Source organism: Gymnoscopelus microlampas, assembly GCF_963454915.1.
Source record: "Gymnoscopelus microlampas genome assembly, chromosome: 13".
NCBI lineage: Eukaryota > Metazoa > Chordata > Actinopteri > Myctophiformes > Myctophidae > Gymnoscopelus > Gymnoscopelus microlampas.
In genome coordinates this window covers 16,117,226-16,351,560 of record NC_139950.1, presented here as the reverse complement: position 1 = coordinate 16,351,560, position 234,335 = coordinate 16,117,226, and the positions used below count along the sequence as shown (strand labels likewise).

Below are 234,335 nucleotides of genomic sequence, written 5' to 3'. Positions count from 1 at the left end.
AGGGTTATTGTGTTGGGAATAACCACACTTCCACCCTGCAGTCCAATGTGTAACATTATTTTTCTAAATGTGCCATCTTTGCATCCAATGCTTCAGTTATGCAGACTCATACTGTATAGGCCAGAGCTTTTCAAAGTGGGGTCCAGCCCAGGGATCCCCTGGGGTCATTGACGGGGTCCCAGGGGGTCCCCAGCAAAATGTGTACATTTCCATGTAGTATAGCAACAACATTTTACCCTATTTTATACTTTGGCTATTCAAAAATAGCCGATCTCAAGCTCATTTTGAAAATGTTTGGTCTTAATAATAAAATGATGATGCTGATGATGATGTAGCTGAATAGAACATGAGTGTTTGAAAAATGTGGAATTTGAAGAATTGTTTTACACAAATCTTCTCTTATGGAGGTCTGGAGTATTTCCATGGGGGAGGGGGCGGTCTGTGGCCAAATACATGAATTTGGGCGGCCCTTGATATGAAAATGTTTGAGAAACACTGCTGTAGGCCATGTCAAGCCTGTTTAGGAGATCGATAAAGTTTTTTATACAACCACACTTCAAACCGAAGACACATACTTGTATGAAATATTCATCTGGCACTAGCAGACACATCGCTGCTGTCGAGCAGAAAGCTCTTATCTCCATATTCTAACATTTTGTGTTTTGCCATAAATTAATGGCTACTTGATCATATAACAGCGTCACACAAAATCATCAGAAGTAGCAGATCTACAAGCTCGAAACGCGTCGCTTCGGGCCTATTCTTTTTTACTATTCTTTTTGTTTTTTAACCTGAAAAGAAATGAAACTTTTGGACATATGAGGTTTCCACCCGACAGAGACGGTATGCAATAATCTTCTGGCACTATAGCAGAAATATTTTCAGTATGTAATTGTATGATTTCTGAGACCACCTCCTAACATTGACCTCTGCTAATGTTGAGAGCAAGGCGCTGGCTTTTCAGGGCTTTATTTTGATTATGTCATTTATTAGAACTTTAACAGGCTTCTCCTGGTTTAAAAGCACACAGAGCGAGAGCAGTTGACTGGGATTCTTTCTCTGGATTTGATCCTAGGTTAGCAACAAAGCATGTTCTTGTTGTCGGGCAGAAACCTCTTATCTCCGTATTCTAACGTTAACTTTAGTTTTTTTCATAAATTAACGCCCTACTTGATCATACTACAGCGTTACACAAAAGCACCAAAAGTAGATTACAAGCTATTTGAGCTGGTAGATCTGCTAATTTTGACGCTTTTGAATCGTGAAAAAGGAACAGTTTTGGACATACAGTATGAGGTTTCCCCCCGACAGAGATGTGGTTCCAGAGACACAGGCTCATTTGTCACTTCACCGTCTTTGGGAACACTGTTGTAAACTAAGCACAGCATAGGAAATGATATTATGCAGGAAAGTACAATTACTCAAGTACTGTACTTAGTTTAAAGTTACATAATAATTCATAACAGTTTGAATTATGATGTTTCTTACAGATTCAAGAGGACCGCTCAAAGGTAACAAAGAACGAAACAAATCAAAACGCATCGACACATTTTTTTTTTACTTCTGTTTAATAGAAACTTTTCTACTGTCGATGTGTTTTGATGTTTGATGATTTGTTTTTGTTATGTTATGTAACTCATCATAATTAAGTACAATTTTGAGGGACTTTAACTTGACTTGAGTATTTCCATTTTTAAAATATATTGTATACTTCTACTCACATACTCATATACTACTACATCTCAGTGGCAAATATTGTACTTGTTACTCCAAAAAACGACTTACTTTGGTAACGTTTGGTATATTTTGATGCCAATACTTTTGTAATGTTTACACTTTAAAATACTTGAATACAGGACTTTAGTTCTATATTGTGGTATTGCAACTTTTACTCAACTACAAAATCTGAGTACTTCTTTCACAACTGCAATTTGCCATCGTTGGGAACGCTGTTGTTACATTGCAAGCACATAGGAAATGATATATCGCTAATTATAATAAAATAGTGCTTTGACCCATGATCTCAGCTGTTCAAAAAAATGGTTGATGATCAGTTGGGTTGTGTAACATCTGGTACACTTTTAATTTGTCTCTGTCGGGTGGAAACCTCTTAAGTCCAAAACTGTTACTTTTCAGGAATCAAATTCAAAAGCATCAAAAGTCGAAATGTGCCGTTTCACGCCGCGTTTCGAGCTTGTAAATTAGATAGTACTTTTGATGCTTTTGTGTGATGCTGTAGTATGATCAAGTAGGGAGGAGGACCTGGAGGATTTGTTTTCATGAAGAGAAGTATATTTATCTCTTAAGTCCTGGGTCCTCTCTGCTCACTCAAGTATTCCCTGGCACCAATGGATGGATGTTGCAGGCCTGGCGAGCTCGCCAAGTTCCAACTCCCACACATTACTGCTGAGAATGATGTTACATTCTGAGCTCACCCAGTTCCAGGCAATGTCAGAACTTTCTTAATTAGGCCAGATAATTCTCTCTCAGTTCTAGTTCAGTGGTTGTCAAACCTTTTTCATGTCAAGGACCCCCCAAATTAATATGCATTTGGCCGCAGCACGGACCCCCATCTGAAACTATGTTGTACCAGGGGATTCTCCCATATAAGATATGTTGTTAAAGAAATGCAGATTTACAAGCTCATAACTTGTAGATCAAAAATAGCCAATGTATATAGGTTTAAGAGATTAAACGTATTTTTATGCTATATTAACAATTGTGTATTTGTTTTGCTGGGGACCCCCTGGAACCCTTTCAAGGAACCTTTGGAGGTCCCTGGACCAGCTTGAGAGCTACTGTCTTAATGTATTGAGTAATATACACAGACGTGTGTGTGTGTGTGTGTGTGTGTGTGTGTGTGTGTGTGTGTGTGTGTGTGTGTGTGTGTGTGTGTGTGTGTGTGTGTGTGTGTGTGTGTGTGTGTGTGTGTGTGTGTGTGTGTGTGTGTGTGTGTGTGTGTGTGTGTGTGTGTGTGTGTGTGTGTGTTTCTGCATGTTTGCAATGTAATCTATCGTCTCTGTCGGGTAGATACCTCACATGTCCAAAACTGTTACTTTTCAGGATTTAAATTCAAAAATAGCAAAAGTAGCACATCTACAAGTTCAAAACTTAACGCTTTGCGCCTCATTCCAGCTTGTAGATCTGCTACTTTTGATACTTTTGTGTGACGCTGTAGTACATCGTATGTCAAGTAGGGGCGAAAAAACTCAAAAAATCAGATATGGAGATAAGAGGTTTCTGCCTGACAACAACGCTATACTACTGATCTGTTTCTGTCCTCATTCAACCCGTTGCAGCATTCCAGCTGATTTTCCAAATCAGACTATAAACAGATTTGCAACTTATTAACAGTTATCATAAAAAAAAAAAGTAAATCCAGCACAACACTATTTCAGTGGTGGAAAGTAACTAAACATGTTTACTCATGTACTAAGTTGATTACATTTTAGGTAACCTTTCCTTGACCTGAGTATTTCCAGTTTTTGATACAGTCATTCATTTTTTTCATTTCTTTTCATTCTTTCTACTTCTACACTACATCTCAGGCAAATATTGTTTTTATGCCACTCGAAATATTTTTTGCTTTATAGAGTTACATTCCAAACATACATGAACCAATCAAGCCCTATTTTATACAGTCTATTCGAAATAAGCCGATCTACAAGGTCACAACGCGTTGTGAGATTGTAGATCTGCTATTTTTTTTAAAGTTTGACAAATTTTGAAAAATGTACTCTGGCATTGTAAGTATATTTTGATGCCAATGCTTGTGTACTTTTTTGTAATTGTCAATACAGGCATTTTACTTGTAACAGAGATTTCGATACTTTGACTTAAAGGAGTAGTTCACCCAAAATATGACTTATTTTCTATCAATTACACACCCCATGAAGCATTGAATTCATGGAGATTTTTTTGATTTTATTGCATTCCTTAAGCCAATCATTTGATGACCAGCAGTCTCTCCGATAGGAGACTCAAAGAGTCTCCTTTGTGTCTCCTACCTCAGGGGTTATGAAGCAGGGACCACCACCCTGACTAAGAATCAACCTGGGGACCACTGTTGTGTTGGGAGGGGTGATATGGGTGTGGTGTGGGGGGAAAAGCTGAGGGAAAAGCTTGAAATTAAATAATGACTGTTAAGGGCTTAATTACATTTGTTAATTCGAGGTGAATTAAATCAAGTCCAAGGTTATTATTTAACTGAGATATGCTAGTGGTCGAGCTAAAAACGAGCAGACACATGCGATTGATTATGGGCACATTTCCCAATAATGGTGAGTGACACAACCAGACAATCCGGTACAGTTTCCCTTGAGATTCTAATTCCCTTTTCTGTGGAAGTTCTTCACATCCGACTTCCCAGTAACTGACAACATTGACGCGTCATTATACGTCACCAGGTCATTCACTGCAAAGTGGTCGATAAAATTAAATAAAATACAAATCTTCACTTTCCTACATAACTAAATGCATGGTCAGGGACCACATGCAATACCTCCACGGACCACCAGTTGAAAACCCATGTCCTACCGGATACATTAGCATCTTTATTATTATCATCAAATTATTGGCTCAGGAATGTGACAAAAACGTAAAAATCTCCATGAATTCAAGTCTCCATGGGGTGAGTAATCGATAGAAAATAAGTAATTTTTTGGGTGAACTATCCCTTTAAGTACCAAATCTGAGACTTCTTCCCAACCGTGTAGCCTACACTTTGTTTCTCAGTATTACATAACCGTACCATAACCTTGTTTTCACCCTAAAAAAAAATAAAGTAAAACAATAAAACCCAAAGCAGATCATAACAGAATGACGATATTTCACCGGGGCTCTTATTTGAGCTCCCCTCTTACAATGCTGCGACCAGGCGGGCCAAAAGAAACAACAATATGATTTATGGGTTAACAAACCCCACTCTATTCTAAGCAGTGCAGCGGTGTGGTCTATTCAGAATACCATACATAGTATGTGATGACTGAGTTCTAGGCGTGCAAATAGGAGGTTTGTCTATTAATGGTTGGCTTCGAAAGAGAGGGGGGGGGGGAGGGTTATGGGAACGAACTTGAGCATCAGAACTCAACTGCCCTGGGAGATATATGCTGGCCGTCCCCACTCGGGTACCTCATTAGTCCAATTGACCAGGACCTGTGCGCCTGGACAGCCTTCTAGAGTTACTTCCAGTACTGGTCTGCTATATTTAGCCAGTAGACTGTAAATGATAGATTGATGGATGGATAGATGATGGATAGATGATGGATAGATGGATGGGTGGATGGATGTATAGATAGAGATGCAGTGGTGGAAAAAGTGCCCAAATGTTTTACTTAAGTAAAAGTATCAATACTGCAATGTAGAAAGAAAAGTCCAGTATTCAAAATGCACTTGAGTAAAAGTACAACAGTATTGGCATCAAAGTGTACTTAAAGTACCAAAAGTAAAAGTACTCATCTTCAAAATGTATAAAAATCTCCTGATCTACAAGCTCACAACGTGTCGCTTTGCGACGCGTTGTGAGCTTGTAGATCGGCTATTTTCAAACAGCCAAAGTATATGGATAAAGTGGTTAATGCATGTTTTATAATATTAATACAAATCTTCAAAGTACCTAGTAACTACATCTTTCAAATAATTGTAGTGGAGTAAAAAGTGCAATATTTACCTCTGAGATGTATTGGAGTAGAAGTACAAAGTACTGAAAATGTAAAATACTCCAGTAAAGTAAAGATTCCTCAAATTTGTACATAAGTACCGTACTTGAGTAAATGTACTTAGTTACTAACTTACTTTACACCACTGAATAGACGGACGGACAGACGCTCGCTCGCTCACTCACTCACTCACTCACTCACTCAGTCACTCACTCACTCACTCACTCACTCGTAGACAGACTTCATAAGCAAATCAAACGTTACAAGTCAAACATTTTGATAAGAGTTCTTTTATTTACATGGATATTTATCTTTGGAAAGACCTGACCCTGTCCGTTAGGCAATCTCAATCTAAACAGACTTTTAAAAATTATGTGAAAAGGTTTTTTATGGGAAGAGTTAGAGTGCTTGGGAGTCTCAATGGTTGTGGATATCGCATTTTATTCATTTTAATATTTTAGTTTTTTAGGTACGTTGCTTATGTTTGTAGAGTTTTAGCTTGTGTGCTGTGATGTACTGCATGTCAAATAGGCAAAATCGGGACCATTTATTTAACGCCTCTATGTAACTCTTTTAAATGAATATTTTTTTATGGTAGAGTATGTTAATACAATATAACTTATACAAATGGGGTGGTTGTATTTTGTCTTGTCGTTGGATTTTTCAGATCTGACACGAATGTTAACCTGATGGTCCAGATTCAATTTATCCCCTGAGCAAGCAGGCAGGCTCTATTAGGTCAATGGTAAAAATGTCAGCACTTAAGCAGGAAACCGGGTTGAAATCCGTGGTAGAAGAGGAAAGTTACATAGTGCAGCTTTAAATCTATTTGATCAATCAATAAATCAATTAATCAATCAATGCTTCCATGACACACATCATTTCCATATCCTCTTCTTGTAGCCCATGCACCTTCTGACCCAATCAGTGTTTGTAGTGCTCTGCATGACGGAGTGTTGATGTGGTACGTGGGTGAGAGTGCACTATGCTCACTGATAAATATACTCTAGCAGGCTGAAGTTGATCAGCTAAGCCAGGATCCGTGCCGTTGCTCTAAGACACACTGCTGCTGCTGCTGCATGCAGGGATTAGAAATGTTAAGTACCAACAGCTAACACAACACATGGAGCATCCCAGCCAGTTGTTGTGATGTGTTATTATTCACTTTATCGCTAGTGACTGGTATAGAGAGACCCAACCTTTAAGTAAAGTGTTCGTGTGGTAAGACTTTATATGAATGTTCCCCCCAGAATAGGGATGCTGGGGTTCAAGTGGTTAACCACTTTCAACCGGGTGTCCCTATTTTGGGCCAATTTTTTACTTTCCAAACTTTTATTTATTTATTTGAAATAGCAGATCTACAACGCTCACAACCATGCTATTTCCGTTATATGTTTGAAGCTGTATGAAAAATGTTCAGCAGACACGTTTTGTGTAGGTGAATGGAAGCGATGCTGACGATTATGCAAAACAATTGCGATTATCTGTGAATAGGCGATTATGTAATCATTGTGTCAGGCCTAGTAATGATGATGTGTTTGTGTGCCGTAATCCTGTCAGCCTTCCAGCGGAGATGGCCGGGAGGGGGTTTAAATATCTCAGCGGCAGGACCCACCCCCAAATGAACCATCACAGTTTGTTATCGTTTCAAAGGTCGCTTGTCCCACCACGTTCTGTCAGCTGGGGGGCTCGCGCTCCGCGTTCAATGTACAGTCCTACTGTACAACACTGTAAAAACTCAGTAATGTATGCATCATTCTCTGCGTATGGAGCCAGAGTGTGCAACACCTTGTTTTCCTCTCTTTAAATGTGTCCCCATGGGGTCAGAGCACTCCACCACGGCCTTTGGTGCTGTGCATTATGTTTATAGAACACTGTACTGTACTGAGTGACCACCACAACACACGCGCACACACACACACACACACACACACACACACACACACACACACACACACACACACACACACACACACACACACACACACACACACACGCCCTAGTTCATCTACTAACTACTGGAGATGTTGACTCACTCCTCCGGCTGTCAAAGCAGCCAGTGTGAAAACAAGGGGCTGACTTGAAGTAGCAGAGGTCACTGTATGGTGTCATGATGGTACTGTAGCATTACATTACAGGCTCTGTGTGACACTGGTGAGATGAGTTTATACACCAATTGGTTCTCAAAATGGGGTCCGGGGACCCATGGGGCGTACATGGGGGTCCCCATCAAAATGAGATCATATTGCGTCACAATCATTTTAACAACTTTAACCGTATTTTATACTTTGGCTATTCAAAAATCCCTGGCACAAAATATTTTTGAGATGGTGGGGTTCGCAGACAAATGCATATACTTTTGGGGGTCCTTGACATGAAAAATTTTGAGAAGCACTGTTATACACAGTTCAGCAGCCCTGGTTGGAATACATGGCACTCTGTAGAAGTCTCACCGGAATGCTGTGAGTTTCTCTGAGAATTCCCCTGACGTATGATGTAACAAGTCAAAGGGTCAGCTCATGCCAACCGAGGCAACTCTGTCACAAAGCATAGCTGCCAAGTCCACTTATTATGAGAGACTTTGGACTTGTTTTTCTGTGAAGTCGCTTGTAAATATTGGTAGTTAGGGGTTGTGTTTTTCTTTTTTGGGCTTGTTTCCAAACTGTCGTTGGTGATTTGGGCGTGCTTCCTACAGTTGTCTAAGAACAGTGGTTCCCAAAGTTTTCTGGAGCAAGGCCCACGTGAAAATCCTGAAAGCGTTGGCCACTGCTCCCACCCATCTATCTGACGAGCCGAATGGCTGCCGTGGTCAGATTGGAGCACCACGTGCATTTTTAGAGCATGTTTATGTATTTCGGCGCAAAATCACTTACAATAGTTCGGTCTTTTTTTTTTGGTGGTGCCTCCCTGAGCTTGGTACCCCGGACTAAAGCCTGGTGGAGATGACCGGTATTATTACCTTGTGTTTTGTTTCTTGAGAGTCACTTCTTTTGGAGCTTGTTCTCATAGACCTGGTTATATGTATCTCTCGTGAAAATCTGGCAACCCTGAGCTGTGACCACCACAACAGACACACACACACACACAGACACACACACACACAGACACACATACACGCACGCACGCACGCACGCGTACGAGCGCGCGCGCGCAAATGAAGAGCAGCCATGCTTGAAACATGCGTGCGTGTATGCAGTATCAAGGTGCCAGAAGCGATCGCTGCCCTTTTTGATTAGCAGGCAACCAGAAAGCTTGTTGCTGTGGTCCTTGAGGCCACATCATCAGCCAATTACCGTGGCGGTGGTCTGGTCTGCTGTGGAACACTGTGAACACGCGAGGGAAGGTTCACTGCATTTCACCAAGCCGTCACAGAGGCCTTCTTCCTTCCTCGCAGGAGGATAGTAACGTCATGTTATGCAATAACAACCCCCCCCCCAAGCATCTGTGTGTGTGTGTGTGTGTCTCTCTCTCTCTCTCTCACGCACACACACACCGTCTCTGAATACCGCTGGATCTCTCTCTCTCTGTCTCACTCTTCCAAGAGAAGACACGGCAGCAGAGATTCACTCAGCAAGTGCATATCGGAGGAGAGTCTGGGGAGAAACCAAGCATGTTTCCAAGTTTCACATTTTTATGTTTTTTCGTAAATTCACGCTCTTAGTTCATTATACAAGAGTGTCACACAAAAGTAGTGAAAATAGCAGATCTACAAGCACACAACACCTCGCAATGCGAGGCGTTGTGTGCTTGTAGATCAGCTATTTTCACAAATTTAAATGTTTAATTTTTTTTTAAAATAATAATAAGAAAGGAACAGTTTTGGACATACAAATTTTCCACCCCGACTGCAATGATCATACTGTACGACATTAATGAGCCGTTCCCTCCGGAGGGAACTGTTCACTTTATTGTGGGTGAGCTCCTCTGGCGGCCTGTGATGGCGATTGGAAATGACGAGGGCAACGATGGCTCCTAGGCCAAGTGGCCCGCCACCTTTTTCTCGTATTTTACTCAAATAATCCCCCTCTACTAGTGTAGCGTTGCAGTCGGGCAGAAACCTCTTATCTCCATATGTTTACTGTTTTACTGTAAATTAACGCCCTACTTGATCATACTACAGCGTTAAAAGCATCAAAAGTAGTAGATGCACAAGCTCGAAACGCAACGCTTCGCGGCGCGTTTTGAGCTTGTGGATCTGCTACTTTTGATGCTTTTGAATTTTGAATCCTGAAAAGTAACAGTTTTGGACATATGAGGTTTCCACCCGACAGAGACGATATGAACTTGGGGGTTTATGCATTCCTATGCTTTAGATGAGATGAACTCTATAGATGAACTCTAGGTATGCATTTCTTAAGAGCAGTTGAAATGGGTTTTTAATCTGGTTATGCTGTTTTTTATGACATGAATTCTTCTAGTTTCTTTTTAGGATTTATTTAGATTGATATATCATTCTTTGCACTATTTATTTTATTATTACATTTTGAATGTTTGCTGTCTATAGGAGAAACATAATCTCGTTTTTTTTCTGAAGCTGCTTGATCAGATTTTGGTCTTGGTCAAGGACCCCCAGATTCTTATGTATTTGGCTGCAAACCCCCATCTGAAAATATTTTGTGCCAGGGACCCCAATACACGATTTGTGCTGTAAAATGTTTTAAAAATATATTAACAGTTTTTCAAGCTTTTTTGAAAATAGCTGATCTACAAGCTTCTTGTACGTTGTAAGTTTGTAGATCTGCTATTTTCAAATAGCAGATGTATATAGGGTTAAATTGGTTCAACAGATTTTGATGCTATGTTACATCATTTAGCTGGGGACCCCCTTGAACCCAGGAGGGTTCAACGTTGTTGGCCCTGGTTTGGTCCTCTCTTAAGCACCTGTCGCTTTGTAGGTGTGCAAAAGGCTTGTCTCTCTTTGAACCCCCTCAAGGACCCTTGAGAAACAGTGTACCTATACTGTAGGTAACCGCGACCTGAAGCAATTCGACGCCACTGTTGGTGTTAGCCGCGGATAACCACCGCGACCCCCTACCTCCACTAATGGCAATCAGTCTTCTGTTTGTTATGCAAACACATACATTACATTTGCACCTAATCAGCTGTGAGATGGAGAGAGGAGAGAGAGAAAAGAGAGGGAGAGAGAGAGAGAAGAGAGAGGGAGACAGAGAGAGCTCGTTGCTGAAGGAGGGTATCTTGAATCCGACATCAAAGCGCATCAAACAAAAAAGCAAAATTGAAGATGATTTTTTAGCCCAGTGTGAAGTGAAGTGTTTACTCAAGGGAATAAATCTCAGTGAACTGAAACACGAAATAGACCTAGACATTACCTGACACTAAAAGGCCATGACCACTTAAACTCTATATACTTATGGTTGACTGGCGTGCCCCTTCCTTTTTCCTCTCTACAACAAATATCTTTGCTGAAAATAGCCGCTCTAGAAGCTCACAGTATGTGTTGCGATACTTTGTGAGCTTGTAGATCTGAATGTTCTCCCCCAGAGTAGAAAGGACCACATCCCTCATTTTCAAAGATTTCAAACGTCTCATTTTTCTTTTCTTTTTATGAATGCAAGAACAATGGCTTGTATTTCAGCATACTAACTGTCCAGGAGGAGAAAGGCTTAGGTTTCTATTAGCTTGGAATTGCTCCCCATCACTGGTAGGCAGGTTGTGAGCAATTTTTGTCGTTTTGTGTAGATGGAAAAAAGACAGTGCAAGTACAGTAACTGTTGTTCCCTAAGAACTAGAGGGTTTAAGTGGTTAAGAAAGAGAGAGAGAGAGACGGAGGTAAGGAGAGAAGAGGAGACAACATTGCTGTCAGTGGGACTCAGGGTGTAACATGTGGGATTGACAGAGAGGGAGAGTGAACATTTTTTCTCACGTTTCCACCACCGCACACTGTGAAACGACAGCTGAGACATGACACCATACCTCTGTTCTCACCATTGTTAGTACTGTACACACACACACACACACACACACACACACACACACACACACACACACACACACACACACACACACACACTGTCAGGGAGTCGGCAGACGACAAAGGCGGTCACAGTATGCAGAATTAGGGAAGCCCGCGCGGAAGGGAAGTCCTGAGTATTATTCTCAGGAGTGATGGTTCAGAAAAGGACTGTCAAGTAATAATAACCAATGCAATTCTAAAGAACTGCACAATTAAGCTTAGAAGAAAGTTAAGAGATTATCAACAGTAAATTGAGATGAGCTTGATACAATTTATAATAAACGAACAAAGACGAATTTGGAACCCAGGTGGAGTTAATATAGGAGATGACGTAACGATTACGTGATGGTTGCGTCACCCTTAACAGTACCCCCGTCCTGACGACATTGCTCTGTCAGTGGGACTCAGGGTGTACATGTGGGACTGACAGAGAGGGAGAGTGAAAAAAAATTCTCTTCTCACCCACCACCGCACAGTGTGAAACGACAGCTGAGACATGACACCATACCTCTGTTCTCACCATTGTTAGTACACACGTGTGCACACACACACACACACACACGCACACGCACGCACACATGCACGCACACACACACACACACACACACACACACACGTGCACACGCATGCACGCACGCACGCACGCACGCACGCACGCACGCACGCACGCACGCACGCACGCACACACGCACGCACACACACACACAGTAAAACAACACTGAAAGAATGTTCCTTTATTTACATGTTTCTTTTTTTTATTTGTTTCTTAATTTTGTAATGCTACGTGCTTCATATAATTTAAGTTTATTTTTATCATCTCTCATAATTGATTAAATACAGTAGTTGTGTGTAATTTATTTGAATATATTGACTTGCCCGGTTGCCTACATCTTGACCAAACTCCTGTCCTCCCTCTCAATGAGTGTTTGTACTGGTTAAATAAAGATTGAATTATAGGTAGCACTTGCTATGCATCCCATGTGTATAACGCATTATACACATACTATACAAAATATATAGAAAAAATATCTCCCCCTGTCCCCATACTTTGACCCTTCATTATTATTTTCTTTCCATCTGTCGCTCTTTTTCCACTATCAGATAACGGCATTCGTGGAATAGGTCTCTCAAGCAGGGGTTAAAAACGTAAAAGAAAAGGTAGATATTTAGCCACCACAACCCATCAAAAATGGGTCCCGAACCATTGGTTGGAAAACACTGGACTCTTCAGTCTTTTGTGGGAGTGTATTTTTTTTTACAACAGGTTCCAGTTTAGGGTGACGGTAAATGCTTTCACAGCGTGGGGGAAATACTTAACCCCGTGTAGTTAGCGCCTTTTAGTTTCACTGTGTGTGTGTGTGTGTGTGTGTGTGTGTGTGTGTGTGTGTACAGCGCGTGTGCGTGCACGCTGGTTGTTGACACGGTGCAGGTGGTGGCCTGCTGGATGTCCAGCTGAGCCAGGAATGTGGTGGAGGCCCTTTGGGCACGAGGCAGCTGACATCAATCTCATGGGTGGGGGGTGGATGATGGGTGAGGGGGGGGGGGGGGTGAATTGTCCTGCGGAGGGGCGGAGGCCGACACCAATAAATGATTAGCCACTTACACCCTGTAATGCTTTAGTTGACCGGGGTCCCCCAGGGCTCTGTGCTAGATCCTGTAGTATTTCCCTCGGATTGAGAAACAATGGGAAAACCAAGAACTCTGGGCCCCTCACTGTTGCTAAATGTTTGCCGAATTCATGACAATATGTGAATATAGAATATATGTGTTTTCGTTGAGTGGAATAATTCATAAAGTGTAAAGCCTGTTTAGCCTATGTAACTGAGAGTGTACCCTTAGGGTTCCATTTGGAGTAAAATGAACACTGATGATTTTACAGTATAGACTGGGGTGTCCCAGAGATAAAACAATTATAATTTAGAATCAAATGGGGGGTCCATCATGGCCTAATGCATATCAAACGGGGGGTCCCTGAAATGGAAATCACCGGTATAGTTCACTCTAATCATCAACTACTACAACCAGAGCAGGATTGTTTTTGGTACAACTAGTAGAGACAGGAGGTCAGTCAGAACAGAGGCAGTGAGCTAACCTGCACCATCCTGAGGGCCCTTGTTCTTTTTTTGTATAGGAACCCCAGGGGCCTCCTCTACTGATTTACGGCTGTCCCCGCGGGGACTGTGTCTATCTTTAGCCACGCTGACTTTTATGAGTGTGCTTAAGTAAAGGCGTGCTGGGGATGCCTTGTCAGATGTGGCTCCAGACAACCAGCCACAGGTCTCTCTCCATGCAGCGTGACGTTATACGTTATTACCCGCGTTTGGGTCCACATACCAGGGATGCCTGCTCCTCCGCTAGGTGAATGGTGTCATCGTGGTGGGTGTAGTTAGGGGCTGGTGGGGGCAATATGACCTCAAATCCTCGTCGTTATTCCGAACTTCTGCGTTTAGGATGAATTGAACGATTAGTTGTTTTAAAAAAATAAATAGTGAAAATAGCAGATCTACAAGCGCACAGTGTTAACATTTTATTCCACCACAAAAAAGTGAGCTTTTAACACTTAGTTGCGCACTGGTGTTGCATGCTTTAAATAGCAGATAAAAAAGCTCACAACGCGTCATGTTTGTGACGCGTTGTGAGCTTGTAGATCTGCTATTTACTGAGCACAACACTAGCATTGGGGCTTAAGGGGCTGGAATATGTGGAAGACAGTAGCAGCTGAGGGGGATGGGGGTTGGGGTGTTGAGTGGGGTGTTAGCGCAGTTAAACTAACACCTATTGCACCCCTAAATTCCTCTGCCACATACCTGTCCCTGCAGGAGTCCCGGCAAACGGAGAGAGAGTTCTTCACCACCCCCAAAAAAAAAACACATGCCCACCATGACACCATTCATTCACCATCAGCAGGCAGGCAGGCATCCCTGGTATGTTGACCCAAAAGCACTGGGTAATACTATCGTCTCTGTCGGGTGGAAACCTCATATGGCCAAAACTGTTACCTTTCAGGATTCAAAAACAGCAAAAGTAGCAGATCTACAAGCTCGAAATGTGTCGCTTCGCGCTGCGTTTCGAGCTTGTAGATCTGCTACTTTTGACGCTTTTGTGTGGCGCGTATGGAGATAAGAGGTTTCTGCCCGACAACGACGATAGAATAATGTGGTGGTCTACTATCAGTGATGCTTTAATTACATTTACTCAAGTACTGTACTTAAGTACAGTTTTGGAGGTACCTTTGCTTGAGCATGTCATTTTTCAATATACTTCTCCTCTACACTACATCTCAAAGGCAATTTTTTTTTTTTACTTCACTACTATTAAAACCTTAGCTACTAGTTACTTTGCTTATTTAGATTATTATTACAACACATACATTAACTTTGAGAGCTTTTACTGTGGTACAGTAAGTAGGTATATATCATTATTTTACCCAAGTAACATTTTGAATACTTGCCTATTACTTGCAACACAGCATTTCAATATTTTGGTAATGGTACATTTACTTAAGTATAAATTCAGAGTACTTCCTTCCACCACTGCTTAGAGAGGAGTGAATAACCTTGGCCTTGAGCCAGACATATAGCGGCCCGCCATATGGTCTCTCTCAGGCAGGCTTCCATTAAACACATTCCTCGCAAACAGCCCCCCGATAAATGCATGCTAGAGGGACCCCCTCCCTCCCCCGCACCCCCAGCCACGTGACTCGGCACTCAGGTGTGTTTACGGCTCATTATTACACAAGAGAGCAGAGGCATCTCCTCTTCGCCCCAAAAGAGACAATGGCTATTCTTCATAACACCCTGCTGCTCACCCAGGGAAATATACAGCAACTCATCTTCTCTGACAGTTATTATTACCAACCACCCCCCCCCCCCCCCCCCCCCCACGCACCCTCCCCATGTTTACAGGGGCACATAGAGACAGAGAGAGAGAGAGAGAGAGAAAGTGAGAAGTTTTCTAAGCTAGTTTGTGTTGCAATGTATCACTGCTCTCTCTGTTTACACATTTCTTTTTTCCCTTTTAATTGCATATATATTTACAATATCTAGTTTTGATTGTTTTGTTCCACTTTTGCTTTGGCAATGTAAACGCATGTTTTCTCATGTCAAGGAAGCCCCTTTGAATTGAATTGAATTGAATGGAGAGAGATTGAGAGAAAGGAGGGACAGTAGTAGTGGCCTAAAGGTTAGACACTAGAGGCACTAGAGACACTAGAGGAGTTTGATTCCCCCGGACCGGTAGGAAGAATCTGGTTGGGGAAGTTAATGACCGCCACTCACCCCTCCCCCAAGTCTGTTGAAGTACCCTTGAGCAAGGCACTGAACCCCCAACTGCTTCAGCTCAGTGGCCAACAGTATAAGACTTGTTGTACTGGTCAGCTTGTGTGTGTGTGTGTGTGTGTGTGTGTGTGTGTGTGTGTGTGTGTGTGTGTGTGTGTGTGTGTGTGTGTGTGTGTGTGTGTGTGTGTGTGTGTGCACGTGCGCATGCGCGCGTGTTACTGCCGGCACACACCAGACTTTTTTCGCACACACGTGCATATACGCACACGCGCACTTTTAGATCCAGTCCTATTTTAAAAGTCTGCGTATGTGCGACTCGCGTATCCGCGCGCCTAGTGTAGCCGCTATCATTGATAATCACTTGGATCTAAACAAACGCGCTGTACGCACCACGCATACGCTCGCTTTGAAAAGTCTGGTGTAGATCGGCCGTTAGGTTACAGGATTACAGGACCTTCGCCTAGGGCTTTTCGTGTTATCCTTTTAACAATCTTTGTAAACCGTACCTACAATCTGCAAACTGTTGATAAAGTATTCAATCAATCAAAATGATTGTGCAGGGTGTTGCTGAAAAGGAGCATTCGTGCTCAGCACACCTACCCTGGGATAAAAAGCAAAGCTCTGAGCTAAGGCGTCAACATGTCAACAAGGTCACGTCACTGCACACAGATCTACCAATTACTGTACATACAAGCCCCTTCGCCACCACATCCTTGGTGTGTTGTTATAGCAGGCCTGCTTAACGTTGGGAAAGGGAGGTATGGATGACTGTTGTCTTTAGCCTTGCAGATGAGAGGGATTCCCCCCCGGCTTACATAACATGTCTCAAGTCATTCGGGACATGCGAGGGCTTTGTTCTTTGTACGGTATTACCATTGCTAATCTGACAAGTGACAGGTGTTGCCTTTGCATTTCAGTACACTTGTCTCACATTTTTTTTTGCAGCTTATAGGCCTAGATGTGCAGCAGTGGTGGAAAAAGTATTCACATGTTTTATTTGAGTAAAAGTATCAATACTGGAATGTAGAAATACTCTGTTAGTAAGTAAGTAAAAGTCTGGTATTCAAAATTGACTTGAGTAAAGGTACGAAAGTATTGGTATCAAAATGTACTTAAAGTACCACAAGTAGAAAGTGCTCATTATGCAGAAGTTTTCAAATGTATACAAATCTTTTGAAAATAGCCGATCTATAAGCTCACAATGCGTCGCGACGCGACGCATTGTGAGCTTGTAGATCGGCTATTTTAAAATGGCCAAGATGTATATAGGGTTGAAGTGGATAATGTATGTTTTGTAATAATAATCAAAATCTACAAAGTACTGTAACTAGTTACTCAAGTTTTCAAATAACTGTAGTGGAGTAAAAGTACAATATTTGCCTCTGAGATGTAGTGGAGTAGAAGTAAAAGCACTGAAAACTGGAAAAACTCTAGTAAAGTAAAAGTACCTCAAAATTACCTACACAAAATTGTATCACGAAAAACGATAACAATTATTGTCCCGTCCCTAAGTGTGATGTGGTCAAATTGACCCATTTCAAATATTTTGCTGCAAGAAAAAACGTATACAAGGATGCTATTTTTATATCAGAATCTCAATGTCCTTGGCTTATTTTCTGTAGAAGAACATGTACCGTATAGAAGAGAAAAGAAAATCCCTGGGGAGTGGGGACACAATGCTCCCATATTGTTGTGTAATGTCTAATGTCCTCCCATAATGTCTTTCATACGATGTTCGGGTCAACTTGACCCACCAACGCACGCACGCACTCACACGCACGCACGCACGCACACACACACACACACACACACACACACACACACACACACACACACACACACACACACACACACACACACACACACACACACACACACACACACACACACACAGAAAGAGAGACAGCAGAGGATTCGCAGCCATCCACACTATTTTACATAAGTGCTTCTCAAACGCTTTCATGTCAAGGACCCCCACATTCATATGTATTTGGCTGCGGACCCCATCTGAAAATATGTTGTGCCAAATATGTTGTTAAAATGTTTCAAAACTATTGCAATTCTTTTCCAGATTTAAAAAACAACTCACAACGTGTCACAACACAAATGAGCTGTGTGGGCTTGTAGATCGCTGCTGCTTTCAAATAGCAGATGTATATAGGGGTGGAACTGAAGTGGTTGGAACTGATTTTGATGCTATATTAAAAATTCTGCTGGGGACCACATGGACCCCATGCATGGAGGTCCCCAGACACCACTTTTTGAGATCCACTCCTTTACAGACCGGGCGGCAGTGGCTCAAGGAGGTAGAGCGGCCGTCTTGGAATCCGAAGGTTCCAGGTTCGATTCCCCAGCTGGCTCCTCCTGGCTTGTCGAAGTGCAAGACACTGAACCCCTAACTGCTCCTGATGAACAAGTTGGTGCCTTGAATTGTGTGTGTGTGTGTGTGTGTGTGTGTGTGTGTGTGTGTGTGTGTGTGTGTGTGTGTGTGTGCGTGCGTGCGATACCCACTACTTTTGTACTTTTACTCAAGAAACATTTTGAACACAGGCCTTTTACTTGTAACAGAGTATTTTTATATTGTGGTATTGATACTTTTATTTAAGTACTTCTTCCACCACATGGTAGTCACAGACCTCCCTCCCTGGTCCCGGGGGAAGAACAGTGGGAGGAGAACAGCTTGCGGGGGTGAGAGGGCAGTTATATGACCTCCAAACCAGCAAGGTACGACTCGCCTGCGATGCCGTTTCATCTGAATATGCATGTGTGAACATGCTAATTCATACAGGGAACAGCCACAGACAGCATGCAGTGTCCCCCTGAGAGACATCAGGGGACACGGCGGTGGCTTTGGATCTGTGGACGTCACAGAGGCCTCATAAGCGAACACAACATGACCTGTCATACGCTCAGAGAGAGCTCTGGGGATGCAGGATCTTCTCAGAAGCTGACAATCGGGGAATAAATAAATATAAAATGGAGCTCCCTGGTGTGTGCTGCTATGCTAAGGAGGTTTTCATGTGAACCATCCCAATAATACCCTGGGTCAGTTTGACCCCAACCGCACCAAAGGGTCCAACAACTGGTCAAATGCAAGGGAGGAGAATAGTAAATTGTCCATCTTGTTGGGTGGAAACCTGATATATCTAAAACTGTTACTTTTCAGGATTCAAATGTAGCTAAGTAGCGGATCCTCAAGCTCGCATTTCGAGCTTGTAGATCTGCTACTTTATTTAGATTTTTTTAATTTAAAGTAGCCAATTCTTTTTTACCCCTTTTTCTCCCCAATTTAGTCGTTATGCCAATTAATTCCTCCCCACAGACATTTCTGTGTTGTCACTGCTGTCATATCCTACTGACTCACCTGCCAGTGAGGAGCCCCCACCAGGAGGACGTAGAGCCTTCGTCCTACTCCTCCCGCCCAACACTCCCCGCTGTCGGAATACACTGACAATAAACATCTTATCTAGTCCTCAAAGTGTCTGCGTTATATCGTTTGTCCTACACATGATGCTAAGGTTTCCTTCCATGATGTTGAATCAAATCAAATCGTGTGAGTGAAGTGATCTCTGTAATAATCACCATGACAACCGCCAGTGCCGTTAAAGCCAAGACGTTGACATGCAGTGATAATTAGTCTGTCATGTTCCCTGCGAGCACGCCGGGGGACGCCGGTGAAAAGCCTTTTCTATCCCTGCTTTGTGGCACACGGCACAGAGTCACAGCCACGATGGGACAGGTGACGATGGAGGTGACTGCTGGATAATGATCACACTGACTGTTGTAAAGTAACTAAGCACATTTACGCAAGTACTGTACTTAAGTACAATTTTGAGCGACTTTTACTTGACTGAAGTATTTCAAATTTTCTAAACTTTACATACTTCTACTCCACCACATCTCAGAGGAAAATATTGTACTTTTACTCCACCACAATTACAGTATAATATGAAAACTTTAGTTACTAGTTACTTTGTAGATTTTTATTATTATTACAAAACACACATTAACCACTTCAGCCCTATGTGTATTGCGGCGTGACGCATTGTGAGCTTGTAGATCGGCTATTTTCAAAATGATTTTTTGAACTTGTGAAATGGGACATTCTGTACAATGAGTACATTTACTTTTGGTACTTTAAGTATATTTTGAAGCCGATACTTTTGTACTTTTACTCAAGTACAATTTGAATACGGGACTTCTACTCGTAACAGAGTATATCTACATTGCATTATTGATACTTTTACTTACGTAAAACATTTGAGTACTTTTTCCACCACTGGCCCTTTCTATCCCTGCTTTGTGGCACAGGGCCACGGGACAGGTGAGGATGGAGGTGACTGCTGGATAATGATCTGGTTCCAACTGGACAAACAAACACGCTGAATAAGCTATAGGCCTCCATTAGGGATTCTCATGCAAAAGAAGACAGCTCTTGTACCTGATAGATCAGGTGTTCCCAAACAGCTCGGGACCCAAAACAGAAATCTGGTGTGTGACCCACACGTACAAAAACTGTAACTACTGTACATTATGAATTAATCACTTAAAGCCCAATTAAAGAAAAAGTGTGAAAATAGCTAATCTACAAGCTGATATTATCACTAGTTTTGAAAATCTGTGGAATTCTTTAGATATTTTTTGTTGTTGAAAATTTCTCAAATTCTTTGAAAAATGTATGTATTGTTTTTGAAATGTTAATATATATTAGCATTTGTCATTTTTTAAATTTATTTTGAAATAATTTAAAAACAATTGTAGGAAACAAACTAGATATTTACCCACGACCCATGAAAATGGGTCTGTGACCCAAAAATAGGTTGTGACCATTGTTTGAGAAACACTGCATTAGATAGAATGACACAGAGAGAGAGAGACAGAGGACAAAGGCTGATGGCACTGTCTGTCTGTCTGTCTGTCTGCCTGCCTGCCTGTCTGTCTGTCTGTCTGTCTGTCTGTCTGTCTGTCTGTCTGTCTGTCTGTCTGTCTGTCTGCATGTCTGTCTCCTCCTGTTACAGTCTCTCCCCTGTAGACAGCCCTGCAGCTGACATATTGACAGCCATGTCCTTATCACAGTAACTGTAAATCAGCTCCAGCAGCGCTGACAATGAAACTACAATGACAATGTCAAATCACTGCTTTGGTTTGGTTTTCACAGATAAAACAGTGTCATTTCATTTTCCACTGGCAGCAGCGAAAGTAACTCAACTTGGGGTGTGTGTGTGTGTGTGTGTGTGTGTGTGTGTGTGTGTGTGTGTGTGTGTGTGTGTGTGTGTGTGTGTGTGTGTGTGTGTGTGTGTGTGTGTGTGCGCGTGCAGTAAAAAGAGTTCTACGGACTAGAGGTTGAGATCTTCCTATAAAGGGTTTAACCTATTAACCCTGGCGTCCCTATTTTGGGGGCATGTGGATAGCTTCCCCTAAATTCTCAAAATTAGCAAAGATACTGTAGTAGCTGATCTATTGTAGCTTGTTGCTGATCTGCAAGCTCACAACGTGTGTGACATTGCTATGCATTATGAGGCTGTAGATCGGCTATTTGTATTATATTAAAATAGTTACTGTGTGATTGAGAAAACATTACCTGTATTTGTTCATAACATATTTCATATTAGACACCAGGAGCGACGCAAATAAAACGATCCGAAAATGCAACGTGATTATTTCACATCAAAACTTTTATTTCGGTGATGCCTCCATTCATAGAGGTTGGTGATTTTATTTGCGCTGGAAATTCGACTTTCGAAAGATTAAAATTCGAAAGAATTCTGTCGATTCATGGCCTTGTTATAATCACATTCAGTATGCATGTTTCATAACACAAACATCAGAGTCATGCGATTGAATTGCGCAAAAATAAACACTCCTCCTGGTGTGTACGTGACCTTTGATTTCAATACATGCCCCTTCTGACGTCGGGAAAAAAAACAAAATGCTGTTCGGACGGGCTTTCCGAACTAATTTAGTTGGGAGAGTCAGGACATCTGGAGGTGCAGGAGTCCTGAGAAAAGGTTCTGAGACCAGAGACCACCCCGTAAGAAGTTGTGAATGACACCTCCCTTTCCTTCAGAAGGAACATGTCTTGTGTTTTACTATGTGTATGACTCACATTTTAAAACACCGGGTCAGGACCCTCGTTTTTTATGGCTCACGAGTAAAGAGCCCTTTTTTCCATTTACTTTTTCATTTTTGTTATTGTTTTATTTCAAAAGATGTTTGAAAAAGTGAAACACATTTGTTTTTTTAAATACTTCAACATAATTTCTCACAACGCGTCGCACGTTGTGAGCTAGTTTGGATCCAGTGGAGAAGTCAAATTTCTGTTTTACTGTAGGCCATTGGTTCTCAAAGTGGGGTCCTTGGAGGGGGGGGGGGGGGGGTACCAGGTGGTCCCCAGCAAAATGTCTTAATATAGCAATCATTTTAACCACTTTAACCATATTTTATACTTTGGCTATTCAAAAATATCTGATCTACAAGCCCATAGCGTGGCACTGGTGCTGCGCTATGAGCTTGTAGATCTGCTATTTTTGAAAAATCGTGACAATCTGTGCAAATCTTTGAATATATATTTTTTAACTCAAATCTTTGCTTCTGGGGGTCCCTGGAACAACATATTTGAGATGGGGGTCCACGGCTAAATACATTTTGGGGGTCCTTTCCTTGACATGAAAAAGTTTGAGAACCACTGACTGTAGGCTGTAGTTCATGTAACACACACCTCTGTGTCCATGCTGCTGGTGGGTAGGGAGCTGTACTGTAGGCGTTCATGTAATACACGCCTCATTAAAATGTGTGTTCCCCACACACACCTGGAAGACGACGGGACCGCAACATTCCAGACGCTGACCCCTGACCTCCCGCTCACCTCACTGACACATTTTTCCAACATTCCCGACATGTTTGCACTGATCCACCGAATACTTCTCATCCTCGCGCAAAAAGAAAAATCACTTTTTCTCTCATAGTCCAGCCTTAGCTTTTCTTTACTCTGGCTTTGACCACTTTCAGCCTGGCGTCCCTATTATGGGCATATCATTATAAGCAAAACAGATGTTCAAAAACTTCCCAACAATTTACAATATTTGAAAGATGCACTATGCAACTTTCCTCTTCTACCTCGGATCTGAACCCAGTTTCCTGACATTTTTTATTATTTTCTTTTACCATTGAGCTAATAGAGCCTGCCTGCTTGCTCAGGGGATAAATTGAATCTTGACCATCAGGTCAACATTTTTGTCAGATCCTGTGTCTACGTGAGACATGACCTTTGACACGATCTAAATGTCTCAATAGAAGAGCAGGGAGACAAAATACAACCACCCCAATTGTATAAGTTATATTGTGTTAACATACTCTACCATACAGATTGGAAAAAAAGTACCGCTTTAATGTATTTATGAACTGCCTTTGGAACGATAAGATTCTGGGTTGGCTCCGGCGCACTTAGCATATGAGTATAGCACGGCTTGGGCAACTAGTCGTGTGGTTACGGACTGGGGGAGCTGTTGTTAGTTAGGTGTTGCACTCTTATCTCAGCAGTCCATCTATTCTAGTGGAAGTGTATTCCACGAGTGTGGAACCCTTAAGGCTAAACGCCCTATCGCCTTCCGTTACGAGCCTTGTCCTGGGGACGGAGAGTGAGAGGTTGTCAGCAGATCTATACGATTACAGGGAGGGTTGTAACCGGGGTCGGAAGGTCAGAGATGTAAGCAAGGTGCAAGGCCGTTTAGTGATTTAAAAACAAACAATACAGTTTTGATACAACATCTCTGTCGGGTGGAAACCTCACATGTCCAAAACTGTTACTTTTCAGGATTCAAATGAGAAAAACAGCTAAAGTAGCAGAACGTGTCGCTTCGCGCCGCGTTTTGAGCGTGTAGATCTGCTACTTTGATGATTTTGTGTGACGCCGTAGTATGATTACAGTAAGTAGGGCATTAAAGGAGTAGTTCACCCAAAAGATTACTTATTTTCTATCAATTACACACCCCATGAAGCATTGACTTTTTAGTTTTTGTCGCATTCCTATGCCACTAATTCTCCGGTCGGAGACTGAAAGGAGACTCTTTGAGTCTCTCATTAGCATTTTTCCGCCAGATTTCAAATTATTGGCTTAGGAATACAACAAAAACAAATCTCCATGAATTCAGTGCTTCATGGGGTGTGTAATTGATAGAAAATAAGTAATTTCTGGGGTGAACTACTCCTTTCATTTACAAAAAAACACAGAAGGTTTAGAATATGGAGATAAGAGGTTTCTAAATTCTGAATGCCACACATAGCCAGTGCAGTGCAGAGGCAAGAACAGGGGAAATCGTTTGTATATGTGGTCCATTGGAACAGGATACACATGAAAACAATGGCAGAGGATCTCCAGCTGAAATCGAACCGGCGGACGTCGCAGTCATGTGGTCCTCACACTTGCCTGTTATTTACCGGTGTGCCCTAGTTGGGGGCATTTCTTTTAGAGTTATACAATGAACATATCAAATGACTGTATGTTACTGTATACTTGTATGCCTTGTAAACCCATATGGGCCGCCCGGCCACTTCAGGTGCGCACGAGACTTAAATAAAAAAGAAAAATCGATCAATGTTTTGAAAATAGCAGAACAGGCCCTTCTCCTCCTCACCTAGCCTCGCTTTGACAGTACTACAGGAAGACAGGAAGGAAAGGAAGTATCATTATTAATATTATAGCGTCGAACTGAGTCCATTTCCTGAGGCCTGATTCTTCCCGTTCCCCCGAGCGGAGCCAAGTGATCAATCTGAGGCTTGTGATCTGATGGGATCAGGTTTCACTGGTGAGATGTGGAGATGAAGTGCAGTGCAGTATGTAATGCCGTGGTAGTGATGGTGGAGTGTGTCCCACTCAGATGTGCTTTGGTGCAGTGTTTCTGCGCTAGCTGATCTACAAGCTCACAACACGTTGCAGTGCAACCCGTTGTGAGCTTTTTCCCCCGGCTATTTTTTGCTATTTTTCGGCTTTAGGCTTAAAATGGCATTGATAAAATCACTGTCTTCTTCTTTTTCATGTCAAGGACCCCCAAAATGATATGTATTTGGCTGCGGACCCTTTGAGATTTGAGTTAAAAATGTTCACTTTAAATATATTTACAGTATATTACATATATTCAAAGATTAGCAAATAAAAAACTATATTTTTTCAAAAATAGCAGATCTACAAGTTCACAGTGCGACACAAGGTGACATGCTGTGAGCTTGTATATCTGCTATTTTTTAATAGCCAAAGTATGAAATATGTTTATAGTGGTAAAGTGGTAGAATTATTCTGACGCTATATTAACACATTTTATTGGGGACCCCACTCTGAGAACCAATGCTTTAGCGTTATGAGAGCGAGGCCGTCTATTGAGACATTTTGAACTTGTGAAATGGGACATTCTGCAGAATGAGTACTTTCTACTTTTTTAAGTACAATACTTTTGTACTTTTACTCAAGTCAATTTTGAATACCTTACTTTTTACTTGTAACACATTGCAGTATTGATACTTTTACTTAAGTACAAAATCAAAAACCAACAGTATGGACACGTTCGGAGTAGTTTCTGGGGGCGTTTTAGTTTGTTTCCCTTTACGATCAGTCTTTCGGGGGCAGGCAGCTGCCTTGCCTCTACGGTGGCTACGTTTCTGCTCCAGTGTCTGTCCTCCTGGGGCCAGGCAGTTAGCAGAGCTCCAGTCAGGCTGTCCTGTCCTCCAGCTGGTGTCTCAGTGTCTCAGCGGGACGTACAGATCCCTGTTCAAAGGCACACTGGACTGTGTGTGTGTGTGTGTGTGTGTGTGTGTGTGTGTGTGTGTGTGTGTGTGTGTGTGTGTGTGTGTGTGTGTGTGTGTGTGTGTGCACGTGCGTGCGTGCATGTGCTTGAATTACTATACTTGTGAGGGGCAAATGTCCACGCAAATATACAGAATTTGAGAAACAGGACATCGTGAGGCCAATTTTCCTGGTCCTCACAAGAGAAATGGTTGTTTTTATGATTTAAAAAGACTCTTGGGGAGTTATAGTATGCTTTCAATATAGGAAAAGGTTCATGTTTGGGTTAGGGTTATTATTAGGCCTTTAGAGGTTATATTTAGGGGTGTGGAGTTGGAGTTATGCCTGATTGTCGCACACCGCAAATCTACAAGCATGCTATTTTCAGCTTTAGGATTAGGGTTAATACTTTTTTATTTTTTACAAATGGAGGGTAAACTCAATTTTCCCATAGAAAGGAGGTGACATTCACTGCTGACATTTTCCCCTTTCTCTCCTTTGTACGATAGTACATACCTTGTGCTGTTTACATTTCTGACTAATACAGTATTCAATCAATCAATTCATAAAATTGCCCTAAGTAATACAAATGTGTGTGTGTGTGTGTGTGTGTGTGTGTGTGTGTGTGTGTGTGTGTGTGTGTGTGTGTGTGTGTGTGTGTGTGTGTGTGTGTGTGTGTGTGTGTGTGTGTGTGTGTGTGTGTGTGTGTGTTCCTGCGAGCAGATCTTAGCATTGTGTGTTATGTAAAGCTTTTTGTGTGTGTGTGTGTGTGTGTGTGTGTGTGTGTGTGTGTGTGTGTGTGTGTGTGTGTGTGTGTGTGTGTGTGTGTGTGTGTGTGTGTGTGTGTGTGTGTGTCTGTGCGTGCGTGTGTCTGTGCGTGCGTGTGTCTGTGCGTGTGCGTGAGTGGGTGGGTGATAATGATGTGCAAGCAAATGTCTGGGTTTGCCCGTGATACCTCTCTCTCTCTCTCTCTCTCTCTTTCTTTCTCTCTCTCTCTCCTCCCTCTCTCTCTCTCTCTCTCTCTCTCCCCCCCTCTCTCTCTCTCCTCCCTCTCTCTCTCTCTCTCTCTCTCTCTCTCTCGCTCTCCCCCCCCTCTCCCTCTGTGTTACAGGAAAACAGTGACTAATGTCTGCCCCTTTCTCTTCCGTAAGCTGATCCGTCCCTGAGGGAGCAGAGGGCACCGTCTCTCTCTCTCTCTCTCTCTCTCTCTCTCTCTCTCTCTCTATCTGCCCAGATGCTCTATACTAGAAACCCTGCAAAGACAACAGAAGAGCCCTTCAACACAGCACTACAGTACAGTACACCAGTGTTTCCCAAACACTGGATCGGGACACATTAGTGGGTCGCGGACACTTTTTTATGGGTCACAAGTAAACTACAAAGTTTGGGAACTACTGCAGTACACCATGAAAACACCCAAATACAATCACACTTGAATGGACACTGACCGACTGACTGACTGACACTCAGCCAAAGGCTCTTTTGCAAAGGATGCTGTGAACTAAGGCAGTAGTTCTCATACTGTTTCATGTCATGGACCCCCAAATTGATATATATGTTTGGCTGCGGACCCCCATCTGAAAAGGTTTTGTGCCAGGGACCCTCAGAAGAGAAGATTTGTGTTAAAAAAAAAAATCAAGATTATTCAAAATTTTCGATATATTTAAAAGATTTTCAAAGGCAGCAGATATACAAAAAGAGGATCCAAGAATGGACCCCTGGGCGTTCCCGGGAAACAAAGTAGACTATAGGCCCTATATAGTCTATTATAATCCCTATATTATAGGGTTTTGACAATCAAGTCCCTGTCCCCCACATGATCATGAAACACCAGCAGCGAGACCAGACTGTAATCATACACTCACCGTGTCATTACCACAATATCACTATGTTGCAATGGTTCTCAACTCCTCCACGATGAACCAACTGAACTATTTCCCTATTTACACTGAGTGAGCAATGCTTCACCATGCCACCAGATAGACCAGTCTTAACTTGTGTTTTTATGAGCACTGCACAGGTCATCATCTGCCCTGAATGATCATTAGAAACCATGTTTTAGTCAACCACAATGAACCTTATAGCGTCCCATTCTGTGGCACAACGTTCAGGGAAAATAGCCAATCTACAAGCTCACTAGTACGCGTCGTGTTGCGAGACAGATGCGTTGTGAGCTTGTAGATCGCTTTTAAAGAGATTCTGTGTAGAGCAGGGATTCTCAACCAAGGATTCACGAACCCCTGGGAGAACTTGCCAGTACTGCAGGGGGTTCACAAAACTGTGACAGTAATAGGATTACAATATTTTATATATAGTGAGTATACTGTATATATCGTTGCTGTTGGGCAGAAACCTCTTATCTTCATATTCAAACTTTTTGTGTTTTTTCTTAAATTAACGCCCTACTTGATCATACTACAGCGTCACACAAAATCATCAAAAGTAGCAGATCTGCAAACTCGAAACGCGGCGCGAAGCGACACGTTTCGAGCTTGTAGATCTGCTGCTTTTGCTCTTTTTGAATTTGAATCCTGAAAAGTAACAGTTTTTGGACATACAGTATGAGGTTTCCACCCGACAGAGACGATATTCACGGTGTGTGAAACACATCCGGTAAAATGTATTGAGCATAAACTATTAGAGCGGTGGTGTCTCCAACACGTGTTTAGCTTTAGCAACCAGCCCCTGCATACTTTAGCCCCACAAGCATTTTCTAGAAATGTGTAAATATTTAGCTTATATATACTGTATACAGTACTGTATATATACGACAGATAAACGGCTACTGCATTGCCAACAGATAAACGCTATTCAACATCAACTTATTTGCTGATATGCCGACGGCATTCAACGAACGCGAATATATACTAGATGTATATCGTTGCATGCATCCCTAATATACATACAGTACATGTGTGCGTCTTGTGTGTGTGTGTGTGTGTGTGTGTGTGTGTGTGTGTGTGTGTGTGTGTGTGTGTGTGTGTGTGTGTGTGTTATCAGTTTGTGACGGCCAGGGTGATGGTGAACTTTCGAACTTCTCCATGTTTTGTAACTGGTGAGAACCATGCAGAATAAGTAAGTCTCCACTTTATCTAGTTAGCAGAAAATCAAAGAAAAGTAATAATAAAAAAAAGTAAGTTAATACAAATATTTAGTCATGACAGGTGATATACGGGCCTACCAGGTCCAGACAAGAAAACACACTTTAATGAAGAGCGGGAGACAGGAACGGTTTTCTACACAAACGAGATAAACGGGGAAACCTCTTTATCTCCATATTCTAAAGGTTTGTGCTTTTTTGTAAAATGAACGGCCTACTTGATCATACTACAGCGTCACACAAAAGCATTAAAAAATAGCTGATCTACAAGCTCGAAACGCGACGCGAAGCAACACGTTTTGAGCTTGTCGATCTGCTATTTCTTAATTTGAACAGTTTTGGACATATGAGGTTTCCAACCGAAAGAGACAAAATGGAAGTGGGATACTTAAGATGGTTTCTGCTATCTTTGTTATGCTTACTGTTATCTCGTTTATGTTCTATGTTCCTACATCCTCCAGTTTCTTCAAACAGTCAGCTTCATGCAGAGACACTGTACGCAATTTATCAGTTAAACATTAGACCTCCAACTCCTTCACTCTTTCCTCCACAATGTAAAGCAATTTACAATGCAAACATTTAGCAGACACTGTTATCCAGAGAGAGCAAGGTATATAGAATGCAGAGAGACTCAGACAGTACCTCAAAATAACTATTGGACCCCAAAGCACTGAACCCATGTCATCACGTTGCCAAAACAGGAACAAAATACTTGGCAAGACTACTTAGTGTGAGAATGACCACACACAAAATGCTATACCTACCAATCTGAACATTTAATCTTGTGCCATTTAGAGACTGGGTCTGATTGGGCTTTGTTATTTATGCTAAAGGCCTATAGTATAGGTTTAATTCATTTAATTAATTAATTAATTAATCAACTTTGCATGGTTTTGAACTTTGTCTTTGTAGAGTTTAATTATCTATTTCATTCCATTGTTGTTTTTGTGTACTACTGTTTTTTTTCTTCTATTTTGTTTTCTGTGGAGTTCTGTGTTAGAGCCCCTTTAAAGCATAGGTAGGTTCTAAAACTTTTTTTGTATCAAGGACGCCCAAATGTATATATATTTGGCTGCAGAAAAACACTACCCTCTCGCTGTATTTTTATAGCCCGAAAATGTCCCCATCTAGTAAAAAAGACTGAAAACACCAAAATACAGTACGAGGGCAATGTGTTTCTGCAGGTAAACGCCACCACACTACTCCAGTGGCTGATAACTGCTGCTATAGAGGGAAATGATGGGTACATTTTCTTGTTTGTTTTTTTTGTTATGTAAACAAAGGGCAAAGTTACATACTGTACTAAGCCTTTAAAGGAGTAGTTCACCCCCAAAATGACTTATTTTCTATCAATTACACACCCCATGAAGCATTGAATCGGAGATTCTTTAGTTTTTGTCGCATTCCTAAGCCAATACTTTCATTACCGGCAGAAAGATGCCAATGTTCCGGTAGGAGACTCAAAGAGTCTACATTGAGTCTCCTACCGGAGAGTCTGCCGGTCTTCAAATTATTGGCTCAGGAATGTGACAAAAACTAAAAAATCTCCATGAATTCTAGGCTTCATGGGGTGTGTAATTGATAGAAAATAAGTCATTTTTTGGGTGAACAACTCCTTTAAGTTGCCCCTTGGGGCCAAAGGTAAAGGTAGTCAACCCTCAAGCAGCCACTGCCTTTAGTCAGTAAAACATGAATCCCTCTGTGTTGTACCTGACTCATTGCTTCCGTGGTTTATTTTTAAGCACAATCATTGAATAGACGTGACACTTGCTGGTGCATCAGCCTCTGCTTCTGGTTATTCTGAGCCCGTAGCTGTTTTGAGGACCCTTACCGTGTCCAATTACATATCGTACCTGTCGGGTAGAAACCTCATTATGTCCAAAACTGCTACTTTTCAGGATTCAAATTCAAAAATAGCAAAAGCACAAGATCTACAAGCTCGAAGGTTTCGAGCTTGTAGATCTGCTACTTTTGATGCTTTTGTGTGACGCTTTAGTTAGTATGATCAAATAGGGCGTTTATTTACTCAGGTGTTGTGCCCGTGGGTGTCGTTACTCACTCTTTTGAAGGAGTTTTGAAGTAGTTAGACATGGTACTTGAATAATTCGTATCTTAAGTATCTTGAAAACCAGGCCCATCGCAAGACCTTGTGAAAATCCCCAGGCTTAGGACAGTACACGTAGTCCTAAGCCATATATATTTATTATAAACACTTTTTCTTTTCTTGTTTTTGCACTTGAATCTCTAATCCTAGACATTTTCATCAGATGCAATGTTTCAATCAAAGCATCAAATGTTGTTTACTTTCCAAGAATCGTGTCAAAATGAAACACTTCAAGGGAGTAAGATGTTGAAATTACAGATAATGAACGAACGCCCAAAACAACTTGCCAGATATCATCGATGTCGGAACGGAAAGCTTGTATCTCCATGTCCCCCCCCGTCCCCCCCGTCCCCCCCGTCCCCCCCCGTCCTTTTCGGAAATTAATGTCCTAATTCATCGTACAAGAGTGTCACACAAAAGTAGCAAAAATAGCCGATGTGCAAGAAAGGTTGTGAGTCACTGGGTTGTGAGTCACAACCCAGTTGCAATGCGACACGTTATGAGCTTGTAGATCGGCTATTGTTTTGCTATTTTTTACACATTCTGAAAGTGAAACTGGTTACGTGTTTGTGTGTGTTTTTTATTAGCGGTGCCAACTGCTCTATACGTGGCTTTGACTCGGTGTCTGTGTGTGTGTCTGTGTGTCTGTCTGTGTGTCTGTGTGTCTGTGTGTATGAGCCCGGGATGAGCACGGCAAAGAAGCAACAGATACAAACACACGCACACGCACACACACACACACACACACACACACACACACACGGACTTGGAGATTGCCTATGCCATCTCTCCTCTCATTTGCCACACGTGCCACCGGTTATCAAAGAGGGGTCCAGGGACCCCCAGGGACGTCCGCCCGTATGAGCACGGGATTTTAAACAGCTATAACTCCAGTTTGCAGCATGCCACCAAGTCCAAATTTGGTATGTGGACTTAGACCACCAATACGGGCCGAGCATGAATTGCTCAAGCCCCGCCCCCTCTGTCTTCCCATTGGCTGGCCTTTAAACAGCCATAACTCAAGTTCGCAGCATGCTACGGAGTACAAATTTTGGACATGGACTAAAACCACCAATAGGGACAAACTGTAATTACTTAAGCCCCGCCCCCTCTGTCTGCCCATTGGCTGGGCTTTAAACAGCCATTATTCCAGTTTGCAGCATGCTACCAAGTACAAATTTGGTAAGTGGACTCAGACCACCAATAGGGACGAACTGAAATGAGTTAAGCCCCGCCCCAAAGGCACCGCTTCCTTCACACAGGGTGTGATTTTTATGAATATCTAACCAATGAAAAGTATTAACAAGCGCTTGTGACTAAATAAATAACAATTGCACTGGATCAATTGTAACATGCCTTAACATTTCATGATAAGTAATGGTGTTGGACATACAAGGTTTCTACTTGACCTGACGCCAACGATATATGATTGACATATACATGGGGTCATGCTTTCCAGAGAAAGGCATCTAAGTGCTCGAGATAAGGGGGGGGGGGGTAAAGATAGGGGTGAGATTCTTAGAACCACACTGACAGATGAAGGATTGGTTCTCTCTATTTTTAACTTGGAACCTTAATGAAATATTCCCCCTTATGCTCCGACTTTGTCAATGGAATCACTGGGCTGATATGGATTCAGGTGGCAGTAGAGTGAAAGATGACGCATACACACGAATGACTGGCTCGGTGTGTTCAGTCTGCTTGTGTGTGTTTAGTGGTGGAAGAAGTACTCAGATATTTTACTTAAGTAAAAGTAGCAATACCACAATATAAAAATACTCTGTTACAAGTAAAAGGCCAAACATGTGTTTTTGAAAATGTACATTTTGAAAATGTTTAACACAAATCTTCTCTTATGGATCCAGGTAGCCTACAAAACAATTCAGATGGGGGGTCTGTAGGGACCGCAGACAAATGCATATCAATTTGGGGGTCCTGGACATGAAAATGTCTGAGAACCACTGATTTAGCATCTTTAATTGCAGAGAGGTAGCCTACTGTAATCCTTCCAGAAGTAGCCTGTATAGCATAATCTTATGCACACGATTTTGCTTTCATTGCCCAAGGTGTGTGTTATGGTTGTTACTCGTTATACAACAGAAAAACACTTAAAATCTACCTTGTATACTAGTGGTTCGGGCCGCTACGCGGCCCTCACATCTAGTAGCCTACAATAAGGCTATATAAACTGCTCAAAAAAAGTTCGGAAACTTAACTTTGGTCAATTATATCTCCACTTTAATAAAACCAATTGGTATTGTGTTTTATATCATTTTTATCGTTGATTAGTCACCTTTACAAGGAGGTACAGCTTGTAAGGATCGGGCATTCGTGGCATGAGCAACACAGCTAAACGTGTGGGTAGCGCCTCCAAAAAAATTGCCAAAATCACCCAATATGCTTCTGTTGGTAATCGCTCTTGTTTTGAGCAACCTGCCAGCACACACCTGCTGAGAGGTGTGTGCCAGTAGTCACAGGTGTGTGACTGCCTCACAGGTGAGTGACTGGCACCTGAACATGGGTTTTGCAACTTTGTTAAGTTGGAGTGTGTAGCTCCAAGCAGCAACACTGCCCCCATGGAAAGATGCCACGTTTGTCCCTTCAGGATGAGGCCTGTGCAATAGGGCAAGTGAATCAGAGTGACAGCATTATTTGGTGTCAGCCCAGGTACCATTTGCAAACTTAGGACCAAGTTCTGTGAGACTGGTGAAGTCAACAAGGAAGACAACAACCCAAGACCCCTTTCTTAACTGAGGAACCATAGATTTACCGGCCAGATTTGCACAACGGAACCAAAGACAGACGTCAAAGTTGCAGGACCCATGCTCAGGTGCCAGTCACACACCTGCCTGCAAATGGTACCAGTGCTGACATCAAATAATGCGTAATCTGCGTAACAGAACATCAGCTTCACTTGCCCTATTGCACGGGCCTTATCCTGAAGGGACAAACGTGGCATCTTTCCATGGGGGCAGTGTTGCTGCTTGGAGCATACACACTCCAACTCAACAAAGTTGCAGAACCCATGTTCAGGTGCCAGTCACTCACCTGTGAGGCAGTCACACACCTGTGACTACTGGCACACACCTCTCAGCAGGTGTGTGCTGGCAGGTTGCTCAAAACAAGAGCGATTACCAACAGAAGCATATTGGGTGATTTTGGCACATTTTTTGGAGGCGCTACCCACACGTTTAGCTGTGTTGCTCATGCCACAAATGCCCGATCCTTTCAAGCTGTACCTCCTTGTAAAGGTGACTAATCAACGATAAAAAGGATATAAAACACAATACCAATTGGTATTATTAAAGGGGAGATATAATTGGCCGAAGTTAAGTTTCCGAACTTTTTTTGAGCAGTTTACTATTATTCCTCAAATACAAACCCCTCAGGTAGAGGGGTGGCTTGCTCTGCGTTGGCCTGGTTGGTCATCATTGGGTTTTCGCTATGCTGGTGGATTATAATAAGATATGATAATGTTCATTTGGGTAAATGCCTATTTTTCATGTTAGTGATGATGTTCTGCAGCCTCGCCATTCTCAGGGTTCTGAAACAGCCCATGCCAGGGGAGATGGGGAGGGAGAGGGACAACAGCATGAAGAGGAGAGCGTTCATTATCATCTGTCTGATCATGGTGTCATTTGTGGGAACCGTCTTTATTTGGTGCCTTATGGAAATATTAGTTGATGGAGGCCTCTTATTATTAGATGACATGGATTTAGTTGGAGCTATATGTATAAGCTCATACACACACACACACACACACACACACACACACATGCACACGCGCACCCCCACGCACGCACACACACACACACACACACACACACACACACACACACACACACACACACACACACACACACACACACGGGTCCTTCGCGCTGTGCTCAGTCCGTAGTACGTAGTATGAGTAAACAACACCCTAACGCTGTTAGCAGCAAGAGCTAACGTGATGTATACAATCTGTCTGATAAGGCAGATCACATGCTTGCTGCTGCCGCAGCCCTCCCGGTTCAAGATGTTGCATAATCATGTAAAATTGATTGATTGATTGAATACTTTATTAGCAGCTTGCAAAAAAAGGCACAGGAAAGTACAGTTCAATACAAGGTCTGCTAAGAGGATTTTAAACCCAAGAAAGTGGTAGGCTTTTTACAGGGGCCAGTTTCGAATTGCAGCCACCTGTAAGTGCGCTTTTAGAGCGGTTTTGAAGGAGAGTAGGGATTTACACTCCTTTACGACTGATGGTAGGGCGTAGTAATGTTGCGTAATCATGTAGTGCGGCAAAATATGGTCAAAAAACGAATACAAATGTATGCTGAACAATTAAAAGTACACTATCCAATGGCAACAGGCATGATCGGTTTTAGGCGAAATGTGTAGCAAATTGGACATGTGGTCAAGGGGTCCTATCAGAATGAGGTATGACCCGGAAGTTCAACCACTACTACCACAATTGTATTAGTTAGGATAAGTGTAGACTACTGCACAGTCAATAATATCCATAAACCCATAATTTAGTGCGTACAGTTAGTTCGGTTGTAAGCTATTTTAGTTTTGTGAGCTGAGGTGAAACAAGTGGGCATCATTTATTTATTTATTTATTTATGTGTTAATTTAGGAGGGAGGGAGGGGGGGTGCTGTGCTCTGCTCTGCTCGTCCAGTGACAATCTAATGACTCGACAGGCTTGAGTTTCCACAGCTAAACATCCTCGCTGCTGAAAGGGCATTTATCAGAGATAATGGCAAAAAAGAGAGAGGAGAAAAAACGTTTTTTTGACAGCACAACAAATACCTGTGTGATGTTGTAGTCAGTGTGTTGTTGGGCCGGCGGGTGGGTGGGCTATCTGTGTATACACACACACACTGTCTTTCTTCCTATCGGGCTGGCTGGCGGCTGCTCCTCTCTTTCTCCCACCGGGGGCATTATTTGGAGACTTTTATTGCCCCAGCAGCCCGGCCAGTAGGCTAGTGTGTGACAGCCTGGCCCAGTCCATGCGTCTCCTCACAGAGGATTGGTTTGTCAATGAAGGCTGATCAGCTGTTTCTCCCTGGAGGCTCTGGCTGATCGGCGGACCGGAGCGCAGCGTCCGCTCTGTACTTTTAAACACCGCGTTCTCTCCAGTCCGAGGCGCACGGAAAACAAACAAGCGCGGTTGGTCAGTAAAAAAAAAGGGATATTATTTAGTCCGGATCGCAGCAACGACGCACGGCAAGGTATCCATCCGATCCGACGCGTAATCTTGGGATTTTAACCACCAAAAAGCCCCGATCCGGCCGAGTATTGGAGTTGTCTATTATTTTAACGGAGGATAAAAAGTTGTTTTTACGCCAGATTTCACCATGAGTGACCTGGAGGAGGACTTCGCTAAGATCCTGCTGCTCAAAGAGGAGAGGATCCGGGATCTGGAGCGGCGTCTGTTGGATCGGGAGGACGAGGTCCAGGAGCTCAGGAGGAAGCTGCACAAATGCCAGTCGGTGCTGCCCAGCGCCCAGCTGCTCGGACCCCGGACCCGCCGGGCGCAGGGCATCTCCGCCGAGCCGCAGACCCACCAGGACCTGTCCAGGCAGAACTTTAGGAAATACGCTAAGTCCGACTGGTAAGATTATTATTAGATGAGTTCATGCATTAAATAAATAGCCCTCGATTTTGGTTCATTAAGTGTTGATATTGTGAATCATTGGCCACATGCTCTTCTCTGCACTTCCACCATCAATTATACATCCACCAAGCAACAACTGTTATAATTGTTGTAATTGTGACTGACTTATTGAATTAAACATAATATTTTAGTCTTGTCCTTACCAGTGCAAGCGTATACATGGTATTATTAATTAGGGCACATATATATGTTTCTTATAACAAAAAATATATTTCAAGTAGGGTCTGTGAATTATGAAGGAAAATGTAAATAGTGTTACTTTTGACCAGTCTCCCCTATAGCTAAATACATGCAATGTGATCAAACATGTGGAGTTAGTGGTTAGGCCTATGTATTAATATAAAACACACTGCTTCTTGCAAAATGTTTGCGTCCCAACTCTGCTATAAAGCTGGTCCCAAGTTTTTTTTGTTGTCCCCCCCCCCCCCTTATACATTGTAGGCTATAGCGATGATGATGAGGATGCTTTGCCATGAATGGGAGGCTCAAGCACTTTCATTCTTAAAAGGTGGCGACGTATACTTCCACCGTCCGCCGGTGTCGCCTTGCGTCTGCTGGGAAAAAACATATCAGATCTACAAGCTCACAAGGCTTTGCTCCGCAACGCGCTGTGAGCTTGTAGATCGGATATTTTTCAGCGCAACACGAAGCTGCAACCAAAGTATACTCGCGGTTATTATAGGGGGCCTCGATGACGCAGCGCGTCCAGAAAGAGCTTGATAATTGATGGATCCATCACTGCGTCCCCCAGGGACGCCAGGGGAGGAAGTACAATGCATTATTGGCTTTTAGTAGATCTGGACACTGAGCGCCCTGAAGTGCACGTCTAACGGATATTTAATCCTCCTGCATTAGAAAAACTCCCCCCATATGCTGCTGCTCCTTCTCCCATTGCTTCATCACCTTTAGGTGCTCGTTTTTAGCTCCATATGGTAACTTGTAGGCCTCCTACTTATAAGCGTTTGATAGGCTACCCAAAGCCTTATAACGTAGTTTGTTAGATAATCAGTAAACAACGCCTAAAAGGCCACAATATATCTAACCATGTTCATTTGACCAAACGAAAGTTTCCAGGTCTCTCTTTCTCTCTATTGATTAATTGACAGAAATGCAAAACAGCAGAGGTAGGCCTACCCCATTTCCAAAGGAGAAAGGACCCCATTTGAAACAAGCCATTAGGCTTTCATGGGCTTTTTAATCCTATTTAGTTGACCTTGTAGGCTATTTAAGCTTTATTTTCATGTGCAAACTTCTAAATAAAGTATTCAATCAATCAATCAAAAGTACAGTCAGACATTTGGGCTAAAATGATAACACAGAAAAGTCCTGGTGGCTTTATTATTGGCTTGAGAAAACATAGCCTACATTTACATTGCCAAAGCAAAAATGTGGAACAAAACAATCAAAAATAGATTGTGATTGACTCCACAGGCTTCTCTCTCACTCTCTCTCTCTCAAATTCAAAGGAGCTTTATTGGCCTGAGAAAGCATATGTTTACTTTGCCAAAGCAAGTGTCAAAAACAACCTCTCTTTCTCTCTCCTCCCCCTCGGCCCCTCCATTTGTTTCTCACTGTCTCTGTCACTGTCACCCTGTCCTTACTCCTTTCGTTCCCATCAAATCACCGGTATAATAACATCATCAGGACAAATGAACTTGTAATACCACTGTAACTGTAATGCACACAAGCATAAATTACTCCACTGCCTAATTGCATTAACATGGCGATAGTCAATTTGGTTAATTCAGTTAAGACGGCGAGACAATTTCCCATCTTCATTCATTTTGCATTAATTGCACTGTTAGGCAAGACAGACTGTGTTCCTGAGGCATGGAGTGCTATATGATTTCTCAAACCTTTTCACACCAAGGACCCCCAAATTGAGTTGTGCTTACAGACACATTTTTGATTTTTTTGAGACACAAGATTTTTCAATTGAAACCCATTACAACCGGGAAAGCATCTGTGTGATTTTAGATGTCTGCGTTGGCTATTCAAAAATAGCAGATATACATCTGTAGCCTACAACTGCTATTTTTGAACATTTTTGAAAAATCTTGAATGTATGAGAACTACTGATTTAGAAGGCATTTGTAGAATCGTCCTCAGGTCTTAAAAAATAAACAAATAGTCAAAGTATAAAATATAGCTTTAAAGTGGTTTAACTGATTGTGATGCTATATTAACAACTATAGCATCACTCCCTGGGACCCCTTCAAGGACCTCTTGGGCTTTGAGAACCACTGCACTATACAAGGCCCTCGCAGCAACACCAGTCCTCCTCAATAAGGGGGGAGACTTCATGAACGATTCGCTGTGTCATTCATTGAGAAATAATTGTGTGTGTAATCTCTCTTTCTCTCTCTCTCTCTCTCTCTCTTTCTCTCTCTCTCTCTCTCTCTCTTTCTCTCTCTCACACACACACAGACACACACACACACACACACACACACACAGACACAGACTCACACTCACACTCTCACTCTCTCACACACACACACACACACACACACACACACACACACACACACACACACACACACACACACACACACACACACACACACACACACACACACACACACACACACACACACACACACGTAGGCGCTTGTGTGGGCACATGCATTAGAGGTGATTGACTTTCAGTGAGAAAATGACTATATGGAATTAACAAATCTACTGTATTTCTATAATGACAGTACAAACAAAGAACAGTACTTTATTTTGCAGAGAACCTAATGGAATGGTATAATAATTTGAAATGCCTCAGTGGGGTAGATAATGGTTTACTCATGAAACAAAGGTACCGGTAGTATAACCGAGCAAGATTATTCTCCTAATCAGACATAACTCCTCTTCTTTGAGGCTTTTACCTCCTCTTCAAATTAAGCACTGATGAGATAAAACCGAGAGCACAAAAAAATGGACCTAAATTAATGATTATATAGATCCATCTTTGTTTCACGGTAAAAATCCAAAGTGGCAATTTAACTCGGGTACAGATGGAACCAAAATGGACCAGAGTCCTCCTTCAGCACCTCCCCCAAATGCAGTTTATCTAAGGACACCGTGGCATCAGAGAGTTGATTCAAAATGGAGACTGTACTGTTTCTGTCCTGCTTCAATGAGTGACTCATTTACACTTTACTATTTAGGCATTTAGCAGACGCTCATAATCCAGAGCGATTTACAGTAAGCAAGGTAAACACGAGGTAATACATCAAATGCATAGAGATACCGTAGTAATCTGGGATCATAGGTAAACCAAGAACCTATCATCAGTCTAAACAGGATAATATCAACAAATATATAATCTGTACATTGAAACTATACACACTATAGGATGCCAGGTCAACAAATGAACCCGGCATCTGTCTAGACAACATGCTATCTAAATGACATTTTAGCCTTTGCAGAAGCCTGCAAGGTCATCAAGGCTAGGGCAAGTGCTACGGCAAGTGCTTACGGGCTAAGGTGGAGTCTGAAGAGGTGAGTCTTCAGATTTCGGCGGAAGATTGGGAAGTGAGTCTGCAGTTCTCACTGCAACGTGGGAGTTTGTTCCACAGTTTGGGAGCCAGGGGCTATAGGGAGAAGAGTCTGGGACGTGTGGAGCGTTGTCCCGGATGTTTTAGGGGCGGTTCTGACAGCTTCCCTGTGTTAGCTGATCTGAGTGAGCGGGAGTTGTTGTCTCATGAGACCTCGGGCCGAAAATAGCAGATCTACAAGCTCACAACGCGTCGCTGACGCGTTGTGAGCTTGTAGATCAGCTATTTTCGGGGTGCACGACGCCTATGGTCTAAATAGGTCTAAATCCGGCTTTGACATGTTGTCTGGAGGGCGTTCACCCACCGTGCCATGGTGCCCACATGGGGCCGCCCCCGCCGGTTTGGGTCAGAGACAGCGCGACCCCCATTAGTGTCAGAGCGTGGCACCAGGAGGCAGCCCTCCCCACTCATCGGATTACAGCGGCATGGAGCACCGGATCCTGTTTCTATTGATCTGCATAGGAAAAGGGCTGAGCTGGATGGTTAGAGAGGTGAAATTCAAAGCCTGTCTCCTCCCGATGCAGAGGTGCTTTGAAGGGCATGTTGGCCCTGCCGCCCCGGGGAGAGTGCCTGTTGTGGAGGATGATGCAGCTCAGAGGAAGTAAACAGTTGTGGGAAGAGTGTCCAGAAAATGCACATTCTGGGCTTTTTAATGTATAGGTTTTTGCTTATGGCAGTGGTTCTCATTAACATTTTCATGTCAAGGACCCCCAGATATGTATTTGATCGCAGACCCCCCCCCATCTGAAAATATCTTGTGGCAGGAAACCCCTTTAAGAGAATATTTGTGTTTAAAAAGAAGTGCAATTATTCCAGAAAGAGCTGATCTACAAGCTCACAAGCGGACCTTGTAGATCGGCTGTTTTCAAACTGTCAAAGTATAAAACATCAGGGCTTAGGTGAACTGTTCCTCATTTTGCTGGGGACCACCTGGAACCCCCTCAAGGACTCTCGGGGTCCCTGGACCTCACTTTGAGAACCACTGGCGTAAGGTAACCATACTATATGCTTTAGTTGTTGATTTGCTGCATAACTCATGTTGCTCAAGTTCATTCACATCGTCTCTGTGGGGTGGAAACCATTATGTCTAAAACTGTTACTTATCAGGATTCAAAAGTATAGAAGCAGATCTACAAGCTCAGAACGCGCCGCTTTGCGCTGCGTTTCGAGTTTGTAGAACTGGCATAGGGCATTCATTTGCAAAAAACACAAAATATTGTTGCCCGACAGCAACGATATGCTTTAGTTGTTGGTTTGCTGCATAACTAGACATATTGCTCAAGTTCATTCATATGCCCTTTACTTGGCAAGGTATTAGTTCTCATGGTGAATATAGGGAGGTCATAATGAAATGGTTGTGTAATAAACTTGGAAACAGGCACAGACTCAATTTGGTGACATTTTTTAAACATTCATCTTTGTTTTTGTGCTGGTGAAACACGTGGTTTGCTATAGCAGAGGAAAAAAACACAATTAAAATCTCCCATATCAAAAAAATATATCACTACTTGTGTGTGATTCTCAAACCATTTAATTTCAAGGACCCTCAGTTAGGCATGCATTAGGCCACGGACCCTGAGTTTCAGACAGGTACAATATTTTAGCTGGGGACCCCCTGGAACCCCCCCAAAGACTCCTGGGGGTCCCCCAGACCCCACTTTGAGAACCACTGTCTTATAATAACAGATTGTTGTTGTATTGTGGAGTGCATCCACAGTAAATTCCATTCACCCACGGACACAAAAATCTGACAATAATGTAGTCCATTTGCATTGATCAATCCTTTATCATATACCGCCACAAGAGGGCAGCTTTTACCTGTCTTCAGGCCTTCACTGGGACCTCAACATGGCTTCCTGTGAGAAACATGGTGTTTGCTATGACACCAGACCCACCCACTATACTCACCAACATGTCAAACATAAAACCAATCCCTTCACCCGAAGAGGTTCTTTGTGATGTGGTAACCCTTATTCACCCCCTTGCTGTCATCGTGTGACTCATGGTTCTTTAACCTTTATACCCCGTGCTGATTGCTGTTTCAATTACTCTTCGTTTTTATTGATCCCATCTGAATGTTCTTGGATAAATAGCCAATTTTGTGGTTGGATTTATAGTCACGGACGGCAGCCCCTACAGCTGTTCATGAAGATTTATAGGTGACTCATTGGAATCTGATGACGTCACAGTGGTGAGAGACAGGTGACCCCATGATCCTATCACTCACAGATTCAGCTTTTCTTTTATCATTACTATTTTGTACTTGTATTTTTAGAATCCATATCTCCAATCCTGTCTACTTCCTTTGACCTTTTTGTTCCCTTGGGTTGTGTTTAGGCGTACCGTACATGTGTTTAGCAGGTGCCAGCTGAACACGTTTGCGAGAGACTTTTTTTTTTGTGTGTGTGTGAAGAAAATGTGGTCATTTATCATTGTCACTGGATATACACAAGCTAGTGATATATTTGGGTTATGGCCTACATCTGTGGAGACGAGGTATGACTGTGTCTTCTCACCGAAGACCAGTGATGGAAGAAGTACTCACATGTTTTACTTAAGTAAAAGTATCAATACTGCAATGTAGATATAGTCACAAGTAGGTTACAAGTAGAAGTCCTGTATTGAAAAAAATGTACTTGAGTAAAAGTACAAAAGTATCGGCATCAAAATATACTTTAAGTACCAAAAGTAAAAGTACTCATTGTTCAGAATGTCCCAAGTTCCAAGTTCAAAATGTATTAAAAAAATCATTGCGACGCATTGTGAGCTTGTAGATCTGCTATTGGCCGAAATGGCCGAAATCTATAAAGTAAAGTTTTCATATAATTGTAGTGGAGTAAAAGTACAATATTTGGCTCTGAGATGTTGTGGAGTAGAAGTAAAAGTATTGAAAGTACAGTACTTGAGTACATTTACTAAGTTACTTTCCACCACTGCCAAAGACATTTCAGGGATGATGAATTCCCTCAGCCCTCAACTATTTTTTATTGAGCTTTTTTCATTTATTTTATGTCATTTCACAAGCACTATTCACAGCAACATTCATGAACAGAAACCTCAACAGATTTTACTTGGCACATTTTCATGTTGCAAACGGGGGATGCAGTCTTGACAAAATGATCCACAGTGAAAAAAAAAACAAGCTGCTGCATGATGAGTGAAAAATGTGAGGCTAATATTTCACAGGCTAATATTTTTCACAAAAGGGGGTTCATTAAACTGCCATCAACTCAACTTCCATTAAGGATTCAGTCAGTGCTCATCAATTAGTGACCCGGTGTTGATACACAGCATCTGCCTGGGGGAAGTTATTGAGGTTTAATGACAGTTCTTTGAGCGAGTCCATTATTCCAGTGGTTCTCAACCTGTGGGTTGAGAACCACATTGTTGGGCATAGTAGTATTCATGCCTTTAAGAAGAGGCTGAACAAACACCTCCTCAGTATGTGACTGTAATCCCATGAAGCTCAAGGACATTTAATCATGCCTGTATCTGCCAAAGGTTAATAAATAAAAAATAGTCAAATAATATAAGAAAGAGGGAAAAAATATGAAAACAGCCGATCTACAAGCTCACAACACCTCGCAATGCAAGGCGCTGTGAGCTTGTAGATACAGTAGGCTATATTCACAATATTTATCTGTGGAACCGAGTCAAACGAAATTGAATGCCTCAACTCCTACATTCCAAGCGCTTGTCTGAGTGGGGATCCCCAGTTCAAATATGATTATGGGGGGTGGGGGGGGGGGGGTGCTTTTTGGGCAGCACATTAAATATGTTCTTTTATTTACTCCACTGCGCCCTCTACAGATCTGGTCAATGGTACTTTATTCAGATCTCCAGATCTGTTAGGGTGCAGTGGAGTTAATAACATAATTTCCATTTGGCGAATATATTTAATTTTCTGCCCAAAAAGTGTATCCTGAGAGTCTTCCCACAGTGGAGAATAGTCCTTCAACAACACAAAACTGCCTTTGTTTCGGTGAGTAGCGAAGCAGTTTTTATTTTTTACAAAAGACAGAGACCTCGCACGGTAGTGTAATTTTCGGTCTATGATCAGAGCAGCGCTCCTGGCAGAGCGTTAGAGAGAGAACTCACTAATGCTCTGGACCAGGGCTAGGGACCCCCTGGAACCCCACTCAAGGACTCGGTGTGGGTATCCCCGCAGTGAGAACCACTGGCCTAATTGCATACCAAAGTGGGGGTCCGTAAAATAAAAAAAATGAGAACCACACTTTCATTCATAAATTATTCATACATCATTTGCTCCAATGGATGGAATGGAACTCCATTTGAAACAAGCCATTAGGCTTTCCAATCCTATTTAGTTGACCTTGTAATTTGTAAACTGTACTTTCATGAGCGTTTTGCTGCAAACTTCTAACTAAAGTATTACATCAATCGCGAGGAGGGGGGACGCTCTGCTCCAGTGCGTCCGCCCAGCCTGCACTGTTGCACGGATTCCTGTAGGCGCCCTTCTCGCCTTGCGCTTCTGTCCCGGCTCTCAGCCTGACGCACGGCTGAGAGGAAAGGCTGCTCCTCCACTGTCACAGCCTAGAGGGAGAGAGAGAGACAAGAGAGAGAGAGAGAGAGAGGGGAGAGGGATTGATCAAACTTTGCATTTGTGGCTAAACTGCGCTCGTCTCGAAAATGTAATCGCCCGTTGAAGAGAAGGAGATACCTCGTAATTACAATCCATCCAACTGGCTTATATAGCAACAGGCGGTTATACAAGGAAAAGAAGGGGAGTGGATTCTTCTCTGGAAGCTGTTGGATGTTTCCCGGCAAAGTTTCCCGGCAGATTTTCCCAGGCAGAGGGAAGGAAGGCAAGAGGAGGACGAGGAAGTTGACTAGAATAAACACTCGAGAGACTGCCTGAAATCTCGGATTAAAGTTGGATCTCTGTAATCAAAGTTGGATCTTTGAAAAATCCTATGAAAGCGGACATCATGGGCACCCTGCGCGACCTCCAGTACGCGCTCCAGGAGAAGATCGAGGAGCTGCGCCAGCGGGACGCGCTCATCGACGAGCTGGAGCTGGAGCTGGATCAGAAGGACGAGCTGATCCAGAGGCTGCAGAACGAGCTGGACAAGTACCGGTCCGTGATCAGGCCGGCCACCCAGCAGCAGGTCATCACCGGTAAGACCGCCGAGCCGCAGCCCGGCGGCGGAGAGCAGCAGAGGACCAAGAGGACGGCCATCTCTGCCGAGCCCACCGCCTTCGACCTCCACGACCTGAGCCACGTTACTCTGCCTTTCTATCACAAGAGCCCACAGTAGGTGTTAATTGTGGTGGTGGTGGTGATGATGTCTGGGAATGTATGGGTTTTAATTCCACAAAAACGTAGTTCTTTTGAGTTAGGGGCAGTGGTCCTTAAAGTGGGGGTCCGGGGTTTTGGCCCTAGGGGGTCCTTGAGGGGGGTCCCCAGTAATTAAAAATGTTCCAAGATTTTTCAAATATTTTTCAATAGCCAAAGAAATCTAAAATGACAAGTTTAACCACTTTAAACTCCATTCTGTAGCCTATTCTTTGGCTATTTTAGGAACATTCGTAACACAAAATGTTCTCTTATGGTGGTCCCTGGCACTACAAATCCTTTCAGATGGGGGTCCGCGGACAAATATGTTTGAATTTGGGGGTCCTCGACGTGAAAACGTTTGAGAATCTGTCAGGACACGTGTTTTTTGTTTGGTGTGTAATGTGCGCAGCAGCAGGTAGAACACCTGTAGCACATCATCCTAATTAGTATACTGTCTGTGTGTAGCTAATAGCTATCATCTTCTCTGTAGCTCTAGCTGTTGTTGAGCATAATATCCGTGTCATACCAATATATGCACACACGAAAATGTAAAGCATCTGGCTGTATAACGATATTTATTGCATCACACTTAATTTGGAAAATGAATATTTTTTCCTTTGCATTGAGTAAAGCAATTCATCCTGTTTGGAGGTGGAATCACAGAGGCATATAGAGCATTGGTTCTCAAAGTGGGGTCCGGGGACCCCCAGGGGTCCTTGAGGGAGTTCCAGGGGGTCCCCAGCTAAATGATGGATAGGAACCAAATGGACCCATATGGGTCTGTAACTCTTGAGAGTTACAGCCCTAACGGGTCCATTTGGTTCCATTTGTACACTCTTAGAGTTACATTAACATTAATTTTACAATATAAATTGGGGTCCCAGAGATATAAATGCCATTAAATGGGGGTCCGTAGCCTAATAATGCATGTCAAACTGGGGGTACTTGTAATGAAAATGGTTGAGAATCACTGCTAGAGCCGTAAAAATCTTCTCTTATGGGGGTTCTTTGGCATATCTTTGCAAATGGGGGTCCGCGGGCTAATAAGTAACAATTTGGGGGTCCTTGACATTAAAAGGTTTGAGAACCACTGATATAGAGTTTCTGTATTGGCTGCTCTGTGTAGGGCCAGGCTATGTTCTGCTCATGTGCCCATGTCTCATCCAAACTGATAAGTGGAGGTATTAGGACTGGGTTTATGCGACTTCAAATCAATATCACAAACTTAGTACTTAAAACTTTCGCCTCGATTAATGAACGAAAAGGGGGAAAATAGCCGATGTACAAGCTTGCACCGCCTTCCGATTGAGCTTATTATATCATGCTTTGTGAGCTTATTATAAGGAAAAATCGTATCCAATATTCGATGAACCTAAATGAGCCAGATTAAGTCGGTTAGTGGTACTAAATGTCGGTTTGCCCAGCCCAAATACAGAGTATGTATTTGGCATTTTGGCAAGTGTAGTGGCTGTTCTGTGACATGCTCTGTGCCCATGTGTGTTTTATCCAAACTGATAGGAGGTGTAGTCACTGAGTGAGGCTACAGGACCTCCTTGTAATGTTTACACCATGGTGTGTCGACTTTTAAGTCTTCTTATACTCCCTTTTGTGTGTCTTTCCATCAGACTGTTTTCACAAAGACATTCCTCTCCAGTCCTGTCTCCTTCCATTCGTCAGTCTCACGGAAAAGCACCAACTGTCCCAACAAATCTTTTTGACTTTCTTCTCTGAGAACACAAAGTCATATTGAAACTGGAGTGCATTTTTTATCTCTAACCTGAGTTGTGGAGGCTGAGTTTGAAAGGCTGTACACAGTACACTGTATTAATTTATAGCATTTTCAGTCCTAGTGTAATGCCTGGGATTCCTACATTGGGACAGTCCTCCTTGGCTGGGGAGATATTGGGCTTATGGGGCTCTGAGCCACTATACTGCTACACTCACTCCCCTTAGTTTTCTGAAAAACGTAAGTTGCTATATCAGTGGTGCTCAAACGTTTTCATGTCAAGGACCCTAAACATGATATGTATTTGGCCGCGGACCCCCACCTCAAAATATGTTGTTCCAGGGACCCCCAGAAGCAAAGATTTGAGTTAAAAATGTTGTTTAAGAAAATATACGTATTCAAAGATTTGCACACATTTTCAAGATTTTTCAAAAATGGCAGATCTACAAGCTAAATAGCGTGGCACGAGCTTGTATATCTGCTATTTTTCAATAGCCAAAGAAATCTAAAATGACACAGATGCGTTCCTGCATGGTCATGATGGGTTAAGCTTTTTGGTGTTTTTGGAGGCTCTGAGACTTTTCTACACTAGCCGCCCCATCAATCAAAATGCTCCGAAGTATTAAACCATAATGATCAACAAAATCTGATTTTAACAGGCCTTGACAAGAGACCCACCTGTGTCCTCACAAACCCGATATGAGCTGCATTATTCTGTTGAGGAGCAAATAAACAAACCTTCAAAGGGCTTCATCAGAGATGATTTAACACCGAGGAGGGTGGCTATTTGTTTGATGAGGGAAAGGGCATTATTCTTAGTTCAACCTGTCAGCGTTCTGATGCAACAGCACGGATAGCCATTCTTATTCACAGGGCAACACTCCCTTGCCTCCCTCCCTCCCCGAGGTAAATAAATGGGAAGCTCTGGCCGGACTTGATTGTCTTGTCAAGGTAGACTGGCTAGGAATGGCCAGATAAAGCACTGGTTCTCAAGGTCGGGTCCGAGGAGCGCCGGGGGGTCCAAATGGACCCTCATGAGTCTGTAAGAATCAGAATCAGCCATATTGTCACATCGCAGGTTTTACAGGTGTAAAGAATGCACGCTCCATCATGTAGTTTACGTTAGAAGAGCGAGGGTAGAGTGAGAGCTGGAAAGATAGGGAAACAAAGAACACTGGATAGAATTATAGAATTATATAATCAAGATAAAGATAGCAGGTGTGTACTTAATGTAACTCAGAGAGAGTAATATACAAATGGAACCAAATGGACCCTTAGGGGTTTGTAACTCTGAGTTACGGACCCCTAAGGCAATAAGGTTTCCCAAACCTTTCAGGCCGGGACCCTCCCCCCCAAAAAATAATCATATTTGAACTGGGGACCCCCACCTTGACAAGCACTTGGAATTGTAGGCATTGCATTTAGTTTGACTCGGTTCGACAGATAGATATTGTGAAAATAGCTGAACTACAAGCCCACAACGCCTCGCAGTGCGACGCGTTGTGGGCTTGTAGATGGGCTATTTTCACAAAGTTTGCCTCTTCGTAATATTTGAGAATTTGGCCAATTTGATTAAAAAGGTATTTTGAAATGTGCAGATACCCTGTATACACTTATACTATATGTTGGTTGTTTACTGTTGAGTGAGAAAGCAATGTTGCACATGAAGCAAATGATCTGGGGACCCCCCCCCCCCCCCCAAAATAATATGGGGACCCACAGGTTAAGAATCACTGTCTTAAGGGTCCATCTGGACGGCTGGTGGCCGGGTCGGCGTGTCCCGTACCCGACGTTGCGAACCAATGAGACAAAGAACCCAACACACTGGTAGAATATCCATTATCGCTACGATAATTGTTAGAATCCCCTGCTGAGTTCGTAGGCTGCATCCGTTGAGAGTTTGCGTGGGCGCTTGACTGAAAGCAACTCGTTAGTTTCTTGCAAAAACCCTGCATCTGTTCTAAACATGCGCAGGAATTGAATAAATCTAGTTGATTTCCCTTTGATGCATTTTGACATTTTATTATCTATTGCAATTTGCATATGTTTTTGCACTACGTCTCGACCATAACACATTCCTTACATCTGACAAAACCCGATTGTAGCTTGTAGCTTTTCACCACTTTTACAAAGTAGCGTGTGTGTGTGTGTGTGTTGAGGGGCACTTCTAAGGTACTTAGATACAACTTTTTAAGGTTGTTTTCTATCCATGGAAGAGTGGGAATGTGTTTAACAACATTTTGACGTGACATGGTCTGTCAAACAATCAGATGTAACACTGAAGTAATACAAAAAAGCCTTTTGTACATAGAAGTCTCTTGCAAAGTGCCTTGAATGTAAGGCCCCTTTGAAACGACTTTAAATAATACATTTTGGCATTGCTTTATATTGATTAGAGCAGAGTAGAGCGGGATGTTTATTCAGTAGCGTCAGGATCGATATTTCTCCTAGAGTAACTGCTAAGACAAGTTATTCTGGTCTGTAGAGTTGATGCTTAAGTATCAAGGTTGTCTCCTGAGTGAATAACCTTTGCTGATGGCGTTGTTCATTAAAATAGAAGTTGTTTTTTAGTTTTTGATTGAACCAAGATTGTTTATTTTTCTTTTCGCCAAGTAGTGACTCTTTGTCTCGTTATCTTTTCTGCAAGGTCGATGGAATGTTTCTGTTTCCCTTTCTCAATGGTGGAAAGCAACCAAGTACATTTACTCCAGTACGACTGTATTTAAATAAGTACAATGGTACTTTTACTTTACTCAAGTATTTACTTTTTTCAATACTTTATACTTCTACTCTATACTTCTACTCTACTTTACACTCCAACTCAGGTCAAATGTTGTACGGTACTTTTTACTCCACTCAAATGATATCATGACAGCTTTAGTTACTAGTTACTTTATATTTGATTATTAATACTAAAGAAGCACAAGCACAACATCAAGCACTATTTTATACTTCAGCTATTCAAAAATAGCCAATCTATCAGTTTACTTGTAACAGAGTATTTCTACTATTGTGGTGGTATTGGTACTTTTACTTAAGTAAAAAAAACATCTTTTGAATCATCATTCTTGTTTTTCTTTTTGCCAGGTAGTGATTCTTCATCTTGTTATCTTTTCTGCAAGTTTGATGGAATGTTTCCGTCTCTCTCTGTCTGTGTCTCTCTCTTACACACACACACACACACACACACACACACACACACACACACACACACACACACACACACACACACACACACACACACACACACACACACACACACACACACACACACACACACACACACACACACACACACACTCTTCTGTCTGTCTTAGCCTCTCCCACTATTCTGCCACCCCTCTCTCTCCGTTTTCCCTCTAAAAGAGCATAGTTTCTCCTTTTAAGGAAGGCCCGTACTGTACTGTACATGCTGCAGTCCCCAAACTGGACTGGCGGGATCAAGGCAAATATATCTTCTCTCTTTACAAAGGAGAGGAAGGCTGGTGTTTTTATAAGGGGCCATAGCTGGCTGACGGCACGGGAGGACAAAACACACACATGAACATTGTCATCTTGCGGAGGCTCCGCTCAGGGGGTCCTGGTCTGGTCTGGTCTTCACGCCTTTCCTGGAGGATCTGCTTAGAGCAGGGCAGGGGTCTTCAACAAGGAGTAGAGTTACTTCAGGGGGGGCTGCCAAATATTTGTGATATTCTTTTTCTTTTACATTAACCACTAGCATCCCTATTCTGAGGGTAACATTAGCCGAAAATAGCAGATCTAACACCTCACGCCGCGAGGCGTTTCATCTGCAACACAATTTTATAATAACATGTAGTGGAGGTCCCTGCTTCAACTCTCTCTCAGTTAAGGGGTCCTTGGCTTGCCAAACGTTGGAAGAGCCCTGGCTTAGAAAACCTTTTGGGAAATGGAAATTACTTGGGAAAATATGGCCCATAAACCCCATAAACCTTTTTAATTTCAAGGACCCCTAGTCTGATAATGCATTATGGCACGGACCCCCATTTGATATGATTTTACATTTCTTTTTATCTCTGGGACCCCAATCTACACTGTAAAATAATCAGTGTTGATCTAACTTTGTAGAAAATGTAACCAAATGGACCTGTATAGTTATAGACCTGTAAGTGTCCATTTGCTTCCTACTGTAATTATGAATCATTGTTCAACTAAAAAAAACAACTAAAAAGTCAATTGGATTTGACTGTGCAGTAGTGCCTTGGTTCTCAAAGTGGGGTCCTTGGAGGGGTACCAGGAGGTCCCCAGCAAAATTAGTTAATGTAGTGTCACAATCATTTTAACCATATTTTATAGTTTGGCTGTTCAAAAATGGCAGACATACAAGCTCATGGGCTTGTAGATCTGCTATTTGTTTTTTTTATCGTGAAAACCTTTTTTTTAAAAGCGAACTGAGGGTCCCTGGAACTAAATATTTTATATTTATATATAATTGTGGGTGTCTTTGACACAGAAAAGTTTGAGAAGAACCACTGCAGTAGCGGGCACAAGAGCTCGTTGCACAGTTGGTGAGAAAAGGGGAAGTTCTCACAGATTGATGCCTACAGATTTTAAATCATGGGAAGGAAGGAGCCCCCCCCCCCCACCACCCCCACCCCCGAGTCTATTCCCATAGTGCTTATGAGCTGTAGAGTGCTTCCTCTTCTTCATGAATTGGGGTCGAAACGTCTCCGTTTCGAAGAGTCGGGGACTCCGTGTTAAATTAACCCCATTACATGTTATTAGCCTCTTTCTTCAAGTCGGCTCTCTTCAAAACCATGTCAGCTGTCTCTCATTTGAGTGACTGCTCTAGTGATGTTTAATTAGAGTGCACAATTAAAGGGGAATACCACTAATTTTCAACATTGAACTATGGGTTAGGGTAATTGGATACTTTTGGCTCCGCCCCCCTCAGCCAAAAGTACACCCTGTGTATGTCACTGATCGCATGACCTCAATCAATTATCCAGTTCTAGACAACATAGAATTTCCACACAACAGCTCTAAGGTGTATTAAAGACATAGTTCAATGTTGAAAATGAGTGTTATTCCCCTTTTAAAGGGTGTGAAAGTTATAGATCTATATTCAATTTCTTTCTTTCATCGCTTCCATTTTCACTTGTTTATCCTGTGTCCTGTATGCTTTCTCTGTTGTGATTGGATCAAATTGGTATCTTGACCTGAGGTACCAATTTGTTTACCAAAGAGCTAGAGATAGAGATTACTATTGGAAAATTGGAATATAGAGCTATTTAACACTTAATTTAACAAACAAAACAAAAAAAAACACTTACGTTCCCTTTAATCGAAAGCAGTTGAAAATTTAGTGTTTGGTTTTATTTTTCCATTATTTAGCGGTGAACCGTGGCCGTTAATTTCTCATTTGAGTGAGCTGTTGTACAATCAATGCCCTAGTTCAGTGTTTCTCAAACTTTTTTAAATTTCAAAGATCAGCCATAAATCATTTGGCTCCATTTGTACATTCTCAGAGTACAAACCTTGTAACGGTCCATTTGGAATACCCTCAAGGAACCCTGAGGGTCCCTGGACCCCACTTTGAGAAGCACTGGCCTAGTTTCCTCCAAATTACTGTACACCGAGGTTAACTAGAACACTGTACAAGACGTCTTCCCCATCCATCAGGCCCACAGAGGCCCAATAAAACCAACAATAAATGGTTCTGAGAAACAGTTTCCTAATGTTTTTAAACCAGTGGTTCTTAAAAATGTTCATGCAAGGACCCCCCAATTAATATGTATTTGTCCATGGACCCCCCATCAAAAATATTTTGTGCCAGATTTGTGTACACATTTTTCCCACTTTTTTGGGTGAAAATTTCAAATCTTCAAGCTCACAATGCATCGCGACACATTGTGAGCTTGTAGATCGGCTATTTTCAAATATCCAATGCATATAGGTTTAAGGTGCTCATGTAGCCTATAGTCGCTTCTTTTGGGCTTGTTTTCGTAGACCTGGTTGCTTATTTCTCTCGCAACATCTGGCAACACTGATGTGTGAGTGTAGCTCTAGTGTAGCAGAGCCTTTCAGTGAACACACACACACACACACACACACACACACACACACACACACACACACACACACACACACACACACACACACACACACACACACACACACACACACACACACACACGTACACGTGTGTGCACAATAGCAGCAGAACCCTGACTCTGTCTAACCTGAATGGAATTGAACCTTATTGTGTACTAGTAGAGTTTACCCTACTATTTCATATCAACATGGACTATTGTGAAACGAGTCTAAGATACCAACACTTCTCTGTCTGACTGTCCCTCCATGGATGCTGGTCTGTCATTAACACATGACACACAGGCTCTCCATCACCTTAGAAACGTTTGGTGAAATCGCAGTCGGTGTGACTGACAATTGCTCTCACGTACAGTATTTTTTACGGCTAAGGGTAGGGCTGTCACAATAATTACATAAGCGCATGATTGGAAGTATTTTAGATAATTGAAATTATTTATGATTCAGAACAGTTTCATCTGTATGAATTCATTTATTGACATTTATTTATAGTACATTTATTTTGATGATACTGGTCATTGTCAATTGTTTGTATCATTGCATTCGTTGTCACACAAAAGCTTCAAAAGTAGCAGATCCGCAAGCTGAAATTGTTGTGCGAAGCGGCGCGTTTTGCGCTTGTCGATGTGCTACTTTTTTTTTTGAATCCTGAGAAGTAACTGTTTTGGACATACTGTATGAGGTTTCCACCCAACAGAGATGATATATTGATATATCTGTTTATTGAGCCTGTAAGACAAACAGAAAAGTAATTTGTATTTATATGTTCCAATGTTCAACGCCAAAACACATTTAAATCCTTAATTGCAATTATTTGTACACATTTCATCATCGTGACAGACCTAGCCAATTGGCCTCCCAGTCCTGACCTGACCAAGCATGCGAATCCTAATGACCTATTCCTTTTATTTGTGTTATTTGGAGTGATGTCTCCTTTCATGCTTTTTTGGGGGAATTACGTTTTCTGTCCATCTTATCCAAATTAGGAGTGCATCTTGTGCGGAGAGAGCTTTGAGTGGCTCTTTTGCTTTTTTGACTGGTGTGTGTGTGTGTACACTCCCAAGCAGGAGACCACCACCAGTACATAAATGTTATCCTTTATGAGCAGGCGGGAGTACAGAAATGTTAGCCTTGTTATCCTTGCAGCCGTGCAGTCTGAAAGCTCTGAAGGCTGAATAAATTGGGCTTTAGAAACTACCATAGCAAAAGGAACAGCCTTCGTCTTATTAACCCATTCAATCCGGGAACGCATCTGTCATATTAGATTTCTTTGGCTATTCAAAAATGGCAGATATACAAGCTCATAGCGCGGCACGGAGTCGGCATATGAGCTTGTAGATCTGCTATTTAAAATGTTTGAACATTTGTGCAAATCTTTGAATATATATATTTTTTTAAAGCGAACATTTGTAACTCAAATCTTTGCTTCTGGAACAAAATATTTTACAAATGTTTGCTTTAAAAAAAAAATATATATATATATATATATATATATATATATATAAAATATAATAAATAATAAAATATATATTCAAAGATTTGCACAAATTTTCACGATAAAAAAAAATAGCAGATCTACAAGCTCGTAGTGCGGCACTCTGTGCCGCACTACGAGCTTGTAGATCTGCTATTTTTGAATAGCCAAAGAAACCTAAAATGACACAGATGCGTCCCCAGTCTAAATGGGTCAAGGACAGGTAAAAAGTGTTGGTGTTGGATTTTTTCCATGCTTTGTGAAGGAAATGAAAAGGAAAAATGGTTTCACCCTGAAGTCAGAACACACTGAACAGTGTGAATCACTAGTGCGTCTTGGTCTTTTGGGCTATTGTGCTGCATCTTTGCTGTAATGATACGACATGACTAAATCCCCGTCTAAGATGTTTCCTGTCCCCCCTGGAAGAGGGTCCCATTTTTTGTCTGGACGATATTGTATTAATAAATTCAAAGTGTATGTTATGTAAACGGTGAGGTTCTCTTATAAGCCCTCGTTGGGTTTCTTACCTCACCGGCACAAGAACAATCTGTCATCTTACCCAGGAAAGAAGAAGAACTAGTATGTTATGCATTATGCAATTGATTTTGCGCTATTTGACACAATATCAGTCAAAACATGGGTAATCGGTTGGCTACGACCCTTCTAAATCGGGATCGGCTTCGGACTAAAACAATCTGGCTTAGACCCCCCCCCCCCCCAAAAAAAACTGGTTGAATCTTTTGTAATCCTTGTCAAGGTTCTTTCCCTTTCTTTCCCTTTCAAGGGTTTTTATTTTCCTGGAGGTTTTATCCTTTACAGATTCTGAGACTAAGATCAGGGGGAGATCATTTTCTTTTTGTTAAATATAGGCCAGTAAAGCTCTTGGCATCCCTTTCTATAAAGAAATTGTTCCCTAAAATAGTGTTTTTATTATAATGATGTCCTTTTTTCTTTCCTCTCTCTCATCCAGGTCCAAGGACCTGATCAAAGAGGCCATCTTAGACAATGACTTCATGAAGAACCTGGAGCTGTCCCAGATCCAGGAGATCGTGGACTGCATGTACCCCGTGGAGTATGGCAAGGACAGCTGTATCATTAAGGAGGGCGACGTGGGCTCCTTGGTCTACGTCATGGAAGGTAAAGACAAAGATGGTGGATATAGAAAGATAGTGGGCCATCCCAATTGTAGCCATTAGAGGCAAAATGGTACACAAATGGTCTGTGTGGGGGCGCCGTTTGACGGCAGATCTCACAAACGTCCTATGTTTACTGGTGCTAGATCCCACGAGAGAGTGTTGCTGGGACAGAGAAAGGTCGATATTAAAGTAGATTTTCTCCCGATTTGTCTCTCTGAAAGAAATACCTTTTAGTGTCGGAATGTTCGGAATGTTGTGTGGGTTGGGTCCAATATTTAGTTCAGTGAGTGACAGTGACCTTGGGGTAAAGACTTGGTTCAGAAGCTGTGTTCACGTTCACTCTCCCATTGGAATTAATAGACCCTGTCGGCCACCTACGTCACGTAGATACGAGAAGTAAACCGGAGATGGCATGTCTTTCTTTCTGTTTTTTTTGTCTTGTTTAAAGCTTTACTTGTGCATGACGTTTCTATAAACAAAGATCACAGGGAGGGGATACGATGTCTTAACACCTGTTCCTAACATATCGTTGCCGTCGGGCAGAAACCTCTTATCTCCATATTCAAACTTTTTATGTTTTTTCATAAATGAAATGAATGTTTGATCATACTACAGCGTCACCAAAAGTATCAAAAGTAACACTTTGAGCAATTTTTATAACTTGAATCCTGAAAAGGTAACAGTTTTGGACATATGAGGTTTCCACCCGACGAAATACAAACTTGAGGCGACAACGCGTGTCTAATTGTCCTGATATATGGCATCCGGTGGCGTGGTGGGAGTACAGAATGAGGGGAGGGGTTGAGAAGATGATTTCGTACTGGCTGAATATGTACGTTTCTCAAACAGTCTCACCGTGGAGAAATAGTAAGTGGAAATAGTAAGTCCAGGTGAAACCGTTTTTGCGGACATCTTTCCATAGCTGAATAGTTAAAAAAAAATAGTTTTACGAGCCAAGCTTGTAGATCGGCTATTTTCACTATTTGTCATGATGAAGTAAATGGGGCTTAAGTGGTTAAGTTTGCCATGGGCCCAGGTCCTGCAGCACTGCCTGAAAACTGCCTGTATTTTAAACTCCTTCCTATTTCAGTTTCTCCCCTGGTCCATGAAACGTCACAAGAATCGAGAGGAAGTGATAGATTTTCAATTTTTACTGTAGCTACACACTGTTCATAGAACCAGAGACTGCGAGTGTACCGATGGGCAGTAGCTGGCGGTAGCCCACCGAGCAAGTTTGGTCGGCTTTCAGCGCCTTGCTACAACGTACGACCTGACACAAAAGCCGGTCACCAAATTTTGTATTTAGATTAAGATTTGTATTAACACGAGAACAATGGCTTTCAGTATAGCATGCTAACTTTTCATGAATAGAAAGCCTGCAGTTTCTATTGGCTTGGATTCCCCATTGATGATGTCACTGGTAGGCAGGTTTCTTAACTGTCCACAGCCGTCCTCTGAGTCTGAGACACAAAAGCATTAATGAGGACCAATTATATGAAGATAGGTTGAAAATGGGTGAAGTCGTCCTTTAACATGCTAAAATAAGCACTGCAGACTCAAATAATAAGTTGCTGAGTTAAGTGGCATCATTTTGCATCCTCTTCTTTACGGATAACTTTAGGAAAACGTATGCAAATTTGCATGAAGACTATTAACTATACATATAAGTCGTTTTAAGGTGTGGATGGGCCACATAATTAGTGTAAAGTGACCAAGTACATTTACTCAAGTATTGTACTTAAGTGCACATTTTAGGTATTTTTACTGTACTGGAGTATTTCCAGTTTTCAGTACTTTTACATCTACTCCACTACATCTCAGAGGCAAATATTATACTTTTACTCCACTACAATTATTTGAAAACTTAAGTTACTTGTTACTTTTAGATTAGATTTTGATTATTATTACAAAACATACATTAACCACTTCAGTACTATATACATTTCAGCCATTTGAAAATAGCCGATCTACAAGCTCACGATGCGTCGCATCGTGAGCTTGTATGCATTTGAAAACTTTTTTGAGATTTGTATGCGTTTGAAAACTTGTCAAATGGGACATTCTGCAATGAGTACTTTCTACTTTTAAGTATATTTTGATACCAATACTTTTTGTACTTTTATTCAAGTACATTTTTAATACCAGACTTTTACTATTTCTACATTGTATTGATACTTTTACTTAAGTAAAACATTTTAGTACTTTTTCCACCACTGATTATCATTACACTGCTTATCTCTTTGACTGCCAGAGTATTTACACATCTACCCCCCTTCCCTGCCAGAGAATAACATTGCAAAAATAGGTAAACTGTGAATTTTGTCTCCGTTTATTTTTTAACATTGAAGTGAATGGAGCAGAAAATCTTCGTATCGCGTTATCTCCTGCTTCCTTTGTGATATATATATATATATATTTATTTATTTATTTTTTTATTTTTTATTTTTTTCAAAAATCTCGTCAATCTCGTCGACGGCTGGCTGAGCCATGCGGAGAAAAACGAGAAATCTCGTCAATGGCAGTCAAAGAGTTAAAGTGCGAGGTGTGGACGGCCCTTTACAGTCAATGGGTGGAGTTATACTGTGATGGACTGCGGTCGTAATGGTTACCTGGAGAAAGGCCTTGGTATGACTCTTATGTGTGACATGGTGGAGGCTGGGAGTTGAAAAGGAGCATGCTCGATATTGATAACGGTATAATGGCCTCGTGCTGATGCAACAATGCGATTCAAGAGGGTGGACTAGCCGACGCCAGCCCGGGACTCCTGGATCGTGCCCCTCACTCCTTCCGGTCTATCAGGGTCTTGATCTGTGCAGTATTGTTATCTCTCCGCTGTCACACCGCCGTGTGGTTAACCTCTTTCCTGTGGTGGTACTCACATTTGTTACTTAAGTAAAAGTATCAATACTGCAATGTAGAAATACTGGCCCTCATTTATCAACGCATAATGGGCGTACGGCGAGATCACCGCACCTTTCGGCATTTATCAATATATCCTGACGTGGGCTTCATCCTACCGTATGCTGAAATCTCACGTCTGATAGAGACCAGTTGTTGACGTTGGCTGCGCCCTTTTATTACATTGTAGACCAGCGGAGCAGCATTGTCTGACTGTCTGACAGGCATCTGGACACATAATCCACTCCTAAATGTATATCTACACTATAAATACTCCCTGTGAAAATATAACATTTTATAAAGTCATTTAAACAAACTGCTTTAACAGTCATTCGGTTAAGCTTGCAGATCTGGCTGCATTGGCTATTTTAAAATAGCAGATCTGCAAGCTCACAACAGGTCGCATAGCGACGCGTTGTAGATCTGCTATTTTCAAACATTAGTACTTTTACTTTTGGTACTTTAAGTATATTTTGATGCCATACTTTTGTACTTTTACTCAAGTAACATTTTGAACACAGACCTTTTACTTAACAGAGTATTTTTATATTGTGGCATTGCTACTTTTACTTCAGTAAAATATCTGAGTACTTTTTCCACCACTGGTAGACTCCATCCAGGGCCTTTTCCTGCTGTGCTGTCCTGTCCATGCCTCGGCCCCATACAGCAGCACTGAATCTACTTTAGCCACAAACATCCGCTTCTGGAGGTCATCTTCCCATGTCAGATATCCACACTCTCCTCATCCCATTAAAAGGCATTCCAAGGAAAGTGCCCTCCGGAACCTTCAGGTCCTGTTTCCATCGACACAACAAATCTAAATGCCATTGAAACTTTTAGAAGAGAGTTAGAGAGGTGATGGAGCGAGCTATCAGAGAGGGATGGTTAGACAAACAGTGACATTTAAAGGTTAATATTCTGCCAGGTAGACCGCGGACATCGATCGACACGCCTACCTACCGGACGAGTTGTTTCACATAGGCTATCGATTTTGATTATTGAGAGGGCAAGACATTTCCTGGTCGCTCTCAGTGGCTGAATTATTAACATTCAGTTTTTGTTTCTTTTTTTACCGTATAGCACTAAAACTTGAAAAAGCGATTTTCTCTGTATAATGGAGAAATATACTTCATTTAACCCCATGTACCATAAATGATCATCAACCACATACTGATCATCAACCACATAAGAAAATAATGGATTTATGTAAGAGAAATAATAAAACAAAAGACATTTGTCTGGAAAATAATTTTGTTTAGAAAAATCGTATCGTGAACCTAGTATCGTGATTTGAATCGTATCGTGAGTTGAGTGAATTGTTCCATGCCTAGTCAGTGAGTCAGTCAGTCAGTCAATTTATAGGGCTGGCAACTCTGTTGTGGTCCAGCCAAAAAGGCTGAGCACTGATCCGGGGTAATGCTCCGTGGCTAATGGCCTCAGGGCATTTGACATTTTTATTAGGACTGTCTCTGAGATGTGCTGTGATCCGAGGTCAGATCAGGGGGATGTTAAAAAGGCATTGTTTGAATTGGAAAGTTACAAAACAAAGCAGGACTTCATTGTGAGGATCTGAAAAGAGGAGAAGAACCCACAGGTCAGGTTGAATGTAGTCTCACGAGCCAGACTGTTGCCTCCCACAATTTTCAAATGCTTCCGTCATACAGTCTGGAGCAACGGAAGCTCTGAAAATGATGAGAAAATAAAGCGGCTGTGACGCCTCCTCCCCACTTACATTTCGTCTTTACAGTCGCACAAATTTGTCCTAGTATAAATAAAAGATAATCGAAGCATACATGTATATAGCTTGCTGCTTATCAGAAATGGACACTCTAAAATAAAATGTGAAGCTTTTTAAAAATATATTTTCGTGAACGGAAATGACGAACAGATGACAGACTCTATATACTGTAGCATTTGGAGATTATGGAATAGTTGTCTGACTACGCGTGACTAGGTTGAATTCATTGCAGAATTTAGGAGTAAGAACCTGGCTTGTACACAGCAGCACCTTCATTCAATCTGGGAACGCATCTGTGTCATTTTAGATATTTAGCCATTATTGTATACAAAAATAGAAGATCTATAAGCTCATAGCGTGGCACCGAGTACCACGCTACGAGCTTGTAGATCTAATTTATTTTTGAAAAATTGTGAAAAATTGTTATACATATATATATATATATATATATATACCGATCTTAATGGATTAAGAGCTATAGAAACTGATACTGCTGCCACTCTCTGATTCCCTAGCAAGGACCGCACCACACATACCAATCAATATGTGTTTAAGGATTTTAAAAACCATTGAAGAGAACTAATCACGGACAATGAAAAGAATGAAATTAAGGAAATGAATGGAAGGAAGGGCGCGAGGGACTGGCTGAGTCTTCAATATGAAGGCTTCCATGATGAACTTGCTGAGTCGGGGAGGATAACACCCCCCCCCCAGACACACGACCCTACGGAAATCAAAGAGTAGAGAGAAATGGGGAGAGTAGCAAGGTGGCTGGGAGGGGAGCAGAATACCACATCCAAGAGCAGTGCAAGAGGGTTTAGGTGAGCATTTAGGTGAACGGAAGAGACTCGTTTGGAGGTAAGGGTTGTACAGTAGGTGTGTTCCTCCTCCTGAACTTCTTCTAGGATCTCCATTTATTCCTTGTGTATTATTATTATTCATGTTTTAATTTATTGCGCTGCTCTCCTTGTTGTACATCGTCTCTGTCGGGTGGAAACCTCGTATGTCCAAAACTGTTACTTTTCAGGATTCAAATTCAAAAGTAGCAAGTCTACAAGCTCAAAACACATCGCTTACTGCCGCGTAATTTGCTAGTTTTGATGCTTTCGTGTGACGCTGTAATATGATCAAGTAGGGCGTTAAATTATGAAAAAAACACAAAAAGTTAGAATATGAAGATAGGAGGTTTCTGCCCGACAGCAACAATTCTGTTTCGTATTATTATTGCTGCATGCATACAGTGCAGTGGCGCCGGCGCCTGTTTAATTAAAGGACACTGTGTCCCCCCACTATTCAGTCCAGCCAAAAGAAAAAAAAAAAAAAATTAAAATATTTTTTATTTTTAATAATAATAAAATCAGTCCAGTCCCCCGCACCTCGCGACCACCGCGAGTGCGAGGTGGGGGGACCCAGGCAGGATAGGTCCCCCCACCGCCTTCCTTCTACCTTCCTTATTTCTAAATAAAGTGCTTATTTTTGTTTAAATGTGTCTAATTTTCATTAGAGCAACCTTGATTTTCCCTTAAATAGAAAGACAAAATAACCTCTGACATCTACACTTCATGGAGTACACTTTTTGAACCGAATTAACCGAATTAACCCCCCAAAACATTAACAAACTCACCCGAAAAAAACCTGAAAAGGCGCGCACGGTCCACATGAACACGGTTCATGTGACACGGTTCATGTATCCCTGATGTGTCCCCCCAGTTCATATTCCATTCCAGCGCCTAGTACAGTGTCTGAAGAACCAGAACTATACACCCGTACATGAGATCAACAACTAATAATAAAGAAACAATAAAGAAACTTCGAACCTTGCATGAACCCCATACAAAAGAAAAAAAAAAGTTATGTTTTAGGACCTACTTGCATATTTACCACCGGGGGTGATTGCTCATTGGCACACAGTTCCCAGTCCTCAGACAGGAAGGATTTGTTTTAGGGAATCAGACGTGTGAACAACAGTCCATGATTGGACGTGTGTCAGACACAGCCAGGCCCTTCAGTTGAAAGTGATCTCGGTACTCACTCACCGTTTCCTGGTAACAAGGAGCTATTATTCTGAAAGCTTCCCAACAGGACAGGACTGTGACCAACAAAAGCACATGGATGAATTGGAGTGGGGGGGCTATAATGACACCTGCTGTTCTGCAGGTGGCTTGGGATTGTTGTTGCAGTGGATGCTATAAGCACCACCCAGGCCGAAAACAGGCCATTATACGCCAATCTGCAAGTGATTTGCATGAGTTTATTTTTTATGACATATATCCCCCATTCAGGCGTGGTTGTGGTTAACCTGAATAAAAAAACTATCACACAAAAGGTCCTTTTTAGCCATCAGCACGTGGACAACAATGTTCAAAATCTAGAGGTGAGAACTGGCTGCGTTGGGTGCTGTACGCACGTTGTATGAAATGATGAATTTGGTCCTCTTGATCAGGACATCAGAGAATGTAAAAAAACTGAAATTGTTTGGGGACTCTGTGGTTAGATTAGTGACAGTGACAGATAGTCGATGCACTAATGATATGACATGCTGCTGTCCCCCCTGTCCCTAGAGTTACACATGACATGTTCATCTCCAATCAACGGACAATTCTCTGTCTGGCTGTCTCTGTCTGTCTCTCTCTGCTTAAATCCACTTAAACCCTCCTCCATCCTCAGTAAACTAATACATAGTTGACCAGGGTCGTCCAAAACTCATCGCAGAAAAAAGCATATCTGCTTTTCCTGGTGAAAGTGCCCCCCCAGAATAGAGATGCTATAGCATAGGGTTCCAAGGAGTTTAACCCTCCTCACTTGTGTGAGAGTCTCTCTCTCTCTCTCTCTCTCTCTCTCTCTCTCTCTCTCTCTTCCCCCCCCCCCCCCCCCCCCCCCCCCCCTCCCTCCCTCCATCTTGCACTTGCGTGTGCTTCATCATTAATTTTCAGCCTAACCCGTCCTTGACTGTGATGCGTTTTAGAATGATCAGGTGGACGTGTAAAGTGTTGGCCCTGGGGCCTGTCAACAAGCTTTTACCAGCGTCTTCTGACAGCCCTTCAAACAATCAGCAACCTTTTAATCCAGTCCGCCAGGTTGGCTTTCCTTTGCTATACCGTGCACGTAAGCGCGAGGACAATGTGTTTCTGCCGGTAAACGCCACCACCAACACTGACCAATCCAGTGGCTGATAACTGCTGCTATAGAGGGGAAATGATGGGTAACACAATGCATTCAGTGCTTTGTTATGTAAACACAGGACAAAGTGGCATGCTGTGCCTTTAAATAAAACTCAGAGCATTTCTCTCACCACTGCGTGCACGTATGTAACGCATAACGTCGTCAAACCGTGGTCTATTGCACCTAAGTGGTGTGATCCATCATAGCAGCTAGTGTCAAGGAAACATCACAACACAGGAAAGCACTCAACACGGTCATGGTCATGTTTCCATAGGAGGCTGGCTGGTCGGCATGAATTCACTGTAAACTTAATGGTGTATCGCCTTGTTTGTTGGGCAGAAACCTCTCATCTCCATATTCTACCTTTTGTGATTATTTCCCCCGTAAATTAACGCCCTACTTGATCATACTACAGCGTCACACGAAAGCATCAAAAGTAGCAGATCTACAAGCTCGGAACGCGGTGTGAAGCAACACGTTTCGAGCTTCTTTCTATTGTGGTCTCATTTGTACCTAGTCTGGGGACCCCCAGGTATCCGTAAAGGGGTTCAAGGGGGTCCCCTGCAAAAGTATTCAATATAACACCACAATTAGTTTAAGCCCTATTTTATCGTTCAGCTATTAAATTAAAGCTGAGCTTGTAGATCGTCTGTTTCTGAAATTTTCAAATGATTTTTTAAAAGTCTTTTCCACAGCCAAATACATTTCAATTTGGGGGTCCTTGACATGGAACCGTTTCAGGAAGCACTGCTGATAATAGAACTCACTCTGGTGGTGTCAAACTCTGATTGCCGGACGATATGAATGCCATGGGCTGGTTACCATGGTGACTGTGTGTGTGTGTGTGTGCGCCGTACAAATGTTCTAATGAACATGATGATTGCTGGAATCACATCCAGATGTTTCATCAACAATACAACCCACTTTATTTCCCTCGTATCAAATCAAAAATGACAAATACAAACATGATGTGTGTAAACATGTAATTTGTATTTCCTTTATTATCAAATAAAAGGACACATCTTAACAAACACGTAGGAAAATGTGGAATGTTTGACTGATAAAATGAGATGGATGAAAGTAATTTCTAACGAGAATCAGAATCAGTATTATTGTCATATCACAGGTTTACACAGGTGTAAAGAAGTGGGTGTGCAAGCTCCATCATTCGTTGTTTTCAGCAGTGTTTTAGTTATGTTTTATTCATCTGAAATGTTTTAGTTTTAACTACATTTACAGTTGATATAGTCGACGCATTTTTTTCTTTGCATGGACTTTTTTCCCCTCTACACCAAACATCTTTGCCTAACACTACAACACTTGTAGATCTGCTATTTTCGGCTAATGTTCCCCTTTAGAATAGGGATTCTAGGGTTCAAGTGATTAATATCACACAAAGATTTGTTGGCCCTCCGTAGTAACTCTGAGGACCCCCTAGGGTCCCCGAACCCCCTGTTTAAGACCCCTGGATTGGACATAACCGTTGCTGGTTTAATAAAAACAACAATAATCCTTTAAGTGTCGCTCCTAGCTCCTCCAGACCTCAGAGCTGTTCTGGGTCATTTATTCAAGGGGTTTTTGTATCAAGTAACAAGCGTTTTTTTTTTCCTGACAGAAATTGAGCCGCGGACCAATTATTTTTCCTCTGTCCCACTGTGTTCGGTAGCAGATAGAACACTTGCTATTCTGATGCATTATCCCAACTATACTTAAAACGTTCAATGAAAGAGGGGATTTAAGTGTCATCTTTAAATATGACAGAAACAAATAATCCACTGTACAGAGGCTTATGCAAAACTGCTCTAGTTAGCCTGACCTGGCCTCACCTGAGGCGGAAGGTGATTTGAATAACGGCATTTACCTAGAACACCGGGCCAAGTTCTTTAGTCGATGCAGTGGGTAATTTGATCATTTTTGACACGTTTGACTTTGGTCATTGTCTGCTGTGTGAGTGTATGTGTGTGTGTGCCAGCATGGAATACTAATCTGTGTTTGTTTGGGATTATAATCCTGTATAAAAGCCATTAGAAAATGAGAGATGAAGGTGTATGTTTGTTTGTTTGCATTTCATTTCGGGGCATTTGCTTTTCTTGCGGTAATCCCCCTTAGTCTCCACTGGCACTTTATCACCTCTGTGTCACCTTGTAGTCTATACCCAGGGGTCCCCAAACCTTCCCATGCTAAGGGCCCCAAATAGCCATACTGTAGCCTCTGGTTTCAGCCTTTCTAAAAACCCTAAAAATAGTGAAAATAGCCGATCTGGGAGTGCCTATAATGGCCGGGTGGTTTGGGTGCATGCCACGTTGGCTCTGGTGCCTGGCAGTGAGTCCTGGGTTCGATTCCTGGCCCCCGGTGGACCTTTGCTGTGCGTCACTCCCCGACTCTCTCCCCCTTTCCTTTTTCTCCCCACTGGCTGTACTGTCGGATAGATACAGAAAAAGCCCCCCATACCCCCCAAAAAAATACATTTCCCGAATTACAAACTCACACGACAGGTTGTGAGCTTGTAGATTGACTAAATTAGAAATGCCAGAATGTAAGTGGTTAATACACTTACAGTATGAATTTGAATGAAATTAAAACATGTCATATATTTTATATATCATTAAATAATGCTTCTCCTAAGCACCAGCTTCTTGCCTCCATTTGAAGCAACAAGTGGAGCAAGCAGCCAGGCCTCATCAGTGAGTGCAGAGCAGTGGAATGGATGGATGCTCCTCTCTCAGATATATATTAAGAGAGCTGAAACCCAGTGAAGCAGCAGATAAGAGATGGACTGGACTTCTCTCACCCAGTGAGGGAAGTGGAGTGAGATAACATCACAGGTGCAATCAATAAGGTCACCCGAGTGTGACTCAGTCAGGGCCCCACATGTGTTAAGGACAAGGGTTTTCAGACGGAGCCAATTGGGGCAGCAGTGGCTCAGGAGGCAGAGTGGCCACTTGGGAAGCGGATGGTTCCCTGTTCGATCCACAGTTCCCCTCTGGGTTAGTGTTGAAGTGTCTTTGAGCAAGACACTGAACCTCCTAACTACTGAGCAGGTTGGTGGGTTGTGTGGTTTTGTGTGTGAATGGGTGAATGTAAGGCACATTGTAAAAGCTCTTTGGATGAAGACGCTATATAAATGCAGCATTTACCACAGGGGTTATCAAAAGTGGTGCTCCAGGGGCGCCAGCAGGCCAATTGCAAAGGAGAGGAAAATGAAATGCACAAGTAAGACGCGCGAACGCTGGAAGCGAACGCAGCTCGAAAATATTGTGTATTTATGGACTTTGTGTGTTTGTGTTTTGACTGTAGCTGCACTCTGGCGCACTCTGTTGGCCGCACCCAGGCAGTGCACTGCACACAGACAGACACACACACAAGCCGAGCAGCCTTTCATAGTAAGCTCCACTTCGAAGGCGCGCCTCCTTCCGCGTTCGCAATTAATAAATCATAAAATATACAGCATTTGATTTCAATTCCTAAGACTGTTTAAGACCCTTTAGGTTTAACCATTTTCAACATGGCTTTCCTTTTTTGGACATGTCAGTATGGTCAAAATGTTTTAAAATCTTTCGAGAACAGTGAAAATAGCCGATCTACAAGCTCACATTGCATCGCAGTGTGACGCGTTGTAAGCTTGTAAGTTTTCATTATTGTTTTGAAGGCCTGCAGCCAGTCTATGGCTGTTTGGGGGGTCCTAAGCATAGGAACGTTTTGGAACCCCTGAGTTAAGGGACAGGCCAGGTGAAGCAAGACTTACAGCCCTACTATGTTGGGTATCAGTGGCCACTTTGGACACAAATAACATGGCAGCCAACGTCTTTGCCTTCATTACCCAAGTGAAGGTGAAAGTTGCTCAGTCAAAGTTTTAAAACAATATCTTAATAGTTATCGTTATAGTTCTACTTCTAGGTATTTTGTGTGAACAGCCCTTTACTCTCCAAGGCTACTGTAATTACTGCTACCAGTACTTGAAGAACAAATAATTGTAACATTAATAAACTGACGAACTCAAGCTTATATCATATTAAAGTATTAAGTGTTCATCCAAACTTCCAATTTTAGAGTGCCTCTCCTCCCAAGTTATGAGATCAGAGAGGATCCAACCTCTAGACTGGCTAATTAAGGATTATTGTTGACTTATGTATTTGCATATTAATAAGGTAACGATGGATATTGAGAATTTATGGGTGTACGTAAATGTCAGTGCACACAATAATACCGTTGCACTTTGTTGCCTGGCAACTTGAATAAATGAATGCCGATCTTGCCGATTTGTGACTGCTGTCAAAGCTATTGTATGAATGCTGGGAAGGAAGGTGCAGCGAGGTCAACACAGAGCTCAGTTTGATTGGTTCCTGAGAATACTTCAAATATTTCCATAGTACTAGTGCACAGGTTCTTGCTTTTGAAAATCTCAGGTTTTCCCGAATGCGATGATGTACTGTATCCTGACAGGACTGAACAAGAGTCTGGTTGCATGGGTAAATCAGTCAGAGGGTAAAATGAACCGTCTTTGCAGCGCAGGCATCTCAACTCATGAAAAACTCAATTTTCGATGGTGTGCATCGATGCGTGCGTGCATGCGTTTGCGCGTAAAGTGCTATATGGTCTCTTTTGGGCAGAAACCTCATATGTCCAAAACAATGACTTTTCAGGATTCAAATTCAATAACAGCAAAAGCAGCTGATCTACAAGTTCGGTTTCGGGTTTGTAGATCTGCTACTGTTGATGCTTTTGTGTGATGCTGTAGTATGATCAAGTAGGGCGTTGATTTACGAAAAAACACACAAGTTAAAATACGGAGATAGGAGTTTTAATGCGACGAAATATTGAACCAATGAAAAGTATCAAAATCTTGATCTAGATCTTGTGACTGGCCTGGGCCGCAGCGTGGCGGCCCAGGCACCCTAGGCTGCAATGCCAGCCTGACAGTGTGTCACGGGTTCGAATCCCGTTCCCAACGACCTTTGCTGCGTGTCACTCCCCATCTTTCTCTGTCCTATCTATAAAGGCATAAAAGCCCCCAAAAAAAAATCTTTAGATCTTGTGACTAAATAATAACTACATTGAATCCATTGGAAACACGGGTTCTTTCTTCCATTTCCTTTAAAAAACAACAGTTTTGGACATACAAGGTTTCCGTCCGCCGGTGACAATACGCTTCGGCCTGCAACACTACCGTTATCAGATTGAATCACGTATGGCAGACTCTCTGCTATAGAGTCCGTTGGCTCTGCATGGCGTCCCTAATGAGGTTCCGTCTCAGTGGAGGTGTGATGATGAGGATGGGGGTGTCTTTGAGGGCCAGAGGTGGGAGGTCTGTAATTGCCATGACATTTTAACGGCTTCTCCCGCTACTAGCCATATAGAATGAACCGTCCTGGATGACATGCAATCACTCTAGTCTATACGCCCAGTTACTGTATACCTATGCTATGTCATGTGACAACCACTGAAGCCCTGACATGGGAGCAGCAAAGCTAGGCATAAAAAGAAAGAAGAAAGTTTGAGGACCATCATAAATCCATGGTTCTCAAACTCACAGCGCCTGTAGATCGTCTGTTTTAGCCACTCTAGGGTAGGATAGGGTTAAAGTGGTTAAACCGATTTTGATGCTACGTTAACTAATTTACCTGGGGACCCCCTGGGACCCCCTCAACGATGCCGGTGGGTCCACTTTGAGAACCACTGAGCTAGACAGACAACCTCACTGACTGGTATTAACCCATTGATACCTGGAACGCTTCTGTGTCACATTAGATGTCTTTGGCTATTCAAAAATAGCAGATATACAAGCTCATGAGCTTGTAGATCTGCTATTTTTGAAAAATCTTTTTTTTCGATTTTTTTCCCCAAAAAATGTTATGATTTAGATTTTTTTAAAGAATCACCTCAGGTCTTAATGGGTTACGTTGAAAGTGTCTATATTATGAGGGAAGCCGGGGGAGGGGGGTGGGGGGTGGGGGCATCTTTGTCACTGCACGGCGTCCTCCTACAGGCTGTCAGCGGGGAATGTTGAGGAGGAGGAGGACGGACAGAGGCGGTGTGTCCTCCCAGTGGGGGCTCCTCACTGGCAGGTGAGCCATAGGGTACAACGGTGCTATTGACAGGCAGTGGGAGGAATTAATTGGAATAACGACTAAAAAGAGGTAAAAAGTAATTAGAGAAAAAAGTTGAAAGTGCAATAACATGATTATATGTTACTGTCTGAAATGTCACTCTGACTGAACCATGTCTTCAGGCCTCTTGTCTAGACTGAACCAATTCAGCTCCAATCCGATATGTAAATTTACTTGCAGCCTCGTGTGTGTGTGTGTGTGTGTGTGCGCGCGCGCGCGCGCCATGCGTGTTCGCGAGTCTGTGCTTGTGTGTGTGCCAGAATCACCTTTGTCACATCACAGTTTTACGGGTTTAATTATTTTTTTCCCTGTGCACGCTCCATCATTTCGTAATATTCAGAGAGAGGACAGAGGTAGAGTGAGAGGAAAGAGACAGAGAACAGGTTAAATAGAACAAATAAAGAGTGTGTGAAAGCAGGTATATGCATGATATTTAGAACGTTAGCACCATATTGTTGCTGTCGGGCAGAAACCTCTCATCTCCATTAGCAGATCCATAAGCTCGAAACACGCTTATTAGGGATGCCCCGAATGGGAAATTCTTGGCCGAAACCGAATGCCGAAAATAGAAAACAGTTGGCCGAAAACCGAATACCGAAAGGCCGAATATGATAAATATATATAATTAATTTATTTGTTTACCAATGTTGATCAGCTACCTGATTATGGCAAAATACATGATTATGGCAAAACTTAACTTAAATAATAATCACTATTATGGGTCCATAAAACATTTATTAAGCACTTTTGAATGCATACATTAATTCCAGACTGACTGCTGAAAGATTGTAAAATGTAAACATTTATATAATTATATAATAAGATTATCCCGGATTTTATCCCAGTTTTTAAAAAGATTTTTTGAAAATAGCATTGTTTCGGTGTCTTTCGGTGATATCGGCCGATATGTTTCGGTTTCTTTCGGCCGATATGTTTCGGTGTCTTTCGGCCGATATGTTTCGGTGTCTTTCGGTGATATCGGCCGATATGTTTCGGTGTCTTTCGGCCGATATGTTTCGGTGTCTTTTGGTGATATCGGCCGATATGTTTCGGTGTCTTTCGGCCGATATGTTTCGGTGTCTTTCGGTGATATCGGCCGATATGTTTCGGTTTCTTTCGGCCGATATGTTTCGGTGTCTTTCGGTGATATTTTTTCGGCCTAAAAACCCTTTCGGCCGAAAGCCGAAAATGCATTTTTTAACCATTATCGGCCGATATGTTTCGGTGGCCGAATATTCGGTGCATCCCTAACGCTTATGCCACGTGTACATTTGCGGTATTTGAATCCTGAGAAGTTACAGTTTTGGACATATGAGGTTTCCACCCGACAGAGACCATATGCAGGTTGTGTATGTGTTATTTGGAAATATTAGCATCATATGCAGGTGACAGAAACGTAGCAGCAGGTACACTGTTTCTTAAGGTGCTGTTTCAAAGACCAGTTTGTGCAGCATGGAAAGGTAAAAAACCCACATAATTTTTTGCATGGTTAAAAACCACCTCAGGCATACGGTGTTCATGCCTTGTTCAACACACAGTGTGCGTGCGTGCGTGCGTGCGTGCGTGTGTGTGTGCGTGTGTGTGCGTGCGTGCGCCCAACCGCTGACTGTGTAAAAAAGCCATACACACTTTTTTTTCCCCGAATTCCCGTCAGCATTATTATTCCGTTAATGTGTGGGACCGGTTGGTATGAAAAATCGATTGTTGGGGAAATGTGAAAGTGCATAGAAAAATCTCTATTTTATTGTACGTGGTTCCATTTTGAGAAAGGGAATTTACCATATGCAATGAGCGCAGGGCTCTAGCTCTATACCAGCCAGAAATAGCTTCTCATTTATGAGATGGCGTGATAATAATACAGACGAAAGTGGGAGAAATGGAGTCCAAATAAAAAAAGCGGGGAGCGGAGGGACTGGAGACTTCTCCGATAGACACTCTATTCACTAATACACTCCATTCAGGAATGTATTGATTTCTTTCTGGAGGTGGAAAATTCTCCACGGACTCGGTAACACATCCTAACGGTCTGTAATAAGTCTTTGAGCTCGGCTAATATGTAATCTATGTGCAAATGGTGTGTGCATGTGTGTTGCGGTCTCAATCAACGCTGTCACGGCATCTGCCCTCAACCAAAAGAAAGTTCCTCCTATGGTTCATGTCTGATTTCATTTGCATATTTCTCTCTCTCTCTGTCTCTGTCTCTGTCTCTCTCTCCTGAGTGTGTGGGTGTACCATAGACTGTAACAAATATGGACTAAGGAAGACACGTTTTGAAGCCACTTTTTCGGCAAATTCAAATCCGGCATCTTTGAATTTCCGGTCCGGAAAGAAACCGGAAAACAACTGCTATTGGCTGGAACCGCAGCGAGGGCGGGTCTTCACTCGGTAGAACCAGTAGAAGCCCTAGAAGCATACCTTATTTTATCATTCATTTTTAAATATAATGTGGAAGCTGACCAACACCAAGACGCTGAGAGAGAGAGAGAGAGAGAGTAGTTTCACAAGAAAGTCATTTATTAAGGGAATTTAACATAGGTGGGGTGGGGAAGTGAATCCAAACAAACATAAATGCAGGTAGGTACCGCCCCTCAATCACTCTGCCTAGGGCCAAATATGGTCTGCAGTGCTGAACCTCAGCCAGAGCACAGCTCTTACCTCTGACAGGACGCTGGTCATGGCGGGCCCATAGAGACACTCCACAATACATAGATGGTAATCTAGGATCATAGATAAACCAATAACCTATCATCAGTCTAAAACAGTATAATATAAAAATAAATATCATCTTTACATTGAAACTACACAAACTGTAGGATGCCAGGTCAACAAATTAACCTGGAATCTACCAGGTTACCAAAGGTTCTCCTTAGTTCTTTCATTTACATCTTTCTCTGTCTCTCTTTCTCTCTCTCTCCTCCTCTCTCGCCCTCAAACACACGCTCACAGGTGCTGAAGCTGTGAAATCTAATAAGCTCTAATTAAGGCGAGATCGCCGACCTCTGTCTCTCCCTCTGTCACTTTCCCTCCGACTCGTTTGACTCCTGCTCTGGCTCGGTGTCACCGTGGCTCTTCTATCTGTTAATCACCCTGTCAATTTGTCCCCTTTGTCTCCTCCAAGAACTAATTTTCTCCACCTATCTGTCCGTCTCAGCCCCCTTTATTTCCATACTTATCCTCCTCTATTGTCCTCGCTCTCTCTCTCTCTCTCGCTCTCTGTCTGTCATCTAACTATCTCTCTGTCTGTCTCTCTGCCTCTGTCTGTCTCTCTCTCTGCCTCATATTCTGCATCTCTGTCTGTCTGTCTCTCTCTACCTCTCTGCCTCACTCTCTATCTGTCTGTCTCTCTCTCTGCCTCTCTGCCTCACTCTCTGTCTGTCTCTCTCTGCCTCTCTGCCTCACTCTCTGTCTGTCTCTCTCTCTGCCTCACTCTCTGTCTGTCTCTCTCTCTGCCTCTCTGCCTCACTCTCTGTCTGTCTGTCTGTCTGTCTCTCTCTCTACCACTCTGCCTCACTCTCTGTCTGTCTCTCTCTCTGCTTCTCTGCCTCACTCTCTGTCTGTCTCTCTCTCTGCCTCTCTGCCTCACTCTCTGTCTGTCTCTCTCTACCACTCTGCCTCACTCTCTGTCTGCCTCACTCTCTGTCTGTCTCTCTCTCTACCACTCTGCCTCACTCTCTGTCTGTCTCTCTCTCTGCCTCTCTGCCTCACTCTCTGCGTCTCTGTCTGTCTGTCTGTCTGTCTGTCTGTCTGTCTGTCTGTCTGTCTGTCTGTCTGTCTGTCTGTCTGTCTGTCTGTATGTCTCTCTCTTCTCTCTCTCTCTCTTTTACTGTCTGTCTGTCTGTCGTCTACAGTATCTCTCTGCCCCCCCCCCCCACCCCGCTGGGTTATTATTCAAACCTCCAGGTATATAGGAATAGATTCACAGGGTGTGATGGATATAAATCTATCATAGGGGGTGAATTAATGACTCATTTGTCAGTGATCCCTGCCTCTACCCTTTATCTGATTAAACCTGCTTTTGAGACGCTCTCATCTGGATAGGTGTGTGTGTGCGTGCGTGCGCGTGAGTGATTTTAAAGCAATACAGAAGATATAACACACTTTAGCAAATCAATTAGCAATAAATACGTATAATAAGAAAATATGCAATGACAATTAAAAGCCATTACATAACAATGACATTCAACCCCCATAACTTTGAGTTACAGACATGTAAAGGTAGCTCACCACCGTACTGACGGCGGTGGCGGTAAATGTTGGAAAGCGCCTGTTGCCGAAAATCTGCTGTTGAATGGGCGGTGTGCTCTCTTGTTGCGTCGCAAGTTGTAGGGAAGCTCATAGCTCGGCACAGAGTTCCGCACTATGAGCTTGTAGATATGCTATTTTTTAATAACCAAAGTATAACATAGGATAAAGTGGTTACTTGGATGTGTTCCCGGATTGGATGGGTTAAGGGTGTTTCCTAACTGGTTTAGTTGATTCCACCTAACTATCAATCATTTAGACTGTGGTTCGGGCATCTGGTGCGGATGCCTCCTGAGCGTCTCCCTATAGACGAATCCACAGACGCCCTGCCTGTAGGCAGCCATAGCTGCGGTGTCAACGCTCCTACACCGCGACACCGCCTACAGGCAGCTACAGGCAGCGCGTCTGTGGATTCGTCTATAGGGAGGTCCTCGATGCAGGTCCCTCTGGGAGGAGGAGACCCCCTGTCAGACCAAGGACCAGATGGGGGGGATTATATCTCCACGCTGGCCTTGGAACGCCTCGGGATCCCCCAGGATGAAGTGGCTAATATTGCCCCGGAAAGGGAAGTCTGGAGCTCTCCTGCTTAGAACTGTTGTGACCCGACTCCAGATAATGTGGTTGAAGATGGATTGTGTGGGGGACCCCCCTGGAACCACCGGAAGGACCCCTGGGGGTCCACAGATTCCACTTTGAGAACCGTTGTTAACTTTTCTCCCCACATAGTTTTAGATAGGACAGTTTCTATAGGATCATCTCAGGGAAGAAGGATAAACTATAAACAAAATCTCTCTCAAATCCTTATGTTTCTCACCGTAAAGTGAGATTCTGTGTAATCTGTGCCAACAAAGATCATTTGAATGAGAGTGGGGGGGGGGTAGATGGGCAGACAGACAGACAGACAGACATGTAAAAGAAACAGCATCGCTCCACCCTGTATGCAAATGTTAGAAACTCAAGAGTTGGTGCACTGTAGTGCTCTTTGTGTGCAGTGGTGGAAAGTAACTAAGTACACATACTCAAGTACTGTCCGAGTACTTCTTCCTCCGCTCTGTGTGTGTGTGTGGTTCACAGTAAACCAACAGTCAAGCATGTCACTGGGGGACTGAGACCATTTCATCTTGTATTTTCAGGCTTCTGTCTCTCGACCTTTATTTTCCTATTGGCATTTTAAATTATTCAAACGCCTACGGTCCACTGTGTATCATACTTACACTGAATGTCTTGTTCTGTAAAGAGATGTCCTTGAAGATATCTGTGTAAAAATCAATTTGTGAGGAAGTGTATGGATGCGTACTTCTGTGAGTGTGTTCGTGTGTAGGTGTTCTTGTGTTACTATACCAAATGTCCCTAGGAAGTACAATAGAATATGATAAATAGACATTATGAGGACCATTTTCCTGGTCCTCACTGGAGAAGTTGTAGTTTTATGGCTAAAAACAACATGGGGAGTTAGGTTTCCACTTAGGAAAAGTTTCAGGTTGGGTGTAGGGTTAGGATTATAGGCATTTAGAGGTTAGGTTTACTAGGATTTAGGTAGTGGTGGTAAAAGTACTCACATTTTTTACTTAAGTAATCAATTTACTTGAGTAAAAAGTACTAAAGTATGGGCATCAAAATAGACTTAAAGTACCAAAAGTAAATGCAGAATAGCCATTTCAAGTTTTGAAAATGTATAAAAATCTTTTGAAAATAGCAGATCTACAAGCTCACAACATGCGATCCGTTGTGAGCTTGTAGATCGGCCATTTTCAAATAGCCGAAATATATATAGAGCTTAAGTGGTTAATGTATGTTTAGTAATAAAATTCTAATTCTAAAAGGTAACTAGTAATTCAAGTTTTCAAATAATTGTAGTGGAGCAAAAGTACAATATTTTCCCCAGAGATGTAGTGGAGTAGAAGTAAAAGTATTGAAAATTGGAAACTTGAGTAGCTGTACTTAGTTACTTTACACCACTGGATGTAGGGTTGGAGTTTTCCCTGTTTTAAACGAAGTTGCCTTGCCAGTGTCATGCAACTGAAAATAGTCGATCTAACAGGCTCACAGTGAGCTTGTAGATCGTCTTTGTTCGGCTACAGGGTCCAAAAGGGCAAAACAAATGTGTAGAAACGGCATTATCCTAAAATCCAAAACATTGATGTCCTCACTAGTATAGTAATTACAAACGTGTGTGAGACTGTGTGTAGTGTGTGTTTGTGTGCATCTACATGTGTTGTTTGTGTGTGTGTGGACATGTGTCCGTCACGTCCTCAGGCACACAGTGAAACAGACAGACGGCAGTAGCAGTGTTAATGAGCCAGGCTGATCCATCTTCTCTCCGGCGATACGGTGGCTTACCCAGGAAATGAGAGAGGCCCATTATTACTGTGCCGCTTTAACCCTTTAAGACCGGGAACGCAGCTGTGTCAATTTAAGATTTCTTTGGTTATTCAAAAAAATTGCAGATTTGCACTCAAACATCTTGGAAAGTGAACATTTGTAACTCAAGTCTTTGCTTCTGGGGGATTCTACAAAAGTCTTCTAAATCCTAACAGTTAAAAAAAATAAACGTATTTGCTATAATCAGTGGTTCTCAAACTTTTTCATGTCAAGGACCCTCAAAATGATATTTATTTGGCCATGTATTTGACCCCCATCTCAAAATATGTTGTTCCAAGGACCCTCACCCCCGAGAAGCAAAGATTTGAGTTAAAAATGTTAGCTTAAAAAAGTATATTCAAAGACTTCTGTTCACGATAAAAAAAAACTAGCAGATATACAGCAGATCTTTTTTTGGCTTTTTTGAATAGCCAAAGAATAAAAATGACACCGACGCGTTCCCGGATTGAATGTGTTAAAAGCCACATTAGTCTGTTCTGCTAATGCTCCAGCAGCACTCCGATAATCCTGCTCCACATAAATAATTAATACGATAAAAACGGAAACTCTCGGCAGCAGCAGCACACAGCAGCAAGCAGCACCGCTAACGGCTAATTATTATACAATGCCGTGATCTCTGGTTAATGCCAATGCAAAACTAGCGTTTTCACTGTCGCTGTCGGATTGGGAAAAAACCTTGTAGTCACACGCTCTCGATACTTCTTCATTGGTTCAATATTTTTAAAAAGCCACACTGACTTAACCACTTTCACTTTGTAAAAATGCCAAAACGTAGCGAAAATAGCCGATCTACAAGCTCACGCAATCCATTGAAAGCTTGTAGATCTCTTTTTGCATGACACTCTTGTACGATAAAGCAGGGCATTCATTTACAAAAGAGATTGCCTAAATCTTTGCATAAAAACACATCTGTGTAACCATTATTTCATACTTTGGCTATTCAGAAATAGCAGATATACAAGCTCATAGCGCGGCACTCAAGAGCTTGTAGATCTGCTTTTTTTTTTAAAATCGTGGACATGTGTGAAAATCTTTGAATATATGTAAATTATTTTTTAAATAAATATGGAGATACGAGGTTTCTGCCCGACGACCGCGACTACGATGTTATCAATCACCCTGTCTAACGCTGGGAGACTGTAATCTGTGTGTGATGATGGCTGTGGGAGCTGCAGAGATGGAACAGGCCCATTATGAGACCTAAATGAAAACGGAGATGGGTGCTGGGAGGGTGAGGGTCAGGTGACTCACTGAAGATGGGGGACATTCAGTGATGCAAGACGTATTCACATTAGTTTTTTTAAAATTGAATACAAGTAGCAATACCACGATATAATAAATACTCCGTAAGTCCTGCATTCAATGTTTTACTTGGGTAAAAGTACGAAAAGTAATTGGTAGGCCTGTCACAATTATTTGTGACAGGCCTTATTAATTATCCCCAGCTAAAGTAGTTAATGTATGCTACACAATAGTTTTTTTTACCACTTTATCCATTTATATATGTTGGCTATTCAAAAAAGATATACAAGCTTGAATATCTGCTATTTTTTAATCATTTTGATTTGTCTTTTTTACATAAATCTAATCTGCTGGGGGTCCCTGGCACCAAACCTTTAAGATGTGGGGTCCACTGCCAAATACATATCAATTGAGTGGTCCTTGACATGAGAAAGTTTGAGAACCACAGACCTAATGCATATCAAAATGGGGGTCCCTGAAATTAAAGATTTAGAGAATCACTGCCTTATAGGAGCTATTATTATAATTATTTTTATTCTATCACAAAGGAGAGGCTCTCAGGTTTAGAACACTTCACATTGTGATAATACTGTACTCTTTACTGTATGTATAATGTGAAGCACCATACTGTAACAAGCCTGTTGCCTTAAGTTGACCCACTTTCTGTTTGTATGTCACTGCTATCTGTTGTGATTACAAAAGTTAATTTAAAATGCACAGAGAGGGTCCAGATGGTTCTGTGGTCAGGAAGAGTTTTAGTTCAGTGGTTCTCAAAGTGGGGTCCGGGGACCCCCAGGGCTCCTTGAGGGGGTTCCAGGGTGGTCCCGAGCTAAATGATTGATATTTATAGGAACCAAATGGACCGTTCACACGTCTGCAACTCTGAGTTGTTGGGGGCGTGGCATGAAAGAAGCGGACCAAGTATAGTATTAAGTATAATATTAATAATACATTTTATTTATATTGCTCTTTACATTTGAACCAAATCCCAAAGTGCTAAAAGACAAGATAGAGCTCTGGAATGTCACCGTTTGATGAAGCATAGGGTTTATGTGATTAATGGTTCTTTATAGAACCTTGGTCTGAAAGGATCTTTCTGCTATATGCACTCAGAAACCCCAGAAAAATACATTTTTTAAAGACTTTCATGTTCGGAATTATCTTCAGTGTATTGCAATTTTCTGCTGAAAAGAATGATAGAAAATACTTCAAAGGTGCTCTTTAAAGTTTTTTTTTTTTTTTAAGCTATTTCAAAAGCATTAACGCATTGAAAGAATTTAATTCTGTGATCCTTTTAGATTCATAACCTCGGTTGCCAGGCTGGCTTTGTCAGAAAGAACGCCTGGGGAATGTTCTTTGTGAAAAGTGAATAGAATGGAATGGTGCTGGGCCATTGACACTAGGTCAACTATTGATTATTATTAAAGTAGCTCCCGTCTCATACGGAGCTACTGAGGGTTTGAGCCCGTAGTTGGACCTGGCTGACGCGCTGATATTCAGTCTGGCCGAATACCGTACTGTTCGCTGTGTGTCAATGTTCCAAAGATAAGATGCAGGTTCATGCAAAAAGATATATTTATTTACCTCACCGTGCAAAACAGCATCTTTTGGGTTCCATAAACAGATCAGATGAATTCATCAATATTTCATACAAACATTTCGCGTCGCGGTGATTTAAACGGCACGTAAATGGCGGTAACCTGCGGTCAAAAACCATTGCCCTTCCGGGTCAAACCTCCTACCCATGCCAGTGAACCTGATGTTTATATAGCTAACAGCGCCACCCCATGGTCATATAAATCCATTTCCCCCATTTGGCTCTTAGAATTATTTTCTTTGGCTGGGATTACTATATTACTTTTTCCGATTAATCGAATAATTGAGTATTTTTTTTTATATAATCAATGAATCGATTATCCACGTAAGCGTTATTGTATATTTTTTTCACACATGTACAGTACAATAATGGTAAAAATAGCTTGCGACATGTGAGCTTGTAGATCTGCTTCTCACCAACAAAAGCTGTTGTCAGGTTTAGAAGGTTGTCTTAAATGGTGCTCTTTGTGTGCAGTGCACAATACCTCAGGCAATGTTTTCATAAATGTACCTTCCACTTTTTCCGATCGATATACAGTCATTAGAGTTTCAGAGCCAGGTGGGCTAAAACACAGACAGACTGTGGTCTTAACACTGTTCGTCACCTCTCACAGTTTAGCCACGCCCCCAACCAGTGAGTTTGTTTACGACGCCTAAAAGGCCAAACAGAAAGAAAAAACAATATTCATACGTTCCAATGTTCAAAAACTACGGCAAAAAACACAATTGAATCCTTGATCGCAATTGACGATTGCATGACGATTAATCGTCAACTTAAATGTTGTAATCGTGACAGCACCTAACAAAGGTGCTTTGTCCAAATATTATGTCTGCAGTAGGTGTCGGGTGTGTGTGGGATGTGTTTAAATTATTATGATAATAATCTGTGGTTTGTGTGTGTGCGTGTGTGTGTGTGTGTGTGTGGTTGTTTGCCTGTTTGTGTGTGATGATTGTGTATGCACAGCTGCCTTTGTGTGTGTGCGTGTGTGCGCGCGCGTGCGTGCGAAACAAGCGGACATGCACCAGACTTGTCTGAAGTCTCCTTCTGCGGTCCTTGAATAGATCTCAGACTCTGCTGCCAAAAGAACTGTTGAGCATCAACGTTCTCTCCTCTAGCATGGACCTTTTTTTCCTCCAGAGATCTAATCTGTGTGTGTGTGTGTGTGTGTGTGTGTGTGTGTGTGTGTGTGTGTGTGTGTGTGTGTGTGTGTGTGTGTGTGTGTGTGTGTGTGTGTGTGTGTGTGTGTGTGTGTGTGTGTGTGTGTGTGTGTGTGTGTGTGTGTGTGTGTGTGTGTGTGTGTGTGAGAGTGACACATAAACGTTGGTCCAGGGCCAGTTTCCTCCCAGCCCTCAATCCTCTAATCAAAACAGTTTGGGGGGAAAATGTAACAGCTGACCGCAGGTCACAATAGCACCATGGTTGGAAGAAGTTAGAAGTACTTTACTTAAGTAAACATAGAAATACCACATTATAGAAATAATTTCGCTCGAGTTTCTTTCTTATTTTGAATCTGAATTTCCTCAAAGATTGAACTGATGTTTCTTGAATTATTCATCTTAATCATTGGATTTTGGCTACTTGAAGAAGTCTCTATTTTATGGGGGTGTTTTAATGGTTTTGTTTCTTTTTATACCCCTGGGTACTGTGTGTGTTTATACGTGGTTTGTGTAGACTTGTGTAATCGGGTGGGAACAGTGGGAATGCGTTCATGTAGGATGAATGTTTGTACTGTCAAAGAGACAACTAGAGAAAATCAGTACAAATATTGAAACATTTGACCAAAAAGCATTTGCACCAATACTTAATGTACCAAAGGTAAAAGTGCTCGTTCTCAAAAATCTTTCAAAACAGATTTACAAGCTCACAATGCGTCTTGATGCAACATCTTGTGAGCTTGTAGCTTGGCTATTTTAGTATTTTAGAGCATTGGTTCTCAAACTGGGGTCCGGGGACCCCCAGGGGTCCTTGAGGGGGTTCCAGGGGGTCCCTAGTAAAATGTGTTTATATAGCGTCACAATAATGTTTAACCATTTATACTTTGGCTATTCAAAAATAGCAGATCTACAAGATCATAGCGCGGCATGATCTTGTATATCTGTTATTTTTGAAAAATCGTGAAAATTTGTGCAAACCTTTGAATATATATATTTTTTTAAGCGAACATTTGTAACTCAAATCTTTGCTTCTGGGGGTCCCTGGAACAAAATATTTGAGATGGGGGTCTGCGGCCAAATACATATCATTTTGGGGGTCCTTGGCATGAAAAAGTTTAAGAACCAATGTTTTAGACTAAAGTATAAAATGGGGCTTAAATGATTAATGTATGTTTTGTAATAATAATCTAAATCTGCAAAGTAACTTGTAACTAAAGCTGTCACATAATCGTAGTGGAGTAAAAAACAAACAACATTTGCCTCTGAGATGTAGTGGAGATTGAGAAGTATATTAAAAACATGGAAACGATCAAGTAAAGTATAAAGTGCCTCAAAAATGTTCTCAAGTACAGTACTGGAGTAAATGTACTTAGTAACTTTCCAGCACTGACCTCAGGTCAAAATAGTGTGCAGCAATAATAACGTCCAGTGGTGATGACCTTGTGTTTGGCCTGTGGGAGGAGGATGTTACCTCTGATCCACAATCAGCATGTCGTCCCCAATGGACAAGAATTATCGTCTCTGTCGGGCGGAAACCTTGTATGTCCAAAACTGCAATGGAAAAAAGAACCTTTGATCCTATGTCTTTATTATCACAAGCTCTTGTTAATACTTTTCATTGGTTAATGTTTACATTTTAGCCACTTAGCAGACACTCTTAATCCAAAGTGATTTACAGTAAGCAAGGTAAACACAAGGTAATACATCAAATGCATGGAAAGTGTCATCTAGGATCATAGGTAAACCAAGAACCTATCATCAGTCTAAACAGTATAATATCAAAAAATAAATAATATGTACATTGAAACTATACACACTATAGGATACCAGGTCAACACATGAACCTGGCATCTGTCTACATAACATGCTATCTAAATTGCATTTTAACCTAAGTAACTAGTAAGTAAAGATTTCAAATAATTGTAGTGGAGTAAAAATTATAATATTTGCCTCTGAGATGTAGTGGAGTAGAAGTAAAAGCACTGAAAATGGGAAATACTCCAGTAAAGTAAAAATGACCTCAAAATTGTACTTAAGTACAGTACTTGAGTAAATGTACCCGTTACTTTATACCACTGGCATTCACTTACGAAACCAAAAACATAAAAAGTTGAAATATGGAGAGATGTGAGGTTTCAACACATATGTAATGTGACCCTTTGAGTAGAGGCGGAAGAGCGGGGTCTTGTGTCTGATGGGATGGTGGTCACATGTTGATCCTCATGGGACTCATACATACACCCCCACATCCTGTTTCTGCATGCTCCACAGTAAACAACAGCAACTGGCCATGGAAGTTTGTGTTTTTACACCTGACCCTTTAACACTCAGCGTTATTTATAGATCTAAAGAGAGCAGTGGTTCTCAAAGTGGGGTCCAGGGACCCCCCAGGGGGTCCTTGAGGAGGGGGTTCCAGCCAGGGGGTCCTCCTCAGAGTAATTTGTTAAAACAGCGTCACAATCATTTTATTTAACCACTTTATCCATTTATACGTTGGCTATCCCCAAAAAAGGGGTCCCTGGCACAACATATTTTCAGATGGGGTGTCCGCGGCTAAATACATAATCGTTTTGGGGGTCCTTGAGATGAAAAACGTTCGAAAAGCCATTTCCTCTATGTGAAAGACTCCAGGAAATGGATAATTTAGTTTCATGCTAATAAGACAGCTGTATTAGCATTAGCTAGTAGTGTAAGTCTGTCGTTTGATGTGTCTGTCAGACTCAGTGGTAGAAGAAGTCCTCAGATTTATTAAAGCAGCACTTCTTTATGAATACAATTTAATTTTGTCCAATCTTATGGTAGAGTGATACAATATAATTAATACAATTGGGGTGGTTGTATTTTGTCTCCCTGCTCTTCTATTGAGACATTTAGATCGTGTCTCACCTACTGTAGACACAGGAAACCGGGTTCAAATCCGAGGTAGAAGAGGAAACTCTTTCGATGCGGCGCATCGTGAGCTTGTAGATCAATATACAATAGGGCTTAAGTGCTTAATGTATAACAATCTGAATCTCCACAGTAACTTGTAACTAAAGCTGTCAAATAACTGTAGTGGAGTAAAAAAACTACAATATTTACCACCAATAATGTATTGGAGTAGATAAAATAGTATATAGTATAAAAAGTATTGAAAAATGGACACCCAAGCAAAGTACCTCAAACATTTATTAAATACAGTACTTTGTACTCTCCCCAGCGGGAGTCTGTCCTTCATTGTGTCTGTCACACCAGAACTTTTCAAACTGAGAGCAGTTTTCATCTTATCACGATTATATGAAACCTTTGTAGCCTATGTCCAAATGTCAACGTTTTATGTTTGTTTGTCATTTAATGCCCTACTTCATCATACAAGAGCTGTCAAGCTAAAGTAGCTAAAATAGCCGATCTACAAGCTCACACATCAGCAACGCATTGTGAGCTATTTTCAGTAGTGTCGTTCCATTTTCTGAAAAAGTTACATTTGTTTTTGGACACACAAGGTCAAGTGGCAAGTGGCATCTAGACTTAGGCATATGTCATAAGCAATGCATTCTCTTTCTCCGCCACTCGTGTTGCATTTGGCCGCCCTCACATTACGCTGTCATTGACAGAGTCATGAGACAGGAAACCAGAAAATAACTAAACAAATGCAGCAAGCTCAATATCTGGTCCGACATATCCTCGTTGATCTCAAGAGGATTTGGAGCCGATAAATTATTGCCGTTTGGAGGAATAGTTGGCAGCGCTGTTGGCATTGCTCTTATAATGTGTTCTTGTCTTGGTAACTCCCATGTGAAAGAAAAGCAGAATACTTTTCATTTGGAATCCAGCGAGGCATTGTGAGCTTGTAAATCTACTATTTTCACAATATATCTGCGCTCTGCCTGTGCGGTCGCACACACAATAGCGGGCACATTCAAACCATCAACCAGGGACCTCAGTGGTCCTGGGGGGCCAGGATGCAGCGCTCTGGTGCATCTACAAAGGAAAGCCTGTTTCTTCATCATGGCCTTTTTGAATACGGTTGAAAAGCGGCTTGATGAAATGCAAATGTGTTTTTTTACTACTGCCAGCCGCTCTGTCTGGGTGAGACTAGTATATATTAATCTTCTATTTGACTATGATTTGAATATCACTTGCATGATGGGAGTTTTTGTTTGCTTATCCTCACACAACTATGGGCTCTTGCGTCACCACTTTCCACTCTCATCTCATTGTTCAATTGTAATAATAAAAGCAGGTTAGAGCAGGGTTGCTCAAACATGTCAAGGACCCAAAGAAATAAATGATATATATTTTGCTGCAGAGCCACATCTGAACATATTTTATGCCAGCCTGAAAATATTTTATGCCAGGGACCCCCATATGGATTTTTTTTGTTTTTGTGCTTGTAGATAAGCTATTTTTGAATAGCCAAAATATCGGGTTAAATATGCACTACAGTATGTAACTTTCCGGATTTGAACCCGGTTCACTGCTTGCTCAGAGGATAATTTGAATCTGGACCATTAGGTCAAAATTCGTGTCAGATCCTTTGTCTAGGTGAGACATGACCTTTGACACGATCTAAATGTCGCAGGGAGACAAAATACAACCACCCCAAAAGTTATTAGTCATTATTACATAATGCCACTTTAAAGTGGTTAAACTGATTTTGATGCTATGTTAACTCATTTTGCTGGGGACCCCCTGGAAACCCCCCCAAGGGTCCCCGGACCCCACTTTGTGAACCACTGGGTTAGACTTTAGTTTAGTTTAGTTTAGTTTATTAGCACATTGTTATAACAAATATAGAAACAATACATATTGAAAGACTGTGCACTGTTGCTGTGCAAGGAAAGGAAGAAGGCTGATGACTTATTTGGAATCCTTTCCTTCATGGGAGAGTTCATTAAAACAACAGGATTAAAAGTTCAATAAGAAGAACAAAACCAAAAAAATACAAGTTTCCAAGGGGAACAGTGGTTCAAATAAAGAAATAAATACACAAAGACTGCTCTTGGAGGTCACTCCATTAGTGTGCGTACTGTACGTGTTTGTGAGCCTCTGGAATAATGAATAATGATGTCTCTGAAGTAGACACCATTTATGCCATTTTATGGAAGTCCAGTAATTGGATTAGCTTGTTAATATTCATACATTTATTTCTGCTCCAGCAATTATCACACACAGGATAAAATCGGGAAGTTTTAAAAATGTAAATGGACATCTCTCTCACTCCACAGACCACAGGAAATGACTGGAGGCTGTTAACGTCTCTTTTTACACTACCTGATGCATGGGGCTGTCACTGTCCTCGCATGAACCCAACCACATGAGAGCACACTGTCATGCCTCACAGCCAGTGCAGTTCTTCTCAAACGTTTTCATGTTAAGGACCCCCAAAATGATATGTATTTTGCCACGGAGCCCCATCTGAAAATATATTGTGCCAGTGACCCCCAGAAGAGAAGATTTTACAAAAGTTTTTTTTTTTAGATTTAAAAAAAAAAGTGCTGCGAGCTTGTAGATCTTCTATTTTTGAATAGCCAACATATAAATGGATAAAGTGGTTAAAATGATTGTGACGCTGTATTAACACATTTTGCCGAGGATTATTAACATATTTATATTTTTTAAATATTAAGTTATTATGATACATATCTTTGTGTTTTTTTTGCCCATTATTTGGGGGTCCCACTTGCAATATCCTCACGGCCCACCAGTGGGCCCCGACCCACAGGTTGGGAATCGCTGTCCCAGACAACCTTCAAAGGAAATCGTTGTTCTCCAAAATCAATCATGGAATGAGTTCCAGTCTGTTATCTTTATTCCTCATATATTTTCATAAGATACCAAGAAGCTCACATATTGTTGCTGTCGGGCAGAAACCCTCCTATTTCCATATTCTTTTTCTGTTTTTTTTGGCTGTGTTTTTTTGTAAATTAACGCCCTACTCGATCATACTACAGCGTCACGCAAAAGTAGCAGATCTACAAGCTCGAAACACGGCGCGAAGCGGCGCGTTTCGAGCTTGTAGATCTGCTACTTTTGCTATTTTGGAATTTGAATCCCGAAAAGTAATAGTTTTGCACATATGAGGTTTCCACCGGACAGAGACGATGTATAAATGCGTCTGTTTTTCCTGGAGCGGTTTCTTATTGTGAGGCAACGACTTGAAAAAAAAAGTGGAGCCAGGCAGGGATGCATCCACGATGAAGCTTATCTGGAGTAAATACCAGCTGTGATGTCTCAGTCGCACACCACAGGGCCAGAGGATTTATGATAAGAGTCTTCTTGCTCACACAGTCACTCTTATATTTAAAACAAAACCGCCTTTGTTTAACAGGGAGTTAACAGTAACTTTTTTGCTTTGAAATATGATAAGCCATAAAACCAGTGGTTCACCCAAACTTGTCTTTCCCTTGGAGCCCACCCTTCTTCTTCTGACGCACGCACGCACTAGCGCACCACTAGCGCACGCACAAAAAACAACGTTTAAACATGGAGATGAGAGGTTTCTGCCCGAGAGCAACGATAGACTAGATAAACGATAAATAGCTACATAAAATTAAAAAATAGCATATTTTTGACCATTTAAAAATGCCCACTTGTGATGTTTGGTGTCCCTCCTTAGAGTATATCACTAAGAGTCCTTAGTTACCCTATATAAACAAAATTCTTTTGAACTGCAGGTTGTTCTTCTAAATCAGTAGTTCTCACACTTTTTCGTGCCAAATTGATATATATTTGGCCGCGGACCCCCATCTGAAAATGTTTTGTGCCTGGGACCCCCAGAAGAGAAGATTTGTGTTAAAAAATTCAACATTATTCAAAATGTTTCAAATACTTTTCAAAAATGTTAAACATTTGCAGATACGATACGATACGATACGATAATACTTTATTGTCAGTTTGCACTGAAATTTGTCTTGCGACCCAGAAACAGCCATGTATGCAACATATAACAGTACACACATTTGACATGGCACAAGAAAACAACAAAATACAAATACATACATAAAGACATGCAAAGACAAGAGCAATGTCCACCACTCAGCCTACCCCTGGCTTATAACTCCTGATTAAGCCTCAATGTCGTCTGATGGACAAAGGACCTCTTCAGTTTGACCTTATTGTATGTAGGAACACTGTATCTCCTTCCTGAAGGCAGCAACCTATATTCTCCATACAAAGCATGGCTAGTGTTTGAAGTGATATTCCTTGCCAACCTTATCATACTGTTATCATACGTAGATGTATAGAGCCTCTGAAGTGGTTGTCCAACAATCTTTGAACAAATGTTCACTTGTTGCAGCAGTTGTGACTTTAAAGCTACAGACAGACATCCATACCAGGTGGTACTACAGTACTGCAGGACACTCATAATAACAGAAGTGAAAAACAAAAGAAGAATCTGTCTACTAGCACCAAAAGATCTCAGACGGCGAAGGAAATACTCTTTGTTTTGTCTTCTTACCCACTGATTCAATCTGGTCTTTCCATGACAAAAGGTGGTCTATTACTACTCCTAGGTATGTATACGAACATACCTGGTTGATCTGTTCACTATGAATAGTAATAGGGGATCTGTGTATCTCTAGTGGGGCACCAAAAACAATCTCTTCTGTCTTTTTTGTGTTAATGATAAGAGCGTTGTTATCACTCCATTCCACCACCTTATTTACTCTGTGTTGGTGCAGTCCAGGATCACTGGAACTATCCAAAAGAGAAATCAAAACTGTATCATCAGAGTACTTTAGAATGTATTGGTCTGGCTTGTCAGTGCGACATTCAGACAGACATTTCTCAGTACTACAGCTGTCAGTATAAAGGGTGAACAATACAGCTGAGCTTACACAACCCTGGGGAGCACCAACATTAGTGGTTAATGCTGAGGAGAGGGTTTTGTTCACTTTCACCCTCTGTACTCTGTTAGTAAGGAAGGAAGCATACCAGTGAATTAAGTATGGATTCAGTTCCAACTGTACCATCTTTGACACCAGAATATCAGACTGTATTGTATTGAAGGCTGAAGAGAAGTCTAAGAACAGCACCCTTGCATGATTCTTATTAGACTTATCAAGGTGTTTTGTAATGAAGTGGACCAGTGTGACAACCGCATCCTCTGTACCGCAACCTTTCTTATAAGCAAACTGACAGGGGTCAAATTTGTCTTTAGTTATACTCACAAGATGTTGCAACAGTATTCTTTCCAGTGATTTCATGGTCACTGAAGTAAGAGCTATGGGTCTATAATCCTTATGTTCTTTTGGACATTGGATTTTGGGTAATGGTTTTATGTGTGAGGTTTTCCAACACAGAGGAATTATATGTGTGTCTACAGAGGTTTGAAATATTGGTTGCCACACAGGAGCCAACTCGGATGCAAAGTTTTTGAGGAGAAAAGCACTGCACTCGTCCGGCCCATTAGCTTTCCTTGTGTTAGTACACCGAAACACTTTCCTGACATCCTCTTCAGTGATGATAATTCTGTCTGAGGGGGCAGGTGTTACAGCCTTAAGTATTTCAGTGCACTTAGAGGAATCGCCCAATGATTCGAATCTGGCATAGAAAGTATTTAGGTCATTGGCAAAGCCAAGTTCATTGTCTGTCACAATAGGTTTGGTTGGGGCTGACATTCCTGTCATGGATTTCATAGTATCCCACGCCTTTTTGTGATTTTTAGCTTTGAACGCATCCTCTAGGTGCTGTCTATGTGCCAATTTTGCCTGCCTCATTTTTGTTTTTAGCTTATTTTCTGTCAATTTGAGTGCACCGAAATCTTTGCTTATGTAGGCTGTTTTCCTTTCATTTATTATATTCTTTATGTCCTTGGTCACATATGTTTTATTGTTCGGATAGATTTTAATTTCTTTTGTAGGAACAACCAGCTGTACACAAAAATTAATGTAATCATTTGTAACTGTGGTTATTTCGTCCAATGAACCATCTCTAAAAGTGTCCCAATCTGTACAGTCCAGGCATGCTTTTAGTTGTTCCTTGCTTTCATTTGTCCATGTCCTAACTACTTTCTTCTCCACCTTTCCTCTCTTCAGTTTTGACTTATAAACTGGAGTCATGTACACAACATTATGGTCAGAGGTCAATATAGGCGGGCCTACCTTGGCAACATATGCATCTGGAATGTTCACATAACACTTGTCCAGAATGTTATTTTTCCTAGTCGCATCCTTGACATACTGTACAAATCCTGGCAACACAGTGTCTAGATAACACTGGTTCAAGTCTCCAAGTACGATTGCTGGTGCCTCTGGGTACTGTAGTTGTAGTCCATGTACACAGTCAGCAATGGTTTTTGCTGCCTGTGCTGCTCTTCCTGGCCCTTTAGGAGGCACATAGACTATGAACAGTAGAATGCACCCAAATTCGCGGGGGAGATAGAACGGTCTTAAAGTCATGCCCAGGATTTCCACGTTGGGATCGTCGCATATCCCGAGTTTGACGGAATGGGATCGACACCAGAGATCATTAATGTACACACATACTCCACCGTAACCACTCCCTCCACCTCTGTCCAGTCGCACCAGAGTGAATCCGGGGACCTCATAGAGTGAGTCTAGTTTTGATGGTTTTAACCAGCTTTCAGTGAAACATAACAGTGATGCCTCACGAAATTCGTAGCTGTACCTTGTGTATGTTCTTATCGTGCTGATTTTGTTATCCAAGGATCGCACGTTGGCCAGAACGATAAAGGGGAGCGGGGGGCGGGTGAATCTCCTCCGTAAACGGTTTCGAATTCCCCCTCTTTTTCCTCGTCTCCTCCTATCTGCTATTTTTGAATAGCCAATGCTAAAGATGCGTTCCTGGTTTTAATGGGCTGAACCCTAGACAGATCACTGACCGAGGTTCCCCAAGGCTCTATACTTGGTACCCTGCACCTTTTTTCTGATCTACACCAAAATGTCACATGCCATGCGTTGTAGATCTGCTATTTTTCCGCTGAATATTCTCCCGCCAGAATAGGGACTTTATAGGGTTCATGTGATTAAAGTAGAAACAATGTTTATATAGCAGTGCCATTTAACAGGGTCAAGCAAAGGGCTTTTGGAAGAGGCTAGTGACCTTTTGGAAGGCCCAAAGCACTCGGCATCCTTATTTACTCCCAGACAGTCTAGGATCAGTCAAATACACTCTAGAGGCCTGAACCCAGAAGAGAACACAGTCCCTTAAAGAGCTCAAACCCCATTCCATCCCATCAGAGAAACTTTGTCATCATTACTAATAGCTGTGAACAAGCACAGTCAAGCAGGAAGCACGGTGCTATTACAATGTATTCAAGTCAGTTCAGTAAATTTCTAAAGCACATTTAAAAAACAACAGTTGGTGCTGTACAATGAATAGAAGTCCTACTAGAAAAGGACCACAATGGAAACAAGTCCCCAGGCCTTTTTGTGTTATCTTAGCCTTAATGTCTGACTGTACAACATGCTGTTTACATTTCTGACTAATAAAGAATGAATTCAATCAATCAGTCTCCACCAGGCCAGGTTGCCTACCCAATCTTGGAAGTCAATCAACTGGAATGGATATTTGAAAGGTCAGACTGATACATCTTGATCACATGACTCCAGAGATAATGTGTACCGGTTTGTTGTGAGTTTTGGACAAACTAGTAGCAGCAAGTGTGTTTTGAAGTAAACGCAAAATGGGGGAAAATCGTGTCTGAAACGAATGGCCGGGGAGTTGCGTCATGATCCAGGTATACTCGCTGAAAGCCGAATTTTGACCGTTGGATAGCAGCGGGCTTGTTGTTGAAAAAGACGTCAAGCCATAGGCTATTTTTAGCACCATAGTAGCCGTCTGTCTGTGTCGGCTCTCAGGTGCATTCAGCAACTTTTTTTTCGCACCTTCCAACCGACTGATTTCCCGACTTCATTCGACTGCCAGTCTGTAGTAATCTGTCTGTTTGGTTAACATGAAATGTGGTATCTGTGTATTTCAGATGGAAAGGTGGAGGTGACGAAGGAGAGCGTCAAGCTCTGCACCATGGGACCAGGGAAGGTGTTTGGAGAGCTGGCTATTCTCTACAACTGCACCAGGACCGCCACTGTCAAGAGTGAGTCAACACAGACCTTTGAAATAGTCTGTCGGGTGGAAACCTCACATGTCCAAAACTGTTACTTTTCAGGATTCAAATGCAAACGTATCAAAAGTAGCAGATCTACAAGCTCGAAATGCGTTTTGAGGTTGTATCTGCTACTTTTGATGCTTTTGTGTGATTCTGTAGGATGATGAAGTAGGGCATTGATTTACGAGAAAACACAAAAAAGTTAAAATAGTGAGATAAGAGGTTTCTGCCTGACAGCAACGGAATGCGTGCGTATGTGCATAATGTGCGTACGTGCGTGATGGTTGTATGATTTGTTTGGTTTCAGAACTGGCATCCATTAGCTAGGATTACATGCACACACACAGACAGACAGACAGACAGACAGACAGACAGACAGACCAGCTGTCTATTGACTGGGTGTTGCAAAGGAAGGCCCTCTTCATCTGCTTACTGTATGAATCAACAGTCCCCAATGCTGTGTGTGAAAGGGCTTGCCCCCCCGTCTTTATGCTAATAGCAGGTGGGACTTACTGATAAGCATTTCTCCCCACAGACAAGGTGAGAAACGCTGGCCATTTACCAAGGCACATTTTCACTCCACACAGCAGGTTGAGTGCCTTCACTTGAACGCTCAGGCTAATTGAAAGGCCAGCTCCATTTACCTGTGGAGGATGCAAACAGGAGGTGACGGGCCAGCTATCAGGCCAGTGATTTGAATAACAAACCAGGACAGATAACAGATAGCACAAGCACACACACACACACACACACACACACACACACACACACACACACACACACACACACACACACACACACACACACACACACACACACACACACACACACACACTGACACTTGGAATTTGCGTACGTATATCGAAAGAGCCATGTCAGAATGACAGATGTGTGTTTATGGGAGACGGGAAATGGGGGAGAGACTTGAAACGTGGCTTTTAGGGTTGGATTATGTGCGTCGGAAAAATGACTGATGGATGAATGTATGTTACACTTTATAATTTAAGGTTGGATTATGTGTGTCGGGAAAAATGAGCGATGATGGATGAATGCATGTTACACTATTTATCATGTAAGGCCTTTAGAAGGTCTATGACGGCTACGCTCTTATCCAGAGTGACTGCATATCAATGCATGCTATACTGAAGTCTATATATATATATATATACTGTAATTTTGAGACACTCAGTTTAAGCTTATTCATGCGCTATATGTCTGTAAACGCCATGTGCCGTTGTTTACAACAGCCCAGATAAAACTCATCTCCCAGCTATAATATAGCTTGGAGATATGGTTACTGGAAACATGGATATCATTCCTGAAATATTCAGTGAGTATGTGGGATACTTGAAGCATGTAAACATCCTGTTTGCCGTTGGGTTTTAACGGTTTGAGCGCGCTCCGTTTTTTTCCACACTACTTTCTTGATGCTCTTTATGCACAGCTGCATTCTGCAGTCATGAAAAATCTTACTTTGAAGTCAACGCAATCCTACTATTACATAAGGTTCTCAACCAAAACTGAAACTGATGGTGAAACTCACCAGCTCACTCAGGACACTCTTGTTGAGATGCAGTACAAAAACCAGTGGTTCTCAACCCAATGGACCGGTCAAAGCTTTTGAATGTTTTTAAGTGGGCCCTGATCCCGAAAAGGTTGAGAACCGGCATAAGCCATTTATTGCGAAGATGTTAGACATTCTGTAATAGGCTCTATTCACAGCAGCCATATTATGAAGACATTCACAGGTGTTACCAATGATACTAATGAAGGCTCTGTTCCATTTAGTGTAGCACAGTGGTTTCCACGACCCCCATAACTCTGAGAGTGTACAAATGGAACCAAATGGACCCTTACGGGTCCATTTGGTTCCATTTGTACACTCTCAGAGTTACACACCTGTAAGGGGTTCATTTGGAAGCCCATGAGGGTCCCTGGACCCCAACTGTAGACCCACTACAGTGGGCCAACATGCACAATATTAGCACCCTGACTCTGTTTGACCAGAATGGAACAGAGCCTTCATTAGTATCATTGGTAACACCTGTGAATGTCTTCATAATATGGCTGCTGTGAATAGAGCCTATTGGACGTTCCGTGCTGCTCTGCTCCCACATGATGCTCCACAACACATTTGCACAAGAATGACACGGATGCTGAGCTCACAGCCCCCCCCCCCCGCCATAGGACAGAGCCTAAAGGTACACAGTTATTACATGAATATATCAGACACATTATCGCTGCTGTCGGGCAGAAACCTTGGATCTCCATAATGTCATTCTTTGTATTTTCGTCGTAAATTAACAGCCCTACTTGATCATACTACAGCGTCACACAAAAGCATCAAAAGCAGCAGATCCACAAGCTTGAAACGTGACGGAAAGTTACTGGCTTTTGGCTTGTAGATCTGCTACTTTTGCCATTTTTTTTATTTTAACCCATTAAGACCTGGAACTGTGTCATTTGTGTCACCGAGTGCCGCGTTACGAGCTTGTAGATCTGCTATTTTTGAAAAATCGTGAAAATGTGTGCAAATCTTTGAATATATATATATTTTTAAAGCGAACATTTTTAACTCAAATCTTTGCTTCTGGGGGTCCCTGGAACAAGATATTTTGATGGGGGTCCGCAGCCAAATACATATCATTTTGGGGGTCCTTGACATGAAAAAGATTGAGCGCCACTGATATAGAAACATACGTTTTTCAGAAAACTGTTGGGATTTAGGAGACATGTAGAATCGGTTTCAGGTGTTAAAGGGTTAATCCTGAAAAGTAACCGTTTTGGACATATGAGGTTTCCACCCGACAGAGACGATATGAACCCACATCAGTGAAAATGCTGCTGAGCCACATTATGTAATATACAGTAGGAGGCTGGGGAGGTGGAGGGTGTCTGATCGTTGACGAGCAGCTGGCACTGGCAGTGGTCATGGCAGCCGACAATGTCGATCATGAGTTTTTTCAATCAGTGGTTCTGAAACATTTTCATGTCAAGGACCCCCAAATTCACATGTATTTGGCCGCGGACCCCCACTTTGAGAACCACTGGTATAAATGGAATGTGTAGCAAGTTGCTGCTACCAACCAGCCACCTCTGTGGCTTGTGCTTTCCTCTTGACGCCCAGGGACACAGCAGCTAGATTAGGTTCAAACGCATTTCATTGTTGAGAGTGGTAAGTTGTGGCATTAACCCATTCAATCCTGAAATGCATATATGTGTCATTTTAGATACGTTTTTTTTATAGCTATAACCATTATTTTACACTTTGGGCTATTCAAAAATAGCCGATCTACAAGCTCGAGCTTGTAGATCTGCTATATCTTTTGGGGAAAATGGTGAAAATGGGTGCAAATCTTTGAATATATATATACATTTTTAATTCAAATCTTTGCTTCTGGGGGATTCTACAAATGTCTTCTAAATTCTATTTAAAAAAAAAAAAAAAAACGTACGTTGTTATATCAGGTGGTTCTCAAACGTTTTTCATGTCAAGGACCACCCGAAATGATATGTATTTGTATCTGCTTAAATCAGCCATCAGATGCGACGCATTTTAGTACTTCTACTTTTGGTACTTTAAGTATATGTTGATGCCAATACTTTTGTACTTTTACTCAAGTAAAATTTTAAACACAGGCCTTTTACTTGTAACAGAGTAGTTCTACATTGCAGTATTGATACTTTTACTCAAGTAAAACAAATTGAGTACTTTTCCCACCACTGGTTCTTAAATGACGTGACAAGATTTGCCAATACACAAACTAACGCTGTGACCCAGGGTTAGCGGGAGTGACGTCAGGTCTTTCAGTACTCCATTGTGAGGACCATTTTCCTGCCTCCATGACCCTAGCCCACCCCTTACATGCATTCTCAACACGCACTGCTGACCGACCTCACAGACCGTGGGGCCCTGTTACCATGGTAACTGCGGTCCGCGCGTCGCTAGGGAGAGTCTTTCTCTGCCCCCCGGGGGGTGAGGGGGTGGTGGTGGTTGATTGACACATTTATTGACAAAAATGCATCATATGCACCGTCTATATTATAGCATCACTGTCAGGTGGATGTGTTCAAAACCGTTACTTTTCATGTAATGTAAAAAAAAAAAAGAACCTGAGTTCCAGTGTTATTTATTCACAAGCTCTTGTTAATACTTTTAATCGGTTCAATATTTATAAAACCCACAGAGACACTCTGAAAATAGCCGGTCTACAAGCTCACAACTTTTACATGTATGTGTGTATTATGTATTGTGGAGTGTGAGTGCGTGTGCGTGTGTGTGAGAGTGTGTTCTCTATAAGAAGATGCGTGGATGCGCCCTTCATGCAGGGGTGGGGAGGGATACATAGGGAATAAAATGTATTCCCTTTGTATTTATGTATTGCTGTTATCTAATAATAGCAATACAAAATATATTTAAAAAAAAACTCAAATACATAAACCTCTTCTTTGTAAACGGTAAGACGGAAGCTCAAAACAGTAACTATGCGAAAGAAAAATAAAGGACCTGCTGCATCTAAGCCTAAGGTAATCCTACTATCCTACTATAATTCTAGTAACCTCACGGTGGTGGTGGTGGTGTCTTGGTTGGGTGGACTCTTGATCAAACTGCGCATGCGTCGTTGCCAGGTTTCGCGAGAGAAACAAGCAGCAAGGTCTATGAAAACGAGGCCAAACCAAACGAACCCTATAACACCAACATTGCCCTAAAGCGCTTACAATAGGCGGACATGGCAACACATCACATTCCAATCATTCCTATCACTACCAGGACTCCACCCCCTGAAAGCCAACAACAGCCAGCAACATCACACACACACACACACACACACACGCGACGAGAACCACCTACGACACATCCCTCTACAATGACGACCTCACACGCAGCTTCAGCGAACAAAGTGCTGATATATATCCGCCCGTGGGGAGGGGTGACCGCGGGCCGGGGGGTGGCGCGACGGGAGCGACGGGGGGAGGTGGGGTGGGCGCCACGACGGGACGCGCGCGGGGGAGAAACCGCGCGACAGGACCTGCATTAACCCCAACTTTGCAACTACTTTCGTCTGCGCCCTTCACCGGGTATGGTCTAGTAGTTGTAATCATTAGGTCCAACTTCTATTCAGCCAGCTCTGTAGGGAGGACAGAAAGCTATAACAAAAGAGCTACAGTAACACGTGTATACGTGTATACGGTCTGCAGGTAATCCATTCCAAGGTATTGCTGCACAGAAAGAACAAATAGAGTCATTTCCCATACAGCACTTAACAATAGAGCCAATCGACTTAAGGCTTGCAGGTCGTCTGTTTTGTGGATCGTGGTTCTGACCTTTTTTCTTGTCTCTCTCTCTCACACACACACACACACACACACACACACACACACACACACACACACACACACACACACACACCACTTCCTCCCCTCCCGTCTCCCATCAATGTCTTCAGCCCTGAGAGGGGGGAGAGGAGAGTGGCTCGTCCTCAATGCTTTGTCAGTGAGGTAACCGCTCTATAAAAGCTGTGCATGGAACAAGTGACGCCATTGTCTATGTGTTAGCCGTGTGTTTATGGGCCATGGTGGTGCGTCCAGCAGGGCACTGGCACCCAGGGTGGCCGGCCACTGTCTTTTTACAACACAGGGCACCTACTGTACAGTATATATACAGTGGTGGAAAAAAGTACTACATTTCTTTACTTAAGTAAAAGTATCAATACTGCAATGTAGAAATACTCTGTTACGAGTGAAAGGCCCGAAATTCAAAATGAACTTGTGTAAATGTACCAAAGTACTGGTATCAAAATAATACTTAAAAGTACAAAAGTATAAGTACTCATTATGCATTATGTCCCATTTCACAAGTTTTTAAATGTATAAAATGTGTATAAAATGAAAATACCTACAACACAAATATCCTCAAGCTCACAATGCGTCGCATCGTGACGCATTGTGATCTTGTAGATCTGCTATTTTCAAATGGCCAAAATGTATATACTGTAGGGTTATAGGGTTTTGTAATGATAATCAAATTCTACAAAGTAACTAGTAACTTAAGTTTTAAAATAATTATAGTGGAAAAAGTATAATATTTGCCTCTGAGATGTAGTGGAGTAGAAGTAAAAGTATAGACAATTGTAAATACTCCAGTAAAGTAAAAGTACCTCAAAATTAAGTTTGGTACTTGAGTAAATGTACTTAGTTACTTTACACCACTGAACAACAGTAGAGGTTGATGGCGACAGGGACCGCGTTGCACAGGAATTGACAATGACAAAATTGGTGAGAAAAATAATAACTTTTTTAAAGCAAAGAAGAACAGAAAATCTGTGTCCCTTCCATAATCTATCCAACTTGATTGTCTTATTCCAGTGAGACGCTAAGTGGTTTAAGAACAATACAAAGACGCAATTAGAAGTTATTATATGTACATGATTGCTTACTTGAAGAAATTATTTGTGAAATGTCATGTGATTTGAGTAGTGAGCCTAATCAAGCAGCTGTCTCCGTCGGTGCGTTCCGTTCCCTTCCCCTTGCACGTGCCTGAACGCAGATAAAATGGCAAATCGATATCATAAGTGGCCTCACTATCTCATAATTCACTGTGAAGACTGTGGAAGACTGGAAGTAACAAATCAGTGTGACGAAAGAGACTGGTGAAGATGAAACAAAGGACAGCTAGAAGGTCCTGGGTTCGATTCCAGCCGGGGACACTTTGGGCTTGTTCTCTCCTTCGCGTCATCAGTGCCCATACCCTAGGTGGGGTTGGCGAAAGGGCCTTTCTGTGTGTTGCATGTTTACATGTTTGTTCTCCCCGTGTCCTGTAGGGTAGGTACCCTCACAAAAAACATGCAGTAATCCTAATATTTCCAACCAGGAACTGGTTGGAAATACGTGTTCCTTCCCCGCGCTACGTCCTACCGGAGAAACTCCGCCCTGTCAGGTGATAAGAAGCAGCCTGCTCACTCCTCATGCATTGAAGGAAGCATGAGCTCAGTTCGGTGCTCCCCCGTGGCTGGCAGAGGGAGAGTAGCGCCCAAGATTACAGCTTAGGCAATTGGCATTGGGTGAAAAAATGAGTTACAAAAATCGTGGGATAAACATTTTGGAAAAAAAAAAAAAGATTAAACAAAGGGATAGGTTGTGCAAGACAGCAAGCACTACAGCAGAGAAAACTAAACTAGACAGTACATTTCAAGTACTCAAGTACTGTACCTAAGTACAAGTTTGATGTTCTTTTACTTTACTTGAGTGTTTTCATTTTGCAGTACTTAAACACTTAACACTTCTACTCTCTGTCTTCAACAGGGGGTCTGCCAAGTCTTTGCGTGATAGGGAACATTAGCCGAAAATAGCAGATCTACAAGCTCACAACGCCTCGCAGCGCAGGCTGCTTGGTTTAGAGGGAAAAGGAGCAGACTGACTACAAAGCCAAAGGTCAAATTGACAAAATATTAAGGGTTGTCAAGTTTACTAAATATTAAGGTTTTAAAAGTTTAACCATCTGAAAATACACATTTGCATGAATCCAACTATCATTGAAAACTATGAAAAAGTTTAATCTGCAACACAGTTTTACGATATGTAGTGGGGGGTCCCTGCTTCACCTCTCTCTCAGCTAAGGGGTCCTTGGGCTGAAAAACATTGAAGACCCATGTTCTACTCCATTACATCTCAGATGTAAATGTGTACGTATTACTCCACTACAATTGTTAGAACATTTTTGTTACTAGTTACTCAGAAGATTACGTTTACAAAAAAACATACGTGAATCACAGCCGATTTGCAAGCTCACGTGCTCCTGTGAGCATGTAGATCTGACATAAATATTTTGAAAACCTGAAAAACTTTTGGTAAAATTGGTAACAATTTGAATACAGGCTTTTTACTTTAGTAACAGAGTACTTATACATTATGATATTTCTACTTTAACTTCGGCAAAGAAGAGTCCCTCTTCCACCACTGCGAGAAAGTCACCTCCGAGGGCCAAGTCCAAATTGTTTTGCTCTCTCTCAGACAAGTTGATATGCTGAACGATGCTGATGTGTTCTGATGGTCTGACGTACTCACTAGCACAATACATTCATATTTTGTTCATTTGACCTTCCTTTAACCAGGTAAATTTCCATTGAGATTGAAATATTGTTTTGCAAGGGAGCCCTGCCCCTCGGCAAGAAAGCAAATCAGGCAAGAGACTACACCATAGAATACAATAACAACACAAAATACATGAAAACACGTTAAAACTCAAGTAAAACTGCTGTAGACCAATGAAGTAAACTTTTGAAACGATCCCAATTCAACTCAGAGACTTTCTCTTGGAAGAAGGTCACCAGGTCCAATGTATGCTATGTGCTGTTGCATCATGGGAGATCATGTTGTCCTCCTTTGGAGGATATGGATACAAGATACACAGGCACTGTTGACCTGTACATTTTACACTTAAGTCCTAGCCTGAAGACTTTCTGCAGGCTAGCAGATATTCAGTATGGTCTGGAGCAGTCACAACTCACACACGACATCAGGTGGGAACCAGTGGTGGAAAGTAACTAGTACAGTACATGTACTCGAGTACTGTACTTAGTCAGTTTTTTCACGATCACAATTTTCAATACTTTAACTTCTACTCCACCACATCTAAGCAGCAAATATTGGTATAAGAGATGAACGCTGGAGCAACACGGACAATTTAAGCCTTTTATTGTTACAGTGCAAGTAATAAGATTGACTGACAGCAAATATTGGTACTTTTACTCCACTACAATTATTTGACAACTTTAGTTACAAGTGACTTTGAAGATTTTGATTATTATTACAAAACATGCATTAACCACTTCATCCCTATGCATACAGTAGGCTACTTAGGCTATTTGAAAATTGCCGATCTACAAGCTCACAACGGCTTATAGATTTGCTATTTTCAAAGCCTTTTCATACACACTTGCAAAAGGGGACATTCTGCAAAATGAGCTTAAGTATATTTCAATGCGAATACCTTCGTACTTTTACTCAAGTACATTTTGAATACACAGACCTTTATTTGTAACAGAGTATTTCAACATTGTGGTATTGGTGCTTTTACTTAAGTACACGATGTATGTACTTCTTCCACCACTGATGCGTTCTGAGGAGAGGAATGAGAGAGAGTGGAATGGTTGTAGTTGTCATGAAACATGGGCACATTGCTCGTGATCTTTGGAATGATTGCATTGATCGGCTGCCAGGAGGTGTCCCTGCACACCATCACAGCTCATCAATGTGGCCAGACATCATGCAGATTTTCCCTATATTCTGACCACACTGTAGATGCCTTTAGGGCTGTGTCACGATCATGGCATTTTAGTCCACCATTGTCTTTTTAGACTTTGTAAGCAAAAGATTGCGCAGGGCAGATACGACACATAACTTAATCCATCAAGACCTGAGGCCGTTTCTACAAAAATGTCTTCTAAATCCTAACAGGTTTTTTTTAAACCTAAGTTGTAGCAACTTAGGTTTAAAAATCAGTGGTTCTCAAAACTTTTTCAACCCCAAAATGATATGTATTTGGCCGCGGAGCCCATCTCAAAATATTTTGTTCCAGGGACCCCCAGAAGCAAAGATTTGAGTTACAAATGTTCGCTTTAAAAAATAAATATATTCAGAGATTTGCACAATTTTTCATGATTTTTCAAAAATAGCACGCGCTATTTTTGAATAGCCAAAGAAATCAAAAAATGACACAGATGCTTCCCCGGTCTTAATGGGTTAAATGTACAAAGCCTCATTACTGAAATATACGCATAAATGACAATGACTGGCAATATGGTCAAAAAACAAGAATAAAACAGCGAAAATAGCACATCTACAAGCTCATGACATTATAAACACTATGAATATTTTGCGAAACCTTTGAAGAATGTTGCCCTAAATACCAAAAATAGAGACACCAGGTCGAAATTGGTTTAAAGAGCATGGAGAACTATGTGGACATAATGATGGAAATGTTTGACATTTCTGTTAGTTTCGTCCAGACAGATTTATACAGCTGGGTTGGTTTGCATAACAACAATTATGCAAAAATAATTGCAATTAGCTCAGATAATTGCGATCCGTTAGCTCAAGTAATTAAGAGTCAGCTTTTTAATAATGCCTTTGCTAATACCTAATTTGGAATGGTGTCTAAAATAATATAACAGATATCTTGTATCTCACATTTTTCCTAAATTAATGCCATTATACTTAATACCATATTATACTATTATACTAGCCTGATTATCAGACAACACCTACAGCCTCAAAACCAAGATCCGTTTATATAACGCCCTGGTCAAGCCGGTTCTACTTTATGGGACTGGCGAATAACCAAGTGCGACATGAGTAAAGTCAGCTCTTTCCACAATGGCTGCCCGAGGAAGATCTGCCGTATATTCTGGCCCAATAAAATATCAAACGAGGAACTCCACATGAAGACTGGCTGCCGAGATGGGATCACAGAAATGAAACACCGTCATCTAAGATGGCTTGGACACATGTGCTCCGAATGCCCCCAGAGTCAGTGGTTTTAAAACATATATTTGACCTATAATGGCATATACTGTATAGTACATGTAATGTGATGATATTTGTGCACGTACAGTGCATACAGATAAAATGTACACACAGCATATAACACATAGTGAGTCATATAGTAATTGACTTGTTCGGGGAGAACAATTTTGAGGAATTGCCAGTGTCATCCATCTCATCAGATTCCAGAGATTATACATGGCTGAGAGCTGACAGCTGATGTTTAACAATGCATGGGCGTCTTAATTCACAAAACACGCCACATTGATAATCACACTATCCATCATGCCTTCACAGGAAGCACATTAAGCGGCCGGGTCCTGGAGTCCAGAGAAGCATCCTGGTTATGGAATGTATTTCCATTCCATTTTGCACTTCTATTCCCTGTTATAATCCGACCGATGCCAGTTTTTGGGGGTCGGATGGCGATCCCGATACAAAGTACAGAAGTCAATCATGACGCCAAACCCTCATGACATTTCGTCGCGGTTGGGCAGAAACCTCTTAACACATTGACTGCCTGAATTATTTTCACTGCCTATTGTTATTCCTGCCAGAGATTTTTCAATGAAAAAAAAAAAAGTACTCAGGAGCCGAGATACAAAATTAAAGAGTAAAGATCTTCAAAAATTCATATCTCCTTGGTCTTTGGGTCAAAAAAAAAAAAAAAAAGAAGCTAATTACTGTATGTGCAGCCGCATGTGTAATGGGTAGTCATTCGTTAGAATCATATTTAAGCCAGAGAATTGTATAGTTGATTTGTTTACGGGCCCTTTATTTTCCTTGCTCTTTGAATGAATTAGTACTTTTTCGTCAGTTGTTGATAGGGATGTTCGATATTGACTTTTTTATGAAATCCGATATTGTCCAAATCTTAATTTCTGATTCCGATATCAACCGATACGATGGTGTTTTTTCACCAAAAGTCAACTAATTGTCAACTAATTGTAATATCGGACATCCCTAGTTGTTGCTTCATAACCATATTATGAGTAAAATTGGCTGGCCCATTTTGTAATTTTTCGAACATAGTTCTTCTATGAAGTGACGTTGAAAATTAGATGGGACTTTGAATGGGGGGAAACACCTTCGTGACCCAAGAGGGAGGGAGTTTTGAATCCCTACCCCGTAGTGTGGAAGGCACACCCACACTTTGCCCACAAGGACATTTTCTTGCACCTATAGGTGCTTGGACTGACATGCACAAGGACACTTTTGGCACCATTGGATGCGTGGACTTAAGTGCAAATACACACTTACACAACACATCATACAACACAACCTAATTTGCACATCCATATGAAAGGACCGCAATGGAAATAATCCGCTGGCTTTTTTGTGTTTAATCCTTTTGATATACATACATTGTGACAATGTATGTATTATATTTATTATCATCAATGAAGACGTCAGGCTTCGGAACTCTATTGGCTAGACCAGTACGTATATGGGTCTGGCTCTTAGTGCATGTGTCTTGTCTGCTCAGTCTCAGGTAATCACCCTGCTCACACTTGGTTAGTATTTTATTTTATTTTTGGCAGAGAAAGAGAGAAGTTGCAGGTTTGACTCCTCAGAGAACAAGACGACACAGAGATAAACATTATGGAGAGCAGAGGATGATGGCTTTGGTATTCAAATCGTAAAAGTTTGGTTTGGATTAACGTTGTGTGTGTGTGTGTGTGTGTGTGTGTGTGTGTGTGTGTGTGTGTGTGTGTGTGTGTGTGTGTGTGTGTGTGTGTGTGTGTGTGTGTGTGTGTGTGTGTGTGTGTGTGTGTGTGTGTGTGTGTGTGTGTGTGTGTGTGTGTGTGTGCGTGTGAGAGCTCTTCCATATGTCCTCCTGCACATGTGTATGTATACTTAGTAGTCTGCGAAGCCTATACCGTACATCACCATGTGTTTCCTGCTCTCATTGCTGCATGTAGTTGCAGTATTCAAAATTTTACTTGAGTACAAGTACAAAAGTATCAGCATCAACAGTAAAAGTACTCATTATTTTCCTAAATGTGTCATAATCTCTCAAAAATAGTCAAAGTATAAAATAGGGCTTAATTGGGCTTTAATGTATGTAGTAGAAGTATAAAGTATGTAAAAAAAAATGTAATACTCAAATAAATATAAATATAAAAGACCTCAACATTACCAGTACTTGAGTAAAAGTACAGTACTCTCTGGTCTAAGTAACCACCAGACAGCGAGGTTGTTCACCCCCTGTCCTATTGACCCCTGGGGGGTGTCATTCCACAACACGGACGCTGAAACATGGCACAGCCTCCCCTCACGCACTTGATTACTCCACTCAGGTCGGAGTCTGGCTCGGAATACTAAAGCGCTCATTCCTTATTAGCCTGCTGGCGCCGGAACTGCAGAAAAACACCAGGCTTTAGCACATGGGTGAAATAAGCCTTTAGATGTGGCAAGCGGATGCAACGATCTGACCTGTGCACAGGTGCCGTCGGTGGTGGGAAGAAACTAAATATATTCCATGTAACGTTGCTGTCGGGCAGAAACCTCCTATCTCCATATTTTTACTTTTTGTATTTTTTCGTAAATTAACCCTACTTGATCATACTACAGCGTCACACAAATGCATCAAAAGTAGCAGATCCGCAAGGTCGAAACGTTGCACGATGCCATGCGTTTTGAGCTTGTAGATCAGCTATTATTGCTATTTTTGAATTTGAATCGTGAAAAGTAACAGTTTTGGACATATGAGGTTTCCACCCGACAGAAACAATATATTAAATTGTTTTTGAGAACCACTGCACTACTGTATAGTTCCAAACATCCAATCCTCATAAATGGGTATTGATGAAGCACGTGCGATACATGAACCACGTGACCTGTAGTGTTTCTCAACCCTCATCGACGCAACTCTGTCTGCGTCGATGACGCAGACAATGGCGCTGGTTATAGCTACCAATACTATCTATGGATCGGCATTGTGTGTGGACCGTGTACCACGAACAACAGCTGTAGTGTTTGAGAGGAGCAACAAATTAGATTCATTATTGTAAATCAATGGTGGCTGAGTGTCCAGCACAGTGCTAACATCAGACAGAAGGACAGTGAGTGTCCATCAAAGTGCTAACATCAGGTTGGCACTGTGGGCGGCAGTGGCTCAGGAGGTAGAGCGTCCGCTTGGGAACCGAGAGGTTCCCAGTTCGATCCCGGGCTCCCCTAGAGTTGGTGTCGAAGTGTCCTTGAGCAAGACACTGAACACCTAATTGCTCCCGATGAGCAGGTTGGTACCTTCCATGGTTTCCACCGCCGTCTGTGTATGAATGCGTGTGTGAATGTAATGCACACTGTAAAGTGCTTGGAAAAAGACCATTTCTCAGGCAGAGGGCAGGAGGTTAACAGATGGAGATACAGACATTCTAGGATCAGTGAGGTACAAAGGGGCTGTCATGATCATTTTAGTTGATGATTAATCGTCATACAAAATAATCACGATTTGGCATTGAACAGTATGGTAACATCATAAATAAAAAAAACATTGTTGGCATATATATGAGTATGTATGCATGTTATATTATATGTTAATATAGTACTGTATTCTCTATTCATTGATTAATACGTTATGTTAATGTGGTTGCTGGGCGAGTGCAGGTCGATGAATACAAAATAATTTAATTGTAAGGATGGCGGGTTGATGATGATGATGATTTATGCGTACCTGTGGATTTGGACGTCAGAGACGCTCCTTTGTGCTTCTGTATGGAATAATACACATGGCTATTTGTGAAGCTGAATCCATCATTTGCATACATTTCCACTTCCACCACCTTATGATTGATTTAACCCATTCAATCTGGGAACGCATCTGTGTCATTTTAGATTTAAGCTATAACCATTCTTTTATACTTTGGCTATTCAAAAATAGCAGATCTACAAGCTTATGACCCAAAAGGAATGGCTTTAGAACACTTCTTCTTAACATCAGGTCCGGGGACCACCAGGGGGTCTATAACTCTTGAGAGTGTACAAATTGGAACCAAATATGTACAAATTGGAACCATTGGGTCCATTGTGGTTCCAATGTGTACACCCTGAGTATTTTACAGTTTAAATTGCGGTCCCAGTCCCAGAGATGAAACAAGAAATGACCAAAGTCATAATAAAGCCGCATGCGGCAGGCTTTTTTTGCCCGAATCTTTTCATAGACCTGATTACTTGTTTTTTGGATTGCTTGTTTCTCTCGCCAAACCTGGCAACATTTAGCGTCGCAGATTAACACTCTAATGTTTTTTATATAAGTGGTGGCAACATTTTGTGACACCACACGGGTCTTCCCAACAATAGCTAAGATTGAAGTCAGTGTGAACATGGCCAAATAATAACTTAATAGCCAAACTAGGTCTAATGAAGCACGCTAGCATTTAGGCTAACCCTCCTGCCTGAAGCTCTCTCCCTTTCTCTCTCTCTGCTGCAAAGCGCCGTCTCCCCATTGACTTAAAGGGGGGGAAGTGTGAAGGACAGCCAGGACAGCCAATGACACTTAGGTGTCACTCAGGTGTCGGACTAGGACTAGTGCTGTCTGTAGAGCCACTAGCTTTCAGCATGCGGCTAAAAAAAGTGATCAAATGGGGTTCTGTGTTGAAATGAACAAAGGTTGAGAATCCCTGCTTTAAAACTTCAATCGGTAACTGACTTGCTTCCACGGGCTGCCATGGTAACGGTGTGGTGTGGTATTGTACTGTGGAATGAAGATCACATTGACCCTCTCACCTACACTGAGCTCATGGAGTCAGCCCGTGCTGCTGGGTACTGCGTATATTGATTGTTTTCTCTGTCTGTGCACGCTCGTGTGCACACACACACACACACACACACACACACACACACACACACACACACACACACACACACACACACACACACACACACACCCACCCACAAGCAAATGTATACTTTCATCACACAACAACAACAACATGTTTTCAACTGGAAAACATGTTGTGTGTGTGTGCGTGCGTGGAGAAACTTTCACTTATAGCTGAGTAATATTTGACCAGGAGTTAGCCTATCTATACTTCGACTCAAGTACTGTGGTTGTGTACTTTGTCCATCACTGCACATATTATGCCACCTTCTAGAAACCCGGCAGTTCCAGAACTATAATAAAGTAATTCACAGAGGCAATCAGTTCGGATGAAAGAAATCCACAACGGTCCTTTCCACGCCAACTGAACAATCCTTCCAAAGGGAAATTAGTAATCCCATTTATTTCTTGCAACGGAACACGGCCCAAATACCGTTCATCCAACCACCAAGATGAATTATGCTCCCACTGTATTCTGTTGATTGCCAGCACAGTACTGCTCCCTATATTTTGATTAATGCGGTAATGAAGGTCCCAACAGCATATTATCCATCTACAAATAAACACCGCGTTTTAAGAATGTATGAGAATACAAACCCCAATTGAATAGATAGATAACAGTGAATAGAAACCAGGCTCCTTTTTAGGTTAGAGCTCACCTCGCAATGCGTCTCGCGTTGTGAGCTTGTAGATCTGCTATTTATATTTTGAAAAGCATTTTACAAATGTTGAAAATTTTAGTACTTTTTCTTTGTTACTGTAAGTATATTTTGAAGTGAAATCTTGAACGCAGGCCTTTTAATTGTAAGTGGAAGTGGTTGTACTGAATGCCGGTTAAATGTATAAACATTTATGTATACACATTTAACCAATACAAAGTATTAAAGGAGTAGTTCACCCCAAAAATTACTTATTTTCTATCAATTCCACACCCCATGAAGCATTGAATTCATGGAGATTTTTTAGTTTTTAGCGCATTCCTAAGCCAATCATTTGATAACCGGCGGTCTCTTCGGTAGGAGACACAAAGACTCTCGTTTGTGTCATCTACCAGATACATTAGCATCTTTATTATCATCATCAAATTATGGGCTCAGGAATGTGACAAAAATTGGCAAAGGAATGTGACATGAATTCAATGCTTCATGGGGTGTGTAATTGATCAAAAATATGTTTTTTTTTGGCTGAACTACTCCTTTAACATTAGTGTGTGACTAAATAATAACGACTGTGGAGCCATTGGAACACAGGTTATTTTCACCCCATGTTCTGTAAAGTAGTGTTTTTTTGACACACACGGTTTCCACCAGACAGTGACGATATACAGACAGACCAGTCTAATGAATGAATTGCATTTTTATGGCGCTTTTCTAAGTACTCAAACTTACTCAAAGCGCTCTTACAATGGTTCATTCATTCATTCAGGGAGGGGACATTGGCCAGCTGTGCCGTGCACGCTCTGATAACCTGGCCCCCATGCTGTGCAGGTGCTGACACGCTCAAACGACTTGTGCACGCGTGGGACTGGGCGATGCCACCAGTGGTTGAAAAAGTACTCACATTTTTTACTTGAGTAAAAGTTTCAATACTGCAATGCGTTGCATCGCAACACATTGTGACCTTGTAGATCGGCTATTTTCAAATGGCTGAAATGTATGCAGGGCTGAAATGGTTTGTTTTGCGATAATAATCAAGTCTAAAAAGTAACTAGTAACTCAAGTTTTCAAAGAATTGTAGTCGATTAAAGTACAATATTTGCCTCTGATATGTAGTGGAGTGGAAGTAAAAGTACTGAAAACTGGAAATACTCCAATAAAGTAAAAATGTTGCAAAATTGTACTTGAGTAAATGTACTTAGTTACTTTAAATCACTGCCTGGCCCCAATGCTGTGCAGGTGTTGACACGCTTAAACGACTTGTGCACACGTTGGACTGGCCGGATGACCAGAGTTCTGTTTGTGTCAGTGACCGGTGAGGGCTCTCTTTGGCATGCTGGCGTCACTAACCTCCAAATGGACATAAAAACTATTCAGGGAGGAAGGCAGGAACCATAGCTGTACAACTGTAGTCTCTGGAGTCAGACTGTTGACTCACAATTTGAAAACAGACGATCTACAAGCTCACAACGCGTCGCATCGCGACGCGTTGTGAGCTTACTTACTTTGTTTACTTAAGTAAAACATTTGAGTACTTTTTCCACCCCTGCCTTTTACTTACTGTAAAAACGTCCTCACAACCAAGTCCTTGATGAGGCAGATGAGACGATGTTCAAACCAGGTTCCAGGGATGGTATGCTGGCCAGCAGGATGCTGGGAAGCAGGGGGAGCAGGTTGGCACCCTGCCTCAGCCTCACCAGCACCCAGCTCTCCATCCATCTTCCTCCATCTCCATCCATCTCTTCTCCCTCGCCTCTCTGGCGACGGATAAGAATAATAATCATGAATAATTCAGTGTCCACTTCTTGCGGGGAGTATATTTTGTCACTGTACATTAGCACATACATGACATTCGTTCGGAGCAGTGAGCACAATTTATACAGCAAGGCCCAGGGAGCAGTTATAGGGGTTACTGTTTAAGTGCCCTGTGTCAGGGGCACTTTGACACGTAGACTGGGCGAGCCCCGGGAGGGGGGGGGGACCGGAGACCTTCTGATTCCCTTAAAACATCATCTGAGTACATGTGCGCGTGCGTGAGTGTTGGGTGGAAACCTCAAATGTCCAAAACTGTTACTTCTCAGGATTCAAATTCAAAAACAGCTAAAGTAGCAGATTTACAAGCGCAGATGTAGCAGATTTACAAAACGCGCCGCTTCGCGCTGCGTTTCGAGCTTGCAGATCTGCTACTTTTGATGCTTTTGTGTGACGCTGTAGTATGATCAAGCAGGGTGTTCATTTACGAAAAAACACAAAAGGTTAAAATATGGAGAGAAGAGGTTTCTACCCGACAGCAACGTTATGAAATTGTCCTGTGTATTGTTGTGTGTGTGTGCGTGCCTGCGTGTCTGTATTTGTAGTATGTGCCGGGGGCTCATGACACTGCTGTTGTTGTCCTGATTTCCAGTCAGAGCTGTGTGTGTGTGTGTGTGTGTGTGTGTGTGTGTGTGTGTGTGTGTGTGTGTGTGTGTGTGTGTGTGTGTGTGTGTGTGCGTGTGCGCGCGCGTGCGTGCGTGCGTGTGCGCCAGCCAGAGGCTCCTCTGAGTCTCCAGACAGGCTGTAAAGGTTAACTCACTCTGAGAGAGACAGGTATATCTGCACACACCACTCATTCAGCCAGCCAGCCAATAAGAGCGCAGCCCTGCAGGTATTATCTGGTAACAACTACCTGTGATGGACATTATGTGTGGTAATGCATGTCACAATGGATGTCATTCACTGTCGGCCAGTAAACCTTGTATCTCCATTTTATTTCAACTTTCTATGTTTCTTTTCATAAATGAATGCCTTACTTTGTAGTACAAGAATGTCACGTAAAAGTATAGCAAAAATAGCCAATCTACAAGCTCACAACGCGCCGACGCGTTGTGAGCTTGTAGATTCATTAGGTTATTTTTGCTATTTAAAAAGAGTGAAAGTGGTTTTACTGTTATGCAGGTTTTATAAACATTTAACCGATTTAACATTTAAGAACTTGACTAAATAACTACAGTGATCGGAACACATTTCCTGGAAAGCAACGGTTTTGGACGTACAAGGTTTCCACGCGACAGAGAACTTTATCCTACAGGTTATACATTGACTAAAGCACAGCTTGTGAGCTGTCATTAGGTGATGTCATTTTCTTTCAGTTCGCTCACTTTATTTTTGCTCTTTTACAGCTCTGTCTTCTGCTCTCCGTGGGTCGTGTTTCGCTTGACCTTTCTGTTATTACCTGTGTTGAGGAAATAATAAATCTTTCCTGCCCGTTGTTTGTTCTCAACATTAATGTGTGTGAAAGGTCGCCGTGCCTGGTAACTTGAAAAATGGTGTTCGTTTCAGTAACATTCAAGTTGTTGGATCAATTTGATAACGTTTGAAAATGAAACAATTTAGAAAAGAAAAAAAAAAGATTAACAACATAAACCTTAGCATCTCTATTCTGGGTATGTTATAAAAAGCGAAAGCAGACAAATTAAAAAACTGGCAAAAATAGATGAGCATTAAGGTGAAAACAACGCCTTGCGCCACGTTGTGAGTGACCTTGTACATCCGATATTTTCTCTATTTCATAAATGGTTAAATGGTTGAGGCACAAATCACGTATTCTTAATCTTGCGTCTTTGAATCAAACTTGTAAAAGTGTCACACCTCTTTCCCACCGCGCTTCTGTCTCTCGTCTTTTAATGCAGCGAAGCTGAACGAAGCTGAATTACCTCCCTAATACATAATTGTATGATGGTGTGATATGATATTATGTGAAACGTGTTACAGATGAGTAAGTAATTGTTGTTCCCGTTTGTTTTGGATTTGAGACAATAAGTGCTACTTGACTTGAGGATGTCGACATCAAACACAAGAGGGTGCCTGGAGGCTCAGCCAGTTAGAACACAAAACATATTTAAAGGATAGTTCACCCCCAAAATGGCTTTTTTTTTCAATCGACTAGTCACCCCATCGAGACTTGAATTCATGAATATCTTTTACATAAATATTCCCTGGCACAAAACATTTTCAGATGGGGTTCCGTGGCCAATTATATATAAATGTGAATACATTGACACGAAATGTTTGTGAACCACAGCTCTACTTTGACCTCTCTGAAATAAAGCGTACAGAAAACAGAAGAGAAAAGACACAGCCAAACATCTGTGAGCTCTAGTCTGGAACTGAAGGTCATCGGTTTATCTGCAGTGATGTATGGCTACAGTAGAATCCTTGATGTGATCCTTCTGTAATGAACTGATCTCTGTATACAGCAGTGGTTCTCAAGCTGTGGGTCAGGACCCCCAGGGTGGTCCCCATATGATTAGCTTAATGTGCGACATTGTTTTCTCACTCAACAATAAACAGATCAACATACAGTCTAAGTGTATGTAGGGTATCTGCAGGCCACTACCGTGTCGAAAGTATCCAAAAACTGGTCAAACTTTGGCCAAATTGTCAAATTATATAAGAAAGAGGCAAAAAAAAATGTTTTTATACATTTTGTAAATTTAAACCTCTCCATAATAGGTACTTTTACTTTTGGTACTTTTACTCAAGTACATTTTTAATTCCGGACTTTTACGAGTATTTCTATATTGCAGTAAAAAAAAGTTTTCCACCACTGCAGACAACAATAGCCTGACTGGGTGACATTGGCAATCAAGCAGAATATCAATGTGGAACATGACTGGTGGAGAGACGTGAAGCAGAAATAATTTAATCCAAAGCACTACAATTACCTCACGATATTGATTGACAACAAACAAACAAACCGTTGATTTCCTACAGATTGAAATTGATCAATTTTGCCCAAATAGATTTCCTTCTGTGTGTCGGCGCTGATTGTCTGTAATGAGTGGTAGAACAAACAATTAACATTTGTCCTGCAAGCCACGAGAAGGCCATTTATATTTAAACGGTGCTATATTAACGCTCTTCACCTGCAGTGGGAAATGTGATCATGGCAACAGCAAGGGTTGATTTTATATATATATATGGACACACGGACACACACACACACACACACACACACGTTATGCATTAGGCCACAGTCCTCCATAACACTGAGAGGTTGTGGAGTGCCCTCTCGGAGTTACGGACCTGTAAAGGGTCCATTTGGTTCCCAACTATACATCATTTTTGCTGGGACCCATTTCTCCTGGAACCCCTCAAGGACCTCTAGGGGGTCCTCGGACCCCACTTTGAGAACCACTGATTGCACTACGTGATCAGCGTAATGGTTATTAAGGATGCATACATAACATGTCACTATAATGTTCTTGTTCTCGTGTCCATTAAGGGGTGAGTCACCAGCCGTTAAGATGGCATCGCCTACGGTACGATTAACTGTAAATGATATAATCATCATGAATATGTGTTTGTGTACAGTCTGTCCCCGTGCCACTCCTGCATTTATTCACTTGACAGCTGTGTGGATGGATAAATAAATAAATGAGCTCTTAGAGAGAAATGCTCTTACAGATTAGTCGTGGAAAGTAGCCAAAGTACATTTACTCAAGTACTGTACTTAAGTACAATTTTAAGGTCATTTTTACTTTCAATTTGGGGGTCCTTGACATGAAAATGTTTGAGAAGCACTGGCTTACATCACAGTGTCCTGTTCAGGTCATAATTATGCAGCCCGCCATTTTATGACCCTTTTAAACCATTAAGACCTGAGGCCGATTAAAAAAAAGTCTTCTAAATCCTAACAGGTTTCTGAGAAACGCATGTTGCTATATCAGTTATGCTCAAAACCAATGTCAAGGACCCCTAAAATCATTATGTATTTGGCCGCGGACCCCCATCTCAAAATATTTTGTTCCAGGGACCCCCAGAAACAAAGTTTTGAGTTAAAAATGTTCCATTCCACGTTGTGCTGTTTGTGTCTTGGCTTTCTGTGTCCAAACCCACCACAATGAAACACCATCCTGCCATTATTCAAGACTTCACGGCCAATTAGGTGTACTTGCAATTTCCACTGAACAACACCTCATCTGTGAGGCAGTTGTTTCTTCCAATGGCTTCAGGAGGTGTAATCAGGAGATGTTATCCGGTCCACTGAACTTCAAATAAAACATTTCGAAACATTCCCAAACAATATGGTGCGTTTTTATTCACTTCACTTTTCACCGCGCCTTAGCCGTCAAAAACCTAAAATATGCACTTGCCTGAACAAGCCATTAGGTAATGTGCATCGCCATGAATAGCTTTAGCAAAATGACCATCTCCTGCTTTGTTAAAGGACGACTTCACCGCTTTTCAACCTATCTTCATATAATAGGTCCTCACTAATACTCATGATAAAATGGTACAATTTTTTTCTACTCGGTCTGTGTCTCAGAGGAGGGCTGTGGACAGAGTCCTGTCTACCAGTGACATCATCAATGGGGAATCCAAGCTAATAGAAACTGCAGGCTTTCTATTCATGGAAAGTTGCAATGCAATAAAAGAAGCCTTTGTTCTCGTGTTAATAAAAATCTAAATAAAAAATGTGAAATCTCTTTTTTAGAAACATAAATATTCTCTTCTGGGGGTCCCTCGCACAAAACATTTTCAGATGGGGGGTCCGTGGCCAAATATGTATCAATTTAGGGATCCTTGACCACTCGTTTAGTCACTTCTTTTGGGCTTGTTTTCGTAGACCTGGGTGGCTTGTTTCTCTCGCGAAATCTGGCAAAACACTGCCTGTGTTCTCCTTGAGTCTTGTGTGATAAAGATCAGGCCTGGAGCAGCACTCAGTATGCTGCTCCGCTGTAATAGATGACTAAGGCTGGGAGGAAGCTTTGTTAACGTAATCGAAGAAACAGCGTATCTAGTGACTCAATGGCAGAGGGGAGAAAAGCTAAACGCGAAGCTCTCAGAAAAACATCGCTCTCTATCAACATCTAGCAGGTCGTTTCCGACCGAAAATAGAGCCAGGAGCTTCCTGCCTCTTCTCCCTTTGATAAGGTTACATGTGAATATTATATATTGTTGCTGTCGGGCAGAAACCTGTTCTCTCCATATTCCTTTTGTGTTTTTTTTCGTAAATTAACGCCCTACTTGATCATACTACAGCGTCACACAAAAGCATCAAAAGTAGCAGATCCACAAGCGACGCGTTTCAAGCTTGTGGATCTGGCACTTTTGATGCTTTTGAATTTGAATCCTGAAAAGTAACGGTTTTGGATACGAGGTTTCCACCCGACAGAGACCATATTCATATCGCTTGGTATTTTTTGCATTCACCTTTGAGCCATGGGCTTTTGTGTGCCATTTGTACATTCTCTGAGTTAAATGAACACTGTACTGAGGATTTTACAGTATTGATTGGGGGTAGATAGGGGTCACAGATATAAAACAAAAAACGATATCAAATGTGGGTCCGTGGTCTAATAATGCATATCAAACTGAGCGTCCTTTCAGAATCACTGAACTACGGTATATACTGTACATATACTGGAACCCCAATCTACACTATAAAAATCCTCAGTACTTATTTAACTGAGTGTACGAACTGGAACCAAATGGACCCACAGCGAGGGTCTCTCAGAGTTACAGACCCTGTAGGGCATTGGTTCTCAAAGTGGGGTCCTTTGAGAACCAAAAAAGTAGTTAACATAGCGTCACGTCATCATTTTGATCCATTTATATGTTGGCTATTCAAAAATAGCAGATATACAAGCTCACAGTGCGGCACAAGCTTATACATCTGTTATTTTTTGTCTTTTTTTTTTTTACATATATCTTCTCTGGGAGTCAAAACATTTCAGATGAGGGTCCGCGGTCAAATGAATATTTGACCGCGCAAATTAATATTTGACATGTTTGAGAACCACTGCCTTAGGGGCCATTCGGACCCCTTGGTTGCCCCCGGACAAAGTGTTGAGAACCAGTGTTTCAAGTCACACACATTGGCCACAGCATTTTTACAACACGCTAAAAGAAAGAGAAAAACATTTGGAAGACAATTAGTATCACCAACGGACACAGCTGCAAGTATATCTAGCTATTAATCTTCCATGGAGGCGATGATGAGAGAGAGCGCAGTAGTGTGAATGGAAAATAGATTTTCACGCGCGGTTTAAAACAATCATTTTCCCTGTCTGCATGGCAGAGGTGTGGGCTAAACATGGTGGGTGGAATCTAAAGCAGCTCCATCAGGTTTCTGCCGCTGCGACTTTTAAGTTCACGCTTTCCCCTCTCTCTCTCTCTGTGTCTCTTTCTCTCTCTCTCTCTCTCTCTCTCTCTCTCTCTCTCTCTCTCTCTCTCTCCCCCCCCCCCACATGGGGCGAGTACTAGCAGCCTTGCATGTTGAATCTGATTATGCCAGTAAGCAGTGATGTAAAGTATGTATTCAGGTACCGTACTTAAGTACAATTTTGAGGCACTTTTACTTTACTTGAGTAGTTCCATTTCTTTATACTCTGTCAGGTGGTAACCTCATATGTCCAAAACTGTTATTTTCAGGATAAAATAACAAAGAAAAGCATAAGTAGCAGATATACAAGCTCACGCTGTGTTTCGGGCTTGTAGATCTGCTCCTTTTGATTCTTCTGTGTGACGCTGTAGTATGATCAAGTAGGGCGTTAATTTACGAAAAACACAAAGTTATAATATGGAGATAAGAGGTTTCTTTCTCTTGTAACAGAGTATTTTTATATTGGAGTATTTCTACTTGTACTTAAGTAAAAAATAATCTTCTTCCACCACTGCATGTGATTATGCCAGTGCAATCAACAGCAACACGCACCATAATCAGGAGGCAAACCTTCATCAATATGCTCACTGATGTGAGGGCTAAAACAGTGATTCTCAACCTGCAGGCTGAGGCCCAGGGGTGGGCCGTGACTCGTGAGGATACTGCAAATGGGCCCACAAATATATGGCAAAAATATTTTTAAGGAATAGTGTGTAACTTTGCTCTTTGATTTTTTTCCCCCTCTCTACCCAGCAGGGATTCCAGCCACTGGAGTAGTGGTATTTACCTGCAGAAACACACTGCCCTCTCTCTCTGTGTTGGTGTTTTGACTGTTTGTTTTGGTTGCCCAAAAACATTCCCTGTCTACCAAAACAAACCACACAATACAGCAGGAGGACAATGTGTTTCTCCAGGTAAACACCACCACACTACTCCAGTGGCTGATAACTGCTGGTATAGAGGGAAATGATGGGTAAAAATATATATACATATTTATTCTTTTGTTTTGTAAACACAGGGCAAATTGACATACTATGCCTTTAATGATAATATAACATTAATATTTAAAAACAACTTTTCACTGTTATACCAATAAATAGGAACTTTGCCATTGATCCAAACAGGAACACAATCGATTGATTGATCGTTCAAATAAACAAGCTCTGAAAATGCAGGTGTTAACACATTGTGTGCCATTGTGTATTAAAATAGGGTATGTCCAGTGCCAGCATATCTTCCATCCACTTACGTTGATATGTTTCGTGCTGTTAGAAGCCCCGACGCGGAAGTGCATGTAAACAAACGTGCGTGCGAGACGGCGGAGGGTCCCGACTAACACCTGGAACAATAATATTTCTAACGCGATCCTCCATTGCAGAGTGATCGCCGATCTAAAACGTCTCACTTCCACCACGTTAAAAAGAAATGGAGATATTAAGCTTTTAGTCAAGGAGTTAACATTGGAGCGGCCGAGCGGAAGCATTTTTGACATGGATCGACATCTGGCCTCTCCTTCTCAGAGACTCCTTGGATGATCCCAAAGTTTCGTTAGAGCATCCCACGTATAAAAAAAAAAAAAATGGGCCAAAAACGGTCCAGACCGTTTATGGCACTCAATGTGTTAACTGCACTGTACCTCCAGCTATTATTAAATGTTAATGCGTTCATGAAAACTTTAATATTGACACACAATTATAGTCCCTCTTAAATTAAATCATAGCCATCATAATCTTTAATCTTTAATCTTGGTTTAACGGTTATATAGCCTGGCCAAAATGGCTGCTATTGTCGTGTTTTTTATTGTGGTGCTCTGTCATGCTTTGTTTCGGCCTAAACGACTTGTCCAGCTTGTCTGCTGCTCTTAACGAGCTGGTGCTGATTTAATTAAACCTGGCAGGTGTTGTAAATCAGTTTTGGTGCCAAAGACCCTGCAAATTGATATATATTTGGCCGCAGACCCTCCATCTGAAAAAATGTTTTGTGCCAGGAACCCCCAGAAGAGAAGATTTGTATAAAAACAAATCACACTTTCAGGATTTTTTCAAAAATAGCAGATGTATGTTCAAGTTTGTTAGCGCTTGATCGTTTTAAATCACTCAACGTCCTTCGCACCACCCGTTTCAAAATTGCACATGGAGTGCATGGAGTTCTGTGATGTAAAGCGAGTGATCCCCAACAAAGAACCATCTCCCAGGACCGGGACCCTGGACCTGAACCCTTCCTGTAATTCCCTCAGGCCCAAACATCACAACAATATTTAACTATGAAGAATTCTCACGGTGTGCGCACACACTAATTTCTTTGAAGACTTATAACCTAAGGTTAATTATATACAGGAATGAAATGATGATTCACAGTCTAGACTAGCAAGATCCCTAATAACCGCCACAGCTTCCACACCTTTAGCCCAAGACACAGCTGATTAAAATTCCCCTGAGCCTACCCGGCTTATTTCCCTCATGTTTTTTTTTTAACGCATTCAATCCAGGAACGCATCTGTGTCATTTTAGATTTTAGCTATAACCATTATTTTATACTTTGGCTATTCAAAAATGTCAGATAGTGCCGCGCTATGAGCTTGTAGATCTGCTATCTTTTGAAAAATCGTGAAAATGTGCGCAAATCTTTGCTTCTGGGGGTCCCTGGAACAAAATGTTCTGAGATTTGGGTCGGCGGCCAAATACATATTGAATTGATACGTATCATTTTGGGGGTCCTTGACATGAAAAGGTTTGAGCACCACTGATACAGCAACATACCTTTTTTCAGAAACTGAACTGAACATTCTGCGGGGGAAAAATTGCCAATCTACAAGCTCACAATGTGTCATTGGTGTAGAGGGAAAAGGGGAAGGGGGCAAAGTACAGGCCCTTAGGGGACCCCGACCAACAAAGTATGAGCAGCGGTTCCCAACCTTCTCTGGATCAGGGCACACTTGAAAATCTCAAAAAAGTGTTAGCTGCCCACCCATCTGACTGCTTTAGAAGTGGTCAGATGAGTAGGCCGGGTGCATTTTCAGAGCATGTTTATTTTAATCATAGTACTTGAGTAAATGTACTTAGTTACTTTCCGCCACTACTGACTCACCTGCCCGTGAACCAGTAGGATGAGTGTGTGCATTTTTCCTCAGGTCACAAACACGTTTCATGTCAATGAACCCCCCAAATTGATATGTATTTGGCTGTGAACCCCCATTTGAAAAGGATTTTGTGCCAGGGACCCCCATAACAGAAGATTCTTTCAAAAATAGCACATCTACAAGCTCAAAGCATCGCATTGCGACACCTTAAGCTTGTGTTGTAGATCTGCCACTTTCGAATAGCCGACATACAAAATAGCTAAACTGTTCCTCATTTTGCTTGGGACCCCCTGGAACCCCCCCTCCAGGGTTCCCCTTTGAGAACCACTGGCCTACATTAATCACACAGGACAGTGGTCAAGTAATATCATAATCATAAAATTCATAAATCATAATTCAGGTCTGGTCTTTAAGGATGCTGAAAACGGTCTCGTCTTGCGTGATAGACATGTCATCACATTACCTGCCAATGTCATTTAAAATCCAATTCCAATTATTTTTCTCCGGATGAAAGAAGAAACTCTCGTCTTTCCCCCCCCCCCCGAGACATCTGGTGTTTACATCGTCATTGAAAAGAACATTCTGTGGGTCTCGAAAGATTGGTAAGAACGCTGGCAGTGGTGGATTAATTCATTAATCAATTCCCAGCAGTAATGTGTTAATGATCAGCCAAACGATTGTGTTCCGGCTTGGATCAATGGAACTATCATAGTGTACTATTTACGTTCTAGTATTCACAATGGAAACTCAACTCACTTGGGGGTGCACTTGCAATATATCCTCACAGCCCACACAGGTTGGGAATCGCTGATATAGAGTTTAATTGGTTAAGGTTCTGTTATGGTCTCTCACGTTACAACTCCTTCCCTGTGTCCCTCCTGTCATTCTTTGAAGAAGATGGATGAACAGTAATGCAGATGGGAAGCTGCTTAACCAATTCAATCACATCTGTCATTTTTTATTTCTTTGGCTATTAAAAAGTTGTTCCTCGATTTTTCTAAAATAGCAGATCTACAAGCTAATAGCGCGACATTGTATGTACGTCACACCAGAGAGCAAACACCACAAGACCGTAAAGTTGAGACAACTAGCGCTTATAGAGTCATTTAGCCTTTTCACCACCACAAGTTCAACAAGTTCAAACATGCTGGGCCCGCACAAATCTTTTTTTTTTGTATTTTTATCTCTGCCAAACACCCAGAAATGGCTTTCATTGTTTTCCATTCCGGCAGCCTGGCTGAACATAAATGGTGTAATTTTTGAAAAATGGCGCCACGTACAGGAAATAATGTTCCGCTAAATATATTGTTCTAAATTGCTTTCTGCAATACAGTTTAATGAACTAGGATGAGATGATTATGCCCAATGAACCAAGCACACAAGTAGGTCAGTTAATGTCGGGCCCACATTATGCTGGAGGCTGATGAAATAACGTCTGAGAGAATTCATTTCCACGCCAAATGATTGAATAACTTCGTATGGAAACCTTTTAACTCCAAATCTGTTACTTTTCAGGATTGAAATACAAAAAACGGCAAAAGTAGCAGATCCACGAAACCTGGCGCGAATCAACGCATTTCGAGCTTGTAGATCTGCTACTTTTGATGCTTTTGTGTGACGCTGTAGTATGATTAAGTAGGGCGTTGATTTATGAAAAAACACAAAAAGATAGAATATAGAGATAAGAGGTTTCTGCCCGACACCAACTGCTTGTTACCCTCACGCATGCTTTGTGGGGGACGATTGTGTCCTTGACTAACAGTCCCAGTACTGTGACATAAAGCGCCTGGAGGACTCACACGGTGATAATTGTCCAACTCTAGATTGAACAGGTGTTTGGTGATAATGGCAATATATAATGGTGGTTTGTTGGCGGATATGATTTGACACCAGTGGTGGTAGAAGTACTCGGATGTATTTTCATTTTGTTTTACTGTGGGGCGGCAGTGGCTCCGGAGGTAGAGCGGCCGCTTGGGAACCGGAAGGTTCCCAGTTCAATCCCGTCTCTCCCAGAGTCAGTGCCGAAGAGTCCTTGAGCAAGACGCTGAACCCCTAACTGCTCCCGATGAGCAGGTTGGCGCCTTGCATGGTTCCCTCAGCCATCTGTGTGTAAATGTATGTGTGAATGGATGAATGTAATCCACATTGTAAAGTGCTTTGGATATACTGTAGGTGCTATATAAATACACCATTTACTAAAGTAAATGTAGCAATACCACAATGTAGAAATACTCTGTTATAAGTAAAAGGCCCATTTCAAAATTGTACTTGAGTAAAAGTATTGGCAGCAAATGTGCTTAAAGTACCAAAAGTACAAGTACAAGATATTTCAGTATTTGTGTGAAATTATTTTGAAAATAACTGATAAGCTTACAACGTGCCACACGTTGTGAGCTTGTAGGTCAGCTATTTTCGAACAGCTGAAGTATAGAATAACACACAGCATATTAACCCATTCAGACCTGTGGCCGATTCTACAAATGCCTTTCAAAGCAGTAGTTCTCACACTTTCAAGATTTTTCAAAAATGTTGTATATCTGCTATTTTTCAAGTGTTTTAAAAAATGTTCAAAAACAGCATATTTACAAGCTTGCAGTCGAGGAACGAAGTGACGTGCTGTGACCTTGTATATATGCTATTTCTGAATAGCGAACGCTAAAATCTAAAATGACACATGGGCTTTAATGGGTTAAGTATGTCAGATGGCGGGCAGCCGCGTGCATTTTCTAGACGTTCAAGTGGGCCCTGCTCCAGAAACGGGAAGGAACCTCTGCACTATATCAATCTCTACCTGACTGACTTGGAACTCAAAGCATGATAGCAAATGATTACAAAGCAGGCTTTAAATAGCTTGTTAACCAAACACTGGCACAAGTGCTATTTGGACGGACTGAATGGACTGTCAGTTTGTGATAACTCAATTGTATTGCCGAAAGTCCTGAACTAACCCTTTAAGGTAAACAAGAATATAGCTACAATGTGATTGTGAGCTTGTAGATCGGCCATTTTCAAAAGATTTTTAGACATTTGAAAAGTTGTGAAATGGGACATCCTACACAATGACTACTTTCTACTTTTGGTACGTTAAGTACATTTTGACACCAATACTTTTGTACTTTTACTCAAGTCCTTTTTTTATTCTGGACTTTTGCTTCTAACAGAGTATTTCTACATTACAGTATTGATACTTTTACTTAAGTAAAAAAAAAATCACACCCAGTGTGAAGTGGGTGGTGTGGTCATCACAGTGGTCATCACAGTGATGGAAGCTCACTTAAAAAAATGTGTTTTTTTAAGTGCATAGTCCTATTTATAGGTTATTAATTTCATCATAATTTCATCATGTGTCTCGCTAGCTAATCACAGTGCTGAATAGAGTCAGCGGGTCAATGGGGTGTACAATGGCCAGGGGCCACCCATTGTGGGTGGAAGGGGTGTACAATGGGTGGTCAATCACAGTGCAGGGTTGGGGGGGTACAATGGGTGGGGGGGGGGTACAATGGGTGGCCAATCACAGTGCAGCATTTGTCAATGTCCCAACCTCACATATAGGGGCGGCTACACCGCCCAACAAAAATAGTACTTTTTCCACCACTGGTTGTTTGATCGTTTCAGTGAGCTTAGTGAGAATCCCACAGTAGCCACCTCTTGCCGTTCCTCTGTGTTGTATTACCAGAGGGGTTGCGCTTTAATCGTGGACTTTGCAGAGAAGCTTGACAAGCTAATGACCGACGACCCAAGAGCATCGAAGCCATTCAATTGCAGCGCCAAACACTGCAGGGCTAACTAGCTCCCCACGTCTCACCGCAATTTAGTCCTGTCCTCCACACAACACGCTTTACCTACTGTGGGGCGCTGGGGGGCACGTACACATCTGAATTCAGTACCACCACCACCAGCACCCCACCACACACCCCACACTCTCTGCCTTCAACACTTCACTAAACCCTGATCTGTGTGCAGTGGCGTTTAACATCCCACTCTTTTGTTGCTGTAGGGTCACATTTAGGTGGCAGCTCCAAATAATGTGTCTGTAGACCTTGTTGCCTATTGTCTCTGTCGGGGTGGAAACCTCATATGTCCAAAGCTTCTGGATCTGCTACTTCTAACTTCTTAACACTATATAGGTCTGTAGGAGCTAGGGCTGCAACTATCGCTTAGCGATTGTTCTATAGATAGCTTTTTCAATTAATCAAATAATCGAGAAGCGTGTTTAATACGAATCATATTCAAAACTCTTTGCCTGCCACCGACGAGATTTCTCGTCCGATTCTGCTAAGGCGCAGCCTGCTACTGACGAGTTTGACGAGATTTGTGTTTTCCACCAGATGGCGCTGTTCGCTAAACTATGAATGATGCCTTGCCTGTCAGAAAAGGATAGACCCGGACATGACATTATTTGATACAAAAAAAAAACAGCTTGTTTACTTCCTGTTTATTCTTTGTGGAAAAATTGCTTTATCTCTTTCCTTTTGGCAAAAACAAGTCACATTCAACTGGCCACAACTATTATCGAAGGATTACCGCGACCGGACAATTTTTTTTTTACGATTCTACGAGACCCCCGTGTGTGTAATTACCGTGAGGGCGGCCATCACGGAAAATTATTTTTCAAAGTTTAGTAAAAATACTTGAAAATCGCTGGCAGTGGCGTGGCAAACTTTTTTTTATTTTTTGGCAGTCAAAGAGTTACACACTCAAGCGTTATTTTATACATCGTTTATACTTATAAATAGCAGACATAGCAGATCTGCTCACAACGCGACCCGTTGTGAGCTTGTTAATTTCTCCCCCTCCTTTATGCCCGGGTGTAAACTTGTGACGTGACAAGAAACGTGAATTTGAATCATAAAAATACATTCTTTCACACATCAGAACATGAAAAAAAACACATGCATTTCTCTCTGCTGTCATGTACAGTAGTTGGTATATTTACCTTTGTTTCTCTCTGTGTGTCGTTCCCTTGGTTTTGATTGCACCTCTAATTAACCCATTGAAACCGGGAACGCATCTGTGTAACCACTTTAACCATTATTTTATACTTTGGCTCTTCAAAAATAGCAGATCTACAAACTCATAGCGCTGCTTGTCTGGTGTAATGGGACTTTATTCCAAGCCGTAGAAGCAGAATGCTGCTTCACCGTGTTTTTTTTATACGCCATTGTAGGCACTTCGAGCAGGTCAGCACTAGAGGACCTGAGGGGGCGGTTTGGAACATATCTATTTGTCCATGATCCCCAAGTGTCTGTATCTCCATCTGTTAACCTCCTGCTCCCTGCCTGATGTTAGCACTGTGCTGGATACTCACTGCCGAATGTCCCACTTCAAGTTTTCAAATGTATAAACAATCTTTTGAAAATAGCCGATCTACATGCTCACAATGCGTCGCATAGATCTGCTATTTTCAAATGGCCTAAATGTCCTCTGTCTGATGATAGCACTGTGCTGGACACTCAGCCACCATTGATTTACAATAATGAATCTAATCTGTCGCTCCTCTCAACCACTACAGCTGTTATTCGTGGTACATGGACCACACACAGCATGCAAAGTGGAAATGGCATATATAATGTACTATATAGGGGAAAACTGGCCATACAGTATGTATACGTATATGATTTCTGTATTTATTTTTCCACATCGGAGCCAGAAAGCGGCTGTCCTTAGCGAAGTGAAATTCACTGTGCAAAGGATGGGGAACAGGTGAAACTGGCCTTACTCGTGCTCGGGTGGCGCAGTGGTAAATTCCCTACCCACCACGACGGAGGTTGAGGGTTCGAATCCACCGTGGTGGATCGGGCTTTGTTGGGCGTCTATGCGAACACAATTGGGCCGTGTTTGGGGGAGGGAAGTCGGGCGGGGAGGGTGAGATTGGTCATTGCATGTGCTCCTATGGGCTGGGGCGGCACCTGTCAACGGGGAGTGTTGGGCGGGAGGAGTGGGACGAAGGCTCTACGTCTTCTCGGTGGGGGCTCCTCACTGTCAGGTGAGTCAGTAACTGCAGTGACAACACAGAAATGTGTGTGGGGAGGAATCAATTGGCATAATGACTAAAATGGGGAGGAAAAAGGGGGTAACAAATAATTGGCTACTCTAGATTTAGAAACATTTTAAGGTATAAAAAAATAACTGGCCTTACTCACTTTGAAAGCTGTGAGGAGTACTTGTAAACTGATTGAGTTGGAACTCACCTATTGGCTTACTGTTGGAACTTACCAATTGGCTTACTGGCCCACTTGACAATTTGTTGTAGAGTTCTTTGTTCTCCAAAGACAGGTCACCAAACCATGTGAGAAGGGGAAGAGACAGGATCGACTCAATCAATTGACTCTATCAATTGACTCTAGATTGCTACTTTACATGGGAGAAGGCCATCGTATACATCGTATACTTCGTATAGAGACAGGAAGAAATGCCGCCCGCAGTGGGTACTTCAAAGGATGACTTTTTTTTTTACCAGAAGATTACTTAGGGTTTTATTAATAATAGCAATTTAAACGAAAGTGGCAGCAGTGCCACTTTTCTTTATTTTTTGGTAAAAGATTCATGGTCGCAAATGCCACTGAAAGGGTGGCATTCTGGAGCCCTACCATTAGAAATAACGGTTTGTTAACACATTGACTGCCATCGGCTAATCTCAGAACGTCCATCGTAGTGCCAAGCAATTTCTTACCTTTTTTGTTTTTTTGATTCCGTCATAGGCCCCGCTAAATCCGTTTAAAATCCGCGTTCATTTGGTTCGACACAAACACGGGACCCGACCGAACAAAACGCTGAAAACCGTGCGGCGATCCGACACTGCATTCTGGAGAACGAGAGGAAAACGCTAAAATGGTGGATGCGGTGAGAAAAACAACAAGCCAGAGATAATGGCGTCCAAAGTTGACCGCTAGACAGGAAACGGAGGCGGGAGAAAAACCGGAAACAGTATTATTTCGTTTCCGGTCCGCCCACTTCGAGACCGGAAGTGCAAAAAAAATCCGGAATCTGCACCTGCACGATTTAACATGGGAAAACTACGGGACTACGGGCTACGGGAACGGCACTTAACGGTTGGATTTAACGGCCCGTAGGACTACGGGCCTGGCAGTGGATGTGTTAAGCAGTTCGCTAGACCGAACTAGGTTTTAAATTCCCCATGTTGCATTCCTTCCCTTGTTACTTTTTAATCTCAGTTTTATAATGGTTTTGGAGTTGCAAGAAGGGAGCCAAGTTTATCAAAGCTTAGCCAACTTGCTTTTGCCCTGGCCCCAATGTTTGGAATTCAGTTGTGGAACACTGTGTAAACACTATTTCATGGTCAAGTATGAAGCTTATTCACTCAATCGCACCTGCGTGTGTGTGCGCGTTTGTGTGTGTGCGTGTGCGTGTGCGCTCGCGTTCGTGTTTATCTTTGCTTGTGCATGTGTGAATGGACTGCATTTATATAGTGCCTTTCTCCAACCAAAACACTTTACAATGTATTTCACATTCACCCATTCACACACACATCCACACGAAGACGGCAAAGGAAGCCATGCAAGGCACCAACCTGCTCAACGGAAGCGGTTAGGGGTTCAGTGTCTTGCTCAAGGACAATTCAACCTGAACGCAGGGGGGAGCCGGGGATCTAACAGTCACACGGTATGCCTGTGCATCAGTTTGCATATCGTTGTTGTCAGGGCAGAAACCAATATCTCCATATTTTAACTTTTTGTGTTTATTTATTTATTTATTTAGTTTACTCTTTATTAACTCCCTACTTGACAGCGTCACACGAAAGCATCAAAAGTAGCTCCACAAGCTCAAAATACGACGCGAAGCAATGCGTTATGAGCTTGTAGATCTGCCACTTTTGCTACTTGAATTTGAACAGTTTTGGATATAATATGAGGTTTACACCCGGCAGAGACGATATACCTACAGTTGTTGTAATGTAATACAGCTATTTTTGCTGGTCTACTGGCCTGCTCATTCAGACCCCTCCAACTGACCCAGGATGTACTGACAGGTCTTCAACCTCCCTGGATGGATGGATGGATAGATAGACAATTTCAATAGATAGATAGATGGATAGATCATTTAAATAGATGAATAGATTATTAATAGATGAAACGATAAACAAACAAAAATATATATATATATAATCAATGAGTTTGATAAACTGTTTCACCCCTACAGTCAAGTGCATGGCACCCACTACCTTCAGAACACGACCCACCCTTACACCCCTTTCTCGCACTTACCTATATTTACTAGTAGAAAATAATAGACCTTTTTCATGGCAGCCATAATACTGACATAAAACAGTAGCATAAACAAAGGTATTACCAATGATAGTAATTACGGTTCTGCTCCATTTAGTGTAGCGGAGCCTTTCCAATGAGCCAACAATATGCACAATATCAGCACCCTGACTCTGTTTGACCCAAATGGAACGCAACCTTTATTAGTATAATTGGGAACACTTGTGTTTACCTTACTATTTCTATGTCAAAATGGCTGCTTGTGAAAAGGTCTATTTAATTATCAAGGTATCAAGGTAATATTTTCTTACTAGTGGTTGGTGCCACAGTAGGCTAATTTCCCTGAAGGCTTTTAATAGATAAATATATTCAGACCTGTGTAGAGGGTGTCACTGGGGTGACCAATTATGTTCAAGAAAAATAATGATGACCTCAGCTGATTTAACTATTTGAGTCTAACATAGTGTGTATTTCAGCGTAGTCTGCCCACTGATTAAGATTGTCTCTCTACTTTTCTTCCAGCAGTCAGCACGGGAGACTGTTTTAAGAAGATCTTATTAAAGGAGTAGTGAACATTTTCCCTTGCTTGCCTTAAGTAGATTGAATTAGAACAATAAAGTGCCCTTCGGGCATTTGACCCGAAAGACTCTACCTCACCCCCTAGCACTCACCTCTTCAGACTATACCTCACCCCCTAGCACTCATTTCTTCAGACTCTACCTCACCCCCTAGCACTCACCTCTTCAGACTCTACCTCACCCCCTAGCACTCACCTCTTCAGACTCTACCTCACCCCCTAGCACTCACCTCTTCAGACTATACCTCACCCCCTTGTTCACTTAATGTTATTTAGACCTACTGTTGGTATGTCCACAACTGCTAAGTGTGTTTTTTTGTAGATCAGTGCTTCTCAAAGGGGGGTTCCAGGGGTTCCACAGCTAAATGATTGATTGTTGATAATGAATTGGTCTTGTAACTAACTAACTACAAATGGAACCAAATGGACCGAAAGGGAGCATTTGGTTCCATTTGTACACAGTTATGGGTGTCTGTGGCCTTATACAGTATGACGAAACTAAGGGTCCTTGAAATGTAATAGTTGGAGAACAACTGATTTATATAGTATGCTGTTTATACATGAGCTAGGTTTGATTTTTGCCTGGTAGTAGTTACTATTTAGCACTTTGTTGTTTATTTGCACTTTACTTTTACCCTTTCCTTTGTTGACTAGCGTGATGCCATTTACTCTGAGCTTGCACTTTGTCGGCTCTAGATAAGAGCGTCTGCTAAATTGAAACTTGTGATATGTGTGTGTGCCATGTGTATATTTCCGTGTCTCTCATGAGAAAGCGTATCTAAGTGAGAACAGTGTCTGGCTTTGTAATGAGGGTATCTCTCCTGTGGTTTGGCCCTGTTTTAAATCCATGCCAAAGTTTTGGTTTTCACAGTGAAAATTAGATGACATGTGGAGCTCGTGGTGTGTGTGTGCGTGTGCGTCGTTCTCACAGTTTTTAAGAATGGTGATTATTATTAGGGTTACCAGGTATCTGTAATCAGATTTTAGAAAAGTCAAGTAAATCCTTTTGATGTGTTTGTGATGACTTCAAAGACTACGACACACTTTTCGAAGATGAACACTCTTGGAAAAGACAAATACACAAGACACGCAGTGATTCAACTTCCTCATTCAGTGTCGCACAACATTTGCAATTACCTGTCAACAGAGCGACAGGCAGAGACAGCCAATTTCAGTAACAATTTAATGCCATCTGTGTGTGTGTGTGTGTGTGTGTGTGTGTGTGTGTGTGTGTGTGTGTGTGTGTGTGTGTGTGTGTGTGTGTGTGTGTGTGTGTGTGTGTGTGTGTGTGTGTGTGTGTGTGTGTGTGTGTGTGTGTGTGTGTGTGTGTGTGTGTATGCGGGGGCTGGGGGGGTTAGGTATTAGGATTAGACATTCAGAAGTTAGGTCTAGGGATTAGAGGTAGAGTTATGCCTGATTTACACTTTACGCACTGGTGTGAAGCACCGAAAAATAGCTGATCTACAGCGTGACGCATTGTGGGCTTGTAGATCAGCTATTTTCTGGCTTTAGACTTACGGTTAAAAATAGCATAAAAAATGGCATTCATAAAATCAGTAACTTAAAAAAGTATAGTAATACAAACATGCAGTAGAATTTGAGATACGTTTTGTGAGCACAACTTTCAGGGTCCTCACCCTTTTATGAAAAAGAAAGTCAAAGATTTGGGGAGTTAGGATTCAGCTCTGGATTAGGGTTAGACATTAAAATGTTAGGTTTACGGCTTAGAGGTACAGTTATGCCTGATTTCTATACTTAGTCATATACCGAAAATAGGCAGTCGACTGTGAGCTCGTATTTTTGGCTTTAGGCTTAGGTAAAAAAAAAAAAAAGTTAAATAAATCATTGTTCTAATCTAAACCAATGGTGTCCTCCCGAGTCCATGTGTGTGGGGGAGGTTGTGTATGTATGTTATCCCGGCCCCCGGGAGCCGAGACAGCGCACGGTAAGCCCCGCCCGGCCGGGGCGTGGCCATTGGTGGTGAGCGGTTTGTACGGCGACATCAAAGCCTCCCACTCGCTCCGTCTCATACGGAAACGCTCCTTTTTCAACCGACTGGTTTTCCAATCATACTGTAACGTGTGTGTATATATACACAAACACACACACACACACACCTCTATTTGCTCAGGGTGAGAGGTGAGTGATAAAAAAGGACTGAGAGAGTGATAATTGATCAGCCCTAGGGCTGATAACTGTTATCAGCCCTAGGGCTGCAAAGCTTGAGTGCCAGCGTCCGCTGAGCTGTCAATGTGAACCACCTGTGGGGTAGGGATGTGGTAAACAAATCTATCATTCGCCCTAAGCCCTCAGCAATTTGCCTTGGGCAATGAAAATGCCCAGGTGATAACGTATACATACATACACACGCACGCACGTGTGTGTGTGTGTGTGTGTGTGTGTGTGTGTGTGTGTGTGTGTGTGTGTGTGTGTGTGTGTGTGTGTGTGTGTGTGTGTGTGTGTGTGTGTGTGTGTGTGTGTGTGTGTGTGTGTGTGTGTGTGTGTGTGTGTACACTGCAGTATAAGAGTGCTGCATCTTTTCTGCACATTACTAATACCATGAAAAAGTCCAGTTTAGTTTTTCAAGTGTTTCAAGTGACTGCAGGTGCAGGTTACACCTGTAACCTGTGATTATATTTTTCTACATTATTATTATGAAAATAAAAATAAAAATCTATAGATATATACACACACACAGTTATTAATGTTATCATTAAAATGTCAGTGCTTTGCCCAAATGTTGGGAATGGCTGTCTAAAGGTGTTATGCTGACGATCCTTCCCCTCTTGTCATTGCAGCTCTCACCAACGTCAAGCTGTGGGCTATCGATCGACAATGCTTCCAAACAATCATGATGAGGACGGGCCTCATCAAGCATCAAGAGTACATGGAGTTTCTCAAAAGGTGAGCATGTGGAGTACACAGAGTTTGCAAAAAGTACAGACGTACACTTACACAATAATGCTAAAAGGATAACACAACACAAAGCTGAGGGCTTTTTGTGTGCTTCAGTTCATCAATACATAAAGACATACAATACTATACACGAAATCATCAATACTAGGAGCAGTAAACGTATATTTACAGAAAAACAGTGGGGGGCAGACTTTTGGAAGACTTGTCTAGGTCCAGGACAGGTCTTTTATGGCAGTTTGGAAGGACGGTAGGGAGTCACACTTTTCGATGGCTCATGGTAGGTTATTCCACATTTTGGTGGCGTAGGCATAGCAGTAGAATTAATTCATCCCTATGTTTGTGCTGAATCTGGGGGGAATGAGATCAGTACAGTTCCTTAAAAGGTGAGCAGTTGGTAAAAATCCTCCCACACTGACACAGATACAAACGGATGGCCCGGATAGGGAGACTTGATCTAATTTACAAAGTGAACTAACCGTGACAGGCCCGCCAAAGTGTGAGCTTTTCCTCACTGAAAAGCCCCTAGCAGCCTCTGCCTCACTTTTCTTTTTCCTTTTTAGCTAGTAATAAGTTCTTTAACCCTTGACCTTCGTACCAGATGTGTTTGTTAAGTATTGGTCATCTTGTAGGAAGGAATGTGTCTGTGATTGCTTCCTCCTACTGTCTCTCTCATTTCTCCATCCATGGTGGTGCCCAGAGGTGTCATTTGAGGTCCCAGGGAATGGCAAGTGCCACCCCCGTCCCCTAGCATTCATCACATGTATCCTCAAAGTCAGTTCTTTTATGCATTATTATCGTCTCTGTCGGGCGGAAACCTCATATGTCCGCAACTGTTACTTTTCAGGATGCAAATTCAAAAATGGCAAAAGTAGAAGATCGACAAGAGCTTGTAGATCAGCTGCTTTTGATGCTTTTTGTGTGACACTGTAGTATGATCAAGTAGGGCGTTAATTTACGAAAAAAACACAAAAAGTTAGAATATGGAGATAACAGGGTTTTGCCCGACAACAACGATATATTTTTTGCAGAATAATCTGATGTTAAATCGGCGCTGATTGCTGATCTCAATCCATGCCCTTCTTTCTACACGTGACATTTCAATGTGACTGTGATGTTTTAGCTATGTCATTACAGGCGAACATTAAACAAGATATATCATTATAATCATCAATATATCACCTCTAGTTTTTCCTGAAATGACTCCTCTGGTGGTGGTGCCTATTAGTATGGAGATTTTCCAGCCGATTGGAGAGGAAGGCAGAAGTGTATTATCATATTAAAGGCCAAATAGAGAGGCAGGCAGGCATTGTTTCCAAGCAGCGCAGCATACTGTAGCGGAGGATAAAAGAGAGAGCTCATCAAAAGAGAGAGACGAACTGAAGAGTGGTGAGGTTCACGCTCTCCTCTCCTCTCTCACTCTCACTCTCTCCATCTCTGCGTTTGATTCACCTGCCACTCTTATCGCCCCCTTTTTTTCTCCCCCAGCCCCCCAATCGAGATGGTTGTGAAACCTAAGATCACGTGTCCGCTGCTGTGTGCTGTGTTACACAAGAATGTGCTCATCCTCGCATGTCGGCTTGTGTTCCCAGTATAAGGTCGGGGTGATGCGTAATAATAGCCCTCCATGTCGTGGTGGTTGATATAGATTTTAGCTTTTAAGGAAACAAAAGTGGTAACGTGGTGCATGCCAAGTTTGGTTATGTTTCACCCTCTCTCTCTCTCTCTGTCTCTCTGTGTCTCTCTGTCTCTCACACACACACACACACACACACACACACACACACACACACATGCACGTGCACGTGCACACTTGTGCACGTTCTCAAATTCTACTAAACATGTAGACATTTGGCCCTCACAAGTAAGTTAATACATGTAAAGTAAATATATATTATTTGTATTGCACTTTTCACAGAGAGAACTCACTAAGTGCTTTACATCAGCAATACAAACAGCAAGAAACAAGTATAGTAATACTTTTAAGTATACACACACACACGCACGCGCACCCACACACGTACACACGCACGCTGTAGTGTGTACTTTCATTTCTTTTGATGGGGATCATTTCTTTTGATGGGGACCGTTTCTTTTGATGGGGATCATTCTCCGGGACACAAGAAAAGGCATGAGTCACTGGTTGACAGTTTTCTTACAGATACAGAGGATGGGTGCAATCAGTGCCACTGGAAGCCTGTCAGCTGTAAACATTTTATTACTGTAAACAGGGGATAGCCCCCCCCCCCCCCCCTCAGTACAACACAGCATTCCATGACATCCTCAGCCAGCATGTCGAGATAATATAGCCACCACATACACCACCCAGACCCATTGTAAGAGAGAGTTACGTCACACTTTGGTCTCGCCGCAAAGCGGGATGTTGCCTCCTGTAGTTCCAAACATTGAAACTTCCTCATTGAGAGAGGAAAGAGAACTTCCGCATTCCATTCTTACAATTGGAGTCTACGCTAGTGTCGTCACTCTCATAGTTATATCATGCTGACACCACCGTATTCCACAAGTCTTCTCCCTCCTCCTGGCCCGCAAACTGTGGAACAAACTTCCAAATGCAGTCAGAGACGCAGACTCAAAAGCAGGATAACACAATTTTCCACCGTAGTCTGAAGTAAGGGTGACCAGATGTCCACATCTCCATGACTTTTCACGTGTCCCACAATCAGAGACGCTGTCTCACATTGACAGAACTACGCCACTGCCGAGACAAATAAACGCAGGGATTCTGAGTCTCCCATCTCCGAAGCCGGAAGCGCGCATTTTCACACAAATTAGAGCACTTAAATTGAGTGCTAACTAACTGGTCATAAAAAGGCACGGCACTGTAGGCTACACACCAGATGGTAGCGTTCTCACATCCTCTTCCAAACACATAATATTCAAAAAACAAGGAACAAGGAATATATCGTCTCTGTCAGGTGGAAACCTCATATGTCCAAAACTGTTGCTTTTCAGGATTCAAATTCAAAAGAAGCAGATCGACAAGCCCAAAAAACAAGCTTGTGGATCTGCTACTTTCGATACTTTTGTCTGACGCTGTAGTATGATCAAGTAGGGCGTTAATTTACGAAAAAAGTCAAAATATGGAGATAGAAGGTTTCTGCCCGACAGCTTGTATATCTACGAATATATGGACCGTAAATATGGCTTGGCGTGTCCCTCTCATAATATACCCATTATGAGAGGGACCGGACCGCCCAGGGCTGAGAGGTAGAGATTTACAGCTCCATTTAGCCAGTCACAACATGTGTAGAATGTTTATATTCCTGGAAACACTGAGGCCTGTCCGCTATAGTCACTACACACAGAGAGATAAAGGTGCCAACTGGAACTGAACCTGGAGCTTCAGAGTGATGCCATAGAACAGTGGTTCTCAAACTTTTCAGGGCGTGACCCCCAAAACAATCATATTTGAAGTTGAACTGGGGACCCCCCACCCTGACAAGCACCTGTAATTGTAGGAGTTGAGGAATTACATTTCGTTTAACTGTTCAATAGATAAACATTTTAAAAATAGCCAATCTACAAGCTCACAACGCCTCGCTATGCGAGTCAAAATGTTTACCTCTTTATTAGGTAATAGTGGACAATTTGGCCAATGTTTGACTATTTTTTATAGCTTGTTGATAACTTTTGACACAGTAATGTTCTTATTTTTTCTTTTAAATGTGCAGATACCCTGTATACACTTATACTGTATGTTGGGCTGTTTACTGTTAATTGAGAAAACAATGTTGCACATTAAGCTAATCATCTGGGGACCCCTTAAAATCATTTGGGGACCCCTCTGGGTGTCCCGACCCACAGGTTGAGAACCACTGCCATAGAACAGTGTTTTCCCAAACAATGGGATGGGACCCATTTGTGGGTCACAGATTAGTATTATTAGTAATTTTTTTTAGGTAAATATCCCTTTTCTGTTTTCTACAATTTTATAAAAACTAGAGGCTCACACCTACGTCGCAGGTCGCACGTCGATTCAACCGATATGTCTGAGTCATAGTGGCGGGGGCTTTGTCAGAGCATTGTACCCGTCTGTCTGTGTCCCTTCTGTGCCCATAAATGGAGATCTCTTTATCTGTTTGTCTACCAATGTCCCTTTTATGCCCATATATGGAGATCTCTATAACTGCGAGTCCTTGTCCCTTGTATGCCCATATATGGAGATCCCTGATGACATATCAGTTGGATCGGCGGGTTCAACTGGATATCCATTATATTTGTGGCCTAATCAATGCATATCAAACTGGGGGATCTTTGACATTCAAAAAGGCTGAGAATCTCATTCTCTACAACCGTATGAGGAAGACCATTCACTTCATGGAGCCATAACCATTATTTTTTCTGTGTCTAAGAGAGCTGTAGCCTAATTATCAGCGAGTGCACTGCTCGCTGGTGCCTTTGAGCCAGCTCGCCTCCGGTCTTTATCTGCTGTGAAATTATACATTAGTACCTACTCAGATGAAAAGCTTTCTCTGCTATGGGAAGAAATCCCACTCTAAATGAGAAATTACAATAGTGTTTGTGTGCTGTGGGGGATGAAGTACTACTCAGATTTTGGACTTGAAGTAAAAAATCAATACCAGATCTACAGTATTGTCAGCTTGTAGATCGTCTATTGTCGAATAGATGAAGTATAACATTATAAACGTATAATTGGTTAAATGTTTTGTAACAATCAAAATCTACAAAGTAACTAAGAAGCAGATCTACAAGCTGTGGCATGTAGTAGCGATGCAACATATTGTGAGTTTGCAGAGTGACTATTTTAAATAGCCTGAGTGATTAATGTTTTGAAATAGTCATCTAAATCTGCAACAAGTTGTCAGTGTTGAGTTAAAAAGACTAAAGCAATGTTTACCCTCTGAGGTGTAGTGGAGTACAAGTATATACAGTCTAATAGAAAAATGGAAATAAAAATACCTCAAAATTGTGCTCAAGTACAGTACTGGAGTAAATGTACTTGGTTACTTTCTACTACTGCCTACTCAGATGAAAAGCTTTCTCTGCTATGGAAATGAATCCCACACTAAGTGAGAAATTAGAGTGTGTGTGTGTGTGTGTGTGTGTGTGTGTGTGTGTGTGTGTGTGTGTGTGTGTGTGTGTGTGTGTGTGTGTGTGTGTGTGTGTGTGTGTGTGTGTGCGTGCGTGTGCGTGTGTCTTTCCAAGATGTGTGTCAGAGTGATGTTTGGTAAGGGGGGGCTTTCAAGCAGGCACCTCCTATAGTCTGACAGACAGACAGACAGACAGACAGACATTGGCCCACTGCATGCACTACAAACTGATGCACCAGTTAAGAGCTCACTCAAGGTCTTGAGCATCATGGGAAATGATTCACCAAGCTGATGTTATCACAGCACTGTGACCTAGAAGTGTTCAACCTGTGTGTGGATAGTTATAATAATAATCTATCTATTCATATATCGTCGCTGTCGGACAGAAACCTCTTAACTCCATATTTGAACTTTTTGTGTTTTTTTGGTAAATAAACGCCCTACTTGATCATACTACAGCGTCACACAAAAGCATCAAAAGTAGAAGATCTGCAAGCTCGAAAGCTTGCAGATCTGCTACTTTTGCTACATATGAGGTTTCCACCCGACGGAGACGAGGTGTTCTCAATCACATTGGCTCCCTCACTGCAAATTTCCTAAAAAACAATGGCTGTCAACAAGGTGCCGAACCGCCGTGCACTCTCACCGTCTCGCTCGCTCTCACACGGCTGGCGGACAGGCTGCCAACAACTTGATGATATAATTGACTGTTTCATCGTTAACACACTTAAGCTGTTAGATCGGAACTTTTCCCCCACAACAGAGGCTTTTTGTTAGAGCGTTAAACGTCTCACAGCTTGAGGGCTTAACGCTCCATATGGTTCCCATAGAGAGAGGTCCTATCTGATCGTCCATTCACCAACTAGCTGTCTAGATAGCCAACGAGCACGCTGGCCTTCATGCTTCCAGGAAACTCAACAACAGTGTTGGACAATGACAAAGTACTTTTACTTGAGTACTGTACTTAAGTAAAATATTCGAGTATTTTGTACTTGAGTATTTGTTTTTTTGTTTTGAGACGTTATAGGCTACTTCTACTCCACTATATTTTTTTCCCTCATCACTATTTGTATTGATTTTATTCCTTAGTCTTAGTTTATTTTTTTCCCCCTAATAAAGTCGTTTTTGATTTGTTGTGTTCTTCTCCCCCCATGTAAAGCGTCTTAAAAATTTGAGATACTGTATTATTTTTATATCTCTGTGGCAAATATTGTACATTTCACTCCTTTACAATTATTTGACAGCTTTAGTTACTTTGTAGATTCAGATATTATTACAAAACATACTAATTTATACTTGAGGCTATTTGAAAGTAGCTAATCTACAAGCTCACAATGCAACCATCTGCTTAAAAAAAAAACATGACGCCAATACTTTGGTATGTTTAGTCAAGTAAACATATACAGGCCTTTTTATTTTGTCTCTGTCGGGTGAAAACTTCATGGATACTTTTCAGGATTCAAATTCAAAAGTGGCAAAAGTAGCAGATCTACAAGCTCTAAATGTGGCGCTTTGTGCCGCGTTTCAAGCTTGTGGATCTGCTGCTTTTGATGCTTTTGTGTGACGCTGTAGTATGATCAAGTTGGGCGTTAATTCATGAAAAAACACAAAAAGTTAAAATAATGAGATGAGGTTTCTGCCCGACAGCAACCATTTCTAACAGAGCATGTTCATACTGTGGTATTGATACTTTTACTCAAGTAAAAATGATCCGAGTACACCACCACTGCACAACAGCCAGGATCAGCTGCGGCCCCCGGAGCGGCGAGGGCTGGAGGAGGCTGAGGCGAGATGGTTCAGATTACTGTAATAAAGCATGGAAAATGAGGGGGATGATGGAGAGAGGGAGAGAGAGGGAGAGATTAGATAGGGAGATAAAGCCCTTTGTTCCCCCGGCGTGGGTTATTTTCTCAGCCCCTCGATAAACATTGGGGCAGTTTTATTTAGTACAGTCTAGATAGCATTCATGTGGCCTCTGTGCTGTGGCAAAGGAGCAAGCGGAAAACAAACATAAGAGTCCCATTACTCGAAGCGTAGGATCTGACGCTTATATAGCTGTGTAACCGGAGCTGGAATAAATAAACAGGAATACAGTGACAATATACAGACAATTAGCTGTGTGCATGCAGTTTGAAGTCCTCCTTGTGTGCTGGTCTAATCTATCCCGGCGGTTCTTGTATTGTATTGTGTTGTATTGCGTTGCATTGTATAACAGATTTACATTTGCGTCAGACAACCACAACAGATAGGGCTGGGCAATTAACGGCGTATATGTATCTTAAATCGTTGTTGCCGGGCAGAAACCTCTTATCTCCATATTGTAACTTTTTGTGTTGCCTTTCGTCGCGTCACACAAAAGCTTCAAAAGTAGCAGATCCTCAAAGCTCGAAACGCATCGTGTTTTGAGCTTGTGGATCTGCTACTTTTGCTGTTTTTTGAATTTGAAAGGTGAAAAGTAACAGTTTTGGAGATATGAGTTTTCCACCCGACAGACGAAATGTCAAGAATCAACACAATCAATTTGAAAAGATTTTTTTAAATTTATCATCAACTAAGTCAATTAGCCTGATTAACCACTCAACCCTGTATTGTAGCCTACTTTGTTGTATAATGGTGGCGTACAACGTACATTTTCACTACAAAAAAAGACGTTTCTTAATGCTAAGTTTGAAATTGATTGACATTGATTTGAAGTCATATCAGCCCTAGCACTGCGTTACAGATTAGAATTTGCGTCAGACGCCCACAAAAAGGTTTGTTCCCGAGGCTCTTCATCCTCTGCTGCCAATCTGAATCTGAACCTGGTGTTGTGTCTCTCTGTGCTTGTTGTCTCGTGCAGTGTTCCTACCTTCCATGGCCTTCAGGAGGATATCCTCAGCAAGCTGGCAGATATCCTTGAGGAGGTGAGTGTCTTTTGTTTCGTAAAGCCTTCCTTGTTGCAGCACGGAGATGCCTGGCAGTCGAGGCTGTTTGTGGTGAATGGAGAAGTGCCCTAAGTGATGGAAAGGGAAAAAAATGCACATAATTCTATTGAGTTCCCGGCAGCCAGAGCCACTGGGGTTATATTTGGACGGATTTGTTTGTGTGTCTCTGTGTCAAAATACGTGAGGCATCGTGTGGCATTGGGAGCAGGTATCGCTACAGTACTGGTACATGCCAGTATGGTTGATGACAGTGTTGATTTTGACAGCAAATTTTGATGCACTTTGTGTAATATTTGTGCGTGTATATAACATTCTCACCACCAAAACAAATAATAATAATTTTTAAAAAAATGTTTAAAACATTTAAATTTAAATTGTCGCTGTCGGGCAGAAAACAGAAACCTCCTATCTCCTTTTTCCAACTTTTCGTTTTTTTCGTAAATTAGCGCCCTACTTGATCATACTACAGCGTCACACTAAAGCATCAATAGCAGCAGTTTTGGACATATGAGGTTTCCACTCGACAGAGACGAAATATAAAATAATAGCTTGCAGACCTTCTGAAGCAGTCCAACCACACGGGATATGAACGTGCTGTAAGGTAAATGGATATGTATTCTGTACTGTACAGTTAACAGGACAATATTAAATGTATCCATTATATACTGTATGTATAAGAGAATGCAATTCTACATACATTGTGGGTTACTAATTAATAAGCAGCACCAATATTTGTATCCACTTTTTGTGCCACTGGCTCCAGCTCATCACTTTTTATCATCACCAGCCACTGGCAGCATGCAGAAAGGGAACAAACGGCCCTGGTATTATTGTCGCCATCATCAGACACGTATAATGGCTACCGTTGACATTTATGCTTTTGTCTCACTGATTGAATGACATTTAAAATATCAGTCGTTAGTACCCGGGGCTGGGTTGGTCGCGGTGGCAAGCAGGCTAAAAGCAAAACTCCAAACTTTGTTTATTGGATTTTCCACAGAAGCATTCAACATCAAAAAGTGGTATTACGCATACACAGACAGATAAACAAAACAAAACAACATCAGTCAAACGGTACATATCAATGACACATCTATAATCTGCATAGCAGCACAACACCCCCGTCACAGCAAGCCCATCACATCAACGCTCCACCAGACCTCACGTATCCTCCATCAGGGATAGATTTAAGTTCTGGATAAAATGAAAGAATAGACTCAAAAGCAAGATATTCCACACATGATGCCTATGGATTAAAGTTCTCACTCGCCACGACTGCTTTCAGTCATTTGGATTCCATGGGAGCCAGCCTGTCTTCTATGGATGCACGCCACGCACCGATATAGCGGGTTATGTAGGGCCGGCAGTGGCTCAGGGAGGTAGAGCGGCCGCTTGGGAACCCGAAGTTGCGTTCGATCCCAGGCTCTCCCAGAGTTAAGTGTTGAAGTGTCCTTGAACCCCTAATTGCTCCAAAAGAGCAGGTTGGTGCCTTGCATGTTTTTTTCCACCATCGGCGTGTGAATGTGTGTGTGAAATGCACCATTTACCATATAAAAATTGCACCATTTTATTCCATGAATGCCTCTGCCCAGCAATTTGTGAGACATTCTAATCCCTCCTCCAGTGAGTTGTGGATCTGTCTGCCAAGTGTTTGTGTTTGTGTTCTTAAACAAGAAAGAAAATGACTTGAAGTCATATTCTACCAGGTGCTGTGTGTGTGTGTGTGTGTGTGTGTGTGTGTGTGTGTGTGTGTGTGTGTGTGTGTGTGTGTGTGTGTGTGTGTGTGTGTGTGTGTGTGTGTGTGTGTGTGTGTGTGTGTGTGTGTGTGTGTGTGTGTGTGTGTTTGTTTGTTTTCATAGACCTGATTACTTGTTTTTAGGATTGCTTGTTTCTCTCGCCAAACCTGGCAACAGAATTTGCGACGCTAAACGCTAATAATGTTTTTTATATAAGTGGTGGCAACATTTTTAGACACCACACAGGTATTCCCAACAATAGCGAAGATTGAAGTCAGTGTGAACATGGCCAAATAATAACTTAATAGCCAAACTAGGTCTAATGAAGCACGCTAGCATTTAGGCTAACTGTCCTGCCTGAGGCTGCAATACAACTTGCACTGTCTGCAACTGTTGCAGTGTGAATGAGGGGAGCGGACAGCGGAGCGCTGTTACTGTGGGGGGCGGGCCGTCTCCCCATTCGTGTGGCCATTGGCTTAAAGGAGTGAAGGACAGCCAGGACAGCCAATGACAAATAGTTGTCGCTTACCCATAGCTTGGGAGGAAAAGTCCGCCCGTGCAGAGTATGGGAAAATATCCCCATTGGCTTTAAAGGACAGCCAATGACGCAAATGTGTCGAAAATGTGTCGAATGCAAATCTGTAATATGTCGATCTCTACTCTGCCTCTTCTTAGACTCAGGCGCTCTTCGAGCACCTGGTAAAAACCTCCAAGGGAAAGGTGTTCAGGAGCAAGTACTCAACAAAAGTACACTATTTGTCTTTGAAATGTAATGCAGTGAAAGTCTAGCCTGACACTCAGCCTGAATTGTCATTTCGTTTCACGCCAATATTCAGTCTGAAAGCCCAATAAATATCCCAAAATACAAATACTCAAGTATAGTACAGATGCTCCAAAAAGGTTTGAATATGGAGATGAGAGGTTTCTGAACGACAGCGACGATATACTTGGTTATACTGCCCGCCACTGTATTCCAGACATGCCTCTGCCCAGCAGTGTTTTCCACCTCCAGTCCAGGTGAGACACTGTAGTCCCTCCAGGGAGTGGTGGGTCTGCCAGTTGGACGTGTTCATCACAAAAACCCTCCAAAGGGAATTAAGGATCTGACCAGGAAGGCATCCTGAACACATGCCTGCACTGGTGGAACAAGTACTCATATCTTTGATACCAGTGGCTCTCAAACCTTTTCCATGTTGAGGACCCCCACATTGATATGTAATTTGGCCGGGGACCCCCGTCTCAAAAAATATTTTGTGCCTGGGACCCCCAGAAGAAAACATTTGTGTTGAAAATGTTCGGTTAAAAATATATTCAAAGATTTGCACAAAATGTTCAAGATTTTTCAAAAATAGCAGATCTACAAGCTCATAGCGCGGCACTTTGTACCGCGCTATGAGCTTGTAGATCTGCTATTTTTGAATAGCCAAAGAAATCTAAAATGACACTGATACGTTCCCGGATTGAATGGGTTAAATACAGAACTTGAGTAAACGTACTTAGTTACTTTTTAGCACTGAAACAACCGGCTCTCTTTGATGCTTGGAGCTGCGTCTCTGCTCCAGGCTCATGAAGTGAACTGTACAGCTGTCATAGAGCAGTGCTTCTCAAACATGTTCATGTCAAGGACCACCTAATTATATTATATCACTATATCGTGGGCAGAAAACCTCTTATCTCCATGTACTAACCTTGTGTTTTTTTTCTCCATAATTTAACGGCCTACATGCGTTACACAAAAGCATCAAAAGTAGGTTTCGAGCTTGTAGATCTGCTTCCTTTGCTGTTTTTTCTTTTTTGGAATCCTGAAAAGTAACAGTTTTGGACATAATATGAGGTTTACACCCGACAGAGACGACATGTATCTGGTCGCGGACCCCCATCTGAAAACAATTCTGTGCCAGGGACCGCCATATAAGATTTGTGTTGTAAAAAAAATATTTTCAAATAGCCACTGTATCCAGGGGACCCCTTGGAAAACCACTTCATGGACCCCTATGGGGGTGCCCGGACCCCACGGGTCCTGGCGGTCCTTGAAGTTAAAACATTTGAGATGCGATGAAAGCTCGGGACTCCTGAATCGCTGCGCCTCCACACGCTCCTGTCTAGCGTCAGGGTCTTGATCTCTGCAGTGCTGTTAGCTCTGCTATCGCACCGCATTGGTCTATGTCGACGTTGCATCTCTTTCCCCTCCTAGCTGTGTCCTGGGTTGGCTCCCACAGTCAGTTTACTTGCCACCAGTGTGGGTGCCTGACGCATAGGGCTGTCACGATTACAAATTTAAGTTGACGATTAAATGTCACACAAATAATTGCGATTAACGCTTTAATTGTGTTTTTGGCATTGAACATAGGAACATAATACCATTTTTTTTTTTTTATTTGCTTCATAACCACAAATTGCACAGGGCAGATATGATAAATTACTTCAATATACAAAGAAATTACTGACACATTTAATGATTTTAAATTATAAAAAAAAAATGTATTTATAAAAATGTATACTGTTAAAAAATAGCAGAAATAGCTGATCTACAAGCATACAACGCGTCACTGTGTGGCAGTGTGTGAGTGTGTGTGTACTGTTTATTATAGCCCCATAGCTAAGTCCACCCACTGGCTGGGCCGTAACTGTGACAACAGAGATGATCCCATAGCCTGGGGGACCGTAACAGCGTCAACAGAGCCCATGGCCGCGCATGTTCAGTAACTTCCCAACTCCGCAGGTTTCACAGAAACGATAATAAACAGCTTAAATTTGTGGAAAGTGAAAAATGGCGGTTGTGGCTGTCTTCCTATAGGCTATAATGGTCAGTTCAGATCAATTGCTCAACCCATTGAGGAGAAAAACGTGTTCAGACAGACAGACAGAGGTTTTCTTAATATATAGCTAGTAGGAAGTAGGATATAAAAAGGATATTTCTTTATAAAGCGGATATTTACTCGTGACCCATTTAAAAAATGGTTACGTAACCCAAAAATGGGTCCCGACCCATAGTTTGTGAACCACTACTCCTGTGAGAAGGAGTCAGACATAGACTCTGGGAGATCAGCAGAGAAAGATGTATTACTGCAGAAGAGTGATTGGGGCTTTTCATGTGGAGAAAGCTGCTCAAGTGTGTAAATGTCAAGAGTAGAGCCATAAAGTGTGTGATAGACCATTACTCCGCAACCTCCGCCCGACACACACACACACACACACACACACACACACACACACACACACACACACACACACACACATACACATACCCGCACACACATATACACGTGCATGCACTCGGCTGCCTACTTTTTTGACCAAGCTGGACATTGTCTACACAAGTGGTTCTCAACCATTTTCATGTCAAGGACCCCCAACTTGATTAGTATTTATTTGTCCATGGACCCCCATCTGAGAAGATGTTGTGCAGGACCTCAATAAGAGAAGATTTCTGTTTTTTTTTTTAAACGAAAGAGTAGTAGTAAAGAAAAAAGAAAGAAAGAAAAATTATTCAAACATTTTCAAAAATATACAATATATAATGTCACAACGCATCACATGCGACGCATGTTTTAAGAATTATGCATTAGGGTTAAGGTGAAGGTAAAACCTCTACATATCTGGTCAATATATAATACTAATAATGACCAGATCTGTAGAGGGTGCACTTGAGTAAATACAATATTTTCCATCTGGCTGACTGATTTTCTGCCCAAAAATGTTTCCCACCGCAGAGAATAGTCTTTCACCATTATAAAACTGCCTTTGTTTCGGTGAGTGGTGAAATTGTTTTATTTATTTTTACTACGGTTGGAGACCTCACACAGTAGTGGAATTTTCTTTCTATGGGGGATAGCACCATGCCTGGCAGAGGGTTAGCGAACTCGCTAACGTTCTGGACCAGAGTTATGGGAGGGACCCCCCTCAAGGACCCCTGGGGCTCCCTGGACCCCACTTTGAGAACCACTGGTCTAACACTAGAGGGGTAAAAAAAACACTGGGGCAGTCGAGAGTAAGGAAAGACTCTAGTCATTGTTCTGCAGACTGGATCATACTCTCAGACCCCACAAGACATTGTGTTTAAACCCCAGGCTCATTCACATTTACAAGAGAGCCAGAGTACAGTACACAGAGTAGATGGTTTGAAAAGCCCAGGTCAGTCACTTAATCCATATTTCGTCTCTGTCGGGTTGAAACCTACAATCTACTAGCCTGGTATCCAGCCTGCTTCGCTACGTTCGGCGGACTTTTTTTTCTCTCTTCGCTTCTCAGTCTGGAATGCCTCCTATCTCCAAGGGAGGCGGGACATGACAAACGTTTCGAGTCGTGCCGTGGCTTCTGATTGGTCTGTGGTGCGGGGCGGGACAAAAAAAACAGTGTGATCGTTGTGATTCGTCATTCGTTTGAACAACATCCAATCAGCAACGACGTTGCCTAACGTAACATATGTAGTTCCAGTGTAGTTCTGCAAAACGAGTCAATGGGGTGCATTCCAGACTGATAAGCGGAGAGAGAGAAAAAAGTCCGCCGAACGTAGCGAATCAGGCTGGATCCCAGGCTAACAATCTACAAGCTTGTGCCGTGTTTTGAGCTTGCATATCTGCTACTTTTGATGCTTTTAAACACAGTGAAAATATGGATGTGAGAGGTTTCTGCCCTACAGCAACAAATTACAAAAGAGCCAGAGTAGAGTACACACAGAGTAGATGGTTTAAACCAGTCAATCAATCCATATTTACAAATGAGCCAGAGTAGAGTATACATAGAAGGTTGTTTCACTGAACCATTTTGTAGGCTGTTTTAAGTGGGGTATTGTCAGTGTTGGGGTGTGGGACAGAGGGACACAGGAAACCACACTGCACCAAATTGTGTATGGCCTTTAATGACAATTATCACTAGATAAAGAAAATACAGGATATATGGAGAAATCTGTAATTGAGAAACTGAAGCATTTGCAGTGTGCAGTGTTTCATGAAGTTGTCTGTTTTAAATGGCGGCCTTCAAATCAGTCAAAAAGTGGTTTTCAAATGTGGGAATGTTAAGTCTGTGACGCCCAATGTTTCCTCCGTGTGACCCCCACGGTCCACTTTTTACACTCTCACAGTTAAATTAACACTGAGGATTTTGAATTGTACTGTAGATTCGGGTCATAGAGTCCGTATAAATAGTTTCAAATTGGGAATGTTTATTATGTTATCTTTCGCTAACAAGGTTATTTTTTTTTTAAAGAAGAGAACCTTTATGAGAACCTTATGACCTACTCTACCTCTGATAAATTATTTGTTTGAATTTACTGGTTTAATCTGGAGATATGTCACTTCAAATTCACCTATATTACTCACAGAAATGTCCCTGAACTTTGATCTCTCGCCCAAACAAAATCTATAGTATGTTTATTCACCAGTTCAATTGAATCCACTTCACAATGACCTACTCTACCGCTGATAAATTATTTGTTTGATTTACTGGTTTAATCTGGAGATATCTCACTTCAAACAAACAAAGCATTCTTTGAAGTCATATTTCCAGGGAATTAGCTCTCAGATGTTATGAGGTATAAACACAGCCAATCAGGAATGCTCTGGTGTTGTTGAAGCAATGGCAGAAATATGAAATAATTAAGCGCCTGCCTCGATCTGTTTGATGTCTAAGCTTTTATCAACACATTATCAACAAGGTGATTAAATTATGAAACAGACTAAAGCAATATTCATTATGTAGTACCTCTCTGCCAGATATTTTGTGTGTGTGTGTGTGTGTGTGTGTGTGTGTGTGTGTGTGTGTGTGTGTGTGTGTGTGTGTGTGTGTGTGTGTGTGTGTGTGTGTGTGTGTGTGTGTGTGTGTGTGTGTGTGTGTGTGTGTGTGTGTGTGTGTGTGTGGGGGGGGGGGGGGGGACTGCCGATCACGCTGTTTCCCATTAATTTCTAAGGAACTCTGCCCTCGAGGACATTATCACCTTTACAGTAAAGGCCAGTTTACAGATCCTTCCCACTAGACTCAACCTTTGCCTCTGGTTTCCCTCCGCTCATGTACCTCATTGTTTGCATCACACCACAGGGGCTTGTTACAGAAACCATGTCATACTGAATGGCTGCTATGCCTTTAAAGGGCTTTACATGGCACGCCACGACAGAATAGTTGATCTCATAACAAAGGACATTTCTAAACATTTTACACTGTCTGTGAGCATGTGCAAACATTCCTGTGTCAAAGTGTTTCAACTCTCCTACTCCTGAAATCTCTGCACAGGTCTCTGCTAATACACCTATGTTGTTGTTGTCAATGAAGGCTTCAAATCATTTTCCAATCTTGAAGTCGCCTGCACCTTTGACTCCAGCTTAGAGGATACTAGCATTACCAGCCGCTCCTCCATACCATCACAGAGCTAGGCTATACTGTATGTCCAATCTACTTGTGTTTAACTTTGGCAGCCTGTAGGACATGTTCATAGGTTGGTTGTAAGAGGATTCCAACAACTTGGGATGCCAAAAAAAAAAGCTAAACGGCTTGCAAAATTCTGTGCAATCTCTTCTACCGGTAGCTGCCAAATATGGCGAAGACGATGTTACTTGTTACTTATTTGTCCATGATTTGCTGACTGTAATTTGTTTTACAGCACCTTGTAATATTTGTGTCCTTGTATTGTATCTCTTATGTGGACATAAATAAATGATTGTGTGTGTGTGTGTGTGTGTGTTGTATGACTGTATTAGTAGAATGGCAAAAATAAGATGTGTTTTCCTGGTCCTCACAAGATAAATGTTTATTTTATAATAAATAGAAAAAACAGGTTAGGTTTAAACATGTGTGCCTGATTTATACTTGGGTGTCACGCAATAGCACTACTATTTTTGGTGCATGACAACTTAGGGTCAGGGTTAAATATGGCATTCATAAAATTGCAAAATTGGAAAATGGCATTCAATCAAAAAATGTGGATGACCTCACAAGTACAGCAATACAGACACGTGCGTTGTGTTTTAACAAGTCAGTTGGCATATGCAATGCCAGTTGGTACCACAAGGTGGTGCTTCCTTTTGTTTTTGTTCTTCGAGTGTACAACATTATATGACATCACTGCCACTATATTCTCCGTTGTATGCTGGGCCGCGCAGAGTAAAGGCACTCTACTGTATGTTAATGTTCATGACTACCGTAAATTTCGGACTATAAGCCGCGACTTTTTTCCCATTTTTCGACCCTGCGGCTTATATAACGGTGCGGCTTCTATGGATTTTTATAGCTAACGGCCACTAGGGGACCTCCTAAATCTAGGGATTTTACACCCGCGGCTTATAGTCCAGTGTGGCTTATATATGTACAAATCATTCAATTTAGCTGCTGCGGCTTATATTCAGGTGCGGCTTATAGTGCGAAAATTACGGTAAATATATTAGTGCCGTGAGTCCTGGCTTCATTTGGTCGATGATGACATTATTGGCTGCTATAAACCAGATGTTTTGACGTTCTATCCACGGTCACTTACCTGGATTAACTGTTGTACCTATGCTGCTAGGGCCTAGCTGCTACTCCTGTTCCCAACACATTACAGCGTGCATGCGTACGTGCGTGCGTGTTTAACCGCAGGTGTCTGGATGGTGCTGGAGTAAAGTTCCTGCCCACCACTGTGGAGTTTGGACAGACTAGAGTTTAAATCCTCCACGTGCCTCCAGCTTGGCCGGGGCGCTTCAGTGAACACAGCTGGCTGTGTTCACTGGCTGTTATTAAGGCTGCTACTATGTCTGAAAAATACATGTCACTCTTATGTTTCTAAAAGAACATGTACACACCTGCATACGATGATATTGTTCTGAACATTATGTACATGCATACAGTACCTACCTGCTACTATCTGTATACTGTATATACAGGATAGACACACAGGCTAAATAATAAATGTATTATTTAGCCTGTGTGTCTATCCTGTGTTCTTTTTTCTACCTCTATCTTATCTCTTCTCACGGAAACTACAAAATGATAGAGGGTGCACGGAAAGAAATATAATTTCACCCACTCCTTTTACACAGTTGTAAACTTGTGATCTGACAATAAGATAGCTTTATATATTCTGATTCTCCTCTCTCCACGGTTATGATGAAAGAGCCAGAGGAACTGTGATGTTCCGGGATGATTAATATCTCTCCTCTCTCTCTCCTCTCAGACACACTATGAAGATGGAGAGTACATCATCAGGCAGGGTGCCAGAGGAGATACGTTCTTCATCATCAGCAAGGGAAAGGTGAGCGTGACCCCTCGGTCTCCACCCCTAGTTGTCATTATGTGTGGGAACACGGTGACACCGCAGACACTTGTACGGTATCTCTAACAAGGATGTGGACGGTGTTACATTGAGCAAGAGCTATCACTCAGCTCTCATCAGGTGAGAAAAAAGAAAGGGAAAGGAGCGGGAAGGTGCGAGCGAGGCTCCATCTTTGTACGCCTCCTCTGCTGTCTGTACCTCTCACCAGTGGTGGAAAAAGTACTCACATGTCTTACTTATGTAAAAGTATCAATCTGCAATGTAGAAATACTCTGCTACAAGTCCGGAATTCAAAATTTACTAGAGTAAAAGTACAAAAGTATTGGTATCAAAATGTACCAAAAGTAGAAAGTACTCATTATGCAGAATGTCCCATTTCAAGTTTTCAAATGTAGAAAATATTTAAAAATCTTTTGAAAATAGGCGATCTACAAGCTCATAATGCGTTGCATCGCGACGTATTGTGAGCTTGTAGATTGGCTATTTTTAAATGGCCGGAATGTATATAGGGCTGAAGTGGTTAATTTATGTTTTGTAATACTAATCAAAATCTACAAAGTAACTAGAAACTCAAGTTTTCAAATAATTGCAGTGGAGTAAAAGTACAATATTTGCCTCTGAGATGTAGTGGAGTAGAAGTAAAAGTATTGGAAATTGGAAAAACTCCAGTAAAGTACAAATACCTCAAAATTCTACTTAAGTACAGTACTTGAGTAAATGTACCTAGTTACTACACCACTGCCTCTCACCACCTGTCACACCTCTCACCACCTCTCACACCCAGCACAGATGGGACTCTTATGTGATGAGGAATTTGCTCGCTGTCGGGCGGCATGCTTGTTGAAACTAGAGCCCGACCGATGCCAGATTTTTGGGTCCGATCTCAAACGTAATTGTAAAAAATTACGTCCTTGGCAGTGAATGAGTTAACACAAAAAGTGCCAAAGGTCCTAATCAATTAGAACCACTTTAGATTAGGTTTGATTAAAGTTTCTATTTGAGAACATTTAACTAGAATTCATTTTTATTTAACCATTTAATATTCTTCGAACGCGACGGATTGTGAGCTCGTAGATCTGCCGTTGTTCACCCACAATGACATGACCCACGATAGGGACACCAGTTTGAAAGTGGTAAAAAAAAAAATCATGAAACATCGATGGAATAATTGCTGATACCGATACCAAAAAAGTTAAATAATGGCAGATATACAGTACAGTACAGGATGTACAGTAAAGTATGTGCCAGACAGATATATCTTGTCAAAACAAGAGGGAGAGGAACAAACAGAAAAAAGCCTGCATCAATTGTTCCCCACTTCCCTCACAACCTTTGTCCAATACAGGCTCTGTGAGTCGATGTAGCCGTGTCTTAAACATTAAGCCTGACGCGAATCGTTAACCTTCTGGAGTATTCAGCAACAGGACTTAGACACATTTGCAGTTTGTACAGTTTGTCACCTGTGTGGTTCTGGCATAGAGCACCCAAAGTCCATAGTGGCGCGATGCCATCGTACGACAAATAGGCTGATCTATAACTGCAGCGCACAGCAGCAGCAGCGGGCTGTCGGGAATGAACCCACACTGACATTGTCAGATCATGATAAAGACATTAAATGATTATTATGGGTTATATGAATGGTTGTACTACCTTATCCAAACGATAATATTAATAATAGGTTCAAATGTTAAAATTGCCTAATATCAGCATTTTCCCAATCGGCCACGATGGCAGCTGATGTTTATAATTAACGGCCAATTAAACATTTTATCGGTCAATGGCCGGTAAATACCGGCTAACGGAAACCCTGGTCCATACATACTTTTTTTCTGCATTCAGATTGCCAGGATGCAACTGTCCTTGAAATATCTGTCATCGTCTCTCTCTTGATTCATTTCTTGCCCTCACTATTTTTCATTGACGTGAATCTTTATTATACCGACCCTCACATTTAGACAGAATTATGATGTAGTGATATTTCATATTATATCCCAGCCCTGGCTGAATACAACTTTATAATGGATTAATTAAAGCCAAATGACATTCTATCTTCCTTCCCTCTAAGACCTGTTGAAGGACACTTGTGTTAATGGCATTTGGTCTCTGCCATCGCTCACATGTCTCATAGGATAATGAATTGGCGCGTGTAGCGCAAGCAAAGGTGTCGGTCACGGTGGCAGTGGCGGAAGAAGTACTATGGAGAAATACTCTGTCACAAGTAATGGTCCTGTATTAAAAAAAAAACAATTCTGGCATCAAAATATACATGTACAAGTACAAAAGTAAACATGCTAAAATGTTTAAAAATGTGTTGAAAATGGCTGATCCACAAGCACACGACACATCGCTTAGATCGACAATTTTCAAATAGCCGAAGTATAGAATAGGGCTAACCTGTATGTTTTGTAATAATCAAAATCTGCAAAATCTATACTAAATGTGTGAAATAATTGTAGTGGAGTAAAAAGTGGTGTTACTAGTTTGAGATGATCACCATTATTTTGCATAATCCTCTGAATCGCTTCCATTCATCTTAGAAAGAGAGTGACGCCACACCATTGAAAGTAATACCTGAAAACCTCAAAAGATGGCGCCACCTTCACCTGTCCATTGAACTCAATGGACCGGACGGTTTGCTCGTTCTCGATGAATGAACGTTGATCATGCATCTTCAACCAATTTCTAAAATAGTTAAAATAGCAGATGTACAAGCTCACAACATGCACTGTGCCTCCTCTGTCCCACATTACCACCTGTGCCTCACCCTCCTGTACCCGTCTCACCCTCCTAATACCTGTCTATCACCCACTCTCCAGGTGAACGTGACCAGGGAGGATCTACCCAACGGAGAGCCTGTCTACCTGCGCAGCCTGTTGAAGGGAGACTGGTTCGGCGAGAAAGCCCTGCAGGGGTGAGTCCTCAACTGCCCACCGCCTGTTTTAATCCCAGTCCAAGTCCAACCCAGCGTTATCTAATATGAGAGTGACGACACTAGCATCGACTCCCATCGTAAGAATGGAAGCGGAAATGCTCATTCTATGTCAATGAGGAAGTTCCAATGTTTGGAACTGTTGTAGCCCATAGCGGCCCGCTTTGCTACGAGATTAAAGCGTTTCGTAACTCTCTTCTATTGGAGAGTTACGTCAATGAGGGGGCAGAAACGGTGCCGGTCATATGGTTCATGTAAACTCAAACTAGTGACAAAACGCTCATAGACTCCAGTGCATTCCGTAAACTTCCGGTTCAGGGATTTGTCACTATTCGCCAATAGAAGTGAGCGGAGGTGACGCAACTCTCCTTATATGGCTCTGGTTCAGTGGTTCTCAAACATTTTCATGTCAAGGACCCCCAAATTCATATGTATTTGGCCGCGGACCCCCATCTACAAATATGTTTCTAAAATATTCCACTTCTCTTTAAGATGTTTTGTTTTTAATTGTAGATGTATGCACAAGCAGCATACAACACGTTGCATCATGACATGTTGTGAGCTTGTAGATCTGCTATTGCTGGGTGACCCCTGGAACCCCCCCCCCTCAAGGACCCCCTGGGGGTCCCCGAACCCCACTTTGAGAACCACTGACCTAGTTAACACCTGACTGCCATGACTGATGACATGATGATTATATTTGCACTTTCTTTTTTAGATTTGCTATAAATCACTCTTCCTTCATCTCCCACGCTTGTTATCATCTTCACCCATTTTCCCCACTCACTCACTCTTGACAGGCAAGGTGTTGATAAGAAAACCCTGCTTTAGATGCACGCACCAGACAATACTGTACCAGCATTAGGGTTACCAAACCGTACCTTGAAATAAGGAATCGTCCCTTATTTGGAAAATAAAACACGTGCCCCTTATTGAACTGATAAGTGACACACTTTGTTCCTTATTTTTGGGAATCAATCAATGACACACATCTTACAAGTTATTTTTTTTTACCAGGTTGCAACCTGGTCTACATCTACACTTGCTGTCGTGACTTTTGCGTGACTTTTTCCTCATTGTCTGGTCCTTTAGCCAATGAGGGCTCAATGTCTTCTCGGAATATGGGATCTAAAGACGACCCACAATACTGTGTTCGGCCACTGTACTGTATGTATCTCTATGGTCTGTGGCGCTGTTGCGTGACAAATAAGTGTGGTCGTGGCCACCAAACAAACTGTTGACTTGACTCACTTGACAGACAGCGCCGCCTTCAACAGCGACCCAGAAAAAACAAGACAATGCACACAAGCCCTTACTGAGGCACACAAACTGATTTAGCTCTGTTCATAAACTATTTACTGCTATTTTGGCCGTTTTTGTTAGTCCGTGAGCGAAAGGGTACAGGACCACGGGTCCATTTGGTTCCGTGCAGGGATGCTGGAGAAAGCAACCTGGTATAATATGACTGGGTCAGATCTTGTTTTTTACTTTGTTTATTGGATTTTCCACAGAAGCATTCATCAAAAGTTGGTATTATGCAGACACGTAATAGCTTCCTCCAGTTCAAACCATCACATACAAAACTTGCAATAAACAGATTGTATTAACACCCAAACACTCAAAACATACAGGAAATACAGGTTAAATAAAACAAAAACAAAAAAAATAGATAAACACAGACAGATAAACAAAACAAAACAACATCAGTCAAACAGAACCTATCAATGACACATCTATAATCTGCATAGCAGCACAACACCTATCAGCAAGCCCATCACATCAACACTCCACCCGACCTCCTCACGTATCCTCCATCAGGGATGGATTGAAATTCTGGTCAAAATGAAAGAATGGACCCCATACTTACTGGATGAGTCACTTAATGAGAATCTAATCTTTTCTAGTTTTAGACGGTACAATCCAGTACCTCTTATCCAGTGAGTGTGAGAGAGGGAAGTAGGTGATGTCCAATTAATCAAAATGAGTCTCCTAGCCAATAGAGTGACAAAACCCAAAACATCCTTTTGATTCTATTTTTGTAACGCTGTAGTATAATCAAGTAGGGCGTTAATTTACGAAAAAACACAAAAAGTTAAAATATGGAGATGAGCTCTCTTCCCGACAGCAACGATAGCACGTTCAACATCTACTATTTGACTCAGAGCCTTTGCCTGAAGACCAAATAGCCTTCAATCTTCCCTCATGCCATATCATGAGCTTGTATTTTCGTCAGACGGCACTGTCATACGACATGCAACATATAAATCACGCATAATAATCTTCACATAGTTACATTTGCGGTGTGGAATCAAAATCAGAATAACTTTTATTGTCACATCATGGGTGAAATGATTTTAGTGTGTGCAAGCTCCATCAATCATATTTTCCAGGAAAGGGGGGGATAAGGAGAAATACAGGCAAGAATCAGGTCAGAAGAAAAATAGATGTATACATATAGCATAACAAGGTAGCAGGTAAGAACATGAGATTAGACACTGTACATGGTATGTTATTTTGTATAGGGGCTTGGTGTCCTTCACCCGCTGTTAATTCACTAGTGTTCTCTCTGTTCAGTCTGTTGTTATGAGCAAGCATGGGAGCATAATGGTGTTGCTGATGTATCAGCTACTAAGGGCCAGAAATAAACAAGCACTAAAACACCCACGGAATATGATGGCTCCCACAGTGCTTTCTCCCACCGTGTGTTTCAAATGGTGTCCTATTGTTGCTTAGGTAGGAACCATAGATATACAGGTGTGTGACGCACGACGCCTGTTGTTGATATCTGGATCATCTCAGGGGCATCTCAGGGACACCTAGCTTCGCTAATGGCTCTTTTCTATGAGGGTTAACCCAGAACCTTACGTCTCCCACGGCTTTCAACACTGTTCGCATTGGGCACCGTGCATCTCAGGGACGCCTGTAGCTTCACTAATGGCTCTTTTCTACGAGGGTTAACCCAGAACTTCCCATAACCTGAAAATGAACTAGCACGTGGAAACAGCCAGAGCCTGTGTCTTGTGTGGCAAAGAAACTGTGCATCATTGAAAAAGGCATTAGATTCATTGCTAGTTCCAAGATTCCATATTATCTCACTTCTGACAGCTTCGTGGCCTTGTGGTTTGAGAGTCTGCCTTGAGACCCCCCTCAAGGACCCCTGGGGGTCCCCAGACCCCACTTTAAAAAAAAAACAATTACGCAATGCCTCCCTGCTTTGCACTGAGCATCAAGGCTAGGATTATAGGGGTAAGACCCTGCCACATAACAGTCATGTCCAGGGGGTGTGCTGCTGGCACATCAAGCTGCCTCGCGCTGCTGAAAAAGGAGATAGGCTCCTGATCTAATGGGCCACAACAAGGCCTCGGGAACCCGTTTGTTTTCCCAAGGCTACTTCACCTCTGAAACACGAAAATCAGTTGTTTCAATGACAGGCCATCAGGTTGATAATGTTATGTCTCCGTCTCCACTGCGCTGCTGCTTGAGAGCGGAGAGAGAGGAAACCAGCGTGGGTCTCGAGTGTTCTGGAGGAATGAAGGGCTATAATGGAAAAGCCCAGAACACCTGCACACCGCCCCACACACACACACACACACACACACACACACACACCTGTACACTCTGACAGACTACATGCACACACACACACACACACACACACACACACACACACACACACACACACACACACACACACACACACACACACACACACACACACACACACACACAGAGACACAGACACAGACACACACACACACACACACACACACACACACACACACACACACACACACACACACACACACACACACACACACACACAGACACGCGCACACATAACGGTTTAGAGGAAAAGATGGAGCTGGTGCCATCTTGTGGTAGCTCTGTGTGCAACCTCCCTCTGTCATCATCATCTCTGGGTCTTTCTTTTTATTTCCTATGTCGGGAACTGAAGAAATACACAATTTGAACACAATGCCTGTATGTATTCCTTCAGCGCGATGCTGTCTGAGTCGGTATCTGCGTTGTGGGCTTGTAAATCGGCTATTTGAACCCTGGCTTCATGTTGACGTGAGCACCTGTTGCTTGCAACTGTAATACAGTATGTTCTCTCTGGTTGAGGGACAGATGGTTGAGGGTCTCTCCATATGTGCAGGCTAATGATGACAGGAGATTAAAAAAAAACAACGCATGACAGGCCCATTAACATGCATATGGCACAACATGTGAGACACAAATGATCTCTATCCATGGCTTTGCATGGAGTTTATTATTCCAAACAGGAAAGAAGATCCTGTCCTTTCACATTAATTACAGGAGCTTTCATGTCAGGTAGACCATGACCACACACTAATAATTTATAAGCCCACACAAAGGTCTCTGTTCGACCGCTTGTAATTTGATTTGACTGGATTTTCTCACTGGACTGTTTGAAGCCGGATTCTGTAGCATAGCATCCATGTTGTAATTAATATGCGTTGACCGACCAGGACAGTCATGTCATTTTGGATGTATTTGATTTTGTTTTGATGCGTTGTAAAAGACTCTTGGCGAGTGATGTTCAGAGACACGTGTATAGAATCTGTCTTTGTCGGGTAGAAACCTCAAAATGTCCAAAACTGCTCAGGATTCAAATTAGAAAAATATCACAAGTAGCAGATCTACAAGCTCAAAGCTTTCGCGCTTGTGGATCTGCTACTTGTGATGCTTTTGTGTGTGATGCTGTTGTAGCCTATGATCAAGTGGGGCGTTAATTTACGAAAAGTTTAAATATATATATATGGAGATAAGAATAAGAGGTTTCTGCCCAACAGCAACGATATTTAAAATGTACAGCTTCTTGGTTTGCGGTGTGCGGGTCTGAATAGCTTTTTCACAGCTCCAGCACCCTTAAAGCTGATTTCCATGCCTTTACCCCCCCGAGAGGTTGCATCCATTCTCTGTGACCCTGAAAAGGAGGCGTGTGTGTCTACTCAGCATTATTATTAATATCATCGTCCGCCTGTCGTGAGCACCATTGTCTCTGGGCGTCTTGAGAAAAGAGAAAGGCCCATTCAGCGATATGCCTTTGATGGTGGTCAAGCACGTCCCTTGCATAATAATATCAGACCCTCATCATGGCCAACTGTAGGCTTTTGATCAGGGGGACCGCCTCTCCAAGCCGGTCCTAATTACAAGTTAGCCTCGTGCGTCCCTTTTCATGCTCATGAAACTCAATAGCCCTCCGTCCCTCTCAAAGGCTTCTTTGTGCGTCTGAAGAAGGTGCCTTTGATCTAGGGGCAAAGAAAAAAACAACAACATATTTACAAATCAAAGTCTGTTGTCTCTGTGTTGGCGATAATGGTTTGTTTTTAAGGTTTGTGTGCGTGTGTGTTTGTGTGCGCATTAGAGAGAGAGAGAGGGAGGCAATAACAAGTTAGACATGTATAATTATTATAATAATTTGGTCCCCACTCCTCCGTTGGGTTATTTTTTGTCACTATATATTTGCACATAATGTGAAATTTGTCCTCTGCATTACCCATCCTATATCAGCAGTGAGTTCTATTTGTACAGTGCTCGGGGAGCAGGTAGGGGTTAAGTGTCTTGCTCATGGACACTTCAACACATAACATCAATTATGAGACCAAATAACCAACACACTGGACGGATGGAGCTTGGATATAGGTGGAGTTTATGCAAAAACTAATTTCACCCGAGAGAGAGAGAGAGAGAGAGAGAGAGAGAGCTCATGACTTTCAGTCTGCTACGTTCCAAATATATATTTCTAGGAAACGACTCTTAGGACCCCCAAACTTACAAAAATACATCATGAATTAAGCCCTATATCATCACTGTGTTTGAAGGAAGCAGCCTTAAAAGTTAGGGTAAGTGATTTTTGGGGGTTAAAGTAACTGTTTAATTGCTCTATATTCTGATAGTAATCATAGGGTGTTTGTTCAGTGACAGGGGTCTCCTTGTCTCTCCATCTCTTTAACAGAAAATGCTTTTTCAGGACTCAGACGGGACACAGATCAAACTAGGTAAATTGGAAGCAATGACACAAAGAAATGAGCATACAAAATTGGAACTATTATAACATTATAAAAATGAAGCTGTAAATGGGCACTCTCCTGATTGGGTGAAATTCTGGCACCTACCTGGAAATGTATTGTCTGTTTATCAAAGAGCTGGAGAGACATGGAGACTCCTGTTACTGAACAAACACTCTATAGCAACGACCACTTGGACTGGCGCATGTTCCAGGAAGAGAAGGCACCCCTTCCCTTTCTAATTTGTCCCACCTTGGCAAACCTTGGATCTCATGTCACATTCCTGCTGTCAGAGTGAAGTGTGAGCTTCTATCTGAGGTGTAGATCCATCAGCTCAATGTCACACATGCTGCAGTGCCCTCATCTCATCGCTGCTCTGGGGTGTGATGTGATGTCATGTGTGTGTGTGTGTGTGTGTGTGTGTGTGTGTGTGTGTGTGTGTGTGTGTGTGTGTGTGTGTGTGTGTGTGTGTGTGTGTGTGTGTGTGTGTGTGTGTGTGTGTGTGTGTGTGTGTGAGAGAGCGCGTGTGGGTGCATGGGTGTGCATGGGCATGTGTGCAATGATGGCGCATACAGTATATATCGACGCAGTCAGGCAGAAACCTTTTATCTCCATATTATAACCTTTTTTTCCTCGTAAATTAACGCCCTACTTGATCCATACTAGAGTGTCACACAAAGGCATCTAAAGTAGCAGATCTAGAAGCTCGAAACGCGGCGCAAAATGAAAAGTAACAGTTTTGGACATATGAGGTTTCCACCCGACAGAGACCATATGTAATGTTGTATGAACCATATGATATCCCCCACACATTCGTGCGCGCACATGTGGACACGTGTGTGTGTGTGTGTGATTTCTTGTATGGGTGTGTGTGTGTGTGTGTGTGTGTGTGTGTGTGTGTGTGTGTGTGTGTGTGTGTACTGTATGTGTGTACTATTACTATTCTGTATGTGTGAGGGGCCAAATGTCCCCATATAAAGTAGAATTTGAGAAAGACTTTGCGATTTGACATTCAGGACAGTCAGACCTCCATATTGACCCTTATGCATCTGTAACTCTGAGAGTGTCCAAAGGGAAGCAAATCCATGTGTACACTCTCAGAGTTAAATAAAATCCTGAGGACTTTACGGAGTAGATTGGGGTTCCTCCAGAGAACAAATATTCGATCAATTGTTGGCGTTATGATGGCCTATTGCGTATCAAACCTGAAATGACAAAGGTAGAGGATCACTGAACTAGATTACAGGATGTGATATAATACCCTTTTCTTATCATAGGAGCCAGTGTTGGTGCCCATAAATGGATGTGTGCGTACATGAAGGACATTATGTTGGATCTCATATTACCACAATCAAACATACTGTACCGTATATCTGTCATTGTCTGTGGGTTGGAGAGGATGAAACTGGCTGTACAAAGAGGCCTCTAACCACAGACAGCACCTCTTATACCCTCTCTACCATGGGTCTTCAAAACAGGGGTCTGGGACCCCTAGGGGATCCTCAGAGTTACTACAGGGGGCCGTCAAATCTTTTCATGATAGGATTAACCACTTGAACCTACAGTATAGCATCCAGTGTATATATATATATACACAAAAATAGCAGATCTACAAGATTGTAGTGGGCTTGTAGTGAGCGTTAATCGGCTATTTTCGGTGTAGAGGGTGTAGACCAAGAACAGGACCGATTATATCAAGATAGGATGAAAATGGGAAGTTGTCCTTTAAACCTTAACCCCTCTATACTGTATCTACAAGCTGGTAGATTGGCTATTTTTAGCAAATGTTGCCCCCAGAATAGGGACGCTGGAGTTCAAGTGGTTAGCCTTCTTGAAGCCTCTATATAATGTAATGTAGCTGAAACCTACTCCATTAGATTTCTCCCGGGTTCTGAAGGCGCATTCTCCACACTTCAGTTCCATGATAAAAAGTGGTTGGATGTAGTAATCCTTTCTCTCTGAATCTGATTCCCAGTGGTGTGAAGGCTTTCCTCTTTTTGTACAGAGCTGTGGACAGATCCCTGATCCCTGAAAATCCCGGCGTATAGACGGAATGACGGATTACAATGGCACAGGGATCGCTGCCCTCTGCTGAGCATGGCTGCAGTGTGTGGTGATGGGTCCGTTCCATTTCAATGGTTTTCCCTTTGGGACTCTCCCCTTCATTTAGTGCACTCTCAGAGTTAGCAGACCTGGCTGTAACCCCCCTCAAGGACCCCTGTACCCCACTTTGATATGCACTGGTCTAAGCCAATGATCTATGGTAGCCATTCCTGTAAGAATACTACTGTGTTATTCCCTTCTACTCCGTCTGGAAGGCTGACTAGACTCAGGTTTTTGTTGCGGGCTCTGCTGTATTTTATTGATCATTCAACATGTTTCCTAAGGTTTGTATATCTATACCTTTGTAATGGTCAAACTCACGTCGCAGGGTGGCTACCGTCTAATCAATTTAATGTTGCTTCTCCTCAATGCACTTGACACGGCGTCCAAACTCCAAATGCTTCATAGTCAATTATATCCGTCTCCTCCTTTTCGGATAGTTTAGTCCAGGGGTTCTCTAACTTTTTTTAACACCACGACCCCATTTTATGGGGTGGATTTTTTTGCCGACCGCGCACATTATCTATAGTGCAATTTCAAAGTGGAAATAAAGAATATCTTAAAATAAAAGCCTACATTGTTGGCCTTATGCGTATATGGACATTTATTCCTGTTGATTTGTAGGCCTATCTTATATAATAATAAAGCTTTATTTATATAGCACCTTTCGAAACAAAGTTACAAAGTGCTTCACAGAGATAAAATACACCATACAGTAGGAGAGCACAGAACAAGAAAACATTAAAGGCAATAGAGGAAGGAAATAATAATAATGGTAATAATCATAGTAATAAAAAATTGATGCAGCAATACAGTAAGACACAATGGGTTAAAAGTCTTTAAGTAATAAAAGCGACTCTATATAAGTGGGTTTTCAGGAGGGATTTGAAACAGGGCACAGACTCTGCAAGCCTGATCCCTAAGGGGAGGGCATTCCAGAGAGTCGGGGCTCTAATAGCGAAGGCCCGATCACCTTTTGTTGTTTTATGGGAGAATGGGATTACTTATCATATGAAATGAATGAACAATATTGTAGCGCTGGCGCAAAGAAAACTCGGTTGTGACTCGACGCGGCGGCTGAGAACTTGTTGAATAGAGTGGTGTGATGGTGCTGGCAGAGAAGCTGTGATGAGAACGTGGTGAATAGAGCAGGGTCTTCAACATTTTTCAGACCAAGGACCCCTTAGCTGAGAGAGAGATGAAGCAGGGACCCCCCCACTACATATTGTTGGATTTATGTTAAATGTGTGAAAATCGCCGATCTACAAGTTCACAGCACGTCGCAGACGCGCTGTGATCTTGTAGATCTGCTATTTACGGCGAATGCTCCCCCAGAATAGGGATGCAAGGGTTCAAGTGGTTCATGTAAAAATACAAATAAATGTCCCTATCACACAAAGATTTGGCGCCCCCACCCCTGCAGTATCTCTTAGGACTCTTAGGCTGTAACTCTGAGAGTGTCCCTTACGGGTCCATTTGGTTCCATTTGTACACTCTCAGAGTTATGGTGGTCTGTGGTCTAATGCAGGGGTTCTCAAAGTGGGGTCCGGGGACCCCCAGGGCCCTATATACCCCCTAGGGGTCTCCGACCCCCTGTTGAAGACCCCTGGAATAGAGTGTGATCCTGGGATGAGAAGGTGGTGAAATAGAGTGCGAACTTGCTGACAGAGAAGGGAAAGTACTTGTCATATAGACTTACAGTAATATCATGCTGCAGTGCTGCATGCAGAGCTTGTTGCTGCATGTTGCCCAGAGGCTGTGGGGTGCCAAGGGGCAGTTAATACCCCCTTTATCCCTAACAAAACCACCATCCATCCCGGCTTTGCGCAGAGATTTGGCTAGTTGTTGATGGGTTGATATACTGTGTATGATATTGTTGTTGTCAGGCAGAAAACCTCTCATCTCCATATTGTAACTTTGTGTTTTTTTCGTAAGTTAACGCCCTACTTGATCATACTATACAGTGTCACATAAAAGCATGGAAAGTAGCAGACCTGCAAGCTCCAAACTGTTTGGACCTTGTCAGTGGTGGAAAGAAACATTTAATTTTGTACATTTAATTAAGTACTGTACTTAAGTAAAATGTTGAGATATTTGTACTTTACTTGAGTATTTCCAATTTCCAATACTTTTACTTCTACTCCACTACATCTCAAAGGCAAAAATGTTACTTTTACTCCACTACAATTATTTGAAAACTTACTACGGTAGTTACTTTACTTTGCAGATATAAATTATTATTATAAAACATACATTAACCACTTTAACCCTATTTGATAGGCTATTTGAACATAGTCGATCTACAAGCTCACAACGCGTCGCATCACGACGCGTTGTGAGCTTGTAGATCTGCTATTTTCAAATATTTTAATACTTTTACTTTTAGTACTTTAAGTACATTTTGATGCCAATACTTTTGTACTTTTACTCAAGTAAATTTTGATTTCTGGACTTTTACTTGTAACAGAGTATTTATATATTGCAGTATTGGTACTTTTACAAAAGTAAATAATTTGAGTACTTTTTCCACCGCTGTGAGGTTTCCACCCGACAGAGACGATATTACATGATATGATATTGTCGCTGACGGGAAGCGAGCCTTGTATCTCCATATTTAAAACGTTCTATGTTTGTTTCATAAATCAATGATATAACATGATATATGATGTGTGCTATGAGATGATGTTTCATAAGCCTGAGAGCTACTGGCCATTTTGCCATGAGCCACCTCCCTCCATCATGTCACCACTGTCCCAAACGGTGTGGTTGTGATGTTTTAATGTAACACTGAACAAGAAACTGATACAGAGACATTATGGTCTGTGGCAGGAAAAAACAAAACCATAAAACAAATATGAAAACAGCATATCATTGTTTTTTAAATTGCAATTTAATTTACAATTTAGGCCACTTAGCAGACACTCTTCTCCAGAGCGGCTGTTCGAAAATAGAATAGACGAAAAATTCTAGGAAAGTTCGACGGACAAAACATGGCGAATCTTTCTCCCCCTCCAGTCCCTATTTCAGCCCACGGTTCTTACGTTGAGTATTTATGTCACTTTACAACGAGCAAGGTAATCACATACAGTAGAGTAGAATGCAGAGAGACAGTGTAGTGCCTCAGTAAACTATAGGATCCCAGGCAAAACCAAGAACCTAGCAAGTCTAAACAGTATACTATCCAAAAAAATGTCTGTATATTGAAACTAAAGAATACCAGGTAAACGAGTGCCTTTGCGCCGCCTTTTGAGCATGCAGATCTGCTTCTTTTGATGCTTTTGTGTTGACACTGTAGTATGGTCAAGTGGGGCGTTAATTTATGAAAAAACACACAAAGTTAGAATATGGAGATAGGAGGTTTCTGCCCGACAGCAACGGTATAGTGTATTGTACAAACTTGTGTTGCATATTAAATTTTAATGCAACTTGGTCAGACGCTTCCAAAGTCAGTTCACCATATTTAGAAGATTGACTCATCAGTGTCTGTTGACCTGTTGACAGATTTGACATCAGCTCGGAAGTATTCCACACATTTGCCTCCCATGTGATGCTGGGACACAACATTTGGCGGGCCTCTGTATCTGAGGACGGAATCCTTGGGGGGGGTTCCAGGGGGTCCCCAGCAAAATTAGTAAATTTAGCGTCAAAAGGGGACGCTCGGGTGGCGCAGTGGTAAAGTGCCTGCCCACCACCGTAGAGGCTGGTGGTTTGAATCCACCGCGGTGCATCTGACCCGCGTTCGGGGGAGGGAAGCCACGGGCGGGGAGGACGATGATATTTCCCACTACGCGTAGTCCTACGGGCTGGGGGCGGCATCTGTCAGCAGGGAGTGTTGGGCGGGAGGAGTAGGACGAAGGCTCTACGTCCTCCCGGTGGGGGCTCCTCACTGGCAGGTGAGTCGGTAGGATACAACAGCATGTGTGGCGAGGAATCAATCGGCATAACGACTAAATTGGCGTGTAAAAGGCGTACAAAATAATAATAATGTCCTAGACATGAAAATATTTGAGAACCACTGCCCTAGCCTCTGTTGCCACCCCAACCCTCAGTCCCAGTCTCCAAGTGACAAGTCTCCCTGTTATTTTCATAACCCCCACCCCCCCCCCCCCCCCCCCCCCCCCCCTTAGTGGGACATCAGATCACTGTCCAATTACCAGCTTCCTATGAAACATCTACTGAAAATGAACACCACCTGACTCTCTCCCTTCCTCCCTTCAGTGTAACCAAGGACAGCTCACGCACAGCATGCAGCTGCTCGTGTGTGTGTGTGTGTGTGTGTGTGTGTGTGTGTGTGTGTGTGTGTGTGTGTGTGTGTGTGTGTGTGTGTGTGTGTGTGTGTGTGTGTGTGTGTGTGTGTGTGTGTGTGTGTGTGTGTGTGTGTGTGTGTGTGTGTGTGTGTGCGCGCGTGCGCGCTTGCAATGAGGACCACTTCCCTGGAAATTGTTGTTTTATGGTTTAACATGTTTTGGGGAGTCAGGCTTCCATTTAGGAAACGATTCAGGTTAAGGTTGCCATTTAGAGTTTAGGATTATGGGTTGAGGTTGGAGTTATGACTGATTTATACTTAGTTGTACTAAATCATATTTACTCAGCTCAATGTGTCGCGCAGACTCGCCCTGCAACGCGTCGTCAGCCTGCAAATTGCCTATTTCCGGCTTTAGGATCAGGCTTGAAAAGTGTTGATGTCTTCACAAGTATAAAAATACAAAGTTGTGCGTGAGTGCGTATATATGTATACTGTATCGGGGGGGGGCAAGCATATCGACGTGTGTGTTTATGTGTTTTCCACTACAGTTTTCACTGTATCTATGTACAAGCGGTGTCTTTGCCGTCTGTGGTGTCACAGCGGTGTCTTAAGTGTTGACTTAATGAGTCACGTTGACAGATCAGCGGTTTACATTAACAACGTGTAGCTCTATTCCTCATCCGTAGCAAACAGGTGTCCCAGTCCTGACAGCCTAACATGAAACCCTTGAGATCCCTTAAGGAGGGTCCATGCCAGCATACAGACAGAGAGTACCTGTTATTTCAGTGTGACGCAGACATGGCCCGCTGCGTGTGTTGTGTTGTGTGTTTATTTGGATCTCCATGGTTAGTAAGTGACGTTAAACGCTGCCTCCCTTTTTTGTAAGGCATAACAAGTCAAGTAACTCAAGAGGTGGAAGTGTGTGTGTGTGTGTGTGTGTGTGTGTGTGTGTGTGTGTGTGTGTGTGTGTGTGTGTGTGTGTACTTGGACTATTTAGTTTGTTTAGTTGTTAGGGTTAGGCATTTTGAGGTTAGGTTTAGGGGGTTAGGCTGTAGTTAGGCTTAGTTGTGCACCAGTGTCACGCACCGAAAATATTTTCGGCGTTAGGGTTAAATGTGACAATAAAAATAAAATAGCGTTCATAATATCAGCATCCTAAAATGTCCTCACAAGTATATAGTAATACAAACAAACGTGTGTGTGAGTGAGTGTCTGTGTATGTGTGCATGCGTGCATGTTCCCTTGAGTGCGTATGTGTGCATGCTGTCTAATCTTTTTTTTTCCCCCCTTTGAATTTTTGTAAACGAGATATCTGCCCTTTGGGGGAAACACAATACAACGGTTTGATTAAATAACTGCCAGCTCGGGGAATATCCTCAGAACTTATTAGCGGTCCAATATGCAATCCTTTGAATCCTTTTGAAATATGTAATAATTAATCATACGCTCAAACCGTTTTAACGCCTATGCAGTGTGTCTGTGGGATGGAACACCTGGGGGATTGAACACCTGCATTGCACACACGTATTTATGTCAAGGGCTTTATACGCCTTCTGAACGTATTAACACGTGCAGGCACGCAGCGCTACATGTTTACACATAGCGCCGTGATATGATGGATTGTTGGGCACGCATTCAGCTGACCCCCAGCCAGTGTTTATGATACCATGAACTACTAATATATCACTCAAGTAGGGGGCTAGGGGGCCAGTTAATACCCCCTTTATCTTTAGCCACAGATCTAGAATAGTTGTGAGTGGGTTGATATGATATGATATTATACATTATTTATGATCAAAATGAATATACATATAAAGGCTACTATAGTTTTCATTTGGACATGGAGCAGGTGCTCTTCCTCTGGTTGCCTCCCTGGCCATGGGTTTTCTAAGCTACAATCTAAATGATACTTTAAAGAAAACTATCGAAGTGTAAACAGCGGCACTCCATAAATACAGATGCAAGACGTTAGGCTCAAGTGCACAATGCACATTTCTTGTATTCCTCCAGCCAATGCGTTTTTGGCCATCAGCCTTCCTCAGAGTGAGTTTAAAGTGCGGGCACATATTTATTTATGGTGCCTCCATTTCCACTTCGGCGGTTTCCATGAAGTATAGTTTTCATTATATTTACCCCCCCCTTTTTTGGGACACTTATTCAAAGCAGATATTGATCTCACTAGTTGCATCATTTATAAAAGTATAACATTTAAGGTTGAGAACTTCTTCTTTCACTCCTTTTTCCTCTCTTGTTCTCTTTCTAGTTTCCTCTCTTCTCGTCTCCGTTGGGTGGAAACCTCACATGTCCAAAACTGTTAGTTCAGGATTCAAGTTTTGATACTTTTGTGTGACACTATAGAATGATCGAGTAGGGCGTTAATTTAAGGGGAAAAAAAACACAAAAAGTTAGATGCCGGAGATGGGCGGTTTCTGCCCGACAGCAACGTTTTGCTGTCCTCTGTCCTTTCCTCTTAAACCCTGTTGTCCGGCTAACAGCTGTGACCTTTTTCAGTGGGCCAGAGAGAGAGAGAGTGAGAGGGGTCAGTGTGTTTGTTTGGAAGTGGGAAAGCACAGAGGGAGGTTAGATGCCACATAAGCTGGGATTGTCACCTCGGCTCATGTGAAATAGGTCGCCATGTGTTCCTTGGTGCTGCGGGACAGGTCAGACGAGGGTGTGCAGCAACGATACGGTCGGTTTATGCTGCTTCAATGGAGTCTGCACGTTTTGAACAGCTTTTAAGTTAAACCTCCATTGTGTATATATACCGTGTACATATACTGTACTTTTTGTTTTGTTTTGTTTTGTAAAGATGGGGATTAAAAGAAGAACTTGTCCCGGCTGTAGATATGGAACCTCATCACCTTGAGTCTTAATCTTGATACCAGTAACAGAAGTTGGAACGACAGACTGTTTAAAGAGAGGCCCTGGGCAGAGTTTACTTTTTAAAACATGGACTCTTGGGACACAGACTCTGAGGATTCTTGCGATTTTGGTGACTCCTCTGAAGATGAACTTGATGTCATTAATAATAAAGAGTAATGTTAAGAATTACATTTTCTTGTATTTTTATGCCTAGGATTGCATAGATTGCATTAGATGTGATATTATTGAGATAGATTCTCCAAAGTGGTTACATCACAAAGGCTCAGCATCCCTCTCTCTCTCTCTCTGATGTAAAGATGGTTGAATCGATGGTAACACGTTCTCCTTTCGTCTTGTCTTTTCCAGAGAGGATATCAGGACCGCCAATGTCATCGCCGCAGAGACGGTCACCTGTCTGGTCATTGACAGAGAGTGAGTATCATCACGATCACAAAGTGGAATATATTCATTTTAAATCTTAAAACACGTCTAGCTCTGAAGAGCTGAACGCTGAAGGTAAGTGTGATTTGTTCCCTAGTGCAGTGGTATTCAAATTGGGGTCCTTGGGGGGTTCCAGGGGGTCCCCAGCACAATGTGTTAATACAGCATCACAATCATTTTAACCACTTTATCCATTTATATGTTGGCAGATTTAAAAAATGTAAACAAATAAATAGCAGACGTACAAGCTCACAGTGCGTCACGCACTGCAAGCTCGTACATCTGTTATTTTCTTTTAAACATTTTCAAAATCTTGAATGTATTGGAAAATCTAGAATCATTTAGAAAATACGTATCATTTTGGGGGTCCTTGACATGAAAAAGTTTGAGAACCACTGCCCTAGTCATTAGCTCAAATCACCTTATATTGGGAACATTTAGATTTTAGGAGAATGTTTTTTCTTAAAAATGTGAAACTAATCACATTTGTCACATTAACCTCAATCATCAGCTCAGTTTCACCGGTGTTTAATTGGTTGTTATTTGTGAACCCGTTTTAGTTGCATTGGGATCTTCCTGTATTAGGCCTATACTTTTACCATACTCCTTTCATCACCTTGATCATTTTGTTGGAGGTCTAGACTTATAGGATAGATTTACGTTTTACAGCTTGAGACCCAAAATGCCTCAAATCAAAATGCCTCAAATCATGAACAGCATCTGATTGCTGTGAAACTTTGCACGCACATTCCCACTAGGCCAAGGAAGAAATGCCACCCTACATTTTTCAAATAATGGCCTAATGGTGGCGCTATAACAGCCCGATTCACGCTTTTACCTATAACTGGACCGATTGGCATGAAACTTTTGACACAGAGGAAAAACCTCTCTCCCAAATGTTTCACATCTGCCTTTTACAGCGCCACCAAGAGGACGATTTATGCTAATCACATTTCTTTTTATATTACGTCCAAACATCACACAGAATCGGTACACATTATCTCTATAGTCATGTGATTAAGACGGATCAGTCTGACTTTTCATATTCCATCCTGAATGGTTAAGGTTGGTTTCTAAAGTTTGCATGAGTTGCCCGTTTTAGTTTTTTGGGTAGGAAATGTAAAAGAAAAGAAGAAGAAAAGAAACCAAACTGGATATTAACTCGCAACACAACCCATAAAAGCGGGGCACATGTCCCGAAAAGGGTCGCGTCCCCATGTTTGGTAAACACCGGTTTTATTATAGATCGTTATCAGTAAGCTTGAGCCGCAGAACGCAACGTGTAACATTACACACGGCTTGTCATCGTTATTAGATTATGTCATCATGGCTCCATCTGCACCAGTGATCTGTGTGGTAAAGAACAGACCGGATGGTGACACATTAGCCGGGGTCTTCCCCCCTCCCCCCTCCCCTCCCCTCCAGTGGGAGCATGGCAGCCACCTTGAGAGCTAAGTGATGATGGGCCACAGTGACTCATTCATAGAACCAGGTCCTTGCCGTTGGCGTGTGTGTGTCATTCTGAAGCCAATTTTTTTTTAGGGGGAGAGCTTGTTTGGGTTCACTCAACTAATCTTTGAATATATATTTGTGTTCAAAAGCAAACATTTGTAAAATATTTTGTTCCAGGAACCCCCCCCCAGAAGCAAAGATTTTAGTTACAAACATTCTCTTTAAAAAATATATGTTAAAAGTTTTGCATTTTCAAGATTTTTCAAAAATAGCAGATCTACAAGCTCATAGCACGACACTCGGTGCCACGCTATGAGCTTGTAGATCTGCTATTTTTGAAAAAGCGATTGCTTCTGGGGGGGTTCCTGAAACAAAATATTTGACAAATGTTCGCTTTTGAACATTTTGACTATTTTGAATAGTCAAAGTATAACATAATGGTTATAGCTCAAATCTAAAGGTATGTGAAAGGTTTTACAGAGAAAGCATGACTTTGATTGATTTACATCTTCATCCTCCTATATTAAAATTGCCTATAGAGGGTGGGCTGGCAGACCGACGGTGGACGTCGAAACGTAACATCCGGACTTGCGAGGCGCACCGTTGCTCCGATCCGCACCAAACTTGGCACAAACACTGTTCAGGGGACATGACAATAGCCACACCCGGGGACACATCCGTGTCCCCCTGGGGGGCCACAGGTTGCTCCAATCCTCACCAAACATGGCACACATGCTGTCCAGTGATTTGGCATAACAACAGTCACACCAAAAAAGAATGTATTTGAACACATATGGGGCACTACAGCAGTGTTATAGCAGTGTCTAACATTTCAAATGGCCATAATTCTGTGACCATTGCTCTGATCAGCGCAACATGGGACTGGATTTGAAGAAATCTATAGTCTGACAATCTATAGTAACAAAAAATGCATATAACGCGATTCATTGTTAGCACAATGTGAGCACAATGCGATGTGTTGTTAGCTTGTAGATTAACTATTTTTGCAAATTTTCTCAATCTGAGAACATGGGGAAAACGATTTTAAATACCGTTTACAAACCGTTATATCGTTCATCAGTTTGGATGTTCTCATCATTATCGCCATAATTATCATTCTTGGTGTAGACGACGGGCTTGGGATGCAGAAGAGCGCCTCTGAACATCAAACGTTACACATCAGATCTCCAGAAGGGCGGGGTATTCATTCAGTAGACTGATATCGTTGCTAACACCCTACTTTGTACTCATACTACAGCGTCACACAAAAGCATCAAAGGTAGCAGATCTGCAAATTCGAAACTGCGCCACGTTTTGAGCTTGTAGATCTGCTACTTTTGCTATTTTTGAATTTGAATCCTGAAAAGTAAGTATCAGTTTTGGACATGATATGAAATCACTGCCAGCAGTGATCAAATATTCAGCGCAGCCTGCTTTAACAGAACATCTCAATTCCACTCTGAAGTGAGACATAGAAATAATACTGAAACACTGAATTTGTGTTAAATAAAAGCAAATAACAGTAATCAATCATACAACAACAAAGCATTAAAATAAACGGCAAGCCGTCTTGAATAATAAAATCATTATAGCTATATCCTGCATGAAGTTAGTTCAGAACATTGTGTCCAAATGTTACACGAAATCTGTGTAATTGCTACTTCATCACAAGCCTGCAACAAGCAGTTATGCATATCGTCTCTGTCGGGTGGAAACCCCATATGTCCAAAACTGTTACTTTTCAGGATTCAAATAAAAAAAATGGCAAAAGTAGCAGATCCACAAGCTCAAAACATGTCTCTTGCGGATCTGCTACTTTTGATGCTTTCGCGTGACGCTGTAGTATGATCAAGTATGCCGTTAATTGACGAAAAAAAAACACCAAAAGTTAAAATATGGAGATAGGAGGTTTCTGCCGAGACAGCAACGATATTCAACTGTGTTTCTTCTTATTCACTCCTGTCAAGAATGTCAAGTCACTTCCTGGACGTGGCTGAACGAGACCCATAAATAATGTAGCTCCATCTTCATTTGTTTGAGTGGAGGGGAGGGATACTAACGAGACGTTCCCTCGCTAAGGGACGAACGACAAACGGTGCCGCCGGGTCTAAATTGTTGCAACGTTGCGGTCGGTGGAGTTTAAGTGCATTGCAGACGAACACCGAAATCCAACTCATTCCCCCTCATTAACCCATTCAATCCGGGAACGCGTCTGTGTGTCATTTTAGATTTCTTTCGGCTATTAAAAAATAGCAGATTTACAAGCCCATAGCGCTGCACCGAGCGCCGCACTACGATCTGGTAGATCTGCAAAAAAAAAAAAGTTAATCTTCAGCATTTGTGCAAATCTTTGAATATATTTTTGTAACTCAAATCTTTGCTTCTGGAGGTCCATGGAACAAAATAGTTTACACATGTTTGCTTTAAATGTATATATATTCAAAGATTTGCACACATTTTCACGATTTTTCTAAAAATAGCAGATCTACAAGCTCATAGCGCGGCACTCGGTGCCGCGCTATGAGCTTGTAGATCTGCTATTTTTGAATAGCCCAAAGAAATAAGAAATAGAAAATAGAAAATAGAAAATAGAAAATAGTTATAGAAAAAAATAACTACACAGATGCGTTCCCGGTCCGAATGGCTTAAGGAATCAAAAGTGCTCCGGGGTGAGATTGTGGATGTTAAGTGAAGACGCGAGGCAAGGATCATCAGGCTGGCAGCCTAGATGAAGTGATAGAAGCTGCACTCTCTCTCTGGTTGATGGGAGCCTGTAGTGTCTTTGAGTCGGGAGGGATCCCTCTCTCACACAACTAATCCTTTCTTTAGCCTTTTGCTGCCCGTCACGGTGACTTATAGCATCAACCGTCTGACTTTGATTTTGACTCTCACACTCTCTGTCTTTGACCCACTGGGTCTCTCTCCCTCTCTCTCTCCCTACAGCAGTGGTTTTCTGACTTTTTCGTGCCAATGACCCCCAAATTTATATATATTTGGCTGCGGACCCCCCACATCTGAAAATGTTTTATGTAAAATATCGGAGAATAGCAGATGTACAAGCTTTCGGCATTAAGTGACCCGCTGTGAGCTTGTAGATCTGCTACTTTTGAATAGCCAACATATAAACGGATAAAGTGGTTAAAAGGATTGTGATGCTACATTCACTCCTTTTGCTGGGGACCCCCTGGAACCCCCCCCCCCCCCCCCCGTGGGTCCCCGGAACCCCACTTTGAGAACCAATGCTCTACAACACAGCCACTGAGCTAGAACAGTTATAATCACTTCACTGTATTGCAGCCTTTGAGACCCGGAAAAATACACAATTCAATTTTTTCTGATCAATATTGAGATCACGATTATTTATTCATGATTATTCATGGAGGATAATGAATAAAACCCCCAGACCGCCCAAGCGGAGGGTCTGGGGATCCTCCCCCAGAAACTTTTTAACATAGTAGATGTAATTTCCTGTGTTCAGGTGTATTTTGGGAGTTTCTCCTGGATTCTCCCAAATCCAGGAGCAACCATGTCTCCTGGCAAACCAGGAGATTGTCAGGAGACATGGTTGCAATCCAGGAGACTCCTGCAGGATCCAGGAATGTTGGCAGCCCTGACTAATACTTTGTTGTACGACAGAGAGAGAGATGGAGAATCAAAGTGAAAAAGATTTCTTTTTTCATTGCAGTTGAAAAGGCTTTAGAAATGTGAGAGAAAAACACCTGCAATGGCTCACTAGAGTGGAATTTTCAGTTAAAACCTTTTATACACGTTTGAAGGACTATGACAAAGACTTTTAATGTGTTGTAAAACTGAATGTCATGAAACCTTTAAAAGCAAGTAGTCCGGTACTAAAGTCAAGTGCAAATTTGACTGAGTCGACACTTGTAGTTATTAGTTAATATTTGACCAGGAATATCTAATGCTTTTTGACTCAAGTACTAGTGGGGTTGAGTACTTTGTCCACCCCTGCAGATGGCACGCTGGTTGGCACGCGGTGCCATGGGCTGGTTGGCTCAGGTCGGGTGTGCCTCGCGAGCCTCAAGGTCCTGGCTGTCGGCGCGCCTGCCTTTGATTTTAATAGCCTGTCTATTTATTTTAGCACAGCTATTTATAGGACTAATTACAGCCGTAAATAAAGTCAGCTGTAGCAGGTTCCATATACACCCATGTTAACGTTGTTATTTGAGTTGTCTTGAACATTGGAACTTGGATGAATTTATTCATTGTAGATTTTTCTGTAATAATTTTGGCACTTGGTTTACACACACACACACACACACACACACACACAGACTATTCGCATTACATTGTGAATGTGATGCGTCGTGAGCTTGTATATTGGCTATTTTCCGCCATTTGTCGTACGACAAAGTACATTCAAGTGGTTGATTGCTCTATACTGTACAAAAGTCCAAGCCTGTGTGATGACACTGGCTTGGTTCCACAATACATTCATTTCATGACATAACAAAATGTAAATTGTAGCTGTAATAATAACATGTGCTTCCTGTGTTTACAGCTCATTCAAGCACCTGATTGGAGGCTTGGAAGACGTGTCCAGTAAGGGCCATGAAGACGCAGATGCTAAAGCCAAGTAAGTTACTTCTTCTCCCTTATGTCTTCATTCTGTCCATATTTATAACCTATAGGGAGACCATACATACATAATACAATATAACTTGTACAATTGGGGTGGTTGTATTTAGTCTCCCTGCCCTTCTACTGAGACATTTAGATCGTGTCAAAGGTCATGTCTCACCTAGACACAGGATCTGACACATATTTTGACTGATGGTCAAGATTCAATTTATCCCCTGAGCAAGCAGGCAGGCTCTATTAGCTCAATGCTAAGAATGTCAGGGCTTGCGCAGGAAACCAGGTTCAAATCCGGGGCAGAAGAGGAAAGTTGCATAGTGCTGCTTTTAATCACATAAGAATAGCCGATCTACAAGCTCACAACGCGTTATGAGCTTGTAGGTGTAGCTATTTTCACTTCGCTTGACAATTTATTTGACTTTTCATCAGAATGGTGGAGATTATTTGAGCGTTTAGCACCTTTGAACAGAACAGAACATGATAAACATTTATGTAAAATCCCCCCCCCCCCCCCGCCCCATATAGGTGTTATTATTTTAATTGTGGTGACAACCGGGACAATTTGGTGATGAATATTGAAAACCGGGATTTTAGTGTTATATGTTTTAGAGATATGTGTCGGGACTCAGGACACCCAGCTTGAAACTGGGACATCTAGTCACTGTATTATAACCCCAAACTGTTCAGGCCGTGACCCCCCAAAATAATCATATTTGAACTGGGGACCCCCCCCAACCTTGACTAGTAGAAATAGCCGAACTACTAGCTCACAAGTCACAACGCCTCTCAGATTATTAAAAAATGTGGCCATTATGGCCAATGTTTGACCATTTTTATAGTGTAGTTTGTTGATTACTTTACTTCATTTTAGAGGTATTGAAAAGATCTTAAAGGTCCTTAAACCTCTCTGCTATGAATATGGTATTGCCCTCAGCCTGGGATTTACCACGCATACGACTGCACAACTTTTTTTTTTTCGTTTTTGACTCGGGAGCCATGAATTATTCATTATCTGGACCATGGAGCTAAGTGTTGAACAGTTGCAGCACTTAACAGCAAACATGATCTGATGTGTTTTTCACGGCGTATGACTCAACTGGAGCGCTGGACTCTACCGCTAATGGCTTACATAACAAGACAATACTCAGGTGGCTGGCGGCCAGGCCAGGCCAGGAAGTATAAAAGGTTAGAGCCCCTCTGCCTTCTATTTATAGAGAAATGAATATGTAGGCTCTATTTATTGTCACTATGGAAACAGGACAGTAGCACCAAAAGAAGTCACTCACACGAGCACCTTTGGCATGGAAATGAGCCTTCATCTTATTAGGGGCAGTGGTGGTGGATTTGAGTAAAAGTAGCGATACCACCATGTCGTACTGTAAAAGACGCGGTCAAAAGCAGAGGTGGAATGTATTTACAGGCAAGGCAGGGCAAACATCTCATCTCATTAAGCGAAAAAATAGAACACAAACCAATCGAAAAGAACCCCTTCTCCCCCCGTGTCTCCACCAAGGGTGACCGTGACCCCGCCGTGCATGTCGTCCCTGTCGGGTGGACTGGAAACCTCATATGTCCAAAACTGTTACTGTTCAGGATTCAAATTAGAAAATGGCAGCTTTACAAGCTTGCAGAGCTGCTATTTTGGATGCAATTGTGTGACGCTGTAGTATGATCGAGTAGGGCGTTAATTACGAAAAAAAGCACAGAGTTAAAATATGGAGATAAGACAGCTATAATGTGCATTTTGACTGTACTGTACTTGCCACCAGCTAAATGAAGAGTTCATGACCACCAGTCTAGTAGTACATACCTGCTACTGCACATGCTGTCTGTCAGGCTGAAACCTCTTATGTCCATATTTTATGTTTTTTTAAAATGTTTTTATTGCCCTACTTCGCCATATACGCATCGCAGTGCGTATATGGCACATTTTTGGGGGTCCTTGACATGAAAATGTTTGAGAACCATTATGGTAGAGAGAGAAGAAGAAGAGAAGAGTATAGTGGCAGAAGTTTTATGTGAGGAAATGGATTAGTGTTGGATCTCTCAGTGCCTCCTGGGAGCATGGCTGGGCTTCTCCATGGGCCTGGCATCCAGTCAGGCACAGCAGAACATATTGGGAGAGGGGGGAGATAGATAGATAGATAGATAGATAAATTGAGGGAGAGAGAGAGATGGAGGGGAGAGAGAGAGAGAGAGAGAGAAAGCGCAGTGGTCAAACTATACTAAGTATATACTTAAAGGGGAAATCCACCCATTTTCAATATTTAACTATGTCATTAATATAGCATAAAGGAGTTGTGTGGAAATAAGAAAAAAGTTCCCCCCTTTCTGTGTTGCCTTGAACTGGAGGATTGATTGTGGGTTTAACATTGTAAATTACAACATGATGAGTCATCACGTTGTAATTTGCAATGTTAAACTCACAATCAATCCTCCAGTTCAAGGCAAAAAGAAAAGGGGGGAACTTTTTTCTTATTTCCACACAACTCCTTTATGCTATATTAATGACATAGTTAAATATTGAAAATGGGTGGATTTCCCCTTTAAGTGCAATTTTGAGTACTTTTACTTAAAGGGGAATTTTGCACTACGGTTTTCTTACCTTTTCTATGATGTTATGATATCCTAGGATGAATGGTACAGTAGAACATTTTCATAACTCCATCCCGGGTCTGCCACAGCTAAAAATGCATGCCAATTGGCCTTGCACTATATCACGTTCATAGTGACAGAACACTATGCAAGGTGATTGTCTTGAATGCACACACACACACACACACACACACACACACACACACACACACACACACACACACACACACACACACACACACACACACACACACACACACACACACACACACACACACACACACTAATGAACACACTGCCAACCATCCAGCACATGTCAGAGACGCTGGGGTCAAGTGTGTGTGGACTACTGGAGATTTACAAGTGTGCAATCCTCTCTCTCTGCTCTCATTCTCCAGGGAAAGGCCTGTCTGTGTGTGTAAAATGGTTTTAGATTAGATTACAGGCTAAAGACCATTGGGGCTGTATATGCAAACACAAAATTGTGGGTCTTTATTACTTTAAATAGAACTACAAGACCAATAAACAAGTACACATTATTTATATTATATATTTAAGTAAATAATATTCAAGCCCCATTTCAGTTTTGATTCTTGTTTGGTTCTGTTGTAGTAAACATCATATAAAGGTAGGGTAAGTGATATTTTTCGGTTAAAACAAAAAGGTTAAAGCACTATATTCTGATAGTAATCATTGCTATAGAGTGTTTGTAAACACATGAACAGAAATTACATTTCCAGGTGGGTGGCCAATCTTCAGCCAATCAGGAGAAAGTACCCATATATCAACTTCAAGTTTATAGTGTTCCAGTTCCAATTTTGTCTGCTCATTTCTTTTTGTCATCACTTCCAAATGCACTTGTTTAATCTGTATCCTGTGTGAGTTATCTCTCCTGATTGGATAAAATTAGTATCCTGACCTGAAAATGTATTTTCTGTTTAATCAAGAGCTGGAGGGACGTAGAGACCCCTGTTACTGAACAAACACTCTGACAGAATATATAACACAAAAATATCACTTACCCTACCTATAAGTTAACCAAAAATAAGCTTAGAACAACTAGACCAGACAATTTGCATGAATGTGTCTTTGAACCGTATGACCGATATGAGATTTTACCGTTAGCAAGCAGTGAACAGTAAACAGCGAACAGTTCCAGTATAGACCAACAAACCAGTGGTAACGCACTAAAATCAATATGGCGATCATGATCAGCTCTAACCCAGACATAATATGTCTTCATTACACCAGAAAAATGGCAAAACCAAAAGACATGCATGTATTTTAGTTTCGCCATTTTTCTGGTGTAATGAAGTCACACTGCTAGGAAAAAATGACTGACTGACTCAGTCAGTCAGTCAGTCAGTCAGAGACATTGATTGGCATGTGGCTGGGTCCGCTGTTGGCGGTCTATAGCCAAGAATTGAATTGACTCCTTCCAAATTAGAAGTTGTCAGTATTTCCTATGTTTTCCACTAAACCCTCCTGTAAGGCTCCTCATGTTTGTTTGTGTCTCAGTGTCACGTCGTCGAGTCGAGGTGGAAACCTTGTATATCCAAAACGGTTACTTTTCAGGAAAATCAAAACGCGTCGCTTCGCGCCACGCTTCGAGTTTGCAGATCTGCTTCTTTTGATGCTCTTGTGTCACGCTGTAGTACGATCAAGCAGGGCGTTAATTTACGAAAAAATACAAAAAGTTAGAAATATGGAGATAAGAGGTTTCTGCCCGACAACAGCGATATGATAGCCTGCAGCTCAGCCTCACAGCGGTGGTAGTCCCATCCTGTGTGCAGTCAGTGTTTATTCTCTTCCCCAGCAGGTCCCACCCAGCAGCACGGCTTTGGCCCTTGTTAAGGAAAACTTGAGCCAGGTTACCTGCAGTGATGGATACTGTCTCTGAAATTGGTCACAGTAGATGCATGCAGTATCGTTGCTGTCGGGCAGAAACCTCTTATCTCCATATTCTGACTTTTTGTGTTTTTTTCCCATAAATTAACACCCTACTCGATCATACTACAGCGTCACTCAAAAGCAGCAGATCCGCAAGCTCCAAATGCGGTGCGAAGCGACGCGTTTTGAGCTTGTAGATCTGCTGCTTTTGCTGTTTTTGAATTTGAATCCTGAAAAGTAACAGTTCTGGACATAATGAGGTTTCCACCCGACAGAGACGATATCGAGCATCACTATTAACCATACAGCTCCTCTGCGAAGTAAACAACAGGTCTTTTGTATGCCTCGCTGTTGCTAATATGTGCTATACATACACTGGGAACCGTAGGGGAGGGCTTTGCATTGAGCAGCAGGAAAACAACACTGCTGCTGTGAGGTATTACTGTAGTCTTTTTTTTTTTCTCTCATTAAAAAGGTTTGGTACAATAACACCTACACTTGTGTTTGTGTATTTACATTTGAGCCATCTGCTTTTCCACTTTTTAATCAAGCAAACAACAGTGCTTAGTTAGCACCTATGTTACAATGTATGTAAGGCATTGTCTAGCAGATGCTCTCACCTAGAGTGACTTACAAGTAAAAGTCATGAACCCTAGTCAACAAACGACTTTTAATGGTCGTGTTACGTAGAGTGCAAAGAAAAACTATTTAGTCCTTTAAATCGTACTAGGTAAACGTCAAACCAAGCATCTGTCTAAATTAAAACTCTAAACAACATGAAACATGAAAAAGAATTGTACCATTTGTGGTCAAGCAAACCGTATATATATATATATATATATATATATATATATATATATATAATGTATATATATATATAACATAGCATATAATTAACATAGCATATTGTTGTTGTCGGGCAGAAACCTCTCCATATTTTAACTTTTGTGTTTTTTCGTAAATTAACGTGATCACTACAGCGTCACATAAAAGCATAAGAAATGGCAGATCTACAAGCTCGAAATGAAGCGACACATTTTGAGCTTGTCGATCTGCTACTTTGCTATTTGAATCCTGAAAAGTTAAAGTTTACAAGGTTTCCACCCGACATAGAGAACATAACATTACAGTACATATATGCTGTATGCACATTGCACACATGCCCACGCACCTCCACACATCCACACACACACGCACACGCACACACACACACACACACACACACACACACACACACACACACACACACACACACACACACACACACACACACACACACACACACACACACACACACACACTAGGGAATTACATCATCTCTCATGACCTCATCCATCTACTGGCTACAGAGATAATCACACATTGGAGGGATACTTCAGTGACATAGGATCACTTGATATGATATGATATGATATCGTCACTGTCAGGCAGAAACCATGTATCTCCATATTTCATCTTCTCATGTCCTCTTTTTATTATAAATGAATGCCCTATTTCATACATTGTTTTAAGCTTGTAGATCTTCTATTTTTGAAAGCAGTTAAGTGTGTCTGTGTGAGTTTTATAAATATTTAACCAATGAAATGATAAGATTCCTGAAAAGTAACAGCTTTGGACATAATGCGGTTTCCACCCGTCATAGACGTGGAGTGTGTGTGTGTGTGTGTGTGTGTGTGTGTGTGTGTGTGTGTGAGTGTGAGTGTGAGTGTGTGTGTGAGTGAGTGAGTGCGTGTGTGCGGGGGTGTGTGTATATATAATGGTTTTCCAATTGCCACATTCAAACCCATACTGAGTCTATACTGAGTAACAGGGTTTTATAAACTGCTTCATGACTTGACTGATTTGATGCCAGGCCTTCAGGGCTGATTCCATTCACTGCACTGTGAGCTCTGCAGATAAAATGCTTATTATGTGAACTACTGCCTATCTGAAAGACCAATGGAAAAAGCTCTATTCTATTTGACATGAATGGAGAATTGTGCCCAATGGTGGAAAGTACTCAATATTTTTTTCTTGACGGTGAAAGTCCTGCAGCCAAAGTCTTACTTAAGTCAAAGTGCAAAAGTATTAGCATGAAAATATACTTACAGTGGCAACGGTTAAAAGTACTCATTCATGTACCGGACAATACATTGTTAATGATCAGTAACCACTTAAGCCATTTTTACTTCAGGACAAAAACATGTTAAAAGTAAGTAGTAACTAAAGCTGTCAAATAATTTTAGTGGAGTAAGAAATCACAATATTTACCTCTGAGATGTAGTGGAGTGGAAGTATAAAGCATTGGTTCCCAAAGTGGGGATAAATAAACATGAATCTTCTCTTCTGGGGGTCCCTGGCACAAAACCTTTTCAGATGGGGGTCTGCGGCCAAATACATATCAATTTGGGGGTCCTTGGCACAAAAAAGTTTGAGAACTACTGGTATAAAGTATCAAAAATGGAAAACTCCAGTAAAGTAAAAGTAACAACCTCAGAATTGTACTGAGTACTGACTCTACATGAGTAAAGGTATATAGTTATTTAGTTATTTGGCGAATGCTGCTCAAGTGCGTATTCTTGACTGAAGACGCGGGGAGAGCTTTTGTCCTCAAACTAAACACATCATGGACGGCAGGATTCAAGGTTCATAACTCATAATTAATCACCTTCTCAATAGCATGCTATAAATTGTGCCAAGCAAAAGTATGTGGATAATGTTGTCCACCCGACAATGAACACAATAACTTCATTTCTTGAATAGGCTGTTTCATTCTGTGCCTTAACTTTGAAAAGCGTAATGGATCAAGCATGCCATCTACTGGCCAGTGCCAGTAATAGCACTTTTTTTTCTCCCCTCCACACAATTTTGTTTGGGTGGGTGGGTAGGTAGGTATAAGGGCCAAAAGTCATTAAATGTTTAACCTTTATTCAACAAGGCAAGTAATTAAGAACAAATACTTGGCCTGGCAAAAGGCTATTCAAAAATAGAATATAAATGGATGCTCTCAATCCATCTCGTTTGACCAGAATGGAACACAACCTTTAATCGGTATCATTGGTAACACCTGTGAAGGTAGTAAAGGCCAATATACATTCTCCTTCCGACGTCTGGAAAAAAACACACATATCCACCTCGATATGATTATTTTTTCCCAATATGGCTGCTGTGCTTCAGAGCATATCCTCTTGTTGATGAAAAGTCAACAAGTGAAAAAAACTATGAAAAGTATTTTATTAACAAGTCAAGCTTGTGACCAAAAATTAATGACATTGGAACCAATTGGAACATAGGTTCTTTTGTTTTCCTTTTTTTTATTTTTTTTTTACATTTCCTGAAAAGTAACTGTTTTGGGAGGTTTCTATAGTCTGTTCATTCAGTGTTTGTCACAGAGCGTTGTGGTGCCAGTGTTACATTTCGTCAGTTCTGAATTCCTGTGTTACCTGTTTCATGCCAGCCTGTTAACGTGTTCCTTGCCCTGGTTGTCGCAGGTTCGATTCCAGGTCAGACCAGCAATGTGTCGATGTTTGTCCCTGAGCAAGACTCTTAACCCCTCATTGCTCCCTGAGCGCCGCACAATGGCTTCTCACTGCTCCTAGTGATGATAGGATGGGTAAATGCAGAGGACAAAAAAAACACCTCAAGGAGTGGGGCCTGGTGCTGAGTTTGGTGCTGAACTCCAAGTAAAGGAATTAAATATCGTTGTTGTTGGGCAGAAACCCTCTTATCTCCATATTTTTACTTTTCGTAAATGAATGCCCTCTGTGATCATACTACAGTGTCACACAATAGCATCAAAAGTAGTAGATCCGTAAGTTTGCACCGCGTTTCGAGCTTGTCGATCTGCTATTGTGCTGCTTTTGAAATTGAATCCTGAAAAGTAACAGTGTTGGACGTAATGAGGTTTCCACCTGACAGAGATGATATGTTTAAAAGGAAAAGGAAGAGAGAGAGCAGAAGACAGACACTGTCTGACATACCAGCGTTGGTGAATATGTTTGTAGGTAGGGAATCGGGATATCGGGGCTGCAACCGCTGCATGTATCAGAATGTCCATAATAGTCCTTGGGGATAAAATATTTGAGTTTTTAGTGTTTATTGCAAATTGTTCCAGTCTTTTGCTGCAGCATACTGGAATGATGTCAGACCTAATACAGTATTTGTTTGGGAAAATACTGTACACAATTACACCAGAATGGGTGTTGCAGACAGCAGATGTAGTTTTACGTGTGTGTGTGTGGGGGGGGGGGTTGGATAAGCATGAACCGATGATTCTTACGACAGGGGTGTAAGGATGGCCGGTTGACAGAGAATTTAGGGCCCTATCTTGCGCTGCGCCTTATGCCTAATTGTATTAGGCATTTTTTATAACTTTGAATTTTTTTTGAAAATAAACGATCTACATTGACACGGTGTGAGCTTGTGGATTGGCTATAAGGTGTCGTGCAGGATAGGGCTCATAGAGTGCAGTGGTGTGTTTTAAAAGGGGCATTTTGTAGAAAACTGGATAGCAGAGTGATGGAGAACATCAAGTTAGTGAAGTGTGCCCTGCCTTGAATGCTGACTGACAGTACTTATATATACTGTAACATCACCATAGTCCGGCATAGAAAAAGGATGGTCATTTGAAAAATGTTTGTAGTTGAGCAGAGGAAAGTGAAAGTTGAGCACATCTATATATATACAATTTGAATCCTGCGCCATGTCGGTTGTCAGTATGTACGTTGTAACGTTGTATGTAGCCAGTGTGACGTCATATGACATCACGGTCGTGACATCACGATGAGACACGCCAGTGTGACGTAATCTCACGACAGCATGACATCACATCCTACCTATAAATAGGTAGGATGCACCAGTTCGACGGCTTCCATCCTCAACACAACCCACGCCGACGACCCTTTACACAGATAAACTGCTAACTTCATCTCCTGCGATTTCAACTATCTTTTCACATTGTACACCACTGCACACTCCCCACAGGTCTGCCATACCAGGTCTGAGTAATCACAAAGTGGGTTTTGGTCATTGGAGAGGTGATGCACGTCACCTCTTTCTGAAGTGGGTACTTTCAAAGCCTGCCGTGGATTTAGGAGAGCACAAAACTCTCTCTCACACTGTGAGGTGCCTGTAAGGTGGCACTGCAAAGTGAACGACGCGTCACGCTAGACGTTCGGGCCGCGCAGCGGCCCGAACTTCTAGTTCTGTACAAAAGCCAATTTTAGATTTGACCTTATACTGTACTCTGCTGGTATGCTGTGAGAACAGAAGGACAGTGCTGCTGACCCCGGTCTCTACGATATAACCCCATCGAGGGTGCTGATACCTCTGCATGGGAAGGGCACAGAACTCTAGCCTGGCATTGCCAGACTGATCACGTGGGATTCACGTGGGATTCCTCCACGGGAGTAACTTGTGAGTGAACTGGTAGAGATAATCTGTGTGTGGCACGTGTGTGTGGTCAGTGATGCCAGGGCAGTTATCATGTGCATCTCTTGTGCCTGTGTCAGTCACCCAGTGAATGAAATGGCTTCCTCTTCTATCTCTCTGAGCGGTGAGGATTTGGAGTAGATAAGTAGATAGATCGACCTTTATTAAATTCATTCGGCAGTTGCAGCACAGAAGTTATGGTAGAGATACAAAGTAGGAGCAGTACTGTAAGATGCAGCATCAACGATGGCAATACAAAAAAATAGAAAAAGGTGTTATCATGTGCGCTAGCCTCCAGCTGCAGTGTGGACAGAAACATTGAAAGGAGCGTCCTTCAGGATAGCAGACACAGCAGCAGCAGTGCATAGAGATAGAAAGGTGGACAGTAACCCTGATAAAAAAAGCTTTCTATGAGAACAGTACAATAAGCTAGCTGCCAAAGTAACACTCATTGACGTCTACTTGCTTTTGATAGCACTCTAATTACTCCCACTTACTCTATTGATGTTGACTAGGGCTCATGTCTCTTACTCCAACCTGGCACCCGTCTGCTTGTGACCCTTTTATGCCCCAAAATAGGAGATTTCTGTATCTGCCTGTCTGTGTCTGTTTTATGCCCATATATTGGGAGTTACGTGTGAGGCATGCCCAAATATGGAGTCCAGTCCAGTCCAGGCCATATTGATGACATCAGGGTACCCCATGGGGATTTTTGTCTCCGCCAGGAGACTATGTTTTCACTTTCCGCCCCCCCCCCCCCCCCCCCCCCCTCGGCCAAGCTAACATTGGTCAAGCCTCACGTGACACGTGACAATACGTTGAAAGAGTGTGCTCTGATTGGCTAGTGAGACGCATGACGTATAGCGGCCTATAAAATGATGTGTCACTTTGAAAGAGTCTAGGTCTCTTTCAAAGTGAGGTAAGACAGGAATAATCACGAAATGGCGGAGTAACACTTAAGACAGGATTAATCAGGAACAGTACTGGCGGAGACCTGTGCTCCGAGGAGCACATTTTCTAGTTGATATTTGTTTTGGATCCACTGATCCCACTGACTTCCCACTCAGGGCATCACTCCCTCGGGTCCTCTGCGATATGCACGCCAAGTCAGTCAGTCACTCACCTCGTTATTTCAACCTTAACATGTGCTTTTAATCTGAGTAGCCGTGAGGATGAGTTTGACCCCACTGAAAGAAAGAAATGCCCAGAAAGAATGATGCTGATTCCTAAAATAAAGTCCTTCTCTGGGCCTGTGTGCTTATCGGTTAGATCAGGGGTCTTCGACGTTTTTCAAGCCAAGGACCCCCTGGTTGACAGAGAGATGAAGCGGGGACCCCCACAAAATATTGTATAGAATTGTGTTGCAGATTCAACTTTCATAGATAATATTCATGTTAATGTGTATTTTCAGACAGTTAACCACTTAAACCCTCAATACTTAGAAAACTTGTACTCGGTCTGTTCTTCCCCCTAGAAGCAAGCCTCTATGCCAAAAATAGCCGATCTACAAGCTCACAATGCCTCGCACTGCGAGGTGTTGTGAGCTTGCTATTTTCGGCTAATGTTCCCCTCAGAATAGGGACGCTAGGGTTGAAGTGGTTAATGTAAAAAAAGAGAATGTCCTATCACACAAAGATTTTGCGGCCCCCCTGTAGTAACTCTGAGGACCCCCTGTTGAAGACCCCTGGATTAGATTATTGCCCAATGTTGCTCAGCTGTGTGTGTGTGTGTGTGTGTGTGTGTGTGTGTGTGTGTGTGTGTGTGTGTGTGTGTGTGTGCGTGTGCATGTGCATGTGTATGTGTCTCGCACACTTGTGAGAGTCCTGAGTCCCCCCCTCCCCCAAAACAACAACCCCCCCAAAAAAACTCAGATATTCCCTAATCTCACTGATCCAGAAACAGCGCTGATGAAACCCCCATCATGATTAAGTACCAAGTTCCAACCAGAGAAGAACTTATTGGACATCTGGGGGGATGTGACGTTTCCAGGGAATGTGTGTGTGTGTGTGTGTGTGTGTGTGTGTGTGTGTGTGTGTGTGTGTGTGTGTGTTCAAGTTGGCTGGGAGATGTTAGAAGTGTTTGGTGGCACAGCGACATACATTTGTGGAATTGCTGAACACAATGTGACTGATGTCTCGGCCTTTGTTCTCCTCCGCTTTAAAGAGTGGAGACGCAGACAGACTGCAGACAGACTGGAGACAGTGGGTCTGTGCACACGCAGAGATGACAGTCGGCCCGTCGTCGGACTAAACACATGCACATGCTGATAGCTCATGCATCCTCATATTTAGAATACTCAGGGCCTGTTACAGTTATTAGTTACGTAATCTCCCGCTCGCAATTATTTTAGGTAATCACAATTATTTGTCCATAGTACATTATTTTGTTAAAGTCGGGCAGAAGAAACGTCTTATCTCCATATTTTAGTTTTTAGTTTTTCCGTAAATGAATGCCCTTACTTGATCATACTACAGTGTCTCACAAAAGCATCAAAAGTAATTTTGAGCTTGTAGATCTACTACTTTTGCTGTTTTTGAATTTGAATCCTGAAAAGTAACAGTTTTCCACCCGAAAGATGATTTATTTGTATATTTCAGTTTTAGGCTTTGTATGTAAAATTATTTGTCATATATCTGCCGTGTGCATTTTTGAGTGGTGCCAACCACTCCTATATCTGACTTTGTCTGTGTGTCCGTCCGTATGTCCAATAAACAAACATTGATGACAACATCAATACGGGGCTCATCAAAGGCACCACTCTCTTCACACAGGGTGTGATTTTTTGTTTACAAAGCCTAAACGGCAAACAGAAATGTCATTTCAATGTTCAATCACAAAAACAAAACCGATTAAATTGTTAATTGCAATTATTTGTACAACAATTCATCATCAACTAAAATGTCATGATCGTGACAGCCCTGCCACGATCATGACATCTGACTGGCTGAGTGCCTCAGAGTGTTTCATAATTAAAACAGGAGTGAGTGAGTGCTAAAAGGAGGTATTTTGGTCACGGCTCATTGAAGGTGGAGCAGCTTCTCTTTCATCAGTGAACCCATCTTTAATCCTGGTTCTTTTCTCTCTCTGACATCACAGATATGAGGCAGAGAACGCCTTTTTCTTCAACCTCAACCTGGCTGACTTCAACATCATCGACACTCTGGGAGTCGGTGGCTTCGGGCGCGTGGAGCTGGTAGGGATGTTTCTGTGATCAACACTAAACCAGGGGTCTTCAACACGGCTGTCCGGCAGCACCTAGGGCAGTGGTTCTCCAAGTGGGGTCCGGGGACCCCCAGTGGTCCTTGGGATATCCAAGTTCACAAAGCGTCACTTTGTGCCACGCTGCAAAATTGTACATCTGCTATTTTAGATTTTTTGTGAAAAGTCCCCAAAAACATAACTGGAAATATTTGAATAATTAAAAAAAATCTCTGCTGTAGGTACCTGGCACAAACCATTTTCAGATGGGGTTCCGTGGTCAAATTATATATCATTTTGGGGGTCCTTGACATGAAAATGTTTGAGAACCAGCCCTCTAAGGGGGGCTGCCAAATGTCTGAAAATACACATTAACATGAACCCAACGTATTATTGGCAAAGATAACGTGTAAGCAAAGAAACATTTAAGTTACACTACACTGATGACAGTGCTGACAAATGAATCTATGAAGCCATCAAAGCTGCAGCATCACTTGGAGATCAACCCATAGTCACTTAAAAGAAAACCTGTGGAATGCTTCCAAGCTACTGTAGTCTCCAATCTGTCCACAGACATTGATGAGACAATCTGCTAAATATAGTGAACTAGCTTTGAAAGCATCTTATCAAGGCGTTCTAACAAAAAGAACGACAGAAAAAAACATTGTTGCTGTAGAGCAGAAACCTCTTATCTCCACGTTTTGAGCTCAAAGATTTGCTACTTTTGCTAGTTTTGGACACCTGAAGGAGACGATAGATAATCTCCAACACGATTTTCGACAATCTTCTCTCTCTGTCTCTCAACTAAACCTTGGCCTGACAAATGTTGAAGACCCCTGCACTAGACTTTATTGGCATTATTATGTGTGTTCCAAGTAGTTCCAAGTTCTCAATAATGACTTGGCGAGCCTCGTTGTTACTTCATGCTTGCATGTCCTCCTCTCCACCTTCCGTCTGTCTCCAGGTTCAGCTGAAGAGTGACGAGAACAAGACGTTCGCCATGAAGATCCTGAAGAAGCGTCACATCGTGGACACGCGGCAGCAGGAGCACATCCGCTCAGAGAAGCTCATAATGCAGGAGGCCCACTCCGACTTCATTGTGAGGTACAACTATTACAACTATGGTTTTCATTTAAGCCACTTTGAACCCCAGTTCACTTTGAACCCCAGTTCACTTTGAACCCCAGTTCAAAGTGAACTGGGAGTTTCTGGGGGGAACATTCACCAAAAACATCAGATCTACAAGCTCAAAACACATTGCAACGCGGTGCGTTTTGAGCTTCGGCTATTTTTGGCGAAGAGATTTGATGTAGATGGAAAAAAACGGTCCGAGACAGAGGTGGGACCAAAGTCACAAGTACAAGTAAGTCTTCGCTCTCGAGTCAAGTCCCAAATCAAGACTTGACAAGTCTCAAGTAAAGAGACTTCACTTTTTTGTCCCAAAGAAGTCCTAAGCTGTCGTTACGCTGTCGTTTTCACGAGCGAGAGTAGGGCATTGACTTATGAGAAAACAAACAAACATGGAGATACGTATAAACGTGTTTTACCCGACAGTGACAATATCTAACAGCATCACTCTGGAACTGTAGGGAAACTCTACTCATAAGAAAATGGAGGCCACTTTGCACAGAATTTGTTTATAGACCCATTAAGCGTGCGTTTAACGTGTTTTTCTCCAAGTGTATGCAATTTAAAACGGATTCAATCCAGAGAGCACGAGAAAGGGGGGTGCAAGGATTTCCATTCTAAAGCAAGATTAATGGTCTCGCTAATAGGGTAACAAATTACATCCTTATACAAACAAATGGCAACCTTATGCATTTCTGTCAGTCGTAGTGTGGGTGAGGAGGAAAGCCCAAACAACACAATGAGAGGATCAGGTGCAAGTGAATCGTTGCTGTCGGGTGGAAACCTTGTATGTCCAAAATTGTTAGCTTTCAGGAAGTGGAAAAACATTACCTGTGTTCTAATGGATCCAATCTAATTGTTATTTAGTCACAAGCTCTTGTTAATACTTTTCATTGGTTCAATATTTATAAGACCCACACAGTTAGCCTTTCACTTTCAAAATGTATCAAAATAGCTACATAAGCTGATCTACAAGCTCACAATGCATTGCGATGCGAGCTTGTAAATCAGCTATTTTCTGTACTTCTGCATCACACAAAGTAGGGCATTTATTTACAAAAAACAAAAAACAAAAAAATGGTAATATGGAGATCTCCATATTACCATTTTTTTGTTTTTTGTTTTTTGTAAATAAATGCCCTACTTTGTGTGATGCAGAACATTACCTGTGTTCTAATGTGCAGAAACCTTGTATCTATACAAGGTTTCTGCACAACAGCAACGATATATTTTAGATAGAACACTGGTTCTACTGTACTGTATCACTAGTACTGCTCTGAGGTATTATTGTTGTTGTGTTTTCAGACTGTATAGAACGTTTAAAGACAGCAAGTACCTCTACATGCTGATGGAGGCGTGTCTGGGAGGAGAGCTGTGGACCATTCTCAGAGACCGGTACGTTTCTTTCATTATCATTACATTTCTATTGAGCTAAACAAACTATAAAACTAATTTGTTTCGAGCTTGCAGATCTGCTACTTTTGTATGATCACGTGGGGCATTCATTTATGAAAAAAATCAAAAAGTTAACATATGGAGATAAGAGATTTCTGCCCGACAACAGCGATATATAGTCTTAGCTTTACCATATTTGAACCTGACTCTGAAGAGCTGTTGCCTCTCGTGGTTTTCCAGGGGTTCCTTCGAGGACTCGACCACTCGGTTCTACACAGCGTGTGTGTCGGAGGCCTTCGCCTACCTGCATTCCAAAGGCATCATCTACAGAGACCTTAAACCAGAGAACCTTATATTGGACCACAGGGGATACGCCAAGCTGGTAAGCAACTCAAACGTGACCCAGAGCCAGATTACAAGAACCTTCTCTTTATAATACTAAAAAAAAGGAATTGCTGCAAACAAACAAGAAATAAATATGACTTGACAGTCATATTATTAGCAGCTGCATTCTGTATTGTGTGTGTGTGTGTGCGTGTGTGTGTGTGTGTGTGTGTGTGTGTGTGTGTGTGTGTGTGTGTGTGTGTGTGTGTGTGATTGTTTTCATAGACCTGATTACTTGTTTTTCGGATTGCTTGTTTCTCTCGCCAAACCTGGCAATTTAGCGTGACTAATCTGCGACGCTAAAGAATGAAGAATCTGCGAATCTGCGACGCTAAACGCTGTAATGTTTTTTATATAAGTGGTGGCAACATTTTTTGACACCACACGGTCTTCCCAACAATAGTTAAGATTGAAGTCAGTGTGAACATGGCCAAATAATAACTTAATAGCCAAACTATGTCTAATGAAGCACGCTAGCATTTAGGCTAACCCTCCTGCCTGAGGCTGCAGTAAGACTTGCACTGTCTGTGAATGAGGGGAGCGCAGCGGAGCACGGTTACTGCGGGGGGGGGGCCGTCTCCCCATTCGTGTCGCCATTGGCTTAAAGGAGTGAAGGACAGCCAGGTCAGCCAATGACACTTAGGTGTCACTCAGGTGTCGGACTAGGTCTGAGCCTGTTTGTAGAGCAGCAGCTTTGCAGCTGCTAAAAATAAATGTATTCCTACTGTCTCTTACTTGAATGGGCAATAAACAACATTCAGCCACTAGATGGTGCTCTTTTACTATTACATAAGGTTAGCTATTTCACTGTAATTTTATGAGCCAGCAATCACATATTTTGCAACATCGCAATTACTTTAGAAAAAAATGTAATTAAGATACTTCCAGCATGTTGTTTCCTTTGTTGTTATCTTTGTACTTTCTTCTTTTTTTTTTTTTTGTCTTGTATTTTGTCTGTTCTGTCCATTATATGTTGTGTATGGTATGTCTTGTCTTGTTATAATCGTAAGTAATGTAGCTATTGATTTAAGAATGTCCTTGTAATGTCTATTGTATGTCTTGTCAAAAAAAAAATGTTTGCATCATCTGTTAAAAGAAATGTATCTGTTTGTTTGTCCACAAAAGAAAAGAAAATACAAATCATAAAAAAAAGATACTTCCAGCATGGCCATACCGTATATATCTGAATGAATGGAAATTAATTTTCATATGTGCTGCTTTCTTGATTGATAAAACACAAACTGTATCACACTATTTCTCTCAGGTGGATTTTGGCTTTGCAAAAAAGATAGGTTTTGGGAAGAAGACGTGGACGTTCTGTGGGACGCCGGAGTACGTAGCACCAGAGATCATCCTGAACAAGGGCCACGACATCTCAGCAGACTACTGGTCTCTAGGAATCCTCATGTTTGAACTGTTGACTGGCAGGTAGGCACAAGCCCGGACATGTCCCTTACAGCAGCGCTTCTCTGCTTCTCTGACAACCGTTTCATGTCAAGGACCCCCAAATTTATATGTATTTGGCCGTGGACCCCCATCTGCCAGGGACCCGCAGCAGAGAATATTTGTGTTAAATGTTTTCAATATTATTAAACATTTTCCAATACTTTCAAGATTAAATTCTGTTACACAGGTAGAAAGATGCACCCAATTGTATTTAACCGGTTAAACACAATGGGTCCCAATCCCCACACACTGGAGGTGTCAAGTGTCAAACAGCTTTTGACGCGTCTTTCAGAGCTCTGTTCTATTTTCGAGCGACGACAAGGGGCACAGACCACCAACACAAAAGTATCGAAAGTAGCAGATCCACAAGCTCCAAATGCGGCGTGAAGCGTTTTGAGCTTGTAGATCTGCTACTTTTGCTACTTTTGAATTTGAATCCTGAAAGGTAAAAGTTTTGGACATATGTGGTTTCCACCCGACAGAGACGAAATGTTTATGTTTTCACTTGTTTGATCGTTCTAAATTCTAGTCTGAGAAACAAGTCCATATTTTTATTAAATAGGTTTGCACAGATCTTTGAATAATGCTAGGTCTTGTCTGTGTCTTCCTTTGCACGTACCAGCTGGTGATGTCAGCAAAAATTAAACAGCAAAAATATAGATGAGGAGAAGGACATAGAAAACTACGTTACTACTCTATTATGATGGCAAACTAGCCTGAATATAAAGACACTTCACGACTTCACGTTATAAGATAGAAGTTTAATACATGAGCTCCTGGTAGAAGTATACATTAAACATTCTGTTGGAACAGTAGTTCTCGAGGGGGAAAAGCAGGGAGAGTGCCTAGTAAGTTGTACAAAGATACGAGCGGAACAGCTTGTGTCACGGGACCAAGCTTTACCCTAAACCAAAGATACCACGGCCTGTGCCATGTCATCTTGACTCTTCGATGTTCAGATGGTGCTACGTCATGATGGCACCATTCTGTGTTTGACTGGCTCCCACAGAACACAGAATAGATTTCAAAATACTGCTCACCACCTACAAGGCCCTCGACAACCAAGCTCCCCCCTACCTTTCCGACCTCCGCACCGCCACGCCCCCCTCCCGTTCCCTCAGGTCTGGTGATGCCGAGGTGCCAACCTCCTGGATGTCCCCACGACAAAGAAACAAACCTGGGGTGACAGGGCTTTCTCAGTTGCAGCCCCCTTGCTTTGGAACTCACTCCCAGCTCACATCAAAGGGGCAGCCCCACCCTTGCCCTGTTCAAAACCTCCCTCAAAACCCACGTTTCCCCACCTAATTCTAACCCCCCCTTTAAATTGTAATGTTTTCTTAGTTTTTAGCTTTTTAACTAGTTATTCTCTTAATAAAGTTGTTTCTTTTGTTCTGTTGTTGTAGTACAGATAAAACCACTATATAAATTGGATATATTATTATTATGGTCAGAACATATCATAATTCTCACGCTTCAAATTCTCTCACCTTCTCTGTGAACAAGTAGCCTCATGTTTCGCACATCACTGATGCTGATGTGTCATTGAGGCTTTATCTGTCCTGAGTTTTGCGTCTAGCTGTGAATAGCTCAGAGATGTAGAAATACTTTAGCGTGCTAATGTTTCAGACAGAGAGGATGTTTTCATTAGCCTGGAATCCCAGCCCATGATGTCATGCACAGGTACATTTTTTAGCTAATCCTCAACCCACCTCTGAGACACAAGGAGAGTAGACGGAAACAGTAAAGTCATACAGTGAGCATTAGTGAGGACCGATAATGGAGATAAAGTTGAGAAACGTTCACTTTCAATGCAATGCCCTAGTACAATGGTTCTCAAAGTGAGGTCAGGTGACCTAGGGGTCCTTGACTGGGTTCCAGGGGGTCCCCAGCAACCTCTGATAATATAGCATCAAAATATGTTTACCCACTTTAACCCCATCTGCTGTTTGAAAATATCCCATCTACAATGCACTGTGACTTTATAGATCTGCAATTTTTCCAAAAAAATGACAAAATGTGGACATTTTTAAAACATTTTAAAGGACGACTTCACCCATTTTCAACCTATCTTCATATAATTGATCCTCACTAATGCTCATGATAAAATGGTACCATTGTTTTCTACTCAGTCTGTGTCTCAGAGGAGGGCTGTGGACAGTTCAGAGTCCCGTCTACCAGTGACATCATCGATGGGGGATCCAAGCTAAAAGAAACGGCAGGCTTTCTATTCCTGGAAAGTTGCAATGCAATAATAGAAGCCATTGTTCTCACGTTAATACAAATCTAAATAAAAACATTGAAATCTTATTGGAAAAAAATCCTGCCTAACAATGATGTCACTGGTAGACGGGTTTCTGAAGTGTCCACAGCCCTCCTACACAGACCGAGTAGAAAATTGTACGATTTTATCAGGAGCATTAGTGAGTCACTGGCAGAAAATCTTTTTAGATTGAGGTTTGCAGCCAAATACACTAATCTGAAGGTCCTTTGACAGGAAAACATTTGAGAACCAATGTAATTCAATACGTTTCATAAGATTGTGGATAATAGCATCTGTGTCACTGCTCCACAGCCCTCCTTTCTCTGGTCCTGATCCTATGAAGACCTACAACATCATCCTGAGGGGGATCGACATGATCGAATTTCCAAAGAAGATTACCAAAAATGCTGCCAACTTAATCAAAAAACTGTGCAGGTGAATGTTTAATGCCTCCAGCACTTTACCTTGTTCTGATTGGTTGATTTGTTGCAACACGGACTTACCGCTTGTGTGGTCTTGTTTTTTATAGGGACAATCCATCTGAAAGACTGGGAAACTTGAAAAATGGCGTGAAAGACATACAAAAGCACAAGTAAGTACACAAATATGAACTCCTGGGGTTTAAATGTCTTGCTCAGGGACACCTCAACACATTACCGGGTCTGGGAATTGAACCTGGGCCCTTCTGCTGCCCAGGCAGCCTCTCTACTCATTCAGGTATGGCTGCCTCTTGTCCTTAAAAAACACTTGAACCTATTCTGGGCATGTCATAATAGGTTTACGTTTGGCGTAAGTAGGTCAACATGCGCTGAAAAAAGCCAATCTACAAGCTCACAACATTGTAGTGATCTTGTAGATCGGCTATTTTTGGCAAAGGGATTTGGTGTAGCGCACAGGTGTCCAAACTCTTTTTCAAAGGGGGCCATGCCTTTTTTGATTGATTGATTGATTTATTGAATACTTTATCGACAAGTTGAAAACAGTACTGCAAGTACAATTATGCAAGCAATGCTAAAAGGATAACACAAAAAAAGCCTTGAGGCCTTGTTTCCTTTGTGGTCCTAGGGTATTCAATTCATCATAAAGACATACAAAATATCGTTGCTGTCGGGCAGAAACCTCTTTATCTCCATATTTTAACTTTTTGTGTTTTTGCCTACAAAAGCATCAAAAGTAGCAGATCTACAAGCTCGAAACGGGGCGTGAAGCGACACGTTTGGAGCTTGTAGATCTGCTACTTTTGAATTTGAATCCTGAAAAGTAACAGTTTTGGACATATGAGGTTTCCACCCGACAGAGACAATAAACAAAAGCCTTAGGGCCAACTGCATCTTCTGTCATACTGTACCTTTGAACCATAACAAAGTCACAAACAAGTGCATTGCATTACAACAGTTTGATTTGAACTACAGTGCAATATCAATAGTGTTTTGTAGGGCAGTGTAGAAACATTTAAGCCACTCAAATGTGCTGTGAACTAAACCGAAGCAATTACGCTTTCTGCACATTGACCCTTACAACACACATTGTTGTAAGGGTCCATTTGGTTCCATGTGTACAATCTCAGAGTTACAGAGCTAGTAAGGGCCCATTTGGTTCCTAACTATCAATCATTTAACTGGGGACCATTGCTATTATATTTACAGTCCAATACATTGTCTTTTGTTCACATTTATTTTAATAAAAAATAAAATGATTGAAAGAAAAAACTCCCACACACTGTCTTCAAATGCAAGAAAAAAACGCTTAAGATAACCTGATGAAGGCCTAATAGACTGAAACGTTATTATATTCCCATTAAACCTTGTTTTCTTGCATTTGAAGACAGTGTGCCGGAGTGTTTTTCTTTCAGTACGTTGGGGGCCCTCGTCTGGTCTTCTCCTACGTACCTGTCGCCTTTGTATGTGTGCAAAAGGCTTATTAATACAAAATTAAATAAAATAAAACATATTTTACATCGTGAGAACGAAGGAGACAACACGTAACAATCTGCCCAGGTTAACTTCAATGTATGATTTTCACATGACTATTACTGGCCGACCATAAATGATGCATTGTTGTATTGGAAGCCATGGGCCATATAAAATTTCCCCTCGTGCCACGATTGTGCCACGATTGTCCCCCGGGCCTGACTTTGGACATGTCTGATTTAGAGGTGGAAAAAAATGAGCGCCAAGTACAGACCCCTGGGGGATCCCTGTCAACGAAGAATAGAGTTTAAGAAGTGATTAAAGACTGCATGATGATCATCTGCTGGAGGAAATTGGTTCAAAACGGTTGATGTTTTTCCTAGATGGTTCGAAGGCTTTAATTGGGAGGGCTTGAAGAAAGGGACGTTGACCCCTCCTATCATCCCTAATGTAAGTATAGATTATGTCACGTCTTGCATATCTCCTTATCTCCTTTGTTTATGTTCTAGCCAAGGTTCTTATAGTTTTGCATTTTTTTATTCGTTATTATTAAAAAAGAGTACTTTTTGTTTAGCATTCATGTTTAGTTTTAATTTGTTTGTAAAGCAGGTTTGCTTTGACATACATTTTTTGAAAAGGCTTAGTTTTAGCTGATCTACTGAGCTTGCAGATCAGCCATTTTCACTACGGTATTTCTTTTAAGATTAACAGAGCTTAAAACGTATACGCCGCTAAATTATGTTTTAATTCATTTTAGTAAACACACAACAGTTTCAATTAAGTATGTAAGTATTTCGTGTAAAGCCACATTTACATTTTTATTTCAGTTAACTAAAATGTTTTCGTTAACAGTTAAATAAAAACCCTGCTTCTGACCAAGTTTATTTGCTTTCAGTTCAGACTCCATATTATGCAGACCGCTGACCTGTCTCTTATGTGTTTGGTTCCAACTAAAGGTGACATCAGCAGTCGACACGAGTAACTTCGACAGCTTCCCAGAGGACAACGAGGACCCGCCCCCCGATGACAACTCTGGCTGGGACGTCGATTTTTAGAAGGAAAAAAAACAAAACAAAAACCTTGTACCGCCTGCAAAGTAAAAAACAAACAAAAAAAAACAAGAAAAACTTTGGCTTGGAGCAGGCCATCTGCAGGACACAGCTGTGATGTAAAAAAAAAACTGCGTTAAGAAAATGAAGAGTATACCGAAAAGAGATAAAGGGACAGATGGCACAATGTCCTCTGGGGGTCACCGATATGCCTTCACTTCACTGTGGCTCTGGAATTAGCATTTATAAACGGGACCGCTGTAGCACTCCTTCAGTGCCGTCTTTCACAGCTCACCTCAGAATGCAAAAAAAAACAAAGGTGCAGGGACACACACGCGCGTACACACACACTCTCACACACAAACACACACACACACACACACACAAACATACGTACACAGAGTGATTACACAAGGCTGTCAACGGAGCCAGGATTTGCCTCTATAGCAGGGAATGTGATGTGAAATCTGTTGATTAACAGGATGTGATGGTGAAATGTTCGCAAAGAATGGTTTGAAGCGGGATTGTACTTTTCCTTTTTTTTGCTCACGTTGTTGCTTATGAGTGATTGGTTGGAGACAGGGGGGGCAGGTGTCCCCAACAAACTTTTTTTTTTCATCAGGATGTGGGGGATAATAGGCTCTGTGGTTGACTGCAGTTCCCTTTCCCAGAAGGTGGTATTCCCGTTTCCTGTAGGCTACCAGGTCAGTTTTTGTGTAGCTTAATTCCCAAACTTCCCAAACAATTTTTTATGGGTTGTGAGTAAATACCCCTTTATTTTTTGGGGTTTCCTACATTTTGTTTTTAATTATTATTATTTCAAAAGATTTTCTCTGCTGTTTTCACTACTTTTTAAAAGTATTTTTCCCTCTTATTAATGGAATGTTTATTCTTTTTTTATTCTTTTAATACAACTTTTTGGGGATTTTTTCCCCAAGCTCACATCGCTTGTAGATCTACTATTTTCACTAGTTTGTGTCCCGGGGAGACATCAAATTTCTCTTTTAGGTCTTGAGCTAAAAGGTTTGGGATCCACTGGCTTAGTAAAAAATGCATGGGTTCCCGAGGCTACTGGCTTAGTGGATTGGTTCAGCATGAGATTTAAACTGGAAACACAACACTTTCATATGTGTTTCCGTGTTCAAATCTGCTGCTGAGATCAAATGAAGCTATGAGATACTGACCCAGAAGTGGAACAGGAACCAGAAATGCCGCCTTCTGGAAAAGGGAACTATACAGTCATGCTCAGAGCCTATTTTTTCAGCAGTTAGCACACCACCTATTGACTGCAACCTTTCAACAGAAAAGAACAGAACATGATAAACTATGTAAGCACTCAAGTGTTATTATTTTAACTGTGGTGAAAAAAAAAAACGGGACAATTTGGTAGTGAGTGAATGTTGAAAACCGGGGACATTTGAGTGTGTTAGAGATATTTGTCAGGACTCTGGACACCCAGCTTGAAACTGGGACAACCGTCCCGGCCAAACCTGGGACGTCTGGTCACCGTACCTCTGCCTCCATAAGAAGAGCCTGTAGTAGCTGGTTTATGGTTATTAATATGCAGCTGCTAGGCTGCTGTCTTTGATGCCTTCCACTAAAAGGAAACAAGATGTTTAAACACTATGGCTGCATCTCAGGTACTTATTTTGCTCTGTCCTATAGCTCCTCTATCCTCACTCCTACAAGGTTATGTAAAGAAGAAAAGGGCATCTATAGACGAATCCACACAGCGGCAATCATAACTGCGGTGTCAAACAGATGCTGCTCCTCACCGCGACACCGCAGCTACAGGCAGCGCTCTGTGGATTCGTCAATATGAAGGTATGTTTTGCAAAATTCGAGAGGTGGTAGATTTGATTTGACCACTCGTAAAATGTGATGTGCACACGTCTCCGGGTAGCTCAGTCGGTAGCCTTTGGACCACAAGGTCATGGGTTCGATCCCGGGCACCACCAACTCTGCGTATGAGTAGCACGGCTTGAGTGCGGCAAGTCGTGCCGTAAGTACTGGGAGCTGGTGGTAGGTGTGGTGCTCCAACTCAGCAATCCATCTCCCAGGGGCCTAGCACATTGTACCGGCGATAGACTCCCACGATCTCGGGCTGATACCGACAATAAGCCCCTCCGATCTACTTACTTACGTACACTGAAATATGCTCTTGCATAAAACATTGTAAATTGAAGTCACAAAGAATAAACAGTTCTCGTTGTGCAACTGTCGATCTACACGTGTGTGAATATTGTTTCTGTGACTTTGCTTTTTTTCTTTTTCTTTATGTGACTTCAAACTCTGACACATGTAAATGTGACTGGATTACAAGTTACAGGTTCAGATTTCAGTGAGTTTGAGTGCTCAAATCAAATCTACAAGCTCTCGAATTATGCAATTTATCTACCTTCAGTATGGATAATGGATAATCGAATATTAAAACCACTATTCGACACTGTACATCAAAGTCGAATATTCGCTGATATTACTTTTGTTTTTAATATTATTTGTATTATTATTATTTATATTTTTTTATAAAACAGTGGCAATATATCTACAGCAGATATGCAGCTGTGGGCTCTGGTGTTGGATAGTTCTCCTAATCCATTCATGGTTGATTGTGTTCAGATTGTCAAATAATTTCATGCTGTTCAATACGTGACGTTGTGTCACTCAATGCAGGTGGGGCGCTAAAACGGCAGCACTCATGCCAGGAAGATAAAACATGACTGCCTGCAACACTGCATTTTAATGAGAAATGCTGAGAATTCCTCGTTTTTATTGGATGAAAGAAATATGATATATCACCCGCAGATATTCGGCTATTTGAATACTTTTTGGTATTCGAAGTCGAATACTAAAATTCTGTATTTGTGAATGGCCTACCGTGGATACCCTTTCCTTCTTTGCATAACCTTATAGGGGTGAGGATAGAGGGGCTAGGACAGGGCAGAATAAGGACCTGAGACGTGGCCTATGGCCTGCAAGAAGAAAACTGGTACCAAGTGCTCAAAACAAAAGCCTGAATGTTACTGACTTTCTTGTTCTCTTGAGACATCTATATGGTATATGTACTGTACATAATATTTGGTTGTGTTCTCACACATGCACACACAAGGCTACAATTAAACACATAGTGCATTGTATACTGCAGTTATTTACCTTAAAAAAAGCACAAATACTGTTATATGTGCTTTGAAAAGAGTAAGACTCTCTTAAGTGCCCTGCTACTATACAAATCCAATCGACACACACCCCGTCCCGCCACACCAATGAAGAAACATTTCGGAAAAGCAATGTGTTATTTATGCACTTAGGACGATTAACTTCGGCAGTGTTATTAGCTAGCTTTTTGTTTTTCATCAAGTCAAAGCAACCACATTTGTTTTTCCTGCCGGCAAATTGAGTGGGTTTAGCCACGCGCTACGATACGTATGAATTCTTATGTACACGGTAAGATCCAGAGTTAAATTAACACTCTGGATTTGACTGTGTTGCTGGGGCTGGGCGATATGACTTTAAATCAATATCACAATTATTTCAAAATGTTGCCTCGATTATGATTAATGAACAATTATTTTTTTCTTAAGTGAAAATAGCAATACAAGCTCATAACGTATCGCGATGCAACGTGTTGTGAGCTTGTAGATCATTGCACGCCACCAAACGAAGTATGTACAATGGTGGCTATTGGGATTTATTTATTTTGTCAATGTCGACATAAGAAAGGTTATTTGATTAACCTAACGTGAGCAAGATTAAGTCGTTTTTTGGTTCTAAATGTCGGTATATTTGCGATATATTTTGGATGAATTGCCCAGCCTTATGTGTAGCCATCCAGTAGTTCAGGTATACTTTCACATCCATAGGCTGTGCCCCCTAATGTGAAATGATCAGATCCGCTCAACATGTAGCGTAGCTTTGACCCGGTGACATATGTTTTCAATGACTCTGGTGCTGTTAATGCTGAACTATGGTGAGGAGGAGAGTGGTATAAAGACAACAACACTGGTAACTGTTTCTGTACATGAAGAATTATGTTTGTGCTAGATTCCTTTTGTAACACTTCATCATTTGGGCACCTAAACATTGTGGGCACCTCAATGTTAAATTGGCCATTTATGTTCCCAAAATGTAAAAGAAAATGTGAATTTGGGAAGTGGCCTGAATTTACGTAAAGTATATACATGGTTTGCATATGCTTGAACATTTAACATTTAATGCCTAATATTTCAACAATTGCTACATTTACTACAAACCTTGTGGCTAGCCTGTCATTATAGGCATAAACAAGAAGTTGAAGGCCTGATAATGATGTACCGCGTATGTATTACTTCAGAATTCAGACCATATTTTCCAAATTAGCCAAATTAGATGCCCACCATGTTTAGGTGTCCAAAAAAAAGTTAAAATATGGAGATAAGAGGTTTCTGCCCGACAACAGCGATTTGCATCTAAACTAAGGTGGGACGTCGGTATTTGACACCGCATTAGCCTCTGTTGGTGTTACAACATGGGGTGTTCTTTTAAGTGTAACTTTGTGTTTATCACAATCAGTAGCTATGACCATGGTGAATCTTCTCTCTTTCTGGAAATAAGGCACAATTTCAAAACATCACACGTCATCTTTGACTGTTGCATCGACATGACATGACACCATTGTTCCACGGGTTCCACTGTTACAGAAATTAACCAGTGGTGGAAGAAATAAAATGTTTTACTAAAGTGAAAGTAGCAATACCACCACAACGTAGAAACAACTTGTTACAAGTAAAAGGCCTGTATTCAGTATTGAGAATTTGATGCCAATTAAGTATTGGCATTAAAATTTGAACTAAAGTAAAAAATACTCTTTTTCTAAATGTATCAAACTTTTTTCAAGAATAGCAGATTTACAAGTTCACAACATGCCGCGTGGCATTGTGAGCTTGCAGCTCGGTTATTTTCGAGTAGCCGAAGAAGGGCTTAATTTGTAATACTAATTTAAATCTACAGAGTAACTTGTAACTAGTTTGAAAATGATTGTAGTGAGGTAAAAAGTATTTGAAAAAAGGACATACTCAAGTAAAGTAAAAGTATCTCAAAATCAAACTTTAAATACAGCACTTGAGTAAATGTACATCTTTTCTTTGCACCACTGGACCACTATCCCTACGCGGTGAATGACCGAAGCAGATGCTGTTTTGTGAATGCCCACCACCATGTTAATTAGCACCAAACTTATCAATTCATCATCATCTCACATTATGTCCAATCATCAATAATCACAGCTTACTAAAGTCTGATTTATACTTAGTATTAGGGATGCACCGATGTGGGAATTCTGGGCCGATACCGATATTTATCTATTTAGTTTTTGTTGTTTATTTCCACTTTTGTGGCCGGGAAACAAATACATTCTCATTATAAGAAATAACTGCTCCAGATCTGCAGTTTGTTGGGCTGCAGATAAGCTGTGTCACAACAACAGATAAACAATGGACACTGCCATCGGTGAATGTCAACTTATTTGCCGATGTGCCAATGGCAGTCAACAAGGCAAATATTGTCCGTTAACCGATATATGGTTGATATATTGGTGCATCCCTACTTAGTATACTTAGTGCCGCACTCAGAAAATAGCCTATCTTCAACCTCACAACGCGCCGCAACGCGCTGTGAGGTTGAAGAGTCACTATTTTCTGTGCGCGACATTGGCGCGCAACTAAGTATGAATTACGCTTCAAGGTAGAGCAATGTAAGTGCCTTAAATTCAATGGCATTCAAAACATTTAACATCACGTCACCTTTTCAATGCTGCATGCACAAATAAACACCTCAAAAAAACAATTTTGTCCTCCAAGATGGCTGCTTCTCATCCTTTCGTTTTTTAAAGTAATAAAATACATTGATCGCTGCATAAAGGGGATTTCTAATGTCGTTGAATGGTTAACAAACTGTCTATTATAACAAATGTCCTGTTGTGATGATTGCTTTCACAGGAGCCATTTCTGTCTAATGTTAAATGTATCTGTCGGGCGGAAACCCTGTATGTCCAAAACTGTTACTTTTCAGCAAATTTTTTAAACAACCTTTGTTCCAGTGAATCCAATATACTTATTTTGTCTCAATTGATAATACCTTTCATTTGTGAAATGTTTATAAAACCCACAGACACACGTAACACTTTCACTTTAAAGCTGCACTATAACTTTCCTCTTCTACCCCGGATTTGAACCCGGTTTCCTGCGCAAGTGCTGACATTTTTACCTTTTTTGAGCTAATAGAGCCTGCATGCCTGCTTGCTCAGGGGATACATTGAATCTTGACCATCAGGTGGTCAAACTTCGTGTCAGATCCTGTGTCTAGGTGAGACATGACCTTTGACACGATCTAAATGTCCCATAGAAGAGCAGGGAGGGACACTAAACACAACAACCCCAATTAAGTTACATTCAATTAACCACTTAAACCCCAGCATCCGTATTGTGGGGAAAGCTTTCGCAGAAAATAGCAGATCAATCGGCTATTTTCAGCAAAAGCTTCCCCCACAATAACAGAAAACAGCAAAGACACTAGTATAGAACCCTGAGGGACCCCGGTTACCCATATGGGGTTTAAGTGGTTAACTACTCTACCATACAGATTGGACAAATGTATTCATTCAAAAATAGTTACATGGTTCCACTTTAACTTCCCAAATGTTTCACAAATAGCAAAAAGGGCACATCTACAAGCTCAAAACGTGACACATTGTGTGAGCACCAAAGTAGGGCATTAATTTACGGAAAAAAACATTAAAAAGTTGAAATATGGAGATGTGGTTTCTGCCCGACAGCATGTCATATATGGTATGTGGATATAGCCTATCTGTTATACCATGCATCAGCTGCACTGACATGCTCTTCTCCAGACCTTATAATGGATAGCATTTGAGATTTATTTGATTAAATACATTTACAGCGTCTGACACTAAATACTGCAGAAGGAGAAATTTTCAATCACTCTTCATGTCAATGTAATTTAGCAAGCGTTCTGTTTTTGAAGATAATCAGAGATGACAAGAACGATTTGTAGTCTTTCGTAATACACCCATATGACAATCATTATTGTGTATTACCGTTATAAAACGTTAGGAACGCGATAGAACCAACTGACTATTATTATGATAGCCTATAGTCAGATTAAATAAATGTTTTACTGAAAGCTAATTTAATGTTTAACGTTTTCTTGCTATTGTGGAGAAAAGCTCAACTCTGATGCAGTTGTTTGTCCAGGAAACCAAATATAAAATTAGATCACTAGACATAATCAGACCACTAATGCAGGAGTCCTTACAGTGGTTCTCAACCTTTTCAGGCTGTGACCCCCCAAAATAATCACATTTGAACTGGGGACCCCCCACCCTGATAAGCACTTGGAATGTAGGAGTTGAGGCATTCAATTTTGTTTGAATCTGTTCCACAGATACATATTGTGAAAATAGCAGATCTACAAGCTATGAGCTTATAGATTGTCTATTGTCAAAATGTTTGCCTCTTTCTTATATTATTTGACAATTTAGCCAATGTTTGAGCAGTTTTTATAGTATCGTTTGTTGATTACTTTTGATGCAGTAATGGTCTTTTTATTTTATTTCTTTTTTTTTATGTATTAAAAAGGCCTTAAAAGTCCTTAAATTAAATCACTTCACTGTCATCTGGGGACCCCCAATAAATCATGTGCCCACAGGTTGAGAACCACTGCTGTAATGCAGGAGTCCTAACACATGAAAAGGAAATATGATTTACCAATTTTCCAAGTTTATGGCTGATCATTTTCATCCCCATTTCATCCATTTAATCCCTTTCCAAACCCAACTGTTTTGACTCATTTTTTATTGATGTCGCGGTACCTTATTATATTTGCCTTGTGTTTATTTATGCTGTAAATTAATTTCACAGTGCCTAGTGTAACATTTTTAACACCATAGAGTAAAGATACAATACTTTTTGAGTGGTGTTTGTCTCTGTTATTTAATTTTGAAGAATTATTATTTGTGCTCCATCTTCAAAAACAATCAACAGAAGCCTAGGCCTAAAAAACATAGGCCTAAATTGAAACTGCTATGTTTAAATCTTGCCACTGGATGGCGCTGAATGTAAACGGATTCTTCCTTCCCATGTCTTCAGCTTATTTATAAGATAGCTGTACCACCATCTCTCTCTCTCTCTCTCTCTCTCTCTCTCTCTCTCTCTCTCTCTCTCTCTCTCTCTCTAATAATGTTGCATTGCATCAGAAATCATTTTCCTTTTGATTGATGTCGTCGGGGTTCGAGTGGTAAATGGAGATTACTTCACGTTTTTCTAGTCCCAGTGTTATTCTCACAACAAATCTGTTGGGGGGGGGGGGGGGTACAGGGAAATGGCCTCAGCCATAACAACAGGGTGACACTTCTCTGCGAGAGATCAAAGGAGATCAAAGTCCATCAAAGGAGCTCACCTTACCAACACTAACATTTAGTAAAGTGTAGATAAGGGCTCTAACTTCAAAAGATATAGGCTACAAGCAATTCAAACGTTGTTTGTCAGGTCAGGTGTCTAGAACTTGGAGTCTCACACACACTACAAACACACTACAAGCCACCAGATGACGTCCAAGTGCCAAGGTGTCTTCTGTTCTGTCTTCTCTGAGAGAGAAGGTGTCTTCTCTGTGAGAGAGAAGACAAACGTTGGCACCTGCACGCTTTTATCAGCTATTGGATTTTCACTTGGTTGGTTCTACACTTAGCCTTGGATAAAGACTATCATAGATGTGTTTTTATCGAGTCTGACTTTTACTTCATACCAAAGTAAAAGTCATAAAATACATCTATGATATCCAAGGCTATTCCAAACTCATGAAGTTATGATTCAACATGATGCAACAACAATGTCAGTGAAATATTATGTCTGGATTCTGTCAACATAATTCACCTGCTTACCAGAGCACTAAACATGACTTTTTGGCCTACCTATTTAATGTTTTGTTTTTTGTATTATTATTATTTATTTATTTGTGCCAATAGCCTATTTTATTTGTATTTCTTCTTTGAGTTTTAGTGTGACTGCCCTATATGAGAACCATGGCTAATGAGAAACCTGTCACGTCACCTCTCATCTGCAGCAGGCCTACTCGACCAGTATCGTACAATTCTGACTGATTCTAAATGTATCCATCCTAGCAGGGGAAGTCAAAACTCCTGTCTTACAATGAAGAACAAGATCATCAAGAAACTGAATCGCCTGTTGTGAATTAATTCATAAAATAATGTTGAATGTTTGAGCTATATCTGCGCGCAGAGGTCCACACTAGACACGGACACAGATCAGAGACCCTTTTATCTCCAAGTGCCAGTCAGTCCTTGAAAGGAAGGTCATTCATTCGGTCAACTTCTCACACCCCTTAATGGTCCGCATACATATCCTTACTATCCTAACATTGATGTCCGCCGCCAGTGCATCAAGCACACGCTGGGAGATAATTGCCCCCCCTGTGCAATCAGAGAGATCAAATGAACTGGTTAATCGACGGAAAAGTAACTTTAATCACTATCTTTCTTCACACACACACAGCCAGAGGGCAGTTAGTTAGGCTACTTGAATGTCAAAGGAGCCGCGCATGTAAAGTGCAGAGCGGGTCATCCACACACACATATAGGCTACAACAGAAAAACAATATTCATGAGAAGAAAGTCATGTCTCTGTGTCACTAAAAGGTCATAGTCTCTATGACATGTCATTTACTGTAGGCTACAGCCTACCTGAGCGAAATATAGGATTTAATTCTGAATCTAAAGCATCCCAAGAACTTTCTTCAAGATACAAAAAAAGATGGATTATGTGCAAGAATGATGACGGTGTGCGAGAGTGGAATTAATGTAGCCTATAGCCTTACAGATTTTTTAAAGCTAATAAATGATGGGCTGTTGACCAGAACATGGACTCCCCCATGACGCAATGGTGACATAGGTCGCCAATAATGCATACATATTTAATAATGTATAACATGGAACCAAATAGACTTTGGTTCCATTTGTAGACACTCCCCAGTAGAGTAAAGTAACACTGAGGATGTTTACTGTGTGTAACGCGCGCAATTCCAGTCCCAGTTCTCAGACTTGTTGCTCATCAATTAGCATCTCACGCACACGCACATGCACGCACACAGTGGTGTAAAGTAACGAAGTAAATGTACTAAAATACTGTAGCCTACTTAGGTACACATGTGAGGTATGTTTTACTTTACTGGAGAGTTTCCAATTTTCAGTAGGCTACTTTTACTCCACTACATCATCTCACCACACATTGTGAGCTTGTAGATCTGCTATTTTCAAAATATTACAATTTAGACATAATGATAACTTGTGTTCAAAGGGGACATTCTGCGTAATGAGTACTTTCTACTTTTGGTACTTTATGTACATTTTGGTTTGAATTTGAATACGTTTGTACTTTGACTCGAGTACATTTTTAATTCTGGACTTTTACTTGTAACAAAGTATTGCTACATTGCAGTATTGATACTTTTACTTAAGTGAGAAATGTGCGTACTTTTTCCACCACTCTGTGTGGACACACACACACACACACACACACACACACACACACACACACACACACACACACACACACACACACACACACAAACATTGTGAAACGCAAGCTCTGACAGCAGGGTAGAGAATGGATGGATATACAGTCAGTCAGTCAGTCAGTGACGCTGGAGCTTCTAGGCGCCTTTGAAACTCCATCCCTGTGTCTTTGTTGTGCTGTTTGAGGGGCGGGGAAGACAAACAAGTCCACATGTATAAAGACCAGATCCCGGAGCCCTTCCAGTGCAATCAGGAGAACCTCCAGGATCCCAAACATCTCTAGGAACCTTGTCTTCACCTCAGGAGGATTCCTTCAACACTTTACTTCTTTGCCTTTTTTTGGGGGAACGCTGTCTTTGATCACCATAGTTTTTTTTTACCCAGAACAAGACGGATTTTCTTTAACTTTATTTGTTTTGTTACCACGGGAGAAACCATGCGGTTGTACTCGGTGCGTCGCTTCGTGGCTGTTGCGTATCTCACCCTGTTTGGATACTTTGGGAACGTTTACTCTGGGAGTGTTTTGACGAAGAACTCCAATGCCATCAAGAACGTGCCCGGCGGAGGCGCACCCAAGGGTGCTGCCGACCCGGTCAGCCCCAGTCCACGCACCTCCACGCCGGGCAGCGTGGGACACAGGATACCCCCCGTGGACACACTGCAGGTAAATTGAACAAGTTAGACCCCTAATAGACCTATATATAGCATACTGCACATATAAACAGAGCTGCTACCTTTAAACATATTTTAAATCTGAGGCTTTAAATAGTTTTGAGGGGGAAAAAATCTGCCGAATGTCCCAAAGTGACTGCAGAAGATTGCTGCTATTTGTTTCAAAAAGCTTTATACCATGTATATTGAATGTATATAACGACACAATAGCTCTATTTAACACAATGCTTTACCCCCTCCAACTGTATAGCATACTAGTTTTTTTAATTATATTTTTACACTTGCTTTGGCGATGTAAACGTATTTTCCTCGTGCTAATAAAGCTCATTTTAATTTAATTTAATTGAACAACCCTCTCCAAAAATGCCACCAAAAAAACGGACCGTGCGTAAATATCAAAAAGTTTCTGCTGTTATCTTGGGAAACAACGTTTCATCATGTCAGGTTCTCCAGACTTTTCAGTCAGTGTTCTCCTTTCAACGCAAAGCTTATGTTAACGTGCTTGTATTTATGTCATTGTTGCAGTCAGGTGTTTGTACGGACGATGACGAGTGTGGATCCGATGAGTTCTGCAACGACGCCAGAGGCGCGTGTCTGCCGTGCAGAAAGACCCGCAAGCGCTGCGCACGGGACCAGATGTGCTGCGCAGGGAACCGCTGCAGCAACGGTGAGGAGACCAGGCTTTTTCCTTAACCACTTACCTCTGAGTGAAATACTTTGATAGATTTAAATGCGTTATTCCAGTGGCTCTCAAACTTTTTCGCGTCAAGGACCCACACATTGACACATTAGCCCACGGACCCCCATTTTGAAAGATATGCCAGGGACTGTTTTACTTTCTTTCCATTTTACTTTATTGGGGGTCCAATCTACACTGTAGTATCATCATCATCAGTGTTAATTTAACTCTTGAGATTGTACAAATGGACCCGTTAGGGTCCATTTGGTTCCATTTGTACACTCTCAGAGTTACAGACACACAAAGGGTCAATTTGGTTCCTAACAATTAATTTGTCAGGGGACCCACTGGAACCCCCCCAAGGACCCCTGGGGGTCCCCGGACCCCACTTTGAGAACCAATGTGTTAGCCTATATCAGTCATCAACATTCACATTGATAAGTACTGTCTTGTTAATGTGTTGATCGTTAAAAGGCTGTAATTCAGTATAATTAAAATGATCAAATAAGTAGGGCTATTGAGGTGGAATATAATAGGATGTATAAATCTAATTGAGAGAATGACCTTTGTTTTCTTCTATTGTAATTTCCCAGGCGTTTGCCAGCCAGCAAATGATTTGGAGGGCATAGACGGGGCCACGATCACCGGTTGGCACGGTCACAACAACAACACCATGGAGCACCATGCCAAGAGACCACCCTCCTCTGGTCACGGGCATCAGCCCCACTCTGTCAAAGGTAACCATTTATTTTTAGCCTCTTCATCGAGCTCACTTTTTAGGAAACATACCAAAGCTGTCTGACTGCCTTATGTCTTTGGCTTTGTTTGGACCGATCCTCAGTTCAACATCAAAACATCTCGATATGTTTCTTGTACGTAAACGCAGTGGTTCTAAAACAAAAAGTGGGGAGTGTAGAGAGTGTAGAGATGGAACCAAATGGACCCTTACGGGTCCATTTGGTTCAATTTCTACACTCTCAGAGTTATTGGGAGTCCTTGAAATAAAATAAAAAAGGAAGCATGAGCTTAGTTCGGGGCTCTCCCCAGGCTGGCAGAGGGAGAGTAGTGCCCAGGATTACAGTTCAGGCAATTGGCACTGGGTGACAAAAATGGGTTACAAAAATCGTGGGCTAAAACAATTAGGGACATTTTTTTTTCCAGTTTGAGAACCAGTGATGTAACTTTTCTCCATCTCTCTCTCTCTCTAATCTAGGTCAGGAGGGAGATACCTGTCTGAGGTCGGCGGACTGCTCCGAGGGCCTGTGCTGCGCCCGCCACTTCTGGTCTCGCATCTGCAAGCCCGTGCTGACAGAGGGCCAGGTGTGCACGCGCCACCGCAGGAAAGGCGCGCACGGCCTGGAGCTGTTCCAGCGCTGCGACTGCGGCGACAGCCTGGCCTGCCGACCCGAGAGGGGGGGAGGGGGAGGAGGAGGAGGAGAGCGAGGAGGAGAGCGAGAGCGAGACCACACTGTCAGCAGGACGGCCGCCCGGAACCTACACACCTGCCAGAGACGCTGACACACACACACTCACACTGCACACACACACACACACACACACACACACACACACACACACACACACACACACACACACACACACACACACACACACACACAAATAAACCGAACACCTCCACATCCTTTCCTGCCAAAAAGTCGCTGACACAAACACATGCAGCACCCGGAAGGATAGACATGATTCCTGGTGGAAAAGTGATATGCCCCCAGAGGAATGCGGGCAGCGTAAGGTTGGACCGATCCGATTCCCATCGACGGACGAGGAATCGGAAGTTGGCTGGAGGAGGGAGGGAGGGAGGGCAGAAGTGAAGAAGCCTCGTTTATACTTTATCGCACGAACATATAGTTAGTATGAGTATAAGTTAGGCTCGGCACTTCGTTGGGGTCTCGAGAAAAGACATTGATTTAATGTCATCGTCGGAAGTGGCAGAGCTGTTTTTGTTTCTCTTTTTATGGAACTTAAAGCCTCGAATTATTGCAGTAAATTACTGTATTGTAAATAACTTATAATGGAGGTGGCACTTAACTGAGCTATTGAATTCTGTCAACACCGGTATTATAAAGACATGGTGCTGCATGGTTCATTTCCAATATTGTAAATGTGTACACAAATATATTGTTATATACTATGTAAATGTCTATATTTTTAAGTTACATTGCAAAGAAATGTGAATATATTTGTTTTATTAAAAAGTCACTGATAACCTGAAATTACTCTGCTCCCTCCTTTTTTTGGGCAAATCGTCTGTCGGGTGGAAACGTCATTGTGTCCAAAACTGTTACTTTTCAGGATTCAAATTCAAAAATAGCAGATCTACAAGCTCGAAATGTGTCTCTTCACGGCGTGTTTCGGATCTGCTACTTTTGATGCTTTTGATCTGCTACTTTTTATGCTTTTGTGTGACGCTGTAATATGTAATATATACGTAAGTAGGACGCTGATTTACGAGAAAGAATAAAACACGAAAAGTTAGACTATGGAGATGGTCTTTGTCGGGTTTCTGCCCGACAGCAACAAAATGTTCTTCTTTGCAGAATGAATACATTTGCTGCAAATGATACAACACTATTGTCAGCTTTGTTCAGTGAGGTTTTGTTGTAGCTCTACAGCAGGGGTCCAGGGACCCCAGGGATCCTTGAGGGGGTTCCAGGGGGTCCCCAGCAAAATAAGTTATAGCATCAAAATCACTTTAACCCCTTTAAAAAATGTGCCTATTCAAAAATAGCCGATCTACAAGCACGTTGTGATTGTTGTGTATCGATAGATTTTTGAAAAACAAGATTTTTCTTTTACATTAATCTTCTTATCTGGGAGTCCCTGACACAAAATCTTTTCAGTTGGGGGTCCGTCTGTGGCCAAATAGATATCAATTTGGGGGGTCCACCTTGGCATGAAAATGTTAGAGACACACACTGCACCCAGAGGTCAAAGGTCGGCCATAGGGTTGAGAAAAGAGTAATGTTTTTAACTATTCGTTGAGTTGGTATTTTGTTACATTCCAAAATACCAACCGACCCGTTCTGGAAAGCAAAAGTTATTGGAGCACTGGCTTGGTCATGTTGAACTCCTAGTCCACACAATGCAGTGGTTGCATGGGGGGGGGGGGGGGTTTGAAACTCTCAGGCCAGATATGCTTATGCTTATCAAACTTCCTCCCTCCTTGATGACCTCACAAGTACAGTAATACATAGTGTGTGTGTGTGTGTGTGTGTGTGTGTGTGTGTGTGTGTGTGTGTGTGTGTGTGTGTGTGTGTGTGTGTGTGTGTGTGTGTGTGTGTGTGTGTGTGTGTGTGTGTGTGTGTGTGTGTGTGTGACCCACACACACACACACACACACACACAGAAGCACACACGCTCACACATAAACACACAAATCATAAACAAGCAGTCTTTTATGAGTTATCACTTCAGGCTTATTACAGCATGTTGCATCCTCCTCAGATCTTTTTGGGATGGTCCGTCATGATGGGGCCGTGGTGTGTGTGTGTGTGTGTGTGTGTGTGTGTGTGTGTGTGTGTGTGTGTGTGTGTGTGTGTGTGTGTGTGTGTGTCATCAGAGAACATTACAAACGGGACAGGATGCTGCTCCCTCCCGTATCAAATGAGCTAATAACTAACTGTATCACAGTGACCTGGCGAGCCTTTGCCACCTAAAACCCTTTGGTGTTCCCTGGCTATAGTTTCTAATTATATACCTTCATGTGAAGCATAGGGGAGAGATAGCTAGCAGCTACCCAAAAGCTAAAGTCTCTAATTACTTCATCTTGCTCAATCTACACAAGAAGGACTCATGAAATGAGGTGTACCACAGGGCTTTGGAGATTTTCCGGGCGCTGTCGAGGTGGAAACCTTGTATGTCCACAAAACTGTTACTTTTTCAGGAAATGGATCCATTGTAGTTATTATTTCATCACACGCTCCCTTGTTAATACTTTTCATTGGGTAAATCCTTATAAAACCCCACATGTAAGCACTTTGACTTTCACTTTACAATAGCCAAACTACAAGCTCACAACAGCGCATCACATCGTGATGTTTTGTAGAGTGTGGGAGCCAAGTTTGAATATTGTGTTTATTGTATTAGTAACTGCTTATTTGATTGTTTAATAAGCTAAGTTAAAAAGGTTTAAATAAGTTAACAAGTTGTTTAATTCTTGATGAGGTTCTTTAGGTAAAATGTAATGCTGTTACTGTAGCTCAGGTTGTGTAACTGATTTAATTGACAATTGCTAACACCTGAGTGTGCCCAGGGCAGTGCTGATTGACAACTGCTAACACCTGAGTGTGCCCAGGGCAGTGCTGATTAGGATTTATATCACCTGTGTGTGTGTGTGTGTGTGTGTGTGTTTAGTGCTGTACAGATTCAGTTGATGCTTAAAGGAGGTCAGAGCGACACAGTTTTTTGACCTAGTGTATTTTTTGAGTTTGAAGACTTTGTAACCAGGGAACACTTTTTTGTTTTGGAATGAATCTTTTGGTGATTCCTTTTTACTTCGGGGTCGTGTCAAGTTTTTCTTTCAAGGAATATACACAAGTATAAAAACGTGCCTCTGGGATTCGGACACTCACATTCGTCAAAAAACTTGCTCAACTTGGATAAATGGACATTCTTTAAGGATTGGAAACCGCAAGGAAAGAAGAGTTCCAAATCATCCAAGTCAAAGTGGTCGTGAGTAAAGTTTATGCTCCGCTTGTAGATACTTTTGTGTAAGGCTTTTAGCCGAAACGCGTAAGCGTTCGTTTAATGGTGTGCGCCAATAAAAAAGTGGAAATGTGAGTACTTTGTCCTCCATTGATTTGAAATGTTGGATGTGCTACCTTTTGGGGATTTTCTCAATTGCTATTTTTGATCTGTATACTGGATTTTGGGTCTAGCACTCCACTGAGAAAACCCATTGTTGATGCACAACCTCTTTTCCTTATTTACTTTTGTGTAGCACTTGCAGTGTGCCGACATAGGTGCATTAAAGGAGTAGTTCACCCAAAAATGACTTAGTACACACCCCATGAAGCCTTGAAATTCATGGAGACTTTTTTAGTTTTTGTCGCATTCCTGAGCCAATAATTTGATGACCGGCGGAAAGATGCTAATGTCTCCGGTAGGAGACTCAAAGAGTAGGAGACTCAAAGGTAGTTGAGTCTCCTACTGACCAATGACCTGGTCATCAAATTATCGGCTCAGGAATGCGACAAAAACAAACAAATCTCCACGAAATCAAGGCTTCATGGGGTGTGCAATTTATAGGAAATAAGTAATTTTTTGGGTGAACTACTCCTTTAATTTACGGGCGGGAAAACAACCCAACCATTAGAAGTTGAAATATGGAGATGCAAGGTTTCTGCTCCGACAGCAACGTTTTGTGATGCAATCCATCACAAAAAAAAGAAGAGGGGGAAAAAAAGATATCCATTCAAAATCTCTCTCCCCGACGTGCACAGCAGCATGCACACCGCATTTCATGTCTGTTGTTGTGCAATGGATACGCTCTAATATGTAGGCCATGAATCCACCCAAATACACCTCGCTGCCTGTAATTAGGGCTCGTTTTGGATTAGAAGATGGTGAGGAAATTACTGTGCTTTTCTTTGCTTGATTCTCGTGTCAGATCAAAAGGAGCCAAACAACACGCTCCTCTTCATATCTGACCAAGCTAAGATAAGATCTTCCCCATGTCTACATCCACAGCTCTCCTCTCCTTCTACCTCCTCCCATAAAGGGAGAGGTTTGCTTGAGGCTGTCACGTCACAGGGATGGGTGAGCTGTTGTGACAGGAGGAGAAGGATGTCCAATGGCATACAACCCCCTTTAAGGACTACCATACTGTAATGACTATGTCTATTCCTGCTCCATCTGTACCGAGATGACCCCGGACCTAGAACCACTATACATATCGTTGCTGTCGGGCAGAAACCTCTTATCTCCATATTTTATCTTTTTGCGTTTTCTTTTCTGTAAATTAACGCCCTACTTGATCATACTACAGCTTCACACAAAAGTATCAAAAGTAGCAGGTCCACAAGCTTGAAAACGCAGCGCGAAGCGTTTCGAGCTTGCGGATCTGCTACTTTTGCTGATTTGGATCCTGAAAAGTAACAGTTTTGGACATATGAGGTTTCCACCCGACGGAGACGATATGAACAGAGCAACTGCCTTTAAACACATTTGGTAAAGAATGCTGCTGTTTGTCCCTAAAAAGTTTTATACCGTGTTTTACGCCAAGCTACCCATGCCTACATACAGTATATATAACTATTTCTAATGAACATTTTTGTGTTTTTTCTATGTGACATAGCTCTGTTTACACATTACTATATAACCTTCAAATGTATACATTTTTTAGCTTTTGTATTGGTTTTTATTTGACACTTTGATTTGGCAATGTTAACGTATGTTTTCTCATGCCAATAAAGTCTCCTTTGAATTTGGATTTGGATTGACAATCAGAACGAGGGGGCCGAAGTGACCTTGAGGCAAGAGACTGAACCCACTAATACTCAATGGTTCTCGACGTGCGGCCCGGGGACCCCAGGGGTCTTTGAGGGGGGGCCCCCAGATCAATGATTGATAGTTACGAACCAAAATGGACCTTTATGGATCCTTGAAATCGAAAACTGCCACCGATTAGCAGGTTGGTGCGTTGTTGCATGGTTGCCTCTGCCGTCGGTGGTGTGTGTGAACGTGTGCGTAAATGAGTGAATGTGAACATAACGCACATTCTAAAGCACTCTGGCATAAAGGCGCTAATCGGCGCTATAGAAAACACAGACCCACTTAGAGAGAGAGACGTGCATGCGTACGTCATCTGAACACTTTTATTTGTATATTGACCGTGCCCCTGCTGCTGTAATTAAGAATAATGGTGGCATTGTCAGCATTACAATATACGGTACTTTGTGCAGCCGTGGCCAAGTCATGTTTGCGGGGGTCCTGGAATCTGCGGGTCTGTCAGAGCCACCCGTCATTACAGCAACCACACACTAACACTGGCCACAGGCATGTGCCCCGACTCTGTGGAAGGCCAGCGCCTCTGTGTGTGTGTGTGTGTGTGTGTGTGTGTGTGTGTGTGTGCGTGTGCGTGTGTGTGGTTGTGTTACTATACTTGTGAGGGCCAAATGTCCCCCACAACAAGTAGAGTAGAATTTCAGAAATCGACATGTTATGCCTGATTTATACTTAGTTTTGTGTCGGCTGTCACACGTCCAAAATAGTTGATCTACAAGCTCATAACGCGTCGCACTGTGATGCGTTGTGAGCTTGTAGATCGGCTATTTTAAGCTTTAAGGTTAAAAATGACCCAAAAAAAGGGGGGAAAGTGTGTGTGAGTGTGTCACATTATGCACTTAGTGGATTCTGGAATAACAGCACGCACACACACACTTCGCGACAGATTGATCAGCTATTACTCGGTGCATGACACTTGGCAGTTGGCACGCAACTTAAGTAGGCTACAAATCATGTTTAACTCTAATTCCAACTCCTTAAAGCTAACCTCTAAACGTCTAATCCTGACCCCTAACCCCAACCTGAATCTTTTTCTAATTGTAAATGTATCTATAAAAATACTTTTTTTAACCATAAAACTTGTGGGGACGTCTGGCCCACACACACACACACACGCACGCGCGCGCACACACACACACACACACACACACACACACACACACACACACACACACACTTACTCAAGTACTGTACTTGTTTTTACTTTACTGGAGTGTTTCCAATTTTCATTACTTTTACTTCTACTCCACTACATATCAAAGGCAAATAATATACGTTTACTCCATTACAGTTATTTGAAAACTTTAGTTAGTTACTTTGTAGATTTCGATTAACATACATTAACCAATTCAGCCCTATATCAATTTTGGCCAGTCGATGCGACTCATGGATCTACAAGCTCATTGTGAGCTTGTAGATCAGCTATTTTCAAAAGATTTGTATACATTTGAAAACTTGTGAAATGGGACCTATTCTGACTACTTTCTACTCTCGGTACTTTAAGTACTTTTTGATGCCAATACGTTTGTACTTTTACTCAAGTAACATTTTTTATTCCGGACATTTACTTGTACTAGAGTATTTCTACATTGCAGTGTTGATATAGGTAAAACATTTGAGTACTTTTTCCACCACTGCACACACACACACTCACACGTGCGCGTGCGTGCGTCGTCTGAAGGATTTGAGGTGTGAGAGTTCTATAATAACAGTGCAATCACCCGGGCGATGGCATCCTAACCAACAGGCATTCAGCGTGGTCATACCTAAACTGTGACTCAGCTTAATGCCCCGGGGGGGCCGAGGCCCTGGAAACAACAACACTCTTCCTGATCGCATGCCAGTAATCATCAGGATATTATGTTAAATAATATCGTCTCCGTCGGGTGGAAACCTTGTAGCCTATGTCCAAAACTGTTACTTTTTAGTCCATTAACCGGGAACACATCTCTGTCATTTATTTGGCACTTTCAAGATTACAGGAAAAAAAATAGTAGATGTACATGCTTGCAGCGTGGTACGAAGTGACGCGTGGTAAGCTTGCATATCTGCTATTTTTTTAGCCAACGATAAAATCTAAAATGACACGTTTTCCCGGTTTTTAATGGGTTATGGAAATGGAAAATAATATATTCCTGTGTTCTGGTGGTATCCAATGCATTATTTAATCAAAAGTTCATGTTAATACTTTTCATGTTCTGTTCAATATTCATTTAGACAGACTTAACCACTTTCACTTCACAATAATAACACATCTACAAGCTCACAATGCATCTTGCAATGTGTTGTGAACTTGTAGATCTGCTATTTTTGCTGCTTTAGTTTTTTGTGTTAACATGAAAAAAACTACGTTGAAATATGGAGATACAAGGTTTCTGCCCCACAGCAACGATATGTGAATATGCATCATCACGTGGAGCGCTCAACTTTCTCGCGACTGCATGTTTTCTCCAGCATAATGTCGGTGCATTATATTTGCATATCCTGCAGGCTTGAGAAAGACACAAAACAAGGCAATCGAGGGAATCGATAACACCTAACTCGGCTATAAAACTGGGGAGCTTGTTTGTTTTCGGAGCAGACATTCAAACCTTTCGCTATCTTGTTTTCCAGATCTGTGCGAGGCGCTTTATACAATACAGCTCTTCTCTGCCTGAGTACCTGAGTATCAGCCCGTTGTTATTCTAGCGGTGGCTGCCAAACACCGCCGATACAGTATTAAAGACCGCTCTGAATAAACAACCTTCATGAGTGAGCCATCAAGTTGATGGCTTCAACTGATAGAAAAAAACCCAATGAGACAGGCTGTACATGCAAGGTAATGCGTTGTTACCGTGTCAAAATGAAAGCTAGAATGGAATGAAGAAGCTAGATCAAAGATCTCTGCCCTTAAAAAAACACAATTTGAATTATGACTTTTTACAGAGAGGGAAGGGCTGGCTGCCTGGCACAATGCACTCTATTCACCTTTGTGAAAGCACACTCCACAATGACAATCTGTTTGATTGCGCAACGAGGGGAAATCTCTATTTCCCTGGGAATTTATCATTAACAACAAAAGGATTACACACACATTCAGCACAATGCTGTCGAGTGTGTGTGTGAACGCAAGCCAAAAGGGAGGTTAGATAGAGCCTCTTATTTAACTTCTGAGTGATGTCAACAATAACAGTGGAGCTGATGGGGTCTGTTCGCGCGCGCACACACACACACACACACACACACACACACACACACACACACACACACACACACACACACACACACACACACACACACACACACAGTGCAGTGATGACATGCTGCACTTTAAAAGCTGAAGCACCCGCCAATGCTGAATGTACCTAGAATGTGATGTGACGCCCCAGTCGTTGTATTGCACTTCACCACACACACACACACACACACACACACACACACACACACACACACACACACACACACGCACACACACACACGCACACACACACACACCACATTTCATCAGAGTGGTGGAGCAGTCAGAGTTGCTGTGATAAAGCTGTGCAATGTAGTGTAGATATTATGTCATCACCGAGATATGAGTCTTGCTTGACTTACGTGACTTACGTGACTTATTCCTGTAGGCACGTGATTCCTGCATCACACCCAGCCACCTGACACTGTTTTTTTGGGGCAGTTTACTTCAGCTGGGCCCACGTGAGTCCGGTTGTCTTTGCCTCACTCTCGACCGATCATCTCCAGGTGTTTTGGCCTCCTCACTTTTCTTGAGAGACTAGACATCGTCTGGTATTTTGGATATCATAATATTGTGATAAATTTGTTGGCTAAGTGTTGTCTTTTCCTGGTTTTCATCACTTAAGCCCTATACTTTCAAACATTTTCTAAAGTAGCAACAATAGCCTATTAGGCTACAAGCTCACAACGTGTCACATCGCAACACATTGGGAGCTTGTCATTTTTATTTTATTTTAGAACAATCTATATCGTCTCTGTCGGTTGGAAACCTAGAAAATGTCCAAAGCTGTTACTTTTAAGGATTTTTTAAAACAGCAAAAGTAGCAGATCTGCTACTGCCTACTGTGATGCTTTTGTGTGACAAGTATGATCAAGTAGGGCATTCATTTATGAAAAAAACACAACAAATTAAAATATGGAGACAAGAGGTTTCTGCCGTCAGCAACAAGATTATATCTGTATTTGGTCCAAAACTATTGTGTAAAGGCCATCATCCCTAGCTTGGGATGAGGCAGCCATGATGCTGAGACTCTTTGGCTGCCTCATCTCACCCCGGCAGCCCCAGAGATGGTGCTCTGACACTGGGCTCACTCTCGCTGGGAGTGGGGGTGTAGTGGGGTGTAGTGGGGTGTGGTGGGGTGGGGTGTGGTGGGGGTTTGGCTCTGGGAAAACATGGTTTGATCCGTGCTGGTGTTCTCCTCCATCTGTGGCTGACACCTCCGCTGCCGCTGTGGTCTCAGGTCCCTCTCTGATGATGTCATGCCATATTTGGAGTTGTGTGTTTTTGAACCACATGAATAGAGCCTCACTCGCTTTTAAGGGCCCCGTGCAAAGTGGTGGAAAGTAACGTAAGTACGTCAAGTACTGTACTTAAGTACAGTTTTTTTTGTAGGTACTAATCACACAGTATTCAACATCTTTAGTTAGTAGTTGCTTTGCAGATTTAGACTATTAATACAAAACATACATTAACTACTTTTCAGCCCTATTTTGTGCTTTGGCTATTAAAAACAACCGATCCACAAGCTGCTATTTCCGACATTTGTACTTTTACTGCAGTGAAACTTTGAATATCGTCTTGGTCGGGTGGAAACCTCATACTGTTACTTTTCAGCATTTAAATACAAAAAATGGTAAAAAATTGCTGATCTACAAGCTAAAAACGTGTCGTTTCACGCCACGTTTCGAGTTTGCAGATCTGCTATTTTTGATACTTTTTTGTGACGCTGTAGTAAAAATATAAATATGGAGAGAAGAGGTTTCTGCCCAACAGCAACCATATAGGACTTTTACGTGTAACAGAGTATTTCTACATTGTGGTATTGCTTTTATCCACAAGTTTCCTAGGGCGTTGTGGGCATCATTTCCTGTCGATTTAATCAGGTATCAGGGATCAAATCGACAGGAAGTGATGCCCACAATGACCTAGGAAACTTGTGGATACTTACGTAAAAAAAATGGGAGTACTTCTTTGGGTGGTGGATGGGACATGACAGATGTACTGTACTAGGCGTAGTGTGTCTGACACAAAGAGGCCCCGAATCGTATTGCACAAGATGCCATTACAGTAACAGTACATGAAAAGCCATGTAAAGAGACACCCAGCCCAGCCCACAACAGCCCATGTTTTGTAATGCTCTATTGACTTTTCACATTTCATTGCATTTTTATGCTCCATTTTTTGTGAAGTCTGTGGTTGAGAGGGGGTTTGAATGGAGGGGGGAGGGGAGGGGAGGTTTGTTGGCACTCGTTCAATTTTAATTTCTCCTCTTCCACCTGCATGCTTCAGGTGGATTGTCCTCCCGCTCTCTCCATCTCCTGTGCAACCAGATTGTTCTGGTGCAACGAACGCACAGCTGGGACCAATTCGGTTGCAAACAAACAATCTGCCCATTGTTTATACAAATAATAGCCCAATATGCGACGTCTGCGTTCGGTGCCAGACAAAATATGGGAGCGAACAGATGCACCAAGGAGGGAGGGCAGAATTGTAGCCGGGGATAGAAAATGCCTACTCTACATTATGGTTGGCACAGTGGTGGAAAGTAACTAAGTACTTTAAAGCAGCACTAACTTTCACACGTCTAACTTTTACTCCACTACAATTATTTCAAATGGTAAGTTACTTTGCAGTTTAGAACAAAACATACATTAACCATGTAAGGCCAATTCTATTTCGGCCGATCTACAAGGCGTCTGCTATTTTGGAAAAACTTTGACAAATGTTGAAATAAATGGTGTACTTTATCTTTATACTGTAAGTATATTTTGAAGCCGGTGCTTTTAAGATAATATATAAGATAATACCTTTATCGATCTTCGCTGGGGGAAATTTAAGGCGCCAAAAACAGATTACTAGGGCAAGGAGAAGAGAAAAAAAAGGTTAGATGCAGCATGATGGAGAGACATCACAGTCAAGGCAACACCATCAGTATTTGTACTTTTACTCAAGTTAGATATCGTCTCTGTCAGGTGGAAACCTCATTATGTCCAAAACTGTTACTTTTCAGGATTCGAATATTTTTTTTGCAAAAGTACATCTACAAGCTCGGAACGCGGTGTGAAACGACGCGTTTCGAGCTTGTAGATCTGCTACTTTTGATGCTTTTGTGTGACGCTGTAGTATGATCAAGTAGGGCGTTAATTTACGAGAAAACAAAACAGTTAAAATATGGAGATAAGAGGTTCCTGCCCGACAGCAACGATATTGACAACATGACTTTTTTACTTGTAACAGAGTATTACTTTTACTTAAGTAAAAAAGAGAAAAAATAAAAATCGGTAAAATCAGAGTACTTCTTCCACCACTGATGGTTTGGTTCCAGAAGCCTGTAGCCTGCTGGCAGCCTGGGCCTGGGCCAAGCAGCACTGGGCCCGGGCCAGCAGCACCACTGGCCCGGCTCCCTGCCTGCCTGTATAAAGTCTGCCCCAGCCACAACCACATTGCGCAAAGCTGCTTCACACATATAATTTACTCATTATTCGTAAAGTTTTCGAAAAAAAAGTGAAGAAAAGAAGAAGAGAAAAAACCATACTGCAGAGAGAGAGAGAGAGAGAGGGAGAGGGAGGGAGAGAGAGAGAGCGAGAGAGAGTGAGTTGGTGGAAAACTAACAGAGAGAAGAGAGTCATTATTAAGTAAAAATAAAGCTACTCTGTTATATAAGATTGTGACTGTTGGAGAAGGAGGGGGGGGGGGGCTTATAGGAGTCACAGTCAATAAGAACAGCTGATTCAATAGAAGCTACCGCAACTGGAAACCTAATACTTTGCGAAAGACCTCACGGTTGATGCGAATAGACAGCTCCCAAATCCCAACGTGTGAGAGCTTGTACTGACAGTATACAGAATATATATATATATAGATATACACTCACACTGGATTTATTTGGGCATTATTTTGCTGCATGGTGACCATGTATAATCCAGTATGAACACATGGGAGTGGGTTGGGAGACTCCGCGGCCCGTCGGCAGAGAGAACAGGAAATAGGTGTCTCTCTCTCTCTCTGAGCTCTCTGTTGTTCAATAACGGGGTCTTTGGCAGGAGATTTGTCCGTCTACCACCTCCCTTGTTCTCTTATATTGGAAAACATGGGCAGTGAGTCCAGTGTTGGCAGATTTTGCAAGAGAAACAAGCAACCGGGTCTATGAAAGCAAGCCCAAAAGAAGCAACCGGTTTTTACCTCTTATAGGCCTATACATCTGCTATTTGTAAAATAGTGACACGCTGTGAGCTTGTGGATCGGCTATTTAAAACATATATAAATATTTGGAACATTTTTGAAACACATTACAGCTGCACCATGTAACTTTCCTCTTCTACCAAGGATTTGAACCCGGTTTCCTACGCAAGTTCTGAAATGTTTACCATTGAGCTAATAGAGCCTGTGTCTAGGTGAGACATGACCTTTGACACAATCTAAATGTCTCAATAGAAGAGCAGGGAGACAAAATACAACCACCCCATTTGTATAAGTTATATTGTATTAACACACTCTACCATACAGATTGGACAAAATGTAAATATTTTCATTAAAAAAAAGTTACATTGTGAGGCTTTAACAACCTTGTATGGGGGGTCCTCCCTGGCTCCAAATATTTTCAGATGAGGTGTCTGTGGACAAATACATATTCATTTAGGGGGTTTCCTTGACATGAGAATGTTTAAACAACATTAGGAAACAAGCCCAAATAAGCAATTACACTTTAGAAACAAGCCCCCAAAAAAAACTCAACCCAAAACTACCAATATTTACAAGTGACTTTACTGAACAAACAAGCCCAAAGTCGCTTATAATAAGCAGACATGGCAACGCTGGCAGAGCCTCTCCTCTCCTCTGCTGGCCTGGCCAGCAGTGGGAGCATCAAAGGCCTTCTCCTTGTGTACCGTGCTGGCTGTGCTCAGCAGGGGAGCATCCTATTAAGACAATGGCACAGTAATGGCCACAGTGGCTCCATGCATTGTCCTCATTCATTTGTCTTCATTTATCCATTAAGAGTCATCGGGACTTAATGAGGGATGCTTGACCCCCTGCCCCACCTAACCGCCGTTCTGCCAAACACAGCTTCCTCTTTGATGCCCCCCCCCCCACCCCACCCACCCACCCCACCCCTTCAGTTCAATTAGATTCAATTCAATTCAATTCAATTCAATTCAAAGGAGCTTTACACTGCCATGAGAAAACATACGTTTACATTGCCCAAAGTGTCAAATGAAAACAATTAAAACCAAGAATTGTGTGAACAGAGCTATTTCACATTGCAACATTGAACAAAACTAGCTTACAAAACCACATAAACATGTATTTGCTATAGAAATAATCTTTAGGCCAGGATAGCCTGGAATAAAGCATTTTGAAACAAATAGCAGCAATGTCTTTCGGGATTTTACAGTCCCTTGGTATAGAACTGTTTGGGAAAGTATTCAAAATAGGACACAAATAACAACAGTTTCTTTCCCACATGTGTTTAACGGTCTGTTAATATGTTAAGTAGTTGGAGGTCAACTTGGTACAGTGCAGGGATACACACAGGCCTAATGATTAATAGCCTTTTATTCCATTGGTGGTTGTGTTCCATTGGACACCCTTCCCTCTCCTGTCACAAAAAGCTCACAAATCTTGCCGCTGTGTTTTGCACATTGTTCGCTCTTTGCAGTCCCCTCTGTTCTCCTTCCTCACCGCAACTCGTTATTGTTCTAGTTTTGTTTCCCTTCCAAAAGATCGTCCTCAAACCCTCAAGCATAAGAAAAGGCCCCGATGCTCAATCTTAAAGTGACTTTGCAAACAGCGGAGGAGTCTGGGAGATGGATGGATTGGTGGAGAGGGAAAAAACCCCGACAGAGCCTTGATCTCAGTCAGGGGTAAATGGGATGGATTTGTCCTGCTCCGTGCTGGTGGGACTTTAAGCTGGAGGATGGTAGCGAGCCGCAGGGGGTCAAATCAAAGGTGGTTATCTTCAGAGGGTTTATCTCCCACAGCACATTAGTGCACTATCTAAATGTTGATTTGTTCACACTTAACATCAGAGGGAGCCTTTAAGATGAAGTTGACAAAAGGAAGCCAGTTTACGCCATGAATGTCAATGATCCACAGCAGCTAAGGGTGGTCAAGTTCACTTCTCTCTGTGCGGACATGTCTGGACATTAGCCACTGTGTTTCCATTCTTTAATCCTTCCATTCATCCAGAATGCACCACGCCACAAAAGTCTAACCCATTCTATGAATGCCTTTGAAATCAGCAGTTTCTCACACTTTCAAGATTTTTCCATAATGTTCAAAAATAGCAGATGTACAAGCTCGCATCGTGTCTCGTCGTGCCGCGCTGCGAGCTTGTATATCTGTTATTTTTGAATAGCCAACGCAAAAATCTAAAATGACACGGATACTTTCCCGGTTTCAATGGGCAAAAAAACTAAAACTAGGTAACATGGAGATGTACATAGCTGAGTTGCTTCAGCATCCCCTGGTGGACACATTTGCTGACAGATGAAAAACAGCTTCATTATTGCATCACTTTGTGGTTCGGCTAACAATTATGTAATTCCAAATATCAGTATTTTTTAAAACAACGGGCAGACACTTTCTTCCTATACATACAGTAAGTAAGCCTTGCTGAGCCTTGAGGCCCAAAGGGCCTATACATAGTGTTGATTGAACTCTAGGCCAGTGGTCCTCAAAGTGGGGGTCCAGGGACCCCCAGCAAAGTTAGTTAATACAGCATCATTGTGCATACAGCATATCAGTTGTGTAAAGCAACTAAGTACATTTACATTTACTCAAGTACTGAACTTCTAATTCGCTATATCTCAAATATTGTACTTTTGCTCCACTACAATTATTTGACAACTTTAGTTATTAGTTACTTTGTAGATTTGGATTATTATTACAAAACATACATTAACCACTTCAGCCCTATATTATATACATTTCGGCCAGTTGAGAATAGACGATCTACAAGCTCACAATGCGTCGCATCAGGACGCATTATGAGCTTGTAGATCTGCTATTTTCAAACGATTTTTATAAAAGATTTTTGAAAAGTTGTGAAATGGGACATTCTGCAAAATGAGAACTTTCTACTTTTGGTCCTCTAAGTACATTTTGATACCAATACATTTGTACTTTTACTCAAGTCAATTTTGAATGCTGGACTTTTACTTGTTACATTGCAGTATTGATACTTTTACTCAAGTAAAAAATATGAGTACTCTTTCCACCACCGCAGTGTATAGTTTGCTGGAGGGTTGAACTTGTGACCAGGCTGTGCTGCTTACTACAAGCATCCATCCATGATGTGACAGTATTTAAACATGACATTGTAGCCATGTAGCGTGCTCATTGTCTCTGTGGGTAGGAAGTGACTGAGGACAAGCACACTGCCACGGCATGGAGCTGTGTTGAGGTTACATACCACTGTGTGTGTTCCCCCGTTGTGGGTGGGAGACATCCATATTACTGTCACTCTCACGGCTGACACAGGGAGACGGATAGGTATAAATCACGCACGCACGCACGCACGCACGCACGCACGCACGCACGCACGCACGCACACACACACACACACACACACACACACACACACACACACACACACACACACACACACACACACACACACACACACACCCCCCCGGTGGTGGAAAGTAACTAAGTACATTTACTCAAGTGCTGTACTTAAGTACAAATGTGAGGTGTTTTTTCTTTTCTTTTTTTCTCTTTACTTAAGTATTTCCAATTCAACAACTACTAATTTTCAACTACTACTCCACTACATCTCAGAGGAAGATATGGTACTTTTACGCCACTATAATTTTTTGAAAACTTTTAGTTACTGGTTTTAGATTTTGATTATTATTACAAAACATACAGTAGCCACTTAAGCCCTATATACATTTTGGCCATTTGAAATGAGCAGATCTACAAGCTCACATTATGAGCTTGTATATCTAATCTCAAAGGATTTTTAAAAACATTTTATTAATTTGAAAACTTGTGAAACGGGACATTCCACATAATGAGTACTTTTACTTTTGGTAGTATACTTTTGTATATTTTGATGCCAATACTTTTGTACTTTTACTTTTAAGTAAAGTTTCAATACCGGACTTGTACTTGTAACAGAGTATTTCTATATTGCAATATTGATACCTTTACTTAAGTAAATAATGTGAGTACTTCTTCCACCACTGACACACACACACACACACACACACACACACACACACACACACACACACACACACACACACACACACACTCCGTCTCCCCGTGTCAGCCGCAGGACAAAGTCACAGGCTGACGTTTATCGTCCATGACAACATTTCCTTATGTATTTAAGGAGGGCGGTGGGTTGGGTGGTTTCTGCTCTAATTTGATCAACTGTGGACATCGAAAGAATTCAACAAATACCCCTGTTTGGTATGTTTACCACAAACTACACATGGGTCTGCATGCGGAGACAGGGACTGCAGCGTTTATCCTATCTACAAACCTCTGCTCTTATTTTATACAAAATGAGTAGCTGTCATCTTTTTTTTAGAGGTGGGGGATGAAGGGAAGAGTAAATGGGGCTGAGAAAAGGAAAGATGCCAGATTATCCCATATATATATACCAGCCATTCACGACCTATGGGCCCGGGGCCCGCTATTGCAAGTGGGCCCCAAACTGATAGGCAAAACACTAAGATTTTACTGATAATATAAACCCCTTAAACCCCACATGGGTAACTGGAGTCCCTCATGGCTCAGTGCTAGTGAATTCTTAGTTTTCTGTTATTGTGGGGAAAGATTTTGCTGAAAATAACAGATCGACAAGCTCACAATGCAACACAACCCGTCGCATTGTGAGCTTGTTGATCGGCTATATGCTGGAGTTTAAGTGATTAAAACAATTATGTAGAAAAAAATCATGGTATTTGCTCATTAAAACCTTGAAAATGTAGTTTTCATTGTTATACCGATGAATAGGAACGTACCAATGGTGTGTTCTACCGTTATACGCTGTATACGGCGTATACAGTCCAGATTATTTGGGGGAAAAAACGTATTCAGTCTAATAACCATTTCATCCATTGAAAACGTGAGAGCGTATACCCACGACCATGTGCATCGTGTCGTATACCCTCCACTGGAACGTACTGGTCCCATTGTGTCAAGCCGGACCACAATCGATTGATTTGTCTCTAAAATAAACATGCAGCTCTAAAAATACACGCCGGTTCACTCATCTAACTCTGCGTATTGAGTGGTCCGATGGGTGGGCCGCAAACGCTTTTGAGATTTTCAAGTGTGCCCTGATCCAGAAAAGGGGGCTTTCAGCCCCATATAGGGTTGGGGCCTTTGCATTTTATTTATGACAATTTTAATCTGTTTAATAAAAACTGAAAAAGAAAAGCCTATATGCACATTTATTCGAAGCCAAGCCTAAAGCCTCCCAAAATCCTTGGTATATTATTTTTGAGCCTCCTCTTAAATTTGGGTTGACACATTCATTAAACAAATGCCCTCTACTCATGGCTATCATCTGGAATCAAATGTCCAAATCAGCACATTCCCACGGGGATTCCACTCTCGCTGCAGAAGCCTCAGTCTAAACCAGAGGTGTAAACCAAGTACATTTACTCAAGTACTGTACTTAAGTACAATTTTGAGGTATTTCTTATTTTACTGGAGTATTTCACTTGTTTTATGCTTGTACCTCTACTCCACTACATCTCAGAGGCAAATATTGTACTTTTATACCTCACTACAATTATTTGAAAACTTTCGTTAGATACTTTGTAGATTTTGACAACTTCGACAATTAACCACTTAAGCCCGATTTCGGCCATTTGAAAATATCAGATCTACAAGCTCACAATGTGTTGCATCGTGAGCTTGTATAGCTATTTTCAAAAGATTTGTTCTGAAAACTAGTGAAAACTTGGGAAATGGGACATTCTGCACAATGAGTACTTTCTACTTTTGGTACTTAAGTACATTTTCATGCCAATACTTTTGTACTTTTACTGAAGTAAATGTTTAATACCGGACTTTTACTTGTAACAAAGTATTTCTACGTTGCAGTATTGATACTTTTACTTCAGTAAAAAATGCGAGTACTCTTTCCAGCACTGCTAAACGCAGTGTTACTGAAATGTACAATTAAGGGCCGTCTCCCTTCACAGACTCTAAACAAAGCGAGTTTTCTTTCAAACCATGTTTCCTTTGGCATGTTGGTATAAATATTTGCTTCGGGAAAAAGATTGCAATTCAAATCGGATGCACATGCTGTGTGTATTTCCGCTTCTTCTTGCCTTGTAATTGAGAGGAGGACGTCCAATCGTCTTATTTAACCGACCGCATTGTGTGTTTTAGCCGTGTATGCAAGGTTTCACTTCCAACAGGCCGTTCACTTTTGGCCCAGTGCTCTGCAACCATGTAAGACATGAAGTGCGATCATAGGTTCCTGGAGTAGTTGGCCTCTCGACAGCTCAAATTAGCATTCCTTCCAGATAAAACAATGATCGCTTAAATAAGATGCAGCTAAGCTCGCAGGAAGTGATCTAGGGGGCTGATAGGACCCTGTGATTAGCGAGCCACTAGCAGCCCCCATGCATAATGTTTTAATTCAACATTGAACCCCTTCCACTTTACACACACACACACACACACACACACACACACACACACACACACACACACACACACACACACACACACACACACACACACACACACACACACACACACACACATCCCTGCAGTCCCATCCCCGGTCTTGTCTTCAAGTTTATCTTCAAACTACCGCTGTTGTCCCGCGGCTATAGAAGCCTTATCATTTATTGATTATGTCTCTTAGATTAAAGGAGCAGCTTTCATTTCCACAAGAATGTGCCCCCTTTCTTTTGTGTCCATCTGGAAGCACTTGCCAGACAGATTGGTTCTTTTTTTCTCCCCCTTCTGGTCAAAGTCCCTCTGGTCAAAAAGGGATTCACATGGACTAGTAAAGTAGCAGATGGTCCCTGTTGATATCTAATTGACATCTACACTGAAGTCCCAAGCAAAGCAATCGCGTACGTTTGCCTGTTCATCTAACGATTGCAACGAAAAAGTGCAGCATAGGGAAAGAGAGAGGCAGAGAAGAGGAAAAAAACAACACTTGGCACGGACAGAGATGGCGATAACAATCTAAACATTAGATTCATGCATCAGGTTTACAACAAATCATTGTAATTCTTTCTGACAATCCTGGACTGTCAAATGGCGGTGTAATACTCAACCAAACCCCCTGAAGACTCCCAGACTTAATTCCATGTGCTGAGAAGCTGAATTGCCTGAATGTGGGTTACACACAAATGACGGACATTTTGTCTTGGAGTAATTACTAATATGCCACTGTTGTTGCCTGGGCTGGCCGTCTCTGGGTTTGGGTTTAAATGTTGGGTTTACTCTCCCTGGGCTGTGTGGTTTGCAACAGCTTAATCACCAAGCCACAGGCATTTCAGCCATTTTGATAGGAGCCAAACTGGGGAGGCTTCATACTGTAGTAATGCTGTTTTCTGCTCTGTATATAGCCGCCTTTTTCTGCAGAGTCAGCAAAGGAAAACGAAAATAAGACAATTGAAATAGTGTATTTGACAAATTCAACAATATTTGTAAATAACAGAAAGACATTTCAAACAGTGATGCATTGGAGAGAAAAGAGATTCATTTGAAAAAAAGATTCATTCGCGTTTAAACATTATAATCAAGAAACGATGATGTATTAAATGTATTACATGACGTGTTACACAATAACGTATTACACCGAATCACTGATGAGAAAGTGTTGAGGTTTAGTTGTCCAAAGACCAAAATGAGAGGAAAGAATGGGGTTGCTAACAAATCTCTCTTTACTAGGTACATTTTAAATAACATTTTTGAAATATTCCTCTATTATCATATGTCTTTCATTGGTCTGTTTTCGCCGGATTCGGCGTAATTCACAACACACCACAGTTGTCCATTTTGGTTTCTTTTACAGATGAGATTCACCCTGGAATAGAAGAGGAGACTAGATTAGAAGCAAGAGCGAGGCTTGAAGATGAAAGGGAGCGATGATACCCATCTTGAACTGAACACAGAAGGGAAAAACAAGGCCTGAGATAGTCACCAGTCTGTGGACATACTGGTAGCATTACACTTATCTGTCAGAGACAGATTCCCGCATGTCCAAGTGTCCCAATCGCATAATTCCCCAGTACACAGGTGTTCGTAATACCTTCCAAACAGACTTGTTTACAACAACAACTTAGGAAAAAAAAACGGTAAATTCCAAAAAAGCTACGAGCAGCCAGGCAATTAATGCCTGTGTACCACGTCGACTGCCTCAGTTGACTTCTAATGGTTTGGGGCTGAGTACCAAGCCTTGTCTTTTATTGAGCGGTTGACTTGCAAGACGGCCAAATCAAACCACAAAAGGAGTTTTTTTCCCTTTTTTTTAAAGGCTGGCTGCTTGAAAGCTCAGAGTCATGCTCGTCGTGTAACTTAAAATCTGATACTCTTAACTCGCTAGCAGTTGCTTCTGTGGACTCCCAGATTATTATGTAAAAAAATCATGTTATACTTTGACAGTGGTGTAAAGTAACTAAGTATATTTACTCAAGTACTGTACTTAAGTACAATTTTGAGGTACTTCTAATTTACTGGAGTTTTTCCAATTGTCTATAGTTTTACTTTTACTCCGCTACATCTCAGAGGCAAATATTGTACGTTTACTCCACTACAATCTTTTGAAAACTTTAGTAACTAGTTACTTTGCAGATATAAATCATTACATTATAAAACACACATTAACCACTTTAGCCCTATTGTATACCTAGGCTATTTGAAAATAGCTGATCTACAAGCTCACAACGCGTTGCATCGCGACCCGTTGTGAGCTTGTAGATCTGCTATTTTCAAACATTTTAGTACTTTTACTTTTGGTACTTAAAGTACATGTTGATACCAATACTTATGCACATTTAGGCCTACTCAAGTCAATTTTGAATTCCGGACTTTTACTTGTAACAGAGTAGGCTACTTCTACATTGCAGCATTGATAGTTTTACTAGTAAAACATTTGAGTACTTTTTCCACCACAAAAGAAGTTTGAGAAGTTTTGATTTTCCTTTCTTCGCAGAAATAGAGAGATAGCGGCGAGAGTCAGACGTCTGCCAGTTTTGACCCCTCGAAGCGACGGCTTTTGAGCGGCGGGTTCGAACTAATTACCGTCTCATTGAGGACATTATGCCATCTCACATGATATGGCAGCTATGCGAATGCAATGCAACGGGGGGCCAAAGTTCTACTACAACTCCTACGCCTTCTCCGTTCGCTTTCCCTTTCTCTCCCTTCGCATCAGCTTCTCATCTTCTCATCTTCGCTCTTCTATTATTTCTCAAACCAGAGTTCCAACACACAGTTCCCCTTGAACCTCTGCTGCCTCTCATCTCTGCCACCCCCCCTCTCCTTCTCTCTGATCTTCTGGATGCATTGCGTGGAAGGCTAACCCCCTGCTCCTCGGAGATCTGTGAGTACATCTTGAGGAATGTATGTCCTTCCTGACATTACAGCACTCTTTATCAACTAACAAGAGCAAGTAGGAGGGGAATGGGAGGAAGAGAGGAGGATGTTGAGATGTTAAGAATGGTTTGGGAGCTGGGGGTGGGGGGGGGCAGAAAAAAAAGAGCTCTTTGTGGTTGCTTATCTGACAGGATATGAAGCAACACTCAATAGCTTTGGCATTTTGGCAAAATAGCTTCCCTTCAATCGGCGTTTCACTATATGCGACCGGCATTCCCTGCATGACGCGGGGGGCTGCATATGGGTCGAAGCAGCTCTCTTTATATGCAAAGAGAATTAGAGGACAGGGAATGACAAGAGCCAGACAGAGAGAATGGAGAGAGAGAGAGAGAGAGAGAGAGAGAGAGAGAGAGATAGAGAGAGAGAGAGGGAGAGAGTTAGGTTCAGGAAGAGAAAAGACAGCCAGGGGCTGTTTGAGAAGTTCCGTATTTTGCTAATTACCCGCGATAAGATGCAGCAATTTGCCGGTAGTTTTGATGATTATCGATGGCAGCAATTTAGCAGATGTTCCTCCTGCACTGTTAGAACTTTTGAATGCACCACCATTCCTTCCAGAGCCGTCTGAAGGGTACTCCTGCCAAAATGAATTATTCAATTTTCCCTGACAAAGGTGCGGCGGGGGACCATTTCAATTTCCTTATTGAATTATTAAGTGATTCCTTAATTGCAGTGCAGGATTCCTTTTTGAATTCTTGTAGAAAGGGCTGTATGGTGTGGCATCTCACACGCACGCACGCACCCACAAATACACTGAAAAAGCACAAGCTTGTAGATCTGCTAGCTATAAATTGGCGTATTGGTTCGCAACTAACTATAAATCAGTATAACTCCAACCACAATCCTGAAACCTAACCCATAAATCAAAAAATCTAAATCCTTTTTATTTTTTTTACCATAAAAACAACCATTTATCTTTCGAGCGTTTCTCAAATTCTACTACCATTGCGAGGACATTTGGCCCCTCACAAGTATGGTAATACAACGCAGACGTGTGCTCATACATACGCGCACACACACACACGTGCACGCAAGTGCGCACACACGCGCGCTCAAACATCAGAGTTTCCGCTTTTCTTCTTCTTCTTAATGGGATCAAGAGGACATCTTTTTCCTGATGTGGTGTAATTGAAACTGTTGTATTAAAGGCTTGTGTGTCTCTCCCTGCCGCATGAGGCACAAAGTAATGCAAACCCCATCCTTAGTTATTAACCCAGGAAGTCCCCGTGGTGCGCTAGCAGTCTAATGAGAGGCCAATGCTTATTTAAAGTTTTCATTTAGATGCTGCCCTTCTGACCCCTGCACTGATACTCATCCAGCAGCAACACATCAGCACTGGAACGCTCCCTCTATTGGCTAGGTGGTCCGTCCGCTGCTGTCCCCGAAGGTCAGTGGTTCTCGACCTTTACAGGCTGCGACCCGCCAAAATAATCATATTTGAATTGGGGGACCCCAATAATCATATTTGAATTGGGGGACCCCCCCCCACCCTGACAAGCACTTTTGTGGACAAATTGTATGAGTTGACGCAGTCAATTTAGTTTGACTTGGTTCCACAGATAAATCAGTTCATTCATCTCATCTTGGGGAGCCCTGGTGGATCACTGTGTAACGCACGGAACCCACCAAAAAAACATCTACACACTTTATTTTCTTAAATTTTTTTATCCTTTATTGAAATCACCCAGTGGGTGGACGTCACGTTCTGTGTGTGCCTTCTACTAGCACACCAGTCGTGCATTTGCCTCCACACTATGCATATATACAAATAATAATGCATGCCATGGCAAATCCAACACACTACATGTCATGCTTGCATGTTTCATATTTACCGTACACTGTATTTGTACATTATTGCTAATTAATGATAATTAGACTTATTTCATCCCACGGGGGAAATTCAGTTTCCAGCTTCACCCAGCTGAGTGCTGCTCAAGTGAGTGTAGCGGTTCGTTCAGTGCCACGGCCGGGAATCGAACCTGCGGGACCTTCTGCCAGACTGTCTACCCATTCAGCTATGGCCACCCCTAAATTAATGCTTCACATGTAGTGACAATGAATGTGACTGTTGTGCAACTCACATTCATTGATCGGGGTCCCCCCAGGGGTCTGTAATTAGCCCCCTCCTTTTTATCCCTCTACACCAAATCTCAGGAGCCTATAGAGTGGCCGTCTGGAAAACGGAATGTTCCCAGTTCGATCCCCGGCTCCTCCTCCTGGCTTTGTGTCCAAGTTTCCTTGAGCAAGGACACTGTACCCCAAACTGCTCCCGATGAGGAGGTTGGTGCCTTTCATGGTTTCCTCTGCTGTCAGTGTGTGCGAATGGGGTGAATGTGAAATACATTGTTAAGCACTGAGAGAGGCGCTATATCATCTAGATCATTGGTTCTCAAAGTGGGGTTGGGGGGGGGGGGGGGGGGGGGGGGTACCAGGGGGTCCCCAGCTAAATTAGTTACAATTAGTTACTAAATTAGCGTCACAATCCTTTTAACCACTTTAACCATTATGTTACTTTGGCTATTTTTGAGAAAATCATGAAAATTTGTGCTAATCTTTGAATATATATATATATATTTTGCAAACAGAAAAGATGGGGGTCCGCAGCCAAATATGTGTCATTGTGGGGGTCCTTCACATGAAAAGGTTTGAGAACCACTGGTCTAGATATCGTCTTTGTTGAGTGTCCAAAACTGTTACTTTTCAGGATAAAAAAAAAAAAAAAGCAAAAGTTATTGATAGATACAGTAGACTGACAGGAAATGGGAGAGAGAGAGAGATGGGGAGTGACACACAGCAAAGGTCATCGGGACCGGGATTCGAACGCGCGACACGCTGTCAGGCTGCATTCTTCTTTTTGACCTGCCCAGAAAAGGGACACGCTAGGCCAGTGCTCCCTTTGTGTGTATTTTCTCTTTTTCCCAGGTCAATTACGTCATTAAACAGCATTATCTGTACGGCACAATGAGACAGAGCGACATGGTCAGGAGCCAGGTCTGCACTCACCATGTCAAACAGTATGATGGATGATCCTTAATTCACCCATTGAGACCTGAGGCCGATTCTACAAAGGCCTTCTAAAGCAGCAGTTCTCAAATGTTTTCGTGATGTGTTTTGGCCCCGGACCCCCCCAGAAGAGAAGACTTGTGTTGGGAAAAACAATCTAAATTATTCACAATATTCCAAAAATAGCAGATGTAAGCTGTGAGCATGTATTATCTGATATTTTTGAGAACCGCTGTTCTGAACCACTGTTGTGAGCATGTATTATCTGATATTTTTGAGAACCGCTGTTCTGAACCACTGTTCTAAATCCCAAGAGTTTTCTGAAAAACCTGCTATACTATAGCTAAAATCTAAAAATGACACAGATGCAGATGAAGTTACCTTCAGGGTTACCTTCTGAACCTCCTGAGAAAGAAAGATAGAAAAAACAGGCATCCCATTTT

General features: G+C 41.9%; 2 protein-coding genes across 4 annotated transcripts; both read left to right on the top strand.

The window, feature by feature from the left end:
• Nucleotides 1-36,230: 36,230 nt before the first annotated feature.
• On the top strand, nucleotides 36,231-203,209 carry LOC311059383 (cGMP-dependent protein kinase 1; the record flags this gene model as incomplete). Of its 3 annotated transcripts, none has more annotated exons than XM_084077264.1 (18): nucleotides 36,231-36,487; nucleotides 55,637-55,803; nucleotides 91,252-91,365; nucleotides 130,223-130,328; nucleotides 138,249-138,312; nucleotides 148,210-148,287; nucleotides 151,125-151,219; nucleotides 166,847-166,912; nucleotides 172,893-172,967; nucleotides 185,960-186,056; nucleotides 187,026-187,165; nucleotides 188,495-188,584; nucleotides 188,825-188,966; nucleotides 190,233-190,396; nucleotides 192,987-193,109; nucleotides 193,204-193,266; nucleotides 194,968-195,034; nucleotides 195,541-203,209. In XM_084077264.1, 18 exons carry the CDS (start codon nucleotides 36,231-36,233, stop codon nucleotides 195,637-195,639), a joined length of 2,007 nt encoding a protein of 668 aa, XP_083933390.1. In that variant the 3' UTR covers nucleotides 195,640-203,209. The 3 variants fall into 3 exon arrangements, with proteins under 3 accessions (XP_083933390.1, XP_083933389.1, XP_083933391.1); XM_084077263.1 differs by lacking the exon at nucleotides 36,231-36,487 and adding an exon at nucleotides 44,687-45,373; XM_084077265.1 differs by lacking the exons at nucleotides 36,231-36,487; nucleotides 55,637-55,803; nucleotides 91,252-91,365; ... (2 more) ...; nucleotides 148,210-148,287; nucleotides 151,125-151,219 and adding exons at nucleotides 166,203-166,307; nucleotides 166,428-166,653.
• A 3,239-nt stretch (nucleotides 203,210-206,448) lies between these two features.
• LOC311059156 (dickkopf-related protein 1-like) lies at nucleotides 206,449-209,158 on the top strand. The gene is made up of 4 exons (XM_084076840.1): nucleotides 206,449-206,879; nucleotides 207,413-207,554; nucleotides 208,160-208,303; nucleotides 208,780-209,158. The coding sequence occupies exons 1-4, from the start codon at nucleotides 206,652-206,654 to the stop codon at nucleotides 209,082-209,084; spliced, it is 819 nt and encodes a 272-aa protein (XP_083932966.1). The 5' UTR covers nucleotides 206,449-206,651; the 3' UTR covers nucleotides 209,085-209,158.
• The last annotated feature ends 25,177 nt before the right edge of the window (nucleotides 209,159-234,335 follow it).

What these genes read in the sequence shown, in the direction of transcription:
- LOC311059156 (XM_084076840.1), top strand. Translation starts at nt 206,652, where the DNA reads ATGCGGTTGTACTCGGTGCGTCGCTTCGTGGCTGTTGCGTATCTCACC. An exon ending in CCCCCGTGGACACACTGCAG is followed by an intron (nt 206,880 to 207,412) that starts GTAAATTGAACA and finishes TCATTGTTGCAG; the next exon opens with TCAGGTGTTTGTACGGACGA. An exon ending in TCAGCCCCACTCTGTCAAAG is followed by an intron (nt 208,304 to 208,779) that starts GTAACCATTTAT and finishes TCTCTAATCTAG; the next exon opens with GTCAGGAGGGAGATACCTGT.